Below are 288,358 nucleotides of genomic sequence, written 5' to 3'. Positions count from 1 at the left end.
AATAAGGTATTTTCTTGAGCTGTCAGGTTTCCAGACATGCTAAGTTTTCTGCCTCCCTCCATTACAGCTACCTAGACAAAATTTCCCTCTCAACAAAAGGCTCTGATAGACTTGTTAGTTTTGTCCAATAGATGTCTTTGAGTTATACCTTCAAAAACACATTGTGCATGAGCTAGTATGTAGGTGGGTTTGGGTCATTCATCCTTTCTTTTCTTCTTCCTTGAGATAAAATAAAGTAAACCAATATACTCACACCTAAGGGATTGAGAGAAACACTATTCAGAAGTTACAAGTAAAGGAGAACATTTAAAAAAGTCATGTCCTTAAAAAAGAATTGTGTACTTTTTGTACTTAAAATCTAATAATAAGTTGTACTTGAAGAAAATTTTATAAAAACATATTTGGAAGAGTGTGCTCATAAAATCTTTACACCTGATTGGTTGGTTTTGCTGCTGTAACTGTAGTGTTGTACCAAATTAAAAAAAAAAAATTCTTTCTAGAAAAGTCAGATCTCACGTATCATAAGTCCATAATGTTATCCATTTAGTTTGTGTACTTTTTGCGTTCAGATTCTTTGACCCCAACTGAAGAGAAGCTTAAGAAAGCTCAGAAAACAGAATGTCTCCTTAATTACACCTAGGACTAAAAAGCATGGCAACAAGAAAATGTGACATGTAATATGGCTCTCGTTAATCGTTAACTCTCTGAGTTGGACCTGGCTCCTTGAACAAACATAACCACAGTGGAATGGGTCTTCTTTCCCCTGTAGACCCAGGCTTATGGACTAAGCTGGAGGATTGAGGAGGCCTCTTCCCCAGACTTAGAGAGTGGACTCACAGCGGGAGGGCTTTCACTGTCTCTTCAAACAGGAAGGGAAGGAATCATGTTACTTCAACTGCTATTTTCACATAAAGAAGGCAGAGAAGGGGGACTGGTTCTGTAAATGTCTTTCAGATCATAGGGTAGCTGACCTGGCTTTCTCAGCTGTTATTTTGCTTGTTTAACTGACCCGTTGTCTGAACAGGTGTGTGGTGCAGCCAAGGGTTGCTTAGGATAGCTGGCATAACTTTCTTTTCCAGGCAAGAAGTAGACCACAGTATGGCTTGTCCAGGAAGATTCTGAAGTCTGAGCCCTTCCGGGGGAAATGATGCTGAAACTTGAATTTTCTTTGTAGAAGGCAAAAATTATTTTTGAAAAGGTGAGTGGGTAGGCAGTGATGGTTATGCTGTGTTTTCAGAATGGTGTTGCCTTTTTTGTTTTCAGGGTAATATGTTTGTTTTCTTTTTCCACATATAAGTTGGATAAGTAACATTTACTTATGTTTTTAAAAAGAATTAACATTATGTTCTGTGAAATAAGCCAGGCGCAAAAGGATGACTATATGATTCCACTCATGTGTGGAACCGGAAATAGTCCAATTTAAAGAGACAGTAAGAAGAAAGGAAGTTACCAAGGACTAGGGGTAGGAAGGGATGAGGAGCTCTTTAAGGAGTTTGCGGATGATGAAAAAGCTCTGGGAGTGGGTAAGAGGATGTTGCACAACAACGTGAATGTACTTCATGCCACTGAACTGAGCACTTAAAAAAAGGATCAGAATGCTAAATTTTATGTATATTTGGCCACGTTAAAAAAATCAGCTATGATAAATAATGTTCAAAGACATTTTTATTATAAGATATACCAAAGGAAACTTTTAAAAATTTGGTCCAGTTACTTGGAGGTTATCATGATGAAGATAGACCCGTTTGTTCGTTGAAGTGAACTGAATATTTTGGCAATATTTTTTGCTCTGTGGGAAAATTTCCACATCCTTTGTGTTAAAGGCATGGTCTTCTTTAATTGCTAGTTAACAGATGCCTTTTATATCTATATGCTTTACATTTAACTAACAATTCTAAGAGTAATTATCAGCTTGATTTAAATAATATGTAATTTGCCTCATCAGACTGTGACATAATAAAATGTCCAGCATATCAAATTTAATTATTTTGGATCCTCTGTTGGAAGACTGTCTCCTTGTTAGCGGTTGATAATGCGTTTAGTGAGATGGCAGGTTTGCACCCATACACTTCTTAGCTGTGTGTGTCTTCATTATACAACTTTAAAAAATATCCATAGTCGTTCATCTAGAGGTTGTTAAAACCTAAAAATTATATTCTTATTTCTTACAATTTTACTTTTTAATTTAAAGTAGTTGTTAGAGTAAAGTTTTACTTGAGTTAAATACGAGTTTTAGAAAACATTCAGTCTTTTATTTTATTCAGTTAACTCCCTTTCACTTCGGGCTTCCCCTGATGATTTTATTTATACAGGTTTTGGGAGGAGAGTCAGTGAGCTTGGCATTGGCGATCTCCGTCTTCCCTACTCTCCCTCTAGCCCCCAGAGAAGAAAAGGCTTTTTTGCAGTGTAGAATCAAATCATTTAATTTGATTTTGTAATCAAAATATCTTTGAACTTGACAGATCTCTTTTTTTTTTTTTTTTTAAGATTTTATTTTATTTATTTGAGAGAGAGAGACAGTGAGAGAGAGAGTGAGCGAGGAGAAGGTCAGAGAGCGAAGCAGACTCCCCATGGAGCTGGGAGCCTGATGTGGGACTCGATCCCGGGACTCCAGGATCACGCCCTGAGCCAGAGGCAGTCGTTCAACCAACTGCGCCACCCAGGCATCCCTCAGAAGATCTCTTAATGAAAGCTGAAACAATAAAAAATGAAAATTAAAACATCTAAATTAGAAGGAAGAGGAAATACTAATAAGTGATCTCTTTTAAATAATATTCTCCCCTTACATGTTTTTTATAGGTTTCACTTACAATCAAAAAAAAGAGAAAACACCATCGAGACCCAGACAATAAATACATAAATATACTCTTCCTTTGCATCCCTAGTCCTTTAGCTCTTTTAACTATACTTTTTATCAGCACCGAAGGATGCTGACAAAACTTTAAAATGCCAGGACTCTCAAGTGGCTTGCTTGTCCTCCGTGGGACCTAGCTCTTGAGTAAAAGGGTTGAAGTAAACTGAGTTCCCTGAATCGAGAGAGGATCCTTGAATAAAAGTGTCGTGGCTAATGTCCTTTTTTATGGTTTATTTTAGCAGTAGCTCTGTGCCTCCCCCAAATGTTTACAATACTCTGGGTAGAAAGTTCATGCCTCCTAGCATCCTTAACCCCCGGTTTACAGAGTGGTGAGGTAGTTTGAATGAATGCCTAGAGTACAAAGGTTATGAACTACTTGTAACAACTTCCAGAATAAAAGCCCCTCTGGGGTTTCACTGCATAGTGCGACCATTGGGTTGGTCTCTTTTTTTCATGGAGACTAAATGCTTGGATCAGAGGTCATCTGCTCGCAGCCTCAGTCTGCCTACTGCTGGATGAAGCGGCTGACCCAGACTGATGGTGTCCCAAGGTAGCTGTCATTATTTGATTGTAGCAGACAAATAGAGAACAAGATCGTCTGAAAGGTTTCCCATAGTTCTGTATAAAGAAAGCTGAAGGAACGTACAAACTCTGATATTTCACAGAAAGGTTCTTAAAAGCCTTGGGACTTCAGTAAATGATTCGCCTCTTTCTTCTTACAAGTATTTTGAAATCGTTTATGTGTATGCCTGGCTATCCTTCTACTCTAAATTGAAGATCAAATCGCTACTTGTTCCCGTCTCTCTGTATCTGTCTGTCAGTTGAAATGAACTCTGTATTGTGTGTGTTTTGGGATGGTGGGGGAGCGTGTCTTTGATGGTATTTGGTTTTCTTTCAAGAATACGTCAAGTATTTAAAAGACCTTTTCATGGATAAAAAGCACTGCTCTTCAACTAAATCAATAAGTGTTATGTGTTTTCTTTCGTGCTTTACAAATTAATATATGAAAGACTTAAGCATTTCAGCCTAAGAGGATCAGTGTCAGATTAATATATAAGCTTTAAGAAGATAAGGACCGTGTGTGTTTTAACTTCTTCAGGTAGAACTAAGAATAGCTACGTGCCGCTTAATCAATTATTTTATGGTGATGGTAATGAATCCTAGCTGTACTTGTTCAGGAGAAAGGAGAGAGAAGATTGATTTAATGCTTTTCAAACTTTTTTATTCCAAGAAAAGATACACACTTCTTTTATCTTTGTGAGAATACTGTGTATGTATTCTTTTATAAGCAAAAATGTCCCACTTACTGACCCTTTGATGAAGGGGAGCTATATTTTCAATTCATAGCAAAGAATAAGGTTTTGACATTTTTGTACACACCATTTTATTTAAGAGATCACTACTATGAATACTGACACTTGAGTTGTATCCTTAAAACAAACGTATTAAGATGATCCTTACTGCTAATGGATTTATGACTTGGGTTTCATCAACTAACCAGCGTGTGGTCTCTCCTGTATTATCTGAGCCAAGGAAAGAGGACATTCCCTCTAAACATGGCTCCACCATGGGTTTCCCTGCAATGAATGGGATAGGACTCGCTTCACCATAGTCAAAATATTCATCCTTCCCTGAATGCTGGTAACTTTGCAGAAAAGGTTGTTGCAAAAGATGACCCATCCCACTCAGCCCTTCTAGTGAAACTTCCTATACTTTGGCTGGTAGGAGAGTGGACAGGGGACCTAAAATGTTTGTTTGATAATACCCTACTTTGCAGTTTGTTGAAACAAAAAGAAGACTTAGTTTTTGGAGGAATATTTTTTCTTTGATTTTGTTTTAAATGTATGAAAAAAATGCTCTCATTACTCCAGGAGGATGCATACATGTCCGGTATTATTACATCCATGAAACATTTTAATAATCTAATTGGGGTTCAGTGAGTGGTTAACAACCTGGTTCACTAATGTAACCAGTTGTCTGTGTGCGTCTTATGTTTTAGGTGTTCGTTAGAACACCTAAAATGGAAAAAGTTTGTCATTGGTAGGCCTGAAATCTTAAAAAAAAAAAAAAAAAAAAAAAGGAGCATGTGTCCCTTTGAGAAGTCTGCAGATTAGATTATCAGAACAGTTAATACTTCAGGGACCTTGTGTCTCTCTAACTTGCCAATATCTATTTGTTGAGTGTTGCAAGAGTTTGCTAATTAAACAATCCATAAGGTGTTTTGAGCAGAACTTGTGGACATTTCACCAATTAAACAATTTATTGCTGGAGTTGAAAAAAGTTAGTTGGTGTTTATTAACTAACTTTCTTGCCATGTTTATGGAGAATCATGGGTGCAATTCCTGGCTCCTGACTAGATTATTTTTTAAGATATTTTATTTATTCCTTTGAGGGAGAGAGAGAGAGAGCCCACGAGCGAGAAGGGGCAGAGGGAGAGGGAGAAAGAATCTCCAGCAGACCGCACCCTGAGCAAGGAGCCCAAATTGAGGCTCGATCCCCCAACTGTGAGATCACCACCTGAGCTGAAACTGAGAGTCCCTGGCTCAACCCACTGAGCCCTCTGACTAGAATCTTGAAGTGTCCAGTCATTTTTTTTTTTTTTAAGATTTTGTTTATTTGACAGACAGAGATTCCAAGTAGGCAGAGAGGCAGGCAGAGAGAGGATGAAGCAGGCTCCCTACCGAGCAGAGAGCCCGATGTGGGACTCGATCCCAGGACCCTGAGATCATGACCTGAGCCAAAGGCAGAGGCTTACCCACTGAGCCACCCAGGCACCCCTGTCCAGCATTTTTGACACTTCAGTCGCCAGTGTGCCTGTCATCATTCCAAGACCCAACCATCATTTTGCAAAATGAATCATTTTGCAAAAATGAATTTGCAAAAATTGGAAGTAATAAGACTCTTTTGATGGAGAGGCCAAATAAAATTAAAGTTGTCTCTATGGGAAGGGGTTTCATTCTTAAGAACAAACATCAAGTTTTTAACTCAAGGTAAAAACACATTGTTTCTGATATAAAGGTAGAAAGTACAGTACTCAAGATTAAAAGAAAACCCTTTGAAGTCAAGAATTTCTATATCATAATTCTTAACAGATGAAGCTACAAAGCCATTTTATTTCATTAGTTAAGCGCAAACTTCCATCACCAACTCTTTGTTGTTGCAGGCCAGCAGGATTTAGGGAATTGGCCTTCCTAATTGAAATGGAAGAAGCTCAAGGAGTCTGGATGGGACCCACAGACCCTTACGAGGGTAAGGGCTGTTTCTGGTCTCCCCACTTTCCGGCCACCTCTCCTGTGCAGGTGATCGGACTTCAACTAATTGGCCATTCCTAAAATGCAATTAGTGGAAATATCAATCGAGGCCTGACAAGAGTGGAAAAATTGTCCACTCACCAGATTCTGTACCAAATCCTCCAATGTCTGTCTATGAACTGGCTTGGGATTTTCTTCTCTCAGACCCACTAGCCCATTTTATTGGCTGTGCACAAACCCCTCAGAAGCAGCAAGAGAAGCTCTACAGAGGAAGTGGGTTTGAGTCTCTTCGCCCTTTGTTGTGGTCAGTAGAGGAACTACTTGTGCTTTTTAATTAGAAGGGTGGGACCAGTCTTCCTAATTGCAATTTGAGTTATAATGTAAAGCATTTTTTTTTAAAAAGGATCTTTTAAAAGGAATTCACTTACATTCTAGCCATTCAATGCCTAGCTTTTCCTTTGAAATGTCTTCTCATTTTTTGCTTTTGACTTAACCCCTCCTCCAGAACATATTCAGCTTTCTCAGTTCAGAATAAGGTTTTGAAGCTGCAACACGGCTCATTTGTAATTTAGTTTGTGAAGGTGCCCAAAGTAGGCAAGACCCTGAAGGGGGGAGTGAAGGACACTGGGTGTGCTTTCATTTTTGGAATGGGGATTCAGAAGTGCCCACAAAACAAGAATTCAGCAGTGCACACTCAGAATAGCCAGAAAGGGTTCATCCGAAATTGCAGACAGCTGCCTGTGCTAAGTAGGACTTATCCTTAGAACTAGACAAGGAAATTTGTATTTCCTGTTTTAATTAGAAGGGACTTTCACAACATAAGAATAAAAGGCATGGTTTGCCCCAAAGACATGCATCTGCTTTATATAAAAATAAATGCATTATAAGTGTGAGAAATTGCTTGAAGATGGCCATGATATTGAGAATATGCTGTGTATTTACTTTATAGTCATCTGAGGTTTTCTTTCACAGTAAGGTTAAGAACCTCAAGAATTTTTATGAGTGGTTTAGAGAAAAGCATGTTCGAGCCCTCTTGTTAATGTTATATTTGTATAGAAAGGTGAAGAGAAGCTTTTTGCCTCATACACCTGCCATGTAGATTTACGTAAATGCAGCTTTTTCCTATACACCTTGAGAGGAGGCAATGGTCCTTAGTTTTTCGATTGTTGGTTTGGGATTCATACTGTATAGTGTATAAGCTGATATGATATGAGTCATGTGTGTGTGTGTGTTCTCCTAAATTTGTAGGATAATTTACTGGTTTATTGCATGATACTGACTTTTTTGTAATAAATTAATTTTACATATATTTATGCCAAATTCACTATATTTCAAAGGGAAGCATATGAAAAGAGCCATTTAAGTAATCTGGAGTGACAGGATTCCTACCAGATCTCTAAGTACTCTTTTAAAATGATACTGGAGGGGCGCCTGGATGCCTCAGTGGGATAAGTCTCTGCCTTCGGCTCAGGTCATGATCCCAGGGTTCTGGGATCGAGCCCCGCATCTCTAATCCGCATCTCTACCCAGCAGGGAGCCTGCTTCCTCCTCTCTCTCTGCCTACTTGTGATCTCTGTCTGTCAAATAAATAAATAAAATCTTTAAGAGAAAATAAAATAAAATGATACTTGATGTAATAATCATTTGGTTGATGTATGTAAAAACTGTATAAAAAAACTCAGTTTTCATTTCTGTACCTTTCTAACTCTTAAAAAATGTGTCTTAGATCACTTATGTTCTTTTAAAATATTTAAAGGTAGATAATCCAGACAATAAGGAGAGGAATATTCTGAAATTCATAGCTTAACTATTGCTCTTAAAAGTAGGTAGAATAGGGGGGTGCCTGGGTGGCTCAGTGGGTTAAAGCCTCTGTCTTTGGCTCAGGTCATGATCCCAGGGTCCTGGGATCCAGCCGGCATAGGGCTCTCTGCTCAGCAGGGAGCCTGCTTCCCTCTCTCTCTCTCTCTCTCTCTCTGCCTGCCTCTCTGCCTACTTGTGATCTCTGTCAAATAAATAAATAATAATAATAAAATCTTTAAAAACATTAAAAAAAAAAAGGTAGGTAGAACAGGGCACCTGGATGGCTCAGTTTGTTAAGCCTCTGCCTTCAGCTCAGGTCATGATCCTGGGGTCCTGGGATTGAGCCTTGCTTCAGACTAGCTACTCAGCTGGGCGTCTGCTTCTCCCTCTGCCCCTGCCCCCTGCTCGTGCAGTCTCTTTCTCAAATAAATAAATAAAGTCTTAAAAAAAAAAAAGTAGGTAGAACACGATGCAAATCAATTCATAGTCTTCCTCTCTTGCCCCATGCTAGTTCCTTCTGACTTCTTCATTTGGACAAGGGGCACCTCTTGGTCGTACAGATTTACACTCTTGAAGTGTTTTGTGACTCACCCTCTCCTTGGCCCCTCTGTACATGAGGTACCACCCTGCACCAATATTTGGCAAAAGTTCAACTCTCAGCCGCTTCGTGGGCAGCCTCAGAGCAGAGGATGCTGGCCTCCATTTGCTTCCAGTCCTGCTTTCACACACAAGTAGCTGGCATATTTCTTTAGCTCCAGCTTCATGTCAGTGTTTCTTTCTTTCTTTTTTTTTTTCCCCCCTTTAAAATTTATTTATTTATTTATTTATTTGAGAGAGAGAGAGAGCTCCAGAGGGCATGAGAGTGCAAGTGGGGGCAGGGGCAGAGGCAGAGGGAGAAAGAATCCTCAAGAAGACTTCATGCTGAGTGCAGAGCCCGAGGCGGGGCTGATCCCCGGACCCCAGGACCATGAGCAGAGCCCAAACCAAGAGCTGGCCACCCAACCAGCTGAGCCACGTAGTGATATCGCCTTGTCAGTGTTTCTGTTCAAGGAATCACTGTGTTCAACAGTCCCTCGCATGAACCAAATTTAAATTGAGGCTCAGAGAGGCTGAGTGATATGCTCGAAGCTTTCACATAATAGAGGCAGTGGCCTTCATGCATTTCAGAGGCAATGGAACTCCGTAATGATATCCAACAGGCAAATTTGGCCCTGGCCCATCCATGATCAGTTTCTACTCTAGAGTATGGGCTTAGACCATAGACCTGTCCATGAAGCTTGGAAATGAAGCGGATAGGTTCTGAGGCCCAGTTGCAAGATATACTCAGGGGACGATCTATCCTGATAGAAAACTAGCCATCCCATACCACTTTGTCTATCAGATTGGGGAAGGCATTACCTGAAAAATGCCAGGATAGGCAAGAGTGGTGGTGGCGGTAGGGGGAACCACTGTTGGTGAAGTTGTAAATAATACAGTCATCAGGGTTGGAGAGTAAGTGGGATGTATTTATTAAAACAGAAAAACTGTTAGCCCCCATTGTCCACATATCTTGTTTTTATAACTCTCTCAGATTGTTGATAAAGAAGTTTTTGACTATTTCAAATTTGAAACTAACTATAGAATCTTAAAAATAAATTTTGCTACATACGTTGGAACACATCATTCTAACGTGCAGTATTTCCTCTTATTCTTTAAGATCTAATTACCAAGAGTAATTTTCAGTGTCTTTGTCCTGTAGGGTTCATCTTAAATTTATTTATTTTTCTCCTCACAGAGAAGGAAAATGTGTAACCCCTTCTTTTATGAAGTTAATCCACTTGAAACTCATAGCTTGAAACTGACCTTGTCACTGATTTATACTGCAAAACAATTTGAGATACATTTCCAATGCTCCAGATACAACTCCTGGTAATATTGCTGACGGGAGTGTGGAAAAGCAGAATCTTACCAGAGTAATTGTAGTGCAGTGCAGACAAAAAATATTGGCATCCCCCGGCCATTTCCAAGAGGGGGAAACAGCCTCGATATGGAATTGTTCTCATGGAAAGTATTCCTGTATAGAAAAAGTTATGAATCGATTTCAAACCTTTTACACTTCTTCTCTCCTCCCTGAACACATACACATTTTTTAATTGCAGGTTTTGACTAAACTGTGGCTTGCTGCTACTCACCTTGCAACAGCTGGTTAATAGAAGGGCTGCTGATGTGTTAGGTCATGTTGATCCTCCCCTGGTTGCCCTAAGAGGGTTTGGTGGGGGGCACGGGGGTTGAAATGAATAATCACTGCTGGCTTCTGTTTTTAAGAGTCAAAGGAAATGGCAGGCCCCTCTCCACTCCCCCCCAAAAGAGCCTAATGAAGATGGATGAATTCCCTTACCCCTAAAGGGTGAAGAGGATGCCCTCAGTCTGCTAAAGGAATGGTGGGGTGACTCTTGGGTGACTCTTGGGTCCCCGCAAATGCAATCTTTTTTCATGGTGTTTTCCCAGGGCTTTCTGACTGTGGCCACTGCTCAGCTCTTAAAAAACCTCTACCTCCAGGTCAGGCTGAGGTCAATGTAAACCAACTCAACACCTCCTTTCCAGATCATTCTTCAAATGGCCAAAAATTGCCCGGGGAAATAATGTGCTTGGTTTAGCCGAAGCTGCCTTATGCAAGTATTTGCCCTCCTAACATTTTCACATTTTGTCTATAGAGCAAGTGGTCTTGACACCGGCTAGTCTGATCTAAAGTTGGAATAAATTGGTAGAGTTTTTCTGATCTTAGTCTATATCCTGCCTCTACATGTCTCCCACCCCACACCCAAGAAATGAACAGACACATTTTAAAGCAAGGGCAGGAATTACTAACACGTCAGGCATGACTTTTCTCTATATTTTCAGGAATCAGCTGCAATTACATGCTCTGTGTGATACATTTTTTTCCCCTCTAAGACATGACTTCATGTATAAAGATAACGAATCCATTTAGCAATTCCTGGTTCCTTGAAAAATAAGTTCTTAAAAGTTAGGGAAAAAGTACAAAAGAAAGGCATTGTGATCAACCCAGAAATATTTATTGGTCAATTCTGGAAATTCCATTTTAAGTTTTCTACATGCTGAATTAAGTTCCTGATCAAATCATTTATTAGTCTGAGAGTTAAAGGATGGAGTGAGGACGAGCTCAGAAAAGGAGAGTAGGAAGCAAAAATGCATCAAAGAGCTTTTTAAAATTTTGGTTAATTTCCCACTTGTGCCCTACCCTTATTTAAAATGAGTTATCTTCTGTCATTGTATCAAGCGTGTGGCTGGTGGGGATTTAGTGTATACTATGTTTACTTCTACATTTTAACAGAACACAGTATTTCAATTCAAAACTGTCTCAGAGAACTCACTTTGCAAAGGGTAGTAATGCCTTCGTATTAAAATTTTACCCCAAATCCAGCAGGGATGGACCAAACTGTGAGAGGAAGTACATTTCTTGCAGATGAAAGGGAGAAATCACTGTCCTGTCTAAAAATAGCATTGTGTTTTCCACCAGTTAACACCAGCTGGAGGTAGGAGGAAACCGTAGTCTGGGAGAAAGAGAAGGTAATTGAGTGTGACTATTTCTTCTGCAAGGCCAGCCCGGGGTGGGGGGGAGGTGCGTAGGGGTGAAAGTTGAGTATTGTCGTGCAGATAAGGCCCCAAGGAGGCTTGCCTCAACGTCTCTTTGGCTTTTCTGCACAATGTCCTCTGGAGGTGTTGAGCTGTAGACAGACGAAACCCAGGCCGGTTCACAGGGCTCCGACAGGGATAGCGTCCCTGCCCGCCCTCTCCACCCCTGCCTTGTGAGCCGCTTCGCTACCAGGGAAGCTGTTAGGCTGTTGACATACAGGTGGATGGTTTGACAATGGGTCCAAGTACAGAGACCTGAGGAGTACGTAACAAATTATTTGAATCTGCTGTTTTGAGGAACATCTGAGTCACCGTCCACCTGAGAAAGCAGGGTGAGAGGGAGAGCTTGTCTGAGCGCGTGCAGGCGGGGCCACGGTCCCTGGACCTCTGCGTGCAGCAAACCCTCCGTCCAGTTTTCCTGGCATGTGCATGCGTAAGTTGGGTCCTGCTGTTTCAGATGTTCCCAGAGCTGCTTCTCCTTAGCGAGAAGGAAAGAATGCTCGCTTAGCCAGAGTTCTCCCAGATGCGAAATAAAAGCTTGCATTGATGGGGAAACTTTCCACCAGGGTGGGGTGAAGGGAGAGCCCAGGGAAAAAGCCTTCGGTGACTCCCAGGTTTGGGAAGTTCTCGACCCAGTCACTGAACTGCCTGCTGTTGGGGCAGTTGCTTCACTGAACTGCTGTTTCCTCACCTGTAGGAAGGAGAAGACGCTCCCCACTATTTTCTATTTTTTTCACTTGTCTTCACCAGGACCTCTGCCAGCCGCAGCTGCTGTTAATGTGACCGCACTTGCACAGACTACAGGAATGGTCAGGGACTCCCAACCAGTTTATTCTTACCTCCAGAAGACCAGGAGGACGTCTATAGCTTTAGAGGGTTTTTTGGTTTTGTTCTGTTTTCATTTTTGTTTTTTTGTTAAACGTACATGCTATTTATTCAACGAGCAGTTTTTGAGTATCTACTGTGTATAGACTTGCCCCCGCACAAATCAGTATATAAGAGCTAGACGTGCAAAGACAGTCCATTGTCAAAAAGCATCCTATAATTTCTCTCCTTTTACAAAGCCTTGTGTGGTTACACTGAAATGAAAGTTGGCTAAAAGTCTTGAGGGAAGACATCGGAACCAGCAGTCCATTTTTTCTCATGTCCATTGCTAGCATTGTATCATCTGCAATATTCAGGCTATTGTGACCATGGATTAAGAAGGCTACACTTTTGCTATGCAAATAGTTTTCGAAAATATGTTTTTAATTTTCTACACTGAAGTTCGTATGTGATTAGGCTGCCTGCCCAGTAATGTCATGTCAATATTGTAGAATATAATTATAATGTCATCTGTAGTTTATCAGTTTATTTTACTTTTTTTCAATATTTATTTACTTGAGAGACAGAGATCACAAGTAAGCAGAGAGGCAGGGAGAGAGAGAGGAAGAAGCAGGCTCCCTGCTGAGCAGAGAGCTGGATGTGGGGCTTGATCCCAGGACTCTGGGATCATGACCTGAGCCGAAGGCAGAGGCTTAACCCACTGAGCCATCCAGGCGCCCCAGTTTATTTCATTTTATTTTATATTTATTTATTTGACAGAGAGAGACAGACAGCAAGAGAGGGAACACAAGCAAGAGGAGTGGGAGAGGGAGAATAGGCTTCCCGCAGAGCAGGGAGCCCAATGCGGGGGCTCCATCCCTGGACTCTAGGATCATGACCGGAGGCAAAGGCAAATGCCAAGTGACTGAGCCACCCAGGAGCTCCTATCAGTTTATTTTAAATAAAAACCAGGTCAATAGACCTTCAGATAAGAGGTTAGGATAAAAGAAGATTGAGACTTCATTGCTTCTATAGATTGAGCCTGTGATTTCCAAAATCAGAGGCCGTTTGGTAATCCTAATGGATTGACTTCCAAAATTCCTTGGATTTGCCCTGCTAGACTTGTCTCTCTAGGGCTTAGCTGGATCCCTGTGGATAGATATTATGGTTTATATACGGTAATTCCACTTAGTCCAGCTGTAAATTTAAGTCTATTGTATTACTATAGCATTGAAAGGCAGCCTTGCTCATACCCGCGGAAAGCTGACCCTTTCAGACGTGTTTAGCAGAAAATCAAGGATTTTCAATTAGCTGAGAGGCCCTTGGAGAAATAGCCACCCTGCGTAACCGCACATTGTCTGTGGTTTCCACTTGCTCCTTCCAAATGGGACAAATGAAGAGAGATTCTGTTTATGGTCATTAATGGGCAAGCTTTGGTGGGGGCTTTGTTCTTAAATGGGGGCTTTATCTTATCCCTGCTGGTTAAGCCCCTCCATGCACTCCTCACCTGTCATATCTGTCATACATTTAATTCATCACACTGTTGAACAGGAGCTAGCTGATCATGATGAAGGCGGGAGAGAGCTGGGAGGAAGGCTGAGTCAAGTCAATCTTAGAACTTGACCATCAAAGATGATTACCATATTTTAATGAAGATTTTTAAATAAAATTTTAACCAAGTAGGCAGCTTTATGAAGGAGAATTTTCTGTTTCATGATTGTCCCTCAAAGCAGGTCGCATTTAGAATCTAGCATTTCTGATGACAGAACAACAAAATTGCTCTGATTTTAGGAATCAAAATAAAAAATGTGACAGGTGTTCAAAAAGATAGCAGTCTTTTGCTCCTCTCCTATCTAGTTTTTAACTTCTTTTCTGATTAGAAAAGTAATATTTATTCTTAAATATTTGAAAAATGCAGAAAAGAAAAGATGCATAATATTTCTATCCCTAGCTACAATTGATTATTCATATTTTGTGTATGTATTTCTAATCTTTTTTTTTTTTGCTAGAGATGCATATGCTTACACATTTTCACCGGAAATCCTTATAATAATGTCAGCTATAAGTCCAAATATTTTCTCCATTTTAACATTTCTTCTGCACCACTGTTATTTGTTATAGAATAAGGACATGCTTATTGTAAAGTATTCTAACTGCACATATGGACATTTTTAAAGCACATTCTATGTGCCGGGCCCTTTTTTGATGTTTCAATGTGAATTAACTGATTTAGTCTTATAATCTTCTAATGAATTTAGTGCAATTATTATCTCCATTTCCCCAATGAAGAATTTGTGAAGTAGAGAACATAATTTAGTTGCCTAAAGTCAGCATGTAAATAGGAGAGACAGGATGACTTTGGAGCCGATTTTTTAAAAAATTATTTTTATTAACATATAGTGTATTATTTGCCTCAGGGGTACAGGTCTGTGAATCGTCAGGTTTACATACTTCACAGCACTCACCATAGCACATACCCTCCCCAATGTCCATAACCCAACTACCCTCTCCATATCCCCCTCCCCCCAGCAACCCTGTTTTGTAAGATTAAGGGTCTCTTATGGTTTGTCTCCCTCCTGATCCCATCTTGTTTCATTTATTCTTTTCCTACCCCAAAACCCCCCACGTTGCCTCTCAACTTTCTCATGTCAGGGAGATCATACGATCATTGTCTTTCTCTGATTGACTTATTTTAGCTCAGCATAATACCCTCTAGTTCCATCCACATCGTGGCAAATGGCAAGATTTCAGTTGTTTTGATGGCTGCATAGTATTCCAAAAACCTTATACAACTTGTTTGTATAAATAATATGTTTAACCTATTCCATATCACTAATCATTTGGTTTGTTTCCAATTTTTCAATATTAGAAACAGTGCTTATGGTCAGTAACCTAGAAGATAGTTCTCTGGTGACATCTACAATTACTTCCTTAGAATAAATTCCTACAAGTGTAATTTCTGTGTTAAAATGCATGTGAGTTTTCTTCCTCAAAAAGCCAGACAGAGAATTACCATATAACTCAGCAATTCTATTTCTAGATATATACTCACAGGAATTGCAAACAGGGACTCAAATCAGATCCTTGTATGCCAGTGTTCAGAGCAACATTATTTACTGCAGTCAAAAGATAGAAACAACTGAAGTGTCCATCAACAGATGAACAAACAAAAAGGCATGTGCAGATGGTATATGGATAAATGGATAAGGCAGACGAGTAAACAAAATATGGTCTATCTGTACAATGGAATATTAACCATGAAAAGAATGAAGTTCTGATACATATTACATGCGGATGAGCCATCAAAACATTATGGTAAGTGAAATAAACCAGACACAGAAGGATAAATTTTGCTGTTATCCACTCATACAGGAACCGAGAATGGGAAAATTCATAAAGACAGAAAGTAGAATAGAGGTTACCAGAGGCTGGGGGAGGGCGGTAGAGGGGAATGAGGAGTTACCATTCAAAAGGTACAGAGTTTCTATTTCAAGTGATGAAAATGTTGTGGAAGTAGATATTGTTGATGGTTGTACAACAGCGTGAATGTAATTAATGTCTATGAATTGCATACCTAAAAATGGCTAAAATGGCAGATTTTTCTTAACTATAGAGAGCTACCAGAGGGGAGGTTGGAGAGGGATGGGTTGAATAGGTGTTGGGGAGAGTGGCGGCGGTGGGGGGCAGTGGGAGACAGACAGACAGGGAGAGAGAGAATCTTGAAGTTGGCTCCCTGCCAAATGTGGAGCCCAGTGCGGGGCTTGATCTCACAACCCTGAGAATGACCTGAGCCAAAACCAAGAGTCAGATGCTTAACTGTGCCACCTAGGCACCCCTAGATGCAAAGGCATTTGTGTTTGCATTTATAGAATCCTCTCCCACTTCAACTCATGCACTGCTTTAAAACATGACTGAAGTTTTTTTCTCCTATCCTTAGTCGTATAATTGAATGCTGTTATTGAACAGGCTGTACTGAGCTGGGGGGTTTGGGCCAAGGGATGGTTATCCTGGCCTGGAAACACAGTGCAGTCTTGGGGTAACCTTTCCAAGTCTAGCTAGGTGATAGCCTCATGTCACCACCTGCAAAGAGAAAACAAACAGGCATTTTCTTTTCCCCAAAAAGAAACTAACATTATCCTCTTTAGTTTGTTTTCAGGTGAAAACAGGCAATTTCCTTAGGAATTAGTTCTTGATGAACTTTCTCTGTTTGGAGGTTGTAGTATGTCCCCACCTTTGGCCATGGATTCGTCAGCAGAGACAGTGCCTTCCTTAACAGCAAGTGGCTTCCCATCACTTACTTAGCTCGGTGCCTGATGGGCTGGCGGCTGGGCTTGTAGCCATCATACAGGCATGTGGGGTAAAGAATTCAGATCTGGTACCAGTTCTGCCTCTGCCAGCTGCCACCTTCAGTGAGTCACTTAGCCTTTCTCATAAAACGAAGAAGGTGACCTGTAGGGGCTCTTCCAGCATCTAGAGTCTACTAGGTGATTAGTAGCTTAGTGTAGGGTCCAACCAGTGAACAAACTTAAAATATACACAGATCCAGTGACTTGATTATATAAAACTTTCAGTAGTTTTTGTTTAAAATAAACAAAATAACAGCTCCTTATAATGCATAAATGAAGGTGCTAAAACTGCCTTTGACGCAGAGCTTCTTTTTAATCAAGGTGATCCGAAATTGCGAATAGACTTACGCAGCTCCAAAGTGGTGTTAAAAGGGGGAGGAGGGGTGGAAATGGAAGCACCTTTAGAATTTAGGGAAAATATTATAGGGTTTTTCTTCTGATGGTGATAGATAGCTAGAATGCCCTTTTCTAAGTGTATCAGTCATGGAAAGGAAGCAAACTGGAACCTGAGTAAAATGCCCAGTTTGTAAATTCAGATCACGTGTCTCCTAACCATGTACCCAGGGACATTACTCTTCCTTGGTCTGGCAGCCCTCTCCGCGGCTCCGGTACCCTGGAGAAAGGGAGACGAGCTTCTCAGATACTCTAAATGACGCGTGCCAAACACGTGGAAGGTAAATCCCCTAATTCAGTCCGTCCTTCCAGCCTCCCCTGGCAGACAGCCAAGCTAAATATTTCTGCTGGATAAAAAAATGCTCTCTTGTGCACTGCACTCTTAATGGGTTGTCTGACTTCAGTGGCAGGGCTCGCCTTAGTGAAGAGAATGGGAAATAAGGCATTGGCTTCTAAAGCCCTGTGTATGTTTTTTTCACCTTCCAGTTTTCTCTAAGCTATTTAACGGGCTGTGATTGGATTAACGTATGCTTGAAGGAGGGAGAAAAACGGGAAAACAGGTTTAATGCAATTCTTCCATCTCACCTCCCCTCGATTTGTTTTTAATGATTATCTTTTCAGATTTCCTGGGTGTCTGTCATTGTGTGTCTGTTGCATGTTTTTTAGCTGAATTGGTTTTCAAAGGCTGTCACATTTGGTTGACGAAAAGCCCAACATATGGACCCGTGGGTGTGTGTCAGATGAGGATTATAGTTAATTGTAATTTATGACAAAACTGTTGACTTCATTAAGACTAATTAGAGGAATAGAATTGGGAATCAACATTCAGATATCCCTTCTAATTGTTGTAGAGTTTTTCTTTTACTTTAAAGACAGGGCGTTTTTAATAGTCGTAAAAAGAACACCAATGAAATCATGCCGTAGAGTTTTGCCTTCTGCTGTTTTCATCCAGTGGGGTATAATGGGCCTTCGCTCCTATCACACTTATTTAAAAACTTGTATTGGCCCCCAAATACTCACATCCTGTGGCCACATAATAATCTATTCAGGAATCTGTGTCAATTTGAATATTCTATTTTTATTTTGTCATAAATTGTACCTAATACTGTAATTCACATGTTTATGTAACATTGCTCAAATGATTGTCTTGTCAGTGTATTCCCACAAGTATATAACCTGATCGAAGCTTATGAATCTTTAAGTCTCTCTTGGTACATATTGCTAAATTTCTTTCCAGAAAAGATAGAGCAACACAGTATATTCTGTAAATATCTGGACGTTAAGATTTAGCTTAAAATTTCAAGAGTTTCCCTATTTTAATATTTTCCTCTGTGTAAATATTGGTGATGTCCCTAATATTTGAAAAATTGCCCCGTGGCACAATGCTTCTATCCTTAGTTCATTTCATAAACATATTTGGGACCTGGCTGTGTGCTAAGCACCATGTGATACCCCAAAGTGTAGCTTTGGCTGTTTTCAAATATTTATTCTTCAAACAATCTCCAGACCATTTCTTTAAATAATCATGATTTATAATGATAGGTCTGATCTATCTACATTAAGAATGTATCTTGATATGACCATTCATTCATGTTCTAATTCAGACAATGATCAGAATCCAGTCTGATAAGAGCAGTAACCAAAAGAGCCAACAAAAAATTAACACACAAAGATGACAGGACTGACCCACTTGCAGTAGAATGTAGAATTCTCAGTTGATTTTCTAGGATTGAGTATTGCTTTAGTGCTTACCCATCAATATTCTTGGTGGTAGTTCCCTCTCCCAGACACCATATTCATCCACAACTGAAATTAGGGACACAATCTGTGGTCATAGACCCAGGCCAGCCTATGTGATCCCTGTGAGTACAGAACTCCTATCCTTGGCCTCATTGCCCCAGTTCTTGGCTAATCTTAGAGGCAGACTGTCTATTACCCAGTGCTTAACACAGGCCATACATTGGCAGGGTGTTCCTGTGAATGTTCCACAACCACAGTACATTTTCTTGGCCAGGAGAGGATTGGGGAACATACTACCGTGAGTATAGATATAATCTAAAAGATAGGCAGGCTTCTGAGTAAGTAAAGCAGCTGGTTCCAAACTTGACAGTACAATTGGAATCAGCCAAGAATCGTTATCTTTTTATTTTTTTAATATATATATTTAATATTATTTCTTTATTTGACAAAGAGAGTGAGATAATGAGAGAGAGAGAGCACACAAGCAGGGGGAGTGGCAGGGGGAGGCAGAGGGAGAAGCAGACTCCCTGCTGAGCAGGGAGCCTGATGTGGGACTTGATCCTAGGACTCTGGGATCATGACCTGAGGCCAATGCTTAACTGACTGAGCCACCCAGGTGCCAGTACAATTGGAATCACCCAGGGATCTTTAAAAATCAGCAGTGCACCACCCCCCACCCCCACCCCACCCCCGCCGCCAACACCAGCATTCTGCTTTCATTGGTATTGAATGGGCATTCAATGTCGATGGGCATCGACATATTTTAAAACTCCCCCAGCTATTCTAGTGTATAAAAATGTTTGGGGACCACTGAAGGCTTTGCGGGAGGGTGTTCCATTTGCCAATGCCCTGCCTGGGCTTTTGCATTCTGTGCACACTAAGTCCCATGCACTGATCTTTGCCTCCTGTGGGCAGGGGATGGGGGAGCTCTCCTTCATACTTCTTAGCTCCTTCTTTGGGGATGGGAAGAGAGGAGACAAGTAAGGAGTAAATTCATATCCCAAAAGGCAGCTACAACTAATTTAACCTGGAAATTGCTCTGCAGGTATCCTTTGGGGAGTAACATGTGGGATTTCAAATTATAAATGAGGTAGTTCTGGGAATTGTGACCTTCTATGTCCTCTTTGCATGGAAGCACCTGACACAGTTGGGTGTGTCTCCTCTGCAATTAAGGGATTTCACATTCCCCAAATACAGCCCCCCACCTTTCGGCCACCCCCCTGCACCCCCCCACCCCGCCCCAGAATTTCAGTGTTGGTTCAGCGCAGGGAGGAAGAGAACAGAGAAGGAGAGGAAAAGGGAGACATTGCTTCCTTCTTCTTTCCCAGGATTATTTAGTCCCAGGGTCAGTCTTTTCTTCTAACTCAGCCCTCATAGAAGTCAAGACCAGATAACCATATTTTAGTATGTCCCATTTGGGAGGCTCTGCCCAGATGTGTGTGGGGCTTCTCCTGTGTCTGTGGTGTGGTCTGCGTGGGGGAGCCGCAGGACAACCTTCTAACCATTTATGTCGAGAGCCCTGGGTAAATGAGAACAGAAACATGGTGGGGTGGGTTTAGCTCTTCCCTGGAAGAGGGATGGTTTCAATACTCCTCAACCCACACAGACTTCCAGGGGATGCTTTGAAGGGAACCTTATGCCAGCAGGCCTTTGAGCTTCCCCGGAAGACGTGGCCTGTTTCGTGTACAGATCTGACTCTGGTGGGCCGGGGAGGGGGGAAGTCGTACTGCTACAGTGTGCGGTAGAGAGGATGAGAACGGGCTGCCGGCCCTTCTCCTCACCAAGAGCCAGCCAAGAGGAGTAGACATCTAAAATCGCAGTGGTTAAAAAAAATAAATAAATAAAATTGCAGTGGTAAAAGAATTTGTGTGTGCACGTATCCATTCTGAACCCACCAGGTCTCCCCATTTTCTTCTGACCATGTGTGTGAAGGGTGGTATATAGGATCATAACATGTGCGGCCATTTCTTCAGTCCCAGCGGTGATGAAGCTGTTCTATTGTCCTTGTCTTTTGGTCAGCTGAACCACGCTAAGGAATTATTATTTTAACTTATCATTTTGTCTAGATAATAGGTGGCTTAATATCATTATTGTTTAAAAATTAGTTGTCATTTTTAAGTTTGTGTAAGAAGAGAAAGTATTAAAACTGAGTAACTAGGAGCGCTTGGGTGGCTCAGTGGGTTAAGTTTCTGCCTTCAGCTCAGGTCATGATCTCAGGGTCCTGGGAGCGGGTCCTGCATCGGGCTCTCGGCTCGGCGGGGAGCCTGCTTCCCACCCCCCCCCGCCGCCTGCCTCTCTGCCTACTTGTGATCTCTCTCTGTCAAATAAATAAATAAATTCTTAAAAATAAAAGAAAACAAAAACAAAACAAAACAAAAAACAACTGAGTAACTGACTTCAGTGAAGATACATGTTTGGGCCATCAGCAGTCGTGTCCATGGGGTCACAGGCGCAGTGGCTGTCTGAGGAAGCAGCCTTAGCTCTAGGATTGACCCTGATGCACACCTCACTCCCTTGTCTATGTCCTTCAGGGCCCCGTGTGGCTTGGAATTTAGACTTTCTCAAATTTTAGGGAGGTAAAACTGATGCATTACACTCAGTGAGGTGTTCTTTCTCAAACATGAACATCTCTGCAACAGAAAATAGCACAAAGGGCACTAATGGAGGCAAAGACATAGACAGTCTTTGGTGGGCAGTGATGGGAGCCATGCAAGGGTTTGGGGGAGGGAAGGACTGGGGGAAGGCCATGACCCAGAGTTATAATCCTGGTGGCAGCGGTATTGATGAAAATTGCACAGGAATGGAACTGGAAACAGAGCAATTAGAAGGCTATTGTAGTACCTTAGTGCTGAGTGTTGATGCGTGGTAGTGGGAATAAAAAGTGAAATAACTTTTACTTTTCAGAGCTTCTTGGATTTGGGGATTACAGAGGTATCCTGGGCCTATACTAGTAACTAGGGACCAAAGGAAAAATTACTTTTTCTGTCTGGGAGACGGTTTCTTCCCTTATGAAATTAAGAAATTAGATAAGATTTCCAGGGATTGTTTAACTTGCATGGACTGACGCTCCTGAATTTCTTACTCAAATTGCCAGCTGCTCACAACATTCTGCATAATAGTTTAAAAATACAGTAATAATGTGTGTTTGATTGTTGATTAAATAAAACATGGTGTAATAGATGCACTTTGGAATACTCAATGGCAATCAAAAATGTGGCAGACGTGGAAAGATGTTCACAGTAGTAAAGGGGGAAAGTGGGTTATAAGACACTGTTTATAGTATAATTTCGTCTGAAAAATGATACTTAACCTATGCCAAAAGATCAACAATGGTTGTTTTCTTGAGGTTCACTTAGTAGCAAGGAATAATAAACCCACTTCAACCATCTCAGGTAAAAAGCTTTCTGTTAAGGGTTTATGAACAAGGCACATCAAATAATCTTCTGGGCATCTAAAAGTAAATGCAATAAAGCTGCTGTGATATTATAAGAAATAGTCATTTCTTTATTTATAGAAATTTTAGCATGAACACTGATTGCTTGTGAATTAAAATAGAACGATAATTTATTTTTAAAGATTTTATTTATTTATTTGACAGAGATCACAAGTAGGCAGAGAAGCAGGCAGAGAGAGAGGAGGAAGCAGGCTTCCTGCTGAGCAGAGAGCCCGATGGGGGGCTCGATCTCAGAACCCCGGGATCATGACCTTAGCCAAAGGCAGAGGCTTAACCCACTGAGCCACCCAGGCACCCCGATAATTTATTTTTAAATGTAGGTTTTTTAGGGGCACATGAGTGTCTCAGTGTGTTAAAGCCTCTTCCTTTGGCTTGGGTCATGGTCCCAGGGTCCTGGGATTGAGCCCCGCATCCGGCTCTCTGCTTGGCGGGGAGCCTGCCTCTCCCTCTCTTTCTGCCTACTTGTGGTCTCTTTCTGTCATATAAATAAATAAATCTTTAAAAAAATAAAAATAAAAAAATAAATGTAGGTTTTTTAGAACTTCTAACAACCAGCTGAATATTTCCTTTATTGGTATCACTATTGATTCAATTCCCAGATAGAACTTTAAGAGACATCTTCCTTCTGATTTGAGCTCTTTTAGTATTATTTGTTGTTAAGTTTAATAACCCCATCTCAGGTAACTCGACAAATGAGAAAAGTGCATATTATGATACCCTCTTACATATAAACTTTATAGGTTTATATCCTTTTATCTTTCATTTCATTTCATTTTATTTATTTATTTTTAAAGATTTTATTTATTTACTTGACAGCAAGAGTGACAGCAAGAGAGGGAGCACAAGCAGGGTGAGTGGGAGAGGGAGAAGCAGGTTTCCCGCTGATCAGGGAGCCTGATGTGGGGCTTGATCCCAGGACCCTGGGATCATGACCCAAGCCAGAGACCAATGCTTAATGACTGACCCACCCAGGACCCCTACTTTTACTTTTTAGATCAGGATGTTTATTTTATGGAGTCAATCTTTCAAGTTTACTCTTTATTAAAAATCACTTTTCATAATTTAAAAGAAATGTGGCCAAAAAGAAAAAATTAAATCATATTTTAAAATCACAGCTCTTTCAGGGCGCCTGGGTAGCTCCATCAGTTAAGTCTCTGCCTTGGGCTCAGGTCATGATCTCAGGGTCCTGGGATTGAGCCCAACATCAGGCTCTCTGCTCAGCAGGGAGCCTGCTTCCTCCTCTCTCTCTCTCTCTCTCTCTCTCTGCCTGCTTGTGATCTCTCTGTCAAATAAATAAAAAGAAAAAAAGAAAGAAAGGAAGAAAGAAATGCTTAACTAACCCCATTAAACCAACTTGCTGTATGTTTTTATAGTTTCCTTGTTCTCTGTATAACATACTTTTTTATCCCCATGTCTCTCTAGCTAGCTTCTAACATTTCTGAACATTTTTGCTTTTTCCGATTTGTATACTTAGCAAGAGTTGTTTGTATTTGCTCCCAAACTTGATGATGCCAGTTGTAACTGTGTAATGTAATTAAATATTACATAAACCAGTGAAAGTATTAAGAGTTGACTCCATTAAAACAAAGAAGAATTCTTTGGAAAGATGATAAATAGTAGTTGAAAAATTCTATAATTGAGATACATGTATGTGAACAAATGATAAAAATATTGGAAGAGTGGGATACAAGTAATTCTAGAAGAATTTTGTACTCATGTTACTTGGACTGAGAGGCAATGTATTACAGGAGAGCATAGGCAGAAAAGACACTGGACACTGAAGAAGGAAGAGGTTCACACTCAGGCCTTGGCCCTGCATCAAAGAAAGAGAAGTTGATGTGTATTGATATATTGTAAATTTCAAACACGGTGTTTAGGATTAGTATTTACCATTTTTATAAGTCCTATTTACCTGTTTGTATAATTTGTTTAATTTAGTCCCTGTCGCATTGATTAAGAAAGCATCAGTTGGGGGCTCCTGGGTGGCTCAGTCGGTTAAGCATCTGCCTTCAGCTCAGGTCATGATCTCCCATGGTCCTGGGATGGAATTCCTCATCATCAGGCTCCCTGCTCGGTGGGGAGTCTGCTTCTCCCTCTCTCTGTTTCCTCCCCACACTCATGCTTTCACTCTCTTTCTCTCCCTTTCAAATAAATAAATTAAATCTTCAAAAAAATTTAAAAATTAAAAAAAAAGAAAGCATAAACTGTACTGACTGACTATTCAGCAAATTAGGGAAAAAAAAAAGAAGAAGAAAACTAAAGAAAGGAAATCTTGACCTTAACAAGCTAATCATTTTTTTTTTTTTTTAAGATTTTTATTTATTTATTTGACAGACAAAGATCACAAGTAGGCAGAGAGAGAGGGGGAGGAAGCAGGCTCCCTGCCCAGCAGAAAGCTTGATGCGGGGCTCGATCCCAGGACCCTGAGACCATGACCTGAGCTGAAGGCAGAGGCTTTAACCCACTGAGCCACCTAGGCGCCCCTTAACAAGCTAATCTTGATCAGAACAGAACTTGGTTTGTATCATGAATATCTCTTAATACATCAACATAGAAATTTTTTCTAAAGGCAAATTTTTATAAATTGAATCATATTTTTTTTTAAAGCAAAGACAGTTTTGCTATTTAAAGGAATCCTTCAGTGACTTCATTTCTAAAGCAAACAATTTTAAAACTTCTCATTTCCTAGACTAGATTAGATTTCTAGAAGCCAAAATAATATTCTAATCATGATTTTCACTCTGGCTTTTCACCAGCTCTATACATTTTGAGACAATTGGATTTTTATTTCCAGTGATCTATGTCATTCAGAATAAAGACGTAATACTAGGCGACAGTGGCAAGCTTATAGATAGCCTTTATTAAGCATTACATGTCCCTGGCTCTAAGTCTCTTCTCTCATCCTCAGAAATATTTGTTTTCCTGGGGGATTATCCCAGTTTTAACACACTGAGAATCTTAGTACTGTCAGACCCTCATCAGAAATGGAAAAGAGAGCATACTTTTTAAAAGTACATGTAGGCTTTCCCTTTTCTTTATTTTTTTAAAAAATATTTGATTTGTTTGACAGAGAGAGAGATCAGGAGTAGGCAGAGGGGGGGGTGGGGAGCCGGCCCCCTGCTGAGCAGAGAGCCCCACGAGGGGCTCCATCCCAGGACCCTGAAACCATGACCTGAGCTGAAGGCAGAGGCTTAACCCACTGAGTCACCCAGGCACCCCTGGGCTTTCCCTTTTAAGTATAGTTCCAGGAAACTTCTTTTTCCTTCATCACCATGTTCTTATTCCCTAAGTCAAGGGAACTGGTATAAGACGGTCATAAAAACCACTACAGGTAACGTTAAAATATATAAAACTCCAAATATCCTTGAAATTGTATGTGGTACTACTATTGAAGAAGAAGCAAAGCCTTGGAGTTGTGCTACATTTCCGTTTTAGTGTACTGAAAAAATAATCTACAGTTATAGTGACTGTGTCAAAATTAGACTTGAAATCATAGTATTTTTGAAGAAGGCTTTCAGGAAATTGGTTGATATTATTTTTACATCGATCTTCCATTTGAAAAACACTGAAGCTCTATTTATTTATGAGCAGAAAAAATGAGGCATCTGTCTCAATCATTTATAACTCTTAACACTGGGAAAATAATCCAAATTAGACTCATTAGATCTGACTTCGTATTATATGAAGAAGGCGTACTACTTAGTAAAATGTAGCTGAAATGTAATGGTAATTTTAGATTGCATTATTTAAGACATGGACCTCTGTTTCTTATACACAAATGGATTATAGGCAAATGGTTGCATAACTTATTTATCTTTCTTTTCAACTGCTTTGCACATCCTAAAACAATTTTGCAATCAGAATTATCAGCCCACTAAGCCGCCTGGAGTTTGCTTTGTTAATTGCACTTGTTAAATTTAATTACTGTGGGGTGGAGCGGCAGTGTAGGGGCGGAAGGTCCAAAGACTGGCAGGGGAAATGTTTAGGAAGAGCTCCAATACTGGGATGTGCGCATGGAAGAGAATGGACAAAAGCAGATTCCACAAGAACTATGTAAATCACTTACTCTTGGAAAACTATTATTTTTTTAGCAGGTGAACTGATTTTCATGTTCTATTGTTAGAGGTAGGTTCTTCCCTTCCCGCGTAAATATGCACATTTTTAGGACAGTGGCTTCCACCTGGGAACATTTTTTTTTTTTTAAGTTCTCTGAGCAAGTGTTGAACAGCCGTAGGCACCCATTGGCACTTTCTCTAGGAAAAGAGAAAGTTATCTCCAGAGCCTACATAATGCCTCATTCACAGGTGGGACCGAACCATTTTTAATCTGTTCATTCATCACACATTAATCAAACATCTAAAACAAGCCAGGCACAGTGCTGAGTGGTCGGTTTTTCAAAGATGCCTGGGATTGTTCACAGTTCCACTAAGTAGCAAACCGCAGAGACAGATCCCCATTGGGTGCCCGGGTTCATTAGCGGATCATGAGGGGCATGTGGGACACACTAGGAAATAGAGCCTAGAGACACAGCCTGGACTGGGAGCCAGGTTCCCGGGCCATGCCTAGCGCTGGGTCCATCTTCCAGCACGTCCTAGCAAAGGTAGGTTACTTCGGTGACCCAGTATTGTCTCCTGACCGTCATGCTGGTCTTCCTTTCCTGGTTGGGACTTCTGAAATTACAAATGTTTCAAAGAAGGTCCAAAATCACATGAAGGAATGTGTAAATTTCATAGGCTTAACAGTTCGAAGAATCATTTCTCACACAATGTTTTCATTCCTAATGGCATTTTGGAATACCTTCTCTCCTAAGAAATGGAAGAACAGTATCTCTTGAAAACTTTCCTTCAGTTCTGCAGGAAGTTTTAATGTTAGTGTAAATGAGTCGCTCATGAAATAGAAGTCAGTAAAGAAATAAAATTTAGGATTTGTTTAAATATACCCTGGGTGGAGCACCAAGATGAATTGAGGTCCCTTGTCTGTTGAGTGAAAAGCTTTGGGTCTTGAACACTGAGTTAAGCAGCGAGGTACCTGTGATGGGTCCTTTCTTGCTGGGTAAATGTGTTTACTTTTTTCCACTGGTATTTATACTAGTTAATGTATTGTGACCGATAAATCTGCTTCCCGAGTCCATCTTTCAGCTTGGTCCCCTCTCTTTGGAGCTGACAAATGGTTTGAGTTTGACAGAGTTTATCAGTTGAGCGGCCCTGCTGGGTGCTGTCCACCGCGGGCTCCCACTACTGCGGAGAAAACCTGAGTTCTCTGCAGATGTCCTACCTCCTCCCGCTGTCTAGCGGAGGGTGTTTTATTCAGGGACCCCTTCAGATGTCTGTGAGGAGTTGTGCCTCCTGTAACACATATGTTTTCAACCCGTTCCTGGTACGGCCACTGTAAAATTGCATCAAATGAGGCACAGTTTTCAGTTTTATGAAATGGGCGAGATTAAACCCGTGTGGAGGCTATTGTCACACCTCTGATGCGGAAGGTACCGGACTGGAGACGCGCTGTATCTGCGCAGCACTGAAGAACCGTGTCCCCTCAAATGATGTGATCCCAGAGATTGCTTCTTTTGACAGGGGCAGGACAGGAGCTAGGTGCCTTCTTCATTATACACGAGTGCTTCTCAATTTAACATTTATTCACACTAATGGATTATGGTAAAGGTGAGTTAAACAGCATGAGAAACTTGAGTAGATCAGGCAGAACTTAGAGTTTTACTTTTGAGCCTTTTTATTACAAAAAATTTTTTGTGAATACTAAAGACAAGGGTATATGGGGCACCTGGGTAGCTCAGTGGGTTAAAGCCTCTGCCTTTGGCTCAGGGCATGGTCTTAGGGTCCTGGGATGGAGCGCCGCATCGGGCTCTCTGCTCAGTGGAGAGCCTGCTTCCTCCTCTCTCTTTCTCTGCCTGCCTCTCTGCCAACTTGTGATCTCTGTCTGAAAAATAAATAAATAAAATCTTTTAAAGAAAAAAATAAGTAAAGACAAGGGTATAATGCACCTTATGACCTAGTTCAGCAATTATCAACTCAAGAACGGGGTTTTCATCTCTACCCTAACTTCACCCTCATGATTTTGAAGTAAATCCCAGAAAGCGTATAAGGTCACCTATAGATATTTCAGGACGTGTATTTGAAATATAAGGATTTCTTTGAAAAACAATCAACAGCACATTATTGTGAATTGCTGGGATCGCTGTTCATTCCAAAGCTATATTATTTTGAAGGATGGATTGCTACGCACCCTTTCGGCTGCTGAACCAGGGAAGGGCTCGCAGAGGAGGCTCTATGAGGATTTTTGTACATGAGAACCTAGACCCCGGAGGCCAACGCTGAATGGCAAAAACCATTTTGCTCCTTTTGTAGATTCTGGAAAGATTCTGCAAGGAGAGCACACACACGCAGGCAGGCACCAAACTGGCATTTAGAGCGCTGTTGTTTCGGTAGAATTATATGCTTGGGGAGGATGAATGCCTTGCTCTGAGTAGCTGGTGGCGGCAGCATAATTAGTGAGACAGCTACAAATAGACTCACTGAGGCATACACTCTGCACGCATAAGCACACGCAGACTTGGCAGCCAGCAGCGATCTAACAGTTGGATCCGAAGTGTGCCCCTTGCCACTTGTTGAGCCCAATGCCAAGTGCGGTTTAGTCACTGGTGTGCCCGTGAGCATGATTAGCTGTTACCGATTAGTACACTGTCTGAGGCCCCAGAGTTAATGCCTTGGATGCAGCCTTCTGTTCCACTCCCCCTCCCCGCCAACACCCCTCCTTCTCCTCCTAAGGAAGGGGCGGGGAGTAGAAGAGGAAAGGGGGTCCAGATGGGAAGAAAAGTGTGCTGAAAAGATCCTGTAGGAAGTAGGTCAGGTATTTTGGAGATTAGGGTAGCGGGCTTCATCCCCGAATGCAGGAGCCAGGGACAAGTAGCATACAATTAGGAGGAATTAGAACAGCAACAAGTAGCTTGGATTTAACAGCTTTAATTGTCTATTGTCGGACAGAGCTCTCCCCTGCCCCCCACCCGAGGATCACGGTGGCAGTCTACATCCTAATACTTTTAATGGACCTCCATTGTGGGATTATCTCTCCTAAAGACAGTGCCTGTTCTTTTAAAAGGAACTGTAGGAAAGCCAGCCTGAAAAACACCCGAGCTGTTGCAGTCTCTGTGATTGGTCCTATTCTAGGGTAATGCAGTGTTGCCCTTCTGTCCCCAGGGGCACACCTTAAGGGGGAAGATACCTATTGAACCTTAAACCCCTCTGCTCCAGCTTCCTGTGTGTGCTCACAGGAAACAATAGGCCCTAGATGGAGACCAGATAAACCAGGGTTCGTAGCTTTAGAATCTCCATACTATCTTCTGGTTGCAAGAGGCTTCCGGGCTTGTTCTGAGTCAACATTGGAGAGTTTTTCAAAAGATAAAGCGCCTATTAAAGATGGAAAAAAAGGCATTTATCGGACCAAGCCAACCGTCCGCCAAACCCACACACTGAATGAGGTTGGTTTAATTGTATTCCTGTCTTCACCAGCTAAACATTGAAAAGTTGTACTTAGGTGCATCTCTTTCTCCCACCCCTACCCCCACCCCCACTTTCTGGGCCAACTGTACCCTGGGCACAGGAGGTGCTCAATGATATTGGAGCCTCTTGGCTGGAAGTTCAGAGAGCCAAGTCTCGTTTTGTCCTCTGCCTGAGCAGAGCATGTCTGGGGGCTGGCATCTGCCAGGCTGACAGTTGGACATAAGAGCCAAGTATCAAAAGGAGGCCTAGGAGAGGTGACCTTTCTGCTTGCTGACCTCTGGCCCTCAGTTTCCTCAGCAGGAAATGAGGTGTTGGCTGGATCTGTGGTCCTCCACTCAGGCCACACACTAAATTCCTTTTGCAACAGAACTGGAGTGTGGGGGGGGCATCTTTCTAGAAACAAATTACAAGGCTCTTACCTTGTTTTCCCCCCCTTTCCTCTCTTTAATGGGGAGTTCAAATGATTTCACTAGTAACCTTTTAATTCTCTCTCTTCTCTCACAATTCATCCTGGAACATAAAAATCAGGCCTCCCCAATCTTGAATGTTTCCTCAGAAAGGATGAGAAGAAATTGCCAGTCCCATCTTTAAGAAGTCATTCTTCCTTGACCCTTTGTTTAACACTGTGTGGCTTCAGGGAAGCGCACTGTGGCAGGCCTACCCAGGGGACACTTTTTCCTCTTCCCTGGGGACTCCAGGACTCCCAGCTGTGGTTGCTCACCTCACTCTCCTTCCTCTTCCTCTAGAAAACCATTCCTACCGACAACTTTCCTTTTATTTCCACCGTGGGCCCTTCCCCCCTTTCCCTGTGGCCTCTCCACCCACGGTAAGGTGAGAGAAGCAAACCCTTGCCTGTGGTCTTCCTTCTCTTGTGTGGAAGCTCCTCTTCCTTTTCCCTAAACAAAGAGGTCAGAGAAAGCTGAGCTGCAGACTGCATGCCCTCCCTTCCTCTACATCTTTTGCCTTCATTACTTCCTTTTTATTCCCTTTCCCCACCAAATAGAAGATTCTGAAATATTTTCTGGGTTCGGAGAGGATCTTCCTTTTCCAATGACCTTCCCTGCAACCTTTCCAGAAATTTATTTATTTATTTTTTTCCTTTCCAGAAATTTAAATCCCTTTCTTGTCTGAATATTCCCTAAAATAAAAACAGAATTAGTAATACAAACAAATATTAGAACCCTACATGGGTTTCCACACAGCCTACGGAAAAGAGTATAACTGCTTATTTATTAAGTTGGTGGATGTCAAAGTCAATGAATCATTTAAAAATATATGAATGATGGGATAAGAACACAACTGTCGGTCTGAAAGGAGCGTGAAGGAGACACTTAGGTGTGATGATACACGGGTGGTTTTGTCCATACCAAGACCTCAGACCCTGTGTGGGTTTTATAAGTTCCTCTCGATGGCACTTACAGATTTTTACTTCTAGTGAAGGCCAAGAGCTCGACTTTGGTTCTTCCATTTACTTAATTTTTGTTTCCCTTATTTAGGAAGTCAAAACACTGACCTCATTTCAAAACATCCACAGCCTCCCAGGATCACCGGCCCAAGGTTTAGGCCCTGAGTGTGTTTGTCCAAAGAGTTGGGGCGGTGAGCCCTGTCATAAGAAGGAAGGCTTGTGCTATTTTTAAATTGATGCAACACATCATTGAAACATATCATACACATATCATACCAATGACACACACAGGCCGCATTGTAACATAGCATGTGTCATACATACATTCTCTCTCACTCATACACATACTTGCTCTTCTTGTCCGGCTCTACAAAAGGAAGGCAGCCAGAAAGCTGAGCCCAGTGAATTGAGTTGAAAAGCCTGTTAAAGTTTAAAAACCAAGTGTCCCTCTAGTGCTCTGCGTGGCTTTGAGACATGTGGGAGGGCTTCAAAGCCGTGGCGCCCCTCTTTTAGAGCTCAGGCTTGCAGTTGGTCCCCAAATGTTTACCAGCATGAAGATGCCTAACTTACAGGAAGTGGGAAATGGGTGTGGGGGGTGCGGGTGGGTGGGTGGGTAGGGAGTGGGGAGAAGAGGGTGGGGGGTGTTCTCTTGATGTGGTTAGTCTGTCATTGACCTTGTTTGGGTATAGCAGGAGTTGAATTAGAAAATGAAAACACGTTTCATCTCGGGCACATTTCATCCCATTTTTTACTTTCTTTAGGATGAGATCTCCCCCTACCCACCCCCGCAAGTGGAGTCAGATCTCCAGATTTGGTACTCAGTTTCCCTTCATTCTCCCATATCTTCTCCATACAGTCCTCTGGCCACCTACATTGTAATTCCACCCCCCACGCGCAGCACCAGGCCAGGCCCAGTAGCCCAGACCCAGTAACATGGGCTTGGTGAGGCGATGTGATGAGAGCATCAAAGGGAATAAACAGATGGAGGTTTCTGAGAGCAGAGCTATCGGGATCATTTATGATTGGTTGCCATTGTGAACACTCTTTTTAAATTTTTTTTTAAAGATTTTACTTATTTAGTTGAGAGAGAGGGGAGAGTTTTGCGCACAAGAACGGGGAGAGGGGCAGAGGTAGAGGGAGAAGCAGATTCCCTGCTGATAAGGGAGCGGATGCAGAACTCCATCGCAGGATCATAACCCGAGCCCCGCCGAAGGCAGATGCTTAACCAGCTGAGCCACCCGGGGACCCATGTGAACGTTCTTAATGAGAGAATTCTGTCTCACATCAAATGCCGATAAATAAAGATAACTGGGGCTGTTTTGTTTTGTTTTGTTTTTTGGTGTTCTAACAGGGAGGGAAATAATATAGAGACGAAAAATGCATCAAGGTATTATTTAGAAACTAACATTTTAAGATTCCCAACGATCGCAACCTTAGATAGCTCCGCCTGCACAGCTGTACCAATACCAACAACTCCCTGCTTGAGTCCGTATTCCAAATGTGGTACTCCGACTTCTCGAAGGAGTGGATGAAGCTCAGGGATCACCCCCTTCTTCTCCCCGCTTAACATTTTTGTGCAGGACCATACCTAATATGACTAGAGAAGCATGCTTGTTCTTTTGGGGGCATGTTTCCTTTATTCCTTCTTTCTTTTTTGCATCTTTGAGTTTTAATTATATTATTGCCTATCCTTGACTGCTATCGTTGCAATAGAAATGGTTGGACTGGCGGAAGGGAGGGGCGTTGGGGTACTATTTTAGACAAGAAGCAAACATTTTAAGGATGTTCTAGTCTAACACTGTGTTTTAAAACAGACTTTCCTTAAAGTTCCACTCGTGGCCTTCTCCAGCTCAGCTGGGACACCTGGAACTAATTTTAGGGTTGCCTAGCTAAGCCCCACACTGGTATTTGAAGTTTGCGTCCTCCCCTAGACTCAAGCCCATTTCACCACCTCTGAAGGTGAGTGCAGGCTGATACTAATTAACAGCGAGTTGATTCACTGGCATCTTCCAGTCATTAAAGTAAATATTGGGCTTAAAATAGCCTCTTCCCACCTCAAATATCCAACTTTTGGCCCGTCCCTCCACCATGGTTGACTCACGAGCCCTTGCATGGTGTATGTGGCCCAAGAACACAGTTGGACTCTCAAAGGGAAGTGAAATAGTCTTTACCATCTGCTGGCGAGACTGCTGCAACAGCAGGCCAGCCTTCGCTATGACTACATTGTTTTTCTGTCCATTGTGGCGCTGACTCAGCATCAGTTAATAAACCCTCTCGAGAAGGCTGGATTTCTCTTGTTTAATGATCATCTTGGAGCTTTCTGAGAACTCTTAGGAATTGTTCATTGGGTTTTATACCCTTAGCACATCTGCCGGGGCCAAGTCCTGTTTCCTCTTGCTGCTAGCGTCCCCTCTGGCGAAACGTGGAATAGCAGCCTCCGGGCAGCCGAGCGGGGAGTGTGTGTTGCTTATGTCCCCTAGTGGGAATGTAATTGTTTTGTACTACAGAGATTGTGGAAGGACTTTAGACGCAAAAACCATTTCCTGGCAAATAATCTTTGCCTCCTACCACCCCCCTCCCCACCACCACCCCCCCCCGGGGCAATTCCAGAAAACTTTCCTAAAAGAGAAAAAAAATTCTAGAAAACTTTCCTAAAAGAGGGAAAAGCAAGGTTAAAGATAAACAGACGTATTTCTGTGATCCACTTGGGCTTTTGTTGGGCTTTGTTTTGTTTCTTCCTGTAAACAAATACTCAAATGTCCACTTCATTGTATGACTAAGTTGGTATCATTAGGTCGGGACTGGGTGTGTGTATGTGGGTGTGTGTGTGTGTTGGAACGTGGGTGTGTATGCACACGTGTATTTAAAATGTTAGAAAAGACATTGCAGCCTAAGGTTGAAGGAGAGACGGTTTCAAAAACAACCACCTATATGAGGCAAGCAGGAAAAGTGGGAGACTTTGTGTTTCAGTGATCTAAACAGTAATTGTGATGGGGTGCCTGCTATAAATGACCCTTTGCATCATTGTTTCTCTGAATTAGAGGATTCCTTGCTGAAGGCACAAGACCATTGAAGGAAGTAAAGCATCTGGTTTGTTTTGTAATGAGAAGCAGGAATGCAAGGTCCACGCTCTTAATAATAAACAAACAGGACATTGTATGCCATCATCACAGGATGTCCTTCCTTCAACAGAGGACTGACTGGGGCTGGAGGAAAAGCCGGACAGGGCGTAGAGCGAGCCCCACTAATTACTGCCTCCGTCTGCCCTCCCCTTGCAGTGATCAGTTCAACATTCTCTTTAACTGTGAAACGATTAATGTTCTACATTTTGCTTACACGCTCCTCCTCGGAAGTCTGGCTGTGGGTTTGGGGAGGGGAGCAAAGGCAAGGACTTTTAATCCGTAGGATTGTAACTTTTCCCTATTTCCCTATTTATTAAATGGTTGAAAAGAGGGAAGTTAGTTCTACCAAATCTGAATGTGTTTCGGTTAGCAGGAGACATGGAAGCTGACAAGTTTTGGGGGGGTGGGGGGTGGGGGGACGACATGCTTTGGGGCTATAACTGGAGGATTAGACAGCTACATTTTATTCCATTAAATGCAAAAATAATTTCGCACGATCTTTTCAGGTACCCTTTGTCTATTCCTTAAACTGTGAATTTGAGCCGAGGAACTACGAGAGTTTTAGGTAATTTTTAGCTTTCCCTTAATTTAAGGAATGTGCGCCCCCTTAGAAAGCCTCAGCAGGAAGGAGGGCGGGCTGAGTATTTGGAATACAATACAGCCCGAGTAAACGTTGAGGTTAAGTGCTTTCAAAGGGAAGTAAGAAGATTCCAAGTAAATGTTGAAATTCACATGCGAAAGAGAGGAAGCTCTGGGCGGCCCGAGATCTGGGGGAAAGCCCTGGGCTGAGCTCTCGGCGCGGCTCCGGCGAGTCCAGGTGTGGCCACGCCCCCCTTCAGCAGCTGGTGGGAGTGAATCAGACGAATGGGAAATCTGCAGCAGGGAGGGGAAAGGAGCCTCCGGTCTGGTTAACACAGACTGAAAGTGCTGCGGTGACACTCAGCCCTCCAGAGCTGCGGAGAGGCAGAGCAGCGCGCGGCACCTGTCCGCCACGGAGAGCCGGGACGCGGGCGCCGGGGCGGCCGTGGACAAGGGGGGACCGCCGAGCTGCGCGCGCCAGTCCTCGGCCCGCGGCGGGGACGCGGAGGACATGTGGACTGTGTAGAGATGAGCGACCCTTTTCTCCGATGTTGGATATTTGCTTGGAAAAGCGTGTGGGTACGACCTTGGTAAGGAACTTGATCTTGTTTTTCACTCTGAAATTGGTCAGAAATGGTGGTTGATGTGTTAGCGTAGTCGCAGGAGAAACCGGGAGTGGTTCTGCTTTAGGGCTCGTAGAACTGTCAAACATTTGTAAGACTTTTTTCCTTATGAATCATTAACCCTTTCAGTTCGACGCATAATGGTCAATTCATTGAAAGTTCGGTAGGGGCTCCTGCCTACCCACCGGCCGAAGTGACTTCTCCGGGCTGGCTTCATCTTCACATTTTGCTTTATTTTAACACTTATGTGGCATCGTGACTGTACATGTTGGAACTAAATAAAAACAAGCAAGTTTGTTTCAGTCGTCACTCAGGAAAGACAGCTTTGCATCTGATTTCTTTCTAAAAGAGCATCATATTTAGGGAAGAAAGAGAAGAATGTGAAAGCCACTTGGAAGGACTTCCGCGGAGAGTTGTGTTTACATTCTAAGGAGGACACGTTCTTACGTGGAAATGATGCCCATGTTCCTACTTTTCATCACACATTGTATGGGAAAGCGTTGCAGAAGTTGTTTACCTTTTCTCTCTCTCTCTCTCTCTCTCTCTCTCTTCGGAAAGCACTTTTCCTGAGTGTGTGAGGGGGGATTTGCGGGAATATCCTTATCAGTTTACAAGTGGAAGCAAGAGCCTGTCCTCTGAGTCCTCTATATTTGTTAGAACTTTAGTTACAGTAAACTGAAGCACATCAGTGACTTCTGGGAATTTGTACACTTTCAGATTTAAATGGAAAGTGCTATTTGTAGCTGAGGGCTCCTAAAGGAATTCTCTGCAGGGAATGCTATTGAACATTTTTATGCTTTGTTTTTTGCTCTTTCAATCTGGCGTGAGATGCCCACCAAAGGAAACTGCCAGGAGTTTTTCCCCTTCGCCCATTTTTTCCTCCTCTTTCTCCTGTGCTCCCAAACCATTTCTGAAAAGCTGCAGCTCAGTGATGCTGGGATGCAACCCTTTCAGTCTTCTGTGTGAGAGGATGAAAGGGAGCGCGCGGTAGAGGGGGGGGGTGGCGAGTTGTTTTGAAAGTTGTTTTGCGTTGGGAGCTGGTGGGAAAGTTCAGTCTTCCCCATTTGGAAAAGGCCGGCTGGGTTCCGCTCCTGCCCCACACGCGCTTTCCATTTTTAGCTTCATTCAGAGGCAGACAGAGGTCCTTCCTCTTCCTCTCCTTGTTTGTGACACTTTTCTGAGGCAGCTTTTCCACAGCGCTGAGGGTCTGGCGGCCATGACCCCAGGAGCTCTGGGACCTAGGACTGAGCGCCCACAGCATTCTTCTGCTGTGAGAGGTAAAGTCAGGGATTGTTCCGAGGTGATCTTTCCTTCTTTCTTTTCTCCTTCCTTTTCCCCCCAGTGAGTTTGCCACAGTCTTGTCTTTCTTTCTTTCTTTTTTAAGAACTAAGTAAGAGTAGCATTTTAAAACCTTGCTTCTTCAAGGCGGTCTTCTTTATACGGCTTTTTGGCTCTTACTCAACTGTACCAAGCACTCTGCATCTGCTTTTAAAGTCTTCAGACTGCTGTATTAGTCATAGCCTCTCGGAAGGAGCCACAGGACAATGGGGATTCAAGGCCTTTTCCCTTCTCTTCCAGGCTGCCCCAAAGTGTAGGTCCAGTACTGTGAGGTTTCAAGGGTTGACGGACGGGACCATGAAAATGGACATGGAGGACGCAGATATGACTCTGTGGGCAGAGGCTGAGTTCGAAGAGAAGTGTACATATATTGTGAATGACCACCCCTGGGACTGCGGTGCCGATGGAGGGAGTTCAGTTCAGGCAGAGGCATCCCTACCGAGGAATCTGCTTTTCAAGTACGCCACCAACAGCAAAGAGGTAAGCCTCTGGTTTCTTGCTTGAAGAAGGTTGGCCCCTGGCGCCCAATCTCCCTACCACTTGCCTTTGCGGCCTCGTATTTCTGTGAGAATCTGTATCCGTAAATAATTGATTACTTAATTCACTTCTTTCATTGCTTTCTCTTTCCCTCAGTCTGTCCCTCTCGTTTCCTCCAGCCCTCCACTGTTCCATCCTAATTAGCAAACAGTTAAATCTTCTAGCAAGTTGACACATCTTGGCATAGCCCAACGGCAGCCCGAGGTGGGCGAAATTGTCAGCAGCCTTCCAGAAAGCCACTGTCCACCCTGCACTCGCTGACCCTGGTCCTCCAGGTGTAGCAGAGCTTTTGAGGGAGAGAACTTTCTTAGAAAAAAAGTTTTCCTTGTTGTTTTTGTCTCCTTTTGGTCATTAGATGGCTTTCTTCTTTTTAATGAGCCAGCTTTATTAGCTGGGTTACTAAAATTGTACTCAAAACCTTGACGTGTTTATGAACCGAAGTGATGGTATAAACCAAGAAGAAGTTCGTGTAAAAGTGTCCTCTGTCCGGATGACTTCAGAGCTAACCACTGTTTATCTGCCGCAGCTCCTTTGCTCTGTCTGGGGCAGGCAAGCTGATTCCTTACTGGCCTCTGAAGTGGGTACCCTCTTTGTTGTTTCAAAGGGGCTGGAAACCCAAACTTGGAATGAGCAAAGGATTTGTGTTTACCCTTTTATATAATGATTATAGCTAGGCGTGATGTTTAGCTGTGAAATAACTTGCAGAACCACTCTTGTTTTGAGAATTCAGCTACTGCAGTGGTTCCTGCTTGTCTCTACTGCAGAGCTGAGTTGAGGGAATTGACCCTCAACAGACTTCCCACCCCCGGGACTACGATGGGTCAGTGTCATTTCTGTCGCTGCCTTCACAAAAAAGTGATTCCTTGCTGTGGGAATCTATGACTGGATACTGAGAGTGTTCGCTAGAGCCCTGTCCGATCACTTTTTCTCCTCCCCCAAGGAACAGTATTTGAAGGAGTCGGGGGAGACCGTTGTTTGGAAAATACTTTGTCTCTTTCCTGTTTGTGTGTCTGAGTTCAGTGTTTTTGGTGAGGGGGAGACACAGCTGTCTAAAATTAAATAGAGCAGCTCTGCTTTGAGTTTCATTAAAGCTTAACCTTTTTTTTTCCCCCTGCTGGAAGAATAGAGGCAGATTTCATAAAAACCAAAATTTAAATTGCAGTTGTACATGAACGTTAACCTAAAATTTAACCCCAGAGGTCGGCCTTAATTATACCTCTTTCTGAGAGTAACACTTTTTTCCATAGAAAAGTTCATAATACGTGGCCTGTGAAATCAATGTAGGATTTGTTTGGCTATTTAAGGTTTGGCTGTGGCTTTAGAAGGTGTCGTGGGTTTTTTCCCATATCCCATTTGACCAAACAGTGGTCTGTTCCCAGGGTTCATTGGTGCTGTGCTGCCCTGTCCTGCCCAGTGAAATAAAGGCCTGAACTGAAATAAAGGCCTCTATTCTATGGGTCATCTTTGCCTTTTCATTCTATAATGTTCTTTCTTATCTCCCGTTTGGCACTTAGCTTGTTTTTCCATTTCCATCATTCTACTTAAAATCATAGCTAAATAAAGGAATGCCCTCAGATCATTAGTCCAAGGTTCAGAAAGATAGTCACTTGCTCAAGATGTGTAGTGAGAAGCCTGAGCCAGGACTAGGAGCAAAGTTCTTCGGACTTCCCCAGCCCGTGCTTCTTGATTATGCTACACTGGTCCCTCTTGGTGTCACTGTGGTTTTATTTATCGTCTTTATGTCTTTCAGCCCAGATCCTTTATTAAGCCTGTTTGTTTTTTGTGTGTTTTTTTTCCCCCTTTGAACATATAACTTCCTATTTCAGTATGTTCCTACAGTGCCTTGTATCCCTAAAGAGGGTCTTTCAAAACTCACCGAATTAAGAGATCAGGGTCCTCCTCGTCTCTTTTCCCACGTTTTATTTAACTGAAACACTTGAATAACATCTCCAGTTCCTAATCATAAAAGCAACCAGGAAGCCAATTCGAATGTGATGCTGTCTTACATTCACTCTGGAATTTGTACCCGTTTTCCTGTTTCTTTCTCTTTCTTTTCTGCACTTTGGGAGAGGACAGCTCCCTTGTGGTGGGGAGAGAGGCGCAGGGAACCTGAGCCATGGAGGGTGTGATACCTGACAGCCAGGTCTCCGGCAGAAACCTTCAGGATGGATGAAATGTTTACATTGACACTATTCAGTTAGTTCTTTCAGTCCCACCAGCTATGGAAAGGGGGGAAAAAGCCTTTCTGTAAGGGGTTTTTATCTCACTAGTTGATCTTGCCCTTCTTTATATGTTTTCATTTAAGTAACAGAAGATGTTACACTGTGAACTGTTGTGCTGACATACTTGGGGATTTTTTTTAACAAGACTATTTTTCATTATGAATTTGTGCTATGTGTCAGCACCTTTTTTTTTTTTTTCCCTCTTGGTTTAAAAACAAAACATACGAACCAAATTTCTGATCTTGACCCTCATTTTTAGATTTGGTTTAGAATCATTCCGCACCTTTAATGAGCCCGTTCTTACTTCCTATTTCCAGAACTCAAACCAAATATAGACATACTATTCAAAACTTTTAAAACTTTTTTTTTTTTTTTAACTGATGGGTTATTCTTTTAGGGGGGATTTTCCCCTTGTCCTCCTGAAATAATCTTTTGTGAATACGTGAATACAGGCAGATCAATTTAAACAGCTGTATTTTAGAAGCAATAGCCTGTATCGAGTTTGCTTATATTCAAGAGGCATGGTGGCTCTAAGCCTGACCTCCGAGAGTCATGTGGTGATAAACATCAGACCCATGATGGGGACTCACCGAATGCCTATTTTGATTGAAGTCCATTATTAACTCAAGCCATCTGTAAAAGGTATCTCTCCATAACATGCAATTCCCTCTTCTTCCTACTGCCTTTTATTTGTGAGACAATGGGCCAAGACATTACCATGTTTCCTTTAATATAAAGATAATCAAGGAGGAAATCTTCCAAAAACATCTCCATTCACCACACTCCCTTTAAAAAAAAAAAAAAATAGTGAATTACAAACTGAAGTCTTAGTCCACTACAGAGTTCTAGTCATTTCAATGCAAATATCCTTTTGTTCGAAATAAAATTTTAATCGAATATGTCATTTCTATGGGGTGGTGGATTTGGGGAGGAGAAGAGATAGCTAGTAATTAAAATCATCTTAATGTAATTTGGGGTGAGGATGCTCAAACCACATTTAAACCTGAATAATGTTTCTGTTTAAAGCCCTCTGTGTATGTGTGCTTGTAGATTCCCTAAAGGAGGAATTGCTTTTTTAAGAAAACCAAGTTCATTTTCTCCTTCATATCAGACTTAAATTCAGCAAGCCCCATCCTAAGTTGTGAAATCTTCGTTTTGTACAATGAAAAACAAGCCCTTTTTTTTTTTTTTTTGGTCTGGAAGCCTCAGACATCAGGGTGTGTGCTGTAACTGAGCCCACTGACAGAGACGGATCTGCCCAAGTGGAGGAAGGGCTCCCTCCTAACGTAAGGCACTGCGTGGAAGGGCTTGTGGGGCGGCGAGAGAGGAGGCAAGCAAGTGTGGAGGCAGGGTCTTCTCCCAGATAGGATTATGGGAGGCACACAGACAGCAGCCTGCCCCTAGCAATAATTCTTTAGGACCCTGGTCAGTTCCTGTGAAGTTTCCTTCTCAAGCTTAGGTGAACACTCTTAATTAGTTTTTTTAGCACTGTGAAATCCAAGGCACATACCAGATTCCTCTGTCTCATGTGCTTGCTCTGGGGATAGAATATTGTTGGCTAAGATTCACATCTGGATCTTTCTGGGGCAAGGGTGAGAATAGGACTTGGTCTTCCACTTCCCATTAAAAACAACCGTGGTTCCTATTCCCCCTCCAGTTACCTAGCCAAGCGCTGTAATCTTGCCGAGCGCTGTAATCTTAGAATTGCAGCTTGTATGTCCTCTTTGACTAATGTCTCAGACATGGATTTGAGATGAAGCTATTTATCCTATACTAAAGTGCTGGGCTGGGAGTGGAAAGAGTTGGTATTTAAGCTATACAATTCCTTTCAACCTTGAAATTCTATTATTTTGTGTCTCTATGTATCCACTTTATGTGAGTTTACGTGTATAATGGAACTTGAAATAATACGGTTCTGTGCCACTTGTAAAGATAATCTAATATTGAGGCTCTTTGGCTCTTTTTAAAAAAAATTATGAAATGCTTACCATGATGTGTAGGTTCTTTTGTTTGTGGCTTGAGTATTCTCACAGACTTCTCTTACACCAAAGACCCTCCTCTTCTTAATTGTTATTCTGTCTGCTTACTTAGTTGCCTTTGTAAGGTTATAGATGGCAAGTACTGTACTATAGCTTCCTCAGTGACTTGCTTATAGTTGTTCTCAAATAGGTGCTGGGTGGTTATGTCTTCTGCAAATTCTTTTGTAAGAATAAAATTCAGGTTGATTTCTTTTTGGCTAAAAGAAAATTTTGTGTGTTTTCTTAGTAAAAGAGTGATAAATGAGAACTAAGAGGCCCATGGGTTTTTAAAATAAAGGAGCAATTTGGAAGGAAAAAAAAAAAAAAACCTGACCTCAATGTAATGCTACTTGTTGGTAATCAAGCTCTGACTCCCAAGACACTGTCTGCAAGAGACTGTAATTTAAAACAAAGTTGATGAACCAGTTGAGTACCTTTCTTTAAATTACTGCTTTAAAGTGGATATGTTGAAAATATCAACTGCTAATTATTGGCTCACCAACAAATGACATTATTTGTTTTTCCTGTTTGTCATTTTAATATTATGGAATAATCACTAGAATGTGAATGCCAAATGATTTGCGTGTCACAGAAGTCAATTCCATGAATTTTTCAAATTAATTAGGTTCGGTAATGTATCATAAATAATGAAATCCTCATAAGTAAGTCTACTTAAGCTTTAGTACATCTTTTTATCTCAAGACTGCTCTGAGCTACTCTTGTCCCCAGTAGTTTTACTGCCAACAAATACCAGTAATGATGAACTGTATTGAAAGGGCACATAGATGTAAATGAAGGCAGAGGAGGATGAGATGAACATCTGCTTTTTTCAGCTCTTTGCCAGAAATTCATAAAGTACCAAAAATAACACTGTAGCTAACAACATTGTTTCAACTTGTGTTAGGTGTAGGAAATTCTTTCTTCCTTCCTTTCTTTCTTTCTTTTCCTTTCTTTCCAGTCTGGGTATGCTCTATTGGCTTGTATATTAAATACTAAATTGTTAAAAAAAAATCATTGGCTGATAAGAAATATACATGAGAAAGATTGGACTGTTATAGCCATGGAGATGTGCTTATTCCATATCCATTTCAACAGGTTTTAAGGTCTTCATGAGACATGTTGATGTATCAATGTATGTCACAACCAAAATCTGAGATTCCACTGTGCACATTTATTGATACATATATTTGGACCTGCCACAGCAGGTACACAATTACACAGGAGCCATTGGGCTTAGTAAAACCTGGAAGTAAATATTCTTTAACCTCCCCTCTTGGTTCATTTCAGTAAGGTATTCAGTAAGTAATTTGTAGGTGATTTCAGACCAAAAATAAGTAAATAAATAAATAAAAATGGGAAAGTGACTGAATAAAAACCAATATAAAACTGTAACTGTGAAATGTTACAGAGGACTCCTTACAGAGGAGTTCTTTTGAATAGGGATGAATTGCTTCCTGATTCGTGGTTGGTGATTTTTTTTCACTCCCTTAAAGAAATTTACCATCAAGGAGGAACTGGCATAGTTAACTTGTTTCTTTAGCAGGGCCCTAGTGTGATACATCCAGTCTGAGAAGGTCATTTCCTCAGATCTTAGAACCCCAGCTCTCAGAACCCACAGCTCTCCTCAGTATAAATTTCATTTCAAAGGACGACTCTTGACCACTATTGGGTAGAAGATACTAGCGAAGAACAAAGTCACTTGAAAGATCGTTCTTCTATTAAAGAGAACTTGTAAGTTATGGGAAAAAAAAAAAAACAAAAAAACAACACCTCATTTGGAATGAAAAGAATATAGTGTGTTTTTATTCTGGTTCCTTAGGTCTTTGTGGAACAACCCAAGAGCATTATTTTGGTTTCTGAGGCTAAAACTATTTTTTTTTTCCCTCAAGCATGCTGAGTTTATGGTTTGATGGAGAAGGAGAAATAAGAAACTAGGAGCAGGCTGAAATAATTTAATCTTGACCATCTAATTCTGTAGTATCTGATTCTAAAATCAGATAAAACAGAATGGTTACCCTCTCTGATCTTCTAGTATGAAAAGTAATAGTAAAAATGAAAAAGTCACCTGAGAATAATCCTTTAGACTAGTTTAATGCTTCGTTGGGTATTTACTTATGATCTGGGAGTCTAAAAGGTGGTTTCCCCCTAGGATGAACATTGTTAAAATTATGTGGGCACCATTGATATTTGTTCTCTGTATCATCATTTTGTCATTGTTGGTTATACTACCACTTGCCAATTCGATTCAATAAAAGCATCGGTTAATATTTTACAGTTTGAGGTAATTATTTCACATTTTATCCCCTTCAGGTTATTGGAGTGGTGAGTAAAGAATACATACCAAAGGGAACACGTTTTGGACCTCTAGTAGGTGAAATCTACACCAATGATACTGTTCCCAAGAACGCCAACAGGAAATATTTCTGGCGGGTAAGTAGAGAAAATTTTTTCAGACTCCATAAGAATTAAGGGAGGGGAAAAAATGGAGCCAGAAGTGCTGGGTCATTTCCTTTTTCAACCTGTACTCAGGCTTACCACAACTATTCCAGGCCCCTGTGGACACAGGGAGTTGTAAGCAAATGTGATTGAAACCGGTTAATTAATTGTTTGGCTCTAGAAATGCAGCCCCTAGGTGACTAAGGATGGAGATATGGACTGTATATGAATCTTAATTTTTGCAATTCATTAGAGCTTTGTGATGAAAGGAAACAGTATGCTGCTTGCTTCAAGGGTAAGTTCATTTGCATTTCTCTGCAAGGAAGTAGTAATGAGTCACCAAGCCTTAGATTTCACCCCTTCTTGATTTCTTGCTGAGTTAACTTTAATTGAATGGAAGAGTAATCATAAATGAATTAGCTTGAAAATAAATGCCGTTAAGGAAGGATGGGTAGGAGATGCCACCAGGGGAATGGAGACGACTGGGTCTGGTCTTGTGTCTGCATCATAAAACTGCTGGGATTGTACATTACTCCCGTGTAAGGGAGGTGCTTACAATCATGTGAGAGCTTTAAAGCCTGGCCCATACAACCTCCTTTGGAATATCAGGATTAAAAGGGATCTCAAAGATGAACTAATTAGATGGAGTTTTTGAGTAAAAGACCCAGAATTGGAAGGGAACAGGGACAAAAATTAGACTACGTTCCTTCTTCCCATAGATCGCTCTAGGATATTCACTTTTCTCAATTAGAAAACAGGAACATGCTTACTAAATTTAAAAGTAATATTTTTATGCATACATGCATAAAACATACATGATTACCAGGGAATCATTATTTAGATTTTTTAAGAATCTTAATTCTTTTTAAAAACAGCTGTAAGAAACAACCACAAAAACTGGATTATACTTATTTTGGCCAGTTTTTACCTACCTTGGTTATATCTTGGGAGAAGTATCTTTATAAAAGACTTCTATTTGGGGATCATTCAGAAGCTGTTCCATAGAAACAGGATTTTTTTTTAATCCAGGAAGTTTTGTGTTTTTAGATGTTTTTCTTTTTCTTTTTCTTTTGTTTACTATTTTTCCAAACAAGAAAGAGCACGAAGAACTGTTCTTTAAGAACTGTGTGCTCAGTTTTTATTTAATAATTACACATGCTTAAAATATATTTACTTTGTGACTTAAAATGGGCAAAATATCAGTGACTACATTTTTGCCTTTATTGCCAATAAAGTCTTCTCAGAAGTGAGCCACAGAAGTGTATAAGTCTTGGAGTCAAAAGTCTGAATTAACACAACCCAGCATAAGACTTATTTAATGTATGATCATTTTTTAAAAGGCAAGGAATACCTAAGAACCTCCTATCTCTGTCCCAGTTCCCTGGTTCATTAAAGATTCACCCTAAGTAACTGCAAGGCTTTCCTTGGGAGGATTTATTTGAATCAGTCTTTCACATAAAAAGGATATTGTAGGAGAAAACTCCCCACATGTTGTCAAAAGCATCCTGATTTTTGCTGGCAGGAATATGAACATCTGTTATAAGGAAAGAAAAAGTTTCATGCAAATTATACAGTCAAAGAAGAGTAGGGATGTTCAAGTTGAGAAACCAGTGACATTTCTTGTAACTGGACTGTGAGTCAGCACATTTTTAATCTTCCTGATAATATATGGTAGTGTAGTGAGGTGAGGAGCAGTGTTCATTTGATGTATGCATTATTTTATTTTCGTGTGTGCGCACGTATGACTTCATGGCACAGTCGTTTCTGTTTTTAAATGAGGATACAGTAAACCGTAGTCCATGGAAGGCTGACTGGAATCCCACGCCCCGTAGCTTTAGAAAGCAGTCTCCGCCCAGCAAAGAGTGCAGAACGATGGAACCCCATGTTCCTGGAAGTTTGCACATCAGAGTAAACAAACTTGAAAACCCCTCTTGATAGCAGAATTCACCCAGGCTTGTTCCATTTTCTCTTAACAAAACACACCGCAAAAGCTCTCACAAGCTGCTTTGATGAAGCCACATGTATTTCCCCCTTCACAATTTACAGGAAGTTACTCTTAAAAGAAAGTGATTCTGGTGTTTACTGCCTGTGTTAAAGGGACAGAGTTCCTTTTTGTTTCTGATAACGTGTGAGTGAACTACAGACGCGATTTATAGGCTATCATAGTCGGTATGTGACTAGGAACAAAGCCATACCCTGCTGTCCGGTTAGAGCCAAATTTCTGCTACGAACAGTGTCCTACTTGAAGACTACAAGTTGCAGATAACCAGGTATTGATTATAGATGGATAAGGAAATTTCTTAAGTCTTTTTAAGTCCCTTAAAAAGAGGGAGAGAGAGAAACTTTCTGTGGAGGAGTGAGGAGTTGGTTTACAAAGTAGTTTCAGCAAGAATGAATGTTTTAATTTTTCCTATTCTTTCTTCTGTCTTTTTACCGAATCAAGCCTGAGTGCGTCGGTATCACTGGGAGGGAGGGAGAATTCTTCACTATGCGTTGCCTTTAAAGGACAATAGTTTCTTCCTGTTCTTTTTTTGAAAAACACATGCCTCTATGGCTCTGTGAGTTGGTGTTTTAGCCAACCACCTTACAGATAAGAGGGTTCCCTCTCCCCTCCTTCGGCTTGAAAGAGAAGTGCAAGGCTGAACATGTTTATCAAGAGGAAAAGTGACTTCTCAGTCGACTGTCAAATCCTGGCTTCTGTCCCGGTGTTCACTTTGTTATGGCAGGTGAAGTTCACCTTTGCCCCACCCAGTGTTTCCACAAAAAGGCAGGGTTCCAAGTATTCATATGAGCAAGTGTTACTTCTGGACTTGGAGGCTTGGGGGTGGAGGATGTTTGCATAGTTTAAGCCTTGGGCGGGGGTGTAGGAAACGGCAAGTACAGAGGCCATAGAAAAAGTTGAGACTCAGTTTGACGTATTCGGTTGGCTTGGTCTTCTACCCAGTGACTCAAAGCATTCAAAGTCAGCATAATCGGAACTAAAGTTAGAAGCTTCGCCCATTTGCCGGTCGCGGCTGTAGCAAAAGTAATACTCTCTGGTGGTTTGATCCGTCCGAGGCAGCTCCTTAAATGAAATGTGGTGTTTCATTCTTCTGTCATTTTTCCCCCAACATGAAGCGATGATAAAACTGAAATGGAAAAGGTAACTGACAAAGTGTGCCTTACCTGTTTCCGTCCTGATTTCTGCTGATTCAAGACGACTCGGGCTAAACCGATTGCATTCTTTTTCTGTGTGGGCAACAGGGAATGAGAAATCACACACAGTTCTTGCTGTGTTTCTTCTCGGAGGTGCCGGGGAAGCTTGTCATTGCTTTGGGGCTGACTTTCTTTTACACGTCTGTCTTTTTGTTTGGACAGATCTACTCCAGAGGGGAGCTTCTCCACTTCATCGATGGCTTTAATGAGGAAAAAAGCAACTGGATGCGCTATGTGAATCCGGCGCACTCTGCCCGGGAGCAGAACCTGGCTGCGTGTCAGAACGGGATGAACATCTACTTCTACACCATTAAGCCCATCCCTGCCAACCAGGAGCTTCTTGTGTGGTATTGTCGGGACTTTGCAGAGAGGCTTCACTACCCTTATCCCGGAGAGCTAACAATGATGAATCTCAGTAAGTGGATTATAGAACAAAAAATAATAATAAAAAAATTTTAAATGCCAGTAATGTCAGTTCTGCCCCTAGGAGCTAATAACATGTTCTTTAATTATACGGCTCCATGTGTGGGGCCAAGTAGGTGGCTTTAAACAAGGGATGAGGAAAAGAGGAAAAAAATTTTGTAGTCCCTGTACCCCATTAGGAAATTTGATCGTGTAAAATATTAAGAGCTATTTTGAGTGTTTAATTCAGAAAGTTACAGGAAGAAATAGATGTCTAATTCTAATCTTTCCAAAAGGGGGCAGGTGGGAGTATAAAAAGGGATTGGTCCTGACATGCCTATTATGCGAGGTATAGCCCTTGTTTGTGGTGATTTGTTGGTGCTTACAGTGTGTGCTGGAATATTGTAGCGATGCACATTTGGTTATCAATGTATGGTCTGATGTAGAACACCACAGACTGTTTTCTAAAAAAACTCACAGCTATAATTTTGAAAATATTATTCTAAGTGGATAACTCTAAAGATTTTATATCTTAGTCTCCTTCTTTAAGGCAAAAACCTAATTAACTAACCTCTGGATCACTTTTACAGTAGCCACCTAACACTTTGTTTTAAAAAATTCTCAGTTCCTTAGGTTTATAGGCTTTTACTTTTTTATTTGGTTGAAGTTAATGCCATAACCCCTCTGCAAAAGGCTACCTCATTTTAGTCATTCTCAAGTGATCTCTAGGAACAATTTAAGAATGACCATAAAACTCCAGTCTGTTGTAATTATGGTTCCGTGTTTTCGGTTAGACTGCTACATTTTAAGGAAGTTTTTAACAGTAGGTCCTTTTGATGTAAAAGTTTTGGCATCTAAATTTTGAAATTTTTGTAACTTTTTGTTTTGATATGATTTCAAACTTGAGGAAAAGTTGCAAAAATAGTACAAAGAATTCCCAGGTACCTCTTACCCAGATTCACCAATTGTTGATAATGCAGGCTTAATTGTTTTATCTGACGGCTCAAGTTCACATTTCTTTAGTTCACATTTCTACCTTTGAAACATTTGGAATGGATGTTAATTTTAACATAGATTAGGATTTTTGACTTCAACTTTAGGACCAGTTCACAAACCTATTACCTGTCCTGGTCAGGCTAAGCAACTCTGTAGCTAGTTGGTGTTCATCCCACACTGTCTAGTTTACTTGATCTCCCTACCATCTCAATACCATATTTGCAGTTTTCTGAAAAGCTGGGACTATGAAAGCTTATGAATCTCCCTCTCAGGATCACCTTTCAAGTTTGCATTCATGGTCCTCTCACACACATACACACATCACACTCAGTGCACCCTCGAACTTTAGGAAGAGGTCTTGGAATCATTGGAAACAAGCGGCTACTAACACGAACATGAGGGGTGAGTCAGGTCTTGACAAAGGAGTCATTTCTTTCCCCTCATAATCTCTTCTGAGCTCCCAAGAGTCTGTGGTATTGCTGAGTACCCCAGGAGCCATTCAGCTGTTTTGGCATTTGCATGTGCCAGACCAGCCATGCCAGGCCCATAGTAAAAGACAGCTTATAGTCTAGCAGAGTCTCTCAGAGGAAGATGTGCTGCTTCCTCCTGACTTTCTCAGCATGGCAAGTCACTTCTTGAGGGTCTCCTTACACTCCTTGAGCTTCATCATTCATGAATTCAGAGAAAGACTTTGGTTGGTTTTGGTTGGTTTTTTTGTTTTTTGTTTTTTTTTTCAAACAGTAACTCCATTTGAAGTGACCCACCCCAGTGACTTTGCACCAACCACAAAGAAGCTTTTTTACCTACATCCTTCACCAAATGTGGTTTCAAAGGCCCTGCATTTTTATTCCCCGAAAAAGGCTTTACACAACATTTAAGATTCAAGTGCTTATTCTCGGTGTTCAGAGTAATTTCCATGTATATTGTGGAAATAACACTTTTGTTCCCACCAAAGTCCCTTTTTATTTATGCAGAATTTTTTTCTAAATGGCGGCTTAACATTTTCAGGGACGCTTCCCTTGTCCAGTATTCATAGTAAAGAAGGAGAGTGAACAAATAACCAGTCACATTAAAAGCCAAGACTCCCCATGCTGATTGTGAAACCAGTTGTCTTAGGTGTGGTAACTGCTGATTGAACCTCTGATCAGGAAAATTTCCACTCTTTCATCAGGCCTAATAGGTAGATTGTGTCTTCAAATGAGTTGTGTTGGGTTTCCGTGCTCCCAGCACAATAGAGGTTTGTGCCAGAGTCTTGGTGAGGACTTTAAATGGCAATGATGCTCAAACTGGTAGATTTTTGAGAAGAGATTCGAATTAAACTGAGGCCAAAAAAAAGAAAGAAAAAATAGTAAGTAGCCAGCAATCACAAATTGGCATTTTTTTTTAAAAGAAAAAGAAAAGGAGTAGAAACTATTAAATTTAACTTTTACCCCTCCCAGGTTTTTTGGTATTTTTTCCTATGTATCTAACCAACCCATCTAGAAAACAGTTGACCAAATTATAGACTTCTAAATGTTAATCTGCTTTCTCAGTTTCAGTTGAAAACAGACTTTGTTTTGCCTACTGCAGAACTTCTAGGTTCTTTCTTGTAGTCTTGGGGGTTCTTATTATAGATCGAAAATGTGAGTCGGCATAATTAAGCCATTCAGAGCCTTCAGAAGCAGTTCACTCTTGAAATGACTCCGTCCGCCTACAGCCATTTAAGATTTAAGAACAAAAACAGATCTTGATTTTCTTCTTCATGTTAACTCAAGCTGCTGCTGAGTGGGAGAGTCAGAAATGACACCAGCTCTACTGATTACTCAGCTGCTGAAGGATGATTTTTTAAAATGTACCTTCACATAGATTCCATGACTTCTACCTTAGAACATCTTAGGGAGCTAACATTTCCTTCTGGATATTGTTTTGGAGGAAAATAGAATTTTTTCTATGGAGGCATAAGAGAAAACGTGGATTGAGAATTTACTGTGCTGGGCCCTCTGCTAAGAATTTTGCATGGAAAATTACAGATTCTGACTTTTGTGTTTGGTGGCCCAGTCATTAGCTTTTTCAGTTTAATAACTGAATTATTAAGGTACCTAGTGAGAACACCTAACTAAATAGGAGGGACAGGCCTGCTGATGGACACTCGTTTCTTGCTTATGGTCTCAATCTGTTGAACTTTAGAACCAAGAGAGTATTGAAGCCACTGGAAAAATTATGAGACTGGGGTATAATTTGCCACTTGAAAATGGTGAAGTTTCTGTACATTTTATGAGGGTGCCGTCTTTTTTTTAATGTGGGCCTACACGGGTGTCTCCAGATTGTTCTTTTTCACTTCCATAAAATTCCTTCCTGTGACTGGGAGATGTCTCGCCTATCAGTTTCCCAACTTAGCTGTCTCTCTTCCTTTACCATTTCAGCTTTAAAAAACAAAAGTGACAATTTGAACTTCCTGCCTGCTGGGCCTCACTGAAAGACTGATATTGGCCCGATAAGGGGTTATTTATTTTGGTTTAGTGGCTTCAGAAATCCCTCTCCCTCAACAAGCTTTCCATCACTACTCCCATCAGCATCTTCCCTGATAGTGTCTTGGCTGTGTTTATTCTGGGGCTGCTGGCTCACCCGGGAGTAACTGATAACAGCTAGCAGGAGATAACATTCTCCGAGGGCCTCTCAAACTGGAATCGAATCCCTCAAGCCTGACAGTCCAGAGATTGGATTTGAAGAGTTCAGAATCTGGACTTCCACAGACTTCATTTCTAGACCTATCAGATATCAAGCCTGGAGCGCTTTCTGAGTGAAATCAAGCGGATTTTTTTTGTTTTTGTTTTTTTGTTTTGAGACCGCGAATGATACTTTTAAAGACGCTTCAGCATGGTCCCCAACATGTCCCCTTCTGATACCAAGGCCAAAGCTCCCCTGCCTCCCAAGGCATCCACACACATGGCTGGTTCATGCCTTCAACCTACTCCTCCTTGTGGGGCAGCTGTTCAGTTGGAGCGATTGCCCTCTGATAACCAGAGCGCCAGCGAAGCAGCATCTGTTTTACTTTTGATTTCCAGGGAAGGCTGAGCTGGAGTTTTTGGTGTTCCCTGCTCTGACTGGTGTTTTCCCAAAGGCATCGTTTGTTTCTTGTGTTTGGAGGGGCAGGGCTGGTGATGGCCTGCAGAGTCTGGAACTGTCCTCATTGCTGCTGTTCCTAAATAGTGTATTTATCGAGTAATAATACAGAATAAATGCTTTCATCTTAGCTGCCTGTTTTCTTTGGTGCTCTAAGTAATTGAACTGGCTCGGGAAGTGCCTGTTGTGGTTTGGCAGAGATGAGTATGTCACGCCTTGTGATTCCAGGGGACAGCATTGCTGGGAGCCTGGTTAGACCAGACAGAACCTTGGTGCCATTCTTGTGTTGTCAGCAACTTGAGGGGAAGGGGTGGCATCCACATTGCTAATCTATTTGGCACAGGCAGTTTGAACAGGGTTTTATCAAATTCGTATTAAACAAGAATCAAGGCGAAAACTAATGACTGCTTGTTACTTGAAATGAGTCTTAATCTTTCACATCTAGTTCGCAGGGTGTGCTGATTTCCTTTCGGTACACTGTGAACATCAGAATGACTTTTATTAACCTCTGACACCCCCACACCAGGATTTTTCCACCCCATTTTAATGGAAGCTCTCCCGTTCTAGCTTGAACAGCACTTTTCCATCATACGGTTTTTTACTAGTAGAAACAAAATAATCCAGACAGACAGTGCCCTTCATTCGAGATGCTGTCACTGTCTCCGTTTTGCCCAGAAGGAAATGGAGCGGTGCGTGTGAGCGAGTGGCCCCCGAGTCCTCTAGAATGAGAGGGCGTTGAGAAGCCAGGTGTGTCTCGCTTGTGGCCAGCTGGCGCTCAGGTTTTCTCAAGGAGAGAGCAGCTTTGGCATTTTCACTTCAGTTCTCTATAACCCTTTGAGTAACCGACCTGTCTTTATTTCAGCACAAAACCAGAGCCATCCAAAGCAGCCCAGCACTGAGAAAAATGAACTGTGCCCCAAGAGCGTTCCAAAGAGAGAGTACAGCGTGAAAGAAATCCTGAAATTGGACTCCAACCCCTCCAAGGGAAAGGACTGCTACCGTTCCAACATTTCACCCTTCTCTTCAGAAAAGGAGGCGGACGACTTCCGAAAAAATGGGAGTCCCGAAATGCCCTTCTACCCTCGGGTTGTCTACCCCATCCGGGCCCCTCTGCCGGAGGACTTTTTGAAAGCCTATGGGATGGAGAGGCCGACCTACATCACTCACTCTCCCATCCCGTCCTCCGCGACCCCGAGCCCCTCGGCGAGAAGCAGCCCCGACCAAAGCCTCAAAAGCTGCAGCCCGCACAGCAGCCCGGGGAACACGGTGTCGCCCCTGGCGCCCTGCCCTCCAGACCACCGAGACTCGTACGCCTACTTGAACGCCCCTTATGGCCCCGAAGGCTTGGGCTCCTACCCGGGGTACGCACCGGCCCCGCACCTGCCCCCGGCCTTCATCCCCTCCTACAACGCCCACTACCCCAAGTTCCTTCTGCCCCCCTACGGCGTGAATTGCAACGGCCTGGGCACCGTGGGCAACATGGGCGGCGTGGGCAACCTGAGCCTCTTCCCCAGGCTGTACCCCGTCTACGGCAGCCTCCTGGGCGGTGGCGGCCTGCCGCACCCCCTGCTCAGCCCGGCCTCCCTGCCCAGCTCGCTGCCCTCGGACGGGGCCCGCAGGCCGCTGCAGCCCGACCACGCGCGCGAGGTGCTCGTCCCGGCCCCGCACAGTGCCTTCTCCCTCCCCGGGGCGGCCGCCAGCATGAAGGACAGGGCGAGCAGCCCCACCAGCGGGTCGCCCACAGCCGGCACAGCCGCCTCGGCGGAGCACGTGGTGCAGCCCAAAGCTACCTCAGCGGCGGCCCCCGGCAGTGACGAAGCCATGAATCTCATTAAAAACAAAAGAAACATGACAGGCTACAAGACCCTGCCCTACCCCCTAAAGAAGCAGAACGGCAAGATAAAGTATGAATGCAACGTTTGCGCCAAGACCTTTGGCCAACTCTCAAACCTGAAGGTAGGCCACGCAGCGAGCACGGGGGCAGCAGTCGGCCTGCGCGCCATGGGGCCTTACTACGCCTGCGCGCCAGGGCCGCCCTGTGCGCCTGCGCGCCTGCGCGTGGCTCGCTCTGCGCAGGTGTTGAGGTGCTTTTGCGACATGTGAGACGGGCGGGAATAGCGGATTAGGGGTGGCGGGGTTTCTTTGGCTATTTCTGGCTCTGTGACTTCGGACTAATTATTTCTCTGCTGCGTTTCTTGTGAATAATGAAAATGTGGTGTTTGGGCTAGAAAATGAAGCGTTCTGAAAATGCTGGGGCTCTGTCTGTTCGGGTTACGCTCTTACGTGATGGTTTTCCTAAAATGTCTGCATCATAAATGCCTGAGTCCTTGAGCAGAAATGGGAGGTCTTCCCACCGACCGAGAGCAGGGCTAATGCACGTGGCTTCTTTCCAGGTTCACCTCAGAGTGCACAGCGGAGAACGGCCTTTCAAATGCCAGACTTGCAACAAGGGCTTTACTCAGCTTGCCCACCTGCAGAAACACTACCTGGTACACACAGGAGAGAAGCCACATGAATGCCAGGTGGGCAGTGATTTCCGGTAGAAATTTTCACCTTTGTACAGAATGTGTCAGGAGCGGTGTCCCTGTGTCCTATAGCCCCGTAGTTTAAAGCAGCACAAGAATTCTGCCTGGCCACGTCTCATAACCCTGTATCTGCTGAGGAGCAGAGGTGATGACACAGCCGGCTTCCAGTGGGTGGAAGATGGCAGGGAGAAGTAAACACCTCGCGTGCAGTGCCCACATCTCCCTGTTTGCTTAATGCCACGCCATAGGTGCCACGGGGAGGCTTCTCCACTCACAGGTTCCTGGGCGTTGGTATGTAAGCAGGCCCTTCCCACCGGCAGCTCTTAATCTTCTGGTCTTCCCGCCCCCCATCTCTGCCCTCTTCCCCACACTGTAGGTTTGCCACAAGCGATTTAGCAGCACCAGCAATCTCAAGACCCACCTGCGACTACACTCTGGAGAGAAACCTTACCAGTGCAAGGTGTGCCCTGCCAAGTTCACCCAGTTTGTGCACCTGAAACTCCACAAGCGCCTACACACCCGGGAGCGGCCCCACAAGTGTGCCCATTGCCACAAGAGCTACATCCATCTCTGCAGCCTCAAGGTCCACCTGAAGGGGAACTGTCCTGTGGCCCCAGCCACGGGGATGCCTTTGGAGGATCTGACCCGGATCAATGAAGAAATCGAGAAGTTTGACATCAGCGACAACGCCGACCGGCTCGAGGACATGGAGGACAACATCGATGTGACCTCTGTGGTGGAGAAAGAAATTCTGGCTGTGGTCAGAAAAGAAAAAGAAGAAACTGGCCTGAAAGTGTCTTTGCAAAGAAACATGGGGAATGGACTCCTCTCAGGGTGTAGCCTTTATGAGTCATCAGACCCATCCCTCATGAAGTTGGCTCACAGCAACCCACTACCTCTGGGGCCTGTAAAGGTCAAACAGGAAACAGTTGAACCAATGGATCCTTAAGATTTTCAGAAAACAAAAAGTGTTTTGTTTTGTTTCTTAACTTATGACTTGGCAAGTCAGGGTGCCTGTAACAAATGCTTGTACATAATTCCAGTTCTGCGAAGCTCTCCTGACGGTAGATGGTTTCCCCTCACCTGTCTGGAATTAAAGAAGGAACTCCAAAGTTACTGAAATCTCAGGGCATAAATGAGACAAAGACAATATATATATACATATTATATATACTTATTTACACCCCCATCTATATATTTGAACCTGTGTATTTTGAATATTTGTGTGGATATGTTTGCATAGCCTTCCCATTGCTAAGACTATTGCCTAGCCATAATTATTTTTTCAATGATAATCCTTCATAATTTATTATACAATTTATCATTCAAAAAGCAATAATTAAAAAAGTTTACAATGACTGGAAAAATTCCTTGTAATTTGAGTTATAAATGTTATATTTTTGTCTTGTGGCTATTCTTTGTAGATAGTTTCTGCACATCTGTCTAAGTACCTATGATTTAGTAAACAAATACATTACTTCAGTTGACCTCCCTCTATAATAATGGTTTGAAAATGCGGTTTGGTTTTGCCAAAGTTAGACAGTTGCTGTGTTAACTCATAAGATCTCACTTGAACAGCATTGTATACCATGGGGGGAATGTGTGCAGAATTACCCAATAATAACTTCAGTAGAAGAAACAAGAAAGGGAATCTTGTATGTTTGTGTAGATAGTTCAGATTCTTTTCCCCCTAGCCACAGATTTACCAGAAAGGAGATAAGAAGGCTTTGCTAACCTGTCTTCCTCTCCAAAAAGCAGGGTCACCCCACCCCCAAAGTCACATGGCCATTCAGAGTGGTCACGTGACCTTTGCATCCCAGTGTATTATCTGAAAATGTGAATGAGACAAACTGCCATGTTTAAAACCGCCGCAAAATGTTCCCAAAGCACAGGTGGTTTTGTATGTGTGAGGTTTGGGGGTTTGAGTCTGGGTGTTGTTTTTGTTATTGGGGTTTTTTGTTGTTGTTGTTATGTCAAAAATTGCACAAACATGGTGCTCTACCAGGAAGGATTTGAGGTAGATAGGCTCAGGCCATACTTTACAAACAAAACAAAACAAACAAAAAAAAGAAAAACGGGTATTCTTGTTGTCTTAGGGTAAAAGCAGGCAATGCACATTCCTATCCCCAACACATCAATTGTATTTTGTTCTGTAAAACTCAGATTTTCCTCAGTATTTGTGTTTTTACATTTTATGGTTAATTTAATTAAACATGAAAGGGCATTGCAAAGCTGTTCAACAACAATTACCTCATTGAGTGTGTCCAGTAGTGCAGGAAGTGATGTCTTATGCAGTGATTTGCTACTCTGCAGGAGAAACCAAGTGTGCTCCAGAAAGGACAGAATGTGTGCCATTCTGTCTTTTACTCTGCTAAGCCCAAAGATTACATGTCAGCATTCAAGGTGTAGCAAAGAATGATGTATATTTATAAATCTATTTATACCACTATACCATGTGTATATATAATATATTTATAACCACTTAAATTGTGAGCCAAACCATGTAAAAGAACCTACTTTTCCTAAGGGCAAAAAGAAAAATCCTTTCTGAGGCTTTGCTTAACACTTGAGGACCTCATCATCAGAGACATTGGTGAGCTTGGGCACCTCCTTGCTATTGTATGAGACCCCAAAGCCTTGGTGCAAAGCTGGAGACTGCATAACAACCAGGGAGAGAGAGATGCATCATCTTTCACCAGTAAGGGCAATCTAAGATGGCTTTATTTTTGTTACGTGGTCACACCAAGTCATGGAAATAAAGTCCCCTCGCTCCCTTTACCACTATTAATTTTCTCTCTCTTTCTGTCCTTCTTTCTCACTTACTGATGCATCGTTTATCGGTCTGGTTTCTACATTCAACCTTTTATTGATGGCAACTATGTCAGCCTGCAGTAAAGAACGAACTTAGGAGAATCCAGAGAAACCTCAGAGCCTTACTGATCTGTTCCTCTAAGTGGCAAAACTGACGATTTTTTATGGATCAGTGCTGGGCCAACGCAGTCCTTAATTGTAGGTAAACCAAAGCATCGCACACTGACATTGACACCAAACATTAACGGTCTGCTCACTTGTTCTTTTCTTTCCCTTTTGTGCTTTCTTATTTGTGGGAATTTTTACCAAGACCTGCGTGGCTCGAGACCTGCTTCTCTTTGCCATTTGACCTTCCCTTGTAGGCCTCTTACATGTGAATGTGGAGCCCACAATCAACAGTGGTTTTATTTTTTTCCTCTAATCAAAGTTAAAACTGACCAAAGTTATTGGCTTTTTACTTTGCTAGAACAACAGATTATCTTATGTTTACGTACTGGTTTACATTGTTATTTATGTGCAAATTGTCAAAATGTAAATTAAATATAAATGTTCATGCTTTACCAATGCTTGTCTAGTGTCTTCAGTGAGGGGCCAGTGAAGTGACATCTTCTTAGGGAACAATTTTGAACATGACAGTGTTTGCCTCTCTTCTGCCCCACCCACGCTCCCTAGCAGCAGTGAGTCCCTCATCCCCCACTTCCATTGGGGACCACACGTGTGAGTGATCTGAAGTGTTGATCTCTTTTCTCTCTTAAGTGACCAGTTTAAGATTTTTCAATTATGAGCTATAGAAGTGTTCTCTAAGGAAAGCGTTCCAAACTTTAGTAATGGATTTTGTCTGTCTCTTTTACTCTATTGATGGGGATCAGGTGGTGAGGTAAGGAAGACTCGGATCCTTAGCCTTCCTAGCCTCAGGACAGCATGTATGTGGTGTGTGTGTGTGTGTGTGTGTGTGTAGACCCAACTGACTCAGGGGTAAGGGACATTGAAGAAAACTGGGTTGAGGAACAATACTTTGCGCAGTGAGGACAACGTTTTTGCCTCAGTAGCTAACACTGACCGTGCCATAGGGAATAAGTTCTAATGTGCTTTTGCAGTCTTCCTGTTCTACATCCCACGGTATTTTTTTCCCTTTACATCTTAGCTCAGAAAGTAGATCTGCCACTTGTTCATTTAAAATGAATTTCAAGACTTCTGTTGTTTTACCAGAAGCTGGGCATTGTTAGGATGAAACCCAGAGACATGCTGGTATGGCCATGTAGTCCCAACAGTCAGTCATGTGGTGGGAAAGGGTTTATTTGCTTGTCCGTGGAGGATCCAGAAACTAACCTGTCTCCAGGCAAAAATAAATTTGAGTCTCATTTGGTAGATATGAACAGGAGATGCTTTTAGAAAACTGTTAGTGCCCTCAATGAAAAAAATTTAAAAATGGGGCGCCTGGGTGGCTCAGTGGGTTAAGCCGCTGCCTTCGGCTCAGGTCATGATCTCAGGGTCCTGGGATCGAGTCCCGCATGGGGCTCTCTGCTCAGCAGGGAGCCTGCTTCTCTCTCTCTCTCTGCCTGCCTCTCCATCTACTTGTGATTTCTCTCTGTCAAATAAATAAATAAAATCTTTAAAAAAAAATTTAAAAGTCCCTTGCAAATAATGTTTGTGCTTGCCATGTCCTCCATTACCAAGTTCTTCCTTCCATGTCCATGCTAGCCGCATGTTAGGAATAATGCTCCTTACATTTGGATACTCGAAACTGCCCGATATATTTTTTTCATGTTTCTTCTTTATATTCACATCTGTGCCAAGAATTTGAAATGCTGCCAACATGGAACTGTGGAGTTAAGAAAACCAGAACCCCATTGTCATAAATGTGCCAAATGGTGCTGGTTGCACTACTAAATTCTACAGAACCATTGTGGTAATAATTTTTCAAAACAAAGCCCAGTAAGATTCAGAGTGTAACCATTACTACCATAAATCATAGCTCTTTACTTGGCAAAGCATGCCTCTTTTTTCTTGAGAGTTATGTATCTTGGGAACTCTTGTGGACTTAGCCGCTTAATGAAACATTACATGAAAAGATAATATTCACTAGGAGCTCAAGTCTACCCAGCTGACATCCACACAGTTGGATCAAGGCTTCATGCAGCTGTTTTCAGGGCAAGGCAAGACTGAAGAAATAATCTTTTTCTGAGTCTTAACCTTAAAATAAAAGCTCTGTTCTGAAATAACCCATTCAATTCCCCCCAACATAAGGGAATATACAGAATATATGGTTCCATGGGAGTATATGGGCACATTTCTGGATTATTTCTTCCCTTGAGGGACAGGAAAGCCATTTAGGACCCGTAAGTTTGTATGAGCGAGCTCATTCCTATCTCCGTGTGTGTGTGTGTGTGTGTGAGTGTGTGTGTGTGTGTGTGTGTGTGTTTAGCCTTCTCTAAAAGGAGATAATCAGCAAAGGCCAGAGCAGAGAAATGAAAGTAATTAGAGGCACATGGTGTAGGATTTCTGATGTAAAACCAGGCCTCAAAAATGATCTGGTCTAAAAAGGAAGGGTGTACCACAAAGAGTAGCAGCTTAAAACAATCAATGAACAGGAGAGAAGTTACACAGAAAGTGATCCTTGAACCAGTCCAGAAGACGCTTCTACTTCCTTCAGGAGACCATGAGAACTTTGTCCATAACATGTCCATTTCATTTTCAACTTCGGGCCAGGAAAAAATCAGATCACTCTGAGCACTGGCTACCTCTCTGGAGTCCACTTCTGGGTGTACAGCAGCTGCAAGAAACGTTTCAGGACTCACAGATAATTCTCCCATCACTTCCTTTTCCAAACTTCAAGTCCTCAGAACCCCCCAGTCCATTTGCTCAAAGCACTGCTGACAGCTGCTCCTTAAATGAGAAGTGATTTTAATCTCAATACAGCCTTAATTATGTAATTTAGGCATTTAGGCAGGAAAAAAAAACCACAGCAAGATTCCAAAATTTATTTTTAACCTGATTTATGCAAATACTCTCCATGCCCAGTTTCACAAAATACCGTAAACTAACAAGCCCTCTCCCAGGGTGCTCTTCCTTCCAGGTTTGACAAGTGATGAACCAGAGTCGGCCACATGTACATTTCCCTCTCTCCAAATTTAAGATAGAAGCTTTTATTTCGTATAAATGTGAACATAGTCACTTTGTAGTTTTCTTCTGCCCCCATTAAGAAAGAAGACATGACAGATAAGTGCCAATGGTTAATTTTCTTAACAAATTCTTCAGCGTATTAAAGAAAGGTGGTTTTTTTCATGGAATTGTGGCCAACGTTCCCACCTTGAGGTATGTGAAGAACTCGCCTGTGGATGAAAGCAACCAGCAGTTCTCCACTGCAGGTGAAGAGCAGGGCAAAGGAAATCCATCAAACCAGAGCAGAGGGGACTTGGGTTTAAATCACAGAAACTAACACTTTCCATTAGGCTTGATTTCGCAAAGCTTCCCTTCCAAGAGCGGGAACGAGTAGAATCTCCTTCCTGGGAGGACTCAGAGAGAAGTCAGCTTGTTTGAAAATGCAGGATGCCCAAGATGCTCTTGCAAGCCTTTCCTGGGTCTATGATTCAAAGATTTCATTTTTTTTTTTTTAAGATTGTATTTATTTGACAGAGAGAGACAGAACAGTGAGAGAGGGAACACAAGCAGGGTTAGTGGGAGAGAGAGAAGCAGACTTCCCTCAGATCAGGGAGTCCAAGGCGGGGCTCGATCCCAAGACCCTGGGATCATGACATGAGCGGAAGGCAGACACTTAGTGACTGAGCCACCCAGGTGCCCCTCAAAGATTTCTATTGACCTTAGAAATGACTGAATGACTGGGGACAAGATGGATACAAGGTCTCGATAGAGAACTTGACTTGCCTAATGATCATGAGGCCTCCTAGGAAACTGTATATATATGCATGTATACACACACACACACCCTTATATACATATACATATATATACACACACTACATGTATATGTTACTATACATATATATGTACATATATAGAGTGTATATACATATATACACATATATACATATATATGTATGTATATATGTGTATATATATAAAATATATATGGAAGGCAGATCTGGGGATCTTGTCTAATTCTGAGGATGAGTCCACAACACCATGAAAGCAAATGTGCTGTCTATTTTGTAAAGTACTTGAAAATACCTTCCACAGTTAGTTCTTCTCAGGGATTCTGAAAGGGGAGAACGAGACACAGTCCCTCTCTCATTGGGCACCTGGTACTCTGCACAGCTACCTCCAGGCCAGCAGCCCTGAGGAAGAGCAGGGACCAGCCCCTCCCATTCCTCCCATCAGCACAGCTTGGCTCCCTTGAGTACTATTTTTCACCCAGGCAGGCAAAGGAGGTGTGTTACACCCTCCCCCCCTTCTATGTAACCTTTCTTGCCCCCCAGGTTAGTACCAGTAATCTGGTAGTGACTTGGTGGGAGACCAACTAACGAAGAATAATTAATGGAAGATGTCACTCATCCTTCGGTGGTTCCCCAGGCCGGAATTTAAAATTAGACCCAAACTGAGATCAAGAGCCCCCACTCTGGTGGAAAGAACTGGGACCAGAGATGCTGAGTTCTAGGCCATGGTCAGCCCCTGGTTAATTGTGTGCTCTCAACAGGGTCCGGCTTTCCTGGGTTCCAGTTTCCTGACTCACAAGATGAAGGCGTCTTCCCCCTCTTGTGGAAATGTTATATTTCTTTATATGCTAAGATTCCATCGTTTTCTCTTACTTCCTTTTCGTTTGTTTTCCTTGGAACTCTGATTGTTGCTATAGGCAGATATTTGTAATTTAGAGAGCAGATGTCCTAGAAAATGGAAATGAGGGGCAGGCTTGTATGGAAACCACTGTTGTGGCTTCTTTTGGCAAAAAGATTGGGCTCGCAAAGGTCCTGCTAATTTGTGAGAACCATGAACTTTCCCTAGGAATTAATATGCTCATCTGAAAGGAATCAAGATTCTTTTAATGGAAATAATGGGTTGTGCTTAAAGCAAACCTCTGCTAGAGTAAAGTACCATGCATTCTACAATGTTTAGTTTAGTGGGGTTTTGTTCCTTCGTTTTCGTCTTTTTTTTTTTTTTTTTTTTTAAACCAAAGGCATACATGTAAGAAGACTGGGAAGGATTTAAGTCTGCGCCACAAGAAGGCAAGGGGGACCTAAACACTGGTAGCTAAAAATGAGAATAAGAACCCCATAGAGAGAAAGAGAACCCAGGAAGACGTTGAAAAGGAAACCTTTTGGTTAGCAGAGCCTTGGAGGCCTCAAGACTGTTTTAACGGTTGGAGGTTTAAAAAAGGGAATAAAGAAAAATGAAGCAGAGCGAAGGAGGAGGAGAGAGGGAAAGGTTACACCAAGACAGAAACCGTGAGTCGATAGATGTGAAAGGGGCTGAAAATAAGTGAAAAGTGAAAAATTGCTTTATGAATAAACCGTTAAAAACGAGTGAGTGAAAAAGCCCTTGTGCTTCCAGTTATTACTGAATCACGAGCTCGTGGAAGGCAGCGGCTGACCTGAGCGGCAACCGGGGGGCTGAGCCCCGAGGTGCAGGGCAGGTCCTGTGGGCGGACCCCGCTTTCTACTTGAGTGTCAGTTTCGTTGTGATTACCCTCCTCCCAGGGGCCCGTGGGCCACCTCACCGCCCTGAACCCAGAAAACACGACTTGGTCATCTCTCCAACTTGCTGACGCTCGGGAGGGCGGGACCCTCCAGAGGACATCTAGGACAAAGGGGAGCCGAGGTGGGGGGGTGCGTGGGGTTGTGGGGCTGGGGAAGGTGAGCTATTCTTCTGAAGGAAGAGCTCTTCTTCTGAAGGAAGCTCGCGAGGCCTCACCCCGCCGCTGCCCTTTTCTGGAAATCAGAACGTGACATCACTCTGGGTGCTCCTTGTCGTTCCTGGTGGTGTGTTCTCACAGGGATACCATGACCCTCCCGCAAGTGTCTTTTGTGTGTGTCAAGAGCCCACAGAATACCCTTCCCTGTGACACACGTGGGCTCTAGGCTAGCCAATGAAGTGCCATCAGAGCAGGGAGGCCTCCTCGCCTGTATCCTTGAGGAAGCATGGGAGCCTCAGGAGGAACCAGTTGTCCCAGGGTGACCCCGCCCTCAGAGCCTCCTTCCCGGAAGAGGGCCCAAGAAGGGCAGGGTCGGGGGGGCCCCACCAAAGACAGATCCAGCAGCATGAGGAACAGCCATTTCCGAAGTGGCAGGTTCTCCCCTCCTTCTCATGCTGAGTGTAGAACATGCTCCTGTATCAGAGCCTTCTGTGTGCAGCAAATGTTTGATGATCTGCTCCAACACCAAGGAGGTGGGGTGTCACAAATTGCAAGATGATTTGAGTGGAGGTCCTGTATGAGGGGGACACTCACCCCACCTGAGCACACCCTTGTCTCTGGCAGACTCCAGGGAGGCAGGTGGCCTGCTAGTGTTCTGGGGGCTGAGGGAAGCAAGCCAGTCCCAGGGGAACATGTGACCCAAGTGACCCATGGAGCAGCTAGCCCATGCACACAGCTGCTGCACAATCAAAGAATGAGGTCCAATTTTAATGGATGTTTCATTTTTAATAACCAGGGTAAGAGAGCAGTTCAGCGCATCTGGCCAATGGGGCTGAGGTTTTCCTCAAAGCCCCACGCAGATCTTGGTGTTCGCTCTTGCTGTTACTGCAAAAGATAACTGGCTTCATGTTCTGGAGGCTTGAAGGCAACCTTCTTTCTCTCCTCTTGGGAGTTTTTTCACGAAGGAAGTAGATAGGGTTGGCCTTCGAGTCTCTCCATCAGGGAAACAGAATATCAAAGCATGGAAGTTCAGGAGAGACACCCAAGCCGCCTGACAGGTTCCTACCGGACCTGGAAACCAAATCCCAGCTTCCTGACTCTGCTTCCTACGTTAGCAGATTAATCAGTGATGCTTCTGCGAGCTGGGCAGGGCCCACAGGATCCCCTCATATTGTCTGGACTCAGGCCCAGCTTGCTCGAACAGCACAGTTTTGTAGCATTAAATTACTGTCTTCTGCCTTGTCCAGAGCTTGACTCTTAACGAGTTCTACAGACATTTTAGGAAAGAAAGGAGGAGAGATGGGATTTTGGAAACCTGTGCCTGCAACAGCCCACTGTTTTTCTGTCTCCGTCCCACTCCAAATACCATACAGCCATTCAGTCTCTGAAGCCATCCTCCTTCCAGATGTCCCCTCCCTGGATGGTTCTTGTTACCCTGGGCTTGGCCATTTCCTCAGCAAAGTGCCAGATTGAGTTGGCATTTCCTTGTGCGTTACCAGAAGGGTAGGTGTCAGACTCCAATAGTTCTGTGTCAGCCTCGGGTCACCAGGGTTCCAGAGAGGAAACTGAGGCACCGAGCTGACCCCCCCTGTCTATCAGAGCCTATCTCATGGCAAGTGCAGCTGAAGGGCACAGTGATCCTTGGATAGAAGGCATCGGACAATGGCAAAGATTCAGATGCTCCTTGGGCTGAAGTGACTTTAAGTTCATCCCACTTCCAAATACGGAAAACGTGTTTTCTACAAGATAGGAAACATACAAATGAAACTATTTTCTACGTCAAGAGCACATTTAAAAGAAAAAACAAAACAAACAAAAACCAACCTTATTGCTTCTGAGTTTACACAGGTATGCTCTGTGTTTTAAATGTTGTCCGCCCACAGTCAACCAACTTTCCCCAAGGCTGAGAGGAAAGTTGAGAGAGAGACCAGCCTGCTGCAAATTTTTGTTCCCGGGCCATGTCATCCCAGAAGGCACAGTTCCTCCAGGAACTCTCTGAAGAGCGGTGTTGCACCCACCTGCCGTACAGCTTTTGCAACCAACAGAAACCCTACAAGATTTATAGTCCTACTGCCTCAAATCAGTAGTCCTTGTCCTCTCTAGCTTTGACCTACACATGGATTCCAGACTGAAAATTGCATGATTTGAGGCAAACCGTGGAGCTCAGTGTAGATAGGTCCCAGCGGCTTCAGTCCTCCCTCCCGCTTCAGAGGAAGATCTTGATATATTATGGCTCATCTAGAGACTGAAGAATTATATGCTCTTAAGAGGATTGGCTGAAAAAGAAAAATAAGGAAGAAAAGGAAGGAAGGAATCTTTTAAAACTAGCCATGAAAGAAGCATCTCTCAAATTCAAGTTCAAATCTTGTTCACATCAGAAAAAGGAGAGTTTGAAAGGGGTAGAGTGGAGACAGGTGTTTGTGGGGAGAGTCCTGCAGCCCCAGCTCTCTGCGGGTCCTGCCAAGGGCCACTGGGCATGTGAGGGGACAGACATCTATCCCCACACAAGAGAGGCATCTATCTCTGAAAGACAAAAAAGCAGCAGCAGCAGCAACAGCAGGGTAAAGCCTGTACCCAAGGCGCACAGACTTCCTTCCGTACTTGGGTTTTTCTCCCTTCTAAGGGGTGTTTGAAAGTTTTTCCTGTGCTTCTAACTGAGTAGAAACCACATCACGTCTTTTGTCATCGTCTTTGCTCACCACTGGAGACCCTGGTGGTTAGAGAGGGAAAGTCCCTTTTGATGGTGCATGTGGGGGTAGAAGGTGTTGGGGGCCATGCAGGAGGGTGGTGGGGAGAGGGGAGACCAGGAGAAATCGTTAAGGTTTCTTCTCTGGCCTACACAGGGTACCCACTCTGGCCGGGCTCTCCAATCCATAGAGAAGCAAAGCATATCTTTAATGCCCCTGATCATCTCAGGGCGAGGGAGGAGGAGATCGTTAGACACAGGAAAGAGTATTCACTTCAAGAGCTCCGTGGTTTTGGGAAGCCCAAAGAGTGGCCACTGTGACCTCTGTATAGCCTGAGACTAGCTTGTACCTGTCTCCTTAGTACTGGTCCTGATGGACTGGAAGGATAAGGGGAGGGGTTAGGGCACAGCTCTGTATTTGCTTTGAGCTGTTTTAGGGAAGTCTCTGTGGTGACATGTCTTTCCTTTTCCTTTTTAATTGTGGTAAGAAAAAAAAATAACATAAAATTCATCAACTTAACCATTTTTAAGCATACAGTTCGGCCGTGTTAACTATATATGCACTTTGTGGTACTGCCAATCCCTCGAATTTTCTCATCTCGCAAATGTGAGGCTCCACCCTTGGGATAGCTCCCCTTCCCAGTGTCCCCTCTGCCCCTGAGAAGTGACACTCCTTGCTCATGCTATGAAGTCACGAGTGCTCTTCTTTGGCTCATTCTGGAAGCTTGATTTCCATACCAAGTCCTCTCTGGAGTTGGCACACCAGCCAGCCCATTTGGGGAGCAGTTCAGATTCACTCTGCCATGAATATTCATCACTCCCTCGGATCACGTTCCCAAATGCGTGTCCTCAGCACTCCAGCGGGGCTTCAGCAGTTTATGGAGTTGTTATTGGCACCACCAAACCAGTCAGGAATGAAAATAACAATCAACTCCTTAAATGTTTACAAGCCTCCTGGGCTATTGCACATGTAATTTAGAGCTGCCATCTTGTCTCCTTCTCTCTCTCAGTGGAATGGAATGTCCTCTCCAGCAACGTGGTGGCTGGAGGAACATGAAGAGGAGAAGGCCCCGGGTCTCCAATTTTCCAATGGAACCTGGGCTGCAGTCCTCTTTGGGAGCAGGTTGTTTGGCTTCTCATGGCCCTGAGACACTTCCTCATACACGTTTGCTTCTAAACAAATCCTCCCTGCAAGTTGTCCTTGGAAATGGAGCAGGAGGCCGGTAAGAACTCTCACCCAATCAGCTCAATCAATTTGTCATTCCCTGAAAATAGAGTGGTCCCTCCAGTCTGTCCAGTTCCTGCCCCCAGCGCTTGGTGGTGGGGATGGGGAGGAAGGCCAGCCTGTGAGCAAGGCCACATTCCAGGGGGAGTGGCTCCTCCTCATTCAGCTCCCAGAGAGGGCCCGCCTGTTGTGCCTCCCGGCCCGCAGCCACCCTTGAAGTGTTGTTGTTACACAACAGCCATGAACTCTGGAATGTCTCTGGTCATTTACGGAGTGACTCTGTCACTCCATAAATGACACTGTCAAGCTTCAAGGGCCTGAATAAGGTTGGCTTGTTTTTCCATAGACCCATTTTCTCTTGCCCAGAACAAAGCTTCCAGGCCTCACGATGTACTTCTTACTGGGAGACTCTTGAGAGCAGTGAAATTCAAGGGAAGAAAATACAGAGAAAGATTACGAATCATACTCCAGTCATCACACAGACTCTTTAAAACACACCAAACGATTTGACCATGCTCTTTGCTGATAAGAAGCTTTCTAGAAATTAGCTGGTCACTTCTTAGACTTTTTGTCTCCTCTCACTCTTACCTTGACTTTTTCCTTCTTCAGTTTATTTCCTTCATGAGATAAATGAAGAAAGCTACAGATTAAGGTTCCAAAGAACATATGATTCATGAGTCATGTCTATCTTTTTTCTATGGTGTTCATTTTGAATGGCATTGTTCCAACAGAAGAAACAGAAAGTAAAAATGTACGGTAAATACTAACTTTGGTGCTTCTGTAATACATTCATAATTATGAAAATAATGCCTTGTATTTGGTCTATATTGTATAGGTTATGATGCCCTGGTAGGGTCATTTTCTCATTTTATCCTCACAAATACCCTTTGAGGTAGGTTCTACTGTCCCCGTTTTACCTACAAGAAAGCAGAGACCCAGGGAGATCAAATAAACTAGATGATACAGGAAAACACTTTGACCCAGTGCACACAGTCTTCCAAAACAGTTACTATTTGTAAGTAACTTGCTTAATGCCACCCAGCTAATAACTATGACCTGAGCCTTCTTGAACCATGGCCGTCACTTCTCTCTGCACCTCAGCGTAAACAGCCTTAGTCCACAAGATATAAGACAGATCGTTCTCAAGATGTTCCGGAAACTCCACGTTATCATGTACTAGCTGTGGAATTGGGAGCTTGTCGAAGACTCTAGATGTAATTCACACAGTCCTCTGTATTTTTGGCCCATTTCCCTTGAAGAAAAAAATGCTTCCTTATTGTTCCTCTTATTTTTAAATCCATTCATCAGATAGGCAATCCTGCATACCAATTCTGAGTTTTTTTGTTTTTTGTTTTTTAAGATTTTATTTATTTATTTGACAGACAGAGATCACAAGTAGGCAGAGAGGCAGGCACAGAGAGAAGAGGAAGCAGGCTCCCTGCTGCGCAGAGAGCCCGATGCGGGGCTCGATCCCAGGACCCTGAAGGCAGAGGCTTTAACCCACTGAGCCACCCAGGCGCCCCCCCAATTCTGAGTTTTGTGGGGAGTTTTTGGTCTCAATTGTGGGGTTTTCATCTTAACAGTAAAAGATAAATCCTGTATTTTTACTCATGCGTTCACTCATTTACTCGTTCTTAGGACATCTATGGCTTGCCTTCTGTATCTCCAATATCGGGCCAAGCTGGAGGTGATGTTCAGGTATGAATAAGACCAAGAGCCTACCTTAGAGAGTTACCTGCTTCTGGAGAGAGAGAACTATGTACAGTCTCATCACTGTAACTGGCCCTTTTTAAATAAATTACTTCTATTATCTGCTAAAAGGGATCAAATTGGATTAGAAACAATAATTCCTAGTTCTTATTTGTAGTGTTTAATTCTATAGGTATTTGGGGCGTCTTCCTGTATTTAATTCACCTTTGGCTTATAAAGTTTATTTAAGTAAGAAGAGTGTATAATTTTGGCTTTATTTGGGTTTGGATGTCCAATTGAAAATTCCATGTTCCTCTTGTTATTATACTTGTACTAGCCCCTATGGGGCAATGATAAAACAGAATGTCAACAAAACTCATTGACAAATCTGGCTATGCCTGCAAGGAAAGTTTTTAAATTTTTGTTATAAATCAGTAATAATTTAGTCAGTGGTCAGATCCTTGAAATAGGACTAAAGGGGACGCCTGGGTGGCGCAGTTGGTTAAACGACTGCCTCCGGCTCAGGGCGTGATCCTGGAGTCCCGGGATCGAGTCCCACATCAGGCTCCCAGCTCCATGGGGAGTCTGCTTCTCCCTCTGACCTTCTCCTCGCTCATGCTCTCTCTCACTGTCTCTCTCTCTCAAATAAATAAAATAAAAAAATCTTAAAAAAAAAAAAAAAAAAAAAAAGAAATAGGACTAAAGTATCACTTCAATATAGATCTCCAGAAATGTGTTTCTTAATAAGATAAATAAATAAAAAATAAAATAAATAAAAAGAGCTCTAAGTCATGGTTGTCTTTGTTTTATTTATTTAATTTTTTTTAACATTATATAACATACTGTGCTGGGGCACCTGGATGGCTCAGTCAGTTAAGCAGCCAACTTTTGATTTCCGCTCAGGTCATGATCTCGGGGTAGTAAAATTGAGCCCCACATCAGGCTCCACGCTCAGTGGTATGAGTTGGAGCCTGCTTGAGATTCTCTCCCTCTCCCCTTTCCCTTCCCCCTGCTTGTGTGCTTGCTTTCTCTCTCTCTAAAATAAATAAATAATCTTTTTAAAAAAGATTTATTTTATTTATTTGGTAGAGAGAGAAAGAGAGAGCAAAGTAGGAAGAGCCGCAGACAGAGGCAGAGGAAGAAGCAGGCTCCCCGCTGAGCAGGGAGCCCGATGTAGGGCTTGATCCCAGGACTCTGGGATCATGACCTTAGCTGAAGGCAGAGGCTTTGAATCTTAAAAAGAAAAAAAAAAAAATACTCTATGATGAGACTTTCTGGGTTTTATATTCAACCACCCAAGTACCTTACAAGGATTCATAAAATGATGTTGGGACATTATTTTATTTCAGAAGAGTTTACTCCCAGGACAGTAACAACAAGGCAGGGGAAGAGGAGTTATTGGCATCATGACATGCAAAGAACACTCTGCCGGGGGCGGGTAGATGGGGGACAGGTCATCAAGGGACTTGGGCTTATTCCTGGTTTGGCCAGCTGGGTGACTTTAGCAAGGGGTGTAACCTCTCTAGGTCTGTTTTCATGTTTCTAAAATGCAGTCGTTAAGGCAAATGCCCTCTACGTCCATTTCTACAAATCAGTGAATATAAAAGCATGTAGCTTATTTTAATAAAGCTGCATTGACATTAAATGTCTTGTTGAACCCTCAGCTGGTGCCACACCCTTCTAGTCACTCTGCCTACTGGGGTGTTTTGGTCAGGGTGGCCAAAGAAAACAGGGTGGTGTTGCCCTGCAGCTCTTAGCCCAGAGCTTTGAGAAGTATTTATTGATGACTCGGCACGTGGCTCTGTCCTGTGGGTCAGGGCTCCAGGTGCCCAGGTGGGCCTTGTTATGAGTGAGCTGCCAGAGCTTTGGGGTGAGGCAGGAACTTGAAATGTAGACCATTTACAACCACTCAGATTCCAGGACACTTTACTCAAGCTTAGGAGTGTCAACCTCCATCCCTCACCATCCACCACCTTCGATAATTAATGCTCCTCAAATGATCCTTGCATTTCAGTGCCATGTGGCATCCTTCCTTCTTGCCCCTGGTGCTGTGTCTTTTGGCTGTTGACTTCCAACCCATAAACCCAATGACAAGGCTTTTATTGGTTGGGGTTAGGAATGAGGGTGAATCTGGGTATTCTTCCTAGACATAGTGAGTTCGGTCTTTCAGCACTTTGATGGCAAAGGACCTGCCTCAAAGCACTGATGTCAACACTTGAGTTGCTCTGGGTAATTAGGAGGTCTTAGAAATCCTAGAGAGGTTTCCAGGGGCACCTGGATGGCTTAGTCTGTTAAGCATCTGACTTTTGGTTTTGGCTCAGGTCATGATCTATGGGTTGGAAGATCAAGCCCCACCTGGGGTGCTATGCTCAGTGGGGAGTCTGCTTCTCCTTCTCCCTCTATCCCTCCCCCCCACAAAATCAGTAAATCTTAAAAAAAAAAAAAGATTAATACAACACTCATCTGCATGGAAAACTTTTTGTTTTTAGGGGGTAATAAGTTGTGAAACTACAAAGATGTATAATCTTTAAGTTATGAGATGTCGACATAATTGTTTTGAGATCAACCAATCAGACCACACATTTCATACTACCAGGTTATAATGAGTGTTCATTAAACATCATGATAAACACGCCCTCCTTGTTTGCTAACAAAGGGGCATTCTCTTCATGTATTTTTGATGACAGCTGATGAAGCACAGAATCATCTCTGTCCCTCTTTTTTCCTGATTGATTCCAGAGCTGTCATATGGTCAGAGAACATTTTTCCTCCCCCTGATTATTTCTCCTTTTCCTCTTCCTTCTCCTTTTTTTTTTTTTTTTTTTTAAAAATCTTCCTCTGGGCTGAACTAGATTTCCTCATGTGAGGAAATGTCTCCCTATTGACCAGTCAGGGTGATGCTTGACTTTTCCAGGTCACTGGAACACTGTTTGGTGAACTGGAATCCACACTTACGAATGGAATTGCAATAGTTGGAGATGCCCGCCTCCTAAGACGAACAGTGTTTCTGGAGGAATTATTTACTCACCTTGCAGGGGTAGCCAGTGGAGTTCTCTCTCCCAAGGGTGCATATAAACTTGGAAAAATATGTACCTTTGGAACATATTCTAGATATCTATAATATTATTTTCATATCTTTTATTTTATTTTATCAGTGTTTCCTATGACTGGTCTCTGTGATTTTGTGATTTTAGGCAAGTCACTTAACCTTTGAATTACCATTTACATATGGCACATTGGCACAATTAAGGAGTTTTAATTCATTCATCCAGCATTTATGAAACCTGAACCATGTGTGTGATGCTTCGCTTTGTGTTTTTGGAGTTATGAGATAGCACAATGTCTGCTCCTGTTCTCTTGGAATTTATAATCTAACTGGAAAGGTAGGCATTACTCATGAAAATAAAACTAACAGCACAAACGAATATGTGGCAATGCCCAATGAGACAATGTGCATGTATAAAAATACTCACTGCAGCATTCTTTGTTATAACAGCATTTTGGCAAATGTCTAACTATCCATTAATAGAAGACAGGTTAAACAAATTATGGTTACCTGTACAGTGGAATACTATGCAGCTATTAAAAAGAATGGGGTGGGTCTACCTGTACCAGAATGGAAGAGCCTTAACCTACAGCTTTAAGGGAAAAAACAAATGTGTAACAGTGTGTACTGTGCTCCCATTAATGAAAAAAAAAATGGGAAGATGTATGCAAAGTCTTACATACACATTGAATATCTTTGAACATATATATAAGAATTTGGAAAAAGTAGACATTTCTAGGGAAGACATGGGAGGCTAAGGAATGGGGTGGGAAGAAGACTTAATGGAATATCTTTTTGTCTCTTTTGAATTTTGCACCTGGTACATGTATTATCAAATTTTTTAATAAAAAGTAACACTTAAAATGTGCCTGGTCTCAACAGTGAGGGCTGGTATTCACTAAATAAGGAACAAAGAGAGAACTTTTCTCATAGAGGTCTGAAAATGGAGCGAATTCTCTGCACATCATTTGGAAATAGCTCTATTGGAAGTTCTATAACTCTGTCCCCTTCAAATCAGTTCCAATCTAATGCTCCTGACATGTAGAATAGGACTTCTATAACCTACTAGAACATTGGACTTGGAGTTATAGGTCATTTCAACATGGCTGTTCAAAAAGATGTGGGAAGGAAGAGATTTGGGGAACATGGGAGATCAGGCTGGACGTTCTATGAGCAATTTTTTTCCTGAATCAACTTCTGGCTCTGTCATACTTATGGGTGTCCTCTGTCACCTGAGCACATGTGGTCACAAAGAGGACTGGCAGCGCTGGCTCTTGTCATATGGAGAGTCAGGCCTTGTTTCTTTCTTTCTTTCTTTTTTTAAGAGTTTATTTATTTATTTGAGAGAGTGAATGAGAGAGAGAGCATGAGAGGGGAGAGGTCAGAGAGAGAAGCAGACTCCCCACTGCGAAGGGAGCCTGATGTGGGACTTGATCCTGGGATTCCATGATCATGACCTGAGCTGATGGCAGTTGGCTAAACAATTGAGCCACTCAGGTGCCCTGTCTTCTTGTTTCTAAGTTCTTTCTAGCACATTATCAGAGGGTATGGCAGCTTAGACCTCAACTACCATTCATGATAGCTCTTCATAGACTAGTAGAATCTCAGAGGGAGGAGGGATTGTGGCAATTACCCCCAACTCTCCCATATCACAGTCAGGACACAGAGAAGAGTACCCATCCATGGACATGTCAGGCATCAGAGACAAAGCTGGAACTGTACCCTTGGCCTTCTAACTCTGAGTCCAATCCTCTTATTATGACCCTCATATAGTCTCAGTCCTCTTGGGTTTTCAGTAAGGTCAATGCTAGGGCTGTGACAGTCATTCCCCCCAAAACTGACCAAAAACTGAGGGCAAACTCAACAAGTCAGGCTCAGGGTTTCCCTAAATGCAGGCTGCTGAGACAGGTTTTGGAAGTGACAGTGTAGAGACCAAGAGGTTCCCTCTTCCTGTTGGAGAGAAGGTGAGTGACACAGACCTCCCTGCAAACAGCAGGACAGGTATTCCTCAGGAAACCCAAGCCCCCCACCGTGGATCAAGTTCAACCTGGAAATTTCAGCATCAAAAATCTCCACCCTAAAATGTGTACTATTTTGATTTTTGTCAGTGATGGGTTACATAAAACCTCCTACAAGACTCAGACCTGGAAACCATAGACTGTAGGACTAAAGAAAGCACAAAGGAAAATAGAAAAATTTGTCCCCCATTTCTGTAGGAAAAAAAAAGTCAATAATTGTAGAAACTTTAAATATATAATGTAATAAGGGCCAAATGTTTTCCTCATTTGATATGTTTGCTATTTCTCTGTTTGCTATTCACGTCTCCGTAATCAGTGGGGTCAGGCGTCTGGGCGTCAGAGCCGACTGGGTGGAGTGGGGAATACTTACCTTGCCTGAGCTCATCACCTCAAACCCTATGACAGTCTCACCTGTGGAACTCTGGCGCCTTTTACTTTCTATTTACTGAAATAAATTTCCTCTTTATAATGACTTCAGAAAATGGACTATGGACTTGGAGTTTATAAGGACAAGAAGTAGCTTATCTTCATCCTGGCCATGAGTCACCACCCCTTCCCACCCATTTCCACAGACACCTGAGTTGGTTTAGTCTCATCTAATTCCTCTGCTGTTTGCAGTGGGACTTCCGCCACCAAGGCAGAGTGAGTCAAAATGGATCATCGTCCTCATCTGACTGCCTAATGAATTGAGGTATTTGTTTGGAGCTCAGTGTTTACAACGAAAACCACCAACCATCTTGTTTTTTTGTGTGTTATGACAGCCTGGAAACTGAGAAGCAGGGAGAGAGCTTCCATTCCTATTAGAAGGCAGGGGTCTTCTTATTTCTTGACCTTCCTTGACTGTTCAGCTTTCATGGAAAGCTTTGGAAGATCTACCCTATGTCCAGTGTCCCATGTCTTGATGAATAAAAATGTGTCAACACCTAAGCTAATCATTCATTTCCAGCTCAAGGGTTTTGCTGTCTGTCTTTGGAAATGATTCAAGTCACAGATGGGGGGAAAAGTACACCACTAAATTAATTATGCCACATCTTCAGGCTTTGTCCTTTCATTTACTGAATCGGTGTTTAATTAACAACTCAAGACTGTACTTCCTTGCAGATGAGTTTGCATTTCATGAGATCATAAAATTAAAGAAAAAGCCTTCCAAGCTCGCTGCTTCCCGGCCCCTGTCCCTGGCCTGACCCTGGTCACTTTCATGGCTGACTCCATCTCTCTCGAACTTCCTTCCAGACACCAGGAAACAATCCCAGAAGGAGTAGTGAGCTTACACTGCTACACAGGTCCTATGGGGTATTTGCCTCCTTGGTTCTGTTCCCATGACTATTTTCATTGTCCTCTCACTCTCCCTTTGTCATTTCTACAGGTTGTTTTCCAGATGTTGGTGGATGCGTGAGTCAACATTTCCATCATGCTTCTGTTCAGACCATGGTCATTTCCCAAATAGACACAAAGAGTCACAGAGTGCCTCCATGGCTTCTTGCCTTCTTCTCCATTTGCAATATCCTCTTTTCTCTTTTTTTCCCTTCCCTGAGGAGGAAGAAGGCAAATGTATTCTTGCTCTGATCCTGAACCTGTCTTTAGTCTTGGCTCATTCTTCTCCCTGCCTAAAAATAAGTTAATATTCACCAAATGTCTTACAAATACCAGCTCCCATGGCACCCAACAACCATGTGCTTTTCCCCACTTTACCACTGAGGTGATCTTGCTCTTAATACCGTGCTGCCCTGCTTTTCCCCACCTATGTGCTGCCTAGTCACTTCTTGGGCAATTAAAACACACACACACACACACACACACACACACACACACACGCTTAAATGTAAAAATAATTCATTTGATGTAATTTGGATCCATGGATGTCAACTCCCTTCAATAAGTTGACATCTTTGAGTCTGGGCATTGTCTACTGTGACAAAGTCTGGTGTGGAAAACACTAAGATGTTAATAAAAGAGAAAAAGCAATATAAAACCTAAAATATGATGCAGAAATGTTATACTTACCCAAACCATAGAAGTTACTTTGGTAGGAAAACCCTATCCATTGAGTATGTTAGCCTCTGATCCACCAGCAAGGGTTTCGTAGAAGACCAGTGCTAAATTCCAGTGCTTGGCTTATTAGGCAAGCCCCTCATTCAGAGTCACTGAGATTCTATTTACTCATAATTCTAAAAGGGCTTGGGAATCTTCTTTACAGCCCATAGAAGATGAGAAACAACAAATGAAAAGGCAGAGCCCAGAGGGAAAGACTCTGGAAACCTGCATCCTGGAGCAGACAGAAGAGGGAGATGATACCTGAACAGACAGAAGAGCTTTGGGAAGACATAAATGTGAGATCATTTCCTGTAGGACATGAGAGCCCATCCACAGCCTCCTTGACTTTGAAAAATGCAATAATTGTGTAGGGGTGTTGGTGATATCTCTAAGAAGTCACCCACACATGATCAACTGTAACATGATGAAGAGCTTCACAACTTTCCCAAGGAGTTCTGTACGTAATGGTTGAAGTTTCTTTTACCTGAAGGATATTGGTATCACCAAAATAGCAAAAAAAAAAAAAAAAAAAAAAAAAGAAAGAAAAAAGAAGGAAGGAAGGAAATAAAGAAAAAGAAAGAAAGAAAGAGAGGAAGAAAGGATTCATTCCCCAAGATTTCTGGATGGTCATTTTACTTTTCTTATTTATTATGCAAGTTATCCCTGAGATAGTCCACACTGTCACTATAAAATGAGTTTCTGATGACCATAATTTTATATCATCCAGTGACATGTTGTCAGATTATGAAACAATAATTAGCCTTAGCTTCATGAGTCTCTAAAGTATAAATGATTATTTCAGAAGACCCTGTATTTCTGCTAGTACAGGTTTCATGAATGACTGTGGAAAGAGCTGGAGTGAGCCTGGAACTGTGGTTATTTTTCAGACACGAAATGTTTGTTTTTTTGTTTTTGTTTTTGTTTTTGAGGGCCTGTACTGCATCCATAGATCCCTCCCTTTTTGCATAATGGTACTTTACTTCCTGGATTATAAAAGTATTATTTTACTAAAGAGAAAGGAACTGGATTTGTGGCATAGTTTTGTACAATAACTTAACTCAATTCCTCATGTTCTAAATGAACTTGTCAGTTATGAACTGATTAAATGAAATTATATATTTCACTCTTTTTTTCACAGCTTTTTACTCATTCTTTCGACCTGCAGTAAGTTGAAAGCCCAGTATAATCACCAAACCAGTTTTTGGTTAAAGAGCATTTTCAAACTTCCTAGTATGGAAATTTCTAGGCATCCACAAAAATAGAGACAATAGTATAATGAACCTCTAAGTACCCATCATCTATCTTCAACTCTTATCAATATTTTGTCAATTTTGAAAAGTACACATTAGTGTGCCTACATGAAACTCGTTCTATTTTAATTTTCCAGCAGGTGGAAATATTTGGGGCCAGCCTCCAGCAGAGCAACCTTCAAACAACCACAAAGTGTGACTGGAAGGATGTTGAATGCTTTTCATCTCACAGATGATGAATACCATCATTAGTGATTCATTCTTGGTGCTAGCCATTATACTCTCTTACTCTCTCTCTCTCTCTGTGTCTCTCTTTCTCATTCTCTTTAAAAAATGCCCTCCTACTGGAAAAGTCCTAAAATCTAGTTAAAGGTTGGTTTTGTTAGAGACCGTTGGCTTTTATGAAAGTATTTTTACTAGAAAAGACTTGGGAAGGACAGTCTAACATCGCTGTAGCCTAGGGAGAGACAGGCCCTGAGATGGAGAAAGGGAATAAAATAATGTGAGGTAAGAAGGCCAGATTCACAATGCTCTCCAGGATTAGCCCCTATAGTATTTAAGAGGCTGCCGTGGAAAAAAAAAATTATAATTCAAACATTTTTATTAATAGTAATCAGAATTTGGGAGTGGTAGAAAGGATAAAGTAGAAAGTCATTTTATCATTAAAAATATAGTTTAAATCCACATCATTTTTTGATACATTTTAAGGCAAGATGACATTTAAAAGTTTCCAACCACCTCTATTTTTTTTTTTAAGATTTTATTTATTTATTTGGCAGACAGAGATCATAAGTAAGCAGAGAAGCAGGCAGAGAGAGAGGAGGAAGCAGGCTCCCTGCTGAGCAGAAAGCCTGATGTGGGGCTCAATCCCAGGACCCTGAGATCATGACCTGAGCTGAAGGCAGACTCTTTTTTTAAAAAAAATATTTTATTTATTTATTTGACAGAGATCACAAGTAGGGGGAGAGGCAGGCAGAGGGAGAGGAGGAAGCAGGTTCCCCGCTGAGCAGAGAGCCCGATGTGGGGATGGATCCCAGGACCCTGAGATCATGACCTGAGCCGAAGGCAGAGGCTTTAACCCACTGAGCCACCCAGGCGCCCCCAGCCACCTCTGTTTTGAGTTGCTGTCAACTGGTTGGTCACCTTAGGAGGAATCATTTCAGGGGTGTTTTCAGTTTATGTTCAAGGGTTAGGAGGACTTTTGAGCTGGGGGCTGGGGGGAGATTGACAAAGGTGGTCCCCCTCCACAGGTTTTAGGACATTCCTGTTGGCAGAGAGTGGACACATTGTCAGAACTGCCAAAGAGGAAAGAGATTGAGTTGTTGGCTATTATTCTTTGAGGTTCAATATTGTAAGAACGTCTCTGATGAACTGACTGGCTTCCCAGAGGTGTTACAGAATCCTCCCGCCTCAGAGGCCATGTCTAAGCTCTTGTTCCAGCAGAGGAATAGAGGCCACCTTTTAAAATCAAGGAGACTGACTATATAGGCAGCAACAACACATCCCAACAGCTCCGCATCAAGGAACTAAAACCAGAACTGAATAATAACACTGGGACCAAGGAAACTTCTTAAAATTATCACAGGAAGCGACAGAATCATAGGCAGGATAAGGGCCCAAATCTGGTGAATTTTAATGTTAGAAGAGCTGTGATCATTTTGTAGTTTGAACTGGTAAGCTAGAACATAAAGGTCACAATTACACGAAAAGGAAAAAAGATTCTAAGGGAGTTTGTTCATATGTTAATCATTATGTCCACAGCCTGAGTTTGCGGTAGATTTTTATTTTCTTCCTTATTCTTTTTTGGGTCTTTGAAGTTCACCTTTTCTACAATAAAAAAAAAAAAAAAAAAGGCGTTGTTTTCTACTGAGGAAACACAAGGACAACGGGAGTTTTGTGTTTTTCACCCAGGCGCACTGTTCTAGAGGTATCCCTCTCTCCCATCAGGGCAGCTGTACCCTCTCTCTCTCCAGGGCCATAGCAGAGGCCAGCCCCCACTAGAGCGGTCACCCCCTACCAACAAGCAACTCTAACAACTCTAGAAAGTTTGGGGTGATAGCAGGGTGGGTGGTTTTGGTAGCGGACTGTTAGTTCAGGGGACCAAGGAAGGCAAAACACCACCCACAGGGCCGATTAGAAGGAGGCGGGGCCGGCAGCGAGGGACGGGGAGGAAGGAACCCTGGGAAGGTTGGGGCTGCGCATGCTCAGTGGCGTTCTCAACCCAGGCTGAGTGTGCGCCAGTGGCCCGGGGCGCTTAGGCAGCGTGCAGGTTTTGGGTTTCACCCCCGACCTGGTTTGGATGATTTGGGGTGAGGCACAGGAATCCCCAGATGATTCTAACCGGAAAGTAGCCTGAGGGAGTCTCTTTAAAAAAAACCTGCTGCCCAGCCCGGTGAGCACAGGATGAAGAAGAAAACGCAAGTTGTGATTTCATAAGCTCGTGCTCACTTTAACTCATGAAACGCCTCGCAGCAGCTAGTGAGAGACTCACTCCTTCTGGTTCCACAGAAACTCCTCGTGGATTTGCATGATGTAAGGCTGTGTCTCGATGGGCGATGGTGTCGCGTTGGTTCCTGCTCCACACGCTCCTCGGTTGGCAACCGAGGGCGGGACACCGTGACTTAGACGGCATCACCCGCTGTACTCTGCTGGTGACATGCTCACAGGCAGGACAACTTCTGGGTGGCCTCTGAGTCCCTCAAAGGTGAGGATCCAGCATTTCCCTTTCAGGGCCCTCCCTCTGGAAGGAGGGTCTTGCTAGAAGATCCCAAACGTGTTTTTAAAAGTGGTGCTCCTCAGTCAAAGGATTCTACTGAATGAACTGGTCTCTACAGTTTTGGGTGGAATTCACAGGAGGAGTACTGCCATTGAACGCCGTGCACAAAGCCTGGCAGGGCTGGGCCACATCTTGCACCGTGACTGTCTGCTGCTGCTCAGACCTGGAAAACCACTGACTACATGGCTTGGCACAGCCCATTCACTTGTCATGTTTTGTCACCAATAAGCTCTGCCTAGAATTCCCTGAGCACCCACCACAAGCTGAGCAACATGGTGGGTCGTCTTGGGGAAGCAAAGACCTGACTCTCATCGGGAGCCGCCACCTGAGGTGGAGAACAGGGTTTAAGGAAAACTAAGTTATACTTCTTAAGCCCTGTTTTTCATAGCCATTTCCGAGAAAACAATTATTTGTATAGTCATTTCCTTACCAGACAGTAGACTCCAGGGGGTAGGAATGGCATCTGTTTGTGTCTTCAAAGCCTGGTAAAGTGCCAGACATATCCTCAGCCTTCAATCTATGTCTGTGGAATGAATGAATGACCCATTAGCTGGGTTGAACTGTGTGTGGAGTGGTTGGAAAAAAAAAAAAAAAAGTGAGGGAAGGAACCGGGGATCCTAGTGATAAGGGCCTTGAGTCCTGTGGAGTTTGGGATTTAGTCTTTGGACAGAGAACTCACTGAAAGCTTCTGAGCAAGGGAGCCCCATGGACCCTTCCATGGTTCAGGAATGGGAAGTCCAGTGAGGCTGAAAGATGGAAGACAGAAGGGTCTGAAGACAGTGACAATGGGGAGCTGCTCAGGAGCAAAGCCTCAACAGGAGATCCTGTCTGACCTCCCAGGACCTGTGGTAGAGTTGTGAGCCAAAGAGTCTGCTTTTCGGCCACTTCTGCATTGGAAGAACTGTCACTCCTACAACTACTTTTGATACACAGAAGGAATGGGTTGCACAGACACACTGATAGCAATTTTTATACCCATACATGTGTGCCTCTACCCATCCATGTGGATGGAGTTAAGGATAATACTGCTTGGCAGTACATTCTTTCCGCATTACCTCTTTCTGAATTCAAGGTATCATTTCATTCCTAGAAGAGCTCATTTTACACACACACATGCATACACATTCTCTAGTGCCCTGAGCTAATAGTGCACATCTTACAGGGAATATTTTACTCGCTCTGGTTCAACAGATGGTTATTGTGGCTACTATTAATATTGGGCCTAATAATAGCCACAGTAATTAACATGTTTCTTGGGGGATACCATGTTGATAGCAATTAAGGCTTAAGAAAACATAGTCCCTGGGGACCCATAATATAAGCCAATCAGGCAGTTAGGAGGGATTTAAAAAAAAAAAAACTTTTTCCTCTTAATCCAATCTTCATTTTGTGGGTGGAAATGATCATTTGAAGGCTCAGCCTGAAGGCCATGTTCTGGAGCTATTTCAAAAAAGCTAAGGTGTAGCTTTGTGGTCCCAAGGAGCTCTGGGAAGTAATGGCTAGTGTGTCACCCTAGATCAGCACTGTCCAGCAGAAAGAAATAGAATAGGAGCCACACATGCAATTTGAAACATTCTAGAAGAAAAAAATTAAAAAGAAGTGAATAATTTTCATATTTCATTTCACCTACTATGTCCAAAATATAATTTCAACTTATCATCAATATAAAACCAATGAGTGAGGCATTTGGGATTCTCCTGTGGATGTTATCAGTCCTAGAAATCTGGTCTGGATTTTATACTGATAGCACGTTTCTCCTTGAGCCCGCCGCCTTACAAGTGTGGCTCTGGGCTGCCGGAGTGGACGGTGCAGGCTGGGCCCTGGTGTGTCACTCAGCTGGGAACACTACAGACCAGCGACTTGAGCAGGCCCCTTTCCGGCACTAACCACAGGAATTTAGTGCTGGGAGTCAAAGGAAGGAAAAATGTCCAATGCTTGTCCCTCCTGGTGCCGGCTGAGCAGAGCAAATTCTCTTCCAGTAGAGAAGGGTCAGCAATGGAAGAAGTGTTGGGGCAGAAAGGGGACAGAAATGGGGTGAGCGCCCTTTATGGGTTCAGAGGTTCTGAGACTTTGCAAACCGAAGTCACGCCAGCAGTTAGGACTCTGGGCGGTCAGGGGAGAGGTTGACAGGCCCAGGCAGAGCCAAGAGATAAAGAGGAAATGAGGCAGGCGACAGGGGATTTGCTACACCCGAAAGTGGTGGGGAGGCCTTTTACTGACTTTGGGACTTCCTTAGAGATTATCCTGCCCACTTGGGCTCACAGAGCCTGACAAGGGAGGGAGAAGTCACTGACTACACCAGAGAGACACTCATCTAAGGGACGAGAGGAATGTCACTGACCAGCCCCAGGGGAAGAGCGGACTCAGCGGCTCCCTTAGACTCGACAAGCCAGTGAAACTAACCGACCAGTGACCAAGTTCCCGGTGCCCCTTCTCTGTGGATGAGGCCTTGGCGATGGGTCTCATCTTCCCTCCAGCTTTCAAAAATAAAATGGGAAATAACACACTGTAAAACAATTCAAATTACATCAGATGATTCTAAGTGATTAAATGTGACAAAGAGGTGTGTAACAGAGAGTAGCCTCCTGATTCTCCCCTTCTCTGTATCACTGGGATGAATCAGCTCTGAGACTCTGAGTAACGCAGGGCAGGGCCACCACACTGAAGCCGCCTTTTCCTACAGTGATCTGGGTTCTTTCCCAAACTTCACACGTTCAGCCCAGGATCGCCGCACAGGAAAAAGAGCCACGTCATGTCCCGCGAACACAAGATCTGCCTTTTGCTGCTTGGGAGGAATTTTCCTATCAAAGGTCACCCAGATAAAATGATGCTTTAGAATTATTCCTACTGGGCACCTGGGTGGCTCAGTGGGTTAAGCCGCTGCCTTCAGCTCAGGTCATGATCTCAGGGTCCTGGGATCGAGTCCCGCATCGGGCTCTCTGCTCAGCAGGGAGCCTGCTTCCCTCTCTCTCTCTCTGCCTGCCTCTCCATCTACTTGTGATTTCTCTCTGTCAAATAAATAAAATCTTTAAAAAAAAAAAAAAGAATTATTCCTACTAACGGGCGCCTGGGTGGCTCAGTCAGGTAAGCATCCAACTCTTGATTTCGACTCAGGTCATGATCTCAGGGTGGTGAGATCGAGCCCCGTGTCAGGCTCTGCACTGGGCGTGGAGCCTGCTTAAGATTCTCTTTCTCCCTTTGCCCCTTCCCCCACACCCACTGGTGCTCCCTCTTCTCTCTAAAAAAAAGAAAAAGAGAAAGAAAAAGAATTAGGCCTGTTAAAATGAAAGTTGAGTTTCAGGGTCACAAGGTGTTAACCATGGGGACAGAGAGACTTCTGGTCAAATGTTAGCCTGTAAACTGTCAAGATGACGCAGGGTGCAGGCCTGGCAGGGCGTGACCCGTTTGGCTTCCCCGGTGCCAGTGGGGGCATTTGCTCTCTGGGACAGCTGGTGTGTTTCACGTCCATTTCTAAAAGAAATTACACACATTTCTGGACTTTGGGGTTGGCACATGACCCTGTGACTGACTTCGTAAGATCCCAAAGGAGACTCTCCAGTCTTGCAGTGCTGGGGGGGTCCCACAGAGAAGCCCACCCGGGCCGTGTTAGTGATGTAGCTTCCCGGCCAGATTTCTCGGAAGCCACACATATGGTAAACAAACAGGAGGGAAATGTGTTCATCCTGGCTCTGCCCCTCATTTCTCTCCCACAGAGGAAGCGGCCCACTCCTGGAGTTCAAAGCTACCAGACTGCTCGGAAGCTGGGACAATATGTATCGGCTTAATGGGCTCTCTCTGCTCTGAATCTGAACGTCTGCACTCTGAGAACTGGCCACTCCTCGGGGAGGTGACAATGAAGTCTACAGCTAGCAACCAAGAAACAGGGGAGAGGAAGGTTGCTCCAGGGAGCCTGGCCGACCTGACAATTATTTTTTATGACACGGCATACATTATGTTGATGGTTTCATTTCTGGTTATTACCTTCTATTAAAAGCCATCTTGAGGAAGATGATTATGGGGGCACCTTACTCCTGCCTTAGGAATCTACTCTCAAATTTTCAGTGAACTGTTGTTTTTCCTGGACATATTATTATTATTGTTCTTGTTACGGTTGTGATTATGTAAACTGCTAGTTGTCCAAATAGCTCTTTTTATTAGCCATTGCTCACAAGCCCATCGCTTTGAGGTAAACACGTATGGGGTGATGCCCAGACAGGGCACAGAGAGGTCAAGCACCCCAGAAAGTTCATTCCTGGCAAGAGCTCATCTCCTAGACTGGAGTGAAACAATGTCCCCAGGGGCCAGGAATGCTAGATGCGTCCCCTCACCCCCCACCTTGCCAGGACGAGTCTTGGGATCCGAGAACAAAGAAAGCAGTATGGTAGGACCAGAGCTGGATTAGTCCATCTAGTTCTGGGTGCAGTCCTGGTTCTGTGCCCTCCATCCCTGGTGCTCCTGATTTGAGGGACCTGCCTCATGGAGAATGCCTGGAAAGCCTGGATGCTCTGCCTCCCAAGATGAAGAGTCAGAGCTTAGAACCAAGAATGTGGTCGGGACTAAATTGCAATCAAAATGCTGGAGGTCTCTGCCATATGGTTTTCTCACCCATGCCTCACTCAACATGTCTAAATCGAATGGATTTTTACCTCCAAGCCAAAAACAGCATCTCCCAGATTTTGTCAGTGACATCTCTCAGTCACTCAGGAGAAAAACACTTAGAACTATTTTTATTTTTTTAAGAATATTTTTAAATAGTTTAATTTCTTAATTAAAAAAATATATGCTTACTACGAAAAAGAAATATTCAGTACCTTATCAAGTAACAAGTAAATATGTGCTTCTCCCAGTTCCCCATTCCTCCCTTCAGAGGTACCACTGTTAATAGTGTCACTCTAGATGTTTTTCTATGCAACAAGATCTATTTTCTTTTGTCATAGTTATCTTTGACCCTATGCTTGCCTTTCTTCTAGAATCCGTAAGTCATGAACTCTCACTAATTTTTCCTTTATGTTTCTCACATCTTCCAGTCTTTCCACCCAAATTCCCATTTTCTTGCCCTTACGTCAGCACTCCACAGTGATATGAGGAAGAACTTTGAAGCTGAATAATTTAGGTTCAAATCTTGGTTTCTTCACTTGGGCCAATGACTTTCCTTCCTTTGCACCTCAGTGCAATCTCAAAAGAGATAATATGATCTACCTATGAGGTTGGTGAAAATAAGGTTGTAAAGTCCTAGGACATAGTAGGTGCTCAATAAATGCGCACAATTAATATTCTCCTCTAAGTGGCCTCAAGCATGCGCATTTCGGTTCCCCCCAAGTTATCTTGCATACCATGGTTAGATTAACCTCTCTTAAAACACTTATTTGAGCAGTTTCTTGCTCAAAACCTTGAAAGGGCTTCCCATTGTTTATAGTGTGAGTGGCAAATAGTCTTGAACTCACGTATTAACTCCAGTTGGTTGGAAGTATCAGTTTGAGAGGTTGCCTCCAGGTCTTCCCAAGGGGACCTGGACTCGAGCCCAAAACGGGGTATGATTTTTCTGGTCCTCACCACATGTAGCCTAGCCTGGCATATGAAATGTGCTCCACAAAACCTGGATTGGCTGATTGCTTTGGCCTCCAAGGGGAATCTTACTAAGGTATTTGGGCCCATGAATTGCATCAGATTTGTGCTCAAAGTCTACAGGGGGCACTGCCATCGATCGGCCTTATTATGGGCCACTTGGTACCCCTGCTGGCCTTCTCCTTGGGGTTTCTCATCAAACCACACGCTGCTGAGTTTCCTGGTTCCCAGAGACACCTGAGGATGAGCTGCTTACCTGTTTATACCCCCGCTGTATGGCTTCCTACTTTCTGTCCTAGTATTATGTGTCTACAGGAATGGAAACATCTAAAGGGCCTGGAATGTTAAAATCCATCCTGTAGAGGAATAGCACAGCCTTCAGAGGATCCTGCAGAACAGAAATGATGGGTAAGATGGAGTGCTCCATCTTCCCTTGCCAATGTGGACAAACTTCCAAGGGAGAAATGATGAAAGATTATTAAGTCCCCTGTGTTTAAATAGATTTTCACTGGTCATTTTTCTACTCACAGACAGATTGTTTTAATTGAAGTGTTTTCTTCAGTTTATTTATGTCTGAGACCACATAACATCAACACTGAAGAGCACATTATGAAGGAAAAAAATGTTTTTGTATTCTGCCACCCCAACAACTGTTTTCATTTTTTGTGTGTGTGTTTCCTTCCAATGTCCCTACTTGGGCATATTTTTTTCACATAGTTATAATCAGACTTTTTTGAGAAAGATAAACATTTTCCTGCTGAGGCCAATAATAATAAATGTAAGAAAACACCAAATATTCTTAGTTTTTACAATAATAGGCTCATTTTCCCCCAATGCCTAGGTATCAAACTGCTGGGCCTTGAACAAAGTCCAGTGGTATAAAATATCAAGGAAGAGAAGAATGGGAATGCCCATGCCTTACAGAAGGACATTTTACGTGTTCTGAGTTTTAGACAAGTCCTCATGGGCTGCAAAAGATGAAACTCTTGACTCTGCTCCAATTCCTACTGGACTGACTTCCATGGGCTTTGAATGCCCAGAAACTATAGACAATCCTCACTTACGGCAGACTTGGTATTTGCAAATTCATCTACTTGCTAAAATTTATTTTTGACTCCCCAAGTCAATACTCATGGCACTTCTGAAGTCATTCAGGGGCATGCACTCGGGCAGAGCAACGAAGACTTTGAGTCACCTGATGCGCACTTTGCCCACTGAGACTGAATGAGGCAATGCTCCACCTTCTTGTTTCGGCTCTCATACTATAAACAGTGGACTTTCTGCAGTCTCTTTAATTCCATGTTATTTGGCTTTGTGTACTTTTTGTTAGTGATGGCCCCAAGCATGGTCCTGAAGTGCGTGCTGTCTCGTGTTCCCACATGAGAGGGCTAGGATGCCCTACATCGTGTGTGTCAGATGAGTTTCAATCCGGCAGTAGTTCTAGCGCTATTGGCTGGGGGTTCAATGGTAATGAATCAGTAATGTATTTCTAAAAGGTGTTTCAAAGGAGTGACACACATAAAACAGTTACATGTTGACCAGTTGATGAAAATATTATGACCAGAGGTTTGCAGGAACTTAACTCTGTATTTTCTGTAGGGGCCAAGATTCAGTAACTTGAATTCAACACTGCCAGCCACTTTATAGAACATAACCACCACCACAAAAAGAGAGAGAGAGAGAATTAAGTATAAACTTTGTGTACATGTGCATTTTTTGAGAGGGAGAGAACTATGACTTTTATCAAATTCTTAAGGGGGCACTGAAAAAGGTCCAGTCATTGCTTTAAGACCCTCTATTAAAAGAAAAATAATGCTGATCCTCTTGAAAAACCAAGGGAGAGGGCTCCCAAGACTACACTGGCTGGCGTCTCCATCTGTGCTTATCCCAAGGAAATTTTTTTTAAAAAGGGAGGAAGGCCTTGCAGGCCGAGGCAAATCAGTCATGTCCCATAAACTTGGGTTTAGAGGACACATTAAAGCAGCTCGCAGAACATGAAGGAAACACAATGTTCCAGTCATCTCTCCAGTTATCTAGGAAAGATATCCATTTATTTATTTAAAGGTCCATTTATTTATTTACTTTTTGAGTGAGAGAGAGAGAGTATGAGCCGGGGGAGGGGCAGAGGCCGAGGGAGAGAGAATCCTAAGCAGGCTCCGTGCCCAGTGCAGAGCCTGACACGGGGCTCAAGCTCACAACCCTGAGATCGTGACCTGAGCTGAAATCGAGGGTCAGACGCTTAACCACCTGAGTCACCCAGGCGCCCCACAGACAAGATATTCTTTTAGTAAAGAAAAACCAATATGCAAAACTTCAGCATGTGATAATAGCCGCTGTTCATTGAATGCATGTTAGGGACTAGTGTCACCACACGTAACCCTTGTGACTGCCTCAGGAGGGAGGGCACGACGAGCTCTGATTAACAAATGCAGGACATGGAGGCTTGTGCAGTGACCCGGCGACGGTGGGCAGGGGGGCCAGACTGGAGCTGAGCTCAGCGGGACTTCGAAGCCTGCCCTCCTGGCCACTAGACTGTACAATCAAGTTTGCCTTGATTTTCTACCCAAGCCCTTAACCGTTAGGAGCCCCCATGTGTTCAAGGTGAGATTCCCTTGACGGACATCTGTTCTCCACACACTTCTCAGAAGCCCTGTCAGCCCAGGTGGAGAGAAGTGTGACGCTGCACTACAGGGTGATGAACTGTAATTCTTTTGGCACTTCTCATATCGTGTTGAGGTGGCAAATTCTAGGAGCTTCTAAAAATAGGTGGCAAATTCTAGGAGTTTCTAAAAATAGCCACGGGACTTCTGCTTTGCTAGAGAAGGGATTATTCTGACCTTTTGCCTACGAGCCCTACCTCCTGAGGGTGACAATTTCACTGCTTTATATGACATTTGGTTTCCCTCACATGTGGCTGGTAGGATTGTACTTACAGGAAGTCAGAGAGAACCTCTAACCTCCTTCTGCGCTATTTATTGCTTTTCATTCTCTTTCTCTTCTGCTCTTCACCGCACAACCCTCCCCCCACTTTTGGTTTGTTGAGTCTTTGAGACTCTTCTTAAAACCCCCTCTCCCAGCTCGTAGCCACAGGTAGTATGTGCAGGGGAACACGTGTCATGGGGAGGGGAAGGCGGCCAGGTGACAAGGGTCTGACTCCCGCTCCCTGGGCCTGGCATTCCTCCGCCACTGTCTCAGAATCCAGGATCTGCCCCAGGATCCAGTCCAGGCCCTTCAGGGAGGAGCCACCTGGAAAAAGTCCTTTATAAGCACCATGGGCCTCTGTGCCCTGATCTATAAAAATGAGGTCATCATGTTGGGGCACCTGGGTGGCTCAGTGGGTTGAGCCTCTGCCTTCGGCTCAGGTCATGATCTCAGGGTCCTGGGATCGAGTCCCGCATCGGGCTCTCTGCTCGGCAGGGAGCCTGCTTCCTCCTCTCTCTCTCTCTGCTTGCCTCTCTACCTACTTGTGATCTCTGTCAAATAAATACAATCTTTAAAAAAAAATACAAAAACAAACAAAAAACCCCGAGGTCATCATGCTTAGCTGCCAAGGGCAGGTGTTGTGAGAACTACTGAGGGTCCCGCGTGCTTTGAGCTGGTCAGATGAGAGGCCTCCTCAGGTGGACGGTGTTAAGAGCATGCATGGTTCTTCTCTTCTGCTCTTGGCTGCCCAGCTCGGGACAGCCACCGAGGAACTCCAGACGAGAGGGGTGCTGCTGTGTTGCTGAGGTAGACGTGAACAAGTATCAATCTTCAGCCCAGAGTCCAAAATTCTCAGCAGACCATTGGGCAGCATTTTCTGCTGATGGAACATGTGCAGCCCGGTGAAGCCGAGCACGGACACCACGACCTGCCCAGAAGCCTGCAAACGTGTGGCTGTTGTTGCAGAAACCCCTTTCTCCCAACACCGAGGCCTTCCTTCTTGGACAGTAAGACCAATCAAAGCAGGGTCCGTCCGTGGATTTGGAGGGGGAAATCCTACTGAGATTTTCAAATCAGGGGCAGCTAACGCCGTTCTGAACTAGTCTCTTGACCAGCTGGGCAAGCCTGGTTTCTCTGTCCTGAACGTGGGGGTCACACAGCGGCCCCCACCTGGATGTTGCCTTCCTTGCAGGGAAGCCCTTTGGCGTGCTTCCTTCTTTCACCAAGAGCCCCGTCTCTGGCTGGAGAGTCTCCACCATGTGACTCACCGGTCGGCCTTCGTCACCTCTCTGGGACAATTCTTTCAGGAGGATGAGAGACCCTGAAACATTTTCACTTGCATTCAGCCCTTAGACTTGGAGGGCTGCCGGGATTCGAGAGGTTTAGATGGGATTATGGTGTCTACATAACCAAAAGACGAAAAGCGTGGGCTATGGAGGCAGGAGGACGCGACTCCAAGCCCAGCCTCTACTCGGGCTTATGTCTGGGGCAAGGCCCTAACGGATCTGTGCCTCGGGATCCTCCTATGGGAACCTGCGCTTGGCGGCTCGAGTGAGAGACTGTAGGCAGCCGTGCCAGGCACACTGGAGGTGCCCGGGGCCTGTTAGCTCTGCAGAGAAGGGTGGGATGGCCGTGATCAGGGACGGGTCAAGCTTTCAGAAGTTCAAGCTTTTTATCCCTCAGCCGTGTGAATTAGCCATGCTCATGCCAGAACATGCCAAAGGGCTACTGGTCTCTTGGGGACGTGCTTGCCTTACTCTCCACCTGACAAGTTTGTCTGCCGCCTCTTGCTGACCCGGTCAGCCTCACTGATCTGTGGTGTTTCTTTCCAGGATGCTGTTCTCCTCTGCTTTCTCCAGACACTCTAGAACTCATCAGGAGAAAGCACCTGCTCAGAAGCAAATGAGGAGAATCCAATCTGCTGGTAGTGCCCTCCTCCCTCAGCCTCCCCTCTGAACAAAGCCATGGCCTCTTTGGGGCAAGGGAGGCTTGGCGCTGGGCTACTCTGCTTTCGAGCTCCAGTCCAGGCCAGGACAGCGCTCTTGCTGCACATTTGAACCTCAGTGTATTTTGAAGCTGCAATTTTTAAAAAACTAGCTACATAATAAACTCACTACTTAAAAAAAGAAATCCCACAGCCCCTTCCGCCACAGCGCTAGGCCACAGACCTTGGTCAGAAGCGTGTACCGTGTGTGGTGTTAGCTGGATCTCATGGTCATTGCCAAGCGCTTGAAATGATTTCTAAGGCAGCTGTCATCACAGCAGCGGGGCCCCTGCAGGGAGGGGCTGCTCCCTGTCATTCAGATCAACCACCCCTCCCACCCCCAGACTCCACAGCCCTATCTTTGATGGCTGAGAGCTAGAGCCAACATTTCTTGAAATGCCTGCTTTTTAGGAACTCAAATGGGAGAAGATATCCGGTGTGATGGTTTGAATATTTGTGCACCCCTAAAAATGTATATGTGGAAACTCTAATCCTCAATGTGCTGCCTTTAGTATAGTCCTGGGGGGTGGGTATGTTTAGATCATGAGCATGGTTCCCTCCCTGAATGGGATTAATGCTCTCAGAAAAGATGTTCCCCACCCCCTCAGGTCTCTCTTGCCTCTTTGCCTACCATGAGAGGGTATGACAACTCTGTGAATTGGAAGACAGCCCTCACCCGACCATGTGGCGCCCTGATCTTGGCCTTCCAGTCTCCAGAACTGTGTTCTCTCTGTTGTGTAGAAAACACCTGCCCTGTGGTGTTCTGTGACAACAGCTGGAAGGGCCAAGCCAACCAGCAACGTAGAGACCCTCAAATGAGCCTCTGTTGAGGGAGTATCTATCAAAACAGGGAAGAGCTGTGTGGTTGGGGAAGGAAGAGGCAGACCTCGCATTTATGCATCTATGACCAATCTCTTGTTTTCTGATGACTCTTATCATTTATTTCAAAAGGAAATGTTGAAAAATAGGGACAAGGAAAAAGGATGTGAACCGCCCCCCACCCCCAACAGCGTTACCGCCCAGGAAGCAAGAACCAGTGCTGGAGGAGGCGGGGCCTTAAGCTTCTGTTCTTGACCGGCTCTGCTGCCATCTGGCATGAGTAACTGGACTTCTCTGGCGACAGCTGCATCGTGTGTGACCCGGGGGATGGATTCTAGGTCTTTTTGGTCTTCACATTCTACAGGTTGCCAGATTCTAGGACCCCAAGCCTAGGGCAGGGCACAGAGAACTTCTGGGTGTTAGCCAGGGTCTGGGCCTTCCGGTGGGTCCGCTGCGCGGGAACCAGGGGCTGCTGAGCCCATCTGCTTCAGGTCAGCACTACAGCGCCTCTTTCCTGGCACACCCTGTCAGGCGTCTGGAGTCTGTCACGGTCACCTCAGGTGTCAGAAGGCACGACTCGGCCCGGGGCTCTGTCGAGCTGGGGTGAACTCTGGCCCCTTCCCCAATTCTAGATGTCCTGGGGCCTCATGCAAGGTCTCTAACATCCCTGAGCCTCAGGAGTCCCATCTGTAAAACGGGGACGAGAACATCTGCCTTCCCTAGCTAACAGAATTACTCCACCAAATCAGCAAATGTGCACACAAGCATTTAGAAAAAAAAAAAAATACTGTCCTAAAAACATGTGAAAGAGATACGATCAGGTATGTGAGTGAGTCTGTCCGCTAAATGGAAAGTGGGGCTCCACTCTGGGCTCCATCCTGTGCTCAGATAGGGACAGTCTAATCACCACAATCAAGAACTCAAACATCAGCGAACTTACTGAACAGGTGACTGGGAAACAGAGAGGCAGTTTCAGAGCCTGGCTTTCGGTAAATGCTAACATGACGGCCAGCCACAAAGCAGGCAGTGCTTCGAGAGCAGGTGGGAGATGAGGAGAGGTTTCCTGGCCCCTGCCCTTCACCTTGGTCACTGACTCAGTGTGAAACAGCGCCTGCGGGAGGAGGAGACTTCTCATCCTAGTTCACAGATCAGCCTGCGGCCACAGTGGGGGCAGCAAGCCCAGTTCACGGCAAAGGATGACTAAACAGCCTCCTCATCATTAATAACAATAATACTTGGCATTTATCTCGTTCTTTATGTTTTCAAAGTGCTTTACAATCATTAATTAGTTGACCAGCCCTCGCTGCCACCCCGACGTCTGCTGCCCTGCTGAGCAGACAAAAGAGCCAGGCGGGACCTGCCAGTTTGCCCTGGGGGTTGGGGAGGTGGTGAGGGGGGGCCGGCCGAGCTGGGGAAAGTGAGGGCCAGGGCACGTGGGGTGACGAGTGGGGGGATGAGTAGGGGCCCGCCCATCAAGGGCTACATCAGGAAGGAGACAGTACGAATCAGGGCAAGTGGATGGGGCTGTAGACTCCTTGATAAGAAGGTCAAGCACAGAGGCAGGGAGGTGACCAGTCCTTGAACCCCTGGCTGTGGTCCCAGGCAGGGAAGAACGGGGTCCCACAGGGGCTCAGGATTCCCCTAAAATCAGAGGGCTCCTACCCCTGTCAAGGGAGCTGATACAGGAAGTAGGTCGCACCTAGGTCCTGGACAGTTGGGTTCAAACCTTCCAGAGGTCATGGACACCCTCTGCTCCTCAGGACGTTGGTGGATTTGGAGTTTGCTTTTCTAAATTCCGGGATTCTGTGCACAGCCAAGATCCAGACCTGTTGGAACAGTTTGTCCCACTGGTGCTAGATACACAGGGACTGAGGTGAGCTTCCTCCCCTCCACCCGTCTCCTAGACCTCAAATGACGGTGAGAGAAAATGCAACTAAGCCATGTGGACTTCGGGGGACGTGGCAGAACCCACAAGTGTATTCAGTGAAGTGGGAGCGCCGACTGCCAACCACCTGCTTACATGGAAATCTGATAACTGTTGTACTTAGAGAGTAGAAACCGAAGTCAGAAGCCAAATAAGTGACCAGAAGAAAGCGATTAGTCATCTTTCTTCATGAGTGATCACAATACTCCTGAAGCTTCTCCACCTGCAACTTGCAATTTAGGGCCTTGTCTAATGACAGGGCGAGCGCCTCTTATTGATCTTCAGACTTCTTAGTAAATTAAATGGTAGGGACACAAAGAGGCAAGGGACAGGAGTGTGGCAGCAGCTTCACACCCTTACTCTGTGAAAGTGAAGCTCTTAAATAAAAGCCTGTGGGTCTCTGGGCTGCCCCGGAGCCCCCAGAACCCAAGGCCTGTGGCTGGCAGGGCCTTCTGGGGCCAGTCCCTTGCAGTGAAATATGCATAATCTACTGATTAGCCCTGATTTATGGCCCTCCTCGGGACCTGGGGCTGGACCTTGTCAGATCTCAGGAACTAAGAGGAAGGCAAGGGCTTGGCTTAAACTTGGCTGGAAGACCCAGAAATGATAATAATAATTAACACAGCTCCATTCTCCTTGCACTATAAACAATAATTAATGCACACAGCCATCCAACGAGGCATCTAAGTTTGGATTATGAGCCTTATTTTGCAGACAGGGAAACTGAGGCCAGGAGGTTAAGTGGCTTTTTTGAGGCCACACAGAGACTCAGTATCATACCTGAAATTAAAATTTGGGCTTCCCTATCTCCTTGTCTGGGGCATGGATCACATCTGCCCGTCAACAAAGACTTCAAAACAACATCAAACTTATACCCCACAAAAGGCTCCTGGAGAGGAGTTTAGGGCACAGAATGATAGGGGAAGGGTGGCCTTGGCCTTCCTGACCAGATGAAGCTAATCACCTGGTGTTAGTGGACACGCTCGGAGCCAGACAGGATCGGGCGTGCTGTGCCTGCTTTGGATCAGGAAGGGCAGTGATCCTGATGACCACAGTTGAATGCAAAGGTCCCCAGCCTGCTCTACTCCCCCTCCTTGCCTCCTTCATGGTGTAGTTGGTTTACGGAGTTGACAGAACTAGTTAATTGCCTTCACTTGCTGTACAATGAACAAGTGGAGATCTTTTCCTGACGATCGAGACACTACGTGGGAATCCCTGTTCCTTGTGCTTGCCTTGCCCAGTTGCTGCTTGAGTATTATGAACCTTGCACCCACCTAAAACCCCCCAATACAGTTTGTCTGATCATTCTGAACAGCCTCCTTTGAACTCTCTCACTTATGTTCATATTGCTAGTTGCTCAATTCAATATAGAATACACAAAACTACCAAGCCGGTTCTTTTTTCCAGGAAGATTTTTTTTTTTTTAGTGCAGTTTCTAAAAGGAGACCCTTATTCTGGCCCCTGAGTGGTCAGTGACAGGAAGTCTACTAAACTGGCTTAGGCACTGAAGGCCAGGGGCAGCTTTGGGTCTCGCCGGGCTCCCGTAAGAAAACTATATCACTCCCTCTCTTGGCCTGGCATGGTCCTGCTGGGGGGCAAAGGGAGTCACTGGAGCGCAGGCTGGTTTCCTCCAGTGGAGCAGCCCTGCAGGTGGAGAGACCTTCTTTACTGATAGCACAAACCTCCAGTCCCGGGCTTGACCGTGGTGGGCCTGCTGGCTCCGTCACTGACTTTCTCTGTGGTCACCGTGACAGGTGACGATGTCACTCTTGCCATCTAGGCCTGGGCTACATGCTTGCTCGTGGCGCCAGGAGATGGGTGGTGGGGGGAGGGGTAGTCTTTCACAAACCACTGGGGTAAAGTAGGGGGGAGGAGTGACTCCCTGAAAGAAAACTGGGGTGCTGCTTACAAAAGTAGAAGAAAAGGAAGTCAAGCAGGTGAAAGAAACAGATCTCTTCTACCTAATGTGCAGAAATTTAAAAGTCAACATTTTACCATGTACACTCATAAAATATTCTTCTAAGTGCTATGTCCATGCCCCTCATAAAATCCTGCTTGGCCCTCAAATACTATTGCTAAGTGACAACGCTGCCTTGAGGAACTTCAAATGTGATTCTCTTAGTCATCTGAGTGTCTCCAGCTCCCTTGGGTGCTCCTGGTCTGGGAGCTCAGGACCACACGCTTGACCTGGGAGAGGTGACAAGAGGGCAGACAAGGAGACAGACGGAAAGCCAGAGGCTGCCTCCTTGTCTAAGATCGCTGGCAAATGCCGCGGGCTTGGTGCCCCTTGATTTTAACATGACACTTGACAAATGTTTCCAATATACATCTGCCTCATTTCGCTTTTCCTGAGGAGCATAGATTGTTTTTGCAATTTAAAAGAAACCCAAAAAATCCACAGAAAATAAAGACACAGTGGGTAGGATGATAACGCTGTGGCTAGGGGAACGCTGGGCTGTTGGAATAATCCAGGTGTGAATCCACAACCAAAGCACGTTGCTCAAATGCTCCTGTGAAACGTTAGATGTTAAACTGATGGCATCTGAACTCCGTCTTCTTGTGGCCGAGCCGCTGCTCACTGTCAGGGATGTCTTGTGTCCCCTCAACATCCAGCCCTTCAGTCACGCTTTCCCGAGCAACCATCACAGCTCCCAGTAACCCCCCCCAACACCTCCACACTCCGGGGATTCGGTGGGAATACAATCTTGTTCTCCAGCTCCGTCCTGCTCGCTTTGCTGTCTCTCACTCTGCTCCCCCAGGCCGGCACCTGTTGCCTCCATCTCCCCCACGGACCCAGCTGAGGACTCAGGCCTAACATAAGGGAATTACAGAGCAGAAAAGGAAACTGCAAGTAGATAATGATCTGCCCTACAGACCACTGACCTTCGACCTTCCTCGTCGCCCCTATCTTTTAAGCCCTGGTCCATGTGGCCAGGCAAGACCATCTCTCCTGGGTGGTTGTCCTGTAACATGTAGCTTTATACCTGATGTCTTATTTAAAAAGAAAACTCTGAGGGCACCTGCGTGGCTCAGTTGTTTCGGAATCAGTGGGGAGCCTGCTCCTCCCTCTGCCCCTGCCCCTGTTTGTGCTCTCTCTCTCTCTCTGTCTCTCGCTCACTCTCTCTCAAAATAAAGGATTTTACTTACATATTTGACAGAGAGACCACAAGTAGGCAGAGAGGCAGGCAGAGAGAGGGGATGGGAAGCAGTTTCCCTGCTGAGCAGAGAGCCCGATGTGGGGCTTGATCCCAAGATCCTGAGATCATGACCTGAGCCGAAGGCAGAAGCTTAACCCACCGAGCCACCCAGGTGCCCCGTATATTACAAATAATTTTTTATATTGATACTATTATGGTGGGAGGGGACTACAGAGGCAACAGTGCCCCAGACCCTCAAAGACCATAATGTGGCCATGGCTCCTAGGTAAGGTATCACTGCCTCCGTGTCCTGTCTCTCTCAAGGGGTCCCTTTCTGGTGTAGACCCGGCCCCAGCTGCACATTGTTACTTCCAGACCAACGTCTAACTTCCTCAGTCACCATTCTCTGGATTTGGGCGCAATCTTTGCCTCTTTTTTTAAAAAGCAGGACATCCTCCAGGTCAGAGGCAACTGCTTGGTCTCAGCAAACCTAAAGAAAATATAAGATGGACTTGACCACACACACATTTTTCCTTCTCCTTCTCATCCTCTGAAACGCTGAGCAGCATTCACAAGTGGGAACACAGGGTTACAGTGGCTCACCACCTTTCTGAAGTAGGCTCCACTGTTAGGGCCTCTCACCCCACCCCCTGGCCTACCTCTAACACCCAGGCAGGTGGAAGGCTGGGGGCTTGCTGAGCCCTGCACCTGTGGACTTGTTTCCAGCAAAGACAAGACCCCATGACCTCACACTCCCTGAGGCACACGTGCGTTCTTATTCTGTTGCATGAAAACTATTGCTAGAAATGATGGTCCTAGACTATAGGACCGGATTGGAAAGAAACTGATGTTTAGATACTCTGCAGGGAACTAGCAAAGAACATTTAGAAAGAAATCTTAAAAAAAGAAAAGAAAAGAAAAGAAAGGGGAAAAGGATGCCGTGCACTATTCTACCTCTTCCCCATATCATTTTCCTCCACATATATGTCCTCCCTTGTCCTTTGCATTTGTGTTTCCTTCTAATGGTGGTAAGATATGCATAACATAAATTTATCATTTTAACATTTACAAATATACAGTTCAGTGATATTAAATATATTTATAGTGCTCTGTAACCACCAACAGCTATCTATACCCAAAACATCTTCCTCATCCCCAACAAAAACTTTGTACCTGTTAAGCAATAACTTCCTGTTCCCCCTCCTCCTCCCAGCCTCTGGTAACCACCATTCTACTTTCTATCTCTATGAAATTGCCTATTCTAGGTATCTTACATAAGTGGAATCATATAATGTTTACCCTTCTGTGTCTGGATTATTTCACTAAGTATAATGTTTTCAGTGTTCCTCTACAACGTAGCTTGGGTCAGAACTTCATTCCTTTTCTTGGCTGGATAATATTCCTCTGTATGGACATACCATTTCTGTTTCTCCATTCATGTCTGGATGGACCCTTGGGTTATTTCCACCTTTTGACTATTATGAATCGTTCTGCTATGAGCATCGTGTGCAAGTATCTGTTCAAGTCCCTGATGTCTGTTCTGGAAGAGTTGAACTGCTGGGCCATATGGTAGTTTCTGTCTAGCCTTTTGAGAACCCGTCAATTTCCGTTGTGTTCTGAGGGCAATGCCCAGCAGTTAGGTAGCTCTCTTGCATGGAGATAGGATGTCTGAGCAGGGAGCAAAGATGAATCATTGTTGCAGCTTGCTATCAGGCCCAAGAACCTGAGAAAAGTATGGCCAGACCTCAGGCTTTCTCAGGCTGCAGTGTTGACAGGCCGCCCCAGACGCTTTCCTTGTCAGGGTGGCTGTCACACGGACGAAAACCAGAAAATCGTTTGACAAACCGTATTACTCACTATTCTTCCGGGACCACGTGAGCACAATACCACTGGCCACCACCCAAGACGGGGAAATGGCTTCCTCCGAACTCTTGCTCAATGGCTTATATTTTTGTAAATTCTAAAATACATCACATAAACAAAAAAGGGAAATAAGTGTAGATTAAATAATAATAAAATGAATGCCATCCAATCCCCCACTCATCTTAAGAAATAGAATGTGACGGGTCCTTGCGAAGCCCTCCGTTGCCCTCTTCCCAAGCACATTCTCATTCTCCCCCTCTTAGGTAAGCACTGTCCTGGGTTCATTCTCTCCTCCTCCCACTGTTCTGTATACTGCACCATCTACATCTGCAACTCTACATTATACGTTGTTCAATTTTGCATGTTTCTGAACCTCACACAAGTAGAATCATCTGGTATCTATTTTTCTGTGACTTGCCTTTTTCATGCATCATTATATTTTCGAGATGCCTCCATACCGAAATATGTAGCTGTAGCTCATTAATGTTCACTGCTGTGTTGTGGGTCCCATTTTATGCACATTCTTAATGGATTTATTCTACCGAAGATGGGCCATTTCGGTTGCTTCCTAAGAGTTCATTCTAATCAGGATTTTCATCCTCACCGTGACTGGCACTAAACGAGTCTGTGCTCTCCATGTGCAGAGTCTCCAGATGGCGAGAGCAGGAGGGGGACAGGTAGCCCGTCCCTTTTCTTTTGTGGGATTGATAAATACTGAGTGGTCCTGCTCCATCATCCACATCCTTTTCCTGGACGCTGGCTGGCGCTGAACCAGCAGTCATGTTTATATTCATGGCCCCAGCTTCGTGTCAGAGAGGGTTTAGGCCACGTGTGGACATTTAACACGAGCTGGGCGAATCCGATGCTCTCCCTTGAGAATTTTATTTATTTATTTATTCTCAAAAAGATTTTATTTATTTATTTAACAGACAGAGATCACAAATAGGCAGAGAGGCAGGCAGAGAGAGAGGAGGAAGCGGGTTCCCTGCTGAGCAGAGAGCGCAATGCGGGGCTTCATCCCAGGACTCTGGGATCATGACCTGAGCCGAAGGCAGCCACTTAACCAACTGAGCCACCCAGGCGCCCTCTCTTGAGAATTTTAAACCAGTACCGAAGGCAAGGGATCTCTGTGTCTTTGTGCCTGGCTCCGTGAAAGTTGGAATTGGGAAGCCTGGGTCGACCCTGTTTTCCTTACCCTGTGTACGGACAGGAAGGGAGGACAGGAGGGAGGGCCAGAATATAAGTGAGAGGACAACGGAAAAGGATGGATGGGTTTTGTTTTTGTTTTTTTTTAAGGGGGAGGGGCAGACCAAGAGTCCTAAAACCTTCCAGGGCCTCAGCCCCACCCCTTTGAGGAGGCCTGTTCTTTGGTCCCAGGAGATCCCCTGCTGAAGCTCTACATAATCAGTTGAACTTTCTGACTTAAATTAGTTTCAGTTGTTTTCTATTACCTGTAATCAAAGACCCTAACTTATCTCTTCAATTTGCTTCTTCCCAGACATTCAAAAGAAGTGCAGATCTGTCCAAGGACCCCTATTAACCTGAGAATGAGTTAACTTCTTTCCCTGCCTAGCTGAAGATAGGAAATTCTCCCCGTGCAGAGGCAGCTGGCTTCAAAGCGTTAAAGAATGGAGTGGATAGTTAGTTGTTCTGCTAGTTCTATGTCACCAAGGCATAAAGTAGCTATACTAGTTTTATCTAATCAAGTTATTTGACCAGCTCTTAGAAATGACTGAAGAATTTTGCTCTCAGATTAAAAAAAAAAAAAAGCATGATAAAGAACCCCCCCCATTATTCTCAGGTGACTGGAGGGTAACCATGAAGAAATGAATTTTACAGATAATCCCCAAACCTTATCTAAGCTCTTATCTTGACCAATAGCTTCCTCTTCTGCCTTTTACCAGAGATGTGGACAAGAAGCAAATAGACTGTGACTAGCTGAGTTTTTATCTCCTTTTATTTCCCTCACATGCCTCCAGTGGAGATGCTAATGAACGATGATGAGGACAACGAGACAGATGGCAGGAGGGCAAAGAGAAGAAACAAAAGCCCGGATGGTCCGAGCCTTAGCGGGCAGCTCCCAGGACTGTGTTAAGGAAGTTGGGGGTCTTCGGGAACGTCCATCACTGAAAGCGGGGAGGAGAAGTGACAGGAACCCGGAGTGTGACCTTGCCTGGGAGACTTGCTCCAGGGCTCACAAAACGCTTTCTCCAAGTCTGGAACACTGCGTTTATGGGACAACACGCTCCTTCCAGGTATTTGAGATCCTGAAGATGGGGCCTTCACTAAATGGAAGAGAAGCACAATTTCCTCCTAAGTCTGGTTTTGCTAGAATCTTCTATCACTCTGCGCAGCCCCCTCAAGGCACTGGCGTTTTGATTCTAGCCTCTGCCAAGTGGTAAAGCCCGCGCCGCACCCCCATCTCACTGTAGAGGTAGCCGTTCTGCTTTGATGTGTAATTTGAGGCAAGCTATCTGCTGCCTCCCCTTTCTTTTTTCACTGAAAACCACTGTATAGCCACAAAGCTGAAGTACAGGGGGAAGGATGGTTGCCCAGCAGCGCCATCTTAGAACAGGGCGGGGGTGGGGGGCTGGGGGGGGAGACTCAGTTGCTTAAACCTCAGCCAACTGAATCACATAATCCTTTGTTGTTGTATTCCAAATGTCACATTTCAAACTGGCTCTGAGGCACGGTTAGGTATTCAGTGCTGAGACCCTGCGTTTGGCAGGTGAACACAAGACTGCGAGCCGAGGAAGACAACGGTGTTTCATTATTCATGGGAACACGCGGCTGGTGTGCTTTAGACTCCGCTTTTGATGAGCAGAAAATGTGCGCCTGACTTCTTTCCCTTCTTGTGAAGTCCTGACACAGCATTTCTGGTTTCAAAGGGAGCTGTATAAAAAGACCCACAGAAACGCCACAAAATGAGACCACCTTAAAATCAAGTTTACTGGCTAAATGGGATTAAGCTAGAGTTGTGTTTTGAAAAGAATAAACCAGAAAAAAAACAAGTCTTTGCTGCATGGTGCCCACTTCTATCTAAACAGCTCTGAAGTCCGGATGCAAGCCGTCACTGGAGCATCTCTGGAGAGAGCGTGGGAAGTTAAAAGTCAGTGTTTTTGATTAATTAATAATCATCCTCAGCTGTGTTGGCAAATGATAAAAACAAATTCTCTGCCTTTAAAGTAAGGGTGGAAGATGTGTGCTTACCCAGAACCGAGGGGGAAGGAGGAAGAGCCCCGTTGGCCTAGTGTGCCCTTGACTGGGCTGATGGTGGTTGAACAGAAAGAAGGTTGTATGCCTCTTACCCTATAAACTCATGATAACGACCACAGCCTGGGCAGTCGGAGAGGGAGGCGAAGGAAACCGGTGTCTGTGGAAGGGCTCCAAGGATCATTTTATGGCTACCAATTTGTCTTCTAGACCAACCCAACTAAGCATTTGCAGGAATAACTGTTGCTCTGTTTGTCATTGTGAAAGTTATACAGGCATGAGTCAGCAGGCTCCCTCTGAGTGTGTGTGCGTGTGCATGTGTGGTGTGTGTGTGTGTGTGTGTGTGTCCTGGGATGTGATAAAGTTTTGCTGGTAGTCTAGAAGAGAAATGCAAAGCCCCCTCTCCCTTTGAATAGTCAACCTATAAGCAAAACAATGACTTCATGTCATTCTTTCCCGAAGACAGTGGTTGCAACCGGGTGCCATCTTTCTCCCACTTGACCTGTGGTCCATCAGCCACGCCTCTCTTTGAGGACTCTCCCTTTAACCCTGGTGCCATAGCCATTCTCATCTCCTTGCATGTAGCCACGCTTGCCTTTTGGGGCAGCGCCTCATACAGACTGTTGGATGGAGCAGACAGATAACACATCTGAAATACTGGAAAGGGTGGAGGCAGGCAGGGCTGATGAGTGGACCCACGATGGATGCTGTGTTCATTCTGTGGCTTGGTCAGTGGAAGTTCCACTTTCCCCAGTGGCTGTTAGTTCTTCTCCTTCCTTCTGTCCCTACCGCCAGAGCCATGATGCAGGCTCTGGTTAATTTTTGCCTATTCTGTTCTTATGGTCTACAAATAATCCCCATCTCCGACCTGCCTCTCCTTTAATCTGTCCTACACTCTCAGTCCACCTTGATTCTATCACACTCATGTATCATCAGAAAACACCCACACACTACTCCCAATGATTCAAGAGCCTGCACATTGTAGACCCCGAATACTATTTCCAACCTAAACATACTATCCCTGATGTATCAAAGGTCCAACACAGCTCTAAAAAATCACTGTTAATCTCCTACTTCTATCCTTTCCTGTTGCTTTTTTTTTAATTTATTTGACAGAGAGAGAGAGATCATAAGTAGGCAGAGAGGCAGGCAGAGAGAGAGAGAGGAGGAAGCAGGCTCCCTGCTGAGCAGAGAGCCCGATGCGGGACTCGATCCCAGGACCCCGAGATCATGACCTGAGCCGAAGGCAGCAGCTTAACCCACTGAGCCACCCAGGTGCCCCTCAACTTCTATCCTTAAGGTAAAACCTCACTCAGCCTTCAGGGCTCAGGACAAATGTCATTTCTTCCATCAAGTATTTTCACATGATTTCCATTCTCTTGATCTCTGAACATTCTGCTCCTTGTCTCCTCCTCCCTTTGTATTCACTATGTGTTCATTTAATTACTAGATTAGAAGCCCCGGTGGGCGGGAAGGCCAAGTTCATCTTTGCCTCAGAGCAGGCAACAGAGGGATGGGAACTAAGCAATGCCACTTGCAGCTGAATTACATTCAGAGGGAAACCAGGTGGCCAGGCTCTCTTCCTGCTGGGCGTCTGTAGCCGATGGCTGGCCATCCACCCAACTGTGATGGCAGCCCCTCAGCTGAGACTGGTGCCAGGATGAACACGGAGACCCCACAACTCTAACACGATTGAATGACTATTCATCTACATTAGTTTCCTACTGCTGCTTAACAAATTACCACCAACTTAATGACTTCAAACAATGCCCACTGATCAGTTCATAGTCTTTTTTATAGAAACAAGAAGCCTGGTACTGCACGTCTGGGTCCTCTGCTCAGGATAACACAGTGTTGAAATTCAGTGTTAGCGCGACTGGGTTCTTATCGGGGGGCTCTGGGAAAATAGTCCACTTTCAGCACTTTCTTGTTTGTTGGTAGAATCTAGTTCCCTGTGGTCATAGGACTGAGGTCCCTGCTATGATTAGGTTAGAGCCACTGTGATAAGTCTCTTTTTCTTAAGGTCAGCTGCACCATAAGCTTAACCTAATCACGGGAGTAAAATCCATCATATTCAGTGCCGGTACCCACAAGGGAAGGGGAAACAGGAAATCTGGGGTCCATTGTAGAATTCTGCCTACCACATCACCTTAAATAGCAATTTGAGGCCTTGGTAAGAGATGAGGACAAATCAATTTTTATCAGTTTTGTGGGCGAATGGTGGCTGCAGAGATCACCACATCTCTTTAATGAGTCTAGAAAGGTATCACAGAGAAGGGAAACAGAAATTCTGGAAAAGCTGGGAGGTGCCTAGAATTCCTGGAGAGCCTTGGTGGTCTGAGAAGAGGAGAGCTTTCCAGGCAGAAAATGGACATGAGGAAGGGGGTGCAGGAGTGGATGACATTATTGCTGAGTCAGAGAGACCAGTGCAAACAATAGAAGCAGTAAAGAAGGAAAAATTCTTGGGAGGCCCAGTCAGAGCTGTAATTCTGAGCCATAACGTGTGGGGAAGTTGCTGGCATGGCCAAGGGGACCACCTTGGTGGATGTGCTGGAGCAAGTGGGAAATCCAACTGGGATGAGTCTACAAAAGGCCTTTGGAGCTGGACAGCCCATGAGATGGCCAAAGGGTGATATGAAGGGAGACTAGGGAAGGCAAGGCCTTTGGCTCCTGAGAAAACCTGCAGAGAACTGGTAGTATTGGCGTGAGATTCATGAAATGAGTGTCACATAGGACTCTTGCTATGGATAAATTGGGAATTATTTTCTGAGACCACAGAACCCAAGGCAGAACCCGATGCTGGCCCAGGAGGCACAAAGTTTGAATTTTTGGACCCAGTTTACTGCTGACTCACCCTGTGACAGTGGGTGCCTTACTGAATTTTTCAATGCCTTTGTTTCCTGATCTATAAAATGAAAATGAACAACTCAGCTGGCTGCTCAGTTTAATTAGTGCGCAGAAAACACCTTGTCATCCCTGACTCTCTTCTCATTCCAGGGCTCTGTACTGTGGTTTCTGCTAGTGAGTTAACAACTCACTGCTGCTGAGGAGAAGCACATCACAGCTTGGCCTGTTATGGCCCACCTGTGGGTCAGAGACCTCCTCCCAAGTGGTGCCCAGGGCCCGTGGAGATTCACCTCCAAATCTGATGTAAACCAGCTAGTATTTCTTTTTAGGAGACTCCCTTTAAGCTATATAATAATCCCCTTTCTAGGGGCACTTGGGTGGCTCCGTGGGTTAAGCCTCTGCCTTCAGCTCAGTTCATGATCTCAGGGTCCTGGGATCAAGCCCCACATTGGGCTCTCTGCTCAGTGGGGAGACTGCTTCCCCCTCTGCCCGCCTGCCTCTCTGCCTACTTGTGATCTCTGTCTGTCAAATAAATAAATAAAATATTTAAAAAAAATATTCCCTGTCTAGAGGAGCTCTTCTGGGGTTTCCAGGGTGAAGAATTCTCCAGAAGTCATTGACATCACCACTCTCTTTCAAACCCTGTCATTCATGTTGTCAGGTGAAGCCCAAATGTCACTATTGAAAACTGTCAAACTGTGAGGCTACTATAAAGTCTTTGGCACAAGAGCCAAGCTCCAGCTTCTAACCCATGTGTTTCATAGGTGCATTTGGGACATCAGTAGAGGTATTAATAGGAATCTATGGGGAGTCAGAAGTCCATTCTTACACCAGGCCCAGATCAAATCTTAAAACCCTCAAGATAATATCAGGAAGCCATTACCATGTCCTAGCATTTTCTGGCCTTCAACAAAGTGCTTAGAAAGAGCTGGGTTGCCTTTTCAAGGACTTTGAGGAGCAGACAGTGATTGGAACTGAAGAGAAACCCAGAGGTAAAGGGTTCGATGAAGGCTACGACTTCCCAGAAGAATCCAGGACAAACCCTGATGGAGAAGTGATGTCGCTGAGCTGCTTGACAATGCACCAAATCTTAAAGAGCCATCAGAACCAACCCATGGGACTTGGCTCCTACTGGGAGGGTACACAGTGTCAGGGGCTCCTTCAGTCCTAAGCAGAAGATCCTTCTGTGACAGAACACATCTTGTGGCCTGAAGGTGCTCCATGAAGTGACAAGCATCTCCTAAGTTCTGGTCTTCTCCCAGAGCACAGTCAGGCCAAGTAGTTAGGCAGAGGCATCCCAACATAGGATGCTCTCTTTGGACCCACTACCCTAGGATAGACCCATCGCCTGCAAAATATCCTGGGAAGTACTGATTGGTTTGGATCTTGTCCAGAATTTCCTGTGGCTTCCAGGTAGATAGGCCTATCCTGATCCAAGGTCTCCTGTAGATTCTCAAGACCTCTCTGATGACAGCCAGAGCTTGTGTCAGAAAGGATCTTCTTCTGGCCTCTCTGCCCAACCTGGGAATTTGTTTCAGTATTGTTCTAGAATTGAGCAGTGTCTGGCCATGTCTTCAATTCCAAGTGGCTCTGCCTATAATAATTCTTGATATCTGAGCACACTACCTTTAATATCTAGAACTCCATTATGCCCCTGCCTCCTGAGTAGCAGGAATTCACCTTTTAACAGAAGGTCCCTCTGCAGCTTGGGGCTCTGGTTTACTGACTTGCTTAACTCAAGGGTTTTTTTATAGGAAGTAATATTCCTAGTAAGTCCACTACTAAGGGGTTGAGTGACTTGGGGAAGTCACGGAGTTGCTTTGGACCTCAATTTCCTCATCCACATAATGAAGAAAGTGGACTAGAGCAGCTCTAAGGTGCATTTGGGCCCTAACATCCCATCATCTATGATCTAACCATTCTGGGGCTTCCCTGGAGACCTTCAGTGATTCAGTCACACATGTTCATTCAGCAACTATTATGTGACATCTTCTATGCTGGATCCTGGGGGTATGCTATGAGTAAGATATGTCCCCTGTCCTCAAGGAGTTTATAGTCTAGTAAAAAAGTAACCAAACTTTATTTTTGTAAACATATATAACTATTTATTAAACAGTGTGAACTCAGTGTTGTAGGCTAAGGCAACCAGAGGGCTCACCTCACTAGTTCCCTGTATGTCCAGGATTTCTTCATTGCCTGATGTGTCTTATCTTAAAAGCTGTTGCTTCATAAATTCTGTGTTTTTGTGGGTCTTTTTTTTTTTCAGACCAGAGGGTAAATTTGGCCTCTGTTATTTCATATTGGTCAGAAAGAGAAGTTCCACGAAATATTTTTGATAATCCAATCCAATCCCCCCCAAAAAAGTTAGAAACTTCATAAAATTTGTATTTATTTGTAAATTTTGTATACATATATACTTGCAGATTAGTAAATATTAGTCATATTTATTACTAATACTAAAGCTCAATTTCTTTCTTCATTTTTAGATTAGAGCATAGATATAAATAGAAGTTAAAATGTTTTCTCCTGGGTACCCCACAGGTCCCCAGGAGGGGGCTTCAGGAGTTTTGCTCTGTGAGCTATCAAAATCAATTGAAAAAGATATCCGAGATACTTGGTATGGGTAACATTACACATTTCGTTCTAAAATAAAACAGTCAGAAATAGGGCCTGGGCACACTTTGGCTGAGACCAACTAAAGCTAAGGTTCTATAGAGACAGTTCTTTAAAAATAGAGTTCCTAAAAATGACATCCCTTGATCCTGTTTGGCAAGTTTCCTTTTATATTTTCCCTTTACCTTGGTCAGGCCATATTTAAATTTCGAAAGGGTCTGCGGATATTAAACGCACTCTCAGCACTATACTAAGTAATGTGGGCGGTCCTCTGCCTACAAATCACCCTCTTGAGTTGAGCTGTATTTGCTTCCCCACCTGTGTCATGGCTGAGCTGCCCCCGTGGGTGGGCTTTAACCACTTGCACCTGAAGAAAAAGAAAGAGCACCGGGACTGGGTCTGCGTTTCCCTCCTGATGCTTGAGAAGGTACCGGGAGACGTGGCTTACTCCGTACCACCACCAACCACCACCCCCCGCCCCCGCCCCCGCCCCGACCAGCCCGCTCAGCCTGGTTCACAGGGCAGCAGCAGCAAGCTGGCGAGGTCGCGCTGGGGCCGCCCGCCGGCCTGCAGAGCTCAGGAGGTTCATCACTTTCACCCTGTTGCTGCTCGGCGGCTGCTGCTGCCGCACCCCCCCCTCCCCGCCCCCGCCCCACGCTGCCAGCGAAGGGTCAGTGCAGCAAACCAGCAGGAAATAGAATGGTCGGCAGAAAGGGTAAGAAAGAAACCTATCCTTTCTCAGACAAGAGCTGTGTTTCCACCCTGGTCCTCGGCTTCAAAGGGCAGCTGCTTCACAGGGAGAGTATTTGACCAAATCCGGTTTGCACGTTTGAAATAAGAAGACCATTTCTCAATCTCTGAGGCAGAGTCCTAGAAGGCCCCCATTCCTAGCAGCCTTGACACACTCTTTCCCTCATGCTCTGGCAGTCCAGGCTGTTCTGGTTGTCCCAGCTGACTGCAGACCCTTTGGGAAGGACGGGGTGTTAGAGATGCCCCAGACCTGCCCTCCACTTGGGACAGTTTTGCAGACCTTTGCATAAGAAGAGATTGCACAAGCCTGCATGTGTGAGGTTAAGGGAAGAAAAAGGGAAGAGTGTTTTCTGCTTATGACTGGGACCCTGATATTCATTGGCCTGGCTGTTTCAGCTGAGTTTTGTGGATTAGGAGGCCAAGTCATGTCAGCACTAGAAACCTCCCTGGTCTCAGTCATATGTGCTACCCCACCTCTTCCCCGCAGCCCATACCATTCCTTTAAGAGAACCCTCCTTGTTTCATGCTTTCACAGATCGCAGCTGTTCTAAGTGGTATCTTGGGTGACACCCCACTCACGCTGCCCAACAGAAGCCGAGAAGTCCAGGGCCCGGCTCTGTGTCCTCCATCTTCTGCCCTTCCCTGGTTTCCCGAGCTGGGCAGGAAGCAGGACTCACTGTGAGGGCCGCAGTCTGGTGTCTGGCAGCAGTGGCGCTTCCATCCTGCCTGGTGGTTCGGGGAAGGAATGTTGGTCACATGAATGCCAGGGTGGCTGTGTAATGTGGGAGACAGTGAGTGCCATGTTCCCACACTGAAAGTCATGATGACACTGTTAAAAACGACTGGTGGGTGGGGGAAAGTGAAAGAAAAAGAAGAGGGGGAACAGAAACCAAAGTGAGCCAGAGAAGGATCAAGCAAGGGTAACGGCCAATGCGTGAAGAGAGGCCCGGGATGGGATGGGCCTGGAAGAGACTCAGGGAAAGGTGGGCGAATGAGACCTTGAGTAGGAGGTAGGAAATTAGATCAAGGAAAGCACAATGAGACATGAAGAGAGAACATGTTCACTTGTCTGAAGAAATGGCAGGTGATCTGTCAACACATACTCCAACCTGGTGTGTGGAGGCTGGGTGCAGGGACACTCGTGGGTGCATCAGCTTCAAGGCCTCAAATACAGGCAAGTTAAGACCCTGGCAATGAACTCTGTGTCTGTGCTTGCTCATGGCCTAACAACATTCAGGCAGAAAGGGCCTGTGAAACTCTTAGGAGAAAAAAAGAGGATGTAAGTGAGGGAAAATGTCAGGGAGAGACCTATATGCAGTCACAGCCCTTCCCTGAGCCAATCCCCACACCTCCCATCATCTTGCAGGTGATGAGAAGAAGTAGAAGCCACGGCTTTTGGCCTCAAAAAACTCCCAGTCCAGGAGAAGGGACAAGATGTAGATACACAAAGCCATACATAACAGCAATATTCTTGGCACTGTTCAGATGAACACAATAAGAGAAGACCAGTTGAAAGAAAAAAATAAATGCATAAGATAATCAAAGAAATGAAATACAGAAAGGCTTTCTTGACAATGTCCCTATGTGGAAATTAAAAAAAAAAATAAAAAAAAAAAGCAGGAATGAAGTTAAATGATGTGGATTGAATTGCATGAAAAATGTTAAACTGAACCGAGAAGCTTCCCTGGGCTTGAGGATAGCACCCCAAAGGCTCCAGGTCCAAGCAAAGAGCAGGGTCCCAATTGCCAAATCCAGTCTTCCAGGTGAGTTGGATCTACAGAGATATGCTATTCAAGTCAATATTCAACATCTCTCTCTCTCTCTCTCTCTCTCTCTCTTCCTTTTTTTTTTAATTGGCAGACTTTGGAGTCCCATCGAGCATTAAAAGGCCACAAGGAAAGACTGGTCAGAAGGTTCCTGGAGTGGGACAGCCTGCTGGCATGGAAGCAAGACTTGCCTTAGTCTGAGACACATGTTGGAAGACAACCTGAGATTAAAGATCAGATGAGTAACTGATGTTGGAGGGGGGCCAGGTCGGGGAGGAGGGGGTTGTATACGTCTGAGTCAAAGAGGCAAGGGCATTCAACTTGCAATTGAGAAAAACGGATAGTGAAGGTGTCGGTAATTGCAACAACATTTATTGAGTGTGGACCGTGTGCGTGCCAGGTGCTGTTCTAAGCACTTCACACGCATTAGTTTACACAGCCCTCACTACCACCCCATGAGGTATTTATTATATTGTTATTTGCATTTTATACGTGAGGAAGCTCAGACACAGGGAGATCAGGCAATTACCTAATGGAAGGCAGCCTAGGACTCTAATTAAATTCTTTAACACTCTCTCTCTGAAGCCACGGAAAACTCCATGTCTCTGTTCCTGCATCTGCCAATCTTTGTTATTTAACCTGGTCACAGAGACATTGTAAATGATCAAGAGTTTGCGTTGTCATTTTGAGAGTATTAGCATTATTATTAAGGCACTGCTTTTCTCCAGCAACACCGAACGCGTGCTCACTTTCTCATGCAGTAGCACAAGGCCTTTCAGAAATTTACAGCGGCTCATCAAATAAAGAACACTGTGTTTGCAGCAGACAATACTGCCAAGGGAATCTTCTCTCAAGAGAAGAGAGGTCTCTTTCTGACACACCTTTACAGTCTTTTTATAAGGTTCAGGGGATGACAGTCTTCTTTCTTATAAAAAGCCTCCCTGCTGAGAATAGCCAGCTTCTTGCCCTCCCCGAAGCCTCTCCCACAAAGACCAAACCAGGGGACCCAGCCGACTCAGAAATCGGGTTTTGAGTCTAAGAGGTAGCAGATAGAGAAATAGATAGCAAATACATCTGTTTTCACAGGAGCCTGTTGTTCTCTGTACTAACTGCTCTAAAAACGACATGAAACTGGCCACACATTAGTTTTGGTTCTCGTGACTAAATCAAGGAATGGCATGATGGTGCTGTGTCATTAGAAATGAAACCAGTTCTTAAACAAGAGAATAGGGCCGACATTTTAATACCCTGAACGATTTCATAGAAAAATCAAAGCTGAAACTTCAACAACCCAGCCCTGAACACCTGCTGCTTGAGTTTGGTTCTGAACCAGTGAAACTTCTTTCTTGCGTTGAAGATGAGAGACGGGTCCTGACATGCCCAGCGCTCATGGTGGCCAGGGACGTCTCTTTCCATCTGCTGTTCTGCTCAGCAAAGCAGCAGCTCAGTCTTGGCTCTGACAAGACTGACCAGATTTGACACTTGAAGGAAATACAAAAAGTATCTGGTTTTGTTTTTTTTCAAATATGTAACCTTATATATTTTGAGATATATATATATATATATTTATAATTCAGATATATGAATTTGACCTTCCATGAGGGTACTGTTATCCACATCTTTTCAGATAAAGAAATTGAGCCCTGAAGAGGTTAAGTGACTGACCTAGAAGCAGGCAAACTGGAGTTATAAGCCGAAGTTTTCTTGTCTATATCTGCATTGCTTCTAATTTGGCTTTTATCATGATAATAATGATGTTGATGTGGTGAAAATACCTAGGTTGCCTCCTCCTCAGTGTTATTTCCCCCTTCTCCCATCACAGCACCCCCATTTTGCCTTGAGGGAACCTCAGTTCCTCCCCTTTCTCCAGCAGGTGGATGCATCCAGCTCCCAGGTGTGCACCCTGACGAGCGTAAGCCAATCAGAGCGGCCATCACCTGGCCACAGAGATTGGCTCCGGGGTGGGCATATGTCCCAGTCTGGACCAATGAGGTTTGAGGAAATGTTTGCTAGAGCTTCTGGGGAGAAGCTTCGTCAGCCTTCTGTTGGGAAACCGGGAGAAACAATTCTTCTTTTCCTGGATGTGTCTTAGAGAATACAAGGTCCAAAATTCTCTCAGTTGTCTGTGCCCCCGGGGGGAAGTGCCTGCCTGAGGATGAAGCAGCAAACAGAGCAGGCACTGCTGTGAACAAAACAGATATGGCGCTGGTACCGTGAGGAGGGCGTCAGTTCGAGATGGCACTCTGGAGTTCCCAAGGGACAAGCCAATGCAGTGGCCGTGTTTGTTTAAGCCAGTTTGAGTTTGCTATTTGTTACTTGAAAAATCATAACCAGTGCAAATGCTGCTGGGCATCACTCCCAGTAACAGCTGATTATTGCTCTGCTGTCTCAGTCAATAGCGTAAAACCCATTTGAACGAAATGACCAATCCTTCCAAATTAATCAGCATTTCTGGAGCATGCCCATCTCTGGTGCCAGACTTTCCAGAGAGGACTCACAGTTTCCCGATGCCAGGATCTGGCTCTCTCATCTTCCTGCTCCATGTTGTCTTAGTCCGTGTGCTTCCAGCACCCTCCACGGTGACAAGAGCTGTGCGCGCTCTGCTGAGGGAACCAGCGGGCGAGTGGGCAGCTCGCTGTAGGTCTTGGGCACCATCACTGGCAGGGAAAGTAGTGCCAAGGCAGGGTTTTGTCACAACATGTTTTCATTGTAATGTAAAATCAGATGGGAGGTTCTTTGGAACACAGTTATGTAAATGATTATCTCACCAGTTCTTTGCCAGAATGCCAAGTTCCAAGGAATCTTGGCACCCCTCTGAGGATCTTTATTTGCTAGCAGTTGACTCTCAAAGAGGTTTTTAGAGATTGGGCATCAAAGATTATAAAGTCCCATGGGGCTGAAAATCTGAGAGGAACTGGTTTTGCAATTCTACTCAATCTTGGTTTCTCTTGAAAAATTCTGTTATTGTCAGTCCTGGCCAGTATGACTAAGCAGAGGCAGAAACACAGTCTAAACAGTTAAAAGAATCCTGTAGCTATCCTACGTCGTCCAACAGCAGAGAAAGCATACGCAAGTGCAGAGGGATGCGATGTGGGAAGGAGGGCTCTCACTCGCCCCCGCCCATTGCCCCCACACCCAGAAAATACAAAACCTGCAGTACGACTTGACTTAAAGATTCTCTCCATCTCTACAATAACCGTGTAACACATTCATCCAGCCGGTCACGCTGGAGGCCTACTGGGTTCCCGGCATTGCTCTCGCGGCTGAGGGAACAGAACCAACTGTGGAATGTGTTCTGCACTTTCTGGACCCTTGTTGCTCGGGCCACTGGAGGAGCCTTCACATGGATTGGCCCTGCTTTCTCTCTTGCCCTCTCCTTCCATTCTCTATATAGTAGCCTCAAAGATTTCTTTGAAACACCAATACTTCCCTGTCTAAAACCCTCCAATGGGTTCCCATCACTCCTTAATTAAAATCCTGTCTCCTCAGCCCCTCTCCGGGGCTGTGCACCTCCTTGCCTCTTTGACCTCTTCTCACATCCCATGTGAGTTCCTCACAGGTGCATAAATCATATATAATTTATACAGCTGCTACCTCCCCCCTCCCCACCAGGAAGTGGAGCTTAATTCTCCCCAAGTGACTTGCGTCCAAACAGAGTAGGGGGAGGGGGAACAAGGTTGCCTTACAGGGATGGGGGGTGGGGGGAGACTGGCAAACAGTGCTTTGCCAGGTGTTCAAGGTTGCTGTCTCTGCCATATCTCGTGCATGGTCCGTACCCCCTGCTGTGATGTGATGACAAGGACACTTCACCTCTGTGGGTTTCCTCCCATAACCCTGGTGTAAGCCCTGGTGTAATCCATTGAGAAGAAAGCACCAGACAAACCCATATAGAGGGCACTCTATAAAATACTGTCTAGTCTCCTCAGATCTGCCAAACTTCATGAAAAACAAAACTAAAACTAAAAACTAAAAACTATCACAGGCCAGAGCAATTAAGGAGATCTACAGAGATATAAAAATTACTTGTAGGGATGACTGGATGGCTCAGTGGGTTAAGCCTCTGCCTTCAGCTCAGGTCATGATCCCGGGGTCCTGGGATCGAGTCCCGCATCGGGCTCCTTGCTTAGCGGGGAGCCTGTTTCTCTCTTTGCCTCTGCCTGCCTCTCTGCCTACTTGTGATCTCTCTCTCTGACAAATAAATAAATAAAATCTTAAAAAAAAAAAAAATCCCTTGCAATGTGGTGAGATCCTGGAACAGAATAATGAAGTTAGTGAAAAATCTAAGGAAATTAGAGATTCAGATTTTAATGAAAAGTATTAGACTTTAGTTAAGGTATCAGTGCCAGTTCATTAATTAAGCTATTATAACATAAATATGCCATTGTAAGGTCAGATGCTGGCAACAGGAGGAACTGGGTGAGGGGTATGTGAGAACTCTGTATCTTTGCAGCTTTTCTGTGAATATAAAACTATTCTAAAATTAAAGGTTTACTGAAATACAAGTTCAGGCCTGTTGCCAAGAGCAGAGCCTGCATTCTGTTGGTTTTATGATGTACTCACAAAGCACTTCAAATGCTGCTGGACACAAGGAAGACACTTAAAACCCTTGGTCAATGAGTAGATGAATACAGACGTGGAGACCATGAGCAAAGCATTCAGGTGTACGGGCGGACTCCAGAGGAAAGGGGGGATGTGTGGGGGGTCGTGAGAGAACGTGAGGACAGGCTTGGTCAGCTTTAGTGAGGTGGACTCAGATCTGCTCCCCTGAAATGTAAGTTTTTTGTCTACCGCACGTGGAACTGTGCCTGGAACATAGTGACTGTTCAGAAGTGTGTGGATGGGTGCCTGCCTGGGTACACGGGCAAGGAAGGTCCTGCTGGAACCCCAGCTGAACTCTAGAACCACTGTTGTCAAGTGGGGTTTGCATTTCTGTTGCATTCTGCGGGATTTGCATTTCTGTACGGGGTGATGACTGTGTTTGCCTCGGAGGCCCTCTGGAAGTCATGCAGATGTCAGCTTCGGTTTTCAATGGTCTTCATGTCATCTGCAGGCACCAAAGAGCTGGGTATAGGCTTAGATCCTTGAAGCACGTCTTGATGGTATCGACTGGTAGGTCCGCGGACACCCAGGTGGGAATGCCTTCTTCTCCTTACTCTGTTCTGGTGTCTGCTTACCCCCAGCAGGAGCTCCTCGCTCTGTGGGAATGGCTACAGTTAGCAGGGCTTTCAAGCTTTCAGTATAGTCTCAGATAGTGTGAGGAGATCGTTTAGAGGGATACTGGATTTTCCTGTAAGCATCTCTTGACGTTCTTCCTTAATGGTCCTAAATGCTCAATATATTTCTTTGCATATAAACTTGTTTATGAAAAAATTCACATTTGGGGAAAATCCTACCCAGTTACGTACCCATTAATAGGAATAGAGCAAATTGGGTATTCGTATCAAACAACGTCCAACTATATAGTGAAAAAAAGGAATTCAGAACAGTGAGCATGGTATGGCACTTTACTGTATGTGGGCTGTGGGTCACACACAGCTGTTACGAATGCCTCACAAGAAACCGGTGAACGAGGGGACTTCTGTGAAAGACGCACGGGAGGAAGGAGAGAGCCTTTCACTTGACATATTTGGAGATACAAAATTTTTTGAATTTTGTATATGGACAGCATATTCTAAATTAAAAATGAACTTTAAAAAATGATTCCAGAGGAAAAAAAATTTGAGTTTTGGCTAGAGGTTAGAATAATCTCTTTTTCTGATTTGTGCTTGAATTATCTCTGAGGCTTTTGCTTTGTGCAGGACCTGTCCTCTCATGTCCAGTAAGGAATGGGCAGGTAGGATATTCTGCCTGACAAGTCCTAGCTTTTAACGTCCTCATCAAATAAGGCTTTCCATGGAGTGGTAGAAGTACACAAATGGATTGAAGAAAAGCAGTGTTCCTCGTAGCTCGTTTATTCTAAGGTAGGAATTAATTATAAAAATAAATCCTATAGTTATTTTGTAAGTAGCACACTTGTATTATATTGTGGTTTTCTGTTAAAAAGCATTACTCTGAAGACATTTAAAAATCATCTCAAGCATTAATAATTAATCATACTAATACATCTGTAGGAGATTTCCCTTTGAATCAATGAGCAAAAAATCCCTCCAATAAATAACTGATTGATAATTTACTAGAGATAAATATTTCACTAAGATCACTTTCTGCTTTTGAGCAATTTTCTGTTCTCTCGCACTCCAAAGCAATATGGTTTCAAATTCCAAAGGTAACTCCTTTCTTAGTTCTGAGGGAATTCATGTCCGAGATACATGTAAGCAAACTGAGTTATTTAAAACTAGAGAGCGTTTAGGAGAAGGTAAATTTCAATCACAATTCAGCTAACTTCAGGAGAAAGGATGTTCAGTGTCTTGCATAGATGTCACTAGTTAGATTTCACTACTTAGGCTAAGCCAAATGTAAAACATTTAAGTTCAGTTGTCATTTATAAGGTTTCAATTTTTTTTTAAGATTTTATTTATTTATTTGACAGAGATTACAAGTAGGCAGAGAGGCAGGCAGAGAGAAAGGAAGGGAAGCAGGCTCCCCGCTGAGCAGAGAGCCCAAAGCAGGGCTCAATCCCAGGATCCTGGGATCATGACCTGAGCTGAAGGTAGAGGCTTTAACCCACTGAGCCACCCAGGCACCCCTCAGCTGTCATTTAAAAAAAAAAAAAAGCTTCACAGAACAAGGATGGCAGATCCAAGAACATCAGCAAGAGCATCCCCTGGGTGTTTGCTGGAAATGCAGAAGTTCCGGGGCTGTCCCAGCTACCCACAGGCAACACAGGCTGCTTTAAATGAGAGTCTCAGGTGGGGATCACTATCCTGCTAAAGTCTGAGAAGCTCTGGACTAACCTTAACTATTTCCAGATTCAGGTTACACCCTTCAGTGAACGCCGTGTAACCTTTAGCAATGAAGATAATATAATTTTTTAAAAGATTTTATTTATTTATTTGACAGAGAGAGATCACAAGCAGGCAGAGAGGCAGGCAGAGAGAGAGGAGGAAGCAGGCTCCCTGCCGAGAAGAGAGCCCGATGCGGGGCTTGATCCCGAATCCCGAGACTGTGACCTGAGACCGTGACCTGAGCTGAAGGCAGAGGGTCAACCCACTGAGCCACTCAGGCGCCCCAAGATAAAATAACTTCTTTGAGATGAGACTTGCATTATCAGAAAAGACTGTAATAGTCATTGTTCCCACCCTCCTGTTACTTGTGAAAACAACCTTCCTCTTTTCTGAATTCATCCCTTCCATGCCTTCCTAGACCATCTACTACCCCTTCCAACAGGATGATCACCTCTTTTTCCACGGCTTCCTTCCCTTTCACCAATGACACAAAGGTCTCCCTCTTGCATAAACATACACATCCACACACATTTCCTCTCCACCATGCTAACGGCTCAGCTACAATCATTTTTTCCCCATCACTAAATTTCTCAAGAGCAGTCTGCAACCAGATAGCTGTCAGACCTGAATCCGTTCTCCCCAAGGCCCCGAGTATTTAACTGCTGGCTCCGTAGGCCTGGTCTGTGACTTCCCCAGATCCATCAGGAGTGTATGAATTTTTTCTTTAGCATCATCATCTCCAGCATCTGCCTTCTTCCTCCTTTTGCTAACGGAGCATGGGCATTCCCCTCAGCTTAGCTGAAGGTCATCTCTTCTCTTTCTAACCCTATATCTTTGCTGTGTGTTCTCTCTCCCCAACTCCCTTCTGCTTCAAAGTTCACTTCCATGCAGCAAAGTTCCCAGTGTCTTCTTCAGCACTGACCTCCCTAGAACTCCCGTAGTCTTGTATTGTTTTCGTTCATTTAATATTTATGGAGAGTCTAGGACATGCCATTGCACTGTGTTAGGCACTGGGAAACAAAGCAGACACAGTCCTGTCCTCACGGAACTTACAGCCCACGTGGTCATGTCAAGCAGTTAATACAAGTGAGATAGACACCAAGGAAAAGTAGAGTGAGCTGGGGAGGGGGAGGGGGTGTACGATAATCCATCCCTTATCCACAGTTTCACTTTCCATGTGTTCAGCTACCTGTGGTCAGCCGTGGTTCAGAAGCAGATAATCTACTTTCTGACATAGCCTCAGAACGTCAATAGTAGCCTTAGCCCTATGTCAGAACGCCTACACCATTCAGCTCATATCATCTCATCCATCACGTAGATATTTTATACCTCACATTATCACAAGAAGGGTGAGTACAGTATACTAAGATATTTTGAGAAAGGGAGAAAAACTACATTCACATAACTTGTTATACCATGTATTGTTATACTTGTTCTATTTGATTGTAATTACTGTTAATCTCTTATTGTGCCTAATTTATAGATTAAATTTTATCATTGCTATGTATGTATGGGAAAAACATAGTATACATAGGGTTCGGTACTATCTAGTTTCAGCATCCACTGGGGATGTATACCCTGTGGATAAGGGAGACTACTGTATAAACGAATCTAGTTTAGGGAGTGGGGTTACCAGATAAAATACAAGAGATTGAGTTAAAGCTGAATTTCAGGTAAACAACAGATACCTTTTAGTATAACTATGCCCCAAATATTGCATGGGGTACACTTATACTAAAAATAATTTATCTGAAATTCAATTTTAACTGGGCATGTTGTATTTTTTTAAATATTTTTATTTATTTGAGAGAGAGAGAGAGAAATAGGGAGAGAGAGAGAGAGAGAGAGAGAGAGAGAAAGAGCATGAGTTGTGGAGGGGGCAGACTCCCTGCTGAGCATGGAACCCAATGTGGGGCTCAAACCTAGGACCTGGAGATCAGGACCTGAGCCGAATTCAGACCCTTAATCGACTGAGCCATCCAGGTGCCCCAGGCATTTTGTATTTTTATCTGCTACATCTAGCAACCCTACCAGGAAGGGATTGGTCAAATTGGTAAGGAAAGTCCTTAGGAATTGAGATAAAGGATGAGTAGGAATTAGTAAGCAAATAAGGGTGATAAGAGAGGGGAGACATTCCAGGAAGAAGAAGTAGTTGAGGCAAGAGTTTGCAATGAGAGTTTCATGCTTTTCAGAATCTGAAAGAGGTATAACGTGGTTGCTTCAGGAAGGAGGGGAGTACTGGGAATTAATCTAGTGAGGAGAAACCAGATCTTGCAATGCCTGCATCATGGTAAGGATTCTGGAGTACCCTAAAGACCATAGGAAACCATTTAAAGATTTTAGGCAGAGGAGAAAATGGACCTAAAATGGACCAATGTGGTGGTGTTGGTCGTTTTTTTTTTTTTTCCCCCATACCACCAAGAAGCAATCCTCTGAAACCAGCAGGATGTACAAGTCTACTCAATTCTGACACTACTGCATCAGATAGGGTCCTAATTCCACAGGTTAAGGGTCTATCGCCACAAAATTGCCTCCCTACCCCAACTTCTTCTGACAAACCAGCTGTAGTTGGGAGGTTCCCTTGACCCCCTCCTCCCTGGGTTCAATTAATTTGCTAAAGGAGCTCACAGAACTCGGTGAAAAATTTCACTAACAAGATTACCAGTTTATTATGAAAAACTATAACTCAGGAAAAGACAGATGGAAGAGATGCTTAGGGCAAGGTATATGGGAAGTGGTGCCTCTCTTCTTCAATTGCCATGTGTTTACCAACCCAGAAGCTCTCCGAATCACCTTTTGAATTTTTATGGAGGCTTTATTACAGAGGCCTGACTAAGCCCTTGGTGACTGTAGACTGATTCCATCTCCAGCCACTCTCTCCTCCCTGGAAGTTAAGGGAGGTAGGGCTGAAAGTTCCAACCCTCTAATCACATGGTTGGTTCTCTTGACAACCAACCCCCATCCTTAGGTGTGGCTGCCTCATGCAACAAAAGACACCTTTATGGCTGTCATCACTTAGGAAATTCCAAGGGTTTCAGGAGCCCTGCACCAGAAACAGGAAGACCAAGCTTGTATTTCTTATAATAAATCACAATACCACAGGACCAGAGCCAAAGTTTTCAATGATCTTTCTAGCTACCACACGAAGAAAGGAATTGAAGGGGCAAGAAGGTATGTGGGAACTCCATTTGAGGCTACTGTGATAGTCCAGACATGTTAGTGACTTGATCATGGCAGCTTCTCTCACTGGTCCCCAGACTCAGCCTGTCTAACCCTCCCAATACACTGCCATCAGCATCGTCACCTCAAAATTCGCTCTGAACATAAGCTCTACTAAAAATATTGGGGCGGGGCACCTGGGTGGCTCAGTGGGTTAAGCCGCTGCCTTCGGCTCAGGTCATGATCCCGGGGTCCTGGGATCGAGTCCCACATGGGGCTCTCTGCTCAGCGGGGGCCCTGCTTCCTTCTCTCTCTCTCTCTGCCTGCCTGTCTACTTGTGATCTCTGTCAAATAAACAAAATCTTTAAAAAAAAAAAAATATTGGGGCATCTGGTGGCTCAGTGGGTTAGGCCTCTGCCTTCGGCTCGGGTCATGATCCCAGGGTCCTGGGATGGAGCCCCACATCTGGCTCTCTGCTCACCAGGGAGCCTGCTTCTCCCTCTATCTCTGTCTGCTTCTCTGCCTACTTGTGATCTTTCTCTCTGTGTCAAATAAATAAATAAAATCTTAAAAAAAGATTCAGTAGCTCTTATAGCACACCAAAAACAATCTCATCTCCGTAGCATGGTACACAAGGCTTTGTGTAACCTTGTCAGAGCAGAACATACCTTTCCTGTCTTATCTTTCCCTCTTTCCTACAAGTGACAGGTTCCAGCCCAGTTGGCTGTTTTCTCTGAGCTTTTATCATGTGGCTCTACCTGGCTCACTGTCACTTTCTTTCCCTCTCTTCCCAATTTCATTCTTTTTTTTTTTTTTTTAAGATTTATTGGAGGGGCGCCTGGGTGCTCAGTGGCTTGGGCCTCTGCCTTCGGCTCAGGTCATGATCTCAGGGTCCTGGGATCGAGTCCCTCATCGGGCTCTCTGCTCAGCAGGGAGCCTCCTTCCTCCTCTCTCTCTGCCTGCCTCTCTGCCTACTTGTGATCTCTCTCTGTCAAATAAATAAATAAAATCTTTTAAAAAATATTTATTGGAGAGAGAGAGAGAGAATCTCAAGCAGACTCCCTGATGAGTGTGGAACCTGAGGCAGGGCTTGACCCCACAACCCTGAGATCAAGACCTGAACTGAAATCAAGAGTCAGGTGTTTAACTGACTGAGCCACCCATGCACCCCGCTGTCCAATTTCTTAGAGAAAGAATTTCCCTTTAAGCTCCAGGTCAAAAGTCTTCTTAGTGAAGGTTTTAATAACCTACTCCGATGTTACAGAAAGGCATGCATTCATGTTTAATAAGGACTTGTCATGTGTCAGGCACTATTAGAGGTATGAAGCTTACATTCTGTTGTGAGAAAGCCAAGACTACTGTAGCAAGTGGATCCTGGACCCGTTCTGCCTGGGTTTAAATCTGGGCTCTAATACTCACCTCATAACGTTAGTAAGTTTACTTAAACTATCCCATGCCTCAGTTTCTCCATGGGGATACTATCAGTTAACTATCTCCTAGAGCTTTGAAATTAAATGAGCTAATTTTTGAAACAGTCTTTGGGACACTGTAAACATTCTGTAACTATAAACTACATAGCCATATATACACGAAGTCCATAAAGGAATGAATCTGCCATAGTCAGAGGACCAGATGGGCTAGGAGGTCAGTATAGCATAATAAAATAGCAAAGGCTGAGCGATGAGGTCAGAAGCAGGGACCAGATCAAGCAGAATTTGGTAAGGATTTTAGATCTATCTTGTGTAGCATAGAAAGACAACGGGATATTCTGATCAAGGAATGGCCATGATGTCACTCGTGTTTTGAGAGGGTCATTATACTTTGAAGACTGAAAAAGAGCAAGAATGGAAGCAATGAGACCAGACGGGAGGCTCTGCTGTAGTCCAAGTGAGACGAGACGACAGGTGCTTAGACTTTGGTGGTAATGGTGGAAGTGGTAAGAAATAAATATATCCAGGGTATATTTTAAGGTAGACTCACTAGGACTTGCTGATAGATACGTATATGAAGAGGAGAAAGGAAGTAAAAATACAGGTTATAGGCTTTGGGGCCGGGCAGTGTTTATTAAGATGGGAAAGAGTGGGAGAGGTACAGGTTGAGGGGAAAGTCAGAAGTTTTGCTTTGACCAAATAAAATTTTAATTGTCTTTGACACATCTAAAATGGGTGTCAAGCAGGTGGCTGGATGTTAAGTCTGGAGCTCATGGGAGAAGTTAATATCGGCGAGAATATGGATGGTGTCAAAAACCATGGGATGAGCTCATTATTGACTGTAGCTAGAGGACCAAAGCCTGAGCCCTGAGACATTTCAACACAGGGGTCAAGAAGAATCATCAAAGGAAACCGAGAAAGGGGCTGAGGTAGGAGGAAAACCAGGAGGGTGTGGTGCCCAATGAAGAAAGTGTTTCAAGAATGAAGGTGTAATCAACAACTGCCAAATGCTTCTGAGAGGTCATGCAAGATTACCATCTGGTTAGCTCCAAGTAAATCAGTTTTCTCAGCTCTATTTTCTCATAGTGCTTTATTTGTACCTTTCTCGTTGCAATTTCCAACTATTATGTTCTATTGTTATTTTTGTCTTCTCTTCCCTTAGAGGTTCCTTAAGATCAGACACCATGTCTGATTCCTCCCACAACATTCATGACTTTATTTACTCAGTATTTGAATAGATGAATGAATTATGTGGAATTCTAGAAAATCTGGGAGAATACACTAATACAGAATTAGCAATTAAAAACTGGTGTTAATGAGGGCGCCTGGGTGGCTCAGTGGGTTAAGCCGCTGCCTTCGGCTCAGGTCATGATCTCATGGTCCTGGGATCCAGTCCCGCATCGGGCTCTCTGCTCAGCGGGGAGCCTGCTTCTCCCTCTCTCTCTCTCTGCCTGCCTCTCTGTCTACTGTGGTCTCTCTCTGTCAAATAAATAAATAAAATCTTAAAAAAAAAAAAAAGAAAAAAAAAACTGGTGTTAATGAGATGTCCTAAATGTTCTTAAAAACTACCATGTGGGCTTTGGTCTGCCTAAAATGAAAGATGTCTACCACACATCTGGGTTGGACTATTGCTAATCACAACTTATCTGAGATTTCTATTTTTTTAAAAAACTCTAATGGTACAGCATGGTACAGCCCAAAAGTAACTTAACTTTTTATTTGCTCCACATGATCTTTGTATGTATGTGTATACACACACACACACACAGACACACGCACACACACACACGACTTGGCTATCTCCCTGCTAAAGTCGGTTCCAATGGATACCTCAGAGGTCTTTCTCTGTCACACCTGAATATTAGCATCATCACAGTAGATCAGAGATCTCAGGATAAATTGATAATTTATATTACATGATAATTCATTTCAGAACCACGACAAAAGGAGCTAAAGAAATATGGGCACTAGGGATGACCAAGTGTGTAAGGACATGTGGTTGAGAAGGCATACCCAGAAAAAGGTCAGCAGTCAGGGGATGAAATTCTTCCCTAGGCCTGCACAAAATCAGTTAATAGGTCACTGATAGGTTACTCTCTCTGGAAAAGAAAGCTAAAAACCAACAGTTCTGAGGAATAAAAATATCAACAGCTAAGTTAATGGATGTAAGCTTTCAGCAACTTGTTATTTGGAAAATGTCCCCTAGACAACACAAAAAGACAGTTATCCATCCCACACAAGTACAGTATCCCCCTAGAAATCAGAAGTGCCCTCCACATGCCAGGGCAACGTATCCCTGGAGCCAGCCTTCTCTGCTTGGCCTGAGGCCTTCCCGTTGGGACTGGTAGTGATTATTTTCCTAGCAGGCCACATTTCACCTCCGTGGCTCTTTTGGCTAGCTTTACGGTGGCTCCTTGAGAGCCATTATTCACCTCTGATTCTGACTTTACTCATACCTCAGAACTGAGAAGTGAGTCTTCTCCAATCCATTGATCACTTACCTTAGTTTTTATATTTGAACATTTTGTAAAGAGACTTACGGTTCCAGCCCTTTTACTAAATCGAACTCTGGATGTGTCCTGCCAAATTACAGCACCGATGAGCAGCTGACCATCCACCCAGTCCTGGCACCATGAATTCCCAGCTACTGCATTCTCTCCCTGCACATACTTCGGCATGTAGTAGATACTCACGACGCACTTGCTGACCATTTTAAGAGCGACACCGACAAAAGGGAGCATATCTGTAGGAAGGAATGAACAGGCTAGAGACATTTTGTTTGTGGAGTCCGAAGCTTCGGAGCTTCTTTCAAACAGAATAGGAGGAATAAGCCTTCTGTTATAAAGTCTAGATCATCATGACCTAGTGATTCAACATAGCATTTTCATACTTGTTGGTAGTGGGGAAAAGAATTCTATGGTGAAAAAAGTTTGGGAAATGCTGAATCAGTCAGTCTCATAACCTTACAACTTCTCAGTGCCTTTCGTATGGCAACGTGCTCTGGACTCTGAAAGGGAGATGTGTCACACAGCTTTTTCCTCAACAAGTATTTAGTAGTCGATTGTTTCAGGTACAGTGCTGGGTCTTGGGAATACGATACTGGGCCAGACAGACCTGGTCTCTGCTCTTATGGAGTTCATGCTCACTGTGAGAAACAAATTTCACACAGGTATTTATTATGAAGCACAGTAACTGTTATGGGAGGGGGGACAGCATTTTCTAAGTAACACTCTCTAAAGCAGGCAGACATCTTCTTTCACTCAATATGAAAGATAGAAAGCCATATATTTCTCTTAAAGCTTTTCATGAACAGGGTCCTAATAGTCTACCTTGCTCCCAGGTCTAACACATTTTCCTTGCTAAAAATGTATTACATTTTCAGAAGTGAAGAATGGAGGCAAATGCAAGACACAAACCACTCAACTATGAAAAGGTCAAAATTAATAAATAGGTCCAGATGCTTGATGAGAATAGCTCCAGCTTTAGGGGCTGCTTAAATTAGAGTGATGTAGAAACAGAAGCTGTGTCCTGTGGTCTACTCTGCAACTAAAATGAATGTGGACTGACGCAAGGATCTGATCCACAGTGGTTCCTACTGAAAGTAGCTGGTTTGAGTCAGCAAGTCTTCACAGTAATGCAAACCCGAACCAACTGTACTTTGTATGTTGATTTCTAAACAACTAGGTTCTTCCTATTTTTATAGTGGGTATTTCTGGCAGAAAAACACCATACTGATTTTAAAGTATCATTAAATAATCCCGAGTTAATTTTTTCTTCTTTTATGTTCATTTGCAAAGCACAACTATGTATTTATTAGACACTCTGCTAAGAACCAGGGAAAACAAAGAGGGAAACAACCTGGTGTGTTTTATTCATCCTTGTGGAGTGGGGGTGGGGATGCTACTGAAGGAAAGCAAGATCCATCACTTTCAAAAAACTCAGTGGGTATGTCAAAGTATACGGACATTCCTAAATCTTCAGATCTGTCTTATTCTCACTGTGGATCATTCTCACACGTTCTCAGTTAAGAGCAGTTCAGTTAAACTTAAAAACCTGGCAAGGCAAGGGCAAGGCCTCCGGTAGGCCTCTGACATCCTGGCACCTTGTAGGCCCTCTTTAGCATATGAAAACTCCATTGAAACCTCCCTTCCCCTCACCTTCCCCCAAATGCAGGGTACAAAACCTGCCATCCCTCCCAACCGGGGGCGGCTGCATCTCTGCCTGCCCACGGGTCCTGTCCCCGTGCTTTAATAAACCACCATTTTGCACCAAAAAAAAAAAAAAAAAAACCTAAACAGTTAATGAACACATTAAAGAATCTAAAAATTGAGTCCTTTTACACTCTAAAGATGACTATGCTTACTAGATTCCACAGTAGTATTACTTTTGCTAATAGGTATACAGAATCACGATTTTGTGGGATGCCTGGGTGGCGCAGTCCATTAAGCATCTGACCTGATTTTAGCTCAGGTCATGATCTCAGTGTTAGAGATGGAGCTCTGCATTGGGGTCAGCACTCAACGGGGAGTCTGCTTAAGGTTCTCTCTCCCTTTACCCCTTCCCCCTGCTGCATGCCCTCACACACTCTAAGAAATAAATGTGAGACTTGTAATTCACACTTGAGAGAATATAAAGGGTTCTTCAGTCAAATAAAGCTACACAGTAAATGAATTTTTTTTAATTATAAAGTGTCATTCAGTCTCAAACTATCTGAAAAGAGGCATGCTTCTCTCCTTCCCAAGACCCCTGTGGGTAATTTTTAATAGTCTCAGACCAGGACGGGGATAAATTCGGAAAACACTTCGGAGGATGATGAACACAAGAGAGACAGGTAAGTATTCTGATTTGATTCCATCCCACTATGAATGGGATTGACTACAAATCCCATCACGGTTGACTTTTTCCTATCATATACCAAGAGACTACACTTCTATTTCAACTATGGTAGCACACATAGTAGGAAACCCAGCTTACCGCAGACCTAAATATCAACAGTACGATAAATAAAAAGTGAGACTGTCATTCTTTGGCATGACCCACATAAAGCAAGTTCCTGAAAATGGAAAAAAAAGTTATCTCATACAGCCTATAAAAAACAAACACATCCTAGAAAGATTGTCAATTAATACTGCCATTCAAAATCAAATCTTGTTTGTTGTTTTCTTAGCAAATGACTAATTCCTTTCTAGTATGTATTTGGGGCGGGGGGGGCGGGGGGCGGGGGAACAAAGCAGGACTAATGCATTTGTTGGTTCATCTTCGGCTGACATCACCACACTAGAGTCTGGGAGGGCAACTCTGTTTAATTATGAGCAGGCTTGGGGCGCCTGGGTGGCTCAGTGGGTTAAAGCCTCTGCCTTCAGCTCAGGTCATGATCCCAGGGTCCTGGGATCGAGCCCCGCATCAGGCTCTCTGCTCAGCGGGGAGCCTGCTTCCTCCTCTCTGCCTACTTGTGATCTCTGTCAAATAAATAAATAAAATCTTAAAAAAATTATGAGCAGGCTCCTTTGGGTCTCTAGATACATAAAGTGCTTGTCAATTCAACTCTATCCATTGTCAGAATTTAGGTCATCCAAATGAAAGACAACACTATGATGGACAAGCAATTATTTACTTTATTTAGGCTGAATTTTTACCTTCCTAGTTAACAATGCCAATAGTTTTAAAACATATTTTCATTTTCTTAGGGGGAGTCACTACCAAGAGTGAGTTATGAACAGGCATATAGAGATCCGTGGCCCTCTCCAGTTTTCTTTCCTATGTTCTTCCTTACACCTCGCATCTTTTACTTGAGAAAATTTTAGACAAGCATGAGACTAAGGAAAGTTAAATCAATTCCCCAACTGGCTTTATATAAATCAATTCCCCAACTGGCTTTATATAAATTTCATTTCCAACTCCTGGAAATAATGACAGACACAAAATTTTATTTAATTTTTTAATAAACCGTAAAATTGAAATATTCAAATAAAAAGAAACAAAAATAGATTATTTAAGCCCACACTAAATTCTGTGTTTATTCTTCCTCTGGGGATTGGGGCTTGACTTACCTGGGAAGAGAGCAGAGTAATACAGTTATGATGCTGGTGTAATAATGAACAAGTAACAAAGGGCAATGGCTTGAATAAAATTTACTCTCAAATCTGGAAGTAAAGATCAGCAGCTCGCTTGAGCCCACTGCGGAAACCTCAAACTAGTCTTGTCTGTGGAAAACTACTATGGCTTACCGTTCTTACCACACTTTCTTCTTCACAGCTTAGCACTCCCTGGCATTTTGATCCTTTTTGTTCACTGAAGCTCACTTCAGTCTGTCAAAACATCAAGGGGGAAAACCCCCAAACTGAATAGACGAATAAACACTTTTAATGTGAACAATCATATTCAGATCAACCTCTTTTGAAAAAATACAAGTCAGTGGGTTTTTTGTCCTTAAGTAACTCAAATATTGTTATTTTTTTTTTTTTGCCTTTACTAAAATGGCACTTTCCATTTTATTGACATTTGCCAATGTTGAATTTTCTCACGTGGGTACCTTGTTTTTCTTTTCGATTGAGGTTTAATCAGTCCATTCCAGAATATCTGCTCTTTGCCTAACTTTATCTCCTTCTGTGAATAAATGCACTATTATTAATCAGTGGAAATCACAAAAGGAAAAAGGAAGCAGTGAGCACTAGCCGGCTCATGCTTGAACATTCGTACAATTTTTATAAGAAAAACATTCATGTTTATTATGGAATCTAAAACTATTATCGGATATTACTACATCTTTTAGCATATTCAAATGGGCCGACAGTCCATGTGGACAGCAAGCTCACAAGAAACAGTGCGATGCACAAGTATGTTCGGCTGGTTGAATCCCAGCAGCATGGTAATAAAGTGCAGCAAAAATTTCCTTACACTGAGTAAGAACTCCAGGAACTTCTGAATATTTTTGGTAAAGTTGAGGAAAAGCTACTACAGTCAGGAGATCGATAATCTTTAGACTTCAAAGACCAGCTGCCAGGGGCCACAGTGAAATATTACACCAGAAGCCAATGAAAAACAGTAGCTTGGAAAGGACTGGGTTTTTTCCAAAGAGCAGAATTATCTTATATGGATGGTTAGCATACTATGATTTGACAGGCTTACAGTGATAAAACAGCAAAGATAAAGGATAACATTTAGCATGTAAAGAACATAGATTTAAAAAATCGGCAGCAAGAAATTCGACGACGGCTCCTGAGACAAGTTATCCTATGTCCTCCATCTACTCCATGTCAATGACGACCCGCCTGAATGGTAACACAGAGTAAAAACAGTGATCTACTACTGTACGTGAGTCAGAAAGTACTGGAAAAGTGACAAAATCGTATGTTATTAAATGACAAAACATATTTAGAGGCTTTATTTAAAAATCTCTCACTGTTCATTATCAAAGTTACAAGATTGTTTGCATACCAATAGACAGACTGTAAACATAGGAAATTTTCATTAAGGAAAGATGGGTTTACTGTAATTGGATCTTTTACAAAAAATTACTGCAAGTTATTGATAACAGAATTTCTCTTTTACTTTCTTAAGTCTAATTCTCTAGAAAATTAAACCAATGTTTCCACTCCCTCGAGCTCAAGTTCAATCATGGTCACCTTAGGAAATACCCCTGTTTATTTGTTAATCAGAAATACAAATCGAGTGGCACATATTTCCATTTTCTTCTTAGGCCAAAGGTTTCGGCTTCATTATATTTTACAAGAAAACAGAAGACTTGCAGTGGTCCTGTGAAGTCTTTCATGTCGCAGCTGAGGTTTAATGACGGCAGTGGAGGAAAGCAGTGGTGATGCAGAGTAAGACCAGCCCAAGTGCCCTTATCTGACATGGAATCATCTTCCTGTTTGGCTTGCAGTAGTGTTTCTGGTCAGGCTGCCTCCACCACACCTGATTGAAGCAAAAGGGTGACATGCTCTGGTAAATCCTGTTTAGGGGTGATTCCGCTCAGGCAGAGAGTTGATCCTTCAGTCTGTTGGCTGCGGGATGATACTAATATGAAGAAAATTATCCGGGTAGCTCAGATGTTCACTCAGCCACTGCAGAGGTGTTTCCAACATTGGCTCAATTCCATGAATCATCACCTGATTCTTTTTCTCTCCATCTATTCCAGGAAAGAAATCCAACAATAATCAGGAAGGGTCAAGACAGAAGAAAAAACAATCTGTTGCCTTTTGAGAATCCTTGGTGAGGTAAATGGGCTTAACAGCTTTAACAGGTTAAACCTGGTCTGTCTCCTGAGCAGGAAATGTGGACATGGAGAAAGTTCAAATGTTGCAATATGTATCACCCAAAACAGAAACCTGAGGGTTGCAATGAATTCTGATAAAAATTCTGTTGCTATATGTGAAAGTATTCATTCTTTCTTAATTACTGTGCTTACCTAAGATTGACGTTAATGAAACTATAGTGAAGAAAACAGCCCATTGTACCCACTGACCAAAATTTATTTTAGTTACACATTAAAAACTGTACCATATGGTTATTATATATGGCAGGTGTATGAAGTAGGTCAATACATATTTAAAATATGTAAAATAGAAACATGACTAGAAATCATCAAGAATAAGATCAGTGTTTGCGAAGATGTTTAACAAAACAGATGGGAGCCCTAGGTTAATTTTCAATCAAATTGTTCAAATATGTATCAAAGTTTTAGAGACAGGGAGTTACAGTTCTAATAAGAAGGAACTAAGAGTCTGACTCAGGATTCCTATTTTAGAATCATGAAAAGGGATTTCTGTTAACACCCATTTGCTAATTAAGTGTGCTGCAATTCACGCTTTTCTTTCAAATTCAAAATTTTCCACAGATTTAAGGTGCACTGTGTGTCTTTTATGATTCTGGTACGATGTACTGACAACTTTTATGGTAAACAGCAGTTCCCTCCTAACCATTTCCTTGGTTGTTATAGGAAAACAAAGAAAGCAAAACCAAATTCCCTTTTTGAAAGCAAAACAAAACAGAACCTTCAAGAACTTTGTGTCACTCATCTGGCACACTTCTTGGTTTGTCTCTGTTAATCTCTCCAAAATACAAGGTCTAAACCTCTCAGCTTCCTGGAGACAAGAGTCAAGGAAACAAGGAGCTCATGGAACTGTATGAGAGGGAAATACCCTCTTTCCCCCCCTTTCTGCTCTGTTCATCCCTAGTGCTCTCACATCCAGGCAAAATGGACTGATGAGGTATGAGGATAATGGCGTGGCAGACACCTGAAACAAGAGACCCTTTTAAAGAAATATTTAAACTCCCCCTTAGAAGTAGCACAGGTCCTGGGAGGTAACAGTCAACAGACTGACCATAAGAGAATACATAAAAACACTACAGAGAATTCATAAAATGATGCCAAATATATAAAGCTAAAAAACACACTCTCGACCCCAAACATAGGCAAGCAGAAGTCCCAAAACAAACTCCTGAATCACTCCCATACTTGAAAGCAATTTTGGAAAAAGACATCGCCTCCTAATGCTTCTCATTTAAAAAAATGCTTTCATGTTTTGATTTTTCTGATAATCTTTGTTGAATCCACACATACTTTTTTACACAGCTGCAATCACTGTTAATACAATGACTAATTTTCATAATGATGGGAATCATCTATAAATAAAAGATTTAGCAATATACAGAAGACTACAGAAAGCATGGTATTAGTACTCTGAGAATATTTTAAATTGTTGGTATTCAAATGGACAAACCCTCAGCTATCTGGAATGATTCATTCTTTGTAAGTTCTAGATTGCCAAGGTTTCAGTGCATTAAATCTTTCTTAGAATATTTGAAAACATTTCCGGTATAGTTCTCTTCATATTCTTATGTATATTTCTTTGAAATATTTTAATATTCTCAGAATCTTCCTCCTACTTAGCACTGAGTCAAAAAATGAAAGAGCAGGAGTAGAAGAGTTCCTTATCTATAAAATTTTTCCTTAAGCCAGAGCTTCTTTTGGATGCCATGAAACAGAGTATGAGAAACAAGTCTCAACTCAAGATCCAAAATGTTGTCCTTAAGCAGTACTTAAATGTGGGAGCAAATACAGTATGGTGTACAATCCACTCATGCACAGTGCGTTTGAAAGGTAAAAGACCCCTGTTACGGAAGGATCGCTGGGAGTCCGAGCTGTACAACGTAAGGTGGAGAACATAAGCACTATTCAAATACCTTATCAAACAAGCCTAATAAATCACATACTCAAAGCCCTAATAGGCAGCACAGACTCTCTGGTTTAAACTGGGGCCACTTTCAATATATAACATAAAAGTGTCACTAACTAAACCTTGACAACTATGGAAATGCATCTAAGACTATCATATTCCCCAATACAACAGTTTAAGATCTTGAATATATATTTTGTCACTGCCTCCATTTACCCAAATACTTCAACTGTATACCTTGATCTTTCTTGTTTTCGAACTTCCCCCCCATCAACACAACTGCTGCCAGAGGACTACTCAGAATGGAACAGCAGTTCCCTTGGAACTAGTAACTGAAGTTTCCCTCTCATCCATCACTATAACTCCAGCGCTGAGCACGGTGCCCAACACCTAGTAAATAGTTAATAAATGTTTTTATTGGATAAAACATTTTTGTTAAATGTTTGGATAATCTTGTTGCTGGCAGAAGGCACCACTAGAAGGCACTGCCAAAACTAATGTGTAGAGAACAGTTTCTGATGGTTGGTACTACTAAGTAGAAGAGCTCTACCTATAAAGGCTGTTTTGGTTATTAAAATAATATAAAGTCAAAATGTTTCCAGATAAGCCAAGAAGCATATATGCTATCACCTGAACTCATGCTACCATAAAGGACAACAGAGCATGACTAGACACTTTGGTAATAACAGAACTAAAGAAACGAAGCAGTGAAAAATTAGCAAGATGTTTCTTGTTTTCCTAACAGTAGAAGGGAAACACTTATGATATTGTTAAAGTAAATTGTGTTTTTGGTAAATATGTTTTCATGTTTCAAAATGGGAATCTAGAATTTAATACTTGGGAACAAGAACTATCTCACTACAAAGCAAATGACTCAGGCGAAAAATGTTACACCACAACTCACCCACTCAGATTTTTTAAAAAAGTAGTCTGATGCTTTAAAAGTAGGTAAACATTTGAAACAGTAATCAAGTGAATTAGTTCTATATGAAATTCTCTCATACAGAGCACTTTAGGGGGGGTAACTCGATTCTGATATAATTTCAAACTTCTGGAAAAGTTCCAAGAGTAGTACAAGGAATTCCTCTTCACCCAAATTTATCAACTGCTTACATTTTGCCCATCTGCCTTATTGTTCTGTAGGCATACGATTCTTTTCTGAATCACTTGAAAGTAAGTTAGAAATAGTGAGCCCTTTCCCCCTAAATGTTAGTGTGTACTTGCTAATAAAGATATTCGTTTATATAACCATGATATAGTCATCAAAATAAAAAAAATTAACTTATAATACTGTGTAATCACTTCAAATTTTATCAACTATCCTAATTATTTTACTCACCTATCTAGAATCCAGTCCAGGAATCACACATGCATTTAACAGTGGATAGATTTTGCCTTTTTTAACCTTGACAATTTTTGAAAAGCACATGTTATTTTTTTGTAAAATGTCCACGTAGGAATTTTTAAACTTAATTATTTTAACTCATCTTGTAAATATAAGGATAATTATTCATAAATAATTTGGGTTTGTAAATTAAGGAAAAGGACAAAATAAAATCAGAGACACTATTTTCATTAGGTAGAGGAGGAATTCAATTCACTTTAAGAGTTAGATATTAAACCCCAAAAGATCATATATCAACTCAAAGAATATAAAATTTCATTTCTTATATTTATCTTACTTATAAATCTAAGGGTTATAAAAGATAAAAATGTAAATATATCATATAATTTTATATTATCATCAATAGCCTAATAAAAACAAACCCAATTCTTAACTGGCATCTACTTTAAAGTGAACATTTATAGAGTTGTGTGACATTTTAAGAAAAATATATTTAGACAGATGTTAGTTGAATTACATAGGGCAGCAAAAAGAAAATGTGTATTAGCCACACAAGTCATTAATGAAAATTATGAACTTAAAACAATGGTAACTTCTTATGTATATGTAAAAAATTTATACCTATACACAGTGTGTATATACACCAAATACACACTATGAATATAACGATATACCGAATATAAACGAGACATGAGGGGACCTGGGTGGCTCAGTTGGCTGAGTGTCCAACTCTTGACTTTTGGCTCAGGTCATGATCTCAAGAGTTGTGAGACTGAGCCACAGAGGTCACACTCCATGCTTGGAGTATGGAGCCTCCTTGGGATTCTCTCTCTCCCTCTCACTGACCCCCAAATAAACAAAATTTTAAAAATAATAAAAAGATTTAAAAAATATATAAATGAGCCTGAAAGGAACGAGGGCCAACACTACACTGTTGGTTAAGGAGGTGCTACTGGAAGATGACCCCGGAGGCGACAAGCTGAATTCCTGGTCAGGTCATGAAGGGCTCTGAGCAGGCCTCAGATCTCTTTCCGGGGGTCTCCTTACACATAAAATGAAGGCGTCTCTGTAGAGCCACGGTTTGCAAACTGGCTGATGATCAGAATCATTTGGGGGATTTAAAAATATATATATAAGCTGGGACCCTCTCCAGACCTTCTGAATCAACCTCTGGGATAAATACTCCCTTAAATAAATCTTATGACAATAAGGGTGTAGAATTTTTCCTTCAACAAAATCTTATGCAGAAAGTCGCCATATAATATAGGGGATGATGGGGTGGCTTTGGTTGATGTGGGATTGCGCGTCTCCCAAGTCCTGCTGCTTGCTGACTTACAACCCATGGTTCATTCCTGATATGACTCCATGGGTCAGTTTGTAAACCATGTTCTAGAATTGAGGATCACGAACAGGTCTTAGAGCTCTAGTCTTTTATGCTTAAATAGCAATAGTTCTTTCAGGTTCAAATTAGCATAATTCACTAGTTTTGAATTCTTAGGCAAATCACTTAATTTTCTGAGTCTCAGTTTCCTCCCCTCATTCTGTGAATAAAGAATTCCAGGGATGCCTGGTTGGCTCAGTTGGTTAAATGTCTGCCTTCCACTCAGGTCATGATCCCAAGGTCGTGGGTTTGAGTCCCACATCAGGCTCTGTGCTCAGCAGGGAGCTGCTTCTCCCTCTGCCTGTTGTTCCCTCTGCTTGCACTCTCTCTCTCTGACAAATAAATAAATAAAATCTTTAAAAAAAAAAAAAAAGGGTTCTAATCTCCAGGGTGTCATGGAGATTAAATGGGATATCCAAGGAGAACACTCAGCACACAGCCTAATACAAGGCTTGGACCTAGTAGACACCCAGTGAAATTGGGGACTTTCTTCCCCACTTCTCCCTCCTGCTCACTCCCTAAAAACACAAGAATGTTGAAAATTTTAAAGAGTAAGTAAAGCCAAAAGACTATTTTTTAAAAGATCATGGTTTAATAACAAGAAATAAACACTCATTGTAATTCTTTCCTGTATAAAAAGTTATGGTAATAAGGTAATTTTTTCAGTACTAAGATGTACCAAAAGATACATAAAAACCATGAATTCAATTATGTGATTAGCATGCAAAGGGCTGTGAGAATCTGGTCTAATGCAAATATACACTCTGAATTATTCAGTCCTACTATTATTGTAGTGTGGCACATAAATTTTACAAATGTGCTAAGAAAAAAAAAGAAAAAGAAAAATGACAACAAAAATGCAAAACCTCAATTATTATGCAAACAACAGAATGAATGACAGTTTAAAAAATTCCTTAAGCACTGTAAACCCTCTGAATTAAATTAGTAGTGCTCTCAAGATATATATTTAGTCAAGATATGTGTGTGTGTATGTGTGTGTATATATATATATATATATATATATATATATATCACTGACAAGTCAAATGAGCCCTGCTGTACTACTGTTATGTTATTTAGTAGATTTTAGGTAATGTTCTTATTTTTTCTTTAAAGAGGAGAACATTCAAATAAGGGGAAAAAACTTCCAAAATCTTTGTTATACATCTAAAAATATATCATAATTTAAGAACTGACCATATATGAGGAATCTGCCTTTTTAGAGATTTCTATTAGCAATGGCTCAAATCTTCCCCATCTCGATATACATTTTAGTCCTTATTTTTTGGCTAATTTTCAGTATGGAATATGACCTAAATGTCTTTAAAAATAGGTTAGTTGAGATTCTAGAGAGATGCAGGGGTTTCAATTATACTTTTAATTAGTAATACTAAATATGTGAAATCTCCTTGAATTTAAAGGAAGCTAAAGAAATGGATGGTGTATCTTCAAAGATAAATGCTTTAATCAGAACATTTCAGTCTAATTAATCTTTTTAGCACATACCTGTAAAGATGGAATAGTAGAAATCTAAGGCTAAATGCTGTACCCACTGAGTTTAGCTTTGTGGTTTCACATTTATGTTTTGTAATTCAGCAGAAAATGACCTGATTTGTTATCTTGGAATGTATGATACTGAAGATAAAACTTTGGGAAAATACTTAATACTTCTGAAAAAGTTTTAAACAAATGAAGAGACGAGCTTCTGGATTACCACTAGTCTGAATGATTTTGTTCTGTCTGACAAATTCTTTAACCTCTGATATGTTCATTAGTAAATGCCAACTAATTGAATCCATCGACATGAAAAACCACAGGCAGAAATCTGAAGTGCATACATCATGCTGAAGGATTCTGACTCAGCCTCAGCAGTAACAGTCAGTGAGGTCAGGTCAAAGAGGGTTAAACCAAGCCAGGATATAGCCAAAGGAATACATCAAACGCTGATTTTAAAAGGGCAATTAATCTTAGACAGAAATGCTTCCTGGGGAATGAGATCTCAATCTTAAGAGCACACTACATGATGTAGCAGTAAAAATGAACATATACAAGCTTACAGAGCTTTTATCCTATGATCACAAACAGAAGGAGAGCGCTGTTTATCGGAGAAATACAAACCCATTTAAAAATACTTACATTAACTTCTTCCGGATCTATACTCACTTAGCAGTACAGGTCTTAATGAACATGTAATATCACAGTTAATATATACCACATATCTCTTTCCATGTGTAACTTTTATATTTTATATATTTTAAAAGTTATTTCTGCCCGAAATAGTCCCAGAGCCTTGGCTCTTAACATTCTAAATAAGATTTTCAAAACATGTCCATGTTAGTTCTTTCATGGACTTTTGCTTATAATCTTTACATTTCTTAATGAGGAAGACATAAACCAAACTTCAAACCAAAAAAAAAAAAAATCTGCTAAATAATTAAAAGAGAATTGTATTAAATTAAGAGATTGTAAGACTATAAGAGATTGTAAGCTGATTAAAAGTCTCCTGGTAATTAGATAAAAATGTGATAAAAGTTAGAAATTTAAACTTATTCTTTTAAACTCAAAAAATAAAATAAAACTTTGAAAATATAGATTCAAATGTTTTTGATCTGCTTTCATAAAATGACCCAGTGTAATTCCGGTTGAGTGTAATAGGAACCATTAATATTTGTCAAGTATGAATTACAGGAGAGTTCACTGTTTTATTTAAAATATAAGCAATAATTACACTGTTTATATATGGTCAGAATGAGGTCTCACAGAACTGTTTTAATGAAGAGATGACTAGCTTTTAATCACCTGGATGTGTTACTATTTTGTTAAGGGAATTTTATTTTGTAATGTTAAAGATGAAATATTAATTGTGCAAGTGTCTACACCCACTTTTAAAAAAATAAGATTAATTCATTTAACTTCTTGAGATTTACATAAAGAACAATAATTGAAAGGAAATCAGAGGCATCTTCTGACAGGTACAGTAATCTCATTTCCACTCAGGGAGAATAAGAAAAATTAACAGTTTATTATTTCTTTGACTTCACAAAAGACATATGTCAGTCGACTAAGTCATTAACAGGTTCTGTATCACTGAGATTAGTCCATTCTGTCCATGTGATGGGAAAAACACAAAGATGAAAGGAGAGTGAAACAGTCAGGGCAAAGAATTTCCCTCTAAAATTTTAGTTTAGAATTTGATGGCAGAAAAGAAAGTATTACAAGTACCAAGATTAAACTAAGTCTAACAAACTGCTTCTGTCCAATCTTAAGTACAGTAGACTTTTACCCATGAGAGCTATATTTAAAAGAGCTTTAAAAAAAAAAAAAGAGCTTTTTGAACTCCCATTGTGAATGACACTATATCATTCTTTCACATAAAATATGCAGCTGGTGAGGGAGAGAGAACAATGAAGAGCAGCGAGTGTCAGGACGAGACTGAAAGGGCGAGTGACCAGTGACCTAGTGCGGCAGGCCAGACTCACAGTATCTCAGCAGAGCTATGAATGGGCCTTCAGTGATTACTTGTGGATTGCTGAAACTTCAATCAAATGTGGGAACTTCTGCTCAGGGTCTTTAATGAAAAACTTTCACTAAGAGCACCACTTTCAGACACCTCTGCCTTAAGATTTTTTTCATTAAATGTATCTTAACAAGTGTATGATAATTGAGCTGGCTACTGAGATTAAGTAGATGCCCTAGCTTCTTTCTTTCTTGCCAGGGTCAGATTTCTGGCATATGCTAATCATTTACTTAAAAAAAAAAAAAAAGTACAAATCAGTGACCCAGAACTCTTGCCATAATCTGATATATAAGCAGTTACACTATCAGTTTATATTTTATCATAAATTTATACCTTCTGTGAACACGTCTAGTATCAAGTACCTGTCTGTGCAGAGTGGGATTATCAATAAACAAGAAAATAGTGCTTCTTTCTAACTCTATTTTATAAATTTCCTAAGAGAACAGTTATTTATTAAAAAAAAAAATTAACAAAACTGCAGGAAAAAAATGTTAACTATAAGACCTTGGAAAAATATGATTATGAAATCTCATTTAAACAAATACTTTGTTTAAGCCCTACAACCATTCTATGAGGCTAGTAGCAGGAATTATCCTTATTTTGTAGAATAAGAAACCTGGATCTGTTTAAAAAAAAAAAAGAAAAGAAAGAAAAAGAGAAAGAAAAAACAAACAACGAAGTGATCTTCCAAATGAGTATGAAGGTACAAAGAGATACTACAATGAAAATAAACTCTAAATGAGTGAAAAAAGAAGTACTGAAATTGAAAAACCTATTGTTCTTACTCTTAAACCCTCATTCTCATGCAATTTGGGGGTTTGCAGGGTTTAGGTTTCTGTGGCATGAATTTGAGAAATGAAATACCACCTCTTATGGAGGGGGTCAGCATGCCGACAGAAGTGCCCACTTCTGGCTCAAGCCTCAAATCACAAGGTATCAATCAATCAAATCTAACACTCAAAGGATCTGCCTCCTATGAATAATATGAGATTTAGATGTTTCTTTCTCTAACTGCTCTATGTCTGGAAAAAAATTTTAACATCAAATAGTTAATTCACTTTATAAACAACCTAATCTTATGTTAGAGTGAGAAAAAGGTGAGTGTACCATCTTCTTTTACTTTTTGTAAAAAACTATTCCACTGTTTTTCTCCTACAAATAAAGCATTATAACTTTTTCTAATATTTTATTTCTTTCAGAGAGAGAAAGAGAATGAGCAGGGGGAGTAGCAGAGGGGGAGAAGCAGACATTTAATTTTACCGACTGAGCCATCCAGACGCCCCTAAAGTAACAAGTTTTTAAGTAAGACGACCCAAATGGGGTATAATTACCCCTAACCCCAGTTGTTGACATTATCTTCCAATGTACTAACCAAGCAAATAGGTCAATCACTTAGCTCCTCAGTGCTTTCTGCACATTTCTGACAACACTGAAAATTTTCTTCATGTTTATGGGAGAGAAGTTGAAAAATCTGGCTAGTCAATCTTTCAGAAAATAGAGTAGGGAAATTTTAGATGAGCATTTTAGACCAGGTAGTACCCCTGGCAACTAGCCCCTAGGTAGCAGGTGAGGGGTTCTATTTCTGTGGTGCTCAGGCACTATGTCTGACGTGTTCTCTCCTTTTCATCTAATTTCTGCTCATCTTTTAAGACAGCTTAGTCTTCACTACCTCATCCAGAATAGATAAGAACAATTCCAGGGGCTTCCTAAAATTCTTTGCATATCTTCATTCCTGCACACACCACATGTGGGCATCTTTCTGCCCATTCCAACTGTATCAAAGTTTCATAAAAGCAGGAACTACGTCTCACACCTCTTACTGTGTTCAGCGCCAGAAGTCAGTATGACGCAAAGGAAATGACTGACAAAAAATAAAGTCCACAACATCAAATGGAAACCAAAAGTTAAATGGGAGTTGGGAAGGGTCTGAAGGAGTAAATAAATTCCCAGGAAGCAAAGCAGAAATGGAAATGCAAAGAGCCAAGTGGCCAAAGGGCTGTACTTGTTGGTAAGAGAGATGCTGGGAACCTTCACTGATTTGCCACGGAATGTAAGCCTTTCCCTATACATACACTCTATCTGTTCCCCAGCCCAACTGTGACAGTTGTGATCACCCACAACCCTGACATAAACTTACCAAAGTAAAAATGGACATTTTTATTCTCATAAGCCTAACTTTGAAGGTTCTTAAATATTACATTAGAAAACTGGGAAATAAAATATGATTGGGCAAAGCTTATAGGTATTTTGTATTCTCTAAAGTAAAAGAATAATAGCTATGTTTTTAAATTTTTGTTGTTACTTTTTTGTAAGTTGTTTTTAATGAACAAAGAAAGAAGTATTTCACTTCAGGTCTGGTACAGAAGCTTAGCTCTGAGTCATTTTAACTTACAGCTGACACCATGAAAAAAATTTACCTGAGCTCACCTTTGGTTACTTCCTGTTACCTTTAATTTGGCTAACTCCTCTAGCCACTTAAAAACAAAACAAAAAAGGGAACACACAAAGCAGCTCATCATTAGTTACTCCACAAGAACAATGACCTAAAGCACGTCTTCATAAATATTAGCACACTCTACTTTCATATGATGAAATAAGGCAAAATTCCTTCATGCATGAATCACTAGTTGTAAGGAGTAGTAGACAATGGTGCCACATAACATTTATGAAGTACTTTCTCTTTTTATCATGTGATGACAGCCAGTTCTTATCCACACACACCCAATCTTACAATCTTTCGCTTTCAACTGAAGTCGGGCGCAGGTGTTTCAAAATGCTTCACATTTGTCAATACCACAGGTGTAATGAACCAGACAGTAAACAGTTCTTTACTGAAACAGTGACTTTATGTTTTGGACACTCCCCACAGATCCTGAAACGACGGTTATTTTCCAGTATGAGGTTACAAAAGGAGAGGCAAGCACAAGTTTTTCCAAAGATAAGATACTGGTATTAGAAATGTGGCCTCCTTTGGTATGAAAGGTACTATCAAAAGTACCTCAAAAGTACAGATGCTATTTATATCATTTCAATGAAGCATGTGTACGTATGTGTGTACTCCAGTAGATGCAAGCGTGCGACAGTTAGGAAGAAGTTGGTCATAAACATACCCTCCTATAGCACCTGAAATTGCGTAAAAGGCAGATTTGTAGATTATAGTTTTGAGTGGCTACCTCACTGGTCCCCTTCAAAAAAAATGTAAGGGAAATCACATTGTCTATTCTCCAGGGATGGATGTACAGGTTGGGCAGCCTACAAATTCAGGAGAGAATAAAGAGTCTTTAAAAGAGTAAACACTTCACAAATCTGTGTGCCATTACTGTGCAGGGCCACACTAATCTTGTATGTATTGTTGTTATCTGGGTGTAGGAATGGCAAAAGAGCACGAATGTACATTTTGACAAAGTGCGCCAGCTCTAAGCACGTGACTATTTTTTATTTTCATGTCTTATTGTCACAGCCACCATTTTATAAGTTCAACAAGAAAGTGGCCAGAATTATATACAGGAACATTAAAAAGAACAAAATAACATTTTTTAATGTTTGCTTTTTTCTAACACTTTATTCTGTGATTTATGTTTTAGTACCAGATCTTGCCCTCATGCCCCTACAGTATTTACTGGTATGATCTTAGGAACCTGAACTGAACACCATTTTGGGCAAAACAACAATAGTGTTCAGTTCAGGTTCCTAAGATCATACCAGTAAATACTGTAGGGGCATGAGGGCAAGATCTGGTACTAAAACATAAATCACAGAATAAAGAGTTAGAAAAAAGCAAACATTTCAAAATGTTATTTTAAACTAAACAAGAAAGTTGAAGTGAAAATGAAAACAAATGGAAGCACGCTAAGACAAACAAACAAACAAACAAACCAGGAGATGGAGATCTGAGTTCTAAACCTAGTTCTAAACCTCGTTCTGCAACTAAGTTAAGAGACCCTTAGCTACTCATCTAAGAAATCAAGAGACTGAACTCAATTAACTTTAAGGTTCTATAATTAAAGATTCTTTAAAGATGTCAAATAATAGAATTAACACCCAACCAATTTCTTCCTATTCTGTAGTAAATCTCCCCTCATCACTCTGTGTTTTTGTTAATTTTGCTGCTGGTTGGGACATACACCATTACAGTACATTCTTCTTCCAAGGGTTTGGGTTTCTTTGTGATGTTCTCACTCAGTAGGCATGGATCTTACTTTATTTTTTTAAGGATTTTATTTATTTTACAAAGAGAGACAGCAGCAAGAGCACATAACAGCAGGGGGAGCAGCAGGAAGAGGGAGAGGGAGAAGCAGGCTGCCTGCTCCCAACATGGGGCTCAATCCCAGGACCCCAGGACCATGACCTGAGCTGAAGGCAGACATTAACCGACTGAGCCACCGAGGTGCCCCAGGCAAGAATCTTATTAAGAAGTAAATTTTAAATGACAGAAAATTTTTAAAGTATATTGTCAAAAAATATATTAAAAAAGAACAATAAAGGGGCACCTGGGTGGGTCAGTTCGTAAACTGACTCTTGATTTCAGCTCAGGTCATGATTTCACGGATCCTGGGATTGAGCCCTGTGTCAGGTTCCATGCTGGGTGTGGGGCCTGCTTAAGAATCTCTCTCCTTCTCCCCCTGCTTAATGCTCTTAAAAAAAAAAAAAAACAAAAAACAAAAACAGTAAGGTAGCTATTTCAATATAAACTTAAATTTCAATAGCTCTTTTTTCTTTTTTAACTGAAGTAGAGTTAACATACAATATTCACTGTGTATATTGTAATTCAATATACACAGTGAATTCAACATTTATATACATTAGGAAATAATAACCACAGTAAGTCTAGGTACCATCTGTCACCATATAAAGTAATTTCAATTACTCTTAGTTGATAAAAGCATTTTTTAGTGTTCCTTAAGATACTACAAAGTACTAAAAAAGAACGAAAAATACAGTACAGAGTAATGAGTCACTGAAAGCCAATGCTTGCAGATGGGACAGGTAGGAAGTATATGAGTCTCATTTGTGTTAGCAATAAAAATGATTACTATCTTAATTATACTTCAAATGGAAAAACTATATTCCTAAATCCTTAAGAATGGGGCAAAACAGACATTAAACAGACTTAAAAAGAAAAACAAAAAACCAACCCTTACAGCTTGGAGAAAATGAAATGGAATGGTAAGATTAGTCCTGAATCAAAAGAAGTTACTAGGAGTTTCTCAGTGAAAATTTCTGTAACCTTTGTTCAAAAATAGAAGTTTACTTAAATAGCTCTATAAGGAAATACAGGAAAATGGCAATACTGTTGTCCCTGGAGAGGGAAACTGAATTAGGGTTTGGTAGATATAGGTAGGCCGAGAGACTTTTCAATAAATTTTTATATACTTTCTGGTTTGGGAAAAATGTAAAATTTTAAAAATTATTCAACTGAAGATAATACATAAAAAACTTTAACAGGGCCTCATCAACATTAAATACTTTTACTTTTCAAAAGAAAATTAAGACATGTCATAAACTGGGAGAAAATAATTACAAATCATATGTCTGATAAAGACTTGTATCCTGGGGTGCCTGGCTGGCTTAGTGGAAAAAGCAAGTGAATCTTGATCTCAGGGTTGTGAGTTCAAGCCTCATGTTGGGTGTAGAGATTACTTAAATAAATAAAACTTAAAAAAAAAAAAAAAAAAGACTCGTATCCAGAATACACAAATAATTCTCAAAACTCAGTAATAAGATGAAAACTCCATGAAAAAATGAGAAAGGCATCTGAACAGACGTTTCACCAATATACCCACAAAAAATAAGCACATGAAAACATACCCAACATCATTAGTCATTAGGGAAATAAAAAATAAAGCCAAGAGATACCACTGCAAAACCAATAGGATGGCTATAATAAAACAAAAAAAATGTCAAGGATACCAAGCTAGTAGGACTGTAAAATGATGCAGCCACTTTGCCAAAGTTTAGCAGTTTCTTAAAAAATTAAACATAAACCTATCGTGCAACCGAGCAATTCCATTCCCAGGAATCTACTCAAGAAACATGTAAACATATGTCCACAAAAAACCTGTATACAAATGTTCTTATCAGCATTACACATAAATGTGAAAATCCAAATACCCAAAATATGATATACATACCTAACTGAATATTCAGTAATAAAAAGGAACAAACTACTGATATATGCTACAATCTGGATGAAACCCAAAAACTTTACACTAAGTGAAAAAAAAAAAAAACACAAACAGTTGCAATCTCACATGATTGCATTTATGCAAAATATCCAAAAGAGGTAAATTACAGAGATAGAAAGCAGACCAGTAGTTTTCTACAATGGGCAGTAGGAGCAGAGATTAGCTGCAAACAAGCACAAGGGAATTTTTGAAGTGACAGAAATGTTTAAAACTAGATTATGGTGATAGCTGTACAACTTATAAATTTATTAAGATTAAATTTGAAGGCACAAACAATTATCTAACTGAAACTCTTACTGAAAACTAAAATTACACAGCAATAAAGATAGACTATGATTCTTCAACAGTATTAAAATCAAGTTAATGTTAACTGTGCTTGCCATGATTTGGTGATCCTAAATAGTGTTTCAGGTAATGACACAAAGAAAGAATTCAGTATGTGAAATACTGAGTCAACATTTTTACCCTAGCACGAGAGATAGGAGAATGTGTAAGACACCATTTGTGCACACTAGAACAGCTAGATACAGGAATGGATGTCCAGGAAAGGCAAGCACGTTTGATTAAGGAAAGAAGTTATAGTCATAGACCAAATGACTTATTTTGAGTTCTATATTCTTTGTTTAGTCATTTAGGCTGAAATATCAAATTCCCCTAGTTCCACTATGTTTCCAATTGTGGTTGTTAGGCAAACTATTTCCTTAGACTTGAACTGTGTTAGACTTGAACATGCTTCTTGAACTGTGTGATATAGTTAATTAGTCACATAAGTAGTAATACAGTCACCCAACTTACAATATGTTAATAAGAAACATACCATTATCTACTGAAGTTATACTGTTACAATATTAATATATTTATTAATGCCTTACCTCTTTCCATAAAGGATATAAAGTAGCAAGTTTAAAAATTTCTCTATATAACAAATAAAAGTCTGTATAACATATTAATAAATATAGTAACAGTCCACTGAAATTTCCCCAATAACCTGGTAATAAATAAAACTATGATTGCAAGTCATTCAGTAATAGGGTGATGATCAAATTACAGTACGTTGATACGAAGGACCATAGTGCTATTTAAAAAACAGCTTTTTTAAAAAAAAAATTTTAAAGATTTTATTTATTTGTTTAAGCGAGACACTGAGCGAGGGAAAGGTCAGAGGGAGACGCAGACTCCCCATGGAGCTGAGAGCCTGATGTGAGACTTGATCCTGGGACTCCAGGATCATGACCTGAGCTGACGGCAGTCGCTTAACCAACTGAGCCACCCAGGCGCCCTAAAAAACAGCTTAAAGTATTCTTACTGACTAAAACTATGCTCATGTTGTGCTAGGTTAAAGATGAGGCAGGAAGTACAATTTTACAAACACATACACACCCTTCCCAAATACTCAAGTGTCCATATGCATGTGTGTGTCAGCTGTGGGCTCTGTGAGTTAGGGGATGATAGGATTTTTCTTTTTTTATTGTTTCTGCATTTTCTTTGTGTTCCTTATATTGCAATTAAGAAAAACAGAATTCAGCAATTTTTATGTTTTTCCCTTTGCCTACAGGAAATTAACTTTAACCTAAGCTACAAAACGAGGACTATGAAATAGGTAAGTTCTTAACTGCACATGTGAAATGTCAATGCCTAAGCGAACAATGCTGAAACATTAGGAAGTGGTAGAAAATCCAAACAAAATACTTATCTGTTATTCAGCATTTTGAACTTTAAAATATTAACCAAAGGTAAGAAAAAAATTTTTTTTTACTATCTCTTATTCTTTTAAAACGAGGAGACACAATGCAAAATGTAAAATAGTATTTATCAGAACTGAACCCACAAATGAAAGACCCAGGGTACCAGAGTGGTAAGAGAGTAATTAAAAAGTAGTATTATTTTATTTTGCCAGAAAGAGTCAATTCCTTATTTTGTTAGTGTCAGTAATTTATAAAGTATTAAATTAAATATTAAGTGCTTCTGTTTCAAAAGATTGTTTCCTAGGAGATAATGAAAATATTTTCCTGAAGTAACCAGTAAATATTATTTATAAATGCAGAATGCTTATGTTATACCTCAGTAACAAGAAGAAATGAGTAATGTTTTAATGTTGCTGACTATATTACCTTCAGGAGCAAGTGCAGAAGGACAAACTTCTTTGAGGAGATCGCCTAGTGTATGCAACTGTCCATCTGCAGCCACAGGACGAAAAAGCTTCTGAATGAAAGGTCGTTCAGTTGTTGTCTATTTGAAAAATGAAAAAAAGAATTCAAACAATTACGTCTTTGTTGCTATGAATTAAAATTAAGAGATCAGAAATTTAAAGGTGCCATCAGATGACTTCTGATACAGTGTAATCAGAAGCATATAATATCACAGATGTGGTAATATTATAAAAAATGCTTAACATAAAATCAAGTAAATCTAATCATGAGGAAGCAATCAGACAAATCCAAAATGTATGACACTCTAAAGATAAGTGGCCAAAAAAGGAAAGAAAATGAGAGTAAAGAAAACATAAGACAACTGGTTTCAGTTTTTCAAATAATTCAAAGGCAGTACAAAACAATACAAAAAGTTTTAAAAAGACTGGTGAGATATAAAAACTAAATACAAAAATAAATCTTGATTGAATACTGGGTTGGAAGGAAAAATCAGCTATAAAAGATTTTTGGAATAACTGAGGAAATGCAGAATGAGCATTAGATAGTATTACTGAATTAATGTCAAATTCTTAACGGTTGTAAGGATAATGGTTATAAGGATAACATCCTTTAAGAAATTCATGCTCACATATTTAGGGATGAGGAGCTATGCTGTCTGTCTGAAACATACCTTCAAATGGTTGCGAGAGAGTGCACATGAGCGGCGCGTGAGTGCAAATGCGGGAAAATGTGAACTACTGGTGAATCTAGGTGAATGGTATACAGTTTGAGCTGTTTTATTATTTTTTTCTATACATTTGAAAATTTTTAAGAAACAGATTCATAAATAAAGAACAAACTAATGGTTGCCTGAGGGGAGTAAATGGAGGAATGGGAAAAGTGGATGAAGGGGAGTGGGAGATACAGGCTTCCAGTGATGGAACGAAGTTACAAGGATAAAAGGTGCAGCAAGGGGAATAGAGTCAACGGGACTGTAATAGTGTTATTTGGGAACAAATGGTAACTACATTTGTGGTGAAAATAGCATAATGTATAGAGTTGTGAAATCATTATGTTGTACACTTGAAGTTAATGTTAACGGTGTATATCACTCTACTTCAACTTAAAAAATTAAAAAGAAAAATAAATCCAAAAATATTCAAAATACCAGATATAGTATTTCCTCTGACAACTGTGATTAGCATTATTATTAGTCATAACTTACTGCTAATAATCTCAATGTATTGCCCACTTTTAAAATTCAGTTTCATTTATAGGAGCGTAACAACGATGAGGAACGCCTCATGACACACAGCGCTGAGGCCCTGGAATCAGCCAGTGCATGAACGGCACTACCACTTATGTACTTTATGATTCTGCATCCAGTTTCTTTGGAAAATTGGGACATTCTGTATCTCTTAAAAGTTTGTTGTAGAAAAGAGTGATGAACTATGTATGCCAAGCACACAGAAAGACAGAGACACAGAGAAAGAAGATGAATGAATTAATGTTAAAGATAATAAATACCTTGCCCCCAACTGCTATTTCATTTTAAGATGTTTTCATATTTTAAGTTTCCAGGGATAAAAAAAAACCATAAAAACATGTAAGAAGAGAGCAGTGCTTTATATAAGTATCCATATTTATAAGTAATTATACTCATATACTTATATTTACATATAGTATTTTTATACTTATATTTATACTTATACTCATATACTTTATATTTACATATAGTATTTTTTATACTTATATTTACATATAGTATTTTTAAAATTTTTTACATTTTTAAAATAAATATTCATATAGTGTTTATGAGAAAATGATTTCAAATTCCTAAACATTAAAGACAAGTTTGCTTGTTTTTTTTTTTTTTAATCACAGAGGTAAATCTCAATTATAATATGTCACTATTATAGATCTGGTATAAAAAATAATCTGGTTTTAAGTATGGACATAAAATAAAATGTAAGAAAAACAGATATGATACAAGCTTGTGAGCTAGCTACCTTTCCCAGTTTTTTTTTTTTTTTTTTTTTAAAGTAAGCTCCACACCCACAATGGAGCCTAAGGCTGGGCTCAAACTCACTCCCCTGAGATCAAGATCTGAGCAGAGATCAAGAGTTGGAGGACACTTAACCGACTGAGCCACTCAGGCACCCTTACCTTTCCCAGCTTTACACTATGTATTCAGTGGAAACATAAATAAATGTTAAGAACTGTATTCCAATAATAGTTAAGTATCTGTGGTAAGTATGTAAAAAAGCCTTGATACTTGATAAACTCTTGGCAATTAATATGCACTGAATATAAAGCAATTCATTTCACTAACTGAACTCGTTATAGGTTTTTAAAAACAGTATGACTGATATCCTTCAATTTGGGAAGTTCATACATTTCATGCAAGATGAAACTGAGAACGATGTGATGAACAATCAAAGATTAACTATGTGAAGATAATAAGGGTTTGGGGAGTTCAGAGAAGAAATAAGTGAACAGAGGACTGCAGTAGTAATTTAAAATAGCCACCACCCACTTAGGGCTTTCTATCTTGCAGGCAATGAAGAGGCTTTTAAGACTTTTTAGCAAAGGAAGTGACGTGATGAAAGAGGCTTTTTCTGAAGGCTAATGGAAAGCAGCACAGTGTACGATGACTTGGTTAAGAGGTAACATCAGGAAGACGGGTGAGAGGCTGTCTGAATGATGCAAGCATATGTGATGACAACTGGGGCTAGGTCAGAGAAAAAGGAGGGTCAGGACTATAACCCCAATAAAAAAAAAAAAAGTTAAAATGTATCATCCATAGTCAGAGCTGAAAACACTAGAATTTTCAGCAAAGTCAAAAAAACTTTTTAAGATTCATCCCCCCCCACTTAGTGAAAAAAAATCGTGAGGTGAATACTTATAATACAACATATTATAACAACCTGAAAACAATAGGCTAAAAAGGTGCTGAGTGGGCTTAGCGAGATATTAAAAAACAGAAAGCGTCTTCCTCTCTTATTGCTAGAAAAATGGCCTACAATTTCCCTGTAGTTCTCTTTTTTCTATTCTCCCAAGTATAGATACTTATAAATGCAAATCTGAGCAGTGACAATAAAGGTGTAACTTCAACAACCTTTATAATGATGTTATTTGCTTGGGTGGAAGAGAAAAGGCTTGTACTATTACACAATCTAAGTCCATTCTGTAGCACAGTAAGCAAGAAAAGTCTCATTAAAGTGCTATTTCTCATGTAACAAAAACCTTACTTTAAAAGAACAATTAGGGACACCTGGGTGGCTCAGTCAGTTAAGCTGCTGCCTTCGGTTCAGGTCATGATCCCAGGGTCCTGGGATTGAGTCCTGCATGGGGCTCCTTGCTCGGCACGGAGCCTGCTTCTCCCTCTGCCTGCTCTGCCTGCTGCTCCCCCTGCTTGTGCGTGCGCTCTGTCTCTCTCTGGGACAAATAAATACATAAAATCTTAAAAAAATAAACATCTATTCAATATTTATCTGACTTCCTTTATATTCTTAGTCCTTAAAATTTAGTAACCTAGAAAAGAACAGTTAAATGTCTGAGTAAGTTACACCAAAGATTATGAAAACGACTCAGTTTCGGGAGTTACTGCCCTTAAAACAAAAACGAGAGATCATACATTCAAGTACTGTACAGAGGTTCGGGAGGGCAACGGGAAGGGAGGGTAGTTTCATGCAAATCTCTTGGCAGATCTCATTAAACCTGAGCTGAAGTTCAGCAGAGAAGACTAAATTATGCTAGAAGTATTTAAAAGCTATCTTCCTCCTGAAATAGCAAGAATTTTAAAGAAAGAAAAAACTCCACCAACATGAATTCTGCCAACTTTTATTTAGTATACATGAAACTGGACAGTGCTAACAATACCTATGTAATCTGAATCTTAGCCTGACAGACTAGAAAGCTGCACCAACAGTAATATAATACAATACTCACTTAATCTAGCCATTTATTTGTAAATATGCAAACTATTTTCAGTGGCTTCCAAGAAGCAGTACTGGTCTCTCGTAAGAAATAACAGGACTTCGACACGTCATCTTTGAAACTGCCTTATTACCTTAACGTGTATGTTACTCTTTTAAATACACCAAACAGAATATAAAGTTGGGGTGCTACTGGCTGGCTGCTCCTCCTCCCTCCTCTGCTCATGTACCCTTACCAATGAAACAATAATTTTTCCTGTATGGAAACATTATATGGTTGATTTGCCTTGGAGATATACTGAGCAGAGGCAAAGGAATCATATTTAGAAAATGATAAACTAAATTTATAAAAGTTTAGTGAATCTTACATATTTTCTTAAAGTGACAATTCAAGAGTTACAGTCAAATTCTTAGCGATAATGTGTGTTACAACTATAGTGTGAACTGTAGGCTAATCATATTATTAATCTTATATCTAAGAAATAAGACAGGGAAAAGGCATATTTCCAACACAGCCAAACAGGTTAACATTAAAGCTAATAAAACAAAGAATGCTGGTAGGCTTTAAAATAAGACAATGTATGAACTTTAAGAATACAGGCACAATGGATACATCGTTAAAACCAAGTTTGATTCTTATGACTTACATAGTACATACTGCAACAAAAAGGCAAAGCAGTTGTTGAAGAACACAGGCTTTGGTGCCAGAAAGATCAGGTTTTTAAGCCCAGGTTCTGTCATTTATTACAGACCCACTGGTACAGTTACCTGATTTTCTTGAGCCCGTTTCCTCAACTGTAAGACAGGAATGTTTTTATATATGTACACATATATGCACAGGCATAAATGGAGAGAATATCTACACTGTAGAATTTTTGAATAAAATACAAGCACAGCACAATCATGGTACATATGACCACCTAAACAGACATCCTAAAATATGATCAACGGTTTTAGTTTCATCCCTATTTAGCAGACTTAAGTTTATTCATATCTTATTTTCTCTTAAGTTCACTTGTCTGAATGCTAAACCAGGAAATTCAGTTTAAAGGAATACTGATACACCGGACCTCATGAAATTAATTAAAAACCAAACAAAACTAAACAAAACCTTTTCGTTCTGTAAAAGATCCTATGAAGAAGATGAAAAGACAAGCCAAAGACTGTATCTACATTTCCAAAAAAGTTCTTTAAAAAAAGCAAAGAAATCAATTAAAAAATGGGCAAAAGACAGATATTTCACCAAAAAAGATATATAGATGGCCAAAAAAGCACATGAAAAGATGTTTGACACATCATTAGCCATTAAGGAAATGCAAATTGCAATACCCCCATGCATTACTACACACCTACAAGAATGTCTAAAATAGAATGCTGGTGGGCATGTGGAGAAACAAGATCACTCACACATTGCTGGTGAAGATGTAAAATTGTAAAGGCCTCTCTGGAAAAGAGTATGGTAGATTCTTATAAAACTAAACATGTTATCTACCATATGACTCAGCAATTGTACACTTGAGTATTCCCAGAGAAATGCAAACTTAGATGTTCTCAAAAAGCTCATAAATAAATGTTCATAGTAACTTTACTCGTAACAGCCCTAAACTGGAAAAAAATCCCAATGTCCTTCAGCAGATGAATGGTTAAATTATATATGGTGTATCTATACTATGGAATTCTATTCAGCAGTACCATTACCACTATACTACTACTACTACTACTAAACAATCCTATTAATAATATGGAATAACTTGTATGGAACTCAAGGGAGTAATGTTGCATGGAAAGAACCAATGTTAGGCATACATACTGCATGATTCCATTTGTGTAACATCAGTAAAATGGTAAAATTTTAGAAATGAGAACAAATTAGAAGTTGTCAGAGGTTAGAGAGAGGAAGAAGTGAGGTAGGTAGCTACGGCTATAAAAGGGGTAGTCTAGGGGTACTTGAGTGGCTCAGTCAGTTAAGCAGCTACCTTCAGCTCAGGTCATGATCCCAGGGTCCTGGGATCGAACCTCACACTGGGCTCCCTGCTAAGTGGGGAGCTTGCTTCTGCCCCTTCCCCCCTGCTCGTGCAAGTGAGTGTGTGTGCACACGTGTGTGCACGCACTCTCTCTCTCTCATAAATAAATAAAATCTTAAAAAAAAGCAAGGGGCAGCCCAAGGAATATTTATGTTGGAACAAAATGAATGAAATATGAATAAGGTTTGGGCATTGTATCAATGTCAACTTCTTGGTTATGATATTATACTATATAAAAGATACATATATATATACACACACATACATATATATAAGATGTCAAGAATGGAAGAAACTGGATGAACAGTATAAAGAGCTTTCTGTATTATTTCTTAAAACTGCATATGAAGATTATACATGTTAAACTGATGTAAAGCACTTAGAACAATGCCCAGCACACAGTATAAGTGCTCAGTAAGTGCTGTTAATGCTCTCACTAAATATGACTTGACACTCAACAGAAATTTACTGAATACAGATATGTATTTTGTATTGAGTCGTAATATAAAAATGCAGAGTTATGTAAGAAGATATACTAATCTCACAGTTATCCTGTCACTACATAGCATTACCAATAATTTTACTCTTTTGGTCATATAGTATTTAACATATAATGGGAATTAGAAATGTTGGTTTTGTCAAAAATGACAACTTACAGCTAGAAGGGGACGTATCTGGCTCACTGACCATGGAGTCAATGACCATAAAGAGGAGGAAGAATCTCATCAGATAGTAAAAAGAGATTCTATTCGCTGAAACAAAGGGAGATTAAAAGTTATGAAGGAGAAAAACAAAAATTCATCAAGGATACAACCTGAAAAGATGCTCAGTAGCTGCATGATGATTCTGGGTTGTGAACCTTAAAAATGGCCTTTATTAAAAGGAAGGTGGGGGAATATGAGGTTGGGGGTCTCCCTCTGAAACAGCAGGGAGAACCTGATGACAACAATGGACCCAGTTGTTATGAAAGGTTGGACAGAATCAAGGGCGCCTGTTTGGCTCAGCCGGTTAAGCCTCTGACTCCTGACTATGGCTCAGGTCATGATCTCGGGGTACTGAAACTGAGCTCTTTGCTGGGCTCCTTGCTCAACGGAGCATCTGCTTGAGATTCTCTTTCCATTTCCCTCTGACCCTTCCTCCATGTGCATGCGTGCTCTCTCTCTCAAATAAATAAGTAAATCTAAAAAAAAAAAGAAAGTGCTTGGATAGAATCATTCTAGAAGCAATATCCAGGTTCAGGATCTGCAACCACTGACCTGAATCACTGTAAACTGATCATTTGCTCCAGTGAGTCTTAGATGGATATTCTTAAATAAGTGTTATTATTTATAATTTATATATCTTGCATCTCCTGAGGTGTAACAAGTTTTTTTATCATCAGCTATACTTTGTGTGTATGCTTTGTAAGTTCTCTGAAACAGGATGATTAATGATTCACTACATTTATAAGCATAATCATTTGACTTATAAGAGTTCTGTAAGAATAGTAGAGGGTTTCATTTGTTAGATTTGTAGGTGTTTTTAAAAAATCAGCTATATACAAAAAATTAGCAATGTCCATGTATTGATTAATAACGTAATTTGATTTGTTCCATTAACTATGCAAGTAGTTCTAAGTCTTTTAGAAGAACTGAATCTGAAGGACAAATTAGACAAACAGTAAGAAGTAAAAAAGATTGCTCTCATTTGTATATAAAACTTACTATATTTATAACAGCATAAATTAAACAGAAAGACATTATAAAAACTAGACTTCACAATTTACAACTCTAATATAATGAAAATAACTGTGTATGTCATCCACGCACAAAAGCTACCTCCAATATCAAAGATCTCACCAACAAAATCAGTGTACTTTCATTTGACACACAAGTTTAAAATATGAACTAAATTTAATAATTTGAAAAGCTTTACATGGTAAGTAGTGAAATTTTCATTGTTACCAAGATGGTAACAATGATGAAGACCAATATAACTTTTCTTACAGATCCTGTAAAAATGACAACAAAAAACCAAATCCACAATATAATACTTCACAGAATCACAGTCACTGATACTCCACTAACAGCAGTGACAGGCATTACAAAGGTAAAAAGAAAAATAAATTTCAATGAAGAACACTATTTCCTGCCTACGTTTATTTTTTATTTTTTTTATTCTATTTTTAAAAATTGTGTTACATTAGTCACCATACAGTACATCATTAGTTTTTGGTGCAGTGTTCTATGATTCACTGTTTGCGTGTAACACCCAGTGCTTCATGCAATCCGTGCCCTCCTTAATACCCATCACCACGCTCAGCCAATCCCCCATCCCCCTCCCCTCTAAAACTCTCAGTTTGTTCCCTGGAGTCCATAGTCTCTTATGGTTCATCGCCCACTCCGTTTTCTCCCCCATTTTTCCCTTCCTTCTACAGAATGGAAGAAGATATCTGCAAATGACACTACAGAAAAAGGGCTGATATCCAAGATCTATAAAGAACTTCTCAAACTCAACTCCCCAAAAGCAGATAATCAAGTCAGAAAATGGGCAGAAGACATGAGCGGACACTTGTCCAAAGATGATATACAAATGGCTAACAGACACATGAAAGTGTTCATCATCATTAGCTATCAGGGAGATTCAAATCAAAACCACATTGAGATATCGTCTTACGCCAGTTAGAATGGCAAAAATCTGAGGCAAGAAACAACAAATGTTGGAGAGGATGTAGAGAAAGGGAATCCCTCTCACACTGTTGGTGGGAATGCAAATTGGTAGAGCAACTTTGGAAAACAGTTTGGAGATTCCTCAAAAAATTAAAAATAGAACTATGCTATGATTCCAGCAATGGCACTACTGGGTATTTACCACAAAGTTACAGATGTGGTGAAGAGGTCATACGCACCCCAACGTTCATAGCAGTTATGTCCATAATAGCCAAACTGTGGAAAGAGCCAAGATGCCCTTCAACAGAAGAATGGATAAAGAAGATGTGGTCCATATATACAATGGAATATTATTCAGCCATTAGAAAGGATGAATACCCAACTTTTGCATAAAAATGGATGGGGCTGAAGGAGATTATGCTAAGTGAAATAAGTCATACAAAGAAAGTCAATTATCATATGGTTTCACTTATTCCTGCCTATGTTTAAAAAATTGTGAATGCTTATAACAAAAGCATGTATACAGTGACAACAAAAACTATTAACACATAGGTAGTTTGAACAAAATTATCCCAATAGCAGTACCCATATACAGGACCTCTGACTAATGACCAAAGGGCAAGGGGTAAATTACCTCAGAAATCTTTACTCAGTGAATATTTACTGAGTACTTACTAGGACACTGCTGTTGGTAGAAACAAAATAATTAAGTACACAGAAGTTAACTGTAATACAGTGTTAACTGATAACAGAAATATGTACAAAGTGGTATGAGAGAAAATTTAAAAGCCTGAACACAGAATTTAACCACAGTTTTCAGGCAGCTAGAGCAAAAACAAAAATAAAAATGAAAAAGCTACTAACTGGTTACAAAATTTCATCTCCTAAGAGTGGAAGATATATATATATATACACCACTAGGTTCAAAGAAATATATGCTAAATGTGGTAGGATGTTAGGTATGAAAACAGTAGGGAGTTTCAAAAGAGCAAGAAAACAAAGGAGGGAATATAGAAGGTTCTGATGCTCCCAATTTGAAACACGTATTTTTTTAAATAGAGATAAAGCCATTTCAGGCAGACTGCAGTATCAATCCTTTCTCTCACATGTCCCCTCCTCACTAACGGGTTCAGAGAGCAGCTGCCGTATGATGATACCTGTGAGAAATGAATGAATGGGGGGGACAAAAGTGGGCTAAGAGCTTAGCACCTAGAGCTTGGAATGCCAAAGGTAGTGAAATAAGTCAAGCCTTGGTGGAGTCCCAACTCACAACATGACTGACTGCATACCTTGGCAAATCACAACAATCTTTAGGAGTCTGTTTCTGAATTTGAAAAATGACAATAATATTTATCTTTGAAGGACTGCTGTGATAATTAAATAAGATGAGATACATAAAACACCTACTGCAACAGGTGCTTAACAAGAATTGATTTCCATTCCTCCCTTTTAAACAACACTGGTTAACTGTGGAACCAAAGAATCAGTAACAGAGAAAATGAAAAATAGCTGGTATTCAAGCATCAGTTCCCTTTGTAGTCTTGTTAATTAGAATAAACACGTGGCAGAGAGAAAAAGAAAACAGGGGTTTACACAGGATATGCTTCCAGATATTACCAACAATGACACATGATATGTGCTTCAAACTGTCACATGCATATTTGGCCTAAGATATGTTCATGCATGTCAAATTTTGTATCACAAGCTTTATAAAAGAAGCCTCATATTAAAATTAGCTTAAGAATATACACAATTATATACCTCATTAAGTACAAACAGACCATTTTCAAATGAATGCTTTTAGACCTTTACAGTAAACAGTCCTTTGGTGGTGGGAAGGCAGGAAGGGGGCAAGGAGAGAAGTTGGTGAGGGGGTGGGGGGGTAGTCTGTGCCACTTAATCAGACTACTACATTTATCTTCTATGTAGGGAGGTAGAAGACTTGAAAATAAGCACTTTCTGTAGCTGTGATACCAGAGTCTGAAGTCCACTTTTAATATTCCCAACAACAGTAAAAAATAATAATTAGCATTTGAAGAGCTGTCATTATTATAGTCAGGGACACTTAATCCTCAAAGCAGTAGTATTTTAATCGAGACTATGATTAAATGAAAGCACTCATCAGAATTATATCCACACAACTGGTTTGAAGTTTGTGTTTTCTGTTACTTAAATTGTTATATTTATTATAATTCTGTCTAGACAATGCCAAATATATTTTGTTTCATAAATGGTTAAGGTAAATTTTCCTCAAATACAAGGAACAGTTTGTGTCTTCCTCATATCCATTCACTGAATAAAATGTGTTATAGGGAAGCACTATTCCCTCCTACTCAAAACTGAGATCAATGGACGCCTGGGTGGCTCCGTGAGTTGGGGCCTCTGCCTTCGGCTCAGGTCATGATCGCAGGGTCCTGGGATGGAGCCCCACGTCAGGCTCTCTGCTCAGCAGGGAGCCTGCTTCCCTTCCTCTCTCTGCCTGCCTCTCTGCCTACTTGTGATCTCTGTCTGTCAAATAAATAAATAAATATATCTTTAAAAAAAAAAAAAAAGAGATCAATTTAAGGCTACATGAGTCGATTTATAAAACAAGTTATAGCTTTTAAATTTTTCATATGAAATTATCAGTACAATGGCCAAATGAGAAACTTCTCATGAAAGTGTTAGGATTGATGTTTTTATTTTATTTTTATTTTTTAAAGATTTTAATTTATTTATTTATCAGAGATCACAAGTAGGCAGAGAGGCGGGGGCGGGACAGGGGGTAAGCAGGCTCCTGCTGTATGTAGGCTAATGTAGGTAGGGCTTGATCCTAGGACCCTGAGACCATGACCGCTGCCAAAGGCAGACGCTTAACCCACTGAGCCACCCAGGTGCCCCTTGGATTCATGTTTTTAGTAATAATTATTTTACTTCTTTTAAGGTTTCTTCCAAAAGATTTCAAAACCATACCAAAGGAATCATAGTTTAAATTTCAAGATTTAAAGAACTTTAAAGTATCTTTGCTAATTTTATCCAAAGCCAAACTAAAAAGTTGCATAAAATAGTGATGCAATTAATAAACTGTTTTCTACTGAAGGATACAAGGGCACTTTTGTATATAGATTATTTCTATCTTTACGGTATGCTTACGTAAAATAATTAGGCAGCACTTTTAATTTGTGTAAATAAAGAAATAAAAGTAGCAAGAAAAAAACATCTGAGTAAAAGAGGTTGTACTGACCACAGAACTGAAATTCTGTTCTCCTGATCTCATCCACAGGAAAAGTGCTTCTAACCCTGGGCCAGGAGCTACTGAAGCTCAAAGATCCTAAGCCCTCTTGGCATGGTCTGTGGGTTTTACAGTGACTGCTAAATAAAGTTTATAATATGTGAACATGGATAATTATGTTATTTTAATAATTTATATATATATATTTTTAATTTATTTATTTGTCAGAGAGAGAGCGAGAGCGAGATCAAGCACACACAGACAGAGTGGCAGGCAGAGACAGAGAGAGAAGCAGGCTCCCCGCTGAGCAAGGAGCCTGATGTGGGACTCGATGCCAGGATGCTGGGATCATGACCTGAGCCGAAGGCAGCCGCTTAACCAACTGAGCCACCCAGGCATCCCTGTTTTAATAATTTTAAAAATTATTTAAAATTAAAATTATTTAAAATTATTAAAAGTAATTTTAAGAATTCATCTCGCTGAAGTATCATCAAAAGTAAATTTCACAGGAGCACCTGGTTGGCTCAATAGAGCATAAAACTCTTAATCTTGGGGTTGTAAATTCGAGCCCCATGTTGGGTACAGAGTTTATTTAAAAAGAAAAAAAAGCAGATTTCATAAATTCTGGTGATTTTTTTAGAAATAGCAAAGGAAAACAAGTGACAAATATTTCACAGATCTCCCTGACGAAGTAATCAGGTAATTAAAAAATTCAAAAAGCACAGTACTTGATTACTCTGAAGAGTAAGTAAAGAAAAGCAATGTAGCAAAGCTATAAAACTCAGAAGAAAACACAAGAGGAAATTTTTATGGCTTTGAATTATGCAACAGTTTCTTAGCTATGACAATTCAACAGCACAAATGACCAATGGAAAAGTAAGCTAGACTTCATCAAAATGAAAAATCTCTGTACTTCAAAGATACCATGAAGAAAATGAAAAGAAAACCACAATATGGGAGAAAATATTTGCAAATCATGTATCTGATAAAGGATTCATAACCAGAATAGAGAAACTCTTCCAACCAACAGCAAAAAGACAACCAAATTAAAAAATGAGCAAAGAATTTAAAGATATTTCTCCTAAGATGACATCCAAATAACCAGTAAGCACATGAAAAGATGTTTAACATCATTAGTAATTATGGAAGTGCAAATCAAAACCAAAAATATATACCTCTGCATACCTGTTAAGGCAGTTATACTTAAAATGGTAGAAAATAACTGGTGTTAGCAAGGATGTGGACACACAAAAATGGGAACCACTGAACACTGTTGATGAGAATCTGAAATGGTTCAGATTCTTCGGAAAACAGTCCGGCAGTTCCTCAAAAGATTACACACAGAATTACCACATAACCCAGCAATTCTACTCCCAAGTATCTACCCAAAAGAAATGAAAATATACGTCCACACAAAAACTTGTACATTAATGTTCACAGCAGCAGTTATTCATAACAGAAAGGCAGAAACAATCCAAATGCCCATCAACTGGTGAATGGATTAACAAAATATAATTTTTTCATGTAATGGAATATTAGTTGGCCATAAAAAGGAATGTACTGAAGCATTCAACAACACTGATGAACCACTGAAATACAACACAAGTAAAAGAAGCCAGACAGAAAAAGCCATATATTATAAGATTCCCATTTATACAAAATATTCAGAACAGGCAAACAGATACAAAAAGTAGTTTCGTGGTTGCCATGGGCTGGAGGAAAGGGAGAATGAGGAGTGACACTAATGTGGTATACGGTTTCTTTTGGGATGATAAAAATGTTCTGGAATTATAGAGTAGTGTGATGGCTGCACCAACTTTCTGAATACTCTAAAAAATTTGATATCATGAACTTTCCCCTTTAAAAGTTCATTGTTTTTTTTCCCTTAAAAAATAAAAGGGAAAAAAAACAATGAACTTTTAAAGGGGGAAGTTCATGATATCAAATTTATACCTCAGTAAAGCTATGAGAAAGAAAATAATGTAAAAAGACCTCTCATATGGACTGTGAGAGGAATCCTTCTGTGGTGATAGTCCAGATCATAGTTTGGTTTATAAGTGTTCATCATACCATTTATTTCATGATTAAAAAAAAAAGATAATTATATTTCCTCTCAAAATTTAAAAAAAAAAAGTTAAAGGATAAGAGCCCCTAAACAGTAAGGATCAGAGAAATATTCCCACCCTCATTAATTTGAAAAAAATCAGTTTTTAAAGTTGTACAGCGTAATAGCAACTTTAAAGTTGTCCATGAAAATTTAAATAACTTTGCCTTAAATGTTCACCAAAACTCATTTAAAATTCATGCTCTGATACTTAAGGCCAAAAGGTTCTGAAATTTTAAAATGCTAACTAAAATGGGTTAAGGTTTACTAAAATAGACACAGAATTTAATAATAAGGGGGTTTATATAATAGAAATAGTCTATCTTAGCCAGTGTCTGAATCATAAAAAATGTCCTTATTGATAAACTGCTACCCAGATTGTAGACTCATATGTCTACTATTTCTGAGCTTTTTCAGAAACGTCTCAAGAGAGCAAAGGATCTTCCTTTGTCCTTCCTTTCTAGCTTGAACCTCTGATTGCCATCCACACTGCTAAGACCTGAACGGGGACAAGGGACTCTGCAGGAAGAGGGAACTCTTCCTCTTGCAAATTCTTGATTTAGAATCTAGAATGGTGGGGCACCTGGTTGGCTCAGTCAGTTGAATGTGGGACTCTTGGTTTTGGCTTGGGTCATGATCTCAGAATCATGAAGATAGGGCTCTGTGCTGAGTGGGGAGTCAGCTTGGGATTCCTTCCCTCTTCCTCCCCCCTTCCCTGCATACAAGGCCCCACCTGCCAAAAAAATGTAAAATTTTGGGAATACAGTATGTACAGATTCTATGGAATCCGAAGCAGGCTGTTGTATTCCAAGAGTATTTTATTTCAAGATAGTAATAATCCAATGCCACCAATTCAGCAAATCAAATTACAGGTTTCTTTATCATAATGGAAATTTGAAAATAGCACAAATATGTATTTAGTACATTGAAGCTGTGATTTTTAAGCAGGGTTCTAAGAGGATCATATACATCAAAAATGAATTCTTATGTAATTTAGGTGAGTTTATCTGAGAAATGGAAAGGTGACAGTGGCGAGGGAAGGCAAGGGGCATCCTGCTTCAAATAATTCACTAGCAAAAGAGGATATACACTGTGTTAATAGCTACAAGCACTGTACTTACTTTAAAGATCTCTTAGGAATCAGGTCTTAAAAAATGATAAACTTGGTTGGCCTCATGAAGAGGTATTAGCCAAACTACAAAATGAGTGGCAGCATGCTATTCTAACTTAAAAAGAGTGCTTTATTTAAGTATTTTTTTTTTTACTCTAACAAAAGCAGCATCATTATTTCCCAGAATTATAATTATAATTAAAGGAAACCTTCCTTATTACACAGAATATGGATTTCAATAATATTTAATATGGGCACTGTTTAAACTTTCCAAAGTAATAAAACTATTCATTTGTATATGATATGATTTAGTAAATCATGGAAGTCAAAAAATTTTTAAATGTTACAATGATATGTGTTAGGGGGGAAAAGCAAATTTGTTAGTTCTATTCCATTAAGGATTCCTCAAGCAATGTAAAAACTAAGTTCAAGTTACACTTTGATGTGTACATCCTTTTGAAACCTACTCTACACTGTTTTATATGAAGCATCTGTAGCTACAATGAACACCTAGTGAAGAGTACAGATGCTGCATTACATAAGCAGACGTCAGAACTGGCCCAAGCTGACTCTAAGTTACTTTAAACATATACACAGAGTCAGAAATTAGCTATGGCTTACTTCTTAGAAGTAAAAGATAATTACCCTCATCATGATGAAAAGGATTTTCAATGTAAGCTAATAGAGGTATTTTTCTTATAGCAAAGCTCTGCTTTTAAAAATAAACTTCAAAACTTTAATTAAAATAGGAAATGCTTTCCTACATAGTGAAAACACTTCCCAGTTTAGTGAGGCAGAGAAAAGGAAGGACTCTGTAAAGGAGGGAATGTAGGACAAAAAGATGGAGGAAAAGAAAAGAGAAAGGAAAAAGATAAAAGGAACCCACTGAAATATATTACTTCTCTCAAATTTTAAACTAGCAGGAGAAATGCTTTCCTTTTATACACATGAAGTGCCCCTCTTATACACGCTTTGAAAAATCTAGACAAATAAAATGTTAAAAAGTCTTATTACATTAGATTTCTGAGTCTTTAGTTTTAAAAGCATGTTATTTCTTAATATGGTAATTGTGTACACTGCAAATGGAATTTCCATTAACAATGATTTTTTTTTTAAGTTTATTTATTTATTTGACTGAGAGAGAGATCACAAGCAGGCAGAGAGGCAGGCAGAGACACAGGCAGAAGTAAGCTCCCTGCTGAGCAGAGAGCCTGATGCGGGTCTCGATCCCAAGACCCTGAGACCATCACCTGAACCGAAGGCAGGGGCTTAACTCACTAAGCCACCCAGGTGCTCTAACAATGTTGTTTTAAATACAAATTTAATTTAGTATAAAACATGGTTAAATTAAGTTCAGTAAGTAAGTAACATACATTTAGTTTGACTTCTCAAAGTTTTGTGTGCATTAACTTAGCCATGTATCTAATAAACAAATCACTCATTAGTGAACTCAATAATCATGTGAAATCCTCAGCTTACTAATTCATATCATTTCACAACTAGTACAATTTTAATTAATTTATGTTGTGTGCAAAATTGTGTCACAACATATGTGTGTAGATAGCTGACTTTTAAAAAATATTTTATTGGGGTACCTGGGTGGCTCAGTGGGTTAAAGCCTCTGCCTTCGGCTCAGGTCACGATCCCAGGGTGCTGGGATCGAACTTGGCATCGGGCTCTCTGCTCAGCGGGGAGCCTGCTTCCTCCTCTCTCCCTCCCTCTCTCTCTCTCCGCCTGCCTCTCTGCTTACCTGTGATCTCTGTCAAATAAATAAAGTTTTAAAAAAATTAATTTATTTATTTGAGAGAGAGAGAGAGAATGAGCAGGGGAGGGGTAGAGAAAGAGAGAGAAAGAGGGAGAAGCAGACTCCCTGCTGAACAGGGAGCCCAATGAAGGACTCGTGACTGGGATCATGACCTGAGCCAAAGGCAGATGCTTAATTGACTGAGGCACAAAGGCATCCCAACAGGTGACTTTCATGAAAAGATCACAGCCAAGGTAGATCTATGGTCTATCAAATATGGTTTCCAAATGTAGACCCAATTCTGCTGAACTCATGAACAGATACATCATTCTACTACAGAGATCTTTCCCTCCTACCTGCCCCCTACAAACAATACACTCAAACAGTGGCTCACTAAACAAGCACTTACTTTCCTTTAAATTTTTAGCCTTTTTGGAAGCAGATCTATGAGAGATACATCTGTTTAAGGCAAGATATATTCCATAAAATGCCCCTAAAGCATCAAAGTAAGGTAATACATACAACTGAATGTTTATACTAGATCATATTTCTTAACTGAGAAATAACATTTTAATTTATCACAATCAAACCTTGCCTAAGGATTTGAGGAGTTTCAAATATGTATACATCAATATCTGTATCTAAATAATCAATACATACATCAATATATCTATGTAAGTTTTCTAAATGTATCTCTTTATTACTTCTTACTATAAACAATCTACATGGATAACAAAGATTATATAACCTCCCACAAAACAAAAGTGTATGACCCAAAACCTAAGATATACACCTCTTCAAAGACTATGACACCAGGAAATGAAGTGTCAAACAAAATTTGTCAGGCCCAGGACAAACATAAAGAGGAGGTTAGTCTTGCATTTTCCCCCACTGGTTTTTCCTTCAAATATTCCTAAGTATTCACCCTATTTGTTACCTACTTGAAATTATTAGTAAGTAGTTATTTTAAAAGTATGAGTAATTAAACCAAAAGCAACTGCCATATTTACCCAAAAGAAGGAACCACTACTAAGAATCAAAGCCTAGTAATTCTGTTCTTAACAGACAGGTGTTGTGTGTTCTGGCATGTTATATGAAAATCATTTATGAGAAGAACAGAAAAAAAATCAGAAGGTAGTTTTCACTATTGGAATAGATACATGATTAAGCAAATTTTTTTTTACACTGAAATTATCAACAGAGTAAGTGACTACCCCATGGGGCATCATTTCTGGATGTTGGCATTCTCAAGATGGAAGGAAAAGGGACTGAATAAAAAATGTGACAGTCACACAAAGAAACAAATTTGGATCTAGATTTTTCGAATAATAAGTTAAAGGAACATTATTTGGGACTAAGTTCAAGCTTGCAACTGCCAACAGCCTCTTAGGCCAGCAGTAAATTGGGAAGCTAAAACCCATGTCAGGAAAAGCTAGGGAAAAATGGGAAGTCAATTCACTTACTAAAGCAGCAGTAAGACTCTGGCTGACCATCCTAAGGTATAGGTTATATCTGGCATATATTACCAAGGTTGACAATTTCTCCAAGAAACCCAAGCATTAACTGTAATCTGAGGTGCCTTAATAAATACATAATAATAATCAAGGAGTTAACTTGATATAAAAGTATTTTCTTTAAAAAGTTTATAAGTTCATGGTTTGTGATACAAATACTACTGAACTTAGGTATGAAACTGCTCTATATTCATTTTAGTCAACAGGTGTTAACTTTTTATGCCATCTCACATTTAACCCAAGCTTTTGTCAAATTTCAAACTTACCAATTGGTCAAATTTCAAACCCAGTAAACTAACTTATTTTTACTAAATCTACTCACATTCTCAAAGAGGTACTAAGGACAGGTGAAATTATCAAAAGCAGAGAATGAGTTATATACCAATAAGTAACAACAAGGCTAATTTTTACATATGTTAGAATACCATCATAAAAACACTAAGTACTGTATTACAATCAAGAATTTCTTTGTAAAGGAAGCTAAAAAATCATTTTAAGGGAAATATTTAATACCATCTCATCATAATCCATCTCCCTTTTAAAATGAGGTATTTAATATTTTGTCTTTTAAAATTAGCCCATACTACCACATGCTTAAGCACAAGGAGTGAAGTTCATTTTATTCCTAAATTTGAGAGGTCAGGTTTTAATGTGATCACTAAAAATTGCTTAATTGGTAATTAGACAAAGAACATTCTATAAATAAAAGAGAAAGAAGACCACACAACTTTACCTATCTGTTTCAATCTCTTCACACTAAAGGATGTTATGTTTTTACTTTCTGTCCATGCATTTTCTCTATTAGAAGAAAAAAAGGACTAAAGGCAGGAAACAACCAAAAGGGTGGAGTAATAAGAAGTCTGATGTGTGTAAAAACTGGAAAACGGTCTCAAATGGAAATTTTCACTAGAACAGAGTAAGAAAATAAGAGAAATGAATTTAACATTTATCAAAGGGAACAGTGATTAAGAGTTTGGGATCTGGAGCCAGGCTACCTGAGTTCAAATCCCAGCTCTTTCACTTACTAAGGTGAGTGACCTCAGACAAGTTTCAATAATTCATCTTTATCTCAATTACCTCTCTCCATAATAGGGATAGTACCAGCATGTATCCCAGAGGGCTGTAGTGAGGATTAAATGAATTAAAAATGTAAAATAGTTAAAATAGTATCTGGCACATAGTACTCAATAAATGTCAGCTTTTATTGTTATATGTCTACAGTTTAATTACTAGCAATATTTTTTAAATGGAATATATTAAATGAAACAATGACCCAGCTCAGTGCAACAAATTAATATTGAGAAAATGCTGATTTTATTTAATAATAGCTTCAGTAGCTTGGGATAACAGCAATTTTGCATATTTTAATTTCTCTAGCAATAAATTAGGGACATTTGCCATCAGATTATCTGTGTAAGAAATTAATAAATAAATCAAAATTTTAAAAAGTTCAAATAAATATCATTTGCTCTCTCATACAATGCTTTAAAAATAAAACAGCAAATTATCTGTATCAGGAAGTCCTCATTCATATAAATGAAAATTGTTTTAAAATATATTCACCAAAAAGCTTATCATTATAGTTGCTTTCAGTTTTCAAAAATCCACATAGAAAGCAATTTAAGTAGAAAACAATCTCATAGTAGCTAGCTTATTTAGCAAGAGCAATCAAAACTTGCTGTGTTGGGCTGCCCCCTACAGGCTTCAATTCACCAATTTCTTTTAAAAGGTGTGAGAGACATGATCCAAGTTTTAACATTAAGAATATTAATACTAAAGGAAAGTATTATGCCTTCATTCATTCATTCTTGCAGGAAGTAGTCTCTGAGAAGCATCTGTAAAGATACAGTGAGAAATTAAACAATTCCTTGTCCTTCAAGAATTCACAGGATACTGCTTACAGAGAAGCTACATAGACTTCAATGGCTCCACAGTGAAATATTGCAAAATGGCTTAAGAAATGTCTATTTTATATCACAATGCTGTGTACAGAAAAATAACTATGTTGTAAATCCAAGACTCAAGGCCTATTCCTATCTCAGTCATCAAATATCCATTTGAATTCTGAGTAAGAGTTTTGTGCAAGTTGTTTTATTTCTAAAATTAGAGGTTTAAATTAGATGACTCATAAGACTTCCTTCAGCTCTAATTTTATAACTGCATTTGTCATAATAAAAAGTAGAAGGAAAAAAATTTTTTAGAAGTAAATGTTTTAAAACAGAGTTGAGAGAAAGAAAAAATAATTTCTGGTATGAAGGGTTAAAGCACATATGGAGAAATCAAAAGACTTCTTTGGGGGAGGTGACAGTGAACTGAGTTTAGAAGCATTCTGGGAATAAGGCCTATTCCCAGGAGGAGTGAACAGAGTAAGAAAATAAAACATCAAGCATGTTTTGAGGAACAACATGTGATAGGAGTTTAGCTACGTTTTATGAAAATCAAAGTAACAGAAACTAGAAGTGAGTGAAAACGGCCAGAAGCTGATAAATGCAAATATTACAAATATTACAATGTACAATTCTAAGAAATGGATCAAAAGTGATTCCAAGGTATTGAGTCTAGGACCTTGAAAGTGGTAAAGAAAGAGGGAACCAAAACAAAAAGAGGAGATTATAGGAGTATTTGGTAGCGAGGAGAAACAGATTTGAAGGGCCAGGTAGAGCCTCAGAGAAAAGACCATGATGAGACCAGAAATAACTGATAAATGGAATGAACTACTTTTCAGATATGTCACACCAATCGTAAAAATAAGAGAACACAGGAGGCATGGCAAGCCATAATCATTGCTGATAAAATAATTCACAGCAAAACTAATGACTTATATCAACATCTTATAATAACAGCAAATAACAGCAAATTATTTACTATATATCAAGCACAATACTGTATTAAAAGTAATACATTTACTCTTCACAACAACTCTTGAGATGATCTCTATTTTACATAATGAAATTGAGCTCCAGAGATGTGAGATGAATGCCCCAAATCACACAGCTGAGATAATAAATTTAATAAAACTGCCTAACTGAAAATTCTCCACCTTAATATTAGATTCAATGCTTTTGAAGTTATTTATCAGAGAAACTATGCGAGGAAAATTTTCCAAAATAATAAAAAACGTACAACTTTACAAAAAGTAACCTATCACTTACAGCAATATTCATGTTCAAGCAATATACTGAGTTAAAATTTTTATATTTAGAAATAATTAGGAAGAACAGATCTCTTAAAAAAAAACCTTAGAAAACTTTTCAGTCTTTATTTTCTTCCCCAAATTTCTACAAAATCCACCTATCTAAATTTAATGGTTAAGAATCACTATGTAGGGGCACCTGGGTGGCTCAGTCGGTTAAGTATCCGACTCTCAATTTTGGCTCCGGTCATGATCTCAGGGGATCACGTCCAACATGGGGCTCTGGGATCTGTGCTCAGTGCACAGACTGCTTCATTTCCCTCTCACTCTGCCACCTACACCCCAAAATTCATTATGAGGTGGTCATGTCCTCAATAATGGAATAAGGATCTCAAATAACATCTTCTCCACTGAGTAGTAAGAACAGTGGCAAAAACTGTCAAAAAATCTGAACAAATCTATAACAAATAAGAGAACGAATTAGTAATTTAAAAATCTTCCCACAAAGTAACACCCAGGACCATACGGCTTCATGGGTGAATTCCACCAATTATTTAAAGATTTTACAGCAATCTTTCATAATATCTTCCAAAAACTGAAAGAGGGAACACTTCCAAACTTACTCTATGAGGCCAGTATTACCCTGATGTCAAAACCAAAAACATTACAAGAATACTAGAGACTAATAATCCCTATGAATATAGAATTCTTAACAAAATTCTCAATGAAAACTAGCAAATCAAATCCAGTTACATGTTATATACCATGACCAAATGGGATCTGTCCCTGGAATATGAGGGTGGTTCATCAAAAAACTATATATAGAAAAATATCTTACAATAATCTAATCCTTTAAAGATAAAAATACTCAACAAAACAGTAAAAGTAGGGAACTCAATCTTTTAAAGGGCATCTAAGAGAAACTTACAGGCTAACATCACACTGTAAGTGAAAGACTGTAAGCTTTCTGCAATATTAAGAATAAGACAAGGATGTCCTGTTTTTCCATTTTTATTCTGCACTATCCTGGGAATTATAGTCAGAGAAATTAGGCAAGAAAAATAGAGAGCTTTCAAACTGGAAAGGAAGACGTAAAAATATCTCTTTCTGTAGTAACATGATCTCTTTTTTGGTTATTATGTTTAGTTTTTGATGTAGTGTTCAATGATTCATTATAGTGCATAAAGCACCCAGTGCTCATTATAACACGTGCCCTCCTTAATACCCACCACCCAGCTACCCAGCCCCTTTCCTCCCCTCCGCACCCCCGCCCTGAAACCCTATTTGTTTCCTGGAGTCCACAGTCTCTCATGGTTTGTCTCCCTCTCTCAATCCCCCCACGGCAGTTTTTCCTTCCTTCCTCTAATGTTCTTCATGCTATTCCTTATGTTCCACACATGAGTGAAACCATATGATAATTCTTTATCTGCTTATTTCACTTAGCATAATCTTCTAACAAAGAACATTCTAAGGAATCAGAAAAAAAACCAATACAGGTAATAAACAAGTTCACTGAGGCTGTAGGATACAAGATCAATATAAAAAATCAATATTAATGGGGTACCAGGGTGGCTCAGTCAGTTAAGCGTCTGACTCCTGATTTTGGCTCGGGTCATGATCTCCTGGTCATGGGCTCCCCACTCTGCAGGGAGTCTGCTTGTCCCTCTCGCTCTGCTCTTCCCCCTACTTGGAACTCTTTCTCTCTCTGCCTCTCTCCCTCTCTCAAAAAAATGAATAAATAAAATCTTTTAAAAATCAGTATTATTTATATACACTAACAATGAATAATCTAAAAATGATAAAAAATGGGATCAAAAAATACACAAGAATAAATAAATTTAACAAAAGTATAAGATTTGTATACTGTAAACTATAAAAGCTTGTTGAAACGAACTGAAGACCTAAATAAATGGAAAGAAATCCTGTGTTCAAGTATTGAGAGACTTAATATTGTTTGTTAAGATAGCAATACTCCACAAATTTATCTACATATTCCGATACAATTCCTATCAAAGTCCCACATGCCTTTCTTGCAGAAAATGATGAGCTGATCCTAGAATTCAGATAGAAATGTAAAAGATCCAAGACAGCCAAAATAATTTTTAAAAAATGAACAAAGATAGAGGACTCCTATTTCTCATTTTTAAAACTTACTACAAAACTACAGAATTCAAGACAGTGTGGTAATGGCATAGGTTAGATAATCAGTGAAATAGAAGAGTATACATACAAAAACCATGCATTTGTGGACAATTCATTTTCAGCGAGAGTGCCAAGACAATCCAATGAAGGAAAGAGAATTATTTTCAACAAATCATGCTGGAAGAACCAGAACATCCACATACAAAAGAATGAAGTTGGATCCTTTATCCTGTACCACATACCAAAATTAATTCAAAATAGATTAAAGATCTAAATGGAAGAACTAAAACTGTAACACTTTAGAAGAAAACATAGTAAGAGATCTATATTTCTATAGAAAATCACCTCATATTAGTCAATGGTTTCTTAGATGTAACAACATAAAAGCATCAGAAACAAAGAAAAAATGAACTGGATTTCATCAAAATTAAAATCTTTTGTGTTTCAAAGATATTGCCAAGAAAGTTAAAAGACAATCCACAGAATGGAAGAAAATATCCATAAAGCATATATCTAGTAAAGGTCTAGAATCCAAAGTATATAAAGAACTCTTATAAATCAGCAATGTAAAAACAATCTAATTTAAAAATGAGCCAAGGATTTAAAGAAACATTTCAACTAAGAAGATACATAAATGGCCAGTAAGCACATGAAAGGATGCTCAATATGACATTAAGTTATTAGGGAAAAATGGAAATCAAAATCAAAGTAAAATACCCCTTTGTAGCTACTTAAGATGACCATAATAAAAAAAAAATGAACATGTGTTGGCAGTGATATGAAGAAATGGAAATCCTCATATATTGTTGATGGGAATATAAAATGGTGCAGCCAATTTGGAAAACAGTTTGGCAGTCCTCAAAAGGTTAAACAGAGTTACCACTTGTTCCAGTCAGGAAAACAGTGTTCACTGAAAAACCTGTACACAAAAGTTCATGAAAGCATTATTCACAATAATCCAAAAGTGGAAACTACCCAAATGTTCACCAACTGATCAACAAATAAACAAAACGTGTTATGTTATACAGTGAAATGTTATTCAGTCATAAAAAGGCATAAGGTACATCCTACAAGATGAGTGAACTTTTAAAGTATTATATCCTGTGAAAAAAGGACATATTAAGTTATATGTCCATAATAGCTCTGCTAATGGGTATATGGTCCCTTTTTGAGGTGCTGCAAATGTTATGAAAATAGACAGTGGTATGGTTGTAAGAATGAATGATATGACCTCAACTTGCAAGTTATTTATTGTTTTATAACTGTTACCTGGATTAGAAGTTATTTTTAGGAACTGAGCACCCATTCTATATTTTGTCCTTCTTTACATTTTGTCTTTTACAACAGATAAATCCTAACTTCTAAGCACAGATGTTTCAATATATATCTTGGCATGCTACTGCCACACTTAGGATATGAGTTATTAGATACTTTCCCCCAAGGAATACTGTTATAGAATTCTTTTTTTTTTAAATATTTTATTTATTTATTTATTTGACAGACAGAGATCACAAGCAGGCAGAGAGGCAGGCAGAGGGAGAGGAAGAAGCAGGCTCCCTGCCGAGCAGCGAGCCCGATGCGGGGCTCAATCCCAGGACCCTGAGATCATGACTTACTTGAGCCGAAGGCAGAGGCTTAACCTGCTGAGCCACCCAGGTGCCCCCAATACTGTTATATAATTCTTTATATGAAAAATAACATATATAAACAACTATACTTGAAGGGTACTGTAGGAGTGAGGAAGCTTAATGTTTTGCCCTTTCCCTCCTACTCCCAGAGCTAAAGCAGCTGTGGGGGCGAGCAGGCAGGCAGGGACTACATGGCGGGAGCTGTAATTCTTTCCAGTGTTCTCTCTGGGTGGACAAATGACTATGGACCAGCAAGCACATAGACTCCAAAAGCTAAGGAAAAGCTGAATACAGCTGGATCCTTCTCACTCTTGAGGCAGGGATAGAAAGAAGACCAGGGAGAGATTCTATCAAAAGCTCTATCAGGAATTGATACCTTGGATATTTATGGAATATCTGGAATACGAAACATAAATGTTAAACAAGTATTCTTGGAAGAGAAGGCAGAACCTACAATGGAAAATCTGGTAACAGCTGTAAAGTGAAGATACTGAACTGTTCTAGCAAAGGCTACCCATTAAGGAACCCCAAGTAAAAAAGTGGCATACGGGTCTCTATATAGCAGAAGACTAGAGGAGTATAGGGAAGGCGAAGTATTCTAAAGGTTTCATCTTACAGAGAGGAAAAGCAGTAAGAGTGTCTCAGTGTGGAAAACGGGTAGAATCTTTCAATAATAAAATTGTGAGCTTCAAGAAAGGGAAGGTCAACATTAAAGGAATGAAAAAAAACCCAGAAGTACCAAATTAAAAAGGACAAAGAGAAAAATAGTAGCTTCGTTATTCAAAATTCACTATTATTCACTATTCAAAAATAGTAGCTTCATTTTTAAATAAATAAATAAATTCATTTATTTTTAATTAGCATATGTATATTACTTGTTTCAGGGGCACAGGACTGTGATTCATCAGTCTTACACAACACCTAGTGCTCACCATTAACACATGCCTTCCCCAGTGTCTATCACTCAGCTACCCCATCCCCCACCTTCTCCTCCCCCCCAGCAACCCTCAGTTTGTTTCCTAAGATTAAGAGTCTCTTATGGTTTATCTCCCTCTCTGGTTTCATCTTGTTTCATTTTTTCTTCTCTTCCCTTATCATCCTCTACCTTGTTTCTTCAATTTCACTTATCAGTGAGATCATATGGTAACTGTCTTTCTCTGATCAACCTATTTTGCTTAGCATAACACCCTCTAGTTCCATCCTCATTGTAATAAATGGCAATATTTCATATTTTTGATGGCTCTATAATATTCCATTGTATATACGTATATGTGTGTGTGTAGAGATATATGTATCTATATACATGTATCTCACATCTCCTTTATCCATTCATCTGTCGATGGACATCTGGGCTCTTTCCATAGCTTATCTATTGTGGACCCTGCTGCTATAAACATTGGGGTGCATGTACCCCTTCGGATCACTACATTTGTATCGTTATGGTAAATACCCAGTAGTGCAATTGCTGGGTCATAAGATAGGTCTATTTTCCATTTTTTGAGAAACCTCCATACAGTTTTCCAGAGTGGCTGAACCAGCTCGCATTCCCACCAACAATGTAGGAGGGTTCCCTTTCTCCACATCCTCACTAATATCTGCTGTTTCCTGACCTGTTAATTTTAGCCATTCTGACTGGTGTGATGTCGTATCTCACTGTGGTTTTGATTTGTATTTCTCTGGTGCCAAGTGATGTTGAACATTTTTCATGTGTCTGCTGGCCATGTGGATGTCTTCTTTGCAAAAATGTTTGTTCATGTCTTCCACCCATTTCTTGGATGGATGATTTGGGTGTTGAGTTTCAAAAGTTTTTTATAGATTTTGAATACTAGCCCTTTAACTGATATGTCATTTGCAAATATCTTCTCCCATTCTGTTGGTTGTCTTTGGTTTTGTCGACTGTTTTCTTTGCTGTACCAAAGCTTTTTATCTTGATGAAGCCCCAATAGTTCAACAATTTTTGCCTTTGTTTACTTTGCCTTTGGAGACATGTCTAGCAAGAATTTGGTGCAGCCGAGGTCGAAGAGGTTGCTGCCTGTGTTTTCCTCAAGGATTCTGACGGATTCCTATCTCACATTTAGGTCTTTCATCCATTTTGAGTCTATCCATTTCTAATTTAAAAATCTGAAAGGAAATTCATTTGGTCTGATAAAGGCTATGTATCATTTTAAATGATGAACCTTTATTTTTAAAGATTTTATTTATTTGAGAGAGAGATGCCGAAAGAGAGAACAAGTGGGGAAGAGAGGGAGAAGCAGGCTCCCCACAAATGGGTAGCCCAACATGGGGCTTGATCCCAGGATCCCGGGATTTTTGATCATGTCTCAAGTTGAAAGTGGACACTTAATTGACAAAGCCACCCAGTCCCCTCCAAATGATGAAACAGTAAAACTGTATCAATGAATAGCAGAAACCAAAGAGAAATGTCTGCTAGGACCATTATTGTTCAATAGTGTCCTAGTGATGTAATACTAGCAATACAATGAATCAAGAAAAACAAACAGTTGATAGGACACAGTGGGAGAGGTGTTTTTTGTTTTTGCTTTTTTTGGCTGATGCCATAAAACAATATGCAGAAATGGAAGTGAAAGAAAGGTAATACCTACAAAACACTTAAATTAAAAAGTACAGGGCCTATTTGAAGAGAATTTTAAAATCTAAACAGAACATAAAATCTGAGTAATAAGAAAGATGTATCATTTTCTTATCTGGGAAGACTTAATAACATAAGAAGGTAAATTCTACTAAAATTAAAAATAGAAATTTAATGTATTTTAACTTATAAATGAATAAAAGGCTATTGGAAATTGATAAAATTATTTTAAAAATGGTGAAAAAAATTAATGGCAGAATAAACATGAAAGTACTTAAAAAAAAGGGAGGGAGATGAATTTCCCCAGCAGGTATCAGAGAACTAAATAAAATCAAATAAAAGTAATATGGGCTTAAGAATAAACAAATATACCAATGGAACAAAACAGGAAAACCAAAAATAGATCCCAGTAATTAAAATATTTTAATGTAAAGCTGATCTCGCATTTTTATCCAGCAGGAAAAGGACAGTTTGTATCAGAAGTCAATACACTATGGCCTGCAAATCAAATTGTGATCTTCACCTGTTTTTGTAAATAAAGTTTAACTGAAACACAGCCATGTCCATCATCTACAAGCTGTCTGTGGCCGCTTTAAGCTACAGAGTTATACAGGTGCAACAGAGACCATCTGGCCTGCAAAGTAGAAAATATATACTATCTGGCTCTTTAAAGAAAAGGTTTACCAGGCCCTAGTTTATTTAATAAATGGTCTTATTACAACAAGTCAGCAGATGGAAGGGAACAAAGATGTATCTCTGTATTTCACACAGCACATAAAAATAAATTCTAGATGAATAAGATATACATATAAAAAAATCTATCTTACAAGAAAGGATGGTGAGATAACAATGTACACAACCTGCAGATGTATAGGAAGGGGTCTTCTTAATAAAAAAAATACATGTACTACTAATTTTAAAAAAAGATGTAACTACTAATTTTAAAAAAAGATACATCTTCCATCTAAAAACAATATTATCAAAAACAAACAAAAAACAAAATAGTAAGTGCTGGTGATGATAGAAATTGGAACTCTTGTACACTATTAGTAGGAATGTAAAATGGTGCAGCTGCTATGTAAAACAGTACAGTAGCTCCTCAAAAATTTAAAAAAGAATTAACCATATAATCCAGCAATTCCACTTCTGAGTATATACCCAAAAGAATGAAAAGCAAAGTCTTAAAGATACCTATATACCTATTGTGATGGCAAATTTCCTGTGTCAGTTTGGTTGGGCAATCGTGCCCAGATAAATACAGTTAAATATATACTACAAATTACTCAGTATTTCTTTTGGAAATGACCAAAAACCAAAATTAAAGGTAGTAATGCTCAGTTTATCACCAAGTCCCTGCTCTTTTTCTCTGGCCTCTTGTGCTACATGTTATTACAAGGTATCAACTAAAATGGAAAACGTTTAAAGAACAGAATCACAATTTCTCACCCAAACTGTCAAAACCCTGGAGGAAGGGGGATCCTAACAAATACCACCATAATTTGCCACACATTTCTATTGTTCTCACTTCTCAAAATTCATAAATCAGCACTTCTTTTTGTTTTTTTTTAAAGATTTTATTTATTTAATTAACAGAGAAAGAGAGAGAGAGAGATCATAAGTAGGCAGAGAGAGGCAGGCAGAGAGAGGGGGGAAGCAGGCTCCCCACCGAGCACAGCCCAATGTGGGGCTCAATTCCAGGACCCCAAGCTCATGACCTGTGCTGAAGGCAGAGGCTTAACCCACTGAGCCACCCAGGTGCCCCAATTTCTGAAACCAACTTAAAATTTTGACTCCTTCTTCAGTATAGGAAGTGACAAGTTAATCTTTGACATCATTTAACTGATGAACAACTTCCAAAAACAATTAAGAATTATGTTAACTTTCTTAGAAAACAAAAACAAAACTAAAACTAAAACTAATACCATTAGGTTGTTCCCAAGAGGATTCTCTGCATTTATTTATAACTCTAGAATAACATACAGAACAAAGGAGGTAATTAAGCAATCTAAATACGAATGGATATTCAGATTACTAAAAATTTTCAGAGGATAAAAAGAAAACTCCTTAATATGGTCTTATCCCTTACATTTGCAACCTTATTTTTCCTCAACTCCATGCTCAAGACTTAACAATGTCCCCCCTCTGCCTACAGAGCTCTTCTCATCACTCTGCCTTCCTCAATTCCGCCCATCTGCCAACTCTTGAAGAGACATAACACTTCAGTCAACAAAGCCTCCTCTGCCCTCCAAAACTGGATCAAATTTTCCTTAGAGGATTTAGGCCTTTGTTGTATTATATATCTCTGCTTCACAGCACCAATCATTATAGCTGTGATTTTAAATTGTTTGTATACTTACTTGATTAGCTTCTTCCCCCCTCTGAACTACAAGCTCTATGAAGGATGACATATAATATGAATCAACATTTGTATCCCCCATACACAGCATGGAGCATGGCGTGCAAATTTCTATGAGTCAATGAACTTGCTGAATGAATGAATGAATGCATAAAATAAACTTTTCTTACACAAAGTGTTATTGGCAGTATAGCATTTATGAATCCACTGCTTCTTGAAGGACACAACAAAACGTGTCCAATTTTCACTCTACAATGTAAATACCAATGCCTAAGGCCTTCATGGTCACTTTACAAAACTTTTTAACAGATATCCTCATTAACCACCATCTGTTTACATGTGCTATTCTAAATAACATTTAGGTTACATTTCTGAAACACTTTCTGCCATCAACCTCATCTCTAGAATACTAGCTAATATGAAGCACCTGGATTTCAGGAACACAGACCTGAAACTCATACACCAAACTAAACTGTTATGTAAATGATAGAAATGACACATTTTTGGTCTAACTGCATCTCTAGATTACTTTTGTACCTATTTTACTTATACCACTAAAAGTCTGTCACTAGATTATACTCATTTTGAGCCCATACAACCAAGCTACTTATGAAAAATAACTGAAGTTTTCCAACAATCTGAACACAAGGCAGCCTTTAGAGAGTCTTGCCAGTTAGAGGTCTTCTACGTTTCTATCAATTTGTCAAGGTGGATTTCACTTTACAGGATAATTACGACCTGAAAATTCTGTAAACTTAACTATACTTTTAAAATCTCACCTAGGTTTGATTTCTGGTTCTTTCACATGTCATTTGTGTGCCCCTGAGCCAGTAAGTTAAAATCCCTCAGCTTAAGTCTCCTCATAGGTAAAAATCAGACAATGATCCCTACGTCATATGGTGGTTCCAAGGCTTCCAAAGATGAAGTGGGTCTGACTTAAGAAGGCTCAGGGCCCCTTCCTTTTCAAACCCCTTGCTACACAGGAATTTTATTATGATTCCACAAAGAAAAATATTTTAGTGGAAGTGCTGCCTTTCATTTATATTAATAGACCTAGATTTTCAGGTTCTGCTTACATTTATTATGAATTTAAGGTCACAAATAGCACAATTTATATCTATTGTGTTAAAGAAATGAAAGGTGCAAATTCATCAAAATACTGTGTAAGTAAAAGCTACATTTAATGGAATATCCTAATCATACAAACTAATCTGCTGTAAAGGAGTCAGCAACAGAAGCCTGCATTACCCGTTAGACCATATAATTAGGAAAACAGAAAGCAGAGCCCATCTTCCTGTGGTCAAGGCATGAAGGAAGATTCAAAAATACACAATAGAGAAGTGGAAAAAGCCAGGAATGGCAAAAGTAAGGAAATGGGCAAAAACTAAGACTCCTAAATTTTTATTTTCACTTACATACCTTACTCCTAAAATTTTAATCAAATTCAATTAAGAACCTAGTTGGAAAGAGAGCTAACAGGAAAGCTGGCTCCTCCTGTTTGAGGAAAAACTATCAACTCCTTCGCACAGGAAAGATCAGGCAGCAAGCTATTTCCTAACACAGTCCCCACCTGGCAGCCACGTTTTGTCAAGCAAATTTTAAGAATTCTCTAGCTTCCCACTTTCAGTCTAATTATAGAACTTTATAAAACCATTTTCTCTCTCACACATTCATTCTCTCTTTCTTTTCCCTCCCCCCTCACATTTTCTCTCCCCAAATCCTTCTCTGTTGTGATACCACAATGAGAGGTTTGAATACATCTGACAATCTTTCCCTGAACATAATGATAAACATGAAAACGACAACCCCACTCTGTACATCTGCACCACCATTTTAACAATAATAACCCCTACATAGTAAGTAATGATAGTATAATACACTTTCCCTATAGGAGCTTAAAATATGCACAGTATAGAAACTACAGTGAAGTACATGTGCCAGAACCTACCTATTCAAGTAAGTGCTGGGAGGTATATAGCTCAGAACAGTTTTGAAACTCCTCTTTGGGGAATGTCTTTAGACTTTGTTATATTTTATTTCACTAAATTCCACACATAAGCTACTTTTCTAGGACCTGGGAATGCATTATGGTACGTTACTACGGAGTTCGTGGTGTAACGGAATAGCCCCAAATCAACTACTGAGGACAGAAGGAATGATTTAATGAATTAACAAACGCTCACAAATGCCTACTACATGTCAGGCACTCTTCAGACCCCGGACACACCGCATGAACAAAACAATTACCCTGTCTTCATGAAAAAGATAAACTACCTTCAGTTTCAGAAGTGATTCAAAGTCATAAAGCACTGTAAATGAAAGGACTATGTTTGTAGTAAGAACAAAACATCTGCTCTGAAGTAAGGAGTTTAAAATGTTTTAAAAAATAAGAGTGCCACTGATTGAATTACACAAACCTGTTATACGGCTTCTTTGAAGAAAAACTTCAACCAGATGTATAAATTCACTTAGTCATGCCCCTTTCATTTTACGGATGAGGACACAAGGGCTCAGCCAGGCCGAGTAACCTGCTGTGAGCACACAGCCTGTCAGTGTCAGACCCCACAGAACCGGGGAGGTCCTCCTAGTTCAGTGCTAGTCCTAGTTGAGCGTTCTTTCTAGGAAACGCTTTTTTTTCAAGGACAAGTGCTTTAGCCTTTATGTCTCCAAAATTTTCCAACCTTCTGAGCTCAATGAGGTTAACATGTAGTCACAAACTATCAGACTAGGAAACAGAAGCAGAAAAAGGTCAAAACAATTTTCTTTTTTTTTTTTTCCAATTTATTTATTTTCAGAAAAACTTTATTCATTATTTTTTCACCACACCCAGTGCTCCATGCAAACAATTTTCTAAGTGAATAAAGCAAAACTGTGATCTTGACACTACCATATACTGCTGTTTCAACCCTTCCAACACTTTAGTTCTTTTTCACTTTCTCCTGCTCTTCTCGCTTCATTTTATTTATTTTTTTTTCAAGATTTATTTATTTGAGAGAGAGAGAGAGAACACACATGCATGTGGGCAGGGAGGGCAGAGGGAGACAGAGAATCTCCGGGAGACTCCCTGCTGAGCAGGGAGCCTGATGCAGGGCTGGATCCCAGGACCCTGAGATCATGAACTGAGCTGAAATCAAGAGTCAGATGCTTAATGGACTGAGCCACCCAGGCGCCCCTTGGTTAATTTTAAGTGTTTTGTCTTCTTAACTACTACAGTAGCACTATCCTTGTTAAAGTCATCATACATTTAAATCCAAGGAAAATTGCTAACTTTTTCAGTTCAGGATTATTTAACAATAAAGTCTGTTTTTAAGCTTTAACATGTGATCTTTGGCAGGTTTTTCTTTTCTTTTCTTTTTAATCTTTGGTGTTTTTAATACTTTAAATTAAGTAATTACAAAGCACTCACAGTATATGAAAGACTTTAGTGCTAAACCTACTACACAGATTTTTTTAAATCCAGCCTTACCTTCAAAAATACCACTAGCATTCTGAGGGTATTACTTGATCCAAAATGCAGGCTAGATCAAAACTATCTAAGTTGGACAAAGCACCTGAATCTGTCTAGATTGAGAGATGACTTTCAAACTGTCAGGCCCCAAGAGAGAGATCCAACCACCTGAGCCAACCCCACTTGTTCCCACCTAACCTCCCAAGCTTGGGCTGCTGTTGAAAAACCATTTCTGAGGGCTGTCTGGCTGGTTCAGTCAGTAGAACATGCAACTCTTGACTTTAAGGTGGTGAGTTCAAACCCCACAATGGGCATATAGCTTACTTAAAAAAATTTTTTTTGTTGTTTGTGAAATCCACTCAGAAAACTTAAGGACTACTCTGAAATTCTATGATAACCTGTTATGGTTTTTAGTATGTACTTTAACCACCAATCTCTATGTCAGTGATGGTGAAAAAGTAGACTCTCTCTTTGGGATTTACAGACTACAGGAAGAATCCTATTCACTGTACGTATTATACTTAGTCCATGAAATCCAGCTCCATTTTTGGCTTTTCTCTGTGAAATAATTAAAAGCTTATCACTGGTGAACCTAGCTCTGTAAAAGCTTCCCTTACAGAATGTGTAAGTGGTTAATAGAGAGGTATCTAATGTGAGATATTTCTTCTCTAATACAATTAGGTCTTCCTACCATCTTTCCTTCTCACATCATTTTATGCAACTATAGGAACCCTTCTACTTGGCCACTGTCACACAGAACAGTTTCCAAAACTGCTGCACGCCTCTCTTTCCAGCAGATGGCTTTATTCTTTGATACACAGAAAAGACTGATGCTTTCCCACATGAGTAGCAATAATTTTCCCCCTCCTAGTCCTTCACAGTTTTCTCCACAGACCTCTCGTTTGCTGGGTTAACCTTTACTGTTAACTCCGATCCCCAAATGCTCTGCTCCCTCAATTACTCTCCTTCTTATTTGATAAACATTCTTCCATAAAATAACCCAAAAGTCTTTCCAGTACTAGCCTTCCTGTTACTTCATCCAATTTTTTATTATACTGTGGATGATCTAGGGCTTATAATTCATTGTCTTTAGCTACTGTTGAATAACACTTTAGGAAGCAGCTTTATGAAAACTACTATATTTTTACTACAGGTAAGTTATAAAAAATATTGCTCTACTCCCTGTAAATGAAGTCACCTGAGAAATTACCCTATGGAATGCATGAGAAGCTTTAGCTTTCCCTAATAATCTAGTAGGCTTTCTCCTTATGTATAACAAAAAAAAAAATGTTACCCCATCTCGTTTCCCTTGCTCTGGCTATAAGAATACTCAGGGTCAAATGTGCAGGTCAGTCTGAATAAATCTGAGTATCTCACTCATTCCGAGCTTATGTAATTTTATGCTAAGTTTCCATTTTTTCATTTTCAGTGGTTTTGATTTTAAATTCTTTTCTATTTTGTGATTATAAATTACCTCAGATTTTTCATGATATATGGCTTTGACTTTAAATTCTTTTATTTTCTGATTATATATTTGTGTAAATTGCCTCAGATTCTTCATAATACAAGACTGTATAAATAAATAAGCTGCGGTATTTCCAAACCCCTCTATAATATCTGTGGTTAACAAAGACTTGTGGAATTTAAAAAAGGAAACAGAGAAGCGTGGCTAATTAAATCATCTGGTCTTATTCCAACAGGAATTTTTCTCATTTTATTTCTATTGTACACAATATGAATCCATGATCTAAAAATAGTCTATCTACCATTATGTTAATGAAATCAATGAAAAGAAGCCTTATTTAAACCAGAAACACTTTTCATTCTTTGACTCTACTGGGATTTTTGTGTACTTGCTTTCAATCAATCTGTTTTCCTCTTTAATATAGTTATGTGACTGATCCCTCACTAAAACATTTAAACAATTATTACAGAGTAGCGGAGTAAAGACTGGCATACTAAAAAAGGTTATAAGGGGAATTTATGACACAACCTCTCTGAGTTTGAATAGAAGTTCTGTGGGATTAGAGCCCGTATCTGTGATACTGTTTCCAATTTCTATTCTCAACTGCTTTTTCAAGATAATAGGTAACTTACTTTCTGGAATACCATTCACTCAACAAATATTTACAAAGAATTTGCTATATGCAAAACTTTTTACCTAGGAGTTTTAAATTACTCCAGAGAAGCGGAAATTTCTTTACTCCATGAAAGTGTGCCATAAGAAGAGCTCTACTTACCTATTTTGTTGTGCAATACTAAAGACTCACCACTTAAATACATTAATTCCCCTTATTTGTGGTTTTTATAAAGTCACTGTAAACACTGAATTAGCAATTACCAAGCCACCACTGTTATGGGGGAAATATAGGGTTGGGGTACTGTGTGTCTCTGGTCACAAAATGTTCTTCAACTGACCAATGCATAACCTTGTTTTATGTGTGTTTCCTTTATTCTTTAATAGCGCATACATGGCAGTGGGGCAGGAGGAGATGGAGAGAGAATCTCAAGCAGGCTCCATACCCAGCATGGGGCCGGACCAGTGTTTGATCTCACAACCCTGAAATCATCACCTGAGCTGATCAAGGGTCAGACGTTCAACTGAGAGAGCCACCCACGCACCCTATATGTGCATTTCTTTTTATTTATTTATTTATAAGATTTTATTTATTTATTTGTCAGAGTGAGCACAGGCAGACAGAGTGGCAGGCAGAGGCAGAGGGAGAATTCTCCCTGCTGAGCAAGGAGCCTGATGTGGGACTCGATCCCAGGACGCTGGGATCATAACCTGAGCTGAAGGCAGCTGCTTAACCAACTGAGCCACCCAGGCGTCCCTGTGCATTTATTTTTAAAGATGGCACTTCAGTACTCCTCTCAGGAGCCATTTTAAACAAAATCCTCAATAAAAAGCACAAAAATGTGAAAAGGATAGCACTAAACAGATAGGGAAAAGTCACTTGTTTATAGTAGGAAAACAGTAACAAGAAAGTACAACATTGCTGAAAATGTGCATGTTGGGTGAATCAAATTTTCTGTAGCTTTGCACATGTCCATGAGAGTGCTGCTAAGTACTGAGACTCTGGGTTACAAATAAATTTTAGAAAGCAAGCAAATCTACAAATAAAGAATCTGCAAACAATGAGGATCAACTGCATATGAGTAAAATATTTCAATGTAGTCTCTGACTTGATTGTCACCCAGAGACAGAGCTCTGGAAAGCCCTAGCAAATACCCTTCAGTTACTATGCAAATTTAAAGAGTTTTGGACTACACCACACTACTTCAAGAAGTAAGATGTCTGAGGCATTCACAAGTTGTTATTGTTAAAAATGTCACTTCCTACCTGATATATTCTAAAAGGGATATAACGAAATCCATTTTCTTCTGCAGGATATTCCATGAGTTTCCGGTTGATGGCCCAAAACTGGTCAAATCTATCTGTAATGATAAATTATCTGTTATTAAAAATGAACATTATAACTTAAAACCTCACATGAAGAAATGAAAGTTGTTAAACATTCTCTTTGAAGTTTTTGAAAAAGCTTCATTTATATATTTTTTCTTAAACTTCTCTTTCCATAACTAAACATAAAGCAAAATATAAAATATATTTTTCTACATTATTGCTTCCTCTTCCTAGGTATTTACATATACATTTCATCTCATAAGAGAAACCCTGAACAGATGACTACTTGTGTCATCAAGGCAAAAAACATCAGAAATGAATGTCTAGATTCCTTATCCTATTCCTATGTCTAAACGAGAAAAAGACAGCTTCAAGTGATCTAAGTTTTAACCAGAACTTACTTAAGAAAACAAAAACACCAAACACAATAAACATTAGATAGTAAAGAGGACAAAATTACAGGAAAAGGTTTGAAGAAAATGTGGAACTGACACTTAAGCAATAACTGTCAATTGTAGCTTCAACTCAGTGATTAAATAACTCCTTTATAAGTTTTTCAGGCTCAGTTTAAGAAAAACCACTTTACTGAGATATAATTCATATACCGTAAAATTAACCCTCTTATTTTTTTTGATTCACCCTTTTAAAAGTGTACAACTCACTGTTTTTTAGTATATTCAGTACTACACAACCACATGCAGTATCTAATTTTGAATACTTTCATCCTCTCAATTAATAGTTATCCCTTTTTCCTCTCCTCCTATCCCCCTAGAAATCACTAATCTTTATTCCAGATACTTCACATAAATGGAATAATACATTATGTGACTTTTGTACCTAATTTTTTTTTCCTTAGCTTGTTTCCAAGGTCCATTCAAGTTTTAGCATGTCTCAGATTTCATTCATTTTTATGGACAAATAATATTTCTTTATATGGAGACAAATTTTTTTGTTTTGTTCACCCATACATTAATTCTTGGAGATTCAGGATGTTTCTAGTTTTTGGCCATTATGAATAATGCTACTATAAATATTCACATATAAACTTCTGTGCTGGATGTGTATCTTCAATTTTCTTGGGAATAAACCTAGGAGTAGAACTACTGATTTATATGATAACTGTTTAACTGCCATATGATAACTATGTTTTCAGAAACTGCCATCTGTTTTCCAAAGAGGCTGCAACCCTTTACATTCCCATGAGCAATGTATGAGGGTTCCAATTTGTCCATATCCATGTCTACGCTAGTTATCACCCATCTTTACCTTTTCTTTCTTTTTTTTTTCCTGAAGATTTGTTTATTTAAGAGAAAGAGTGTGCATGAGTGGGGGGGGAGCATCCTCAAGCAGACTCCTCACCAAGCGCAGAGAACAAAACGGGGCTTGATCCCAGGACCCCAAGATCAGGCCCTGAGCTGAAATCAAGAGTCAGCGGCTTCCCCGACTGTGCCACCCACGTGTGTCTCCACCACCCTTTTATTAGAGTCACACCAGTGGGTCTGAAATGTTATCTACTTTTTTTTTTTTTAAGACGTATGTGTTTGAGAGAGAGCAAGTGAGTGAGTGCTCTAGAGTGGGGGGAGAAGCAGAGAACCTCCAGAAGACTCTGCCCTGAGCATGGAGCCCCAGGTGAGGCTTGACTCAGGACCCGGAGATCCTGACCTGAGCTGAAATCTAAAGCAGCTGGATGCCCAACGGACTGAACCACCCCCGCCACTTATGGTTTTGACTTGCATTTCTCTAATGAATAATTATGCTGAGCATCATTTCATTTGTTTACTGGCCACTTACATATTTATTTTGGAGACATGCCTATTAAATCCTTTGTTCCCTTTCTAAGTGGGTTGTTTGTCTTTTTTACTGTTGAGTTGTAAGGTTTTTTAAAAAAATGTATTCTGGCTACAAGCGCCTTACTGATAAATCTATGCAAATATTTTTTCCCATTCTGCTGTTTTTTAAGTAACTCTTTTTTTCCCTTAAGATTTTATTTGACAGAGAGATCACAGGTAGGCAGAGAGGCAAGCGGGGGGGGGGGAGGTGGGGAGGTGGGGAGGGGAAGCAGGCTCCCCGCTGAGCAGACAGACTGATGCAGAGCTCGATCCCAGGACCGAGAGATCATGACCTGAGCCGAAGGCAGAGGCTTAACCCACTGAGTCACCTTTTGATTTACACAGAATCCTACTTTAAAATTATTTTTTATAGTCAAAAATTTAGGTCAGAATCAAGTCTCTGTAAAGTACATGAATTCCAGATCATGGAAGCAACAGAATTCCAGATCAGCTTGGTATTAAAGCACATTCTCTACTACTAGACAGACTCATTTCAATCCAAACTACTACCAGTATGCTGATACTGTTTCAGTCATTGTAATTATATAAAAGAATGCAGTTTAGTTGTTTTTTTTTCTTCTATCCCTGTCCTAGAAGACTGTGACGGTCTCTAGAACTTCTCTAGTCTCATTCTCAATTTCAGTCTGGGAGTTCATACTGTAACAGAACTAGTAGGATAGGTAACTCAGAATCCAGTTAGTCTAATGTAATTTCACAGATGACAACGAAGGCCTAGGTTGTTATGAGTTTCATGAAGAAATAAGACCAAACTCTCAGTCTTCTGATTCAAGGCCCACAACCGTTTCAACAGTTGCAACCACAAAATCGCACCTTAATGCTAAGAGTAGCTCCTTTGACCACAGTCCTTTCATATATGAATCAATTATTCTTTCAATGCTTTTTTAAAAAGTATCTTTCTATCATCAAGTATCAAGCAAGAATGTGATAGCCAAATAAAATGATTCTTCATGATACCTGAAATTTTATTCACTGCCTTATCATCAAATCTCTAGTATCTACCAACGTGCATACATAACAACATTAAAAAAAATTTTATTTATTTATTTGACAGAGAGAGAGAGTGAGAGAGAGATCACAAGTAGGCAGAAAGATAGGCAGCGAGAGAAGGAGAAGCAGGCTCCCTGCTGAGCAGAGAGCCCAATGAGGGGCTTGATCCCAAGGCCGAAGCTTAACTCACTGAGCCACCCAGACAACCCCATAACATACACTCTTAAATCAAAGAATGAACAAGAGAATACTATATACATATTCTTTTTGAAAACATTTTGGGTTCTAAACCTAGGTATGCAACTAAATAAGTAGGTGACTAGAAACAAATCAATTGCAAACTGACTAATTCACTTACAGATGAAATAAAGAGGTTCAACTGAATAGTTTCTAATACCTATTCCAAAAACAAAACTTTATAATTCTCGAAGATACCCTCTTTTATTAAAATAGCATTTGCTAAAAACCACATGCCAATCTTTATTACAAGAGAGATCTAGATTGTTTTTAACTGAGTGTTTTTTAAAACCCTGGCTCTTCACCAGGAGAGACTTTTGCTCACCAGTGGGTCTAGAGACATTTTTGGCAGTCACAACTGTTTATATGTGATATGAGTATCCAGTGAGTAGAGGCCAGGGATGCTGCTAAACATACTACAATGCACTGGACAGCTCACCACAGCCAAGACTTAGCTGACCCAAAGTGTCAGTAGGGCTGTCTAAAGGAAGCTCTGATCCCTTCCTAAATACTGAATCAAAAACATACTGACTTGTTACACCAAGAATCAAGAATACTTTGAATATAACTATGCTGTTATTATAATTAAGTCATAAAAATTATTTTCATGAAAGCAATACCTACAAGTAAAAGAAGCTAAAAGAAGCATAATCGTCTTTAGCTGTTCGTTTTTTAAACTATACTTACATGTATATCAATTTCAAGAACTTTCACATTAACTTAGTTCTAAATCTAAAACAGAACAACTAAGTAGGAGAAAATTAAAACTAGCGGACACTTAGTTTATTTGAAGAATTTGAGAAGGGAAGATAACTTAAATCCTTCTTGCCAGAGCCAAGAATAGTATGACTGATAAGTTGGTTTCTGTTTTTTAAACTTAGCTTATTCATTTAAGAAGGCTACAAAATGAAGAATCACACAACTGAAGGACTCCCTTATAGAAAGTGAAACTATTTTTTAAATAAAGATATTAAAAATAGAATTCCTCAAGATCCTGGTGGCCACCAACTTTTCTTTCTCATTGCTGAATTAAGGTTTTATACTGGTCTTAGAAATTTTTTAAAATTCAGGAAAAAACATTTTTAAAAATCAACTATTTCCCTAAGCAGCTTAAAAAATAAAGTTTTCTATTCTTTGTTACTCACATGGGAAAAAATTGTGAGAAAAAGGTTGCAATTTTAAATAATATATCTGTTTTTCCACTTAAGCTTTATGAGTTAAGAACTCAAGGCAAAATAAATTTTAACATTCCAATGTCACAAATAACACGTGTGTCTAAGAGCTCCCTGGGAGACGCGGAGGACATGTAAGGGACTGCAGAGATTGCTGTTCAGCTTCAGTTCGGCAATGTGGCTTTGCCGGCTGGGACCCCCCCAGATGTAGGAAAGGAGGCAGCCTCCTCTGTCCACCTCCTAATCTTCTAAGATCTTTGATGTCAAAAAGAACAGATTTACAGCATCCTGAATAAGTATCAGCACATAAAACACAGACTTTAAGCTTTTCTTTAAAGAGAATAGCAAACAGTTAAAAATCACAGCTTCAGAAAATTTTGCATTTATCAACAATATTATTCGAATCAGTACTACAATCGGCCTTGTAATACATGTAGTGTTTTGACCAGAGACTTTCAAAATACATAGCAGAAGGTATGTCCAAGTATACACCTATTTGAATTAATTTCTTTATATGTAGTATGTAAACATCTTTGTAAAGCAAAACAACAAAAAAATTAAATTACTTGATAGGCTGCCAGAGGCAGGTGCGTTAAACAAGTAGGGGCCCTGTACCTTCAAACTCACTTGTCTTCTAAGTCAAGTCGTATTAAGAGAATCTAAAGTTAATAGGGTGTTCAGCTGAACCATGACAGGGAATAAACTCTATGTGGCAACACGGCACTGTGCTTGGATGCTGCCCAACAAACTATAGCCACACGATTCCATAAGCCCTTCTCTTTGAGGTTTAAAGCACTGAGCTCCATCTGGTGGTGGGGGGGTGCAGACCAAAGCAAAGCAATCTTGGGAAGGCTTTGGGGCCCCCTGAGAATTCATCATGAAGACAGAAGACGGGAGGACCAGAGGGCTGGCCTCTGCATTAAGGCTGAGAGGAGTGCCAGCCTTAAAGAAGGCTAATCCCTAATCCTGCATGTAAACACTCATCTTGGCAGGAGGATTGTACCCTAGGGAATTTGTCCTTTGATTGAATCAAAAGAGTAATAAAACCTGGATCTCAGGCAAATTTCAACCTGGGCTATCAACTGTCTCAATAAACTGAGCGATGACATTTGCTCCTTTGCCCTACAATAGAAGTGCTACTGCCTGGAAAACTAACATCAAGGAAAGAAATCAATATAAATACATATTCGGGGTGTAATTTATTCTCTCTGTATTCACCACAACTTCTCATAAGCACCATCAGCTCTCACTGAACCACTGTGACAGCCTAATTGGACTCTGTCCTTACACCTGTATCCCTGCTACAGAACATTTAGAATGGTCTTCCAAAACACAAGTCAAATCCTATCATTAATAATTTTCCACAGGTTTCTAATGGGCCATAAGGAATAATGCTTTATGATGTACTTTAACAATATGGTTTCATAAGTACTGGAGTAGTTACTCAAAAATCCACTGCACTTCCTTACTGCCTGTAACACGGGCAGACTCCCTGCCCAAACTGCAGATGAACCACCAAAACGTCTTTCTCTCTCACCCCCTGGGAACGCAGGTGCTCCTGAAGTCCTCTGAGATCTCACTGTCCATCAAGCTGTTTACTTACTAAGCTCCAAGTCATATGCTTTCTGTCTTCTGTCCCTAGAAAACACCAAGCTTGTTCCCCTGCTTTGAAACGTTGCTTTTCTTATCTTCCCAGAGCTGCTCCTTTCTCATCATTCAAGTCACAACAGACGTAGCACCACCTCCTCAGAGAAGATCCCCTTAATTCAAACTGAGGCACTGTTCTATTTTCTATCTAGACGTTTTTAGTTATTTGAAATTACCCAATCCAAATGTCAAATTATTTCCTGTCTCTCTCCCCCAACTAAACATAGTTTCCATGAGGGCAAGGCCTTTGTCTTCAGTCCTAGAAAGCTCCGGGCACAAAGCAGATGCCCAACCAATGTTTAAATGACTAAATAATGACATGACTGACTGGTTCAGGGAAATGGGAAACAACAAAAAGAAGGAATCCCAAATGTAGCATGGCATGGTGGGAAAAGAAGACATTCTAGAACCATACTGCCTTGGTCTGCTTCCTAGCTTTGCCATTTAATAGCCGCCAGAGTTTGAGCAAGATACTTTTAAACTTTGTGTTCCAATTTCCTATAAATGGAACTGCCTATAAAATGAAGATATTAATAGTACACATTCACAGTCATTGGAAGAAATAAATTAGTTAATACATGCAAAATACAACAGTATCTGGCACAAAGTAAGTACTACACAAATGATCTTAGGCTGCCTCAGAGTCAACAAGAGAAGACACTGAGCTTCCAGATTCAGCAACAAGGTAAATGTAACTGTCAAAACCAGTATGGGAAAGTGGTTCTGCCAAAACTTCATCATCACAAGACTGCTGGAGCATTCAGTCTGGCCAAGGGCCACAGAGCTTGCACCACTCACATCCAATTCTGTGTGAATGCTGCCTCCTGGAGTTATGCAACCGAGTGGCCTTCATGAACCAGGAGGGAAGCTTGAGAGCCGTAACACAATCCAGCTGCAACACTTTACCAAATTCCCCTCAAGTCCCCTTTTGCTTCCTCCAACCATTTCAACTACCATAAGCCCTCCCCTCTCATGCTGTGGAAACAGTTTAGTTACATTTACCTTCCATCAATTTCGACTGCATTGAAATGGGGAAATGAAATGGTGAAATGGTGGGGGCAGGAATGGTAGTCCAAGAACACGTAGGCCAACATCTGAATCCTCAAGTCTTGGCAGGCTCATCTGAGTTCTACCTCTACTATCTTTAGTTAAGATCTAATAACAATTTCTTCTCAACTCCTCCCTCTCCTAACATGTCTTCAGATATTACAACAGAGGGGATAAGCATGGTGGTGAAAAAAATGAGGTTTCTCGTTGATCTGGGAAGATGAAAGGCTCAGAACTGTTATACTTTATAGCACAGGTCTATAAACAGAGCCAGTAAAAACTGGTTAACTTATAAATGGTTTAAAAAACATTGTTGGAAACTTAAAACTAATCTTAGTAGGAATTTGAAAAAGCAGACTGTAAATTTTAATTTCAACATCACAATAAACCATAAGCAAGTTACAACATCTCTAACGTCAATCCCAGTAATTGACTTTATTTTTACACAGACACAATAACTGTATCTCAGCCAATTAAGAAAAGTTAATTTCAAATTTATTTTGAAACTGGGCCAATAATTACATAAAAAGGCCTCAAAATTCAAAAATTTCATGATGCTAAAAAAACTATTCTATGTGTTCCTGTTAAAATTAAAAAAAAAAAAGAATGATCTTCAATTATAAATCAGTTTTCATTTAATCTAAAAGGCGATCTTTAAAGTAGCTTGTTTCCCAAATAGATTTACAGATTTATAGCACAGTGGTGGGCCAAGACTAATTAACTGCTTCCCCGTGTAAATTACCTATAGATTTATAACCAATAATCTGATTTATTACCTTTCAAAGCTACTGTAAATTGAGAAAATGTTTTTCTTCTTAGACTAAATTACAGTTTATCACTTTCCAAAAATCAGAGGGATAGAAACAAATTCAACAAGTAATCAAGCTCATTTTCACTTCAGAAGGCACAACAGAATTCTAAGACCAAAAAAAAAATCTATTTTAATTTTTGAAAGATTGACAGAGGAAAAAAAAGATACTCGATTATACTCACTGTATCTCTGCAATGTGTACTATGCAGGATATTCTGTCTATTCTAAAAGGAACCCTGCATGCTTTTGATGAGAAAATCCCATTAATACTGACAAATAACAAAAGCTTTAAAAACTGGGAAGTGGGGTGTACTGGGGGGGCACCAGTGGTCAGGAGACACCATGTACAGTGCAACATTCCTCAGCTTTAGGTGTTTACTTGGATCACCTGAGGAGTTTACAAAAAGACAAACATCAGGGACCCACTTCAGACCCATTATTTCAGCTGCCCTGACAACTGTACTTTTTAGAAATTTCCAGATGATTCTAATATGTAGCCAGAGTTAATAACCCTCAGATGTAATGGAAAACACAACCATTTTAAAATCAGAGATCTAAGTTCAAATCCGTGTCCCATCTCTTACTAGCTCTGTGAGCTCATTTCCTTGTTTCCAAAGTTGATGTTTATCTAATTCATGTGAGACACTACTGAGATAACACATATAAAAATATCCAGGCCTAGGACATCACAAGACTTTAATAAATGTAATATAATTCTAGATAAATTCGCTTCTGTTTCAAACCCATCTAACCTCTCCATAAGTACATGAAAAGTATCCCTTTACAAAAAGTTCCCCCATTTGCAAATGGTTCATACTATGAATCTCCAGTTTAATTCTAAGGAAGGAAGAGGGCAGAAAGGGTAAAGAGTTGACAGAAAGAATAGTGTGCTCAAACAAGTTTTTACTTTGTAGGATCTGCATAGAGTTAAATCTATCAAACTATTTATTGGCTTTGTTTTATGTACCTAGTAAGTACTGGGAGCTGTAGAGAATTAAAAAATAAAAACAAAATAAAACAAGTACGTAATAGGTTCTTTCCCTCACTTAATATATAGTTGGGAGAAGACGAACTGACATACATAAAATTATCACAATTTCTAATAGATCTGATTTGTCCTTGATCTTGCACCGGCAGTGAGTGCTTAATGGTTCAAGCCCTCTCCACCCAACCCCCATCTCTTCCAATGGCAGATAACCAAGCAACAGATGCTTAAGTAAAAAGCATGTGAGAAGTCAGGCTGGTAAAGAAACGGAATTTACAAAAAAAAAAAAAAATACAAATACACTGAAGTGAAGCTAGAGTGAAAAGTTGCGGCTTCTGATTATAATAAGACCTCAGAGGTGGGTTTCACATTGTTTGATTTTCATAGCAATTTACTGAATAGTTATCCTCATTTTACATGGGAGGGAACGGAGGTGCAAAGCAGGTAAAATATGTACCTGACACCACTGGGCCAGTAGACTCTCAGGGATACAATACCGTACGTATCACAGGGAACTTTCAGCTGTATTTCTATGAATAAAAACACTGCTTGCTTGGAAAAACTCCAAGTTGAGTCAATTCAATGACCTATAATTAACAGGAATCTGGGAAACTAATTATGAACGGAATGTTCATATTTTCAAAAACTCCAGAGTTCTGGACTTCAAAATTCATGGTAGTTGTCAGGTATAATAGTTGAACAAATCTTGTCTCCTTTCACAGCTGTGGATGACAAAACTGAACACTTAGCAGCGGATGATGCAAAAATAAATATTATTTGCTTCAACACAATTCATCAACACAATTTTTCAATGAGAACAAGAAGAAATGCACTGTGATAACCGATGGAAAACATCACTCAGTTAGGAACTACCTCCTAAAAGAAGACAAGAACAAAAATGACTGAAACTGGAACATTCAATCATAGTTCATTTTTAGCTAAAAGGATTATTCAGGTGGCATTTACTGAAAAATTAACTTATTGTAACTCATTACCAAAACAAGGTTGATTCTTAAAATTATATACACACCTCAAAAAATAGGGCCCGTCTAACATTTTATAAATTACATTTTATTATTTCCTATAATGAGTTTATTTTGGACTAAATACTATTACTTTAAACTGTAATCAGTAGCTTTTAGTGATAAGTGATATACACAATGTATCATACAAGGTAAAAAAATTAATCAGGATTTCTAAGAATCCTATGGGTAAACCTGAAAATATTATTAATATTTGAAATTATTCTACCAGTGTTTCTCAACTGCCAATTTATAAATCAAATATCTAAATCTCACAGAATATTCTTTTGAGTGTAGTAACACCTAAAAATAAGTTATTATAAAAATACTGGTGACAAAACTTCTAAATGTAAAGCCTTTCCCCTTAACTCAGTAAGGCTATGGGAACTATCTTCTCTTCCCACTTCCTAAATATTAGATTTCCACTGACGTCCCCTCTTCCACCCCACCCCTTCCTTATATTTTCAGTGGACAAATATCAATACAATACTTTTTATCTCGCAAAAAAATATGTAGAAGATGTTTTCATAGAGTTTTATAATCCTACATAAAATAATTTCACCTTGAAATACCTGGAAAGTCAATGCAGGTTAATACCATAATACCTGTTGGGGAAAAAACCCAAATAGTATATTTAAAACCACGAAGCTAGCTTAAGAAAAAGGGCCACAAAATCTTGAAGTTTAGATTTCAGCGTGGCTTATAGTAACTTAAAATGAAGTCATTTTTGGCTAAATCTTTTATAAATTAACTCCAATTAAAAATGCTGTTTCGGATATTTTACTGATATCCTTCTACTGCGAAAGAAAAAGTCTAGGTGTAAAAAAAAAAACAAAAAAACCCAGAAATCAAGGATAGCTTGGATCCTAAAGGCACCCAGTGGCAAGTAATGCTTCTTATTTAAAAAGCCACTTTGAAGATAATAATCAAAACTTGACTGAACACACTAAATCTTAGATGAACAAATTTATTTATTTTGCACTCATTCTTTCATGAGCAATTTCTTTTCTAGTTTTCGTGTTAAAATCTTGCAACTCTCAATGCTAATTAAAACACTGGAATAGTTTAATTTAAATATTTAAATGTGATTTTCACATAAAAGAATTTCTGAATCTTTCACAGTTTCTAATGTGATACAAGAGACGAGACATGCAATGAATAATAAATTAGCAATGCTATAGAGCCATACTCACTTCTTTGGTTCAAGAAAGGACTAAATCATTAATACACAGAATTCTAACATCCAAAACTCATTACCACAGCCACTAATCCAAACAGGTCAGCACAGGCAGAAACAGAGTAAACAGAATGTCATGGGGATGGGGGTGGGAGTGTGAGGGAGAAGGGGCTTGAAACTCTGAAATCTTCAATAAAGTAATTTCTAGGTCTTTGTTAAAAAGTGCATGGAAGAGGTATCTGGGAATAGGTAACACACTGGTTGGCATTACTTACAAACTGTTCAACAAAAATCTAACTATCTGGCCATTCAGACCCTAAAAAGATAATGAAGGAATGGGTCAGAGATGAGGTCAAATTAAAAGAGAGGTAAGAGAGAGGGAAAGAAGTGCTAAGATATGCAGAATGACATCAAATGCCCCAGAGAACTGGAGAGGGAGATGGAAAGCAACGAAAGACTTTAAAATTTTTACTTTAAAAATGTAAGCTTAATTAGTCTCACTGAAATGACAGCATGCTATTGATTCGTCATTCAATAGTCACTACAGCAAAAGTACAATAATCGCCATCCAGAAACAATTATGGCTAAGTGTTGTAAGTTATAACACTTATAAGTGTTATAAGCTAGGTTTACAGATAAGAAGAGGTAACTCCTTTAAATAACTCTTAATTCATTTACATGCCAAACTCCTTTTGTTCCAAATACACCCTAAATGAGTCCCTGTAACAACATCCTAGTTCTCAAGGGTAGGGCTGACGAAATAGACGAGAAACTTCATAAATGGGCTGGCCCAGTGGACAGACTTTCAAACCTATCTTGCAGGGCTGCTCCAGCGACAATGATAACTCATGTGAAGTGCCCAGCATAGAAACTGGGTATTCGATAAGTGATCCCTGCTACTCTAGAGGAGAAGCAGTTTACCCCATTACCTCTGTATCACTTCTCTCGAGAGCAGTGGTTTTCAAATGGGTCAGTTTGTCCCCAGCAGGCTATTTTGCAATGTCTGGAGATATTTTTTAATGTCATGTTAGAGAGTGGGAGTAGTGTGCTACTGGCATCTAGTGAGTGGGTACAAAGACCAGGAATGCTCCAAACACCCCAAAATGCACAAGGTGCACAATGCTCCCTCCCTGCCACTGCCCCAACACCAAAGAATTACTCACTCCAAAATACCTATATTGCTGAGATTGAGAAATCCCGCTCCAGAGAACTGAAGTTTTCAAACTTTAGTGCATCTCAATCACCTGGAGGGCTTATGGAACCATAAGGTTGCTGGGACACTTTTTTTTTTTTTTAATTTATTTATTTTCAGAAAAACAGTATTCATTTTGCTGGGACCTTTTGCTGGGACCCTTTGCTGGGCCCCCAGAGTTTGTGATTCAGTTGGTCTAGGGTACATTGCTAATCTGTTCCTACATCATGCTGATACTTCTGACCCAACTGTCTATACTTTGAGAAATGGTACTCTTAAGAAAAGTAATGAGCAAATGGACAAAACAAAACAAAAATTGGGAAAATAAGTACCTCTGAGGTTTTCTGTTCTCTTAAATCATGAAATTCTTAAGTTTCAAAACAAAATATTCATTTAAAAACACATTAAGTTAAACTACAAATGCATATATACCTGTAACATGTAATTTTCTTTTTTTTAAGAGGAACTGTTTTATAAATTTAAATAGTAATGACAGGCCATGACTCCAACAGTGAAAATCATTTATGAGACAGATATTTGCTTGCATTTCCTCTATACAGTGGAAGAAAAGCTTCTTAAACCCTCCCACACTGACTTTACGGGGAAAAAAATGACAGTATGTTAGGAGGAATAAATTTTAAGAAAGTTTTTTAACTGGATCAAATATAAATAAAAGATATGATGAAGCAGTCATTTTACCATAGATGGTTTAAAATTAAAAGGACATTACAAACAAATCTTCGTGTTCCTATAACACTAAAAATTCACTAAAAGTATTTTCAATTATTAATCCGAGTTTAGACAATCAACTTAGTTATACAGATTTATACACATATCAACTGCATCTCATATGCAAAATATATTCCTTACCACTGGTGAACTCTGGGACATACAACCATTCACTGTTATTAATGGACTCTTTCCAATAAACTTTTGTTAGGATAATGTGTAGCATATTATGAAATAACTGTCTAAATGTTTTCACCAAGTTTTACTGTCCATGATGTTCACTGCCAAGTCTACCCAAAGAACTGTAAGAGGCTATGATCCAAATTATTACTAAATTTACTTATTCATTTAAATCATGTAATTTCATGAGCAATCTTTCTCCAGAAGTCTAACAAAGTATTTGTATAACTTTACATTAAAACACAAATACATAAACTATTCAGATTTCCATCATTATTTTTAATTACAGAAAGTAGAACACAGAAAATGATTTAAAAGACGTAATATAGTAGAGTAAAATGCTCATCTGTTCCACAGTAAAATTCAACTGAATGCTTAAGCAGGTTAATAATTTACTTTAAGCAACTTTCTTATAAAGTTGTAGATTTCCTGGATGCCACACACACAGCTTTAACTCACTTACCTTCTTGTATTGCAGGCAAAGTAATGGAAATGACTAAGTCAGCACAGTGGGTATAAAGAACCACCAAACATCAGGAATATATGGAATTGCTCCATATTTCACTGCCTTATATCACTGGGAACATTAACCGTCATATCCTTAAAGATGTACTTATAAAATAATATATAAATTATATATTATACATATATATTATAAATAATATATAATAAAGATGTACTTATAAAAGTAAACCAGTATGAAATTAGAAGCTGCAGCATTCAATTCAAATTTATCAAGCCACCTCCATCTACTGACACACAGTCACAATATTTAACTCTAGCAATACCTCTCTACCTCGCAATTTATCTCTACATCAGTGTCTCGGAGACATCTCAAACTTTCAGCCTCAAAGTTGACCTTCTCAATGGCTTTCTTCCCTAACCCAAACCTATTCTCCATCTAGTTATTTCATATCACAGTACTAAGCAGCACTATCCATCTAGATGTCCCAGCTGGAATCCAGAAATGATTCTTTCCCCTTTTTTCACCCTAAACTTATAGCCAACCTAGTAATAGATTCTGTCCATTCTACCTCCAGAACAAACCCCAAATTTAGTGAATTTTCTCCATCTCTAACCATCATCACCATCATCTGATAGATGGCCATCTGATAGATAGAGGCCACCATCATCTGATACCTGGACCTACTGCTGTAGCCTCTCCAATTCCAATCGTGGCTCCATTCTCCATTCAGAAAACAATGCTCTTACATCATTTTTGCATCTCATCGTTCTTGCTTAAAAATTCTCCAAAGGCTTCCCATTGCACTTAACATCTGAATTATTTTCGTTGGCCTCTATCATCTAGCTCTTTCCCATCTCTCCAATCTCATCTCATGTCACCCTTCCCTCTTGGTCACTATTTTCCAAGACACAGTGGCCTTCTTTTGGTTCCTTAAAACATACCAAACTCTTTGTTGCTTCATGTCCTTGAAGCACGTTATTCCCTTAAATGATTGGTTCTCTCCCATCCTTAAGATTTCAGGTTAAATATTACCTCTTCAAAGAGGTCTTCCTTAACCACCTAAATATAAATAGGTCCATTCCCTCCTTGTAGCTATTCTTAATACTTTGTTTATTGTTTTTGAAATAGTGTAAAAGCAACTATCAAAAGGATGCTTTGTGTCCCAGGAGACTTATGAAAAAAACTAGATTTTTTTATACGTAGTGTCATTTTTGCTACAAAGAATGTTTAAAAAAAAAGGCAGGGGAAGGAAGAAGAAGGAATTCAATCTTTTCCTGCCCACGTATTGAGCTGAGACAACTCATTTCATCTTCTCACGCCATTAGACTAGAATTTATACCACTGGCTCCTCTGGTTTCTCAGGACTTCTATCTCAGATTGAATTACATGACTGGCTTTCTTAAGATTTCCAGTTTGTAGAAGGCAAATCATGGTACTTCTAAGCTCCCACAATCATATGAGCCAATTTCCCATAGTAAATCTCTTTTTATGTATATATTCTTTTTTTAAAAAAAAAAGATTTTATTCATTTGGCAGAGAGAGCGAGAGAAAGACAGCGAGAGAGGGAACATAGGCAGGGGGAGTGGAAGAGGGAGAAGCAGACTTCCCACCAAGAAGGGAGCCTGATGCAGGGCTCCATCCCAGAACACAGGGATCATGGCCCGAGCCGAAGGCAGATAGATGCCCAACGACTTAGCCACCCAGGCGCCCCTATGTATATATTCTTGAAACTGGTTCTCTGGAAAACCCTAATACAAGGAACATGTTAAGAGTAGCAGGAAGAAAAAAAAGAAAGAAAGAAAAAAAAAAAGAGTAGCAGGAAGGCCAACGCCAAGCCTAAGATGAGGCTTATTAAAAAATCAGAAAGGCAAAATGAACTTCCTAAACAATGTTTGGCAAAGAAAGAAAACATGGAAAACATTATTGGGGAAGACCGTATCATAAGAGACAGAGAGAAAGCTCAACTACTGGACTTCTGTTTAGCTTCCATCTTCTCCAACACAGAATGATCTTCAAAGAAGAAAGTGAAAAAGTGGAGCTGAAATAAAAATCCCTCAATAGGCTCAGAAATAACACAGCTACTCTGCTTTTGTAGGTATGCTGCTTTAAGTTAATACATAAAGGGGAATTACTTCTCAAGACATTAAAAGAACTAAAAGGATTATAAAACCCAAACCAAAAATTTCATGAAACAATGGAGAACGGGAGAGGTGGTTGAGGTAAGGAGACAGGCAAATGTTTCAACTTAGAAGTATGAGTGGATGTTATCAACTAGTAAGCCTGATGTCAACTGTAAGCAAAATTTTGTTTTTCAGCATTCAGAAAGCAAAACAGTATTAGCAGAAATCAGGTGACATTTAAAAACAGGTATGGCATCAAAGTGACCTACATGCTTAGGTCACTTTGCTCTTAAGCATGCTTTAATGCTTTTTATAACAGCATTAAGGAGGGGTTGACAGCTGGCTCAGTTGGTGGAGGGTAAGACTCTTGATCCTCTCGTGATCTTGGGGTTGTAGGCTCAAGCACCACGCTGGGTGTAGAGATTACTTAAAAATAAAATCTTTTAAAAAAATTTTAATTGTACTAAGAGACTGGGCATTAAAAAGTGGTATCTTAAATGTAACAAAACAGCAAAGATCTACTTTTGGATAATATGTGTAAGCTGCATAAAACTAGTTAGGCGCACTCACTAGTTTCTGCAACATCTGGGAATCAACTTTGACAGTTCTTATTCTATTACTTGTTACAGTCAACCAAATACTCAGTCTTAACAATTCTGTATCTCAAATATTTCTCAAATCCACCTACTTCTCTCTATCCTCAAGGCCATCATTTATAAACAATTGCCATGTCTCATCTAACCACTGGAATGGACTCCTAGTGGTCTTTTAATTCCAGGTTTGCTCTCTTTGAATTCACTAACCATACTGCATTCAAAGAGATGCCTTTATAAAGAAAATCTGACTCTGTCATATTCTTGCTTAAAATCTTTCAGTGGTCCCCTATCTATCCCACCTCCATTCCTGGGGATTAAGTTCAATATCATTAAAATAGCCTATAAAGCCCTGGATAGATAGGGTCTCATTCTAATTTGCACCGCCAGGCCTAATTTGTACTGTTTGTGACTTTCCATTCTCAATCTTGATCACTGTGCTTTAGTCAGAATGGTCTCCTCTAAGCTCTCAGAAGCTCTTTTCTGCTTCTCTGCCTCACCCAGATCATTCCCTATGCCTGGAACACTTTCATCATGACCACTCTGCTCTCTATCCCTTCTTCCTTCCTCTACAACCCCAGCTATAAATGTAATAATTATTTAGAGGCTATCTGTTTAACGTCTGGTTCCCCTAGTAGACTGTAAACTCTGAAGGAAGGGCCATGCCTGTCACATGCAACCCAGTGGCCCCTGTGCCTGGCAGATTCTTGCAACTGACTGAACCAAACTACCAGGATCTGGGCACAACTTTCCTATAATGAATGCTGTTTCCAAGACTTGATTAAATATCAGAGTATAAAATCTATGAAGGAATAAATCTATAAGCAATACTGGTGGCACTGGATGAAAGAAAAAAATCCTATAAACCCAGAGTGGGGGAGGGGTAAGAAATAATAGATGAAAGACGACTGGCCACATACTGCTAACTGCTGAGACTGGATGACACATAGTGGGGCTTCATTATACTTTTCTCTCCACTCTTATTTATACAGTGGAGGCTCAGTGTTCTCATGACTGGTAAAAATCTTCCTTTTCTTTTCTTTCTTTCTTTCTTTTTTTTTTTTTTTTTAAAGATTTTAAAGATTTCTCTCTCAGGCAGAGAGAGAGTGTGGGAAGGCTTCCTGATGAGCAGAGAGCCCGATGCGGGACTCGATCCAGGACCCTGAGATCATGATCTGAGCTGAAGACAGAGGCTTATCCCACTGAGACACCCAGGCGCCCCTAAAAATCTTCTGGTAAAGACAAACAGGGTGCCTGGGTGGCTCAGTCCTTGAGCATCTGCCTTCAACCCGCATCAGCCTCCCGGCTCATCAGGAAGCCTGCTTCTCCCTCTCTCACTCCCTCTCTTGCGTTCCCTCTCTCGCTGTGTCTCTGTCAAATAAATTAATTAATTAATTAAAGAAAAAAAAAAAAGACAAACAGAAAGCTTATCAAATAGTGACCTTTCATACAGAAAAAAGGTTGAAGGTTCTACTTAGGAACCTCCTTCCATACCACCTACATCTAGAACAGTATCTGACACTGTAACAAAATCACAGAAACTGAAGCTTCAAGATACAGAGCTGAGTCTTAAAATCTCTTCTCTCTCTGTTTTAGTACTCCTTCTATGATACCACACTTATTTCTGGAAAGTTATCTTTCACTTAAGTCCTGCTTCAAGGGGACAGGGAGAGGGAGAGAGCAAAAGGGAGAGGGAATAAGGAACAGGGAAATGGGAAAAGGTAAGAGAGGAAGAAAGAGGGAGCAAGGGGAGAGAGAGATTATCAACAGTAATTCTTCTTCCAAGAAATCCTTCGGAATCAGTTGAAAACATCTAATCGTAAGAATGCAGGTCTATGGGATCACCACTTTATAGTCCTTGAATGCAAGTCTCAGGAAGTCTTAGCACATTCATTTATTAGGAACTCCAGCTCACAGAGGAAAGTGATCTGCCAGACCACACAACTGATAGGAGTTAAATATTAGATCCTTCTTAGACCAACAGATCGTCAGTCTAATACTGAATCTACTATATGCAATTGATAAAAACAAAGCAATGCAATTACAACGCTACTGTCTTTATCATACAAGCTTCCAAAGAGATAAAACCATTATGATTATCTTTTATATCACCTAGCAAACAGAAGTATTTTCAAAATATTATGACTTGTTATAAAAAATCACCCTTCACTAATCACTTTCCTCTTAGAAACCAGTTTTATGCTAAAATGGTACACTATCAAATAACTGAAGGACTAGGGATTTATTTAATGCTATCTTTTTTAGTATACTCAAAAAACCAAGGCTAAAAACTAAGACATATATTATGTTAAAAATGTTTTTTAGAGATTTCTATAAATCTCTTGCTTATAAGAAAAACAGCCCATTGACATTTAATAGAAAAGAGCCTGCACGTGTAGTGGTAACAGCCTCAGAAATGATAAATATGTTACTTTCTTTTCTTTTTTGTGGTCATTAACTTGGTTTCACAGGGAGCTTAAATACTTTTATATCTAAAATGAAAACCCATAAAAAACACTGAAAGGCACAGTATGTCTTAAATGAGTTTTCTTGGTTTCAAAAGTTTTTCTTATTTCTCTTTCACACAGATCTGAAAAATTAAAATTAGCATTTGAAAGTATTCAAAAACTGTTTAAATTGTTGTTTAGTTGTTACGATCTACAGGTGCAGTTCTGAATGAAATACATTTACCATCTGCTATGCCTCAACTCTGACCAATTTACAATTAGACAAACCAAAAGGTGAAGTATCTTTGCATTCACAAATTAATAAGACTTTCCTTTGGATTTCCATAAATAAATTCAAACAAAACACTTCCTCTATTACTTTAATAAGTAGTATTAAACTACTTATAAAAGGCTGTTAACCTTATTTCCTTACAGTATTAAAAAGTCGCCAAAATATGGAAAGAACCAAGATGCCCTTCAACGGATGAATGGATAAGGAAGATGTGGTCCATATACACTATGGAGTATTATGCCTCCATCAGAAAGGATGAATACCCAACTTTTGTAGCAACATGGACGGGACTGGAAGAGATTATGCTGAGTGAAATAAGTCAAGCAGAGAGAGTCAATTATCATATGGTTTCACTTATTTGTGGAGCATAACCAATAGCATGGAGAACTAGGGGCGTTAGAGAGGAGTAGGGAATTTGGGTAAATTGGAAGGGGAGGTGAACCATGAGAGACTATGGACTCTGAAAAACAGTCTGAGGGGTTTGAAGTGGCGGGGGGGTGGGAGGTTGGGGTACCAGGTGGTGGGTATTATAGAGGGCACGGCTTGCATGGAGCACTGGGTGTGGTGAAAAAATAATGAATACTGTTTTTCTGAAAATAAATAAATTGGAAAAAAAAAAAAGGAATAAAACAGTCATTCAGTTAGTATTTGTTTTATCTGCTCTATGCCTAAGACTAGACTTGGTGTTAGGGATTCAAAAATGTATACTACACTCTAACCAGGAGAAATTTATATTCTAGTAGAATTACATAAATCATAACTACACCAGAGTGTGGTAAAATATGAGAGCAAAAATGCATATAAACAAGGTGGCATATGACAGCATGAAAATATGGATAATTCTGCCTCCATGCCTCCATAAGCTCCATAAAGAGAGTGCATGTCTATTGTATCACTGCTGATCACGAACTCCTAGCAGAGTGTCAAGGCTCATGTTAGATGTCCTATAAATATCTGTTGCCTAAAAAAAAATTAAAAAGAAAGCTTCACATAGCAGGTGACAATGAAGATGTACATTAAAATAGGAGTCGAAATTAGACAAAAAGATGGAAAGGGCATTTTAGGCAGAAGGAATACTACACCCACATTTCACCAATTTACAGGTAACATTCAGTCTTTTATCCCAAAATATATTCTTTTTTAAAAAGATTTTATTATTTTTGCGTGCACGTGTCAAAGTGTGTGAGTGAGCACACCAGCTTGGGGGTCAGGGGAAGAGAAGCACAGTCCCACTGAGCAGGGACCCCAAAGCAGGGCTCGATTCTGGACTCTGGGATCATGACCTAGGCCAAAGGCAGATGTTTAACCAACTGAGCCACCCAGGTGCCTCTGTTTTTGTTTTATTTTGTTTTGTTTTAAAGATTTTATTTATTTGACAAAGAGAGAGAGCACAAGCAGGGGAACAGAAGGCAGTGGGAGAGGGAGAAGCAAGCTCAATCCCAGGCCCCTGAGATCAAGACCTGAGCCGAAGGCAAACACTTAACCGACTTAGCCACCCAGACGCCCCCAAAATATATCCTCTAGCAACAACATTTACGTAGTTAAAAATTTCCTAAATGAATATTTTAGTTTTTTAAAAGTAGAATAAATAAACTACCAAGGTCTCCTGTACCCACAGGGTACCCTACACAGAAGATTTTGAGTATAACCTCAATCATTACCAATACAAACAATACCAGCTACGAAAAAAATGTATAGCTAAAAATAAAAATGGAATAAAGTACATTTTAACCACATACCATTTTAAATCAGATTTAATGAAACTCAATTTGAAAAGTAATTTAATAATTTTTTTTAATTTAACAAAATTAAACTTAGCAACGCTAACTTTAAAACAGTTGTATATTCAAGAAAGAATAGGCGCTAAGATAAAAACAGGAAAAAAGGAAGATTAGGCCAAAACACAGCAATGCAGTTATTAGACCAAGTCCAATAATTAAGTACTTAGACTAAGTCGTTATGCCAAGTTCTGAATGTGACATTTCAACTCATGCTTTAGGTGAATGATAAATATGAGCTGTTGGTCTGGTCAACCTTCTGTGAGCTGCCAAGTGTTTTCTAAGAGCGTCAGAGAGAGTAAAATTGTAGGTTGTGGGCCACATGGTCTCTGTTAGAACTATTTAGCTCCACTACTACAGCATGAAAGCAGTCACATGCAATGAACAAATAAATGGGTGTGGAAGGGTTCTAACAAATATTCATTTATTTACAAAAAAGGTGGCTGGCCCATGATCATAGTTTGCCAACCCCTGTTCTAGGGTCTCCAACATGACTTCTCAACAATTCTTTTTATCAAAACAGCTTTACTCCCCTTCGTGCACTTTCACATAAACTGTAGTCGTGTTTCGTTAAAGCCTCCAGGACACCTATAAAAGAACATAGCAGATTGTCTCTTGTTCCACATACAAAGAAACTGAAGCTTGAAGGGATTGAGTGAGTTGTCCTCTGGAGCTGCTAGGAGAGCTGAGACTAAACAACTTTTTTTTCTGCTTTCTCAAGATTTATTTATTTGAGAGAGAGCGAGCATGAAAGAGGGCAGAGGGAGACAGAATCTCAAGGAGATCCACACTGAGAGCGGAGCTGATGCAGGGCTTGATCTAATGAACCTGAGATCACGGCCTGAGCTGAAACCAAGTCAAATGTGTAACCGACTGTGCCACCCAGGTGTCCCTAAACATTCTTAACCACCACCCACCATGCCCAAGCCTCCAATGCCCCAAGTGAAATATTTCAAGCATTTTTAGAATCCTCTGCTGAATCCCAAAGCTGTCCATAGCAGACTCACCACACTCACTATAGATTTCAAGAACACCTATTTAAATACCAATTAAAATTATTCACTTCAATTCTGAAGCCATATTATTCTCATATCCCTGCTTTCTTGACAAGATTTGGCCTTCTTCCTTTTAGGTTATCTTATTCACAAGTCTCTTAAAATTTCAGTTCATCTTCAAATAGCCAGCAAGAAAAAGGAAAAAGTACACCTTCTTAAAGGGCTGTAAACTCTTTTAATTAATAGGAATTTGTATATTCAGTAAGATAAAAGAGGCAAAGGCCTGTCTTTGCAGAGTTTGTAATCTAATTTAGAATCTAATCTAATCTCATTTAGAAATACTAGACACACAAATATAAAACTAACTCCATGAAACACAAATCTAAAGACCAACTCCATGAAACTCGAATCTAAGAGACTTAAAAGAAATGAGAACATTTAATGTAGAGTACAGAGTGTCATAAAATATGTACCTTTGCATTACTGAAGTCTCAGATAATGCCCTGTTTTGCATATCGAAACTTTAATACTAAATAATCACAAACACCTCCGTGACATGGTGACAATATAGTCCAAAAGATAAAAATGGTTCACGTTTTTTTTAAATTACGGTTTTTTTCTGGGAGGGGTTGAGGGGGAAGGTCGGTCTTCTATTTTATTCCTAGTTATTGCCATGAAAGTTTACCTTATATTGAACTAATTCCCTATCCAAAAATAACTATAAAAGATGGATAAAACATAGGCAGTTGTTGCTTTACACAACAGTGCAGGCCTGGAAAAGCGACCATGAAACCACATAAAGTGATCTTAATAATCAAATGTGTGATCTTTAAAAATTGTGCAAACATTAAAAACTCAGTTATAAATGTATAAGAAAATGAATAAAACTAATGTGTTTAGTACACTGTAATCTAAAACATTAGAAATGCTGAGAATTCAAGCCCTTTATTTACTGCTCTGTAAAAACTTTAAGCACAGTTTGAATAGTGCTTGCTTTCTTGACACATACCCTACAAGGAAGCATCTTTCCTAAACCTTTCTAAGTCTGGATCAATTTCCAAACATGTTACCGTTTGCATTTCCAATGTCATGAAATATCTCTGAGAGATCCTTTAATGCTAAGTTTTTTGCCAGCATCACTTTCTCTGGGATAAATTCACCCTATTTGTCACAACCTCTACCTCATTTACGTGGAAAGTTCACCTTCACTAATTTCCTGTGGCTGCATATCTAGTCTTTCAAAAGGCGGTAGTGGTAGTGTCAACATTCCCACAGTCAGTAGTTTCCTCTATAATTCCACTATTTTAGTAAAATGCTGCTATCAGCATTATCACTTTTTGTTTCCTTGCCATACTTTCATCTTTCTTGGCCAATTACCTCTCTCAATTATGCAATTTTATAAAATGTTATATGGGCTTATCTGGAGACAAGGAGGCAGCCCAACTACATGCTTTGCTGTCTGTGGGTAAAAATAAATAACAGATGACTAATGATGATTCACTGACAGACACTGAAAGAAGTGATGTGACTGGTCTTTGATCATGATGCATATCTGTTGTTAAATGACTCATGGACTAAAGAGTTAGCAATATAGTTTATACTTCATGTAATTTCAGTTAATACACAGTACCAAGTGAAATTTGAACCATTCTGTTAAGGACCTGGTATTATTTAACTACAGCATGTTAACTGAAATTCATGCATACTGGACCCATGCAAAACATTGGCTACCTGTAAATAAGACAAATGTGTTGAAGGCATTCGAAGACAATCAATGCAGGCAAGATTAAGGAGCTAGGATCTAAAAGATGAAAAATATAGAGGGGAGCTGCAGATTCCTCTCAGCTTTCCCCTTGAATGTATTTTCTAAATCCCAGCCAGGAGAGACAGAATCCAAGTACAAAGCAAGTCTTAGTACTCTGAGAAAGCAGGTGTTGGAGTCTGTACTCTACCTAAGGGGAGGTACTCTAGTATGCACACAAGGTACTCAGTTGTAATTCTAGAAAGATCATGGCTAGCAATAAGGGCACTTTCTCCAGAAGCTAAATGCAGTAAGTTTATACCATCTGATGTTATGGGCAAAGCAACTCTAATGCTAGAAAATCCATAAAGAGAAGGATATAGTACAATGTAAGGGAATACTACAAGGTAGCTTCTTTGCAAAATTTTGTATGTTGAGGCTGGAATATAAACTTGTACTACTAATTCTAAGATGTACAAATTACTCACAGGATTATAGTTATTTCATACTTTATAAAGTGGTAGTCAGAAATTAAACTGCAATATTTACCATTTTGTAATCCCATCCATAGCTGTTTATGATCTTTCTTCTGCATTTCATTGATTACTTGACTTTTATGCTTTAATGCATCAGCTTCCTTCACACAAGACATAAAATGAGCTTCAACTGCATCCTTAGATGGACAGTGCAGAAGGTCCTTTTCTGGAAAACTCTACCAAAGGAAAAAAACACATATATAAAACAGGTACACATATTAGAAAATTAGCTTTTTAAGGAAGTGTATCTCCCCCAATTAGCCAGTATTTTTAGCAAACCATCTGTTAACTTCCCAGAAAAGAGATTAAAGTATAATTACAAATACTTTTAAATTTTAAGTTAAAAATCTCTAGCCACCTGGCATATTTTGTGCTTTTTCCAAATAACCCTTCTTATGTAACGATATGTAGTTTAAAACAACATAAAAGAAAAAAAATAACATAAAAGAAGGATATTAAAGAGTAATAATTTAAAAAATAGCTTTGTGATCGGCCATTTAATACTGACAAGAATGTGGAAGGGAACGTACATACACTGCTAGTGAGGATGGAAAACAGGACAACCACTTTGGAAACAGTTTAGTAGTCTTTTAAAAAAGGTAAACATATACCTATCGTCAGAACCTGTCATTCTACAACTAGGTAATTACCTAAGAGAACAAAAACCTCTGTCCACACAAAGACTTGTGTGTGAATATTCACAGTGGCTTTATTTATAACAGCCAAAAACCAGGAAACATCCTAAATGTCAATAGGTAAATGAATACATAAATTGTAGTATAAAATTATCAAAGTGTACATTTTAACATGTATAGTTTGCTGTAGGTCAATTTGACCCTGATTAAGCTTTAAAACATAGCTTTTAAGATCAAGGAAGATGTGGTTCATATACACTATGGAGTATTATGCCTCCATCAGAAAGGATGAATACCCAACTTTTGTAGCAACATGGACAGGACTGGACGAGATTGTGCTGAGTGAAAGAAGTCAAGCAGAGAGAGTCAATTATCATATGGTTTCACTTATTTGTGGAGCATAACAAATAGCATGGAGGACAAGGGGTGTTAGAGAGGAGAAGGGGGTTGGGGTAAATTGGAAGGGGAGGTGAACCACGAGAGACTATGGACTCTGAAAAACAGTCTGAGGGGTTTGAAGTGGCGGGGGGGGTGGGAGGTTGGGGTACCAGGTGGTGGGTATTATAGAGGGCACGGCTTGCATGGAGCACTGGGTGTTGTGAAAAAATAATGAATACTGTTTTTCTGAAAATAAATAAATTGGGGGGGAAAAAAAAGATCAAATAGCTAAATTTAGGGGCACCTGGGTGGCTCAGTGGTTAAAGCCTCTGCCTTCGGCTCAGGTCATGATCCCAGGGTCCTGGGATCGAGCAGGGAGCCTGCCTCCTCCTCCTCTCTCTCTCTGCCTGCCTCTCTGCCTACTTGTGATCTGTCAAATAAATAAAAATCTTTAAAAAAAAAAACACACACACAAATAGCTAAATTTATACCCTATACCTACAGTGAATCTTTTAGGCAGTTGAAGCAATGATCACTGGACAGATAAGTGGTGTAAATGAGATGACTAATGCTCTTTTCACTGAAAAAAGAAAGATTAGTAATAAGAGCCAACACTAACTGAGCACTTACTGTGTGATGGACATTGCACTAATGCTTTTTATATGGACTATATAATTTCATCTTCGTAATGATCCTTGAGGTAAAAAGTACTATTATTGCTATTTCAAAGATTTTATTTATTTATTTGACATATTTCATAGATTTAAAAAAATTAATTAACTAGTTAATTAAAAAGCTCAGAGAGCGGACAGAGTCATATGTGGTCAAGCTAGGATTATTTTGACTCAGCAGTCCCAGTTTTTAAGTACTATGCAATACCACTTCCTCCATAAGACCTAAATACTTAAGATAATTATATTTGAACATTATTTTACCAAAAAGTCACGGTTCTGTAAGTCCTTTGATAAAAATTGAGACAAATAATATGGCAGAAAAAAGGCATTTAGTTATAGCCTATTTGGACACTATTAACAGAAAACATTAAATTATCCAAGTAATGGAAAGTGCCAGAATGACTAGGAAACTTAAGTACATGCCCTTCTACCAAAAGAAAAGGCACTTGACTACCTATTGCTATTTCTAAAGTTTATTTTTGAGATGCAAATGGAATCAGTCACCCCTCCTTCTGTTTAATAGAGTCTGATCTCATAGATCTGCTGAGTAAAAAGGGAAGCCACTATTTAACTACCCACTGGTCACAACTGCCTGGAGGAGAGGGGAACAGCTGAGACAAATTGTCTCTCTAGGTACAAAGGGATTCTAGATTCATGGTGCTCTTGAACTAAAAATCCATAAAGAATGAAGGTAGATGTTTTCAGACACAGACACAAAAGGGTAAAGAATATGAGAAAATATAAAAGTCTGTAAAAATGAAAAGTCAAAAGATGAGTATGAGAGAGAGAAAGGCAAAACTAAACAATGGGAGAGGATATGGATGGCAGAGAGAGGGTCTCCTGCCCTAATCATCTTTAAAATCAGCTGTATTTGCTTTGCTTAGGCTAGACTGAAGACATTTGTCCTGACTTCCTGACCAGGATAAATAATAAAATGTACATCATATAAATTCTATTATATTCAAATAAATTAGCATTATAACAATTATTTCTATTTAAAAAAGCTTTAACTTTGTTATACTTGATCTCTTAATTTAGAATAGCTTTTTTGGATATTCTACAGTTCTCTATGCTGCTAATTTAATTGTCTATTTTGGTTATGTATGAATGGCAAACAATATGAAAGCTCATATTCCAAAGAAAATATTATTTCCATGTAGTTTGCATTTATGACCTATTTAAGCTTATGTACAGTTAGAATTTCTTAAAAACTGTATACAATCTGATTATGAAAAAAAGGAGATAGGGTCTCTCAAAACGGTGGTTTGAGAAATCAGGAGGGAAAACCCCACCAATTTCTAGTGTTGCTTCAGTATAGGCTGCTACTCCTTCTCAATCAGAGAAGGTACTGAAGTTTCGCCTTTTCCCGATTTCCACTGTTTTGCAGGTTTCTAAACTTAACCAGTGGGGACACTCATAATTGATAGCTGACAATTCCAAACAACTAGTCTCAACTGCAAATGAGGAGTCTCTCAAGAGAGTGCACGTATTTGTGTATGTATGCTTCAACAGAACATTCTACATCTCTATCTAGGAGGAAAGTGAACTACTTAATGAAATTAACTCGAAGGAAATACAAGATCAGTAACTGAAAGAGGAAACATCTACGTAGTCACCGCAACTGAATTAATTGTGGCAATGAATAAAGTGACAGATGTCTCAGTCAAAGCCCCCTCAGCTCCTACTTAAGAGATGTTCCTCCTTCCATGATTAGGTTGGGGTGGGGGGTAGGAAATCCTTTTTTAAAAGCTTCACAGTAAGATTCCAGACAGACTCTTGATTCATTACATTCTTAATATCTTCTTACACACATCAGCAGTTGTGTTTAGGTGCGTATCTTTTCAGCCCAAACAAATTCATGCAAATAAAGGTGTAAGTCTGACCCACATTTATTTACTTTCATGAATCTCCCAAGTCAGAATGCCTAATAAACTAATCTAATTTCACTTTTACAGAAGTAATCTGGAAAGTATCATTTACTTAGATATTATTACCAGTGTCCTTCAATTAAAATATTAATCCAGACAGTCTGATTATAGATCAATGAAGCTGGAATTACTTAAAAGTGGGAAAAAAAAACCAAACTTTCAGTTTATTGATAATATTGCAAGCTCAGCACCAAAAGCAAGGGAAACAAAAGCAAAAAACCAAAAAGAAAACCCACAAACCAAGTAGGACAAGAACAAACTAAAAGGTTTATATACAACAAAGAAAACTATCAACAAAATGAAAAGGCAACCTAGCACAGAGGAGAAAATTCTTGTGAATCATATATCTAGTAAAGGGGTAATATCCAAAATATATAATACAAGTCATCAAGAAAAACCAAACCTCCAATTAAAAAATAGGTAGAAAAGGGGCCCCTGGGTGGCTCGGTGGGTTAAGCCTCTGCCTTTGACTCAGGTCATGGTTTCAGGGTCCTGGGATCAAGCCCCGTATTGGGCTCTCTGCTCAGCGGGAAGCCTGCTTCCCCCACCCCCTGCCTGCCTCTCTGCCTACTTGTGATCTCTGTTTTCCAAATAAAATATTAAAAAAAAAAACAAACAGGTAGAAGATCTGAACAGAGATTTTTTTCCAAAGACATACATACAACAAATAAGCACATGATGCTAAACATCACTGATTCTCAGAGAAACGCAAATCAAAACCACAATGAGATCTCACTTTACACCTATCAGAATGGCTATTACCAAAAAGATAAATAACAAATATTGAGGATGTAGAGAAAAAGGAACCCTTTGTACTGATGGAATATAAACTGGTACAGCCACTACAGAAAACAGAATGGAGGCTTCTCAAAAACTTAAAAATAAAATACGTATAATCCAGCAATTCCACTTCTAAGTATTTATCCAAAGAAAACGAAACTGCTATCTCAGGAAGATACATGCACTCCCATATTCACTGCAGCATTATTTACAACAGCCAGGACATGGAGACAATCTAACTGTCTACTGATGGATGAATGGATAAAGAAGATGTAGTGTATGTACAGAATGGAATACTATTCAACCATTAGAAAGAACAAGATCTCAACATTTGTGACAGCATGGATGGACTCTGAGGCATTATCTGATTGAAGCAGGAAACAGAAAGATGCATGCCATAATGACCTCACTTATATGTGGAATCTAAAAGGGGAAAAAATAAAGCTCATAGATAAACTGATAGTTGGCCAGAGGTAGGGGGTGGTGGGTTAGGCAAAAAGGATGAAGGGTATTAAAATGTATAAACTTCTAGTTATGAAATAAATAAGTCATGGGGATGTAACGTATAGCTTGAGGACTATAGTTAATATAGTAATATTGCACATTTGAAAGTTGCTAAGAGAGTAAATCTTAATTCTTATAACAAGGAAAAAAATCACTATATATGATGATGGTGTTAACTAGTGATGTTTTTGCAATATATACAAATATCAAATTGTGTTACAAACGTAAAATATAATGCTGTATGTCAACTATACCTCAAGACAAGAGAGCAAAACAAACAAAAAGTTTCCATATGACCCATACCCCATTACCCCATTAAAAATGCAAGAGTTGCTAATATAGTGTTATGGACTCAATGTTTGTGTCCCTCTAATATTCTCATGTTGAAAAGCCCTAATCCTCAGTGTGGCTATATCTGGAGATGGAACCCTAAGGAATCAATTAAGGTTAAATGAGTTCATATGGGTGGGGCCCTGATCTAACAAGATTAGTGTCCAAGAAAAGACAATGAAGAGCTCCAGCAGGCTAGCGATCTCTTTCTCTCTCTCATGCGAGCTCTTTCTCTCTCTCTCTCCCTCTGGCTTTCGGTCTCACTCTTGCTCTCTACACACAAGGAGGAAAGGACGTACAAGGACAGAGAGAGAAGGCAAATATCTGCACACCAGGAAGACAGTCCTCACCGAAAACTGAACCCTGCTGGACCTTGATCTTCGATTTTCCAGCCTTGTGAACTGATAAGTTTCTCTTGTTTTTACGCCATCTAGTCTGTGGCATTTCATTACGGCAAAGTAAGCAAATTAACATACACAGCAACGTTATTTTCATTGCTGAGTCACCTCTAACACTAGACTCAGCATTCTATAGGGGAAGTACAAAGGCATAGTTTACAGGCTTACTTTTATTAAAATCTTAAGATTTCTTTCCAAGATCACTTTGGTGTGTGTGCATGTGGGGATAGGAAGGGAGATTTTTCGAATAATTTTCTAAGATATAATTTTCAGGTTGAGAGAAGAATATGCTATAAAAGTTAATGGGAATCAATGCTAAAATCAACACTAAAATTTGTTAAATTTTCTTGATTCTCTGAAATCTTTTTTTTTTTTTTTGGAGATTTTATTTTTAAGTAATCTCCACACTCAAAATGGGTCTCAAACTCACAACTCCAACATTAGCCAGGTACCCCAATTTTCTTAAATCTTCTAATTTTACCAAGAGCCAATCTACAAACTTACCTTCAGCCAATCATTTGCTTCCCTCCTGGTACAATCTAAGTACTATTTCCCAACCTGTTTGCTAGACCCCATTCTGTCAATCTTTGAAATCCAGTTCAGTTAATTATTCCCATTTTTTCTGTAATTACCTGTAATCATTTTTTTTCTAATCACTGTTTCTTATTAGTTGTTTCCAAAATAAAACAAGCACCCAAAGAAAAACAAAAAAAAACTTCCTTCAACCTCAGCTTCCTTCTGGCTACAGTCCTCTCTCTTCTCCCCTTCAGAGCCAACCTTTAAGGTGACCAAGCTGGGAGTCAGCTCTTACCCATGCAATCTGTTCACTATCCTCACCACTCTTGCCAACTGTTGTCCTAAAGGTCAACAATGATCCCTCCCAGGCCTTCTTTTAAGTCCTCATCAGACATCTAACACCTCTGAATATACTCCTTGAGGCAGTCATCCTCAAGTCTGTGGCACCACACTTATTTTTCTTAGTTTCTCATTCTCATTTCCAAAAGCCTATTCTGGCACCATTCCTTCTTTCTTCCTTTCTTTTTTTAAGATTTTACTTATTCATTTTATTTTATGGGAGGAGGAGCAGAGAGAGAGGGAAAAAATCTCCAGTAGAAAATCTCCTGTGTCAGGCTCTATCTCACAACCCTGAGATCACAATCTGAGCCAAAACCAAGAGTTGGATCCTTAAACAACTGAGTCACCCAGGTGCCCCAAATGTTGGTATTTTTTAAGTTTCTAGTCTAGCACCTCGTTGCTTTTTTTTCATTCTACATACTCCCCTTCATAAACTTACCTACTTCCTCATCATTTACAGACTAGTACATCTCAGTATCTGTCTCCAGCCAAGATCCTTCCCATGACTAGGACCCATCTCAATATCTGTGTCCAGCCAAGATCCTTCCCATGACTAGGACCCATACACTCATTTATCTATGAGACATGGCGTAAGGCATAGGAGACTTCAACAAATTCCAAAGTAAAGAAATAAGTTCCCCCCGACTCCTCCTCCCTCATTTCCCATATTCAAGCAAGTTCTATTGAATCCATATCTTAAACAGATCTGAACCCATTCACTTTCAGCATTCCCAGAGCTGCTTTCCTAGTACAAACTAACAACTATCTGACATTTCTGAAAAACTTCCCAGCTGGGTCCAGGCCCCAAATCTTAACCCCTTTAATTCCACTTTCATGTTTGGAGTCACAGGAATCTTCCTAAAATGCAAATCAGATCTTCTCACTCAGCTGCTCTGCTCTTTTATGTAAAATCAAACTTCGTCCAAAGCCTTCAAGGTCTAAATGACTTAGATCTTCTGCTAACCTCTTCATCATAATCTCCTGCTCCATTTTCTTTCCTTTCTCTCTCACACACATTCTCGGCCCTAATGATCTTGATTATCTGTCATCTGCTCAAACATTCTTTTAGCCATACTCTCTCATTTCTGTGCCTCTGCACAAAATATCTCCTTTGCCTAGAACACTTACTCCTTGCCTATCACTTGACCACTTATACAACTATCCAAAAATATCCTCCTCAATCTTCAGGTTCAGTTTCAACATTACTTCTTCCAAGAAATTTCTTACTTCCCAAGTGTAGGTTAAGTTTACAAAGTTCATATAGTTGACTCTATAATATTTATGTTCTTAGGTTGTACTACTCTTAAGCTCCACAAGGTAGAGACCAGGACTGTTCTCACTTGTGCTTTCTCAATAAACTTTGTAAATTAAGTCAACTTCATTGAGATACAATTCAGAGTGAAATGTAGAAATTTTAAGTGTACAGTTAAATAAACTAACAGTACCTAAGTGTCAGCCCAAACAAGATATAAAATATTACTATCACACCCAAGACGTTCTTTGGTGCCCTTTGCAATCAGTTCCCTCATTATGACCCAACTAGCTGATCTGATTTGTAGCACAAGATTAATAGCAATTTTTTACTTATTAGCATAATGTTTTTGAAATTCATCTATGTTACTGTATGTATAAATAGTTGCCTTCTGCTGCTAAGTACTACATCATTGGATTGATAAACCACTCTGTTCACCCAAAAACCTGTTAGGACACATTACAATTGTATCCAGAAGGATGCATGGGTGGCTCAGTCAGTCAGGTGTCTGCCTTCAGCTCAGGTCCTGAACCCAAGGTACTAGGATCAAGTCCCACACTTGCTCAATGAGGAGCTTGCTTCCCCCTCTGCCTGTTGCTCCCCCTGCTTATGCTCTCTAACAAATATATAAAATGCTTAAAAAAAAAAAAAGATTGTATCAAAGTACACAAGTCTTTTGTGCACATGTTATCATTTTTCTTTTTTTTTTTTTTTTTAAGATTTTATTTATTTATTTGACACAGAGAAAGAGTGCGCACAAGCAGGGGACACGGCAGGTAGAGGGAGACAGAGAAGCACGTTCCCTGCTAAGCAGAGAGCTTGACATGGGGCTCAGTCTTATGGCCCTGAGATCATGACCAGAGCCAAAACCAAGTCAGAAGCTTAACCAACTGAACCACCAGGTGCCCTGAGCACTCACTGTGATTTAAACATACACCTCCCTGATGAATAAAGGTACTGAACATCTTTTCACATGCTAATTGTTCCTATATAAGATACACATATTATATGCATGTATATTTATAAATAGTGTGTGTGTAAATATATACATACACACACACACATTTATGTATATATTTAAACTATTCAAGTTTTTTGGATTTGTTCCAAAGCAAATCATCTATTAGGGAACAATTTCAGCAAATTTTGTATTTACTTCTGTAAATACTGTCCATAAACAATACTAAATGAACGCAGAAATTGCACCCAGCGAAACTGAGCCACAAAATATACAAAACGTAACCTCAGCAATAGACCTGTTACCTCAATTTATGTTACAAACTATACTCATCCACATTCGAAGCTACAATTTTGTCTGATTTGATCACTTTTCTTCCACCACTTCACTGGCAAGCTGTAATCCCTTCTGATCCTCATCTCTACAAACTTAGTCTTTTTTCTATATAAAGTGCCAAACTTGTGGTAGTATTTATGTATTTAACCATTTAACCTATGTAAAACTTTTACATTTTTTTTAGGTTTTATCTTTTATTTTATTTTTATTAGCTTTTATTAGGTTCCTGTCTTTTTTGTCACTAATAGTTTTTGGTTTTGTGCCCTTAATGCATTTTCCCCGTAAGTCCTGTGATTTTTAACAGCACCTTGTTTTTTAGGAATACTTGTTTTGCAGTAAAGCAAAACTACCCATAGAAGTGGTAGGAACAGACATCCTTTCCCTTTTTCCTGATCTTACAGTGAAACATTCAATAAGCCACCGTTTAGCATGATTTTAGTTCTAGAGTTTTCATATTTACTCTTTGCCAAATGGAGGGGATTCCCTATTATTCCTAAGTTTGCTAAGAGTTTTGAAGATAAATGGGTACTGAATTTTGTCAAAAGCTTTTTTGGTAAGGCTCTATGTGTTTGTATGATTTTTTTCTATTTTTCTGTAAATGTACTGAACTACACTGATTCATTGATACTTGAATCACCCTTATATTCCTGGGACAATCTCAACCAGGTTGTGGTGTACTATCCTTTATTGAAGATTCAGTTTGTTAGTATTTTCTTAAGAGTGTTTGTATTTATGCTCATGAGTGATATTGGGCTGTATTTTTTTTCCCTTTACTATCCATTACACATTCTTGTATCAGTTACTCTGGCCTGTTAAACAAACTGGGAAATAGTCCCTCCTCTTCTGTTTTCTGAAAAAAGTCTGTGAAGATTAGTACTATTTGTTCCTTAAATATTTGATAGAATTCATCAATGAAACTTTGTGAATTTCACTTTGTAAATTTTTAATTACAAATCCAACTTCTTCATATATTTAGAGGCTACTCATTTCTATTTATTGTGTCAATTTCAGTAAATTATATTTTTGTTGAGTATGTCCATTTGTCAAATTCACTGGCATAAAGTTGTACATTATATTTCCTACTATCCTTTTAATGGCTGTAGGATCAGTAGTAATAGCCCATTTTTTGTTCCTGGTATCAGTAAGCTGTGTTTTCCTACCAACCCACACCTCTCCCCATGTACTTGAAAATCTGCATATAACTTTTGACTCTCCCCAAATTTAACTAATAACCTGTTGACTGGAAGCCTTAACAGTAACATAAACAATCAATCAAATGTTTTGTATGGTGTATATCTTATACACTGTATTTTATAAGAGAGTAAGCTACAAAATAGAAAATGTTAAGGAAAAGAAAATATTACAGTACTATATTTATCAAAAAAAATCTGGACATGAGTGGACCCACACAGTTCAAATCATGCTGTTCAAGGGCCAACTATATTCTATTATAGGGATATACATTTTGTTTACCCACTCATCTGCTGATGAACCCTGGGGTTGCTTCCACTTTTTGGCTATAATGGTGCTATGAACATACCAGTACAAGTTTTTAGGGGGACATGTATTTTCAGTTCTCTGGGGTATGTAACTATGACTGGAATTGGTGGGTCATATGGCAAGTCTATGCTTAATGATTTGAAGAAATGCCAGACTACTCTCCAAAGCAGCGTATCATTTTACATTACTATGTAACACAGGAGAGTACCAATTAATCCACACTTTAAAAACTGTTATCCAACTTTTTGATTATAGCTATCTTAGCAGGATGAAGAGGTAACTCAATGGTATCTTTCTTTGACTTTTTTTTAACAAGTATTCTAAGCATCACTGCATATGCTTCTGGCCATTTTTTATCTACTTTGGAGAAATGTCTACTCAAATACTTTGCCCATTTTTAATTGGGTTATTTACCTTTTCATTATTGAATTCTAGGAGTTCTTTATATACTCTGGACACTGGACCCTTCTTAGACATATGACTTTGCAAATATTTTCTCTTATGGGTTGTCTTTTCACTTCCTTTGAAGTACAAAAGTATTTCATTTTGATCAAGTCCAATTTACCTGTTTTTCTTTTCCTTTGGTTGTTTGTGCTTTAAGTGTTATACCTAAGAAATTACTGCCTAATCAAAATTTATTTTTTCTAAGAGTTTTATAATTTTAGTTCTTACATTTAGATATCTGATCCACTTCTACTTATTTTTTAATAGCAGTCAGTTTAATTCTCTTACATGTGGGTATCCAGTTGTCATAGCACAATCTGTCAAAAAACCACTCTTTCCTTCACTGCACTGTCTTGGCACCCATAAGAAAAAATTAACTGCCCACATAAGTATGTGTTTTTATTTTGACTTTCACTTCAACTCCATTGATTTATGTTTGTCCTTATGCCAATATCATGGAGTTTGGGTTACTGTAGCTTTGAAACCAAAAAATGGGAGTCTAATCATTATTTCTTAAAAACATTTTCCTGAATCACTCCCTCTTTCCTCTCCTTCTAGGCCTTTAAGTACATGTATGTAAGACTGCCTGACATTATCCTAGAGGCCATCAGGATGGTCTCCCTCCCCCCCAGCACCAGTTTTCTTCTCTCAATTCTTAATACTGCATAATTTCTATGGATCTGACTTCAAGTTCACAGAATCTTTCTTGTGCCATCTCTAATTCACATTAAGCCTATCCAGGGAATTTTTCATTTCATATATTTTTCTTCTTAGTTCTACAATATTGTAATATTATTTTAAGTCACTGACTTAATAGTTGGTTTAATTCATTTTTCCTAAATCCAAATGTGAGTTATCTCAGGGTCAGTTTCTATTAACAGCATTTTCCTCCCTTTGATATGTTTCAAGTTTTATTGATTATTTGCATGTACAGTAAATATTGGTTGCATGCAGGACATTGTAAATACGGTGTGAGGATTCTCAATTATACTGTCTTTCTTGATGAGTTTTGTTCTGCCTAGTGCCTCTCCCTGATCCCCAAAAGAGCTAATTTTAGGCTTTATTAGAGAAGATCCAGAGTAATCCTTACTCTTAAATAGGAGTTGGCCAACTTTTTCTGTAAAAGGCTAGACAGTAAATGCATTAGATTCGTGGGCCACGCAGTGTCTATAGCAAGTGTGACTTTGTCCTTGTGGCCCAAAAGTAGTACGTAAATGAATTAGCATGGATGGTTTCATTTTATATATTTTTTAAAGATTTTATTTATTTATTTGAGAGAGAGTGAGCAAGAGTGAAAGAGAGCATAAGCAGAGGTGGAGCTGCAGAGGGAGTGGGAGAAGCAAACACCCTGCTGAGCAGGGAGCCTGATACAGGTCTCAAACCCAGGACCTCAGGATTATGACCCGAGCTAAAGGCAAATGTTTAACTGACTGAGCCATCCAAGTGCCTCTGGATGGCTGCATTTTTAAACAAATTTATTTATAGTCACTAGAATTTATATTCCACATAATTTTCAAGTTTCACAAAATACTATTCTTTTTTAAAACTCTTTTCTAGGGGCACCTGGGTGGCTCAGTCGGTTAAGCATCTGCCTTCAGCCCAGGTCCTGTTCCCAGGGTCCTGGGATCAAGCCCCACATTGGGCTCCTTGCTAAGCAGGGAGCCAGTTTCTCCCTCTGCCTCTGCCCTCCCCACCCCCTACTGCTGCTCACTCTCTCTCTCTCACATTCTCTCTCTCTAATAAATAAGCAAAATCTTAAAAAAAAAAAAAAAGTGAAATAAAATTCTTTTTCTGCCACTAAAATATACAAAAACCATCCTTAGATCATAAGCCAAACAAAAACAATCAGTAGGCCAGATATAACACAAGACCATAATTTGTTAATCCTGCTCTGAGATATAATAGTTACTCCTACAGTAGGTCTTTCTGGCCTCAGATAAATGTTTAGTACGTTAACTAGGTCTCTCTCCACCCTGGGTGGACTAGAATCCAACATCTCCAGGTGTAATAGGGCTTGTCCCACTCTAACATGCATTCTCTTATCTGATCTTGAGGAGTATTGCCTATGAATATGCACAACTGTCAGAAAAGGACTTTTGGGAAACTCACACAAACTTTTCTGAAACCCTGCTCAGCAAATTCCAGCTGCTTCAGTAGCCCAGAACTCCAATCTTTGCATTCTTAACTCAGCAGGACCTCCCTGCTCTGCTTGAGTTCCACTCCCCATGACACAGTCAGGAAACTGCCCTGAAACAGAGATGGGCTAAATGTGGTGCTCACCTTGTTTGTTCTCTTTCTCTCTAATGTCCAGTGCCTGAAAAGAGCTCTACTTCATTTATTTTGTCCAGTTTTATAGCTGTTTATGGCTGGAGGAAAAATCCAATCCAATTACTCTGTCATGGCTGAAAAGTAGATGTTAACCTCAATAAATATTTGATGAATAAAATAGTGACTAAACAAACCATATTTCATAAAATTTTAAGTATACATGACCCTACATCCTCTCTACCTCCTTCACACCTTTCTGTAATCCCTTCCCATGGGCTATAGGCAGGACCTTAATTTGCACTTAACCAAAAGAATATAGTGAAGGTTATTGGATCTAACTCCTGTGATTTTAAGTGACACTTACATAAAACTCCAATCTTGCTAAAAAACTAGCTCTAGAGACCTTTTGTTGGCTGAAAGAAGTAAGCTGCCATACTGGGAAAGTCCACATAGCAAGAACTTTAAGCAGCCTTTAGGTGCTGAGTGCAGCCTCTAGCTGACAGTCAAAAGAAAGGGCCCTCAGTCCTACAATCACACGGCAATGAATTCTACCAGGAACATGAGTAAGCTTAGAAGATTCTCAGTCTCCAGGCAAGAATGTAGCTGAGCCAACACCATGATTACAGTGGGGCCCTAAGCAGAAGTTCCACAGAAATGGTGAAGTAATAAATTTGTGTTATTTTAAGCTGCTACATTTGTGGTGATCTGTTACACAGAAACAGATAACTAATGTACTACACTACTGATACTACAAAACAACACCAATATTTAGAGCTGGCAAGTACATGAAGCAGAAGCATGGGAATGACCATTTAGTACACTCAAGAACAAGGAAAGCTACCTCAGACCTATGTCATCAACACACAGTGGAAAAGCAGAAATACAGTAAATTACCTCAGGGAGACACAGTGGCTCTTGGCCTAGCAAGAAAGAACGAAACCATCAGAAAAGGGGTGTGGGCAGTCATACAAATATATTTAAAGAACAGTCAAAACCAGTGGTAGTGCCTTCCAACCACTGTAGGAAAGACAGAGAATATCTTGGTCCAAAAACCTAATTTTGTCTAGTCACAATCATTCAGCAGCATTTTACACAGAAGCACTTACCTTAATGCTGACCCTCTTTTACCTAGCAAATGCGAGCTCTTACCAATAATAATCACTATCCAAAATATTTAAAATTAAAATCTATGCTCTTACCAAAACCAAAATACACCAATTGAGCACCATGTTATCAGGAAAGAAAGAAAAAAAATACCAAGGTATTGCTGATTTTGTTTACTCATTAAACTTTATTTAGGATATGCAATAGAATCTGGAATTTTAAAGAACCCACTATGTTCACCTGATGCTGAATCATATAACGAATCTCTCTTTTAAAAATTCCACATACTGTAAGCAACTTTTTTAGTGTAATTCAGCTTTGCAAGCAGCATACCCATAGGAATACTATAAATATTGGAGGAAAAAAATAGAGAAGGAGAAAGCCAAAGTAGCAAAATGTTGGTAACTGGCAAATCAAAGTAAGAAGTATGTGGATGTTCACTAGACAACTCTCAACTTTTCAAATACAGACTTAAACTTTTTAAAATAAAAAGTGAAGAACGAGAAATAACAATTTTCTCAGTAAGCTAATGAAGTTTAGGGATCATAAATATTCTTGAAGCTAATTAGAAAAGTCTGAAGAAGTTACTATTTTCACTCGTTTTGATAAATGGAGGAAGAAAGCAAAATAAATATCTAAATCTACGTTTTAAAGCAGTAAACACATTATAATTATGTAATGTTTCTCTCTCAGAATTCCAAAGATAATATAAAAATTTCTAAAAACATTAATTTTCTGAATCATCCTTACAAATTTTTGGTTCTTTACACAATATTAACTTCTAAATCTGCCCTGTTCTCCAAACACTTATTATTCAAAAAGTGGTCTGCTGAATCAGTAACACTGAATTACCTGTGAACTTGTTAAAAATACAGAACCTCAACAGCCAAACTATGAATGCAGCCCATGTGTCCATCTATAGATGAATGGATAAAGAAATTTTATGTGTATCTATATAGACATATGTATATATATATACATACATATACACACACAAATTTTATATATATACAAAATGTGTGTTTATATATATATACACATATATATGTGTATATATGTATGTGTGCGTGTGTGTGTATATATATATATATAGGAATATTATTCAGCCATAGAAAAGAATGAAATCTTGCCATTGGCAACAACATGGATAGAGCTAGAGAATATAATGCTATGGAAAATAAGTCAGAGAAAGACAAATACCATATGATTTCACAGATACGCGGAATTTAAGAAACCAAACAAAGGGGAAAAAAGAGACAAACCAAGAAACAGACTGTTAGTTACAGAGAACAGATGGTCACCAGAGTGGAGATGGGTGGGGGGATGGGGAAAATAGGGGATAGGTATTAAAGAGTACACTTATCATGATGAACATAATAAATATTTACATAATCATAGCTTCAGGATCACCGACGACCCACAGTCTTTACAGTGAGGGAAGGATTATTAATCTATTATATAATGAAATTGTAGTGGTGGTAAGACAAGATTAGGATAGTGACTAACAGAACAGTTTAAGCCGTTTCTACTTGTATATCTATTGTACTTATGTGTTACGTTAGCTGTTAACATTAATGAAATAATTTAAATCACTAAGGAGCTAATCAGGACAACAATCATTAATGTATGATCATGAAGTGTAAAAGTTCTTCTACAATAGGTGATGCTGCATCTTGGAAACGTAGCTGGAATGGATATGTCACCAAGATATAAAGTGTTTGGACTTCTAATTTCACTTAGACAAAGTTATAGGATTTTTACTAATACCTCACTAATTGAGAAAGAAACAGAAGTTACGATACTGGCTTGGTACCAGCTGGAGGAGGTTTGATTCCTTTCCTTCCTATTTTACGTTTATGTAAGAAGATTCTTCAAAGGTATGATATGGGGAGGCATCCATGTAGTCATTTGAGACAAGCAGTTGGTAATTCCACTACTGCAATTTTGGCTTAGATGCAAATTCCTCTCAAATTATGAAAATAATTAACATTATTGCTATTACTGAAATGAATGAACCTACAGTAGATGAGATGGTATTTCATGCTGTATACACATGTGGATAATCAGAGTGAGCTGGTGGCATTCTTGAAAAGTCAAGGAAGTGTGATGGTAAGAAAGTTATGTTAACACATTTATTTGTGTTTGTGAAATGAATTTTTGCTCAGGCTGAGCTAAATGTATAGCCTGAAAATAATGGGAGCCAGTGAACAAATTCGCCTATAATGGTAAATAATGCTTCTATTGATAAGATATAATGAAATTATGCTAGTATGTAACACGCATCATGGAGAACAAAGCCCATGGATCAAGTAGCTAGAAGTTAAGTCCTTCCAGGCCTCCTACTGTAAATAAGAAAATAAAACATAAGGCTCAGAGTATGGCTGGCAATCATTTAATATTTCCTCCATGGAGAGTTGTTTCTCAATTAAATACTTTTCCTCTCATAGGAATGGCAATCCTTATGGTAGCTGATATAAAACACATTCATGTGTGAACATCTATGCCAAAGGTGAATATACGATGAACTTGTGCAATGAAGTCTAAAAATCCAATGGAAAAAAAAAAATTAATTAATTAAAAAAATAAAAACACAGAACCTTTGCCCTCAGCCCAAACCTACAGAATCAGAATCAAAATCTGTACCTTAACAAGACACAAAGGTAATCTGTATGCACATTAAAGTTTGAAGAACACTACTATAGACGTTAAAATTCATTTACTATACACATTATATACCTATTCAAATGACAAGCAGCAAAGTCCATTAAAAATTAGAGAAAATATCTGAAAGCTATTTAACAGGTATTCTCCCCCCAAGAATTCAGTCTGAGCCACAAAAGGATCAAATGTGTGAGGTAGAGGCAGCCGGGGGTGGGGGTGGGGGGTCTCTTGGGAGAGTTTATCATTGCATAAAACCTAATCAAAATCAATGTATATCTTTGAAAGCAACTGTAAAACAAATAAATTCCAAGCTGTCTGGTTAAAATACAGATATCATTTAACATAATATCAAAAAGATAAAATACACATTGACACATCAACTGACATAAAGTTGTTACTCGATAAATTCAATCAACTGATAAGCTATTATCCAGAAACTAAGGACAAAACAAAACACCGCTTCCTCATACTAAAAGCATCTGCTTTTCTACCTACAAATGTCTTACTTGATTTCATTATAATGAACCAAAAGCCATAAAGCAGTATAACAGAAATGGGCCTACATTAGTCAGTATAACCATAAATTAAACACGTAGGGCCAACTTTTGAGGAAAGCGAAGTCTTATAACCCTAAAAAAAGGGAACTTAGTATACAGAAAGAAATTCTCCCCCACTACGGGCCAGGTGCAGAAAGTGTAAGAAGAGCTGACAGAAATACACTGGTAGCTTGAGCAAATTTATAGCACCCTCTATAATATCCTTATTAGCTCTACAATTCTGCTTTCTATTTAACTTCTCTAATAAACTTCCCATCTGGTAAGAAAATGGTGACCTACCAAAGACCTCAAAGAGTGATTCATTTAAAAACACCAAGAACATACCCATTACATGTAACACAAAAATCATATTTTCTGTGTAAAATAACTATTTTCTAGAACAACAACAAAAACTGAGGGAGAATACTGGTATTCTTTTACAGTTTTGCAAATATCTTTAATGTTTGGCTTTGTAGAAAACAGATGAACTAGTTGCTTCTACGTTCGGTGCTTTTAATGTTGTTTTGACTAACTTATATAAATATATAGGCTTATAAAAATATGTACCTGGAAAAAGGAGTAGCATTTTAACAGACTTCAGATTTGTGGATATTCTTTTTTGATACTACACCAGATTCAATAAGTATAGTTTATTAGAACATTAATGTGGAATCTGAAAGCTTATCAATAAACATTTTGATTTCTGTTACATTAAAATTCCTAATTCTGACCTTGCATTGTGAATGGTTCTTTTTCACATACATTATTTTGTAACATCATGCATTGACCATTTGGAAAATATTTGTTTGCTGAATTAATGTAGATCTCAAAACACTGACACATTTCAATACATAAAATTTCTTAAAAATAAGATCTGCTAAAATGGCCAAAAATCTCAATAGAAAACTGTTTTAAGAATAATAAAGCTGTTAAGGTCATGGTAGCAGATATGTTTTCCAAAGTTCCAATTTTCCAAAGTTTCAACATTTTAACATTGGCAATAAATACTGTTGTCCTTACTCTGAGAGAGTCACTTCGTTTATTTTAAGAAACTATCTTACAAATACCCAAATACACTTTATCAGTCACTCTTTTGAATAAAAAACGGTGTTTTATGAAAAAAGTGGCGTGTTCAGCTTGCCCTCAAACAAGAGCTTCAGTGCTTTTCCTTAAGACAGTCATCGTATTTGGCACAGAGCAGAAGTGCTTTATGTGCATTCTCATTTTGACACACAGGAGATTAAAAAGACATGTACTTAAGAGTTAAAATGAAGAATAATTGATAATTTGTACTGTTTCATCCAGAACAGTCTTAAGTGAGGCTGATATTCTTTCTACTGCAAGTGTGTGGCAGTGAAGAATGCAATAACCACTTGCACAGAGTGGTGCACTGCCCTGCTCTGTGCTGTGGTGCCCACAGTTTGACCCACCATCTCTTTTGCAGATCAGTACAAATGTAAACACAGAGGCAAGGGCAAATAGCACCTTAATATTATTTTGGAAACAGACTGGACCTCATGAATCCATTCCAAGAGCCTTGGGTACCCCTATGGGTCCACAGAGTACTTTGAGAAGCACTGCACTGCACCACTACGCTAGAACAATCAAAACAATTCGAAGCCTTTCCTATCATTATTATAGTCCACTGATGCACTCAATCAGTGATTACAGAAGGCTTGGTATGTGGTGCCAGGTGGGCACCATAAAGTGTCCCAGTGTTTGAGTGTCTTTGTGTCATTCACTCATATATCGCAAGCATCTAGAACAGTGCCTGGATGGCACATAGGAGGCTTCTGGTAGGTGTTGAATGAATAAATAAATGGGTAGCTATGATATATTTTAACCTAGATTCCAAAGTCCTAGAGTGCATCCCTCTCACATGAATAATTATGGGAACTGTTTTTCAACATAATGGGAAAGACTAACATGTTAGGCAATACAGAACCTCTACACTCATTATGCTTGGAGTAGCTTTACTTTATATCGTTCTAAACTTATATAATTATAAATACAGGAAGTCTTCACTTTGCATGATACCATGGTAACTGAAAGTCATGCATATTAAAACCATATCCTACTCTGGTTCTGTGGTAACCAAAATCTGTGGTAACATGGTACTCTGCAAAGCACATTAGTGCAAATGAGAGGGAAATAAATGCTAAAGACCCACACACTCAACTGAATAAAGTGGGAAGGAAAGCATCTTAGGAAGAATAGGTGAGCAGCCTTTGGGCTGTGACTTTGAATGAGTGCCCCTTACAGGAAAGCAAATTAGATATCTAAAATGACTTTTCAAACTCCTGCTTCCCTGTCACAATTCATCGCCCTTTGAGAATCACTGCCTAGTTATCAACTAAAAGAGGTATTTCAATCCTTCAGTGGTATTTGTTTATTGCTTGGGGAGCAGGGGCTGAAGAATCAAGATGGTTAAGGGGAAAGACAGACCACTTTATAAACTATTAGGACAAAATTAAGTTACAATAAATGGACTGATCATAGAAACTACAGGAATTAAAATTTCTCAAAACACACTCAGGTCAAGTCTTTGGAGTTCTGTCTCCTAACGCTTCTCACAATTCAATCAAAACAGCCTCAGAGATACTCAAGACATTAAGTTGTACCCCTTCCCCACTCCCACTCCCATGCCCACATCTAAACTCTGGATTTTGTTCTTCTTATTGGAGATTTTTTCTTGATGAATATAAACATTCCAAAATATTACAAATTTTGAACAGCATATTCAGCTCCAAAAATAGGCATTCTTGCATTTAATGTTTATATGACTCTTCCAAGAGTTAGTAATAAATCAAAAGATATATGGGTAAAAACTAGCGGCAGCTTCACCATTAAAGTGTCATGGAAGAAGCAATAAACAACTTCACTTAAAAAAAATTCTATTCTAAATCTACCTACGAAATACTATAAGAGGAAGAAATGGGAAATGCTATTTAAACTATACCTTAAAATGTACTATGATGTTCCAAGGAAGAGCTGAACTTGATGCAAGTAGATCAAACAGCAAACCAATTGGATAATGCCTAAAAATGAAAGAGTACGTTTTAAGAAAGAATACTTTAAAGTTATAACTACAACTCCAAAATAAATTTCAGCATATACTGTAACATCAAATATCAGGGGGCTTTAACCACAAATCATAGAATGATAACATATTACTGTTACTTACTCAAGCTAATATGGTACAGTTTCCAGGTATCAGTTTTCTTCTAAGCATTTCATTCACTGAAGCCCCAATATACATAATGGGATAGTGCTTAAGAATCTTTTATCAGCCATGACCACTGCTGTATCACACTACTGCAGTATCTGACTACCATCCCAGTATTCACATTGGACAAACAGGTTTTTCAAGCTTATGTAAACATATTTTTTAATTTTTTAAATATTAGAAAATTCTAAGAACTAAGAAAATCACCTTAAAAAGCATGCAATCATCTATTTTGTGGTTCATATTAATGCCATAGAAAATGAGTCCTTCATTTATGCATACGTATGTAAATACAGATTAGGCTTATCCTTTATAAAAAACTATTACCTGCTTTTTCTTTATAACAACATATCAACATTTTCCAAAGTCACTGAATATTTTTCTGCAACCTCAGACTGAAGTTTTTTACAAAAATAAATTCAGGACTTCCTAAATAAGAGAACCTTTCCAAATATAAATATTACTTACAGTGAAGCAAATCTTGCAGATTTCAACAAAGAAATCTTATTTTTTAAATCACCCTTTTAAAGAAACTAAAGTGGCTACAATAGTGAAACAGAATTAAACAATACTTCCAACAAGGCAAAAGAGGCAAAAAGAGGACTGCGTGGTGTCTTGTACAGTCCTGTTCTTCATATGTTAGTGAGTGATTCCTAGATTCAGAAGCTGCAAAATTTGGAAATACACCTAATTCCCCTCAAAATGAATGACCCAATACACTGCCTTACCAAGATTCAAATATTAATACTAGTCCTGTTTGCTTACATCTACATAATACAATTGGTGAAAAGTCATCAATCATTACAGATCATGTTATTTAGAAAGAATACAGAATGAATGCCCTACTAGTAAAATCAAACAGCGTAGTTTTAGTCATATACATGTTGTATCTTTTAATAATAACCCTTAAACCTCTACACTTTAAAGTTCACATCTACTATGAATCTTTCATAACCAAATATGAATACTGCAGGAAATTTTGGACTACCTAAATAATAGAATGTTTCCTTCAGAACCCAGAAAAAAAAAACCCTAGTCTGTCAAAATCTAAAACAAAAATAGTAATTTGAAAAACAAAAATACTCCATTAGAGAAAAGTTACAGATTCTATCCAATTCTGATTATTTCTCTCTGAACTTCTTAAAATTGTACAAGTTCTACATAATGCTTTGTATTTTTACAAAACAGACTTTTGCTAGTCCTCATTCTATTCCAGGAATTCTATTTCATCATTCTAGGAATGATTTCATCATTATTTATCAATTATTCCCAACTATGCTAAAAAAAAAAAAAAGACACTAAACTAGTAACAATTTGGAAGAATAGTGGCATGCCATTATTCTTCATGCCATAGAAGGATGATATAACAATGCATTCTTCCATGTTCTCATTGTTTCACCTAGAATATTACATCAGATTTCAAGGAAGTATAAAGTAAGAATGCAGACCCCATTTTTGGAGTTTGCTTTTATCTATCATTAATATAGCTAAAAACTCAAAATGTCTAATTTTCAATGCATAATGGGAAAGAGGAAAATCGACAAGGGAAGATGTTACACAATTATTACATAAATCAGAAGGTTTTTACACAGACAATAGTACTTTGGATTTTAATGACAGTAGTAAAATTGATTGCTTAAGTGAAATCTCAGACTATGAGTCATTAGATAATATTCTAGGTGAATTTTACACAATTCAAAAACTAATGAATGAACAATATATTTCTAAAGACATGGTATTCTTAATCCACTTAGTCATTCAACAGCAAGAATTTCATCATATGATATTTTATGACAAGAACCTGAGTCATTTTGTTAAAAAGATGTGTGACAGTATTTTTTCATCTTTTATGCCATTTGTGCACTGCAATTTATCTGATGATGAGCAAGAGCTAAAGGCAGATTTGTACCAAAGATGACTAGAACGAATTATATGATGTAGAAATGAACGAGTATTGAACTGATCATTCTTATTGGTATTTACTAATGTAAACAAGTATTTTACAACAAAATCATGATTTGTCAACAGTTTAAAAATTTCTTTAAGCACTGCTGTTAAGCAAGAAAAGCCAGAAGTCACAATAAACTAAAACCTCTTAGAGGTCTATTTGAATTTATGACAACTAATGAGTAGTTAGTTGCATTCAGAAGACATTGCCCATTTCTGGTATCTATACCTTCAAAACCAGGGAACTATGAAGCGTAAATGTGAATTTGCTCTATCTAAATGCTTTTTAAAATTTCTAATAAAGTTGTCATACACTATTCCTTTATTTTTCTCTAAGTCATTTATAAAATAACTTACATATATATATTTTCAAACTTCACTGGTCTCAGATGGTAAATGATGCCTCTTTTTCCCAATATACTTAAGATTAGGATGAAATTTAAATATTATGGTTTCTAATACTTACATTTAACTATAAATGTATGTAAAGGAACAACATAAAAGCATTCTAAATAACAAGTAATTATCTTGTAATAATCTTTAAAAATAAAACTGCAGTAGAAAGAGCTATTTACTTCCTTCTATTATCAAAGTCTACATGTTCAGGTTATATGTGGCTCAATGCAGATGTTTATGTCAGAATGATTTTGATGCAAGGATACTAACTCCAAAAAAATATACTATCTGAATTAACTGGTTCCAAGACTGCTTATTTCTGATGAGTCTATTAATATGCAAGTAAATCTGTAACAGAAAACAGAACTGGCAAGAATTAAAGGTACTGAATTTCTCTTACACTATAATCTAATTTACATCAAGGGTTTCAAAAGTACTAATTTGTACAATTCCTCTAAACAGATACTCTACATAGTTTTGTCAGGAGGCTCCTAACCCACAACATAGAAACCACATAAGCCATAACTGTAAGTAAATCATAATGTAACCATTTATCTCTATGCCGCTACTCCTGCCAATCTAACCTAAATTTAATAGAAAAGGAAGTGGTAAGGATATGAACCTGGAATATATTCCAGAAGAGGGCCCAACTAGTAAGGGTTCACTCTACTGCCCTATAAAAATTCACCATACCAGAACAGTTAGTGTCCGGTCTATTTTCACACTTTATTCATTTTCTTTCTCTTCCTTAATTGCTCTAGTCTTTTCTAAAATCAATTCTCAAAATGAGTAATATTTTCATTTTTCTTTGCATAAGGTGTTTCTTCTCTACCCTTTTATTACTGCTAAAATACATACACACGTACTGGTCACATGTATCGTTAATAACAGCTGTTCCTCAATCAGCCAAGGGTGCTCTCAGTAGTCTAAACTCTGCAGTCAGATAGCAAAGCGGTATTCTAACAACAGCATTGAAAGAAAGCTTCCCCAAATACGAGAGAGAACAGAATGATCGTCCTACTCCATTTCATTGCAATAAAGGCATCCTATTTGTAAGTCTCCTAGTGATTTACTGGAAACAGGATTATATTTCATTGAATAAAAAAGGGTACAAACTGGGGCACCTGGGTGGCTCAGCTGGTTAAGCATCCAACTTTTTTTTTTTTTTTAAGATTTTATTTATTTATTTGACAGAGGGAGACAGAGATCACAAGTAGGCAGAAAGGCAGGCAGAGGGAGAGGGAGAAGAAGCAGGCTCTCCACTGAGCAGAGAGTCCCATGAGGGGCTTGATCCCAGGACTCAGGGAAGGAAGCCGTTTTACCAAATGAGCCACCCAGATGACCTTAAGCATCCAACTCTTGATCTCAGCTCAGGTTTTGATCTCAGGGTCGCAAGTCCAAGCCCCATTGTTAAAAAAATAAAAAAAGGAAAAGGGTACAACTCAAATGTACACCAAGGTAATCTAATGTTTACAATCAATTTTGCCTTGCTTTACCTATGGAACAATCATGAACATCTGTAAGTCAGCACTGTGTTTCACAGCTTTCTAAACCTATTCTTATGCATGAAAAAGTATAAAAACAGCCAAGGGATACTACCTATCTCAAATGCTAAGTAAATCACATTTCAAAATTCAAATTTACAGAATTTATAAAATTTTAGAAATTCAATCTCAAGAAAAAGACAATCAATAAGAGAGAAGAACCTGCACAGTATTTATAATTAAGAGGTAATTTTGTTAAAATTTACTTTTGAAACCAGACAGATACAGTATTAAATTCTGGGTCATTCTGCTATGTCTATGTTTAAGATCATCAATGCTTGCTGGTTTTGGTTTGTTTTTTTTAATTCAAAAAGTAGTTTCAATTTCTTACTTTCCAACCATTCCTGAAAATAAGTCAGTTTACACAAAATAATAATATTCTATTAGAAATACTTGCTTTTATAATTGACAAAAAGAAAAGCTTTTTCTAAAATTTATACCGAAGGCCTAAGAGCTAACCAATATTAAGGCATACTTACAAAGTGTTTTTTAGAAGAACCAGAAACTGTTCTCTTAAAATAATTCTAATATAAAAGTAAAAAATACAAACTTTGACCACTTGATTTACAGTAAAAAGGAACCTTCACCTTTTAAAATGCAATGTTAGAGCACCCTCTGCTGACTAATCAACTCAAATCACTCCTACCAATAATAAAAAAAAAAAAAAGAAGAAAGAAATCTTTGCATTTGAGTTAGATCAGCACTTTCCATTTACAATGTAATTTTTAAAACTTAAGGAAACAAAGTACTATAGGGGATAAAATGGTAATCAAATAAAGCCCCCTCAGATTCTCTACAAATCAATAATATACTAAGTACTCATTATGTGTTTGCCACTGTTCTTAAATTTTCTATTCTAATATGGATAAATAATGTAAGCAATTTAGAGACCATAGAGAACCAAAGAAAACGACAACTAACAAATATAATATCAGCAAGTATGGTGGGAAGACTAAACTGGGACTTTCAAAATCTAGTCCTACTCACTCATTTGAACAAGTTATTTTGTTTATTTCAGCCTCATTTTCATTCACCCACTGAACAAACATTTACTTAGCACCTCTTATGTAGTACTGCTTAAGGTACAAAGTCCATGCCCAAGTATCTCATGCAGATATTTAAACAACTGTAATAATAAATAATAAATAACAAATATCAGGAGTTCAAGAGTAAGAAGTAATTACCAGTTTATGCTCTTTCTACTTTCTTTTATGAATTATCTAAACTGGTGTTTGATTTCCTTTCTCACTGGAATGTATTTAAAACTCCAAAGAATCAAGTATAAGAAAGATGTTATTACCCTACTCAAATAAATGCTCCTCTACTCTTAAGACACTTGCATGGTCTCAAAAGTCTCAAGCCCTATAAAACTTCAGTGGTAGCTGCTTCTCTATAATGATTATCCTATCATCTGAAGCCCACTGCTTAAATGCCAGGTAGATATTGATAGCCTATGACTCCTTGAACACAGGAAGATGACTCCTTTAACTAGGAGGAAACTGCTCTAGTTGGGAGCAAAAAGAGGAAAGATGAAGACTTAGCCCAGAGATCCTGGATTATATTCATGCCTCTAGAAGCTATTCCTTCCTCAAATATATGGAGTAGCTAACAATATGGTAATTAGTTGCCCCTTATGCAAGCGGAATATGTTCCAAGACCGCCCCAAGGATACCTGAAACCACAGACAGTACCAAACTCTACATATGCTACGTTTTCTCCTATACATACAGACTCATGATAAAGTTTCATTTATAAATTAGGCACAGTAAGATTAACGACAGTAACTTAGAATAGAACAATTAGAACAAAAAGTTATAATAAAAGTTATGAGTGTGGATGCTCTCTCTCAACATATCTTACTGTACTGTACTCACCCTTCTTGTGATAATGTGAGGTGGTAAAATGCCTACGTGATGAGATGCAGTGAGGGGAATAACATAAGCACGATGACCCAGTGTTAGGCTACTACTGCCAACCTTCTGACAATACGTCAGAGAAGGATCATCTGCTTCCAGACCGTGGCAACTGAGGGTAAATGAAACTACAAAAAGCAAAACCACAGATAAAGAGGGACTACTGTACTAAAGGAAAGTTTTATCAAAAGCCATGAAATACAATAGCTCACAGCAAGACGTAACTACGAAAGTGACATCATGCATAAAAAGTTAACACCCCAAAACCTACAGCAGAGATATGTGAATACAATTACTTTCACATAAACTCTCTAAAAGGAAAAATAATTTTCATTTTTTTACTCCTTAATAAAAGATTCTCAGAAGACATAAATACTAACAAAGAACATGACATATTTAAGCCAAATTATTACCCTGCGGTAACAGAAATGGGTCCAAACGTTATTTCTGATATAGAATACAAACTTACAGAATACAAATCTTATCAAATACAAAAAAAACCCCACCATACAGGATGGATTAAAACAGCTGCTGAAGGATGGCGACTGAGCAATCATTTACTTAAGAGAGTCTGAGGTTTCCCATCTTTTCCAGTTTCTCAATTGGGGGTGGTTTTGTACCCCGTCACCTCAGGACAACTGGGCACTTCTTATAACCATGACTAGAGGGAATGCTACTAACTCTAGTAGGCAGAGACCAAGGCTGCTACTAAAAGTCCTACAATGTACAGGGTAGCCTTCCCACAGCAAAGAATTACCTAGGTCAAAATGTCAATAGAGCCCTTGTTAAGAAGCCCTACTTTACACTAATAAAACTGAAAAGCCTAGTGTCAGTCACATGAATTCTTAACAATAAAGTGTATATAAATAATACACATAGAGCAATACAATTTCAATATTCAACTATATAATACAGATCGAACTGTCGAGAATAGATAGATCCTACTGCTACTCACCCACAATCTTTCCCCCTCTTTCCTTTCCCTCTACTCTCCTGATCCTCGCTCCTCTTATACTTCTTTTAAGCCACCTTCCCATTCCAAAACCTCCAATTCTTCTGAGAAATAAAAAGAAACAGAAAACATTGACTTATCTATGCTGCCTGAGGACTAGAACTATTCAAGCGTCATAATGAATCTGATAAATAATCATGAAACTTGTCAAGTGTTATTTAAAAATGAATGCTATAAAGAACTTCGCCATCCTTTCCCAGAAATGCATCAAAAGGTTAGATATGTGACCTATAACTCAACACAAAATCTCCTTGCTTCCAAAATCAATAAAAAATATCACTTTGCATGTTTCTAAACCATTATGAAAAATCTACTCACTTGTGGGAATTCCACGTGAGGTGAGTTCCAAGAGTTCACCCCTCACTTCCAAGTAATGCTTATATTCAAGTCAGCTGCACTTGTTAAACATCTCCCAGCTTCCTTTTTTGTGAGCCTCTTTTAAAACTCTTCGTATTAATACTCCAGATTTAGAATGCAAGCCCACTTTAAACCTACTTACAGTGTTCATATTTAAGTCTCGACTTTTTCATTCAACTACATTCATATAGCAGCATTTCAATATCTACATCCCAGCATACCTTGAACCATTTTTTAATATTCTTCTCTGTAATTTCTCCAGTTTCATTAAATATTTTTGGAAGCGCAATTTATAAAACTCCCAATAACAGAGGAAGTACAAAAATACATCATCCATACATGGATAAACCCAGATTTAGGATTTACTTTCAATATGTTTCTTACGAATGATAGAATATCAAATTATTTTTCACATAAAAAAGAAATCAATGTATTTTAAATACTAAGCCAAGGCTAGATAAAATGTGCATATGGCACTGAATGTGGCAATCAGTTTGAAAGATGCCACTTTAGGTAATCATGGGTATATAAAGATCTGTCATAAAAATTCTGGAGATAGAAGCAAAACCGCATAGTGTCACAGACTGACTTATTCATTAGGGAGTCTTAAATATGTCTGGGAAAAAAAACCATAATCAAATACACTATTATTATGTCACTGAAAAATCTGTTGTTGAAAATATATACAAATCTGTCCGGTCTCCCATGCATCCAAAAGAAGGAAGAAATATTTTCAATAAAATATTTGAACAATAGTTTAAAATTCACTGTATTATATGAGCTAGACTACTGATTTATTTCTTTATATAACTTTTTAAAAATTGCTTCAGGGCACTATACCTTCATAAAGCTAGCATATACTCAATGCTTAATAATGCAGAAAAATTCACTCACCATTTCAGTGGTGTGCCTTCATATTCAAACCATATCTCACTAATGTCTTCTTGTCTCATAACCTTCTGAAAGTGCTTTTTCACTTTGTCAGTTACCAACGTCAAATAACTTACTCTTGGCAAAAGCAACTGAAATGAAAATTTGTAAAACCGTATTTATTTACTATTTTTTCAAAAAAATATATACTAAATAGGTCTTTGAATTTTAAGGAAAAACAGCCATGTTCTTTGCATTATTTGGAATATTCCACACAAAGTCAACTGCTTTTTAAAGCAAATCAAAGGCTAAAGGTTAAGACGTTTTAAATTTCTTTTGAGGTCATTACTTTAAGTAGAGCTTATAGCATAAATACCCAGAATAAACAACATAAATCTACGTACAATCTTTCTGTAATACTTTTCTCCACATAAAAATACAAATGTAATCAGATGTCATGCTCTTTAGGATACCTATTACATCTATCAAATTTAACTTAAAAATTGATATGATTGACCTGAATTAATTAAACTATTATGAGAAAATAATGAACTCAGTCCTAAGGTACTTCCTCACTTATCAATCGGGACTTCTCAATCGGTCCATCCTATTTTGATAATCTACCATGTATTAGCTTAATCACGATGAAGAACACCTCTTCTATATGAGGCTAAAATAAAGGTAAAAAAAAATTCATAAAAAGTACTTACAAAAATACTTCAATGCAGCAACAGAAAAGACTTTAAAGATCAAACAGAAATTTTCATTTGATGAATAGGGGCCCACTACGATACAATGAATAAAAGAATGGCACAATGAGAAACAGTATTTGAGGAATATTCTAGCCATGGTAGATATAAAGAAGATAAGATTATAAACTGGAAATCTGTTAAGGAAATATTACATGAAGGGATGGGCATGAAGGAATGGAAAAATGAGACAGGTCTGAACAGATTTTGGTTATTACTAGCCAAGAAACTGAAGGAAAGAAGTAAGTTTAAGATGACTGACTGTTGAGCCACGCATTTAAAGGGCAATAAGGCACAAGTTTAAGGTATAATGCTGGTAGACTGGTCATCTGCCACTGTCCAGCTCCTCCCTCAATCCTGTCTTTATGGAGCCTGGGCCTACTTGGACTTTGGAGAGAAAAGTCTGAGAAGGAATGTTGGACTAGCCTCAGCTGGCATCGTTATGAAGGCCACCATTATTTTTCCCCCACCAAAGAGATACAGAAAGTAAACATAAGAGAACATTTAAGAAAACTGGTTAGAATTTTATAAAGAACACATGAGTGGACAAAAGGAGGAAAGTGGCAAAAATTTATGTTTTCCCAGGAGATACTCTAGTCATTTCTTGCTTTGCTAAGCTTCTGTCTTTTGCTGGTAAAACTGTTTTATTACTTTCTTTCAGCTGCATTGAGAGACTAATTCTGCATCATTTTTCATGCTGTTTATTCAGTTATTATGTCTTTTGGTCAGTAAGTCAAATAGAATTATGGGGCTGGGGAATACATACAAAGAGAAATATTCTGGGTAAAGGAACTAATATTTAAACACTGAAGATCAAGATTAACAGGCTCCAACTAGGCAAAAGAACATGACAGTGGTCCTGGGGACAACAGGGTACAGGGGGTGGGAGGTAGCTGGCATGCTCCAGTATGGAAGAGAAGGCACTTACTAATACTAGAAACAAGCTTTTGGATAGCAAAGATGATTCAACAAAACGTAAGTTCCTCCTTTATGAAGAAACAACTAGAATGTGGATTAGGAAAGAAGAGAGAAAGGAAACTAATACAGTGTACAAGAAAAAGCACTAGTTGTTTCACAGACAATGGTATCACCTCTAGTTTACATGGCAGTTTAAAAAACTTGTCAAAATCATATTCTATTAAATAAATGGCAAAGAAACGATTCATTAAAATTGGAAATGACAAAATCAAATATAGATGTAACATGGATGTTTCCTAAGAAAGTAAAACAGCATGATCAATCAGCCATTTTTTAAAAATAAATAAGTACACAGTTGACCCCTGAACAATGTGGTAATTAGGGGCAACAAACCACCACACAGTTCAAAATCTTCATGTGTAACTGCTGACTCTCCAAAAACCTAACTACTAATGGTCTACTGTTGACTAGAAGCCTTACCAATAACAAAGTCAATTAACAGGTATTTTGTATGTATTTTACACTGCAGTCTTACAATAAAGGTAAGAAAATGTTAAGAAATCATAAGGAAAAGAAAATACATTTAAAGTACTGAATTGTAAAAAAATCAGCATGTAAGTGGACCCACATAGTTCAAGCCTATGTTCAGAATCAACTGTAATCTGTCAACTGTAAGTTCTATACTAGTAAGTCCAGAACTTTTAACTTCAAATGTCTCTTGGGCATTAATAGTAATGTATCCTATACAGAATATTAACCTACAAAGATTACAAAAAAATAAGAAAGACACATCAGAACTGATGGGCATGGATAGCAGCTCCTGATTCTTGCGTGCTGTACTACATGCGTAGGGTTTAAAGTTGCTATAAAGTCCACAAATGATCTTCATGAAATGAAAACTTCTTCACAATAAGGAATGAGGAACCCTAAAATGTAAGCTCCATTAAGACAGGGATTTTTGTTGGTTTCGTTCACTACTACATTTCAAATGTTTAAGAGTGTCTGCTTTATAGTAGGCACTAAATAAGTATTTGCTGAATGAATCACAGATCCCAAAGATTAAGTGACATAAAGCCAAAAATGAAACTAATAAAGAATTTTCATTCTTAAGACAATCTATACTGAAATGTACTTGGAATCTTCTATTCTAAATTAGCCTGTTGGAGTAAATTGTAACTAACATAAATACCTGTAGTAGCATTAAGAAATAATACTAAGATTTAAGAATGACTGTATTAGATAGAACTTACCTACTTAATAAGTAAAAATGAAAAAAAAAAAAAGTAAAATGACATCATCCTACTGTCTACATTCAGATAGTACCACTCACTGATTTTCTTATGTGTATCTCATTGGTTTACTTTCTTTTAATTATGATAAAACTAATTATGGTAAAATATATCTAGCATAAAATCTGCCATTTTTAAGGGTACAGTCATTGACATCAAATACATTCACAGTGTTGTACAACCATCACCACTATCCATCTTCAGAATTTTTCATCAACCCAAACTCAAATTCTGTATCAATTAATCTAGTAAAACTCCCTCAACTCTTCTCCCCAGGCCCTTTGGACTATTCTAGATACCTCATATAAGTGGAATAATGAACTATCTGTCTTTTTGTGTCTGGCCTATTTCACTTCCATTAATGTCTCTGAGGTTAAGTTCTCTCAATATGAAAAGGATTATCCCCCTTTAGGGCAACTGCCAGCTACTTGCAATCTATTGTTCTCTCACTCTTGATTTAGCACTATCAAGAATTCAGTGAGTACTAACACACAAGATCTTTTTTTTTTCTATACAGCTTGTAAGGAATACATGTTTCATATAGCTGTATACATCACTTTGGTTCTGAAACAGGTAGCTGTAATATTGCTTTTTATACCAAATCCTAATTTTTCCAGTAATTTTAAATTCTAAAATTAGGGACTTCTAAACCTAGAACGAATATAGAATTAAAATATACTAGAATTCTGTTCCATGTGTGAGGCATCACACCAGGCAATGAAGACAGAGCACTGAATGAGACAAGAGTTCCTGCTCTCACAGAGCTAACAGGCTAGAAAGGTAGTCAGTAAAAACAAAATTACAAATGTGGTGAGTGCAAGGAGAAGTAAAAAATGTTATAAGAGCAAGTAGCAATGGAATTTAACTTCATGTAGGGGCTTGGGAAAAGCCTGGACAGGATGTCTACGTTAAGGCAACAGCCAGGAGGTAAAGAGGACTCAAACATGGGTGTTGTGGATGTCTGGTTCTGAGCCCGGTGGGAGATCCTGCTGCTCATTATAGACAGAGGAAACTGCAAGAAGGCATGGAATGAGTATAGAGAGACAAAGACTGGCACAATGAGGAACCATAAGTTGAAAATGACAGTAATATAGAGGGTTGAGGCAGAATAGTACTAAAGAAGCAAGTCATGGAGAAAGTTGTAAACTACACGAAGGATCCTAAAGATGATGAAAGGCTACTAAAGGTTTTAAGCAGGCATATGACAGGATCAGATATGTGTTTTGAAAAGATGACTCTAACTGCAAACTGAAAATGGAAAGAGGGCAAGAATGAAACTAGGGAGATTACTTAATACTATGGTGGTCTAAACTAGGCTGTAGCAATGAGTATGGAAGAAACCAGGTAAGTTTCAAAGATATTTGACATGTGAAATCAGATGGACTAAGTTATTAACTGAATGCCTGGGATACAGGAGAAGAAAGCAACAAGGATGAGTCCTTTCTTAATTACTGTTAAGAGTTATTAATTAACTAGGTCTACTTGCAAAAAGAGGAAGGGATTATAGCAGATGACCAGTCTGTCTGGAGGTAATGATGATGTGTCCAGTTTCAAAACACTCCGTTTGATATCCAGCAGACACACACATAGGTCTGGAGTTCAGGAGAAAAATCTTGGGTGTTGTCAAAATAAATACAAGGAATTTTAGCTCAACAAAGAGATAAAAATGGATGATAACTCCAGAGGGGATAAAGTGAAGAGGGGTGAAAAAAGGCAAGGCCCCAAGGAATGTCAACATTGAGAAACAAGCAAAAGGAAAGAGATCTGGCAAAGGAGACCAAAAAACCCCCAGAAATGTAGAAGCAAAACCAGAATTAAGAAACACTGCAGAGCAAGAGAGAACAGTGCCCCAAAATGGAGAAAACAGCCAACAATATTAAAACGCCACTGAGAGATCAAGCAAATGCAAAGTCAAAAACAGACTCAAAGTTTGGCAAAAAAGATGTCATTAGTGACTTCAGCAAAGACAGTTCTGTTGGAGTAGAATGAAACTGTGATTCCAGTAAAGTGGGAGGTGGGAAGGAGACAATAAGTACAGACCACCTTTTTAATAAGTCTGGCCATGAAGGGAAAGCAAGAGACTGAAAGAGAGATGGGGTCAACAGAGGATTGTTTTAGGGTACGAAGGATGTTAAGATTATATAAATGCTGCAAAAAAGGAGCTGGTAGGTAGAAGATGAAAGGAAAAGAAAGAAGGCAGGGGTGGAGGTAGGAGAATATGAGAAAACACCATCTTCCTGAGAATGGTGGGAAGATGGGATCCAGAGCAGAGAGAGAAGGCTAGGGCTTGCCTTGGAGGAAGGACACCTCTTCCACTATGAGAGTAGTCGTCAATATGTGTGAGTTCAGATGCGTGCCAGAAGGTTAAGGAAGCAGGAAGTGAGGTTACCTGTTAAGAGTGAAAAATAAGGTCAGGGCTCAGAGAAATAGTTTTGGAGAAGAACAGAGACAGCTGACTAAGGAAACATAAAAGGACCACTGTGTAATGTTTAGGGTCCACTCAGATTTATGAGTGATTTCCTTGTAACAAGTAAAAAATATGAATGCATATTGGTGTGTATGCTTTTACATTGGATAATCTAAATGAAAGTCAACAGTTTAAATAAATATAAGAAAAACAACAGAAACCGAAAGACTGCCTAGTTTCTAACACTTTTTCTTCCTAATATTCCCCGCAAAATAAGACACAATGCTCTGACATAGATATGGGATATAGGCTGAAAGGAGATTATGTAGAGGCAACAAATCAAAATACAGAAATAGGAATATATTTAAATTAATATTCTTTTTCATAGGAAACAGACTCTTTGAATAATAATTTAATTTATAAATTTGGTATGAGTAAGTATGTTTAAACCTAGTTTCTAAGAATTAAGGAATAAGGACTATAAAAAATAAACTACAGAAGCACCTGGCTGGCTCAATCAGAGCCAGGGTCTTGATCTCAACATCATGAGGTCAAGTTCCACACTGGGTGTAGAGATTGTTTAAAAATAAAATCTTTTAGAAAAAGAAAAAAAAAAAAAAACCTACATTTTCATTCACCTATCCTTTCTACACAACCACCTGAACATGAGTGGACTTTTCAGGCCACGGTGATAATCCTATTAATCACCTCACCTGAGCTTCGAGAATGACCGGGAAAGAGGTTTACTGCCTCCTAGGCTATGATATTTTTACCTCATTTCATCTGGAATCTTTACAATACTATCATTATTATAAAGTAACACAATTAAAAATACATTTAAGCATAATTTACAACTAAGACACATGTAAACCAAAACCAGACTGTCACTATCATTCTCATTTATAATTCTAAGACTAACCACTGCTGAGGTTTTCCTGTATTTTCTTCCTGCATGTAGTAACTTATATTTAATTATGTATGTATGTATATGAAGAGCAAAATACAGGTGATGCCACATGGTTTTAAACTGTAGCTTTTTATTTAGTATTTTTTATATGCCTGTCACCTGTATTTTTCAAAAACATAGTCATAATTACTATATGAAGTTCCTTTGGGTGAAAAATTAGGGGAAACTGTATTTCAAAAAAATTATCAGTTAAACAAAAAAGAGCTTTCTTCCTCCTATAGATATCCCCAATACTTGTTGCCATTTTCAATTCAATTAGAGACAGCTAGAAAACAACTTAACGCTCCACCCTCACAACAAACTTTTTATATTTTACAGATTTCATACATAAAGAAGGAAAAATATTATATTCTTTACTTGGATTCTTTTTAAACTACAAGAAGCTGTCAAACATTGTATTTTGACTTAAAAGTAAACAGACTTAAATTACATATTTCTCATATTTGCCACTTTGACCAACTAGACACATATATTCTTTTGTTTAGTTATAATTAGAAAGGCACCAGAGGTTAAAGTTTTAATTAAAATAACAGAAACTAGTTTGGAAACAAAACAGAAGTGATATCCTAACATATATTACAGAAAGAGAAGGAAAAAAAATATACCTAGCAAGTGAAATTCTTCTAAAAATAAACTGTGACATTTGGTTTTTAACTACGGAAATTTTTCTAAAGGCAGAAAACTGTCGAGATTTCCAAAGTTAAAATGACTCAAAAATATATATTCAGTTATGATAATCTTAATACTAGTAACAAAAGACTGCCCAATTTCTCTGAAATTATTTTCTGTAAGAAAGCCCAAAGAGACAATTTAAAACAAAATCCCAATGTGAATATATGAGACTCTCGTGCACTGAGAGCCTACAACTTGCATGACCTATGCCAGATGCTGAGGATACACAGAGAAAAACGAAAGCGTTCCTATACCCAAAAAGTGAGTGTATGGGGCTCCTTAGGTAGCTTCCTCCATCAGTCTGACTTCCCATGGCTGGAGCAGGCCGAGGAGCAGTGCTACCTCTCAAACAGATAAGGGAGAAAGCAAAGGGCAAGCTTTATTAAAGCAAAACAAGAAAGTCCAACACCACAAATAAATCTTCACTTTTCCAGATATTCCTAGGTAAATAATATTATGTGTACCTGAGACAAAACTAAAATAATGACAACTGAGAATGCCTTTGTCTATTAGAGCCTATTCAGTAAAAAAACAAAATACTATCATTTCTGATTGACAGATGCTCAAGTTTGGATTATATGTGCACTTAGAAAAGGAAAACAAGCAGGTTATAATCAGAAGATATTTGATATTGTTTTCTAGAACAGATGACACTAGTTCAAACCTATAAGTCTACATACAGTAATTTGTTATTATGTATTTTATATAACACACTTTAGCTTATCAACATATGAAAACACACACATTCACATGTTCATTGAGCTATAAAAAAGAATTTAGTAAATAGTTGCTTGAAACCACTTAAATACAGAAGAACCAAATCTGAGCCTATTACTTTCAAAATTGTTCCTATAACAATATAACTTATAATTGTATATATTCATGAGAAAAGAAAGTCAAGGAGGTCCCATAATCAACACATCAACAGCAGTTTTTCCCCTCTGGGTGGTAGGATAAGAGGTAATTTTTATTTCCCTCCTTTTCCTGATATGTGTTTTCTAATTTTTTTCCATAATCAGCAAGTATTAATTGTATATAAAATGTTGGGTTACAGCCTCCAGGTTCTTGGAGCTTCATTTACAAAAATGGACAAAGGCAGATATCCCATTTTCCATCATCAACATACTTACATAATATGGTTCTGCCTCCCGTTCAGTTATCTCATCCTGATACAGGGTGAAGCAAGTTGGAATTCGTCCAAACCAGACATCTCGAAGCACATCTTTGTCATCTGTCATTCTTCCAGTGGTTAAAGCAGTGCATATAGGCTAAATTCTTTTTTCACCCAAAGCCAAACTGAAAATAAAACAAAGAGCATTAGTTAGATCCTTGCAAGGATAAATGAACATGTTCTAGAACAAAGAAAGATTATAGGAAAAAATGGATGCCATTAACAATCATTCATTTCAAAAAACTGTGTGATCAACATTCTTTAGAATGAACGCAAAATCAGCACAATAAATTATAAATGCAGAGCTATTATTTATTTAAAAGGATCACAGAAGTAATTCAAAATAACGTGTGCTAACTTATGCACCTAATGAACTACAGCCAAAGTGAAACTATACTTGTAACATTCTCTCAAGCCCTAGGAGAGTCTATTGCTCATCTAAAGTGAAGTTTGCCTATATCCTTATGGTCCCTTATAGCCCAATTCCAAACTATTATCCCCACAATTATCCCTGTCCCACCTAATATATTCAAGCTCTCCTTCTCCATCTAGATAGTTTGCTTTTGCTGGGGAAAAAAAAATATGCACGTGCGCGCACACACATAAATATCCTGGAAAAAAACTTTGTATAGACCTATTTTCTTTCTAATTTCATCCTGTTCACGGTTTGGTTCCACCAATATTTCCAATCTTATTTACTATACTTCTTTTTGTAAACCTTCTAGCAGAACTATCCATTTAATACCTTGCTCTCTGTCTTACCATTCTCCCTAATATGCTCATTTCCCACCTTCAAATCCTACCCACTCTGCAAACCCAGCTCCCAATCCTCTACCACCAGGAGTAGTAGTAAATGTTTCTACACTAACTAAAGTATTCTCTATCCCACATATATAGCACTAAATATGCAAACTGAAATATTTTGGCTATGATGGAAGAATATGGCTTTTGGCCTCTGTAATACCCAAGTGTCTTCCAGCACTAATACTTCACAACTAGGTAACAGTGTAATATACATATGAGTAAATGCAGAAATAAACACTGTCAGTACCTGGATACTGAGATTCCATATCCTTCTACATATATATATATACAAAGATATAGATACACAGATATATAAGATATATATCTTACATAAAATATATATAGATATTTAAGATATAGATACACACACACACACACACACATCTCCCATCTTTCATTGGCTAGCATATCCTATGGCAATATTTTAAATAACCATATCAGTTTAGCCAAATACCAATTACTAACACTGAATTATTCAAGGAGCTTTTCTCTCTTTTCTCATCCACTGACCAATGCCAAGCACATCAAGATTGCCATTCAAAAAAAAAGACTGCCATTCATTAATTAGTCAAAGATACAAAAACTCAAGAGTTCTGAATTTTTTTGTCACTATAATTAAGTACACCTTGGAAGTCAACTGGATGCAACATTATCTACAGGTAAATAAACTGAAAGAGGTGAAAAAAATCTGTCCAACATTACAAGAGCACTTAGTTAACAGTTAAACCAGGATAAACATTACAAGACCACTAAAGTAAGAGTCAAACCAGGATAACAAATCTGGTCACTGAGTTACTGAACCGAGTCTAGTGCTCTTTCTGGCATAATGCAGTTTTAATTTTTGTTAAAGTACATCTATAAAAGTCACCATTTTAAGCAAGTGATACAAGCGTTCACACTTCATATAATTCCACCCTGATACACTTCAAATTCAAACAACATACTGAGTTTCTTTGCAGAGAATTTCCAAGTTTACATATAACACAAAATTAACACTGAAAGAAAAGACCTCGCTATTTCTGGATTACGTTAATATCCTGTTCTTTATGAATAAATCTACTGATGACAAGGAATAATGAAATCTAAGTTATGGCAAATAAGTAAATCTAAAGTTGAATCTAATACAACAGTGATAAGCAGTGATTTCTTTAACTATAATACACCCAATTCCATTAGCTAGAACTAAGATTCCTCTCTAGCTCACAAAGAACAAGAACTTGAGACAAAGAGTTCCCTTCCTAAGAGATTTTAAGAACATTTAAATACAATTTTAAAGCCAAAAGTCTCTATCAACATTGTAACACTGGATAATTTTTCTGCCTCAGAAAAAAATAGGTAGACAATATAATTCAAAGGAAAATTAAAAATTAAAGTGGGTATGGCCACTTAAATAAAGTTCTTTCCTTCTCCAACCACTATCCTCTCAAGAAGGAATAATAATCTGATTTGTCAGATTCCAAGACACCATTTGAATCTTGTTTATTAACAGGCAGGGGTTATCATAAATAAAAATATTATAGATTTGGGTATGGCTCCCTCTCTCCCCTCTACTCTGCCCAATGACAACACTTGACCACCCTGCTATTTCTTTCCATGGCACTGTCTTCTGCTTCTTCCTTTCATGTGTCAGAAACAATAAAAAGAAGTGACCAATGTCTCCCTTTTCTCTTTGTTTCTGGGAGTCTCTCCCCAACAATGATGGAAGTATGGACTTACCTTTTACTGGTTTTATACCTAAAATCCCACTGCAGAACTCTGGCAAACATAAGACTTTACCAAAGTTCTAAGGTAGGATTTTAGGTACAGAACCCAGTACCTTATTTCCCATATAGCACTGTTTCTTATGTATATATACGTTACAGGACCTCAAGGGAAGATCTGACTGAGCCAAGGCAGCTGAAGGTGCAATGTGATAGTCAATATAAATTTTACAAAACAACAGAAATCTCTAAACAGATTTATGAAAACTCCAAACAATGTCACTGTGTCAAACTACACAGATCCAAATTTATAGCATCATAAAATGTTAGTCTTTCAATATTAATAAATATTCATGTATAATGAATTATGTAAGAAAGCATGCAAATACACTTAACTAAACAACATCCCAAAAAACCAGCTGATACACTGATACAACTAAAGGATATATTAAATCATATTTTTTAAATCAGAAGCAGAAAAACAGAATTTAACTCTTGAGAGGCACTACAATGTGGGGGTTGAAAATATAGAATATGGAGCCAGACTGCCTGGATTCAAAACCTAGCTTTATCACCAACTCTGTGACCTCAAGTAAGTCAATTAACTTCTCTGTGCCTCAGCTTTCTTATCTGTAAAATGTGAATAACAGCACTTACCCCCATAAAATACATAACAAAAATTAAATCAATACATATAAAGCACTTAGGACAATGCCCATAATACGTACTATGAAGTATCTATCATAATTTACAGAACCAACAAGAGCATGTCTCAAAATTAAACACGGTGGGACATCTGGGTGGCGCAGTCAGTTGGGCATCCAACTCTTGGTTTTGGCTCAGGTCCTGATCCTAAGATTGAGTCCCACGTCCAGCTCCATGCTCAGGGCAGAGCCTGCTTCATATTCTCTCTCCCTCTGTGACCCTCCCACTCATACTCGCATGGGCTTGCTCTTTCTAATAAATAAATCTTTTTTTTAAAAAATTGAACACTTGTATTAACATTCAATATAGAGTCAATCAATATTTGGTCATTCCCTATGCCCAGCTGTGTGGCAGATGCTGAGGACATCCAAGATGATGATGGTAGTGACAATAACAACTTTTTTTAAAAACCTCAGGCATTGTCCAGAAGATATTATCTCCTAACCTAGTAAACATACCATAAACTTTCATATCTTTTCTATGGCTTTGCTCATGCTGGTGGTTCCTTACCCTAAAGCAGCCGTCCCTACCCTGTCTTCTGACTTAAACATTCTCTAGGACCCAGCTCAAAATAGCCTTTTTTTTTTTTTTTGAAGATTTTATTTATTTGACAGAGAGAGACAGAGAGAGAGGGAACACAAGCAGGGAGAGTGGGAGAAGGAGAAGCAGGCTTCCAGCCGAGCAGGGAGCCTGATGCAGGGCTTGAGCCCAACACCTAGGCCAAAGGCAGCTGCTTAACAACTGAGCCACCCAGGCACCCCAACAGCCTTTCTTTTATGCATAACTCAAGTGAAACATTTCTTTTCTCACTGCACTTTCACTTTTAACTACACTTATAAAGTTACAGCAAAGGTTTTTTATCTCTGATTTCCAATCTCGTATTCTTTCACTTACGTCATACAAGTTGCCAACAACCTTCCAACTCCAAAATGTCCATGGTTATAATTAAATGCTATTTTATGAAAGCTTTCATAAGGGAATAGGGTGGAAAGGAAGAAGTAAAATATTAATATCCCCTATAGTGTTCAGGGAGGAATTTAAAAGATACAGAACTTAAAGAATGTGTAGAATATTAAAAAAAAGAATGAGTATATGCAGAATGGGTAGAATATTCAATAGGTAAAATATGGAATAAAGATACTCCAAGCAGGGCAAAATAGCATCAACAAAGGCAGAAAGCGTGCAGGAGCAATGTACATGACAATTTTTTAGGAAACTGTGTTGAGAGGGGTAATAGATAATGAAAGAGCTGACACAGTGACATGTTATCACCTGCGATCCCAGGCAAGTCACTTTCCTACAGGGTTTCCTCACCTTTGAAATTCACCATTTTGTTCTGGGGGGGGGGAATCTAGAGAATATCTAACACGGTACTGACACATACTAAGTGCTGAGAAATAATAGCAATTATTATTTCTCTACTGTCAAATCCATAAATGTAAAGTGAAACTAGATCATGAAGCATACCAAATAGAAGACTGTGCGTTCTCAATTTCATCGAACAAGCCTACAAAGCCTGTAAGGTTTTATCACAGTGAGATTAAACCAACTACCTAGTAACAGTGCACAAAAAGAGATCTCAAGTCAGAGAAAGGGTAGCCAGGAAGCAATTTCAACACTAAGGCATAAAATAATGAGTGCTTGACCTATACTGGTAGCAGTGGGTAGATGAAAGACAGATATGAGGTCTTTCCAAGGAAGAATGAATAGAAGTTAATGAAAAACTGGCTGAAGGATAACGAACAAGGACAGGGAAGATTTAAATGCCAACAGCAGGCAATACAGATAGACAGTTAAGGGGTTTTAAAATCAGACTGACATGGGTTTAAACCCAGACTTCCACCTATAAGCTGTGTGTCCTAGTATCCCGACATCTTTGAACCTTATATTTGTAGAAGATAATTCTCATTTCACAGGGCTGTTAGATGGTTAGCACTGGTGACCACTCAATAAATGACATATGTACTTAATACATGATTTCCTCACACCTCCATGACCTGTCTCCTTAAACACCCTTGGTCCTCTTCTTTTTGGCCAATTCTTAATCTTCTCTTAAGAGTCAGCTTAACATCAGCTCCTTGGGAAGCTTTCCACTAAGCAATCTCCAATCTAATTACTTCTATAATAGCATGTTATAACCATGCACTGTAGTTATGTTTATCTTATCTCTCTCTTGCCTGTCCTCACATTGAACTGTGAGTTCACTGACAGCAGAAGCAGAGTCATATTTATTTTATATCCTCAATATTAGCATAATTAGCACATAGCAGGCTCTGGAATTTTTGTTAAACAGTTAAAAAATGTATAAAATATATAAATTGTAAAGTTACACTAGCTACTTAAGAAAATTTTCCACCTAAACTCTTCTCCAAATCAGTATAATCATTCTTTAAAATCAGTAAATTTCATTATTTTGCAAGATTATTTTCCCCTCTCATACGTACACTACAATTTCATCACCATGCATCCAATTAGAAGGCAATATTTTGGAAGCATAGAAATCACAACCCATGATGAAGTCTACTAGAAGTAAGCTTGTGGAGGACAGGGCCATTTCCTGACTGCGGCATTCTCTGCAACTAACTCGAGACCTGGAACAAAGCAGGTTCCCAGCCAACAATATTTAGCAAACAGCACAAGAAGTAAAATAAAAATATAATGCACAATTACTAGTCTCACACTACAGATCAAGAAAGGCTAACCTATTACTTGAAGCTATTCTGCTGACACAAACTCCAACTACCTAGAAACTACTTAAAATATCAAATAATTACTGGTAGTAAATTTGAAAACATCTAAAATAATCTATGCTGGCAGGTCTCCTTTTAAATTCATGAACACTAACCTCAAAAGTAGGCCCTGAGTACTGACCAGCATTCCTACATTTTTAGTGTCCATTTATTCTCCTAGATCACTATTTCATTATCATCACCATGATCTGTCCTAGATCACCATTTCATTATCTCCTCTAATTTTCACATCTCCTCTCTCACTTTCTCACAGCTAATGAACTAGCTTTCTATTTCCTTCTATGCTGTTACTAAGGACGAGTGGTTATCAACAGGGGTTTTAATGAACAGCCCAACCACCATCCTGGGAGAATAGCTCCTAAATCTCTCCCACCTTCTGCCACTGTTGAAGTGCACAAGGACTCAGTCCTTGAGCCACACTTTGGAGATCTCTCGTGACTTTTTAAATATCATTTATACATTAACAATTCCCACATTTATCTCTTCAGCCCAGACTTCTCTTATAAACTCCAGTTTTATAGATACTATGCAATAGGGACATTTCATTTAAAAATTCAACATGTACAAACAAAAAATGATTTCAGACTTTCCTCCCTCACCTCCCTGTTATTCTGTGGTCTTCCCCAAACCACAAAGTGATAACTATTTTTTAGCTGCTAAGGCCACATATCTTGGAGTCATCCTTGACCCTTCTTTATACCTCTTGCTTTAGCTTAGACACAAGTCCAGAACCTGGCCATTTCTCACCATCTTCACTATTATCACACTGATCCATGTCACCTTTACCTTAAACCTGGATAAATGGCCTACTAAGGGGTCTCATTATTTCTGCCCTTCCTAAAAGACAGACAACACAGCAATCAGAAAGATCCTTCTAAATCTAAGTCAGATGAGTTTACTCCTTTACTCAAATCCTACCATCCCATTTGAAGCAAAAACTAAAGTTCTAACAAAGTCCTACAAGGCTGTATATGACCTGGCCCCATTCTAACCTGATCAGCTACTTCTCCCCTTTTTTGCTCACTCAGTTCCAGCCAAATTAGCTGGTATGTTCCTGCCTTAGGGACTTTGTGGTAGGTCTAATGGTTCATTCTACTACATCCACATGAAATCCTTCTTTATCACTTTTAGGTCTCCACTCAAATATCATCTTTTCTAAAGCCACCGCAGCAATTTCCTTGCAGGCCACCAACATTCCTTGTTACCCTTCACAAATTTATTCTTTCTAGCACTTTCACCACCTGACATTTTAAAATTAATTTTTACATTAATATCTTTCCCTCTCACCCTCCAAGTGAACTTCATGATGGTAAGAATTTTTATTGTTTTGTCCACTGCTTACTATTATATTTACTTCTTGTTCAGTGCCAGGTACATAACAGGCACTCAGTATTTATTAAATTAATAAAACAAACCTACGCTTGAGAATGTACATTATTCTAAAAATAGTCCTAGTCATATAGTACCATTCCATTCACTTCCCCCAGTTTTAACCAGTATACCTTTGAAGATCAGAACACATACTCAAAATCTAGCATAAAGCTCTAAAATTCACCTCAATTGCTACCCTCAGCCCAGTATCTTCACTTTCAAATTCAAAATTCAACCAACAAATCCATCTATGGAAATCACAAACCATTCAGTTCAAATCCAAGTACCCAGCTCAAAAGACTGAAATTTATCACGTGGATTCTGGAAGGCCTTGGAAGTTCAGCGATGTTTGTTGACAGTCCCTTGAGTTCTGATTGCTGCTGAAGACATGCTGTGCCTCACCACCCTTGAGAAAAATCTAGAACCAATCCAGTTTCTCTACGTTCCTCCAGTTTCAGGTATGATTTGAAAATAATCCAAAGTATAAAGGATGTGAAAGTTCTCTGCCAACAGAAAACGACTTCGTCAGCACTAAATATTAGAAAAATGAGAATGAATGCCGTTGAGAAAATAAACTGGAGGAATCACCCACTAAATTTGGATAGAATCGAACTGCCTGTAAAATAATTACAACTTAAATAACTGTTCCACGAAAAACGCACGTCTTTGAACTAAACTCCAGAGCCTGCGATAAGACGCCACGCTTCCTACTTCTTTCATCAGGAACTGAGATATTCCCAGAAAGATCACACAGGCTACACCCTCCGGCCTGCCCAAGGTCCTCGGGGGCGGCGTCTGGCCAAACCCACCTCCCCTGGAGGAACCACCTTCACCCGCCACCGCCGCCCGGGGGAGCGCTCCTCTAGCCTGCCACTCGCCCCTCCCTCTTGCCACACCTACCTGGCACCTCCCCAGCCCTTCTCCTCCGGGCATTTCCCCTCACTAAGAAGACGAGGAGACGGACACACACACATACACACACAATCACACACACCCTACCAGAAACGCCAGCTCCTTCTCCGGCTTCCCGCACCGGTGAGGACGCTCGGATCCCGGGCTCTGGTAGGGCGCCGGCGCAGGGGGCTCGACACACTGTCCCGCAGAGGCGCGCGAGCCTGGAGTCCCGAGAGCCCGCGCAGCCGCAGAAGGCAGCGCCGCGGAGGTCGGAGCAGAGCCCTACTGCACTTCCGCCCTCCGGTATCCAGCCAATACAACCCGCAGCGCCCCGGGGCCTTGGAAGCCCACAGCGAGTCCAGTCACTCTCGGCGCCCGGAGATGACGTCACTGGATCCCACGTGGCCCGCACTCCACCCTCCGCTTTCCGCCCAACCCCGGGAGGAGGCCCGAGCCGCTCCTGAGCATGCGCAAACAGAGCGGAGCGCTTGAATAGGGGGCGTCAAACCACTGGCAAGTTTTCAGCTTAATACCCATTTAGGGAGTCTCGTGCTTTGGGCATAGTCATTGGCCTTGGAGGCTAATGTAAGCTCTGCAAGAGTAGAGACTTTCAGAACTGCTGAGACGGTGCCTCGCAGAACTTGACTACAGCCTCTCTTTCCTGGCTTCACAGAATAATATTAAAAGATGGTTTTCAGGGATCCCTGGGTGGCTCAGTTGATTAAGCAGCTGCCTTCAGCTCAGGTCATGATCCGGGCGTCCTGCGATTGAGTCCCACATCGGGCTCTTTGCTCAGCAGGGAGCCTGCTTCTCCCTCTGCCTCTGTCTGCCATTCTGTCTGAGTCTACCTTTCTCTCTCTCTGATAAATTAAAAAAAAAAAAAGATGGTTTTCAAAGTATTTTCTTTGGTCTTCTCAACTTTGTCAGACCCACAGCAGGGATTAATAGCGGTATTTAATAAAAGAAGACTGTACATGAGTAGTGAAGCCATCTCACCCAACCAATAGGACATACCTATATCTTTATGTTCATGAAAATAAAAGCAATTAAAAAACTAACTCCTAGGGGCGCCTGGGTGGCTCAGTGGGTTAAAGCCTCAGTCTTCGGCTCAGGTCATGATCTCAGGGTCCTGGGATCCAGCCCTGCATCGGGCTCTCTGCTCAGTGGGGAGCCTGCTTCTCCCTATCTGCCTACCTCTCTGCATACTTGTGATCTTTCACTCTCTGTGTGTGTCAAATAAATAAATAAAATCTTAAAAAAAAAAAAACAAAACACTGACTCCTAAGGATGTTTAATTTGATCTATCTATAAGTCTTAACTGGGTATTTAACATCTAATCATGCATGCCATACAACATAATTCTATACATGCTAGATAAATATTGTGCCAATCTCCACATGACAGACCTTCTCCTCTGGACATGGTCCAGTTATTAGTGTCCCTATTAAATAGCTATACTCTTTCTCATCTCATGATTATGCTCCTTGAACAAAAATTTGGGAAAAGAGAGATTCTATATTTATTCTCTGTCATTTCTATTTGTCAACATTATGTCTTACCTCTCAGTGGCAGTGTATCTTTCAAATTTTTGTTCTACGAAGATAACTCTTAAAGAGCTCTTTTGACTAACCTTACCATTTCCCCCAAGCCTCAACTCATTCTGGGTTACTCTCAGGCAGCTATCTGAATTCTGTGAAATTGCTTCTAAAGTCCTCCAAAATTCTGAATTCAAAGGAGAGACTCCAGACTAGTCTCTGATAATAACATGCCTTCTTTCCTTCTCGCTATAATTGCCTGCACTTGTAAAGCCTGGTTTTTATTTTTGCATGCCACACAACTTGTGTGGGATTACAACTTTCTTTACTCTAAATTTACTTAAATTTGGGGTGCCTGGGTGGCTCAGTGGGGTAAGCCGCTGCCTTCGGCTCAGGTCATGATCCCAGGGTCCTGGGATCGAGTCCTGCATTGGGCTCTCTGCTCAGTGGGGAGCCTGCTTCCTTCTCTCTCTCTCTGCCTGCCTCTTTGCCTACTTGTGCTCTCTCTCTGTCAAATAAATAAATAAAATCTTAAAAAAAAATAAATTTACTTAAATTTGCCTTCCTAAACTCTACGGTGTCGCTACTATCCCTGCGAACTCTAACATGCCATTACTTCCTGACCCTTTAAATATCCCATCTACTCTCTTTTGTCTCCAACCTGCTAGTTTCAGAGGATGAATTAGTTAAGCCAAATTTAATTCTTCTGCTTCAGCTCTAGCTCCCCTGACTGTGCTCCAACCGTTTAACCTGTCTCTCCAACTTCGCTCACTTCTCGTTTCTGTCCTCAGTCTATGGACATACTCAAGTGTGCTCTCATCCTGTTAAAATCCTTCCACACTCTTTACTTAAACTATTAGGATAGCCTCCTAACTGGTCTCCCTGGCTCAAGCCTTGCTCCATCTCTATTTGACTTTGATTTCAGCCAGAGTGGATTATAGTCATCCCCACTTGTCCACAAGGAATACCTTACAAGACTCCCCACTGTGGATGCCTGAAACCACAGATAGTACCAAACCCCTTTATGTACTATGTTTTTTCCTACACATACATAATATATAAATTAGGTGTAGTAAGAGATTAACAGCAATAACTAATAATAAAATAGAACAATTATAACAATATACTATAATAAAAGCTTTGTGAATGTGGTCTCTCTTGAAATATTGTAGTGCACTCAACATCTGGTAACAATGTGAAATGATAAAATGCCCACATGATGTGATGAAGGGAGGTGAAGGATACGGGCAATGTGATGTAACATTAGGATATGGTGACCTTCTTCTGACAATATATCAGCAGCAGAACCATCTGCTTCCAGACCTCAACTGACTGCTGGTAACTGAGACTGCGAAAAGTGAAACCATGGATAAGGGAGCACTACCATGCTATATTACACATTCTAACCATGTCACTCTGAGACTTAGAACCTTTTAGCGATTCCTTCTGGGAAAACTCCTAGTTTCCTTGCATGATCAATTGGTTCCTTTTCTCCTTTCCCAGTACTCCCTGTTTTGCACTTCAAACTCTAATGGTGTCAAACATTTTGCAGTTCTGTGCACTGAGGCTATGTCATGCTTCTGTGTCCTTGATCCCTCTGTCCTGCTGCCTGAAATGCTACCCTTCACCAGACGCGTCTTCCCTAAAACGTTATCCCCCACATGCCTTCTTCCCCATTTGGTCTCCACCACTCATTACCTAAGTTCAGGTATTAGAAAGTTTTCCCTGATCCACCCAGTCTGGGTCAGGCGCTCCTCACGGTTTTTTCAGTCTTTTTTTGAATCCTTATCGCCAACACAATACCGGCCATTCAATACATGTTTGTTGAAATAAACTAAGCTAAACATGAGTTTTCTTCCATGATTATCACTCGCACCTTAGGAACTAAATTCTTTCCTCGTGCTTGGAGTGTAAGCAGAGAGCAGTGATTTCCATTATTACTTTATCAATTTCAAAATTAACAGCAAGGAAAGTTGAAAGTAGTAAGCAAGGTAAACAGTAAGGGTCTCCAACACCCCTGCATCCTGTCTCCGGGCCAGTTTGCTGATCTGTGTGGTAACAGTTTTCATAAAACAATTTGGATTTCTGGAATCTGATGATTGTGGACCCACATGGCCACATGGCAACCATGATCTGGATCTGGGCAGCAGCTACTCCCTTTTAGGCTAGGCATGACCTCCCCTCTGTGTTATTGCTCCACACTCTCACTGATTTGGATATTAGGTTACCTACCTGGGTACAAGAGGCATCACAGTTTAACACACCTTCATATTTCTAAGACACTGCCTACCTCAGTTTTTTGCACATAGATATTAATTTTGTTGAATAAAAGATCAACCAGTCCAAAATGTGTTATACTGAAGAATTTAACACACATTTAATTGTGATTATGATCATCTTTGTGATTTTTAAGATTTTACTTTTAAGTAATTCTAAGGACACATGCTTGAAAGTTGGGAGATATATATGGGTGTATACATATATGTGTGTGTATATATATGTATATATGTGAATGTATATGTATATATATATTTTTTTCCTCTCATGCAGTGAGAGAACATTTGGAGGATCTAAATATTATTTCAAGACTTCCAGTGGTCAACAGTCATAGGAATTCCATTTGTATATACTTAACTGGCATTCTAAAATCTATCCAGGAGCTGGATAGATAGACTCTTTTATCTTTAATGACTGTCTTTCATGCACTGTGTCAAGTCCCCATTCAGTCAACTATTTCTTAAGCTTGCATTGTTACGTGCTTGATAAAATGAAAATAACTCTAAAGCAACATCAAAGGAACCCCCAAATTTAAATACATGCTGAATATGTATTTTAAGATCACAATTTGGGACAGTTTTCTTATGACTTCCATGTCAACTATAAGTACCATATATAATTCTCTCACCACTACAGATAAAATATAGGTTTCTATTGAAAATACTGTGTTTGTAAGACTGTATGATTCTGGTTACTCAGAGCACTCTACCTACTTTTCTATACAGATGGATTCTGTAAGAGTAAATTAAAGCAATATGCCAAATATTCTTTGGAGAATATATATACATATATATTTGTACATATATGTATATGTATATATATTCATATTCATAATTCTTATATACCTGTGTTCTAATTTTTCATACAATAAATTAATATTATTCCTTTAAAAAATCTCTGAATTAGATTACTTGGCTCTTCAAAATTTCATATGAAACATTTTTTTAAGACTTATTTATTTACTTGAGAGAGAGAGAAGCAGGGAGGGGCAGAGAGAGAGGGAGAGAGAAACTCCAAGCAGATTCTGTGTGGAGCGTGGAGCCCCACATGGTGTTTGATTTCAAGACTCTGAGATCACAGCCTGAGCCAAAACCAAGAGTCGATGGCCCAGTTGACCATGCCACCTAGGCACCACCCCCCCATGAAATTTTTTGTATAAAAAGCTCTTATTAATAACTGGGACAAATAAATCAAGTGGTTTTTTAAATCTGATTTTTCAATGAGTACTGAAGGAAAAATAGTCTGGGAAGTGTATAACTTAAGGGAAACAGCAAAAATAAATCCTTGCAATAACACATTATTGTCACCAGGTGTCACAATCAACCTGATAGAAGGCTCAGAGCTCCTTAGCCTCCAAGACCAGTCATGTGCATCCTCAATGATGTTACAGTGTTTCTCAATAGGAAACCTCCGGTTAGCACAACAGATCTTGTGAAATCCTAAAAACATTCTCAGAGCAAACTTATTTTCATCTGAAAAGAAACCCCACCTTCTAAACTTTGTCAGTGCTAACAAAATGTCTTTCACATCTGTTCCCTCTCCTTCCAATTTGTTTTTGGACTGTAAATAGGGTAAAACAGCACAATCACAGACATAAGCTCTTGGATCCCATATCCTACATGTATTGCATGTGTGGCCACAGACAAAATTCTTTAACCAGCACTGGATGCATAATTTGCGAAGTCCGGTGCAAAATGAAAATGAGGGTCCCTTGTTTAAAAAAAAGAAGCACAAGATAGCAAGTACTGATGCTTGAACCAAGGGATGTGCACTGGCAGAAGGGACACGCCCAAGAACCTGGCTCTTATGGAACTTTTCCAAGCTTCCACTTCTCCATTTTCCTTGAGGTAAAATGAGGATAATAATTGCATCCGCCTCATAGGGTCATTGTGAAGATTAAGTAGGATGATGCACATAAAGCATTTACTACAGTGCTTGGCACATAGTGAGCTCTCAATAGATGGGAGCTGTTGTTTTTCTGTCCTTTGTGGGACTTCATACCTCCCTTCCTCCCTGGCCAACCCATTTTACAATCTGCTGCCAGAGTCATCTTCTTTGACACTTTTCTAATTATACCCCTGCCTGGTTGGTTGGTTGGTTGGTTGGTTTTGTTTTACAAAAAAACAAATCCTTGCTGTTGACAGATTTTTCTCAGTCTAACCCTAATCCGACTTTCCAGCTTCATCACCTGTCTGAATCCCTGATCTCTCTCTGACCTACCTGTGACATTGCATACTCAACTTTAAAGAGCAAACAAGTTATCTTTAATTAACTGACTTTATTTTTTAGAGGAGCTTTAGGTTCACAGCAAAATTGAGCAGAAAGTCCAGAGAGTTCCCATATATCTGTATATATCCCCTGTCTACACACACACACAGACACAAACGCAGGCACAACCTCTTCTTTATTGATAGATAGCCTACACTCCAACGATACATTTTTTATAACTGATGAACCTACATTGACATGTCTTTATCACCTAAAGTCCATAGTTCACATTATGGTGCACTTTTGGTGTTGTTTATCCTATAGTTTTGGCCAAACTTATAATGACAAGTGTCTACCGCTACAGTATCATACGGAGTTATTTCAGTGCTCCAAAATCCTCTGTTCTCTTCCTATTCACCCCTCCTGCCTCCCAATTCCTGACACCCACTGATTCTTTGGTCTCCATTATTTTTTCTTTTCCAGAATGTCATATAGTTGAAATCATAAAGCATGTAGCCTTTTCAGATTGGCTTCTTTCACTGAATAATATGCAGATAAGTTTCCTTTGAGTCTTTTCAGGTACAGTGTTTTTTAAAATAATTTTTTTAAATTTTTTATTTCTTTTCAGTGTAACAGTATTCATTGTTTTTGCACCACACCCAGTGCTCCATGCAATCTGTGCCCTCTCTAATACCCACCACCTGGTTCCCCCAACCACCCCCCCCCCGCCCCTTCAAAACCCTCAGATTGTTTTTCAGAGTCTATAGTCTCCCATGGTTCACCTCCCCTTCCAATTTCCCTCAACTACCTTCTCCTCTCCATCTCCCCATGTCCTCCGTGTTATTTGTTATCCTCCACAAATAAGTGAGACCATATGATAGCTGAGTCTCTCTGCTTGACTTATTTCACTCAGTAAAATAAAATTTTAAAATAGAAGTCCCATTTAACTACATAGAGCAGAATATTTAGATGACTTTATTTATTCTCCTTTTTACTTTAAAATGTAATTAAAATTTAATGTAGATATTATTGGAACTTCATCAAGATCAAAAGCTTTTGCACAGCAAAGGAAACAGTTAACAAAACCAAAGGATAACTGACAGAATGGGAGAAGATATTTGCAAATGACATATCAAATAAAGGGCTAGTATCCAAAATCTATAAAGAACTTATCAAACTCAACACTCAAAGAACAAATAATCCAACAAGAAATGGGTAGAAGACATGAATAGACATTTCTGCAAAGTATCCAGATGACCAACAGACACAGGAAAAAATGCTCCACATCACTTGGCATCAGGGAAATAAAAATCAAAACCACAATGAGATATCATCTCACACCAGTCAGAATGGCTAACAAGTCAGGAAATGACAGATGCTGATGAGGATGCAGAGAATGGGCGACCTTGCTACACTGCTGGTGGGAATGCAAGCTAGTGCAACCACTCTGGATAGCAGCATGGAGATTCCTCAAAAATTTGAAAATAGAGGTACCCTACGACCCAGCAATTGCACCACTGGGTATTTACCCTAAAGATACAAATGTAGTGATCCAAAGGGGCACGTGCACCCGAATGTTTATAGCAGCAATGTCCACAATAGCCAAACTATGGAAAGAGCCTAGATGTCCATCAACAGATGAATGGATAAAGAAGAAGTCACACACGCACGCACGCACACACACACACACACACACAATGAAATACTATGCAGCCATCAAAAGAAATGAAATCTTGCCATTTGCAACAATGTGGATGGAACTAGAGGGTATTATGCTGGGTGAAATAAGTCAAACAGAGAAAGACAATTATCATATGATCTCCCTGATTTGAGGAAGTTGAGAGGCAATGTGGGGGATTTGGGAGGTAAGAAAAGATAAATGAAACAAGATGGGATTGGGAGACAAACCATAAGAGACTCTTAATGTCACAAAACAAACTGAGGGTGGCCGGGGTGGGGGGGGTAGGGAGAGGGTGGTGGGGTTATGGATATTGGGGACAAAACCTGTTCATCTTGGTTGGATTGCCATTAGAGCAAAGGGCAAAGTTAAACAGGAATCTTTATGTGCTATGGTGAGTGCTATGAAGTGTGTAAACCTGGTGATTCACAGACCTGTACCCCTGGGGCTAATAATACATTATATGTTAATAAAAAATTAATGCAGATATATCAACAACTTTTGTTCTGGGGACCTTTCTGTGGGATCACTTACCCACATACATTAATTGTCAGAATTGTCATGCCAGAAAAGATATGTTCCTAAAGACTCTCTGAGTTTTTAGGGACAAGCAGTATGGCTTAAAATAACTAAGTTTTGTTTGTTTGTGTGTTTGGTTGGTTGGTTGGTTTTTTACCTTAGTGAAGGTATTCAGGTTTACTTCAAAAAAAAAAAAGTTTGTTGCGGATTAAATGCAGAATTTCTTTTTGAAAAGCCCATTTTACAATCAATACAATTTTTAAGACTTTATTAATTAATTTATTTATTTAACAGAAAGAGAGAGCACAAGTGGGGGAGCAGCACGCAGAGGCAGAGGGAGAAGGAGGCTCTCTGCTGAGCAGGGAGTCCAATGTGGGGTTTGATTCCAGGACTCTGAGATCATGACCTCAGCCAAAGGCAGACATTTAATGGACTGGGTCACCTAGGGGCCCTTTATTAATACTTTTGGCACTCACCTCCCAGATCTGATGGTACAGCCAGCCCGTACATTCCTCCTTTATCTTTCTCCATTACCTTTCTCTGTTGGCCATATCACTACCACATACATGCCATTATTTACTTTTCATGTTTTTCTAAATATTACCATGGCAACATTTTATATCCATTGGAGTTTCTAAGATCTACCTATTACCATGGGGTTTAGAGACTGCCATGGTTTAAGAGCCTGAAAGAGGACAAAACATAGGTATTTCAAGCAAGAAATAAAGAATGATCAAAAGCAGGGACAAACCAATCACGTCATGCTGGAGTGTTATGAGTCTATTTTATTCTGCAAATGTAAGATACTGTATGTTAGGAATTTAGAATCATCCGCATACACCCATTATTTGGTTAGTAAGTTGAGACAAAGGGAGCATACTATGAGCTGGGCACAATTCTGTAACATTTTTTCTAATATTCTAACCAGAGTCTCAAGTCTCACACAATTTGGGAGGGACTCTTTAGAAAGGACACATACTCACAAATAACTTCTAAGTACAAAATCAGATGACTTCCAAAAGGGCTCATCCAAGTGTAGGGCTCTGAGGGTTTAGCTTCACAGTAAATTGACTGTGTGTCTAACCTCCAAGAGACGGAAGCTCAGAAGTTGCCTTCAGGGAGCTTGACACTTCACCTGTCTCAGGTATCCAAGACTGCTTCTGGCCCATGATCTAAACTTCTCCCTAGAAAACCTGTTCATCTTGGTTGGATTGCCATTAGAGCAAAGGGCAAAGTTAAACAGGAATCTTTCACGTTCTGCCTGCCACACATTTCCATGCACCTTTTATGCATCCTTATTCTACTCACTGCCTTATCCTAGGCAGATTTTATAACATTCTTTTCAACCACTAACCATAACATGAAATTCCTACATTCCTGAAAGACGGATTCAAAGGAAGTATCGTTTTCTCTCCCTTTCCAACCCTTTCCTTTAGACATAGTCAACTGACCATGCCATTGACTCACATTCTTGAAACATTATTAACATGTATCCCTACTTTGAAGTTACCATAGGTATTAGATGCACTGTAAGACTCTATTATTTATTGAATTAATAAGGAAACATACCATAAGAAAAATTCTTTTTTTGGGTATTTGGATACATTTATGTGAATATCATTGGGTCTCTTTGTAATAATACATATGTTTGTGTATTTAAATACACTTTGAGAAAGATTCCATAGACCTCACCAGACTAAAGGACCTACTGCAAAAATAAGAATAAATAAATCAGATTAAGAACACATGTTCTAAGCAAAGGAAACAATATGCAGCAAGTGTAAATGACGGGGACTTGTTCAAGAATTTTATCACCTGTGCTGTCTTTTCTTCCTTCCGGCTCTAAATTCTTTCCACCTCTCTGCTCTTACTCACTTACTGACACTACCCCGGCTTGGGCTGGCCCTCCTTCAGTCCATTTCCCACACTTGTGCCAGAATGTTCTCTATCAAATGCTACAGGGAAGGAAGAAGTCTTCCTCTAGCCTTCCAGGTCTTCCAGCTGGACTAACATTTACATGAAGAAAATTAACAGAAGAAAAAAACCCTAAAGTCTTATTATGTATGCATCAAGGTTCAATAATAAAATTGAGACCTAAGGAAATGACCAAGCAGGCAGTTTTTCCTCTTTTTAGATGAAGAGACAATGAACTCATGAGGAACTGACAGGATAAAGAAAATAGGTGTTTGGGAGCTTAAATTAGTAGGAATTCTAACTAGAGTTTGGGCTGAAGTTGTAGATTAGCAAAAAAGTAACAAGGTTTGTTTCTGTAAATTTCTCCACTTTAAAGCTCCTATCTTTGGTGATAAAGGTGCCATTTTACATCTTAGTACAGAGAGCGTATGTTTTATGTGGAAGATTTCCTGCTTTCAAGGGGGCACCGGGGGCAGAGGAGGTTTTGAGTGTATTTGCACTGGTTGCCTCCCAAGTAACTTCAATTCAAAATAATCAATATGCTATTGTGGTCCATTCTGGGTGGCCGGCCCTTGGCCCCTATCATGTTAATATTCTGCCTCTGCTATTCAGGTTGAAGGGGATAGAGAGAGCCCAACCTGCTTGACATTTATCTTGTATCTTTGTACAGTCTCCAAGGCACCTGTGGAACCAGTGGGATCCCTGAGACAGATCTGAAAATCCCTGGCCTGAAAGAGAATAGGAGGCTTTCAACATCCTTGATGGTAGGTCAATACCTCTCCATCTTCATCTCCTACCATAAGTTCCTGGGCTCTGTCCTCCAGCCTCACTGAAACACTTTCTACTCTTCAAAAACGTCCTGCCCTCTTTCATCTCTGGGGCTACCAGCCAGCTATTTCTTCTGCCTGGGACCCTACTCACAGCTCCCTTTTCCTAGTTAATTCTGACTTATTTGTTGGGTGTCTCTTCTTTTGGAAAGTCCTCTCCACTCGCCCCAGAATGGCCAGAGTACAACCCTGTGTGCTGCCTCAATATTCTGTATTTACCTCTATTTCATCATTAAATATTAGTAAGCTTTTCCGTGGTCTATGTTTCACAAAATACTGCACTCTCTTCTCTGGTTGGCACTGAGCCTTTGCTTGCTGTTCAGTTCTCCACATAGTGCCTGACAGGGAGTGGGCCTTTAAGGCCCACTATTTACTGATGAATACGTGAATGAAACCAAAACTGTTGTGGGAGGCTTATCAGGGGAAGCTTTGGAAACCAAGATAAGGAATTTGGATTTTATCCTCTTGACCAGGATTTTTTAAATTGTAAGCTATGATCTATTAGTAGATTATGAGGTCAGTTTAGTGGTCTGCTGTACTTGCTTTGTGTGGAATAGATTTTATAGAACAGAATACAATGCATAGTGTAGAAGATATCAGAGTGCATCACAAGTAGCAAGGGTAAAATTTCCTCATAAAACTTCTACTTCAAATATGCATATTATGCATGTACATGCCTCTCCTATATAAGTATGTGTGCATTCTGCTGTGATGAAGAATTTCTTTCTTCTCATGGGTCACCTCAGGACGGTTATCAAGCTGCTGTTTTCACCTCAGGGGAGCCATTGAAGAGTCCCAATTAAGGACATGATATGATCAGAGTTGTGGTTTTGGAAGCTTCCTCAGACCACAACATGAAGGGTATTTTGACAGAGATGCCTCTGGAGACAATGGGAACAAATGAAAAGCGGCTACCGTCAACTGAGAAATGATAAGAAAGGTAGCAGCTGTAGGATGGGAAGGAGAAATAGTTACTGATTAGATGGAGAAGGTCGTATGAATGAGGGGGCCTGAGCTATTGTTTAATGTTCACACCAAGGCGGCATACAAGATGGAGTTTGCCTACGAAGAATCTTTGTGGAAATTTCTGGTAACATCTGAAGAGATCTAGAGTTTGAGAAAGAAGTCCAGATTGAAGGCATTTTGTTAGGGAATCATTTACCACTTGTGTTAGTCTGGATCCTCCCAGAAGCAGATACCAAAATGGTGTTAGACTTACAAAGATGTTATTAGGAGAAATCCCTGTGATAGAAAATGAGGAGGGCCAGGGGAAGGGGCTGGAAGAGCCAGCAGTCAGCTAGTGCAGCCTAAGGAAATTGCAGCAAGGAATGTTGAAGAATCCTCAAGCCAAGTAATCCATCAGAGGAGCAGGTGTCTCCCAGGATTAGGATGGCCATAGAGTTTGGGCCAGTTCCTTCACTCCTTCACAAGTAGAGTGTGGGAAACGTTGATTTCAGAGTCCACCTTGGGCCCTTGGTCAAGTACTTTCCCTCACACCTAAAGGTTTTGAGGAGTATTCTTCTGGCCACTAAACTTTAGTGAATAAATACTGTCTCATGGGTCATGAGATGGAGCCCTGAGTTGGCTCTGTGTTCAGCAGGCAGTCTACTTGAGAGTCTCTCTCTCTCCCTCTCCTTCTGCTCCTCCTCTTACTCTGTGCAACACACACACTCTCTCAAATAAATAAATAAATCCTAAAAAAAAGAAAAAGGAGAAGTTCTGTAGAGCAGCCTGTAGCTTTGCCTCTCCTGATGATGATTTCAGACCCCTCCTCTTCCCTTTTAGATTTCTCTTTCATTCCTGGTACTCATTTACTGGATATTTAGGAATTAACAGTTAAACCTGTTCATCATGAAATTCCTCTTACCTTGCTTTTTGTTGACATTGTTTTGTGAGTTAATGCTTTCTCCTCCATTTGTCTTTGGGCAACTCTCTTCTGCTACTATTCCTTGCCCCTGTATTCCTAGACTAAGTCAAATTCCTATCCTGTCCCTCTGCCTTTGGACATAATCTTCTCCTCTGGGTATGGAGTTGTGGTGGGAAGAAGGGAAGATTAAGGAGAGGCACAGCATGATGTTAAGAAACACTAACCCCCAGCACCTAAGAATGTAACATTATTTGGAGATGAGGTCTTTTAAGGAATTATTACGTTAAAATGAGTTCTTTAGGGTGAGCCTTAATCCACTATGACTGAATCCTTGTGAGTGGAGAAGATTAGGACACAGACACAGAGTGACATGTGAGGACCCAGTGAGAAGGCAGCTATAAGAGGCCTCAGATGCAACTGACCTGTTGAAGCCTTGATCTTAAAAAAAACCAGCAAACAAAAAAACAAAAACTGGAATCCCAGCCCTACCACCAATTAGCTGTGTAACCGAAGGCAAATTACTTAACTTTCCCAAGCTTCATTCCTCTTACCTGTAAAATAGGGATAACAATAAGGATAACAAATAATCCTACCCTATGGGATTGCTGTAAGTAGTAAGTGGATTATAAATATCATACATATAACACATAGCACAGTGCCTGGCATATGGTAAGCATTCAATAAAGATTAACTATAATGATTATTATTAATAACATCATTGCTTTTACCTCCCTGCTATTAGAGTCTCTCACCTGCTTTAAAAATTTTTTTTTAATTTTTTAAGTAATCTCTACACCCAAGGTGGGACTTCAACTCCTAACTCTGAGATCAAGAGTCACACACTTCACCCACTGAGCCAGATCAGAAAGAGGGTGCCCCTCTTTCACCTGTTTTCATGTCAATTTATTAATTAATTGAAACTTTCCCAAAATAGTTCCTATTTACCAAATCTCACATAGAATAGCTACCATTTCTTGGGCAACCATTTAGGGTACATTTATAGTCTGTGTAATTTGCAGATGGCAGAAAACTCAACCAAGACAGAGATGAATCCTTTCTCACATAAGAAACCCAGATGTAAGTAGCTAGAGCTGGAGTAGTGGTCCACGCAGGATGCTTCTATCTTCCTTCCCTACCATCCACGGACCATAAGATGGGTTTGGCTTCTTTGGCATAACATCCCTGTGCCAGAAGATGAACAGGATGGAATCCTGAGATCTTTTCCTCTTAAAGGTTTACTATTTAACTTAAGAAGGCCAACCCACCCCAGGGGCATCCACCTATATCCCACCAGCCAAATGGTATCAAATGGATACCTCCAGCTGGAAGAGAGACTGAAATATCAAGTATTTCTAGTTGGGTACATTTCTTACCTTAGATTTTACCAAGTTAGTGTTTTAAAGAAGGGGATATGTATATTGGGGTGGACAACTAGCCATGTGTGCTACATGGCCTCACTTAATTCTGCTTTAAAAAAAAAAAGATTGACTGATTGATTGATTGAAAGTGAGGGGGGAGGAGTAAAGACGGGGGAAGAGAGACAACCTCAAGCAGACTCCGCACTGAGTGTAGAACCCAGCATGGGGTTTTGATCTCATGAGCCTGAGATCATGGCCTGAGTTGAACTTGAATCAGATGTTCAACTGAATGAGCCATCCAGGTGCCCCGTCACTTAATTCTACTTTTTTAAAATGACGATCTGGGGTGCATGGCTGGCTCAGTCAGAGAAGTGTATGACTCTTGATCTTGGGACCATGAGTTCAAGCCCCATGTTGGGGCAGAGATTACTTAAAAATAAAATCTTTAAAAAGTGACAATCTGTTTCACATTTGACACTATGGGCTTGAATCTAGAATTCAATATTTTCAGTAATGGGTACATTATAGTCAATGTTAATTCAGTGGGAGGAAAATCAATGACACTGACCTTTGCATTGGATTGACTAATTGATCCATTTAGTCAGAATAATTAGCTCACAGTGAAATGGATTGCTCTGGATACGAAACGTAAAAACTCCTGGCTAGCTTGTCTTAAGTATAAATTACCCACACTATCAAGTTAAGCAGTGTTTAAATCTGGTTGCTTAAACATTTAAGCTACACTTATTATGCTATTACTAGAGCGTATAAAATTATAATCTATGTTCTGAGTAGGGAAACAAATCTACACGGCCCACTGCTTATGTATTATCTACACTTCACTCACCTACCTCAAATCCTTTTTCAGAACATAGCAAATATGAATTAAAAACCCAGAAATATATAGTTCATACAAGTTAGTGAGCATTACAAATGGGAAGAATTATTATTATTTTCATTTCCACATATAATAATTACGTCCTCTCTCGCAATGTCCTCACTCTTCTGGAAGAATTATGTAATGATCTCAATTTACTATGGAAGGGCAGTGCTTAACCTTTGTGGTATGTAGATCTATCATATCTTGGCTGCAGGATGGGACCTCATCCAAACAATCTGAATGTTTCAATAAATAAGGAATAGGTGTTGTCCTGACTAGTTATTTAGGCCATGCTAGGAAGAAAGGAGGAATAATGATGGAGTGAGGTGCAGCCAAGGATAGGACAAAATAAAACGTACTCATTTTGTTCATTAGATTAGTAAGCTAATGATAAAATAATAATTAAAAACTTACATCAAAACAGCAACTTCTTTATTTTGTCCTCAAATCATTGAATATTTATCAGTCTTCTGCCTTAAACTAGGTGTTAAACTCCTAAGGGATATTTTGGTTCCCACATAGCACCTAACAGCGCCCTGAGCCATGCTTATGAATTGACTGAGGATGCATATATTGAGAAATCCCAGTGTTAACTCCCAATTTGCAATAATTCTCTTTATAGTCAAAATGAATAATTTGAATTAAGGCCATTAGATTAAAGATATAACTATAAAGTTTGGTGACTTTTTAAACAAACGTGATGGAATATAAAATATGTTGTCCTTCCTCAAAGTTGAAACTCCAGAAAGCAACATACTTGTTGAACAATAACGAAATCACTCAGAGCATCAACAAAACTCTTTTGCAATTGCCTATAAACCCAGTTAAAGAAATACCCAAGGAAAACACTTCACATTATTTTATAAATACAACTAATTTTAATACCCACCTCTCCCCACCAAAACAAGCTATTTGGCACATCTACTTTATTCACCATTTTTTGGTTTGTCTGTATTAAAGAAAGAATCTTCTTTAAGAATAAATTTGCTGTCATCAAATGCATTGAAATAAACTTGACGTGATCATTCTAATACATTAAAACTCCATATTGAGAAATTCTTAACTATACCTAGATTTTATTTATGTAGTGAGGAGTGTCTATAATTAACTAACAAATGATACTCTCTAGGCATTCTTAAGTTTGTTCAAGCATTAATATTATTAATATACTAATGAAGGGGAGAATTTTTGACATGTGTCTCCTAGAACTCAAAGTTGGCCAATGGCAGTGATGTTTTTAATAATAGCAGCACCAGACACCATAGAGGTTTGATTGAATGTAGATTGAAAAATAAATTTTGTGACTACAAGCAAACATCTAAGTACAAAGACATGTGTTGAATACAGATATATATAATTAACTCAAAGCAACATATTTGGCTTTAGATTGTGCAATGGAAATATTGGTCCACTCCTAGTGTTAAAAGCTTCCTTGATAAAATATAAAATGTTTAAAGGCAATTGCAAAAGAGTTTTGTTGATGCTCTGAGTAATTGCATTGTTTTTTGACAAGTGTGCCACCTTCTGGAGTTTAAACTTTGAGGAAGGACAATGTATTTTATATTCCATGTTTTAAGGCTTGTTAGCTTATATATTTCTAAAACAGACTAGGTTTTAGCAGTTAACTAATTAATTCATTGTTTCCTACAGCTTCAGGCTGACTTCATGAAAGAGACTGATAAAGGGGATCTGACCCTCTAGCTGATCTATGGCTACTGTTGCTTTTTCAGTTCTGAAACTTTTGGTAGAGAGGGTTTTGAAAATCCGGAAGACCAGAGCAGAACCAGGGTCTGACCATTGTGTCAGAATTCTAAATAAAACCATAATGCAGATAATCATTTTCCTCTGTGAAACTTGATGGTAAATTACATGAGGACAGGAATGATCTGGGTCTGACATGTCAGGGAGCCACTAACTTCTAATTTTATCCCAGGAAATTTCTAGATACAAGTGACTAATGGAGTCCTCAACTGTGAAGTAGATTTAAAACTCAGACTAACCAAGTATTTATGACCGTATCAATGAACTAAAGATGTACTTGCTTTAATCTTGTGTAAAAAGAAAGTGCAGTTTGACATAACATTTATCTTGTAATTCATTTACTGTATTCTTAGCATTTATCAAAGGTTCATGTTAATTTCCTCTTATTGTCACAGCTCTATGGACATTTCATTGTGTAACAAAATGGGAAATATAATGCTGAACAAATGGAGTGCCACAAATTAATAATGGCATGCTGAGTACTTGAGTTGTGAGATTCAGAGTTAAAGAGACCTTGGGTGGTATCCAAGCTCTGCCACCCACTGTGTAACCCTGCCTAAATTACTCAGTTGCACTTAGCCTCATTTTTTCTTCCCCCAAAATAGGAATGGTAAATATAAATGCCTTCAAAAGTAGTTAAGGGGATGAAATAATATGTGTAAAAGGGACATAAGAGGATTTTTAGGGCAATGGAAATATTCTACATCATGATCGTGATGGTAGTTAACAGAACCACGTGCAGTTGTTAAAATTCATACAACTATACACAAAAAGGTATGACTTTTACTGAACATCAAGTATGCTTCCATAAATCTGACTTTAAAAAATAAAATAATACAAAATAAATAAAATAATAAAAATTTAAAATGCATGTATTCAGTACAGTGTTTGACAATGAGGAAGTGCAGAGTCAATGATTGTCCTATGAGTTTATCTCAAAATTATGAAAAACTAATTCTTTCACTGCTGCAGAAATAAGTTCTCTCTACAATTACTAGGTTCTTACATCTTGGTGTACCAAACTGGAGATCAAATCCCTTATTCCCTGTATTCCTCTTCTGCTCTCTAAATGTCAAAGGAAATTACAAAAGGAACAGTGAAATCAAACAATCGAATATTTTCAATTAACAGAGATCTTGTACACTCCCACTAAGAGCCTTCAATGGCATGCAGAGAAGCATAAAAGAGATACAGGTGTTTCCCTGACTTAAACACTTAATTCGTTCCCCAAATATTTGCAGGGGGGATACGTATATGGCTAGATTCTGGGAATACATTTGGGTTTAGCGGGAAATATCTCTACCCCTATGAAACAGTCTCATGGGAGAAGCAGACTTTAACCCAAGAATTACCCAAATAAATATCAAGTCACAGAAATAAATGTAAAAGGACACCTGACTTGGAAACATTCACACAAAAGAATAGCTGACTGAAATTCACAGAGATGAGAGCAAACCAAGAGTTTTCTTTTATGTGGTGCAAGGGATGAGACAGGAACTCAAAAGGTATAATCCAAGGGCTAGGAATCTTCCTTCTAGGAGCGATTCTGAGTTTGGGGTTCAAAACATGTGGTCTACGGACAATTGGGGATATTTAAATGCACTTATCACAGATGATGGTATTATATCAATGTTAAACTTTCTGAGTGTGGTAATTATACTGTAGTTATGTAGAAAATCACCCCTGTACCTAGGCGACGTATATTGAAGTATTTATGGGTGAAATACCTTGATGTCAGCATACTATTTTCAAATAATTCTACAAAACTAATGTTGAATTACAAATGAGAGATAGAAAGAGAGAGAGGGAGAGAGAAAGAGAGAGAGAGGAAGTGGCAAATTTTTAATAATTGGCGAGTCAGAGTGAAAGGTAAATTTGGTGGTCATTGTATTTTTCTTTCTCTCTCTCTCCCTTCTTTCTCGCTCTCTTTTTCTGTACGCTTCCATTTCTCACCTCCACTCCTTTGTGCTATTTTTGCCCTCTTTTACTTTTAAATATGTCATTAACTTCTTAGTACCTTGCTATTATTTTTACTCTAAACAGTCAACTCTCTTTTAAATTTTTTTTAAATAAGAAAAAAAGTCTTTTGTAGGTACCTATACATTTTATCATTTCTAGTATTTTTTCATTTCTTTCTGCAGACCCAAGTTCGGTCTGATAATCATTTTCCTTCAGCTGAAGAACTTCTTTTAATATTTTTATTTTTTATACTGCCGGTCTATGGGTGATGCACTCTCTCAGAGTGTGTTTCTCTAAATGTATCTTCAATTTCTTTTTTTTTTTTTCAAAAGTTTTATTTATTTATTTGACAGAGAGAGAGATCACAAGTAGGCATAGAGGCAGGCAGAGAGAGAGAGAGGAGGAAGCAGGCTCCCCGCTGAGCAGAGAGCCCGATGCGGGGCTCGATCCCAGGACCCGGAGATCATGACCTGAGCCAAATGCAGAGACTTTAACCCACTGAGCCACCCAGGCACCCCTGTATCTTCAATTTCAAAGAATATTTTCACTGGATAAAAAAATCATAGGAGGACTTTCTTTTTCTTTCTGCACTTTAAAGACATTCTGTTATCTTCTGACTTGCCTGGTTGTCTGCAAACAATTTGTATTCATTTCTATCTTTATTCTCCATGCACAATGTATTGTGTTTTTCTTATTGTTGTTTTCCTGACTGCATTTAAATTTTCCTATTTATCCTGATTTTCAGAAAATATATTATGATGTGGTTTCTTGGTGCTTATTCCACTTGAGATTCTTTAAGCTTCCTGGATCTGTGGATTTATAATTCATTAAATTTGGAAAAATGTTGTCTTGATTCTTCAGATTTTTTTCTCAGTCCCCCCCCCACCTCACCCACTCTTCTACGACTCCAATTACACCTTTACAGACCACTTGATATATGTTCCACAGTTCACAAAGGCTCTTTTCCTATTCCTTCTTCTGCCCCTCCGTCCCTCTTCTTCTTTCCTTTTCTTCCTTCCATCCTTCCTTCCTTCTTTTATCTTTTTTTTATACAAAAACTATCTGGAGAGTTTCTATTGCTATCTCTTCAGGTTCACTGATTATTTCCTCTTCAGTGAATCATCTGCTGTTAATCACATCCAGTGGGGTTTTTGTTTTTGTTTATTCTTTCATTTTAAATATGACATTTTTTATTCTTGTCTCTATATTCCTTTTTTTTTTTCATTATGTTCATGTTTTCCTTTAAATCTCTGGGCATGTTTACAATAATTGTCTCAAGTTCTTGTCTATTACTTCCATCATCTCTGTCATTTCTAGATGAGTTTCTACTGACTAAATTTCCCCTATTTCTTTATCTCTCTAGTCATTTTTACTGGATATGGAGCATTGTAAATTGTACTTTGTCGAGTGCTAATTTTCTTCATTGAAGTACAGTTGACATACAATATGATATTAGTCTCAGGTATACAACATAATGATGCAACAATCATTTACATTACAAAATGCTCACCATGATAAATGTAGTTACCACATATCACCATACAAAGTTATTACAATATTATTGACTATATTCCCTATGCTGTACTTTTCATCCCCATGATTTATTTATTCTATAACTTAATCCCATCACCTACTTTGTCCATCCTGCCCTTCCCTTTCTCCTCTGGCAGCCCTCAGTTTGTTTTCTGTATTTATGAAGCTGTTTCTGTTTTGCTTGTTTTTTAAATTGCTTGTTTTGTTTTTTAAATTCCACATATAAGTGAAATCATATGGTATTTGTCTTTCTCTGACTTATTTCACATAGCATAATACCTTCTAGGTCCAGCCATGTTGTCATGAATAGCAAGATTTCATTCCTTTTTATGAGTAAGTAATAGTCCATTGTGTATATATACCACATATTCTTTTTTTTTTAATTTTTTTTATAAACATATAATGTATTATTAGTCCCAGGGGTACAGGTCTGTGAATCACCAGGTTTACACACTTCACAGCACTCACCATAGCACATACCCTCCCCAATGTCCATAACCCCACCACCCTCTCCTTACCTCCCTCCCCCCAGCAACCCTCAGTTTGTTTTGTGACATTAAGTGTCTCTTATGGTTTGTCTCCCTCCCGATCCCACCTTGTTTCATTTATCTTTTCTTACTTCCCAAACCCCCCACATTGCATCTCCACTTCCTCAAATCAGGGAGATCATATGATAGTTGTCTTTCTCAGATTGACTTATTTTACTAGGCATAATACCCTCTAGTTCCAACCATGTTGTCGCAAATGGCAAGTGTCATTTCTTTTGATGGCTGCATAGTATTCCATTGTATATATATACCACATGTTCTTTATCCATTCATCTGTTGATGGACATCTAGGTTCTTTCCATAGTTTGGCTATTCTTTATCCATTCATCTATCATATTCTTTATCCATTCATCTATCAATGGAAACTTGGTTGCTTCCATGTCTTGGCCATTGTAAATAGTGCTCCAATAAACATACAGATATATATATCTTTTCAAACTAGTGTTTTTATTTTTTTTTTCAGGTAAATATCCAAAAGTGGAATTGCTGGATTGGATGCTATTTCTATTTTTAATTTTTTGAGCAATTTTGGTATTGTTTTCTATAGTGGCTATACCAATTTATATTCTTGCCAATAGTGGATGAAGGTTCCTTTTTCTGTTGACTGCTAAATTTTGTTTTCTTCCTCCAGAGAGTTTCAGGTTGTTTTTCTGGGATGTGGCTAAGTTACTTATGGATCAGTCTTCCTGCAAAGAGTGTTGGCTTTGTCTTGTTAAGTTACTTACAGATTAGTGTAATGCTTTTAAGCTTGTTTTTAAGTTTCACCAATTTTTTTGGAGTGGATTTTGAGTAAACTTTCCTTTGAATGAGGTTAGCCCTTCTACTAAGGTGTAGCCCTCCTACCAGCTCTGTTGAATATGTGGGTATTCAATGAGGACTCATTACTCTGGCTGGTCAGAATTTGAGATCTCCCAGTCTTGTGTGAGTTCTGGAAATTATTCAGCTAGTTGACTGGTTGTTATTTACCTTTAAAAAAACAAGATTTTATTTATGTATTTGACAGGAGAAAGCGAGAGAGCATAAGTAGGCAGAGAGGCAGGCAGAGAGAGAGGAGGAAGAGGGCTCCCCACTGAGCAGAGAGCCTGATGCAGGGCTCAATTCCAGGACCCTGAGATCAGGACCTGAGCTGAAGGCAGAGGCTTAACCCACTGAGCCACCCAGGCGCCCCTGTTATTTGCTTTTTGCCCTCTTTGTGGAGATTCATCTTTTGCATGCATAGTTTGGTTTTCAGCAACAAATCCAAGAAATTCCCTAAGCATATTTCTTTATTTTATTTTTCTGTGAGCAGCTTCTTCTGCAATTCTTTATTTTATTTTTCTGTGAGCAGCTTCTTCTGCAATTCTCTGCCCCCCAAAAACCAGCCCCTTTACCCTCCTTAAAATTCCACCTCTACCCCTCAACTAAGTAAAGCTGCTTTGCACCTCTTAGGAATACTCACCTTCTGATGTCTTTCAGAAAGTGCCTCCACACAGAAAGCAAGGCAATTGTGATGCTTACTTCATTTGTTTTCCTCTTGTCATAGATCATAGTCCTGTGCTAACCATTGCCCCAGTACCTGTGAAATACATAATATATATATATATATTATGTATTTCATTTATTTTGTTCTGGTTTCTAGTTTTTCACGGTGAAGAGTCATTCCTGTCCAAGCTACTCCATTGTGGTCAGAAGCAGAACTTTCTTCCTTGTTCCATTTTGAGACTTTTCTGTCTGTTTGACATTTTGCAAAATGAGATATTTTGGTGGGGGGTAGGGAGAACATAGCAAAGGTTGGAGGATCTTAATAGCTGAAATTCTTAGTTGATATCTAGAACTCGGTTGACCTCCATGTCTGAAGGTCACAAGAGAGACCCTAGGTTCAAAAGGACTGAAAGTAAGTAAACTCAGATCCTCCATGATCTCAGTTTCTCTAGTCACTCTGTCCTTCTTGAACCGAGTGATGGGGAAAAGGCAAGAAGAATTAGGTCCTGGCCTTACTGCATCCCCTGTTTAACCATATGATATATCATTTCATGGAAACAGTTTTACAAATGGGAGTGGCAGCTTCCCAGGCAAGCCCACCCAGTCAGCACTATTAATAACAGAATTATGTTACTTACTTGCTTTGCATTGCAAGTAAGGTATTTGGGCTCCATCATATGTCAAATTAATTCCTGTGGGCTAGTCTATGAAGTGGTCCCCTAAATAAATCTGTTTCTGAGACAATGTATTCCAAATTTCAGAAAATTAGCTTACAAAGTACAGCTAATTTGTACTTGGAGACTTCAAGAATATGACTTGACCTAAATAGTAGTTGAAGAGAACAGATTTTAATCTTCTAGTATCTGACTCACTTTCTATTATCTATTGCTGCATAACAAACTGCCCCAAAATTTAGTGGCTTAATTGAACACTATCTTTCTAATGTAGTACACTTGTACTATAAAGATGGTTGTGCTGTTAAGGCCAGTTTGAGGATTCCTTGTTACAACTATTTAAATGATTTTTTAAGTAGATTTGAATTCATGTAATTCAGGTAAACACTTCGCAACTGCTTTGGACTCAGATACATTTTCTTATTAAGTAGTTAGAATATAATTGAATTTTTAGGTGATAGTTCAGGATTTTTCCATTGCTTCCATTCATTGTACATCTCTGAAGTTAAAATAGAATGATGTTTGCAACTGAGTTGGCTGTTTATTGACCTAATGCCAGGTCGCTGCATTTTTTTGTTTTTTTGTTGTTGTTTTTTTCCAACAAATATTTTTAGACAAAAACAAAACAAAACAACCTAATGGCTTAAAACAACACCATTTATTTGGTTCATGATTCTCCTGGGCAGTTCTGGTCTGGAAAAACATCCACTGATCTCTGATAGACTCTCATCTGTTAGGGACCAGTTGGTGACTTAACTGGGGGCTGGCTAGTCTCAGATTGTCTCACTTACATTTTTCATGATAATCTATCTATTCACTGGGGCTGATGGGGGTCGCTTGGCCATGTATTTCTCATGATCTAGCCGGCTAGTCTAGGCATGTCCATATGGTAGTAAGATTCTAAGAGAAGCACAGAGGAAAGCCCAGTGTGCAAGCTCTTCTCAAGTACTGCTTGCATTACTCGTGCTAATGTTTCTTTTGCCAAAGTAAGTCATGGCCAATCCAGATTTAGGGAGTGAGAAAATAGACTCTGCTTCTTTAGGGAAAGAGTAGAGAATGGTGGGCATTTTTACAATCTACCATAATGTCAACTTAAAATCAGACAGAAAGTATAACAGATGGTTAGATAAAGAAAAAAAAAAAAGCCACTGTAGGTTAGAGGGGGTTAGCCTCTTGGAGGATGGGGAGACATTGGAAATGGACCTCAGACTGCTGGACCGAGGGAAAGGAGTGCAACGGGCATTATAAGATAGAGGACTCCATTTCTGTCTCTCTATTAAAATCTCAAAGACAGAAATTACATGACCTTGCCAGGGGAATACACTCTGTACCAGATATCCTCCTACTTCTCAATGTTAGTGTTACTTAAATGTTAGCATTACTCAGAGTTTTGTCCTTGCTCCTCCTTTACCCTTACTCTATACATTTTCCTTGGGTGATCTTATTCAATTTCATGGCATCAGCTCCCACCTATTCAATGACATGTAGCTCTGACCTATAACCTCCAGAACCACGTTTTTCCACGAATACTTAGAAACTCTGCTTATATCGCCTCCAAGCACGTTAGCTTCAGTATGTTCAAAGCGAAATATATTTTCATGACCTAATCTTTCTCCTGTTTTGCTGTTTTTAGTTACTGGTTCCACTGCCATCCATTCACCAAACCTGGAAATCTAATTTCATAGTCATCCTTGATGGCTTCTCTTTCTTCTCCACAATTCCTAGTGATTTCATCTCCTACATTATTTTGTATTCATAACCTCCTCTCAGTTCCTAGTCTACTGCTTTGCCTTGGGCTCCCATTGCTCTCCACTAATCTCTTGCAGCAGCCTCTTTTTTTTTTTTTTTAAAGATTTTATTTATTTATCCGACAGACAGAGATCACAAGTAGGCAGAGAAGCAGGCAGAGAGAGGAAGGGAAGCAGGCTCCCTGCTGAGCAGAGAGCCCGATGCGGGGCTCGATCCCAGGACCCTGAGATCGTGACCCGAGCCGAAGGCAGCGGCTTAACCCACTGAGCCACCCAGGCGCCCCTTGCAGCAGCCTCTTAATGGGTCTTCCTTAAAGAGTTTCACCCTGCTAGTTTCTCCCTACCTACTCCACTCCATTCAGGATACACTTCATAAAACCCAAATTTGTTTATTTCACTCCACTACTAAAAACTGTAACCTCAGCCCTATTGCCTACAAAGCTAATTCCTTAAAAGCATGGCTTACCAAGGATTTAGCAATCTGGCCCCACCTGATTTTACCATCGTCATCTCCTGCCATTCTGCCCCACCCCACCCTCCTTCTCTCCGACCTCACTCACTATTCCCCAACAATGCATGCCCTTTCACAATCCTGGGACTTGGCCCATGTTGTTTACTCTTCCTGGATTGCCAGCCTTCTCTTCTCCATCTGGCAAATTCTTATTCATCAGCACAGCTCATAACCCTGTCACCTCCTTGCTGATGACTTCCTGGAGACATTCAGAGTTAGTCACTTTTGGGTTCTTGTAGGCTTTTGCTCTTTCCTTTCTTTCATGCTTTGGGGGGCCTAGACTGTTTTATGTGCTATGCGGTGTGCTATGTTTGGCAAGTTTTTAGCCATGTGAATTCCATCTCTCTCAAGTAAAACCCGAAAACTTAGATTACCTTTGGAGCTAGGAAGCTGTTAAATAACCCGGACTCCCCCAATCTGATATGCATTTATTAAGCTCTTCTTTTAGAAGGGAGCAGTTTGTATGTAAGTAGAGTAAAGGGGGGGGGCTGATCTTCTATCAAGAGTAACTAGAACAAGCCTTTGATTCTTGGGGTGACAGCAGTAGCACAGCCTGTGTACCCCTTAGTACCCCTTAGTACTGAGAAGTGAAAGTGATATTGCTTTCTGGGTTGGTTGGGCATATTTGGGTTTCAGAGTCTAGCTCTCTAACTCTGTGGAATATTCTATGATAAATTAATTTATTGCTCAAACAAGCCTAAGTAGATCTGTTTTAGCAATGACTGAAAACCAGTGAAACACCTTGGTTAGAATACTTACAAATTTTATTGGACAGTTTGTATATTATTTAATCAAGTTTTATTGTATTTAGGTGCCTGTTTCCCTCATTAGATTCATCACAAGTGTTGTATGTTATGCTTCTACGCATAGCTCTGATTTCTTCTATAATTCATCTAAAAATATATATTGAGTGCCTACTCTGTCCCATGTTCTGTGCTAGTCCTTGGGGTTGTAATAGTGAAAAAGACACATATGATCTTTGTAGTTACAAAGCATGCAGTCTAAAAGATCTATGCCTAAAACATTCCAGGCAATTCAATTAAGTTAGTATACCAATTTATTTGATTAATTATTTCAATCAATGAATATTTATGTCCTGGAAATACAAAAATAAATGAGAAATGTCCTTAAGTTTCTCTTGGGCTGATATGGGACACAGATAAGTAAATAAGTAACATTCATGCAATGTGAACAGTGTGAAAACTAAAATATGTTCCAGATTCACTGGTGGTTCAAAGGGGATGGATGGTACAAGAGGAATTCTGCTTGGGGAAATCAAAATGTAAGAATGACTTTCTGAACTTGTAAATATTTGAGTAAATGTGCATAAAACTTCCTCTTTTTCCCTCTTCCCCTTTCCCCCTTTGTTCCTCTGCTCCTTTCTTCCTCTTCAGTTCTCTTTCCCATTCCTTGCTATTCCACTTGCCTTTTAAGGGTCAATTCAAGGGCCATTTTTATAATACGTCTTTATTAACTGCTCCTCTTTCTCCCTCTCAAACTCTCAGGCTGGGGTAGTAATGTTTCCAAACTCCCACAATGCTTTGTACATTCCTCTATTAATTCTCTTCCCTTTTGATGTATATCATCAATGTTATCTGTCAGTCATGCCCAACCCCTTCCAAGTCAGGGCTGGGCACATAATCAGCAAACAACAAATTCAATAAATATTTCTTGAGGAAAATATAAATTAAATTGCAATAAAAAATATAATTGTAATGAGATATCTGTACATACATCCTCAGCAGAACCGCCAAAATAAAAAGGATTGGTAATATCAAGTGTTGGTGAAGAGGTAGAAAAATTGGAGATTTCAAACATAGCTGACACAACCATTTTGGGAAATTACTTGGCAAAATATGCTGAAGCTGAACATATGCATAATACCCAGAGATTAAAGTCTTGGGCATATATCCAAAGAAATAAATGCTTATGTCTAAGAAGGTTCATATCAGCTTGATTCATATAGTCCCAAACCGGAAACAACCTAAATGTCCAACCACAAATTGGATAAATTAATTGTGGTATATTCATATCACAGAATAGCACACAATTTTTTAAATTCAAAACAAAAAGTGCTACATGCAACAAGATGGGTGATTCTTACAGACTAATACTGAGCAAAAGAAACTGGACACAAGAAAAATACATATTGTGATTCCACTTACATGAATTTCCAAAAGAGGCAAATTTAATCTCTGTTGAGAGAGGTCAGAATAATGATTATCTTTTACCAAAAAGAGGATACAGCACTAGAAGGGGACAGAAGAGAGATCTGAAATTTGGGAAATACTCTATATTTTTATAATGGTATATTTAAAAGCCATACACAGAGGATTTTCTGGGACAATGTTAACTGCCCTTCAGTAAAACCATCTTATACCCCCGACCACATAAACACTCAAATATGTAAGCATTTGAGTTATTCACTTATGATCTGTGCATTTGATTGATTATATGTAGGTTATACCTGTGAACAATATAAATATTTAAAAATTAAACAAAAATAAAAGTTTCTTGAATGGATGAGTGAGTGAATAAATGAGTTGGGTCTTCAAAGAGAAAAGAAGGTATTACAGTGTAAGAGGGACTTGTACTGCATTTACTTTTTAAGCAGCAGTGCTTGGCTCTTGAGCTCTTTATCATCTAATAATGCTCCCAAATAATTGCTCATGTACTTCTTTTGCTTAAATATTAGTTGCCTTTGCTATTTCATCCAACTCTGAGGTTAAGTAAAGAAAGTCATTAACAGTAAAGCAGATAATGAGAACCTCATGAGACTGGCATTTAATTCACGGTGAGAGATCTATTCAGCCCTTTGGGAACTGGGGAATATACTTAATTCCCTTCTGGTTTTTTATCCTTATGCACTTTATGAGATGCACATACAAATTAATTATTTAGACTCTTGAAGGGAGAGAGGAGTTGGCACGCGTGTTTACAGAAAGGAACGGAAGCCACCCAGAGTGTGACATTGCTCAAGCTACCCGAAGGCCAGAGTGGAATAACCCTAACTGCCGGGTGGCCCACGCCACGGGGTGCGCCTCTCCCATCTTTCTTCAGGCGGGGCTCCTGGCTAAGTCGCTCATTCTGTCAGCCTGACAAAGGCCAACAAACAACTCCGCAGGCGACGGATGGTACCTTCACCTGAGCTGCTGTCGAAATCCCACCGCGCTCTGACTCCCAGCCCAGAGGCTGCGGTGCAGGGTCCGAAGACGCAGTTCCGAGGGCTTCCAGAAGGTGTCGCTGCCCCGCAGCCGCCGCCCATCGCTGCGCCGGGGACCTGGGGCCTGTCGGTTCTACCTGTGGCTCCAGGCGCGTGCGCCCCACCTGGGCTTGCACCTGGTGCGGCCCTCGCCGCGTGGAGGCGCTGCGAGGCAGCTGGGCACTCGCCGGCGCCCAGAGAGCTCGGGCTGCTGTGCAGCTCGCGCTCAGCTCTGTCTTGGTCCTCTCACCCTCTGCCGTCCCCCGCACCGGCGACGAGGGGGCGGGGTCCGACGGCGCGCTGGGAAAGGCGGGCGAGCTGGCGCCCAGGTATGTTTTTCCACAAGGGCCGGGCGGCGGAGGAGGAGGCGGACAAGAAGATGCCACTGTCGCCGCCACCTCAGGGCGACCACGCGGAGTCCAGCCCGTCCAGGACCCCCAAGAAGCACACCCCTTTCCATATCTGGCGCTCCAAGAAGAAGCAGCAGCCTCTGCCGTCGGACTGGGGGGTGTTCGTTCCGCACCCGCCCCCGGCGCCCCTCGGCGAGGCCAGGTAAGCTCCTCGAGTCTCACCTCCTCTCCCCTCATCTCCTCTCAGCTCTGCGGTCCCTGAGCCCTGTCCACCGCCCGCCGCGCTCGACCTCGCTCGGAGGAGGGGAAGGGCAGGCATGTTAACAGGGTCCAGGGGGGCACAGACGTGGTGGCCTTTGCGCATTCCTTGTGGCCACGAGTTCCTTGTGGCTTCTGGCTCAGGCCAAGCACCAGCGAGAGGAACTCGTGCCCACCCATGTGGCTTTTACTTTGACTGCCATAGACTTTATGCAAGAGTTCTAGCGACACTAACCTACTAAGAAGAGGAGAAGGGTAGTGAAGGATTATTGCCATAGTGAGTGATAGGAACTCTACCTAGGAATTACACAATACTTTTGACAATGGGGCCTTTATTGTGAAGATCTCTACTTTTACAGATCTCCGTTGGCCTCACAGGATCCGAAAGGAGGAGGAAGTGGAAGGGATGGTTACCCCCATTTTATGGGTGGAGAACCTGAAACCCAAAAGAGAATGGCTTGTCCCCATTGGAATCAGAATTAGACAGCACTAGGCAGCCCCTAGTCATTAAAAAATGTAATTGTCATTGTGCTTTTTAAATTTTTATAAAAACTTCGTATTATTCAATAATAGTCTCTGAATAGATACATTCTTTGAACAATAATCAATTTGAAGTACCAATATATTTATGTGGTTTGGAGGTATAAAATATTTTTAGTGAAGGGCAGTTGGCAATATCCAGTAATTCCTGTTATATGTTTTTTGTTGTTGTTAAATGCACCCTTATGAACTATCGGGCCAGAATAAAATGGTGCAAAATTTGCATTTTGGATATATTTTCCTTTTGTTTCTATTTATTTCTATTCAGAGTATTGATTCTGCAATATATTTTCATTCACTTAGTAAAATTTTATTGGGCACCTTCACTAAGCGCTGGGGTATAAAAAACAATGAGTTTGGTTCCTGTAATCAAAGAGTTCTCAGTTTCCTGTGGAAATCAGTAAGTAAAGAGTGGGATGAATCCTACAGTAGATGTTAGCACAGAGGAGGGGATCCAGGAAGGCTTCCTGGAGGTGGAAGACTGAACTAGTTTAGTCAGAAAAGGGGAGGAGCAATGACTTCCAGGTTGAGATTGCACTGTGAGCATCTCACTGAACACAAGTGGTTCAGGATGGTTAGAGTATGTTTGAGGGGATGGGAGAGGAGTGCTACAAAAGAAGGATTTTATTTTTTTCTCATATTTTTATCATCCATGGTAATAATTGTTTGTAATAGAACATAATTTTATCTATTCAAAGACTTACTGTGCTTGACACCAATTGAAATTTCTTTCTTTCTTTCTTTTTTTAAACTTTACCCATTTATTTTAGAGAGAAAGCATGAGTGGGAGAAAGAGTGGAGGGAGAGGGAGAGAAGCAGACTCCTCACTGAATGTAGAATCCACCCTCACAGGGCTCCATTCCCAGCACCCTGAGATCATGACCTGAGCCAAAATCTAGTCTGACTCTTAACTGACTGAGCCACCCAGGTGTCCCCAATTGGAATTTCTTTTTAAAAATGTTACTCAATAATGATGTACCCATCACTGAAGTATTTTTCCTATAAATATTTTAGACACTTCCTTGTTTTTTTTATTATCTGACATATCACCATCATTTCCTGTCTATCAAAATGTAATCATACACAGTTATAGACAATGTATTCAAATCCAAGTGCATTTTAGACTAAAACTTAAAAAACAGGAGTTTTTGCTTCTCTCCCCAAGTATCTTGTATTGTGGTTCAGTCTTGAACAACAGAACTTTCCTTCCAAACTGTGATGAACTTCGTACTAATGAATGTTCTGAAAACTAAACATACTGGTCTGTCTTTGGGATGTTTTCCTAGTTAGATCATCTTCCTAAATATTTTGTTTACTTCTGAGAGAGTGTACCTGTTTCTAGTCGAAAGAGAGTGGCTAAAACACACTTAGGTTTCTGGTTCATCTTGACCAATGTGGCTCTCTTGAGCGATCTGGCCATGTCCACTCACTTCTGTCCAGGACTTGAAGTGGTGGAAGGAGGCAAAATGTGCAGATCTTGCTTTACTCTTTACTCTGTATGAGGACCAGATAGTCAGATGGCCACATGTTTTTGCTGGACATATACCATTAATATTATAGGCTTTCAGAGCAAGCAAAAATGAATTTATATCCTGGCTGTATGACCTTGGGCAAGTTACTGTACCTTTCTTAGTCTCCGTTTCTTCATTTCAAAAATGCGAAAAACAATAATACTGACTCTGTAGAGCTATTGTGAGTATCAAATGATAGTTTATGCTTTAAAACTTTTATCAGACTTCTGGATACAAAGTTAAAACTCAGTAAGTGTAAAATCATCATCGTTATCATCATCATCATTGTAAATGCAAAGATCTAATGGAAGAAATGAAAGAAATAAGGTTGGGTGGGGGAAAAAAAGCTTCTCTTCCTGGAAGAGCTTACCGCTCCAATGATGGTTTAAAGTTTATTGAGGTCAGATTTCTGTATTCTGCAAATATTTGCAGATTACAGCTTATATGTTCTAAAAATCAATGAGGGTCATTTTCTTTCTCAATGTAAAACTATTTGAACACTGGCTGCCTCACTTCCTAAAATTCAACCTTACGATTTTTTTCAGCTTGGTCTTGGTAAACGTGTTAATATGTTATTTTTCATAGAAAGAGAGCTGTTGTCCTCCTTGGTAGCCAGTCTCCTGTCTAGTCCATTCATCTCTTGCCATCAGGGGATCCAGGGAATTGGACACGGTTTGGGCTTTGGGAGCTGTGGCCTGACTTTTCTTAGTAGCCATTAGTGGCACTCATTTATGATGTTTTGAATTCTACCCTATTTTTTAAACCGTTTATTCAGAGGGGGAGATTCTCTATCTGGGTTTAAATCCCTGTTTATCTACTTACTGTGACAGCCATGTCATCCTGAGCGAGTTATTAACCTTTTTGTGCCTCAGTTTTCTCATCCATAAAGGGGGCTTAATAAGAGTTGTTATAAAAATAAACAAGTTCGTGCACGTCGAGTGCTCAGAACAGTGACTGGCACATTGTCCGCACTAGTAAGTGGGAGGTGGTTTCCCTTTTTTCTCACTAGTATCTTGCCTACGCCTCCTTTTTAGTAGTAATTTTATGTGCTTATTTTCTGCTATCTGATGGAAACAGTGCTTCCTTTTATATATTTCCTTATGTAGCTCTTAGCTGAAGGTCAATGCAGTGACGTGAAGATGATTATCCTCCAGCTACCCTGAACCCTAAACCTAGAAAGCATGCATTAGTGTTCTCTGCCAGAGAGCCAGACTCAAGTGGTGGGGAGCCTCGTAATCCTTGGAAAATCTGCAGACCTCATTTCCTTTGGAGGAAAAATGCAGCCACTGACAGAGGCCAGAGCCACCTCCCTGGGTGGGCAGAGACCCACCTTCAAGTCAGGGTTTGCAGGCTCAGGTTTCTGCCCTGTACACAGTCCCGTTTATCTGTACTGCAATGGACCTTTCCCTCCTCAGAAGGGAGAACAACTTACTCCCTGTTTATATCACTAGAATGTTGTGAGGATAAACTGCTGTTTTATTCCTTCAGAAAGAGAATAGTTGTTTAAAATGCTATTCGAAAGCATTCTGGATGTGTAGAATGTTAGTCTTTATGACTTAAAATTGATTCTAGTTTTCAGTCTTTTGTGGCTGGTTTAGTGTTTTCTAACATCAAGGACGTAGCTAGAGAAGTCATTTGGTTTTATCTAATGTTACATCTAAGCTGGTTAACACTGGATTATTTTTCTTATTTATCTCATGCTCAAGGCAAGAGTTTGAGATTTTAGGTTTTATTTTACCACTGATAAAACGGGAATTTGAACTTGAGCTCTTTCATTTACTAGCTGTGAGCTCCTTGGGAAGGTACTTCAGTTTAATGATCTGAGACCCACCTCTAAGCACTGTTCTTGAGACTTTTAAATATATATTTAAAATGACTAGCGTATGCCCAAAAGAGAACAGATGCCCAATAAATAGGATTTCTGACATCAGGTTGCCGTGAAAAAGGCGCAGACGGTGATGTCGGACACAGTTTCAAATCTCCCTCTGCCTTGGATCCAATGGCAGGAACTTGGATCCAAGTTCAGGAAACTTGGATCCAAATGTTTCCTGAAGCCTCAGCTTCCTCCCGGGTAGAATGCAGATGCTGGCACTTCCCTCACGGGGCTCCAGGAGGATTAGCTATCACAGCCGCAAAACACCTGGTGCAGAGCCTCGCCCAAAGCAGGTGCTGGACAGATGAAAGGTGAGGGAAGCAGGAGTGACAGGGGCCGTGATAGCTGTGGTTCTTGTCATCATAGCAGCGGCGGCGGCTTGAATAGATATGTTTTCCATTGTAAGTGGAGTCAAGCAACTTCAGGAGCCCAGAAGTTGTAACCAGGTCTATCAGTCTCTGAAATATCTTTGAGTGTCTGGATGTGCCTGTTCATCTGTAAAAGAGTAGACCTTTATGCATTCAGTGACTTAAGGGTCTTAATACATAGGACTGAGGAAGTGGAAGGTCAACTTTATACTGGAAGTTAGAGGAGTTTCTTCTGAAGTGATTTTGGAGTCTGAGTTCAGTGTAGGCTAATTCTTTGCTGCTTCTCTCTGTCATTGTGTCGCTCTTCACCCCCTCTTTCTACGCTTTTGGTCATGATCCTCTTAGTCCATATACAAGTGATGTACACATTCTTGGAGATGTTTAGAACTGCTGGTCTTGGGTTCACTTCTTTTTTCTTTCAATTTTTTCTTTTTCTTTTTTAAAAAGAGAGAGAGAAGAGAAAGAGAACGAGTGCAAGACCACAGGGTAGGGGGGCAGAGGGAGAGGAATAGAGAGTCCTTAGCCGTCTCCACTCTGAGAGCAGAGCCCACCTTGGGGCTTGATCTTACAACCCTGAGATCATGACCACAAGATCACAACCTGAGCCCAAACCAAGAGTCAGGCCCAAACCTGAGCCTCAGCTGATGGTACCCCTTCTTTTTTCTTTTTTCTTTCTTGGCTTTTAATTATAAATCTTATTCATAAGGATGAGGCAGTAAGTCACTGCTCTACTATTTTCTCAGGATTAAAGCAATGCAGCAAAAATATTAGATATTGAAATTCACTTTCTAATTCCCAATATTCATTCAAAATGCCAATCTTACTATGAATATTAAGAAGACTTACCTGTCTTAAAGTTTGAGTTCACCTAATGGATCAGTTGAGTTTCAGGAATGTCCATGCCAAAAAAAAAAAGTGATTTATTTATTTTAAAAAATTGTTTTTGGTAAGACCATTGAATCTTGAATTGCATGTATTTCTGTTTACTTTGAAATTTTTAAAAAAGATTTTATTTATTTATTTGACAGACGGAGATCACAAGTAGGCAGAGAGGCAGGCGGGGGATGCTGGAAGCAGGCTCCCTGCTGAGCAGAGAGCCTGATGTGGGGCTCAATCCCAGGACCCTGGGATCATGACTGGAGCCTAAGGCAGAGACTTTAACCCACTGAGCCACCCAGGTGCCCCTACCTTGAAAATTTTATCAAATAATTGCTTAATCTCCATTTCATTTTGTTCTTACTGTATAGAAGATTTTAGAGATCTTCATGAAAAACAATGCAATCTGACCTACAGAATCATTTTTCTAGGATTAATGATAGATTATTCTATGGCACAAATTTGTTTTTGTATCTTCTTATTGAAATGTTTATCAGTCCAATTTTAGAGAAGTTCCTTATGATCAACAACACAGAATACTTATTCTGTATTCGGCACTGGGAAATAGAAAAATGAAGTCAGAGATGATCCCTGCTCCTAAGGAACCTGTACACTAGTGGAATATGGAGCATACAGCTGAAAAGGAAGAAAGCAGCATATAATTCATGACATGCAGAAATAAAAATTTAATCAAATGCACTGAGGTCAGAAGAAGGACTATCTTGAAGAAGCAGAGTTTTTTTCTCTGATAAAGAAGTTTTACTCGTATTGAATAATTAATGAGACATTTTTTTTCTCTGATATGAAGGTCATCAAAGGCTCCAAACCTTCTTGAGGGTATAATCAACTTCAGGTATTTCCAGTGATCATGGGAACATTTATCTTCATAGCAGCATCTAAGTCAAAGAGAATCATGTATTTGGGACTATGCCTAAATAATTTTCTCCAGTTCCTTAAAATATCTAGAGCCTGAAATCATATTATTTCAGCTCTTGTGTCATATTTGATACCTACGAAGAACGATTGGGCTTAGAATGTGACATACTCATTTGAAAACCTTGGCTGAAATCATAAATAAACATGATGTTGACATCCTAAAGTTATAGGCTGAAAATAAGTGGTTCTAAAATTCTTTAAACAGATTTACAAATCCAGAAAACTAACTAATCTTTTGTCAAAAGATTCTGGAGTTTCTTTCAAAGAGAGTCCAGCATTACCTATCTTCTCCAAAGTAAGGTGTTCTTCCTTAAAAACAACCTATCTTTATTTTCATACCAAATTGCTGGGCACATCCCGCAGGTCTCTTTCCATACGTTCATTTCAGAAAAACGAATTCTCAGCTTTTACCCAAGATGGAATTGAAATGTGAATTCAATACCTTGTCCCCAAACAAGTTTTCAAGACAAATTATGTATAAGTGTCTGATACTTTTAAGAGGTTTGGTAAGAAAAGCAAGCCTGTTGAGTTTCATTAGCTCATTTATAGCTTCCTTAAAATACAGCTGCATTGGGCTGACTCAAATGCCTTATCAAAATCCCTCTAAGAATTCAGATTTATGAGAAGTCTTCATTCTACAGAATGAGCACTTGCTTAGTGCTGTCTTTACAGCACTGAAGATCTCCTGGATGGGCCTGTTCAATGGAAGTGAAGCAATGACAAAGAGGCTTCATCACAAGGGAGCATTCTGGCAAAGGGCCAGGAGACCCCAAGGACATACAAGTGACTCAGAGAATCCAAAGTCCATGTGGTGTCCCCATTTCTCTCATCAACAAGTTATAGACAAAATGAGTGCAGGCTGAGCCTGTAGCTAATTCAGAAAAATGAAACACAGAATTAACAAGTGCCTTTTGTTTTTACCTTCCCATGATGGCAGTTAAACAAGTAAAAGTAAGTTGTTGTTAAGCTTGGCAAAATATCTTGTGGTGAAGGAATTTGGCTGTTGTCCATATTTGTTATTGTTAAGTGCCATTTCAAACCAGCGAACTACTGAGTCTCATTTATTAGAAGTCAGGGTTATGGCATCCTGAAGTTAATACCAACAGCTTGTATAAGAGATTTGACCAATAAGTACATAAAGGTACCACATGTAATACACTTTCTAATTTTTTTCAAATTAGTTAATAAAGATTGGCATAAGTTCCTAATGGTTCTCTGGGTTCTCTAGTTGGATAGTTCTTTATCTTGTGATTGAGGTCAAGAGACAAAATAACATATGTTAAATAAGGTATAGAATGAGAGGAAGCATTTGGTTTATAATAACAACTTTAGACCATGTCTGTGAAAATGTTATCTTCCATTAAGATTTGATGGCAAGATGCAGCTTATTTGATATACACAGTACATATCACACATTGTTCTAAGTGATTTACAAATATTAACTCACTGTAATTAATTCATAACATCCTTTGGAGGTAGGTACTCTTATTCTCGTCATTGTGAAGAAAAATGGGGCACACTGAACTATGGTAACTTAGTCAATGTCACAGAGCTCATAAAGTCTGGGGCTGGGATTCTCTACCTTGTGGTCTTGAGTCCTGCAGTTAATCACTACAAATTTCAATCATTGTGACTAATGCTGCCTCCTTTATATTCCCACAATGAGTATATTTAGGTCTTCAGTTTCAAAATGAGAAATTATAACATATATAGGAAATCAAGTCAATTTTTGGTACTAGAC

The 288,358-nt window shown here is 39.7% G+C and overlaps 2 protein-coding genes and 1 pseudogene across 8 annotated transcripts; 1 reads left to right on the top strand and 2 right to left on the bottom strand.

Annotated features, from left to right (window-relative positions):
• The first annotated feature begins 35,323 nt into the window (after positions 1–35,323).
• Positions 35,324–57,664, top strand: PRDM1 (PR/SET domain 1). 3 transcript variants are annotated; one of them, XM_044244824.1, is made up of 7 exons: positions 35,324–35,485; positions 37,097–37,336; positions 43,944–44,063; positions 47,427–47,679; positions 52,627–53,720; positions 54,158–54,286; positions 54,666–57,664. In XM_044244824.1, the coding sequence occupies exons 1-7, from the start codon at positions 35,444–35,446 to the stop codon at positions 55,236–55,238; spliced, it is 2,451 nt and encodes an 816-aa protein (XP_044100759.1). In that variant the 5' UTR covers positions 35,324–35,443; the 3' UTR covers positions 55,239–57,664. The 3 variants fall into 3 exon arrangements, with proteins under 3 accessions (XP_044100759.1, XP_044100742.1, XP_044100752.1); XM_044244807.1 differs by lacking the exon at positions 35,324–35,485 and adding an exon at positions 36,759–36,795; XM_044244817.1 differs by lacking the exons at positions 35,324–35,485; positions 37,097–37,336; positions 43,944–44,063 and adding an exon at positions 46,860–47,211.
• Positions 57,665–127,855: 70,191 nt separating this feature from the next.
• ATG5 (autophagy related 5) lies at positions 127,856–251,800 on the bottom strand. Of its 5 annotated transcripts, none has more exons than XM_044244745.1 (8): positions 251,551–251,789; positions 243,181–243,346; positions 235,073–235,200; positions 226,743–226,821; positions 206,256–206,418; positions 182,176–182,270; positions 145,224–145,341; positions 127,856–128,634 (listed from the first exon to the last, which is right to left on the bottom strand). In XM_044244745.1, exons 2-8 carry the CDS (start codon positions 243,286–243,288, stop codon positions 128,498–128,500), a joined length of 828 nt encoding a protein of 275 aa, XP_044100680.1. In that variant the 5' UTR covers positions 243,289–243,346; positions 251,551–251,789; the 3' UTR covers positions 127,856–128,497. The 5 variants fall into 5 exon arrangements, with proteins under 5 accessions (XP_044100680.1, XP_044100698.1, XP_044100689.1 ...); XM_044244763.1 differs by lacking the exon at positions 251,551–251,789 and adding an exon at positions 251,214–251,278; XM_044244754.1 differs by lacking the exon at positions 251,551–251,789 and adding an exon at positions 250,817–251,196.
• Positions 222,430–223,411, bottom strand: LOC122904236 (annotated as a pseudogene).
• Positions 251,801–288,358: the final 36,558 nt, after the last annotated feature.

This window comes from Neovison vison, chromosome 1 (genome assembly GCF_020171115.1).
Source record: "Neovison vison isolate M4711 chromosome 1, ASM_NN_V1, whole genome shotgun sequence".
Taxonomy (NCBI): domain Eukaryota; kingdom Metazoa; phylum Chordata; class Mammalia; order Carnivora; family Mustelidae; genus Neogale; species Neogale vison.
Note: the sequence above shows the minus strand (reverse complement) of the source record. Positions and strands in the feature narration are given on the sequence as shown.

Coding starts and splice junctions, on each gene's coding strand:
- PRDM1 (XM_044244824.1), top strand. CDS start 35,444: ATGTTGGATATTTGCTTGGAAAAGCGTGTGGGTACGACCTTG. Junction 35,486..37,096: donor AGCGTGTGGGTACGACCTTG/GTAAGGAACTTG, acceptor CTTCTCTTCCAG/GCTGCCCCAAAGTGTAGGTC. Junction 47,680..52,626: donor GCTAACAATGATGAATCTCA/GTAAGTGGATTA, acceptor TCTTTATTTCAG/CACAAAACCAGAGCCATCCA.
- ATG5 (XM_044244745.1), bottom strand. CDS start 243,288: ATGACAGATGACAAAGATGTGCTTCGAGATGTCTGGTTTGGACGAATT. Junction 182,271..206,255: donor ATGGATGGGATTACAAAATG/GTAAATATTGCA, acceptor TTATCATTACAG/ATAGATTTGACCAGTTTTGG. Junction 145,342..182,175: donor TCCCTTTTAGAATATATCAG/GTAGGAAGTGAC, acceptor TTTTTCAAATAG/ACAACAACTGAACGACCTTT.